Here is a 286,497-nt window from a genome sequence, read left to right as displayed (position 1 = left end):
TCAAGAACTCATGTCCAGTTTCACAGCTATGGACCAGTTAATTATGTTTCCAGGTGATAGTTTGAGTCATAGATTCAGCACACAACCATAAGTCTAGGCCTTTTAGTCCAGATTCTCTTCACTTATGTTTGTAAAATGATCAGGGAAGCTACTGCAATTTTGCCTGACCCAACCCCCGGGCCACGAAACACCCAAAAAGTTGGGGAACGCTGGTCTAGAGAACACTGGTTAGCTAATGCTGTTGTCAAGTAGCCTATCGCTAGCAAACAAACAGCAAGCCAAGTGAGGAACATATGTATAATGCTTACCGTTTATTAAAGGAAAGTATCCTAAATTGACTTCAAATTCGGAGGACAGGCGGCGGTTTTTCGCTTCTTCACTTGTATTTCGAAATACTCGAAGGCGGGTATTTCGAAGTCGCAAAGGAATGACGTCACAAGAAGGTGATTGGTCACTTGCAATATTGAACTTGGAACAACATTAATTATGATGATGTGGGAACAATGCTGACACGAGGAAATCAGATCGTCCGTGGTAGGCGGAGGTTTACCCTGGTGCAGGTGTGCCGCGGTCAGTTGAAGAATCCGCGACTTTCTCTGTGAATTTCCCATTACATCGTTGCGCACTCTGTGCTTGCTTGGAAGTTTAGGGGGTTTTTTTTCGCTGTAAAAAAAAAGTTTTCTTCCCACGCACAATGGACGCTAATGTTTTTGTCACTTTTTAATGGAATCAAACTCAAAGGTCAGTACTTCCACGCTGCACGCTCATACTCTCTCCCACAATCGATATGTGATCCATTGTTGATCTGCACACAGCTGTTGTCACTAACGGCGCACTCGCTTACGTCACTGTCGTGAGACATTCTTGCAAAAAACAAAAAAAAAAACAAACAAACACGGTTTTAGTAACGCAGTATTCCTACGGGAAAGTAACGGTAATCTAATTACCGTTTTTGCAATAGTAATCCCTTACTTTACTCGTTACTTGAAAAATTAATCACATTACAGTAACGTGTTACTGGTAACGCGTTACTGGTCACGGCCGAGGCCGCCTCAAAGGTGAAAGGACTCAAATGCAGGATGCTGAACAGCACGTAAGTAGTTTTAGAGACTGTTTATTTACTCAGTAAGTGTTCATAAACTGGAAAGTGAGGTTAACAAGTGCGGAGTGCCACAACTGAATCAAAGGAGTCTTAAGCAGCCTGGGCTAAGTAAGCAATCTGGGTCAGAGTCACTGTAAATAGAGTACAGACGTTCAGGTATGGTTCAGGAGAAATATGGATAAGCCGTTTGTTCTGAATCTTCCTTCATACTTCGTACTTGCCGCGGGTGGTCGGTGGTGACGTGGAGGGGTGAGTGGTCCGGGTGTGTGGTCCGAAATTCCTGGCGTGGAGGCAGGGAGGCAGGCAGGTGGTTCAGGTGAACAGCCTGTGGGACTGTCAGGTGGTCCAGTGTCCGGGTTGGAGCTCTTCGGCAGAGATTAATGTTTGGCAGCTTGGTGTGGCTATGAGAGAAACACACGATGAGACAAGGTAATTCACCAAGCGAGTGCGAACTCACGGTGGTGGCCTGCACTAACTAGGGTTAGCTGAGAATCTGGCAAAGAGAGGTTGAGTACGCTGGCCTTATGAGTCCCCGGCTAAATTACCCACAGGTGTGAGCAATCAGCAGAACACTGAGGCTCCTCCCAGGGGTGGAGATGCCGGCTCGGAGGGAGACACACTGGCACACACCTGGACCATGACAGACTTCAAAGAAATCATTAAAAGCCAAAAAAATAGAATGACATTCATATCAATGATGAGTTTATGTAAATGTTTGACCACAACTGTATGTGTACTTATGACAAAGTGGAACTAGAGTACTTTTCTTATTTTAAAGTCAGACAACAATCATTTATCAAAACCTTACTGGTTTAAAATATTTATGTAGAAAATAACAGGAAAAGGGATCTAATGACCCCACTCCCTCCAAATCCCTAAATGCTCCCGTCCCCTTCCCTTTTCAGTAGGTTTTCCCCCTAACACAGTTAATAGAGCATGGTAAGACTTATGTAAGTCCTTCACTTTTTTTTCCTCTCTCAGGAGCTTATTTGCGCAAATTACAAAGCTTGATTCTCTAAATGATTTTGCTTTATCGGTTGAATGTTTTCACTGACTCACTAGAAAGCCTGTAGTGTACTTTTTGTAGAAACCAGGTACAGATTCGAATCTTGTATTCTCTACGCTAATCCAGCACCTCTCTGTTGTATTAATGTTGTTTCTCTGTAGAGGGAATAAGCAACTTTTTTTTTCTGCTTAAAAAACCTCATGGATCAAAGTCCCTTACAGCCACATCCTACAATTGTCAGTAAGCTGTGGGTGGACAGAGGAGAAAGCAGCAGTATTTGAGTAAAACACGGCAGTAGTGGGGCAGAGGGTGAGAGGCGTCGGCTTGTCTGATCAGCTGAGGTTGACTGAAGCTATCACTGTAAAGCATGTGTGCGGCAGCTCTGGAGGAGTACTGTGGGTCCATTTTTTGGGTGAGTTAAACAAGCAGAAAGACTGAAGAATTAATTCAAACAAACATATAAGACTAGTAACATACAAAGTAAATTGTCTGGAAGGTATGTTGAAAATGACAGCAAACAGACATATAACACCTTATAATACCATGTCAGGGACATGTTGATGTCATAGTTTTTGGCGGTTTTTTTTATATTATTATTACTTATCTTTTTACTTTGGCTTTTGATTCTAACTAGTTGGCTGTTCTAGCTTATTGTGTTGTTACCTATTGTTTGTTGTCCTGTTTTATTGTTTGTTTTAATTGTCTCATGCTTTTACGGACTGTGAAGCACTATGGTCAACACTGTTGTTTTAAAATGTGCTATCTAAATAAATTTTGATTTTATTTGATTTGACCTTATAATACCATGTCAGGGACATGTTGATGTCATAGTTTTTTGCTTTTTTTTTATGCTTTGGAGAAATAAAAGCTGTAAGATAAGTGAAGCTGATTAAAAGGCAGTAAAAATGAAAGATATACGTGTAAAAAGCTGTTCATGTTATTGTGTCAGTCTGTTCAACACAGAATGGACAAACAAGAAGGTCATGGTTTCTATTTGTCACAGCAACTGTGAGACATCTTCCAAAAAGGCAGAAAAGAAAATGATTAACTTTCTGGTTTCAGAAAGTTTCTGGTTTCAAAAAGTTAATCAGTTGAATTTTTAAAACAACTTTATGGTTCCCTTGGAAGGGCAGCGGGACTTTGTTATGTATATGTGTTTGTTTGTATGTGTTCTTCAGAATGTTTCATATCTGAAGCGACCAGACCCAGACCTTCCACTATGTGTGGAACAGACAGTTCTTGTATGGATCCCCCTTTGTTTTCTGTGGCTCTGTGCCCCATGGCACCTGCTGGCTCTCTGTCAGAGTGCAAATGTAAACACAAAACAACTGTCCAAGCTCTACATCTGCAAACAGGTAAGAAATACTATCTAATAAAGACATCTTCATAAAAAATTGTTGTTTCAGTTCATAGCTTAGGTAGCTGTCTTCTAGTTTCAAATGTTTAACTGTATACTGCAAATAAATATTTTTTACTGTAAGGTTTTACAGGATTTACAGGAAAAACTGAATGAGATTTTTTTAATATATAAAATATGAATCAAATTACAGTAAAATGACAGTAAAAGATGACAAAATGACATTAAAACTAGTTTATGTACCTTTACTTGGATTTGTTGACAATTAACACATATGTTGTGTTTTGATGGAAGCATTTGTTGCGCATTCTTTTTATCTTGAGTAAAAGAAGGATGTAGTCTGAGTTTCTAATCATTTATTGCCTCAAGCAGTTCAACCCATAAGCATGTACATGGATCTCTTTGATTCAGAAAACCACAGTCTGCAAGCAGTTAGCTGTAACCAACGTCCTGAAAGAGAGCGACCTTTACTTAACATTACAGAGAATTATGTATGATGCTTTTAATTGGTCAAAACTGTTGGGGAGATGCCGTGGTTTAGACTTGGCAATCCCTCGTTGGCCCAAAGGCTGGTCGCAGCCTTCTGGCACTCCGCTTTCCTCCGGTCAGGCGAGGACACATCTGGGGTGGTAACCTGCCTCTCCCATTTCTGTATAACAGCCTGGTTTCATGTGATGGTGGTCATGGTGGTATGTGAAATGCATACTTATTCCAGGCTTTGGTATTGTTCACTGTACTGCAGCCAAAATCATAAAAATGCATATAAAGTAAGATTCATGAAATATTTGACCTCACACATTCATCCCAAGAAAATGGTGACAACATCTATAAATGTTCCTTTTATGAGTAAATAATTTCCATTTAGTATTTGTAAACCTTCACAGGGTATATTTTAAAAAAATGGTGCATTTTTTATTGGTTATGTACTTTTTTAGAATCATTGACCAAAACTGGTAAATATACCATAAACTTATAAAAACAAAAATACATGTTTTATATTTTTCTCAAGATATATTAATGAGTTTGGACAATACATGTTAAATGCTTATGAAATCACAGGATTGTATAATTAAAAATACTATATGATTTAATAGCATTTTAAATTAAAAAATTTTTTTTAATACATTTTGTAACAAGTGATCATAATGTATTTGGAATTGCTTAGTTTTTTTTTAATACAAAAATGTCTGTAAGAAGTGAAGGGTTTAACTCCGGAAGATTTCACATTTTAGTTTTAAAAAGAAACTAGGCGTGAAGGACGGGCACTTTCCATCTAAGCTTAATAGCAGTTCGCTTTCAAGTCAGCAACGATACAGAAAGGAAACAGACTTTATATGGAGAGGTCACTGTGGATTATGGGATGCTTACAAACTGACAGTTTGGAATTTTTACCTTTTGGAAGAGAAGGTGAAGATTTTTTTTCAAAAAGCTAGGGAACAATTCATCAGAGGAAAATGGATCATTTATACAAATATAACCTAAAAGACCTAACAGTGCTTACTTTTGTATAAGCACAGGCCAGAACAGTCTGACATTGTTTGTTGTAAAAACAGCAATAGCTTCTTTGAAAGGAGGAAAAAGGAGCAGTCACAGTCAGCAGCAGGGCACAACCGTACACACTGCACCTGCAAGTCAAGTGTAGCAAACACAGTGTTATTAGCACACTGTCTTTACTCTAGCTTGGCACTAAATCTCTATGACTAGTACTATTCTATATAGTTAACAGAGGTGTTAGTTAACTATTAAACAAACTCTTTCCTAGCATGATACTGAGAGCAGGCTTGCTAGCAAAGCTAAAGGCTGAAGTGATGTTAGGGTTTTTATCTTTTTGGCTACCTGCAATAGATACTGTTCAGTACACATTTTATTATTATCATTATTATTATTATTGTTATTTGCATTTAGGCAGCTTTATTTATTCAAGTGACCCTCCAGTCAAACAGACTTGCTTTTCTTTCTTTCAGCATTCATTATATGACTTATTGGTGTCAAGGGGTATGGTAAAAAGGTGAGTTTGAATAAGCATTTTAAGGTAGTTCAGAAATTGTCATAGCTGTGGTGTTTCAGTGAAAACCCTAAAAGGTTATCTGTACATCATCAGGACCTACTCTAAGGAGCTTGGAAAGAAAAGCGTCTGGACTTCTTTAAGTTGCTTGAAGACGTTTCACCTCTCATCCGAGAAGCTTCTTCAGTTCTAAGGTCAAACGGTGGAGAGTCCCAGATTTAAACCCAGTGGGAGTTTCCCCCCAAAGAGGGACAAAGGACCCCCTGATGATTCTCTACCTAATCACATGAGCCAAGATGTGAAAACGGGTGTGGGTCACAATGAGCCAGGGTTTCGGGTGAGCTCATTGTGAAACGTGGCCCCACCTTATCATGTGATTTCCTGAGATCAGATGGCCCAGGGTGTGAGTGGGCGTTAAGTTGTCTGGGAAGGGATCTCAAAACTGGATTATAGAAGGCAGACAGTTGGTGTCGTGAACCACCGCCTCTGTTCAAAGATGGTCACTCACAGTGGACATAAATGGCTTCTTTCACTCCTCTTTCAAACCATCTGTCCTCTCTGTCCAAAATGTGAACATTGGCATCCTTGAAAGAGTGACCTTTGTCCTTTAGATGCAGATGGACTGCTGAGTCTTGTCCCGTGGAGGTGGCGCTTCTATGTTGTGCCATGCGCTTGTGAAGTGGCTGTTTGGTCTCTCCAATGTAGAGGTCTGGGCATTCCTCGCTGTCTGTCTTTCTTAACCTCCCTAACACCAGCTAGGGAAACCCTGGCTGATTGTGACCCACTCCCGTTTTCACACCTTGGCTCATGTGATTAGGTAGAGGATCATCAGGGGTCCTTTGTCCCTCTTTGGGGGGATACTCCCACTGGGTTTAAATCTGGGATTCTCCACCATTTGACCTTAGAACTGAAGAAGCTTCTCGGATGAGAGGTGAAACCTCTTCAAGCAACTTATAGAAGTTCAGACGCTTTTCTTTCTAACTCCTTAGACCAGCGGTCTCCAACCTTTTTTGCGCCACGGACCGGTTTACGCCCGACAATATTTTCATGGACCGGCCTTTAAGGTGTCGCGGATAAATACAACAAAATAAAACTAGTACTGGTACCGAAAAAAAGAAAATTTATTCATAACACACGAAAACCGAGTAAACGATAAAAACGATAACAAGATAACGCTGAAAACTGATAAAAACCCTGAAAACTATACATTTCACACCTGAGCCTCAACTCTCGCGGCCCGGTACCAAACGACTCATGGACCGGTACCGGTCCGAGGCCCGGGGGTTGGGGACCGCTGCCTTAGACTACAATGACCTCGATGACTGAGAACCTTCACAGACACCATCAGGACCTACACAGAAATGAGGCACATTGCTAATCTGTACGCTGTGTAGCAGTTTGCAAGTATGAAGAATTACAGTGCTTTAAAGGTTTTGTTTACCGTTACCACTAACATTTTCTGTGACTTTGCAGGGACCTTTGTAGAACTACGTAAAAGTACAAAGTTACCGTAGTCCTGATTGTAGAACTTTGAAGTTTTTCTCTCAGTGTTTGCTCAATGTGCTCATTCAGTGTTCTTCATTCTGTAAAGTTCTTGTCTCCCTCTTTCAAACTATTGTTTCTCATTCCCTGTTTTGTTTTGTTTTTATTTTGCTAGTCATTTTTCTCCTGTCTCTTGCATTTAGTTTTTCTTTCTTTTTAAGTTTTGCTTTGTTCCCCAGCTATGTCCATTTCCCTTAATTCTTATGTGTGGATTTTATAACCTATTTCCTTTGTTCTTTGTCAGGTCATATGTTAACCTGCCTTCAAGTGCTCCAAGTTCTCTGAAAAAGCTTGATTTTTGCTGTTCATTTCCCCCTATGGACTGTAATCATCCTAATTAAAGATTAGTTTTCACTTTAATCTGAGGGTTTCTCAGTATTGCATTAACATTCCCCTCTTTCCACACTTCATGCTAGTTCACAAATGCATTTTCAAATGCAGAAAAATAGCTACACAATGAAAAACACAATAATGGATTGGATTTATATAGCGCTTTTCAAGGCACCCAAAGTGCTTTACAATGCCACTATTCATTCACTCTCACATTCACACACTGGTGGAGGCAAGCTACGGTTGTAGCCACAGCTGCCCTGGGGCAGACTGACAGAGGTGAGGCTGCCATATCGCGCCATCGGCCCCTCTGGCCAACACCAGTAGGCTGTAGGGTAGAGTGTCTTACCCAAGGACACAACGACCAGGACAGAGAGCCCGGGGATCAAACCGGCGACCTTCCGGTTACAGATACGCTTCCCAACCCCCTGAGCCACGGTCGCCCCAATCAATACATATATTACTCATTTTACAGACTGTGCAAACCTCTTTACAACTGCACCTATTGTTAGGCTTTTTCATTATTTTCCTATATTATTCTGATGCCTTGACTGCATGCTGAGGTGGCAACCCCAAACAAAAGTACAGTAGTATAGGCCTATTTAACACCATATACAGTTTACATGAGACAATTTTATTTCTTATGTGAATGTTATTTATTTTAACTGTCATAATCAGGATGTGACAAGTGATAATAATAACAACTGTACTGCATTAAAACATTCACAGCAGGTGGCTATCCAGTCTTTAAGTGATGAACCCTGCCTTCGGGTCAAAACTACTCTGCATTTATTAAGGCTGTTGTGTTTTTAGCATGTTTAATGCTTTGTATCTTTTCCTACTTAATCTGAACAAGCCCCTAAAAAAGGCTGTGATAACTGTTGACCTCTCTCAATTTTTATTACCACTATTCATTTTAAAACTCAGTTTTGAAAACCTTACAATGTAACAACAGCCCAGCCCATGCAGCAGTATATTAATGACCAACCTCGTACTGTGAATGGATTATCTCAGTAATGACTGACTTTTGGTCCATTTACATCATCCCGACATGTAATTGCATTTGTCCCTAAACATTGGGAAACCTCACGTTAACTTTTGTCGAGTTGAAAAAAGTTAGCGTTCATCCTCCAGCTTCACTGTGTTTATATTATGCTAACCATAGTTGTGTAGCTAGCCACCATATAGCACATCATTATATACCAGCTAGTCCAACTACAGTAACCATATAAATGTCACTGCTGTTTAGTTTCCTGTCGTCATTTATGTCGAAAGTGATAGCAGAGCTTTACGTTTTAATTTTTCAGAAATCCCTGAATCAGAACATGGTATATTATTCAGTCTTCAAAAAATTTTAGAGACTTCCTGCACACCACTAGAGGGAGCCCATGTACCACCAGTGGTACGCGTACCACAGTTTGAGAACCTATGACCTACTGAATTTTATTCAGATGTGTTGCAGCAGGGACACATGGAAAAATTTGGGAAAACTGGCCCTTGAGGACTGGAGTAATATAAAAAGAACAATGTTTTTCCAAAGGTCAGTGTAAAAAAAGAGTGTATACATTGAAGCTAAAACACATGTAGTGTAAATTCACTGTTAAGGTCAAAAACACCAAGAGGCCATTCTCTGTGAGTTTATTATAAATGCATATACTGTGTATGAAATGTTCTAACATGGAAAGGACAAGTCATTTACAGCAAAAGGGCAAAGAGATGTCTCATTCTGCGTATTTTAAGCATCTGTTATCACTTCTCTAAAACCTTGAAGGAATGAAGGGAAAGAACTTAGTTTTAAGTATTTGTTATCTCATGAAAAAAAAAACATAGTATTGGTCAAAAGTTTATGCAAAAGATTATTAAATTTTTTTTTTGCATAAAATAACATGATTTATTCTCCTGTCTGGTCTGTGTTTTCTTCCTTCAGCTTGTGGCGTCTCTGTTGTTCCTGACGGCCATAGCACACCTGGGAGTCACACTAGGAGAAGATTTTGGTCCAAACAGTGACCAATCTTCAGAAAATGCTGCTGCATACTACGCAAATCCAGTTTTATTTGCAATCACATGGGTAAATTGAGCAACCTTTATATTTATTTATTTAAATTTGAAAGGATTTGTTTTTATGTTCTGATGTGTCTTCTTTGTTAGATCCTTGTCCTGCTTTGCCATGAAGGATTAAGACGGGAAGGAGCAATAGACTCTGCCTCTATTTTCCTCTTCTGGTTGCTCCTTGTATTGTGTGACATCTTTCCTTTCCAGACCCTCCTACGAGAGGCTCTCAGACTGGTATGAGTGAAGACATGTAATCAAGTTGGATTAAAGTAGAAGACAAATAGTAGATTTACTCAGACATGGTGCAATAACTTGATATGATTGACTTTTAGCTCTCCATGTGTTGCATAACACACCATTTTCATTTTTCTTCGGGACCCTTTAAAGTTTTTCTTTCTCTCATTTTTGGCAATTAGGGCGAGGTCCGTGATGTCCCACGTTTCAGCCTTTTCTACATTTCTTTTGGGCTTGAACTGATTGCACTAGTTCTTTCTATTATGGCTGATATTCCCCCAGAAGCTAAAGACTTTATAAAAAAGGTACCCTTTATTTGTTAGTGGTTTTGCTTGTTTGTTTTCCGAGGGCAAAGTTCATAAGGAGTCAAATGTTAATCTTGTTTTTATCCACAGAATCCTGAAGCAGGTGCACCATTTTTGAGCAGAATCACATTCAACTGGTTAAACAGGTAACATTAAAGTCAGTATAGTAGGAATCTTAACAAGCACCTACATATGTGCTCCATGTCTTTTCATTGTTTTTACAGTATGGTCTTAAAAGGCTACAAACAACCTCTGGTTCAGGAGGACATGTGGGATCTGAATGAGAGTGATAGCACTGCTTTCATCAATGAGCGTTTCCAGCATTTCATGAAGCCTGAGTTGGATGCAGCTAGGGTCCGATTCCAGAACAAGATGAAAAAGAAATCAGCTAAAACCAGAGACAGTGCCCAGGAAAACCCACAGCAAAATGGGCTTTCCAGTGGTCTGGGGAAAGGAGTCAGTCAGGATGTACTAATGATGGTGAGAGCATTCAAACACTTCCACACACATGTACACTATATTGAGCTACAGTCTAAACGGATTTTAATAACATCACTAATCAACATCACTATGTTTTTTTCTGAATAAATCTCATCAACTGTGTTTAAACGATCTGTTCTTTTAGGAGGAAAGGGGGAAGAAGGAAGATGAAAAGAAGAAAAAGGACAATAAGGAGGAAGAGAACTATCCCAATTCATGGCTGATTACCACCATTTACAAGACCTTTAAAAGGATTCTGATTGAATCTGTCTGCTTCAAACTTCTGCAGGATGTGTTAACCTTTGTCAGTCCTCAGCTTCTTAAGTGAGTAAGATATTACAGAAGGTTACAGAAATAAAACAACAGATTTAAGAGAAGAACAATGTTGTGCTTGTACAATGTCGCTGGACTTAAACCAGCAACTCAGCTGTGTTGTACCCTGTATTGGACTACAGTGGTCTCTTAATAGTTCACTGTTCTGACTTTCTGATGCATACTTTTCAAAAAGAAAAGGAAAATATTGAAACCAGTTCTTTTTATTTTTCTACTGGACAGAGAAGATGCAGACTCAGAGTGGTCAAAGTATTTATAATCATTTTATTCAATATATTATCTTCCGGAAGAGAGATCCGCACGATGTAAGCATCTGCAGATCAAGGTTCAAGGTTCAAGGTTCTTTATTTGTCACATATTTAAAATTAAAGGAATTTGAAATGTACATTGTGCCTGGGTTTAGAGTGTCTGGAAGAGTCCTGTCTCAGTCAATTATAGATGATGTGAGAGGGCGGATGTGTGTGTGTTTAGGGCCCGGATGGCTTGGGGATAGAAGCTCCTCTTGAGTCTCTCTGTCCTTGCCCGGATGATGCGGAACCTTCTACCAGATTGCATAAGTTGGAACAGTTTGTTGCCAGGATGGGACAGGTCCTTCAGTATCTGCGCTGCTCTAGTCCGGCATCTCCTGGTATAGGTGTCCTGAAGCGGGGGGAGAGCAATCCTGCAGCAGCGTTCTGCTGTACGGATCACTCTCTGGAGAGCTTTTTGGTCCTTCACACAGCTGTTCCCAAACCACTGTGAGGATGCTCTCCACAGCGCCTGTATAGAAAATCCTGAGGATCTTTGGAGAGACCTCTCCGTGAATCGCTACCTTATCGTGGTGGAGGGGTTTGTGTGTCCCAGGGATCCCAGGGGCTATGTTGTCTGGGGGCTTTTGCCCCCTGGTAGGGTCTCCCATGGCAAGTTGGTCCTGGGTGAGGGACCAGACAAAGAGCGATTCAGAAGACCCTTATGAAGAGAACATCAAGGGAACAGTGTACCCTGCCTGGGATAGGGTTACCGGGGCCCCGCCCTGGAACCAGGCCGGGGAGAGTGCCCGAGGGCAAGCGTCTGGCGGCCGGGCCTTAGTCCATGGGGCCCGGCCGGGCACACCCCGAAGAGGAGACATGGGCCCATCCTCCCGCAGGAGGCGCCATAGGGGTCGGGTGCATTGTGTGCCGGGTGGTGGCCAGGAGCGGAGGCCCTGGCGGACTGATCCCCGGCTGCCAAGACTGGCAATAGGGACATGGAATGTCACCTCTCTGGTGGGGAAGGAGCCTGAGTTAGTGCGTGAGGTTGAGAGGTACCGGCTAGATATAATCGGGCTCACCTCTACGCATGGCTTGAGCTCTGGAACCAGTCTCCTGGAGAGGGGCTGGACTCTGTCTCAGTCTGGAGTTGCCCCTGGTGAGAGGCGGCGGGCTGGGTATTCTAATATCCCCTCGGCTTGCTGCCGGTACTTTGGAGTTCTTCCCGGTGGGTGAGAGGGTTTGGGGAATGGGTCCTGACTGTCATCTGCGCTTATGCGCTGAGTGGCAGTTCAGAGTACCCAGCCTTCTTAGAGTCCCTGGGGGGTGGGGGGTGGGGGGGGTGGAAGGTGCTGCACCTGGAGACCCTGTTGTCCTGCTGGGAGACTTCGACTTCAATGCAAGAACAGCGAGACCTGGAGGGGTGTGATTGGGAGGAACGGCCTCCCGAATCTGAACCCGAGCCGTGTTTTGTTATTGGACTTCTGTGCAAATCACAGTTTGGCCATAACAAACACCTTGTTCGAACATAAGAGTGTCTATAAGTGCACGTGGCACCAGGACGCTCTAGGTCATAGGTCGATGATCGATTTTGTAATCATATCACCAGACCTGCGACCATATGTTCTGGACACTCGAGTAAAGAGAGGGGCTGAGCTGTCAACTGATCACCACCTGGTGGTGAGTTGGATCAGGTGGCGGAGGAGGACGCTGGACAGACCCGGTGCACCTAAACGCGTAGTGAGGGTGTGCTGGGAACGTCTAGCTGAGGCCCCAGTCTGCGAGATCTTCAACGCACACCTCTGGCAGAGCTTCAACAGCATTCCGAGGGAGACTGGGGACATTGAGTCCGAATGGACCATGTTCAGCGTCTCCATTGCCAAAGCTGCTGCATTGAGCTACGGCCACAAGGTGGTTGGTGCCTGCCGTGGTGGTAATCCCCGAACCAAATGCTGGACACCAGAGGTGAAGGGAGCCACCAGGCTGAAGAAGGAGTCCTATTGGGCTTGGTTAGCCTGTGGGACTCCGGAGGCAGCCAATAGGTATCGACAGGCCAAGTGGAATGCAGCTTGGGCAGTGGCTGAAGCAAAAACTTGGGTGTAGGAGTTCGGAGAGGCCATGGAAAAAGACTTTCGGACTGCCTCGAAGAGATTCTGGCAAACCGTCAGGCGTCTCGGGAGGGGAAAGCGGTGCTCTACCTGCACTGTGTATAGTGCTGGCGGAGCGCTGCTGACGTCTACTGAGAAAATTGTCAGGCGGTGGAAGGAATACTTCGAGGACCTCCTTAATCCCACTGACACGTCTTCCGAGGAGGAAGCAGAGTCTGGGGATGAGGGGAATGACCCGCCAGTTTCCGGGGGCGAGGTCACTGAGGCAGTTAAACAACTCCTTGGTGGCAGAGCCCCTGGTGTTGATGAGGTCCGCCCCGAGTACCTGAAGGCTCTGGATGTTGTAGGGCTTCTTCAGTTGTCGTAGGTGATACATGCACTGCCTAGCCTTTTTGGTCTGGACCTGAATGCGTGCAGACCTGATCTGAAGCATTAGAAGCCTATAACCTATATTATAGTCAGCTCCCTCCTCCTGTTATTTTGGTACTTACACGTCACACACAGTTTTGATCAAAACAACTTCTGCGCTACACTCTGCCTCTGCAGCTCTGCACAAGACTCCCTGTTCTGCACAGTTTCCTGTTCTGCACCGTGTTCCAGTCTTGCTCAGCAATTTATGACCTTTAAAACACTTAATGAGTGAAACGTGGCCTCTTAATATTCTGGTCTGCATAAAACAAAAATAATCAGAAAATAAGTACTAAAAATATATATATATTCCTTAACAAAAGGAAAGGAATTTATACAATTATCTGTCACAGATGTTTTTTTTTTTATTCACTTGCAGTTACCTTTTACAATCCTTTGGGTTAACTATTCCCTATTGTCAGTCTGCGGGACCAGCACCCCTATACAGGAAGTCTGGGTCAGCTCTCTGTTTAAGAAGTTCTAATCGCTGGATGAGTATTACCCAGCAGGCAATGCAGAGTTCAGATGGGGCTGATGTGGCTCAGGGAGCTCGCCCAGCTTTAATGGTCTCAAAATCGTCTGTATGTTTTTCCTGCTTATCTGATAAAATCCGGGGACCCGAGTAGCCTTGCAGTCCTGGCCTCCGTCAGGCACATAGTTACAGCGGCTCCCCTCTTTATTGGTGTGCTTGGTATTTAAGTGGGTTAGCTTTAGAGGGCTTGACAGTAGGCCTCAAGGGTATGTTATGTGTAAAGGGCTGAAGTAACCTGTAAGAGCTATTTACATTAAAATGGGTCAATACTCAGATTTTTACCTGTACTGTTTCACAACGGGTTAAAAGGTGAATATCAACAATTTAGACTTTAATTGTACGAAAATTATAATGAGTTAATGCTGAGTTTTTTCTTAACACTGGAGAGGAGACAGGCACGCCCAGGTCTGAAGATGTGCTTATCTCAGTGTTCTGTAGTCCTGACCACCGTCAGGCACAAAGTTCACTTAGAGATCCAATCTTCTGAACTGTTCATCTCACAGCAGATGAAGGGAAGAGCAAAGAATGCATTTGGGCGCTCTCTTTTATACTCTCCCAAGTGCCTTTTTGCCCCCCCTTCTCTCTCCTCCTATCTAGTCATTCAAGCACATTGTTCACTTAGGATCATCTGATGTCCAACCACACAATATGTATTTGATTAATCAAAGTTTACTTCAACAACACTTCTTTACATTTTCTTCGTAATTCTTAACATATAAGATCTCATGACATTTGAACATTTAAGAGACATCCTTCACATTGCTGACACCAATAGGTAAAGAACTAAGTTGGATCATGTCTACAGACACAAAATCTAGACTGTTTCACTACTCAAACTACATTTCTCATTTAACATATTGATCAAGCTTATATTTTGATTTATCTTTAAACAAAAAAAAAAAAAACAATAAAAAATGAGGATAAAAATAAAGATTAAAACTATAAATCACTTAAAAAAAAAGGGATGTTAAGCCTTTTCACCCTCTCTCTGATGTGATGAGAAGAAGGCAGGGGGTCTTTAATCTCTCTCTGTCCCTCATGTCTTGACACTAGTCATTCATAACCGATAACAGGAGTGGCAGGATGAAATGAGGACATTGTTAGATAAGTGCTAAAGATGAAGCTGGAGATTAGCATGTTTTCTTCTTTTTTTCTGTTTTTCCTAGATTGATGATCTCGTTCACTCAGGACAAATCCAGATATGCCTGGGAGGGCTATCTGTATGCAGTGTTGCTGATGGTGGTGGTTCTGCTACAGTCTCTAACCCTACAGCAGTATTTCCAGCGCTGCCATGTGCTGGGGATGAAGGTTCGCACTGCACTTATGGCTGCTGTGTATAAAAAGGTAAAAACAGGAGTGACAGAACACCATTTATTGACATTGGTGTGAAAAAAAAATCAAATGCTGTATAATATAAATTACTGTTACACATTAGAAGAAAAAAATTACTAGTCATAATTTTCTGCTTAAGTCAGTTGTCAGATGTTTCAGTTATAAATAACTTTTATCAGCGCATACTTGTCACAGAAAAACTATTTACATTATTTCTTAGATAAGGTCAGCTTTGCTTTTTTCAATATATAGGGTTAGAGTAGGATTATGGTTTTAAAAAAAGTGACACAAAGACCCATCTCCTGCTTTGTTGATGTACTAAAACATACAGAGTAAGACAAAATATCACTTATATGCTTCTCTTACTTAATTTTCACCCCACTTTCTAATTAATAAGCCCTTTTTATCCCTTTTCTAAGGCATTAGTGGTGTCCAATGACACTCGTAAGGAGTCAACAGTAGGGGAAACGGTGAACCTGATGTCAGCAGATGCCCAGCGCTTCAATGATGTGACCAACTTTATCCACCTGCTGTGGTCCTGCCCTCTGCAGATCATCATATCCATTGTTTTCCTGTGGCTGGAGTTAGGACCTTCTGTGTTGGCAGGACTGGGAGTCATGGTGTTAATAATTCCAACCAATGCAGTGCTAGCAACCAAGGCCAGAAAACTCCAGGTCAGGGGAAATACTAGCCAAATCTTCTGTACACCTCTGTGCGAGATTCTAAATCAAGATAATTCAAGATGAGATTACACTGCAAATTTTAAAGTGTTATTCAAGATGTTTAACTAAAGTATTGCATTGACTGTTTAATAGCTTTTGATACAGTCCGCCCACTTTCAGAGGCTCAAAAGTAGATAGACAATTGAGTGACGCAGCATACAGGCGTTTAATTAATATTAACTATAATGTGAAAAAAGTGATCTCGGTAACTCTGAGCACATGATTCTTGCTGGTGAAAAAGTTGGGGGGGGGGGGGGGGATTCTAATGAATTACACAGAATAAATTGCTGTTCAAAACACTTTAAGTATTGTCTTATTGCCTGTTTAACATGAGCTACATTGTGTCTCTTTTCAGATAGAGAACATGAACTTTAAAGATAAGAGAATGAAAATCATGAATGAAATTCTAAATGGGATCAAGGTGAGCTCCCTTATTCAGTGTATTCATGGTGTATGTAGATGCCTTCCTTACATGTAAGGCTTTGATGCTTCAAGAAACTGCAGTAACTTCAACAATAAGTGCTCTGCTGCCGCACCCTTCCTTCTGCCTCACTGCCTCCTCCCTGTCTTTTTCTTTTGTCTCCCACCAGATTCTGAAGCTGTATGCTTGGGAGCCATCCTTCCAGAAGCAGGTGGAAGACATTAGAGGGGAAGAACTAAAAGTCATGAAGAAGTTTGCCTACCTACAGTCCATCTCCATCCTTACCTTCCGCTGCAGTCCAGCTCTGGTGAGTTCTGTCAAGGAGCTTCACAGAGATTAGAATCAAATGGTAAAGAAACCTTTTTTCTTAAACTGTCTGTACTTGCAGGTTGCTCTGGCCACGTTTGCAGTATTTGTTAGTGTGAGCAGCGATAATGTGTTAACTGCTGAGAGAGCTTTTACTTCCATCTCTCTCTTCAACATCCTCCGAGCTCCTCTTGCCATGCTGCCCATGCTCATTGCTTCCATTGTACAAGTAAGTGAACAGAGCTACATCACGCACATGTATCAAGCCTGTGATAACATCAAACTTAACCTGTTCTTTGAATTTTCAGACAGCAGTGTCTAAGAAGCGCCTGGAGAAGTTTCTGGCAGGGGAAGACATCGACAGTGACATTGTGCGCCAAGACCCCAGTTTCAGTATGTTCACCATTAGAATTTGCACTTGTTCTACAGCTGAAGATTGAAGCTTAGTCACAGTTTTTATGTGTGCGGATCATCTGTTAAGCTCTGTCTTGGTCTGTGTTCATTTTTTAGATACTGCTGTGAGCATATGTGATGGTTCCTTTGCTTGGGAAAAAGATGCAAAGCCTCTGCTGAAAGAGTATGTCTGTGTTGGTCATCACAATTTACTAGTTAACTTAATTAACTGTGAGATGTTCACCAGGATTTTTTAGCATTGCTTAAGTTTTTCAAGTCTGTTTATTTGCCCCTGATGTGTTCACAGCATTGAGTATAGTTATTATGTGTCTCCAGTGTGAATTTGGACATTGAGCCTGGTCGGTTGGTTGCCGTAGTGGGAGCTGTTGGGTCAGGAAAGTCGTCTCTTATGTCAGCCCTCCTTGGAGAGATGCACAGTACCAAAGGTTTTATCAACATTATGGTAATGGCTTTTTCCCCGTTTGTATTTATCAGTGTGTGTTAAAAAAACATGTAAAATCCATAACATCTAATTACGTCTTAACTAAAATAACACAAATGTTCACACAAATGTTTTTTTGTTTTTTTAACTCAACATGTAGCATGACTGTGGCACAATCAAATTAAGTTTGCTTCAGTTTTTACTTCAGCGCCTTCCCTCATCTTTCACGAAGGCAGAATACTTTATTATTCCATAAAGAAATTATGTTCGTTATTTTTTTGTTTTTTAAATACAGAGAAAATCAATGTTGATTGAATCATTTACTGAGTTTATTTAATGACTAAAAGTATAAAATTCCTCTATATAGCAGTATCTATGCATTCTCAATCATCCAGATAAGGATATCCCAAAAAGTTCATAGTGTATTTAGACTCATAGACTCCCACTGAAAACAATATTTCTACATGAAAAGCATAAACGTTTTGTGATCTACATAGTAGTAGTTACATTCAAGGAGCACAAAAAGCGTATAATTTAACAATCACAATACAATATTTTAATTTTTTTAAAATAATTCAACAATTAAACATTAAAGACTTTAAGAAACAAAGTAAAGATGCATAAATAAAAAAAACATCACCAGCCTAATTCATTCAAGCCAGTTTTGATAATCTGGTCTAAACTCATCAGTATTGAAGGAAAAAACAGCTGAATAAAGAAGTATATTTCTGCACAAATTTTGTGAAATGGAGGCAGATGATTTGCTTATAACTCAAACCATTTTACCCACAGAATAAACTGTTCTCTTAGATTTCCAGTAAATTGATTTGTTTTTCACCTAGCCACTGTAGTGTTTGGTCTGGATAAAAATGTGTGGATGCCAGGTTTTTTTTTATGATAAGACAGATGTAGTGAGACATCTGTAATTGAGTCATAATTTGTTTCTTTCCAGGGTTCTCTTGCTTTTGTACCGCAGCAAGCCTGGATCCAAAATGCTACTTTGAAGGATAATATCTTGTTTGGATCTCCACATGAGGAAGAGAACTTCAAAAAGGTCATAGAGGCCTGTGCTCTTGCCCCTGACCTTGAGCTGCTGCCTGGAGGAGACCTCACTGAGATTGGAGAGAAAGTGAGTTACACTTTGAAAGGTTCAGGTTTTTGGTTACACAAATATTTTTCCTGTATGCAAATACTGTGTATGGCGTTTATTATAAACACATGTAAAATATTTGTTTCTTAAATACATGACAAAAAAGTAACAAAACAGAAGAGCGCTTCTGATTATAAAGGAAAGGCTAAAAGAGTGTGTCTCTTTTCCCCTCCTTTCTTCTCTTTTCAGGGTATCAATCTCTCAGGGGGTCAAAAGCAGCGTGTGAGCTTAGCCAGAGCAGTCTACAGTCAGGCTGATATCTATCTATTAGATGACCCTTTGTCTGCTGTGGACTCACATGTAGGAAAGCATCTATTTGAAAATGTAATTGGACCCAATGGATTACTTAAAGACAAGGTTTGTGCTTAAAAACATATGCTAACAATATTAAAAATGGGGATTAAGAATAACCCAATCATTTATAATACAATAAGGGTCTGGGGGGAAATGCGTAAAAGGTTGGGTAGAGAAGATTGCACTTCATTCTTGACTCCTTTACTGAGAAACAAAGGTTTTGTTCCAGGAATGTCTTGTAGCATGTTCGATAAGTGGCAGAAAAAGGGATTAAGGGTAATTGGCGATTTGTATCAAAACAACACACTGATGAACTTTGAGCAATTGCAGTCAAATTTTAATATTCCTAGAGACCACTTTTTTGGCTTTCTCCAGGTTCGTAACTTCGTTCATTCTAGAATTCCACAGTCTTCAGAAATAGTTATATATGATGATATTGAGACATTTCTTATTAAGCGAAAAGACAGAACTCATTTTATCTCAGCTTTTTACTCTCTCCTATATACTCTTAGTAGCAACACACTGAGCGCTATTTATAAATGGGAGAGAGATCTTAATAATCAATATACCGAAGAGGAGTGGAAAGGAGCCATTAACATGAGTAGTTCCACTTTTACTTGTAACCGCTTGCGAGAAACCCAATACAAAATCATACATCGCCTTTATATAGCTCCTAATGTCTTGCATAAGATTGCACCTCATATTTCCCATCTTTGTAGTAAATGTCAAAAAGAAACTGGCACTTTTTTCCATTACTTTTGGGAATGTAAATTAATCAAAAGATTTTGGAGCTTCATATCTCAAGAACTAAGTAATATTTTTAACAACCTGATTCAAAGGGACCCCGGGTACTTTCTTCTTGGCCTACCCTCAAAAGAATTAACATTGAATCACTTGCAGCGCAAATTATGTCACAAACTATTGCTGGTAGCTAGGAAATGTATTCTCATTAATTGGGTTAAGGATAAACCTCCCTCTGTGACGTTGTGGTACAGAGAATTATTTAAAGTTATTCCTCACGAAAGAACTGCTGCTATTTTAGGAGGAAATGAGGGTCTCTTTCTCAATGTTTGGTCCCCTTTGCTTTCTTATTTGCCAAATGATTTGTCCCAACTGTTGAGGGGGGGTGGTTGCGATTAAGATGTTCTCAGTTAAATAGGAAGCAAGTGTAAAGGACAATTCATTCTTGGAGTTTATCTTTTTCTCTTTCTATATCTGTGGGTAATTGAGTGAAAATATGTTTTTTTGTGTGTCTGTGTGGATGTGGGTTTTTTTGGGGTGTTTTTTTTTTTCTTCTTTCTTCTCTGTTTGGTTGTGTTGTTTTATGCTATTCTTGAACGAATAAAAATTGTATATCAAAAAAAAAACCATATGCTAAACATTTTACTTTAAAATTAATATTTTAAATAGAAATCAGTATTTAAAGTGAAAAAAACGCGACCATTTCCCGTTTAATTTCTTCTGAGGAATCTTGACAAATACTTTCTACACAGGATATTCCAGCTGTTACTTGCTTAGAAAACATGGCGTCTAATTTGTAGTATTTTACATCATTTTACCCAGGACCTGAGCATTACATAGAGGTTACAATAGGCTAAATATCACACTAAATGACCAGGATAACTGAATAGCTAATTATGAAAGGTTAGGAATAAAAGCCACTCGGAAATGGAATTACAAGTTAGAAAAGGTTTGGCTTTATAACTGATTTTTAAATGATTAAACCAATTATTGTTAATTCAGTCTGTGAACTGAAACATATTCTCTTTTTTGATAAATACAATTTATAAACATATTTAAACATAATTTATGTTTTTTTTCTTTCTTTTCCTTTAATACTTAACAATGTTTTTGTAAATCCTATCTAACCCTATTTGATTGGTGAATTCTGACCATACAGACTCGTATCCTGGTGACTCATGGCATAAGCTTCCTGCCTTACGTGGATGAAATAGTGGTTTTGGAGAATGGAGTCATTTCTGAAGTTGGATCCTATGAAAACCTTCGTGCCAGTGGAGGAACTTTTTCTAAGTTTCTCGACACATATGCCAAAGAGCAGAACAATCAGAGAAATTCAGAAACAGGTGATTACAACCTTTTCTTAGTATATTAGGAATATGATCTGCACACATCACATGTTTTTGTTAGCTGTACAACCAAAACCTATGCTAAAATTATACATCACAAATATGAATGAATTAAATTTCTTTTTGTCATCTTTTATGAATACTTTGTGTTGATGTTGTTCACATATTGACCCAAATACCATAAATTACTGCCATATATATAAAACACCATGTATATTGTTAATTTAGGTGAGGGCCAGGACGCAGAAGACTTTGAGCTCATCCCAGATGGAGACGATGCCCAACCTGACGGTGCTTCGGAGGACACTGTTTCTCTTACACTGAGGCGAGAAAACAGCATCCGCCGCAGCCAGCGCAATGGCAGGTTCGAGCTTGTTAAAGTTGCAGATGAAACCAATGAAACAGCTTGTCTCAAATAGCATCTTTAGCAGAATGTCCATTTCATTCTTTTCCTCTATTTTTTTTAGTGTCAGATTAAGAAGAAATACTTCCATTAAAAAATCTGCAAATGCTGATGAACCAAAGAAAGGCCAGAAGCTTATAGAGAAGGAAACTATGGAAACAGGACAGGTAACACAATGTTTTTGTACAACTAGCGCAAGATTACAACAAATGATTGCCTGTTTCCTGAGTGCCGTCTCGCGCTGATTTCCAGGTGAAGCTTGCAGTGTTCCTGCAGTACCTGCGAGCCATGGGCTGGGGATATTCTGCCATGGTTTTCCTGATTTACTTCATCCAAGACGCTGCTTTCATCGGTCAGAATTTGTGGCTGAGTGACTGGACCAGTGATTCTGTGGAGTACTACAACATGACATACCCTTCCTGGAAGAGGGACACAAGGGTGGGAGTGTTCGGAGCTCTTGGAGTGGCTCAGGGTAATAAAACAGTCATTCCTTTTGTATTTGCAAATATTTTCAGGTTCGTGCAAATTAACGTTAAGGAACTTTATGTCTTACAGACAGGAAAATTCCCTACTCTGTTATTTAGGATCCTCTCATTTTTAGAGCGCTATATAGACAACCTAAACAGTCTTTTTATTGTACTAGAGGACTTGTGCACTGTGTGCGTTAGGTCCTTTGTCACAGGGACTCATGCTGAAAAGTGCATAGGCACCTATAACTTTTTATGTTAATAATTAGGAGGAATTTGTTTATATATAAAATTCTGTTAAGCTGAACTGAATCTTCTCAAGCTAAACTACTCAGTGTAATAAAAAAAGTGTAATAAAACTAAACAAATCAATGAAAAACAAAACAAAAAATAAGGTGGATGCTTCAGAGCTGTTCGGTCTGGGGGAATGATGGGGCTGATGTAGAGGGTGGAGATGAGTATAAAAGTAGAGAGGAGTACAAAGGGAGGGAAAACATTTGTTATTTATTAGTTCTTTAACAGTATTTTTTTTGCACCATTGAAGTATGTTTTTTCTTTTCATATGATATTAAAATCACCAAAAGTGTGTACATTTAATGAATTGCATTTATATAGCGCTTTACAATGCCACTATTCATTCACACACTGGTGGAGGCAAGCTACAGTTGTAGCCACAGCTGCTCTGGGGCAGACTGACAGAAACGAGGCTGCCATATTGCGCCATCGGCCCCTCTGGCCAACACCAGTGTTTTGCCCAAGGACACAACGACCAGGACAGAGAACCTGGGATCGAACCGGCGACCTTCCAGTTACAGATGCGCTTCCCAACCCCCTGTTCCACAGTTGCTCTTTCGTATTGTGAATGGGTGACCAATTACATTGATCAAAGTGATATGTTTTAGTCCAGCTGCTTTATATTGTAAAAAGACTGGCAATTTGGACCTTGGTTCATCTTGAGCTTAGCTTTACATGCAGTACATATATTACTGATTGAACTATTTTTTTTTTTTTATAAGAATAAGAATTGAATTTGAAAAAAGTAAAATACTATTTGTGTTGTCATTATAGCCCTGCGACAGACTGTCGATTTGTCCAGCTTGTGCCTTCCCTCTTGCTCTGTGGCAGCATAGGCTCCAGCCCCTGCAACCCTGAATTTCATACAACCTAAACTTTGTCATTAAGAATTTCTGAACATCCAAACCTGGTCTGGTCTCCAATTAACAAGATTCTTAATGACAATTAGCATTTTTGAAAATAAATATTATTTTGTAATAATAACAGCCACTTTATATCAGTAGGCAGGAAAAAGCACACCTGAGTGTTACTGTAAGTTCAAGGTTCTGTCCACAGTGGATTTGTCTTTGTTAAAAATGTAGTTCTATTATTTAGAAACGTTCTTGTTTTTATTGCAGGCCTCTTTGTGTTCTTTGGCACACTGCTCCTAGCCAATGCTTCCATTGATGCATCTCGTATCCTGCATTCACGACTTCTTAACAACATCCTGCGAGTTCCTATGGTTTTCTTTGACACTTCACCTATTGGAAGAGTGATCAACCGCTTTGCAAAGGTAGGGTCTTGTAGTTCACTTTTTAAGGATTCTTTTCATAGTTTTCAATATTTATTTTTATCTTCTTGTGGCTTTTATGATTACAAATACAAAGTATAACTAGTTTTTAATGTCATTTCTAAAATAACAGTGCTAAAAATTGAAAAAACTAAACATTAAATTTTTTAAAAAGGCTTTATTTGTGTTTGCTGCAAGTTGTATATCCACTTGTTTAATTTAATTTTTCCCACTTTATCTCACATTTTTTAATACAATCCTAAATATTCTTAAAATTGTTCTCTCCTTAAGTCATTCTTTAAAGAGGCTTTCTTCCCAAGTGCCTCCTCAAGTATGCAGTCCAGTTCAATTTTATCTGGTGCTGACACACAATAACAGTCATTAAAGGTACATTGTATTGTAAAGGTAAAGCTCTTACAACAATCAAGAAAAATCCCTCAAACAATCAGATGACTCCCTATGAGTCAATATGAATTTAATATGAATATATTCAATAAATCAATATGCTGTTCAATTCATTTCAGTTTTATCTGCACAGTCCCAAATCAACCTGTTTGCGTTAATGTTGTAATATGTGTGTAGATCTGTTGTCTCTGTTAGCTGCGGTTACTAAATTCAGCCACTTGTTGAAAAAGGGAAGAAGGAGCTAATTTCTCTTGTATCCTCACATCCTGCTTATACCAACAAAAGGGTCTTAATGGACAAATAATTAATCATTAAATTATTACGTCGTTAGAATGGCTGTAAGTGTCACGGCTAGCGGTATGGCATTATTTTTATGCCACTTTTCTGAGCGCACGTAAAAAAAATGAGCGCACGTAAAAAAAAATGCAGGTACAAGTGTTGCAGTTTGAGGAGAAATTTATTTTGAGTGAAGAAAAATTCATTGCTGCGTGCAAAAAATTTATTTCGTTGTTTGCTATTATCCATACACACACACAATAGCAGCCCCTCTCGCTCAGTTTTTGCACTTGCGCTCGCTCGCAATGTGTTGCTTGCGCTCTCAACACTTCTGCCCGTTCGCGCTCAACTCTTCGAGCTTTTACGCAGAGATGTGCAGAACCTAAAGGAAACCTAAACTGGGGAAGGTAGTAAAACAAACCTGAAACCTTAATCCACAGAAGGACATGCAGGGGGAAACGCACGGAAGTAACACAGAGTGACTCAGGGAGACAACACAGACAGACCAGCGGCGAGCACGAGAGGACACACACTATAAATACACAGAGAAACAGGGAAACTACACACAGGAGGGAGACACGACTGAACCTAGTTAACATGACAAAACAGGGAGGGTGCAAAACTGAACACACTGACATCAGACACTGACTTTCAAAGTAAAACAGGAAATACACAGACTGGTCTCAGAGACAAGGTACAGACGAGGAATGGCAGGGATGACTAAACACTAAACAGAGGAAGAACAGAACCCGAAACCACAAACAGAACCACAAACAGAATACATAATAATAATCATAATAATCATAATAATCATAATCATAATAATAAACACAAAACGCTGGGTCACATGACCCAGGACCATGACAGTAAGACTCTGTATTCTTTGGAACAGCTCTAATCTCAGGAACAACTCAAATCTTTAAAAGTGTTTAGTCACTGATAAACATCCATGACTTATCATTGACATTTTTTCCAATATCCTGACTTTAGCTTTTATAATAATTGACTTTATTCTTTTAGTATTATTTACACTTATAATTTTGCTAATTATGTATTTTTTCTGTTTTTATGTGCACTATAAATAAAATTGACGTTTTACTTAAATAAGTACTAACTCTCCAAATATTATCCTAAAGGACATTTTTACCATAGATGAGGCCATTCCTGCTTCCTTGCGCTCCTGCCTTCTGTGTCTGATGTTTGTACTGGGGACAGTATTTGTCATCTGCATGGCAACTCCTTTCTTTGCCATAGTTATCATTCCTCTGGCCCTGATCTATTTCTTTGTACAGGTAAGCTAAACAAGGTAAAGAAGATATGTAAAAAAAAGCTACCCTAACTTTCCTATAATATGACATGCAAACTGATTTTGTTTTGTCTTTCTCTCTACACCCAGCGCTTTTATATTGCCGCTTCAAGACAGCTGCGCCGGCTGGACTCGGTGTCTCGCTCACCGATATACTCTCACTTTGGTGAGACGGTGTCCGGCCTGTCAGTGATAAGAGCCTACAAGCATCAAGAAAGGTTTCTTAAACACAATGAAGTAACTATAGATGAGAACCTCAAAAGTATCTATCTGCGGATCGTGTCTGACAGGTCAGACATTGAACAGTGTACCAAATACAGATAAGCATGTGATGCTAAATGATGAGACCCTAAAATTTGTTTGTGTGCATATTTGTGGGGTTTGTTTTCTTGACAGATGGCTGGCCATACGTCTGGAGTTTGTTGGAAACCTGATGGTGTTTTTTGCTGCTCTGTTTGCTGTCATTTCCAGAGATTCTATTGACAGTAATGTGGTTGGCCTATCTGTATCATATGCCCTTAATGTCAGTCACAAAAACACTCAGAATTTATCCTTATTTCATCAGTGTTTATGTATGCGGTAACACTAAAATGCAGGAATAATGTAAACACAGACCTCTCTCCTGTTGGGGTTCTGCAGGTAACCCAGACCCTCAACTGGCTGGTGATGACGACCTCAGAGCTGGAGACCAATATTGTAGCTGTGGAGAGAGTGAACGAATACACTCAGCTTAAGAACGAGGCATGTAGAAATACTTTGGGAGCAAGACATTATTTATCCATTCATCCATTCTCTTCAGTCTATCCTTATCTGGGTCACGGGGGTGCTGGAGCCTATCCCAGCTACCCTAGCGTGAGGGTGATACACCCTGGATGTGTCGCCAATCTGAAACAGGGATAACACAAAAGACAGACATCCATTCATACTGATATTCATACCTGTGGGAAATTTAGAATCTCCAATTGACCATACCCCAGTAACTGCATATCTTTGGACTGTAGGAGAAAGCCAGAGTGCCCAGAGAGAACCCACACAGATATGGGGAGAGCATGCAAACTCCACAAAGAAAGGTCCCAGCCAGATGCTTGAGTCTTACTCAGGACTTTCTTGCAGTGAGGCAACAGTGTTAACTACCATGCTGCCATATGACATTATTTATACTTTGGTTAAATCAAAATCTACTGTTTTCTTAAATAGGACATGAATTTTAGGATTTCTACAGGCTGTGAGTTTATTGTAACTTTGACAGTTTAACGGGAATCTAATAAGCTTGTGTGCGACATCAACTGCAATATTTGCTCACTGTACAGTGATAATACTTTTATTCCCAGCTGCTGTTTCTCCACTGTTTCTTAACATACTACCGATAATAGTTCAGATAATTGTCAAACAAACAGGATTTTGATGCAACAATTTCATTTTATGTTTCACTAACATTTGAGTTCACATGTTTGAACTCCACCTGTTATATTTGAGTTGGGTTGTTTATTCATAATGGCACCAGAGCTCCACTGATTAGCACATCCCATCATGATGTTCATACTGAATTTAATCTGATTTAGAATATAACATTGCACATGTACACTTGGCCTTGATTGTTAATCTTGGTTGCATATTTTCATTTGAGCTATTTAATTTTTTACCAAGTGTGACGTCTTTTTAAGTTTTCTTTTTTCCTTTATTTTAGTGGTGTAATGTGTGCATGTCTGTATGTATGGCGTCTGTATAATTTTGTTTCTTATTTATCTTGGTTTGAATATTAACGCACAACATATAAAAGAGCTACCTTAGCTCAATTTGATAGCTTTTGTATTATATTACACATGCGTTCTGCTTCTTTTTCTGTTGTTACAGGCTGACTGGGTAACTGACACTCGACCTCCACAGATGTGGCCAGAGGCAGGAAGAGTGCATTTTGAGAACTACAAAGTCCGTTACAGACCTGAATTGGATTTAGTGCTGCATGGAATCACTTGTGACATCAACAGCACTGAGAAGGTGTGTGTGTGTGAGCGTGAGAGGGAGAGTCTCCATATATGTATAAAGTTCCTGTAAAAGTTATAGGTTTTACTGTATCTGATATCATATTCACCAAAGATACAAAAGCATGCACTGCTAAAAAAGAAAAAGAAAAAAATTGGATGGACATTAAATCATTGGGAAGATTTTTTCTCCCTCATTGAAAAATCCATAATATATAAAATTGTACCACTATTTTTTAATTTAAAAGGTTAACTATTAACAACATGTGCAAGCTTTCTGCTGGCTGACATTGGCCAACTGTATCTAAAATGTAGCTTCCAGATACAGACCTGCACATCATTTTTTATTTGAGTTTAGAAAAGCTATTATGTTGAAATTTGTAATTTGGACTTTGTGCTGTAAGACATTGACATTCTATTGTTTGGGGTTTTTTTTATGTTTTATAGACCAATCTATTAATCAATTACTCAAGAAAGATGCCACAGATCAATCTGTGTTGACAGTAATTACATATAATTAAACTGTAAAATAATGTGAACTATTAGTTTTTCTTTTAATTTATACATTATGTGTATTACTGTATATTATAATCAGCTGTGATATGTAAACATGTAACTAGTTTATGGGCAGTTGTTCCCAAACTTTTTTTGCTAGGCCGGAATATTCAGCATTGCTATCAATACATCCATCCATCCATCTTCTTGTGCTTATCCAGGACCGATTCGCGGGGCCAGCAGCCTAAGCAGAGAAGCCCAGACCTCCCTCTACCTAGTCACCTCCTCTAGCTTATCCAGGGGAACACCAAGGCATTTCCAGGCCAGCCAAGAGATATAATCTCTCCATGGTTTCCTGGGTCTTTGCTTTCTTGCTGAGGACCATGGCCTCAGATTTGGAGGTGCTGATTTTCATTCCCACCGCTTCACACTCGGCTGCAAACCGTTCCAGTGCGAGCTGGAGGCCATTACCCGATGAAGCCAACAGAACCACATCATCTGCAAAAAGCAGAGATGAGATTCTGAGACCACCCAAGTGAAAGCCTTCCATCACTTGGTTGCGCCTAGAAATTCTATCCATAAAAATTATGAACAGAAGAGCAGCCCTGGCAGAGCCCATCACCAAACAAGAACGAGCCTGACATTGCCGGCTATGCGGACCAAACTCTTGCAACGGTTGTATAAAGATTGAATGGCCCGTAGCAATGGGCCAAGGATCTCATACTCCTGGAGCACAGGACACTCCAAGGGACACGGTCGAATGCCTTCTCCGCGTCCACAAAACACATGTAGACTGGTTGGGCAAACTCCCACGCACACTCAAGTATCCTTGAGAGGATAAAGAGCTGGTCCTGTGTTCGACAACCAGGACGAAAACCGCATGGTTCCTCCTGTATCCGAGGTTCGACTAACAGACAGACCCTTCTTTCCAGCACCCTGGCATAGACTTTCCCGGGGAGGCTGAGGAGTGTGATCCCCCATAACTGAAATAAACCCTCCGGTCCCCCTTCTTAAAAATGGGAACCATCTATCAATCCAGAGGTACCACCCCTGATGTCCACGCAACATTGTAGATGTGTGTCAACCAGGACAGCCCTACAATATCTAGAGCCTTCAGGAACTCAGGGTATACCTCATCCACCCCAGGGGCTCTGCCACCAAGAAGTTGTTTAACTGACTCAGTGACCTCGTCCCAGGGATTGGCAGGTCATCCCCTTTGTCCCCAGATGAGATATACCAGTGGGATTAAGGAGGTCCTTGAAGTTTTCCTTCCACCGCCCGACAATTTTCTAAGTCGAAGTCAGCAGCGCTCCAACCGCAGTATACATAGTGCAGCTAGAGCACCTTTTTCCCCCTCCTGATTTGCCTGCCAGTTTGCCAGAATCTCTTCAAGGCGGTACGAAAGTCTTTTGCTATGGTCTCTCTGCACTCCTTCCGTACACGAGTTTTTGCTTCAGCCACTGCCCGAGCTGCATTCTGCTTGGTCTGTCGGTACCTATCAGCTGCCCCTTAAGTCCCACAGGCATCAACCACCCTGTGGCCACAGCTCATTGCAGCAGCTTCAGCATGCTGAACATGGTCCCTTCAGACTCAATGTCCTGAAGCTCTGCTGGAGGTGTGCGTTGAAGATCTCGCAGACTGGGGCCTCTTCTAGGCATTCCCAGCACACCCTAAGTATACATTTAGGTGCACCAGGCCTGTCCAGCATCCTTCTATGCCACCTGATCCAACTCAACATCAGATGGTGATCAGCTGACAGCTCAGCCCCTCTCTTTATCTGAGTGTCCAGAACATATGGCCACAGGTCTGGTGATACAATTACAAAATCAATCATCAACCTGTCGCCTAGAGAATCCTGCACAGAGAATCCTGGTGCTACATGCACATGTTAGAACATGGTGATTGTTATGGCCAAACTGTGGTTTGCACAGAAGTCCAACAACAAAACACCGCTCAGGTTCAGATCCAGGAGGCTGTTCCTCCCAGTCACGCCCCTCCAGGTCTCCCTGTTGTTCCCCACGTGTGCACTGAAGTCTCCCAATAGGACAACAGAGTCCCCAATGGATTAGAGTAAACTCAAACACTGACAACGTTGAAATATTGGTGTCAAAGTAAAACTGAGTAAAGACTGTCTGCATTGCAATAACATATTTCACTGAATTACTACAAATAGCAGTGATGACTATAAGCACTGTAAAATATCTGCTACCTCTGAAAAATGTTGCTTCTTTCTGTAACATTACTGAAATGTCTAAGATCTTTTACAAACTAAGTACAGACTGAGTATATTTGCTTATTATTGCATTATTTATTGCTATACTGTTAAATACAATTTATATCCAGAAAGAAAAATGTGTAGATGTTTTTTTTTTTTTCCCAAATATGTGCCAGCTGTTATTTTGATCTTATGTGTTTTCTCTCACTGCATTCAGATCGGTATTGTCGGTCGCACAGGAGCTGGGAAATCAAGTCTTACCAACTGCCTGTTTAGAATTATTGAAGCTGCTGAAGGTCGCATCCTCATTGATGATGTAGATATCGCTACAATAGGCCTGCACGACCTGAGACACAGACTCACAATTATACCACAGGTATACACATAAATATAAACAATAACCTTGTCAAAGAGTTTGATATTTCTAAAAGTACACTGATATTTGTAATCCCGTGTGCACAGGATCCCGTTTTGTTCTCGGGGTCACTGAGGATGAACCTGGATCCATTTGACAAGTTCAGCGATGAGGAGATTTGGAGAGTGCTGGAGCTCTCTCATCTAAAGAGCTATGTATCAGGGCTGCAGGAAGGGTTACAGCATAAAGTGGCAGAGGGAGGAGAAAACCTCAGGTGGGTAATAAAATTAACAATACGGCCTCTGGGTATAAGTTATATATAAGTATAAGTTTTGTACAGTTCGTTATTCTAAACCTTATGTAATGTTCTGCAAAACTTACATAAACCCTAATTGTATTTGAACACATGAGTGTCATTTGTGGTTTACTTTTTTCTTTTGCGCTACAAAAACCCTCTTAAGATATCAATACTTTAATACAATCTTTCCAGTGTTGGGCAGAGGCAGCTGCTGTGTCTGGCCCGAGCTCTCCTGAGAAAGTCACGTATCCTAATTCTGGATGAAGCCACAGCAGCTGTTGACCTGGAGACAGACAACCTGATTCAGAACACCATCCGCAAAGAGTTCTCAGACTGCACAGTCCTTACCATCGCCCACCGCCTGCACAGTATCATGGACAGCTCTAGGTGAGTTATACCTTTTCCCTTAACATTTTTGGATGATGTGCCCTACCTTATTTTATTTCTGTCAGGGTCAAATTTCTTTCTTTTCCAACCCTTCCTTCTCATGCACATAATTTATGTGCATGACAAGGAATCAACCACAATTAATTTTGCTTTTTACACATTGTAATTTCTCAAAATTTGACTGAATCTATTTCCAGCAACAGAAAATGAGAAATATTGTGCACTAAATAAACCCGTTATGTAGTACCAATGACTGTATGAATGATCTGATCAAACATACATAATATGCCAGAGTGGTATTTGACAAAATAATCTAAACTTAAGGTTCACTGACTCCTTTTTCTTGACTTGGACATTATCTTACCCAGAACTTGTATATTTTGCCTTAGAGGGGCCAGATGAAGAGTGATTCAGAGATCCTCTATGAGAGCTAACAGGGAACGTTCTGGCTGTTGTTTGTGCTTATGCAACAAATGATAGTTCAGAGTACCCAGCACCCTTCCCATCTGGTGACTACATCATGCTACTAAGACGCTTTAATGCTCATGTAGGCTGATCGGACGCCAAGTGATGTTCTGTTATTAGACTTCTGTGCAAATCACACGTTGTCCATAACGAACACCAGATTTGAACAAAGTATGTCCATAAGTGCACATGGAACCAGGAAACCCTAGGTCCCAAGTTGGTGATCAATTTCTTAAGCATATCATCAGATCTGCAGCTATATTCTGAACACCTGGGTGAAGAGAAGAGCTGCGCTGTCAGCTTACCTGGATCAAGTAAAGGAGCATAATGCTGGACAATCCTGACGTTGGAGGCTCCGGTCTGCAAGCTTTCCACTCCTGGCAGAGCTTTGACAGCACTCCGAGGGAGGCTTAAGACAATGAGTCTGAATGAACCATGTTCTGCACCTGCATTTTTGAGGCTCTTGCATGGAGCTGTGGTTTTAGGGGGGTTGATGCATGTTGTGGTGGTAATCCCCAAAGCAGATGGTAGAGACCAGAGGTGAAGAGAGGTGTCAAGCTTAAGAAGGAATCCTATTGGGCCTGGTTAGCTTGTGGGACTTCTGAGCTAACTGATAGATGCTGGCAGGTCAAGCAAAACATAGTTAGCTGAAGCAAAAACTCAAAAACCCTCAGAGAATTCAGGAGGGTAATGCCCTACTCATACGGTGTATAGTGTGAGTGTGATGCTGCTGAATTCAACTGAGGATATATTTGGATAGTAGAAAGAATACTTTGTCAACCTCTGTAACCCCTTACATGCAGTCTGAAGATGAGGGGGATGACTTGTTCATCACTAGGGATGAGGTCACTGAGGTAGTTAAACAATTCAGGATCGATAGACTGAATGAGTTCTTTAAGGCCCCAGATGTTGTAGCGCTGACTTGGTTTACACACCTCTCCAAGGTTACGTGGAGCTCTGGGGCAGTGCCTCTAGACTGGGAGAATCGGGTGGTGTTTCCCAACTTTAGGAAGGGGGACTAGTATGTGTACTCCAGCTAAAGGGAGGTCACAGTCCTCAGCCTCACCAGGAAGGTCTATGCCAGGGTACTGGGGGGCGACCGTGGCTCAAGGGATTGGGAAGCTCATCTGTAACCGGAAGGTTGCCGGTTCGATCCTCCTGCTCTCTCTGTCCTGGTCGTTGTGTCCTTGGGCAAGACACTTAAACCTACCCTACAGTCTGCCCCAGGGCAGCTGTGGCTACAACTGCAGCTTACCTCCATCAGTGTGTGAATGAATAGTGGAATTGTAAAGCGCTTTGGGTGCCTAGAAAAGCGCTATATAAATGCAATCCATTATCATTATTACTGGAAACGAGAGTTCATACTTCTCTTGGATCTTTGGATTCAGGATAAGCAATGTGGTTTTCGTCCTGTTTGGGGAACAGTGGACCAGATCTTTATTCTGTAGTCCTGTTAGTTTACAGCGAAGTGTGAAGTGGTGTGAATGTACAACTCCAAGTCTGTGGCCATAGGCCTCAGGCAGAAAAGAGTGTTTAGCCTGAGCCAGAATAAAAAGTATACGTTTCTCTGGGTGTTGTTCACAAGTGAAGTGAGAAACTGACAGATGGATTGGGGGTGATGCTGCAGTGATGTAGATGCTACTTAGGTCTGTAGTAGTAAAAAGAGAGCTGAGCTTTAAAGCAAACCTAGCGATTTAGCAGTCAGTCTATGTCCCCAACCTCACCTATTGTCATGAGTCTTAAGCTTTCTCTTAAGGGTGGCTGGGCTCTCTCTTTAAGATAGGATGAAAAGTGCAGTCATTGGAGAGGGGCTCCGAGTACTGCTGCTACTCCTCCACATCAAAAGGAGGGAGGCCCCAAAGTAGATCCAGCACATGCTGGAGAGATCATGTCTCTCAGCTGGCCTGGGAATGCTTTGGTGTTCCCCAGATAAGTTGGAGGAGGTGGCTGGGGAACACCAAAGCATTCCTTTATGCTAGACAGTATGGACATTACTCATTGGATTACTATTAAAGTCTGTGCTTCTACCCTACAGGGTAATGGTGCTTGATGCTGGAAAAATAGTGGAATTTGATTCGCCGAACAACATGCTTGAAAAAGAAGGTCATTTCTACGCCATGGCAAAGGATGCTGGGATAACACTAGAAAGCAGCACACATTTATAACTTTGTACTTGTTTTATATATGATTTAGCTCCAACAGTTTCAGGTTTCAGGTTCCATAAAATGTACTAATTGTGTTGTGAGATTGTTTTTTGTTTTTTTTTTAAAATTAGGATAGCTGTTGGAAAAAAAAACACACAAAAAATGAAAGATACAAAACAAAAGTGTAATGTCTAGTGTAAGGTGTGATTACAGGAGGTTGAGGGTCACATAAAAACTCGTCTGGGCTTCTTTTGCAGTTGTTGTAGCATATGTTGGGTAACACTCTATACAGTGGTGGGAAACTGATTTTCCCAAGGGACCAAATAAGAAACAGGCTCTGATGAGGAGGGCTGTTGTGAAGGGAGGCAGACTCAGTTTCTCATGTGCCTGCTTGGGGAATTAATTGGCCACCATTGCTCTATCCTGTATTGGTTGCAAACTCCATTCTACAATTTTTTAGATTTTTACTTTGAAATTCCTTTAATTTCATGCCAACATCAACTGTCATTCTGTTATGTTTTGCTTATTAACATAATAATAGTGCTATTTCCACATGCTGAGTGCATGAAGAGTGATGTTGGTGACAACCAGATAATATTTTCAATTTTTTCTATTACAGTGTAAGATCCAAAAGCAGATATGACCTACTGCTGTAATTAAGTGATATGAGACAATATATTGAGGAGAAGAGCAAAGAGAATGAAAAGAGTTGTTTGCACAAGACAACAAAGCAGGGGAATTGGAATACATGTGTCTCTAAAGTATGAAGAACTATACTTGATGTATATTTATTCATCCATTTATCTGCCTTTAGTTATTTTTTTGTTTTGTTGCACTTTATTCTAATTAATGGGGTTTTTTCAGCATGTAGAATAGGATAGCACTTAAAAAAAATGTGGAAAGACTGCTCCAGGTGAGGCTCGAACTCACAACCTCGGCATTGCTCTACAATGTACTGTCATATAAGTACCGCACGCTAACCGATTGCGCCACTGGAGCACATGAATCATTTTCCATATTGAATTAAAAACATACTTTTTGTACACTGATTGTTTTGTGGCTATTCTACATACACTATTTTTACATGAAGCAGCTGTTTTTAGCCACTGCTAAATTTCTACTAGTCAGTCTTGTGACCATCTGGGAGTGTGTTTGTGTGTGTGTGTCATAAGAGAGGGAGATGAAGGAAGCGAGAAAGAGGGTAAGTGAGCAAGACGCAGAGAGAATAAGAATAAGACTCACTGAGGGAAGGAGAGACCAAAGACTTGTTTTTTTGCTTGTGAAGCCTGCTGCCAGTCTTCATCCTGCATCTTTTCCCTAGAAGGTGAGTCTGTACTACTCATCAAATAGCCTTTACCTTTAAATAGAGACTTTCAGTTGCATATTATAGCCTTAAAATAGTCATTAGTTTGGTTTTAAATTATATATTAGCTTATTGGTCATGTTACGGGTTGTAAAGAGCATGTATGTCAGCTTCATATTGAACTGAAAGACATGTTTGACATAATTACAGTATACTTTAAAGGTTTCTAATTGGTATATTTTTAGAATATTGACCTTTACAGCATATTTTCTCTGCAAGTACTTAGTTAAAGTGTTTTATCAGCATTACTGATTCAATTTATCCATTTATGAATGCCTTACAATATCCTAATGTTAAGCTTCTTTTTATCTCCAGTGTGTTTTACAAAGATTTTGTAGGTGACAGTAGATTTCAATATGAATTTTTTAAAAGGAAATTAAATTATTATTATTATTATTATTTTACAATTGAAAGGAAGCTATTAAGCTGGCTTATCCAATTATATGCACACAATCTCTCCCTGTCTTCTTATTATTTAGCAAACACACAAATTGGTTATTTAAGCTGAAGAAAAAAGAAAAATCTGATTTCTCCTGCTGTTTTAGCCACTCCACCACCCCCATCATCTGTGGCTTCAGGGGATTTATTTTTGCATCACTTCCCAATTTTATGTCTAACATTTTGCAGAGAGTGATGAGTGAGAAACTATACAAAACTATAATTGCATGGTTTGCTGCAATAACTCAATCATCAGCAATTGAAAATAGTTCTAAAACATAATTAAATGTAAAAAATTGTGTGTCCCAGCTGCAGATTTATTCCTTCCTTTCTTTAAGCAAAATCAGTAGACATTTTTAGAGAGACAAGTACAAAAATGCCTTTTATTTGTTTATTTGACATTATGGAAATAATAAATATTCCAGGATTTGTATTAAAAAAAAGGCTTATTGAAAAAAATGACATAACCTGAATACAAATAACCCTTTCTAATGACTGTTCAATGACTGTTGATCATCTGTACTCAGAGTTGATTAAGTTTAAAATTTTGTTTATAAATCAATGGAAAGTAAAGCATGTATCCAGCAGCATAATAAATAAAATACGCAGAGAAAGAACAAGGTACTGAATACGTTTACTGTTGCCATCTCTATTTTTGTATCATGTAAAGAAGAGTTAATAAACTAATTTTCCTTCCCTTGTCTTTTTAAAAGAGGTCTCGAGTGCCGTGCCTTGTGTCAGTATGGATGATTTCTCTGGTCTCTGCTGTCCCCTTTGCACTGGTCTATGACCAGGCACGCGCTTGCATCCTGGACTACACAGCTACCACTCAAGAAGATGCCTTCCAAGTTTCTACCATGTGTGAGATGACAGAGCCAGATCCTGCGCATATCTACAAAGGCGCCTTACTTCTGAGAGCCGGGTTCTTCTTTCTGGTGAGACGAGTACCATTTAACAGGTTATGTTTTTGTGTCAACGTAAAACAAAGGGACCTAACAGGCCTCTCCAATAACAGGTCCCACTAGTGTCCATCCTTACTCTTTATATGCTCATCCTGCACTACCTGAGGAAGAATAGCCATCAAAGGACAAACATGGGTCTTATACCACAGGATCCAGAAGGAAGGTGAACAATCAAGTGTCACCAGAATGGGAAACTGCTTGTAAATGAAAAGAGAGCTCTAAAACTAATGGGTGAGCGATAAAAAAAAGTTTAAAATCCTATTACTGCTTTGAAGGACACATACCAGGTCAATCTATAAAGCAGTGGCTTCAGTAATGGCAGAAGAGTACACAGCAAATTCAAAAGTGTTAAATGTTTTGGTGTTAATAGTCTTCTTGCAAAAGTAGAGTTAATTTTACTCTAAGCAGAGTCACATTCTTTTAATGTAACTCTGAGGTGTAAAATGATAGTAGTTGAAATCGAGTGTTAAAAATGAGTGTTTCTCTGTCAAATCTGGAGGTGTTACAATGGAAACATTAACTCTTGACCTCTTAACTCTGAACTCCTAGAGGGGCTATGACACCAATAGAGTGAATTCACAGACTCCGCCCCCAGCACGGCTCCAATCGAAGCTGAAGTGAAGCCGTTTCAGAACATTTTGCTCTACATATTTGAGTTGTTTGCCATGCTTGGTAAGTCATTTTTTCAAAGATTGTTTCAATTGTTGTTATTAGCTTTTACTTCTGTGGCTCTTTGGAGTTGAGACAAAGCTGTGTGAAAGGCATTAGCCATGTTGCTCGGTGATAGCATAATATTCTGTTTTAGCTAGCTGAAAGGTATTGTTTGCGGGCAAATACCACAGCCTTGAAAAACAGCTTGCATGTGAATTTTCAGTCAAACTTTTGGTCAAATACACCTAAAACAATGTCTAGAATGTGAAATGTTGGTATAATGGTGCTACTTGAAGCCTGAAACCGATCGCCCATAAAAAATAAAATAAAAATAAAAAAAATTAAAAAAAACACGAGCAAACAGCAGTAGCAGACGTCCTGACTGGATTCTACGTTAGCATAGATCCCTCCAGAGTTTTGTGCACACGGTTTAGGTAAAAATGAAAAAGGTTGAGGTTTTACATTTAGTTCAGTATTACCTGTTGCCTGTGTCTTTGTCTTTTGGGAAAACACTTTACACAAGTAATGGCTCAAAGAGGATTCCTTTTTCTTTTTTACTGTGCTGCAATTGTTTACTGGATTATTTGTGCCATTAATTAGTGTCAACTAATTTTTATTCAATCTCCACACAGGATATGCTTGTGAAGATGGAATATGGGGGAGAGCAGAAGTGCGTTGAAGTTCCACAAAGGGATGAATGAAGGACATGCATATTGTATTGAAGAAATAAGTGATGAGATGCTGTTATTTGCATTTACCATGTCAGACCTTTTGATAAACAAAATTCTAATGAAAGTGAGAACATGTACACTGTTACATCTTTCAGAAAATGTTTTGAAATTGTGGTGCACAGTTCAGAATAAATGTTTTTCAAAAACCATTGCATCTTTTTAGTAAATGTTTATTTCCAAAAGAAATTTCTAGAAGTTCAGAACAGTAAAATTCCCGCTTTTTAGAATGAATTAGAAGATAACTCTTACATAGTTAAACTAAAATACTCTTTGAGAGTTAATATATAAACTCTTAACACCAAGTGTTAAATTATCAACTCCAGACAGATTTGGTGTTTAACACTAAATCAGAGTTAACGTACCAACTCTCCAAAAAGAGTTAAATTAACACTCTCTGGTGTGGACCCATATAGACACTTTAATAGTGTTGAAATCAAATCCGACAGTGTTAATTTGGACATGCTGGATTTGCTGTGTACAGGACACTGCTCTTCTTTATCTAATCAATGAGACAATCATAAACAGCTTTGCTGTCCTGCAATTACTCCAGTTTATATGCAAATGAATTACATTAGTGTACTATTAAAAATCATTTCAGAATGTTGAATTATCAACACTCTCTCTGTTCTGCTTTTCAGGTGCAGCTGTGGTGGCTTTTTTGTTTGCAACTTTCCTGATATCGCCTCATCACTTATGCAGGTTTACGTGGTTGTGTGGTCCGACACGGTCCTTTCCATTTAAACAATCTTGAAATCGTATTTGTCCCTCCCACTGTGGTATATCAACGGTGCTTTGGACCCCCTGTTGTTCTGTATTTCCTCCCACACATTTCGCAGGGCATGCTGGAGAACCCTGGGTAAGCTCAGACCTCACTGCTACTGGACCTATGGGCTCACGTCTCAGTTGAGACAGAGGTCTGCAGAAGAAGCAAACGTGACAGCCAAAGAGAGGATTGATGGTAAATTCTGTGAAGAAAAATGTGAAAAGAAATTTCAATATAGTGGCTAAAAATCAGATAAGAGGAGTGGACGTTATGCACAGCAAAATCTCCAGTGTTAAATTAACACTGGAGAGTGTCTATATGGGTCCACACCTCTGAGTGTTAAATACAACACTGTTGAGTGTTAAATTAACACTTTTGACAGTGTTATATGTTTAAAAGTAACCTAGTCAGTTTTGAAGATTAACAATGGCTAACACTGAGCAGTGCTGATTTTCTAACACTGGAAAATAACTCAAAATGTTAGAAATATTCCAGTGTTAGAAAATCAGCACTGCTCAGTGTTAGCCATTGTTAATCTTCAAAACTGACTAGGTTACTTTTAAACATATAACACTGTCAAAAGTGTTAATTTAACACTCAACAGTGTTGTATTTAACACTCAGAGGTGTGGACCCATATAGACACTCTCCAGTGTTAATTTAACACTGGAGATTTTGCTGTGTGGGGATAAACATGAAAGCCTCTTTTCAGTATGAGCTGCACTGATTAGCGCTCTGAATTCTGTGCTATACTCTTTCATGCTATTGTATCACTGCCTCCTTTCATTTCTTTCTCTTGCTCAAGGTTTTCTGAGTCTTTTTGTAAATATGGTAAAATGATTGACTCTTTCTACAGTACGTGTGGAATTCACATTTTTAGAGTCCTTTTTTGTGTAGCTACAGAAGAAAATGATTTTACAGCAACTGGTGTAAAGCTCACGTTGTGGTGTGCAGTCTTACATTTGTATATAAATTTAGAACACAGCATTTGCAAATGATTACCAAAAAAAATATTTATGAGTCTGCTGTTATAAAGAAGTTTAAAATATATGTTGAATAAGATTAATATTGAAGTTTGTTACAGGTGTGACATATTCATTTTTCAACATGGAGAAGATTCATGCGCTTGTATGCATAGCTGATGCTGCACTTGACTTTAACTGTTTTTTTGTTTTTATTTTTAAGAAAAGGTAACTCCCTAAATGAGTCATACATGTGTTGCTTTCTGGCAGCGCTGATTACACATGATTATGTGTTTTCTTCTCAGAAAACTGCTTAAAACTGGCTTGACTATTCCTACATTTTTAAAATAAGTCAATTTGTCTGTAAATTTCACAACACGCAGGAGATATATATATATATAGATATATATATATATATATATATAGATATATATATATATATATAGCAGCTGGATAGCGTAGTGGTTAGACTACACGCCTTTGGAACAGAGGATCGCAAGTTTGATTCCTGCCTGGGGCGTCTGTATCCAGTAAGGGTCCTAAGGCTAGACCCCCTATGCTAAGCAAGCCTACCGCAGACATGAGCGAGACAGATAAATATGAAGGCATGCCGGCTCGGACGTCGCCCGGATCAACAAGGTCCGCGTCAGGTGTTGAGGAACCAGGGCACCCTGACGAAAAGTGGGCTACTGGAACAAGAAGGCATCGGTGGGCAAGGGACGAAAACAGGGCGTTGTTGGAATGCTACTACGCAAGTAACCCCGGCGGAAGGGGCTACATGAATAGGATGAGGGACCTATGGATTCTTCGATACCCAACATCCACAATGACGGCGAAACAACTAGTAGCTCAGTGTTCCAACATTCGAAAGAAGGGACTGCTCTCACAGCTAGAGATTGACGAGGTACAACACAAATGCTATGGCAAGGAGGAGTCAGGACGCCAGGTCAGGGGGGAGATATCATCACCCCCACCCGAGATTGGGTACATAGCCCCAAGTGTGATAGGAGAAGGATCGTTGAGTGCGAGAGGAACTGACCTGAAAAATAGGATCATGGCCAAGCTTGAAACCTGGATCCCCCGTAGCCGGTTACCAAGATTACGTGAAGTACCCTCAGAAGGTCTGCTAGATGATGTTAATGCAGCACTACGGGCAATACCTACAACCACGATTACCGACACTAACAAGCTGATCTACAATACGGCAGCAGTGATCAGTGAGATGCTTGGCTACAAGTTGAACAGCCACAAGGGGCAGTACCCTCCATGGAGAAGGAGGCTAGAGGGCAAGATCAAAGTAGCACGGAGAGAGGTTAGCCAACTAACGGAGTTGCAGAAAGGTGCGACGAATACCTTATTCGTCGCACCTTTCTGCAACTCCGTTAGTTGGCTAACCTGTATTTCTTAGGCACCTTGCCTAAGAAATACAGCAAGCTGTCCATACCTGAGGCCTTGGAAACTGCCAAGCAAAGACTCACAGCCTTGGCCAGCCGCTTGAGGAGGTACACCAGAGAGATAGAAGGCAGGAGAATAAACCAGCTGTTCTCCACAGAACTGTACTCTCAGTGGCAAGGGAACAATAAGAGAACAGCACCACCAAGGCTGGAGACGGAGCAATACTGGAAGAGCATATGGGAGAAGGATGCAACCCATAACGGCAATGCTCAGTGGCTAGAGGATCTGAGGGCAGACCACAGCGACCTCCCTGAACAGGGTCCAGTAACCATCACAGTGGCAGATATCCAAGAAAGGGTCTCCAGTATGAAGAGTTGGACAGCACCAGGGCCCGACATGGTTCACGCCTACTGGCTGAAGAAGCTAACTGCACTCCACGAGCGTCTGGCAGCACAAATGAACCAGCTGCTAGTTAACGAGAGACACCCGGAATGGCTAACTGAAGGCCGGACGGTCCTGATCCCCAAGGACCCCAAGAAGGGACCGGTCCCCTCCAACTACCGACCAATAACCTGCCTCAGTACTACATGGAAGCTCCTGTCAGGCATCATATCGGCTAAGATGAACAGGCACATGGGTCAATACATGAGCGGGACACAGAAAGGAATTGGCAAGAATACCAGAGGCGCAAAACACCAGCTACTGGTAGACAGAACAATCAGCCGAGACTGCAAGACCAGACTGACCAACCTGTGCACTGCCTGGATTGATTACAAGAAGGCCTATGACTCAATGCCCCACAGCTGGATACTGGAATGCCTAGAATTGTACAAGATCAATGGGACCCTAAGAGCCTTCATCAGGAACTCAATGGGGATGTGGCGTACAACACTAGAGGCCAACTCCAAGCCCATAGCACAAGTCACCATCAAGTGCGGGATCTACCAAGGAGATGCTCTGTCCCCACTGCTGTTCTGCATAGGCCTGAACCCCCTCAGTGAGATCATTAACAAGACTGGCTACGGATACCGACTACGGAACGGAGCAGTTGTCAGCCACCTCCTGTACATGGATGACATCAAGCTGTATGCCAAGAGTGAACGAGACATCGATTCACTGATCCACACTACCAGGCTATACAGCAATGACATTGGAATGTCGTTCGGACTGGAGAAGTGTAGTCGGATGGTAACAAAGAGAGGGAAGGTAGTCAGAACTGAGGGGATTGAACTACCAGAAGGCAACATTGCAGACATAGAGGACAGTTACAAGTACTTGGGGATCCCGCAGGCGAATGGGAACCATGAAGAGGCCGCTAGAAAAGCTGCAACCACCAAGTACCTGCAGAGGGTCAGGCAAGTCCTGAGGAGTCAGCTGAATGGTAAGAACAAGATCCGGGCCATCAACACGTACGCCCTGCCCGTGATCAGGTACCCTGCTGGGATAATAGGCTGGCCAAAGGAGGAGATAGAAGCCACTGACATAAAGACAAGAAAGCTCCTTACCATGCATGGAGGGTTTCACCCCAAGTCCAGCACCCTGAGGCTGTACGCTAAGCGGAAGGAAGGGGGCCGGGGACTGGTGAGTGTCAGCACCACAGTCCAGGATGAGACAAGGAACATCCAAGAATACATTGGGAAGATGGCCCCAACTGACCGAGTGCTCAGTGAATACCTCAGGCAGCAGAAACCCAAGAAAGAGGAGGGAGACGAGGAACCATCATGGAAGGACAGAGCCCTGCACGGTATGTACCACCGGCAGATAGAGGAGGTGGCTGATATCCAGAAATCCTACCAGTGGCTGGACAAAGCTGGACTGAAAGACAGCACAGAGGCACTAATCATGGCAGCACAAGAACAAGCTCTGAGCACAAGATCCATAGAGGCTGGGGTCTATCACACCAGGCAAGACCCCAGGTGCAGGCTGTGTAAAGATGCCCCAGAGACAATCCAGCACATAACAGCAGGGTGCAAGATGCTAGCAGGCAAGGCATACATGGAACGCCATAACCAAGTGGCCGGCATAGTGTACAGGAACATCTGTGCGGAGTATAACCTGGAAGTCCCGAGGTCAAAATGGGAGATGCCCCCAAGGGTGGTGGAGAATGACCGAGCTAAGATCCTGTGGGACTTCCAGATACAGACGGACAAAATGGTGGTGGCTAACCAACCGGACATAGTGGTGGTAGACAAACAGAAGAAGACGGCCGTAGTGATCGATGTAGCGGTTCCGAATGACAGCAATATCAGGAAGAAGGAACACGAGAAGCTGGAGAAATACCAAGGGCTCAGAGAAGAGCTCGAGAGGATGTGGAGGGTGAAGGTAACGGTGGTCCCCGTGGTAATCGGAGCACTAGGTGCGGTGACTCCCAAGATAGGCGAGTGGCTCCAGCAGATCCCGGGAACAACATCGGAGATCTCTGTCCAGAAGAGCGCAGTCCTGGGAACAGCTAAGATACTGCGCAGGACCCTCAAGCTCCCAGGCCTCTGGTAGAGGACCCGAGCTTGAAGGATAAAACCGCCCGCAGGGGCGTGCTGGGTGTTTTTTTTTTATATATATATATATATATATATATATTTCAGACCTTTGAGACCCTTGTTGTATGTTTAATGCTTTATAAATATATGTTTTTTTCAAATATGTTTATGTTTTATTCTTTGGAGCACACGAGTCAAGTTTGTGTTGCCAAGACAACCAAACACCAGGAGACCTGACTTGACTGAAACCTCACCGATCAGCATTCTATAAATATAGACTCACTGAAGTATAACCTGTGGATGTATTGTGTTCCTGGACAAAGCATGATGTTGATTTATATGACATTTTAGTGCACAAGGCTTCCGTTTAGTCATGATACACTTTTTTATTGGAAATTGGCTGCTTTTTCACTCATTTTCAGTTTAGCCCTTGTACCTGACCATTTTTAGAGGAATTTTTTCTTTGTTTGTTAAACCACTTAGCATAAAAACACACAATTACTTTTCAGTCTTTTATTCATTTTTGCATACACACTCTTATACACATGTATTAGAAGAACAAAATGCCACAGATAATGGGCAAAAAATCAGAGAAAGGGTAAGGTATAGAAATTAGTTTTCAGTAGTCTTTTTAATTAAGCTAAATTAATAGGATGAAGGAGGCTGTTCCAGAGTTTAGGTGCCAAAACCTCAACGTCTGGTGTTAAAATAACTGGATACACTGATCAGATGATTGGAGAGACCGGCTGAAGTTATAAGGTCTCATTGGCTCTACTATATACGCAGGAGCCTGTACACCTAAGGGTTTCAACAATAATAAATTTACTGATCAAATAGTTAAGAAGTGTCCAAAACTATGCTCTAATAGGATTTTTTTTTTAAAGTTTCTATTTATGCTTTTACAAAATTTGCAAAACGATGTCCAAATAAATACAGTGTACTTGTCCTTCAATGCCAAACCTGTAACCTACATACTTTGAGTTGGTGTATGTATTTTAGATGTATCAAAATTTTATACTATTTTTCAGATTTAGTAACTGTATAGTCTTTGATCCACGTTAACCTTACAAACATCTGGTAACTCTAACAACAGATGCATAGAAACATAACATCAAATCGCCTCTGTCAGTGCAGTGGCTGTGACTACAGTGTAGCTTGCCATCACCAGTGTGTGAATGTGTGTGTGAATGGGTGGATGACTGGATGTGTAAAGCGCTTTGGGGTCCTTAGGGACTAGTAAAAAAGTGCTATACAAATACAGGCCATTTACCATTTACCAAATGAACATCAGAAGGGGGAAAGCCACATATACCCAGATGATTAAGGGGCACTTCTTTACAGCTCAAGGCACACTTGCAAAAGGCATTAGGTGCATCACAGACTAAAACACTAAACGTGAACACTTCCCCAGCAACCCATCTCTGTCTGAGGATCTTGATTCCATAGCACTCTAACCCTGACAATAATCCTGGATAGGCACTGACAGATTGTGAACATAAACTGTCAGAGGTGTTGACTGACATCCTGAATACTTCTCTCTCTCACAGGCATCAGTACAGACCTGGCTTAAGACTGCCACTATTATTCAAAAAGTTGACAGTGACAGCCCTGAATAACTACTGACCTCGCACTGACTGTCATGAAGTGTCCCACGTAAAGAACTCCACTGATGTCACTGTGGACCTCTACCAGTATGATGCCATCTCATCACTGGTTCATACAGCCCTGAAACACCTGGAAAATAAGGAGTTTTATTTATATGTGCTTTTACTGGATTTCACTGCCTTTGACACAACCCACAGACTGCAGTGCAAAAACTCTCAACACTAGGTGTGAGTTCCTCCCTCTGCAAACAGGTTCTGGATTTATTAGCCAACAGGACACAATTCAAAAATGTATATTTTCAGGAACAGAAAATGATAACTGTTTCCTAATCATGATGTTGCAGTCTATTGTATCATAGCTTGCTGTTTTGTTTTGTTTTTTTGGAGAAAAAAAAACGCAACGGACGTGACGTGTCTATATCTCGGCCAATCACAAGTCAATGGGCGGGACTAAATATGAACCAGCGGAGGATTCAAAATGAAGATGGCGGCTGAAAATGGTTCCCCAAACAATCACAAACTCGAAAGAAAGTAAGGACTTTTTGATTAATTTGACAAAGATGAACACGTTACAGTGCTGCTGAGTAAACTATGCCTCCATCAGAGGATTAGTACTAACAAAACAAAACTCTGTTTTTACTACTTTGCACTGGGACTTGTGTTTTTTCCCTGTTAGCAATAGCCAGTGGAGCTAAGTTAACCTAGCAACAGTTTATACTAACATAAGCTAATGTTAATTCGATAATTCACGCAGTCTTACTTTTAAGGCTTTATTCTCGGGCCAGCTCGAAGTTTTATCATTTCAAGTGGACATTAATCTATGGCGTATGTGTTTCCTTTAACAGGGAGACAAAATGCAATGTGTTTATCAGTCAGGAAAAGCCGAACCAGCCTGTCATCTTTAACCCGGACTTCTTCGTGGAGCGGCTGAGACATGAACATCCGCAGGCTTTCACGGAGCTGGTACTTAGCAACATCACTCGAATGATAGATCTGCCTGGGGACGAGTTTGCCCAGCTTACTGGAGACTCGGAGCCTAGAGTCCCCTCATCCAGCGGCTTTCTACGCTCCTTTAACTTCCTGAAACGGAAAGGTTAGGCCATAAGAGTCTTCGTTATGCACACATGTTAACCGCCTTTGAAACTGTATTTTGAATAAATATGATTTATGTAATGCTTATATTCTTTTGTTATTGATTTCCTGAGGGAGAAAGCAGAGTTGTGTGGAGTTTCTCAGTCATGTAATTTTATTTCTAAGGCTGAAATAATTTAGTAGTTAAGCAATCAGTACATAATTTACCATAAGCAAATATGATAAGATTGCTTGTTCCTGCTTATGGGGAGTTTAGGGGGGCATGAAAAAGAAGGCAGCATCTAACCCTCACAAATGAAAAGCAAGAGTAATCCAGTGTTTATTTTGGTTAAGCAAATCATCTCTCATCTAATTATTCATCAGGTGATGAACAATAAGGACTGAAGACTAAAGCGCTTTAGATTTTCATCAAGTCATCTTGTAGTTATAATTTGCCTCTCACATCTTTCTATTTTGACTAGAATAGGTCCATTTGTACACAAAAAGCCTACAATCAGCCTTGATGTGTCATTTGATTTCTTGCAGACAAAGGAGTCGTTTTTGGTGCACCATTAACTGAAGAAGGAATCGCACAGATCTATCAGCTCATCGAGTACCTGAATAAAAGTGAGTATTGATTCACCTGCTCATATAACGTGACATTAAATGAACCGTATCATCCAGAGTGTTTTGTGATATTGCCCCTTTGCCTATGTCACCTCCAGAGGCAAAGAAATTCTTAACAATATTATTTTTTGAAACACGATTAAAATAACTGGATTATACTAAATCGTATATGTCAAGCATCACACTTTTTACTTGCTCTGTAACTTAGTTTAAGCATTGAATTGCCATGAGGTCATGGTTTATTTCTAGAAAGCAATGATGTCATTCACTGAAAGTGGACACTGGATGAAAATGTTTGAATCAATAATTTATCTGAAAGCACTTTGCTCTTGCTGACTCCCTCCTTCCATTTACTTCTCTCCATCACTCACCTTACTGCTGTGTCTTTGGCTCTCTGTGTCTCCTTCACTGTGTGTCTGCCTACCTAAACACCCTCCACCCTCCCCCTTTCTGGCTGTCTCTCTCCATCTTTCTCTCCCACCCCTCAGACCTTCATGTGGAGGGGCTGTTTCGTGTGCCAGGCCACAGCTTAAGGCAGGCAGCCCTGAGGGAGATGCTGAACACTGGGGCAGAGATAGATCTAGAGACAGGCGATTTCCACCCCAATGATGCCGCAACATTGCTCAAGGCCTACTTGGGAGAGCTTCCAGAGCCTCTGTTGACACACAGACACTATCATGCTCATCTGAAGATTGGAGGTGCTGGTTGGCTCGTGCACAGATCTTTGTCATTCAGATTAATGCACGGTCAGGAAAAATATTGCTTACCTGTGCTTTGTAATATTTTTCGTCACTTGTTTTTAGAGTTGACTCGCTTTGATGATCAAGGGGATAAGACAAATGTGCCAGATAAGGAACGCCAGATCGAGGCGTTTCAGCTCCTGTTTATGCTTCTCCCATCTGCCAACCGGAGCTTGTTGAAGCTGCTGTTTGATTTACTGCACAGCACAGCTCGCAATCAGCACTCCAACAAGATGTCTGCTATCAATTTAGCCAAGATGTTTGCTCCACACATCATCTGGCCCAAAAATGTAAAGACCTTAGGTTCATTTTGTTCTGTCTTCCAAAACACTGTTTGCAGTCAAATGAACCATGACAAATAATAATAATAATACTACTAGCTTTTTGTGTTTCTTTGTGACCTCTTCTTCTTCTTTTAATTTTGCAGGTAATGGCAAGTGATCTTCAGGGAGACATAGAAAAACTCAATAATGGCATAGCATTCCTTATTAGACACTCACAAAAACTGTTCAAGGTAAGCTCCCCAGGCATTGATCACTTATTGCATCAGTGTTGTTTAACTTATGAAAAAATAAACAAAATGCTTTTTTTTTTTTTTTTTGCTTTTTTGGACAATAGAAAAATCAAAATGTAACATTTCCTTTTAAAACAAAACCCAGGCAGGTCTTATCAATTAAACGTTATTAGGTGTCATATAAACAGGCACCTAGATGGTATCTCACAACCATATGCCATGTATTATAACAATATGTCTTCTCTTTACTTAATGAAAGTTTCATAATAAGGGCCTTTGTCGCCAGGGTTACAAGTACAAACAAACGTGATAGAGAGCAAGAACACAGAAATTATATATATATATATATAAAAGGAAAATTATAATCATTTAAATGTCCTGCAATCAGCCGCCATAAGGCTCTTTACCTGCACACATTGTATTTGACAAATTCCTGTCAATATAAAGTTTTGAGTTCAAGCAGGTTTAGAGGAAGAAAGAAGTAGGCGGCTGATGGCGCCCTTTTAACTCAGTGTCTGAAGTGTAGGATTTTAAAGGTATTTGGACAGAGAATCATCATCAAACTTAATATTTCTGAAATTTCCAGGCCATCTTAAATCTCACCTGCTGCGATGTGTCTCAGATTGGAATTAAGATCAGGTTTTTTAATTAGTCTATTGAGAATATTTCATTTATGGGTATTTTTTTTTATTACAGCTGGGACTTTTTTGGTCTTTAACTAATATGTTCACCTATAGCCTACATACTTGACTAACATTAAGTTTTTTCCCCATCAAACAAATGGTTTTCCTGTGTTTTTCCATGTTACTGATGCATTTGTTGCTTTCTAGTTTTGTGTGCAGATTTTTTTCCCCTTTGGATTTGCCCAAGTTTTGATTTTATATGCTGTTAATTATTTTATGTCTAACAAATACTTTATTCAATACTAATTTGATTAAACTACTGAAATGAAACCACAGGCCACTTTAATCAGATCCCTTTATGTAGTATGAATTATTTATTTCAGTTTCAAAGTAGAACATAGTTAGCCTTAACGCACTGTGCTTTATGTCTGAATAACTTCCACATTAGTATATTTAGTTGTTTCCAGAGGCTTTAATGTTCGTCTGTTTTCATTGAAGGCGCCTGCGTATATCAAAGAATATGCCCGCTTGTACTTCACAGGATCAAAAGCTCTTCAGTCAAATGTAAGTATTTTTGTTTTCTATTTCTAACAGAGTTTGTCTTAGTAGGGAAAAAAGGGAGCGTTAGTACTGCATTGCACTTAGCAAATTACCAAATCCAGTCACTTCAGTGTTTGGTTCATTTTAGACACTTGGATGTCTAACTCCAGAACCTGGAAAGGCTGGTGTCTTCAAGGCGTTTAATAGAATAATTTTCAAACGAGCCAGAAATAAAACTTAAATACTGGTTCAGTAGTCAGATTTTAAAGCTGTTTGTAAACTCTCACTTAGAGCAACAAGTAAATCTTTGCAGTTATCTCTCAAAAACTGTTTGATTGGTTTTGTTCTATGAAAACAGATTTTTGAATGTTATTTGGTTTGTTTTGACATTTTTTAGGATGACTTGACTCTCTGTTCTGGGGCCAAAGAGGGCCCTATGACTGCAGTGACAGTGGCCTCCCCTTCTCCCTCCATAACAACAGTCACATCTGATACTCAGAATTACACTGAATCAGCCCTCAGAGAGCTTTACCAGCAAGTCAGCAGCATGCCAGAGTCTGCCAAAAAGAAAAAACTCATCAGACAGGTACTCAGTGTGATGCTGCTGTGATAAGAAAGACATGCATACAAGGTGCTTGGAGAACCAACACGTAAGGTGGTGTATTTTTCTGTGTAGATCGAGAAACAGACACCCTCAGCAGAGTCTCGGGCACCATTCAGCAGGAGGCACTGGCGTTCACGCTCTTGGGGTGGAATAATAAAGGTTTGTTGATAGTATTTGTGTGTCTGCATTACCCATCATGTGATTTCTTGCCAACCTCTTATAGACACAAAGCTTTTCATATATATTTGCCTGTGATCCTATTAATCAGTGTTTTGATTATTCCAAAATCTGTTGATCTTGTGTAATAGTTTTTTCTTATTTTTCTAACAGAAGAAAGTGTTTGGAAGCCAAATGTTAGCTGAGAAAGAAAATGGCAGACCACAGACTCATCTACCCAGCTGCTCTGCTGATGGACAGGTAAAAGAAGGAACCAGCTGTGCACAAACAAACACAAGTATATTTTAAAATAAGTCTGAGAAGGAGAACCTGCACCTTATTTAACATAAGTTTTGCTGCTGTAAAATATTAGCTAACTGGTGCTGCAGAGTGAAAAAAGTCTTTAGCACTTTTTTTCTTCTGCCTCCAACTGAGTGACTGCTGCTTTGGATACTAGTGATCAGACAGGAAATAAACTCGGTGCAGGTGATAATCTTTAAAAAACTGCCCCTAATAAACCCCTCATTGTAGTGATTACAATGTAGAGGGAAACAGCTAAGAAGTAATTCTTTTATTTTAACCATGACCAACTAAAATGTCACACTGAAATTATTGGCCACAGTTTGCTTTTAAAACTGTCATCGGCTACAGCTGGAGAGCAGTTTTCCTCATTACTGTGTTGAACTTTTCTGGCATTTCAGCCATCAGTCTGCGGTTCACCACAGGCGGTGCTTAGATTGTTAATGATGCCTGTGCTCAGCTGAAAGGACTGAACATTACCTAATCGTCTCTCTCTTTCTCCCTCTTTCCTCCACCAGGATTAATCGTGTGTGAAAGGATGTGCGCCTCTCAACTTGGGAACCATCAGTCTGACTTTTGTGTAAAAGTAATTAAATGATCATCTCGAGTTCTCTGTAAACGGAAGGTGTATTATAAGGTTTTCTTTACAAACCATGTTTAGATTATCTTTTTTTGTCTCCATTTTTTGTCACAAAGTTTTAGACTTTGAGTTAAAGAATCTCGACCTTTTTTATCGAGCTCTCTCTTTTTTTCTCAGTTCAGCAGAAGTAATTGGAGTGAGAGCGCTGATATGTTCTTTTTTTTTCTCACTTCACCTCTTTTCAAGAGTTTCGTCTTACTTTCTTGTTCAGTGATGATGCTCCTTATTATGCAGTGTAATTGCATTGGTGAAATTTGCATCCTTAGCTTTGTGATTGAGTGAAACCTGTCGGATTTTAATTTGAAAAGCATTAATGTATTTATTTTTCACTGGACTTCTGGATGATTTCCATCAGGATCTCATTAGTATAGGGCATTGGATGGAAAATGTGATATACAGAGTTTCTATTTAAATGTTAAAATTGCTTGTAAGTTGTAGGATAATTAGATTTGGTCACTGAAAACCAAAGTTATTTAAATCCAAAGTGTGCCTTAAAATGAACATATCTGAAAGTTTTACGAAGATTATCCTTCCCCAGTAGCTTATTTTATGTGTCGATAAAATAAGAAGGATGCTTAGTGAAAGGTCAATGGAGCTTGTGTACTTTATGTCAATATTTGTTTGTTTCACTTTAGCACAAATCCTTTCTTGACACTATGATCCCGTAAGCTACTGCTTCTTTAAACTGTACCTTGGTTTTCTGTGGTTGGTCTTAGATCTTACATCCGGTTTGAATTCTTATGCAGCACCATATATGGTTTTATAGCTTTATATTATTTTTTTGTTTGTTTTTTACCTTTGACGATACTGCAAGATTTTTTTTTTAATTCGTTTTTATTGTCCATATTATATTTATCGTTATTCCGTTTTAGTTTAAGTGAGTGGTTGAATGCAGATGAAGATGGATCGTTTACTTGCCCTCTGCTGTAACTGGTAATCCAGGTGTTTTTCTGGGAGAGTTTTGGCTACAACCACTTTTAACCCCACTTTCTTGCCTTACTCCATGAGTGAAACTCACTTTTCACTGCTGTTACAATTTAACTATAATGTGACCATGTAAACTGGTGAATCTGGTGCTACTGTGAAGCTATGCAACTCAATGTAATTAAAAGACATCAAGCTGCACTCCATAGTTGGCTCTTTTTTCTTTTCTTTTTTTTGAAAAGGCCAAACTTGAGTCACTGAGCATACAGACATAATTGTGACCATGCTTTCGAATGATTATTATTCTATTAATCATCACAATTTAAGTACTTCTGCCTGAACCTCTGCATTGCTTTTATGTATTCATTTTTATTTTTTTCCTGCCACAAGGTGGCGCCCTTTAGTTGTAAATAATCAGTGAAGTACAGACTCATGGGTAGAGGTTACCCACTTTTGAGTCACTAGTGTATAAAGGTTGCTGCAGCTGTCTCTGTAGTGTAAGCTCTCAGGATTTATTAAAATAAAATGACATGCCCACCATATACTCATATATAAGTAGCTACTTGAAAGGTTTCCCTGTACTTGAAACTCGTGCTTCTCTAACAGGACATATCAAAACATCCTACGTCCTGAAAGTTGTCAATAAAGTACATATGAGTTGTTTTAATTGTACCAAATAACCTGAAAACCTGCATTAAAAAGTTTAGGCCAGTAATCAATAATGAATTTAAATAGAAGAAGACAACTTGCGAATGCAGTTATGGGGTGAAAGTTTGAGTAGCAAGAAAATGTTTTTTCCATAACAGCGTGAATGCCTGTTTGTCATTGTGGTGTCAATGTATGGTTGGTATTGTAAGTATATGCCTTAAACATGTATGGGAATGTTCCCCAAATCATTCATTCATATATATATATATATAACAGACAATGTCCCCAAAAGGAAGTGTATTGTTTTACAGCTAAAACTCCACAGGGGTTTTATTTAGCAATGAGCTTGATGACTGTAAAATGACTCACTGGTACTGTAATCAACTTCACATTGTATCAAAATATATATGTTTGTGGGTTTGTGAGTGGATGTGATTTTGCTTTGAATGTATGCATTAAAATGCCTTTTAGAGGGGGCTAATTCTGTCCATATTCTAAACTCACTAACCGATCATTTGCGTTAAAAGGAAAACACAATTAAAAGATATATGGTTTTTTTATGCCTTTCCGAGGCACAGCTGTGTTAGAGAGAAATACAAATGACTGGTCGGAAGCACACTGTGGAATTTTGGGTTTCTTTGTATTTTCTTTTCAAGCATATGTTGGTTTCTTTTTAGTTAACTACATAAGTAGTTTTGGGTGAAAGATGTATGAAAATAGCATAAACATGCATAAATGTGGGAACCCCTGTTTAAGGTTTCTATAAATGTAAATTATTAAAGTGAGTGAACGATGAACTAATCACAAAAGCCTGTCTGCTAAGATGAAGATATTGTGGTATTGTTTTACACAATTATAGAAAAAAAAGAGTTGGGCAACGCAAAATTATTATTCCATCCAAAAGGATTGAACTGTCAGACCAGATGTTGTTCACAGGCATTGAAAAGAAGGTGGTGCAGTTTCCAAAACACTCCTCAATCTTCCTCCTAGTCCCACTAAGCATAAGCTCTTTTAAACACACCTAAAATGCTGAAGAAGAGAAGATGCAAAAATACCTGTTTGCTTTTTGTTGTTGTTGTTGTTGTTGTTGTTTTTAAATCTGTAATGTCAAGAAATGGCAATTAACAGAAATAATGAAGACAAGCTGAGATGTAAAAGACAAAACTTTGTATGAGAGCTATGCAGGATTGAACACATCACTGTTTTGTGTTTGGGCTGGAGCCAGTGTCACCAGAGTGGATTCTGTTAATTAGCAGCAAATTCTAGCATAGTGTCTGTTAAGGAAAAAAACAAAGCTGAAGCTGCAAAGAAGAGGATTTATTCAGCAACAGGATAATGATCCTAAACACACCTCGAAATCCACTCTAACCAAGACTCTAACTCTTGGAACTCTTGGCTTGGCTCCATGAAGCATTTGCAAGTTGTCAAAGAGGATATTGACCACACATGATACCAAGCTTTTTGACCTCTGGCTTTTAAAACTGCAAAGATGGGAATAAAACATGTTTATCTTGCTTAAATGAATCAATTATTTACATTTTTCTTTATCCTTTTATACCTTTTGGACTTCCTTTCCTTGGTTTGCTCTTCACAGTAACACAGAATTTAATCATGGGTGCCTAAGCATATGTAATGCTTCCACATTAATTGGTTTTCCTCATTGTAGTCAGTTCTTGGTAACATCTTCTGTTTTGCAAACTCTCCTCTGCCAGACTATTGTAAATGCTGCTATGTCGTCCTATGCCTTTGTAAACAGCAGAATTATTCCTTTTGCATATTTGTGTGCATTCCTCTCAAAGCTCTGTGAGAGCGGAGGGATGTTACCACCACCCCCTATTACCACTAAACACCACTGTCTCCTCTTTAATTAACCATTCATTGAAGGAAGCTCTATACTGCACTGACATTTTTACTGGGACAGATGGAGCTTTTACTGATTTGTTTCGAGTAAGTGCGAACACCTGCATGTGCACATTCATATGTGCATGTTCCGAACTGGACAAGCATCAAAGCAGACAGATGCACACAAACTCAAATATATCTTATTGCATCATCTGTGACTCTTTATTGTCTTTGTTATGTCTGTGTGATTTACTGATATTAATGTTAGGAGGGATCTGCTCATCCCAGCAAATCTCTCTGTAAAGTTAAAGCACTCAAGCTGAGCAGAGCCACGGCTGAGGTGTCTGATACGCACTATATTAAAGATTTCAGTATTTTTATATTTTGAAAAGTGTGAAGTGTTAATAATGCATAGCAATGATAGTTCTTGACTAATCCTTAAAAAAAAAAAAAACAAGTTGCAAAACCAGAAACGTGAATACAGACACCAACTCAATCACTTCTTGAGGCAATCTTGGTGCTTAAAGGCATCTTGTCTTTGTCTTCATTTATTTGAAGTAAAGCACTGCCCATCTCTTGGGAGAACAGCTGACATGCGGTAATAGTGGCCTAAGTATTAATTAATGGTGCTTAATGGTTTATGAAGAGTCTTTAATTAAGTAGATGATCAGTATGCAAAATCAGAGACATGCACAGTGAGGAAGTCTGATCCATGGGAGTTATTCCTTTTCTTTCTTCATAAAGTTTCACATTTCATTTTAAGTTGTCACCTTTATTCTTAATGCTTTTTTGTAATATAAATGAACCCAGCAATTATGGCCTGAAGTCATTAAGATCAGAGCTCCATTTTCTATCAAAATCTAGAATAGTGATTTGCAATTCCATGAAGTCGAAATGCATTTGGAGAGTTTCCTGAGAGCTACAATTACACTGTCAACTTCAGTCAGTCTCTGATAAATGTACACACAGTTTTAACTAAGTAAAAAAAGATTTATTATTAATTCCTGCAAAGGAAATGATTTCCTACATACAGTGGTGTGAAAAAATGTTTGACCTCTTCTTGATTTTCTAGTTTTTTGGATATTTGTCAGACTTACATGTTTCAGATCATCAAACAAATTTTAATATTAGATAAAGATAACCTGAGGAAATGCAAAATGTAGCTTTTAAATGATTTTATTGATTAGGGGAGAAAGGTTATCCAAACCTACTTGGTCCTGTGTGAAAAAGTAATTACATATATAGTTAAATCGGGAATTAAATGTGATTTCATTGATGATTTTAGTGTTTAGTGTCACTAAACACACTCAGGCCTGATTATTGGCAGATGTGCTGAATCAAGGAATCACTTAAATAATACACCACCATTCTTAAGACTTTGGGGCTGCAGTGAACCACAGTGAGAACCATTATACACAAATGGAGAAAATTTGGAACAGGGGTAAAACTTCCTAGGAGTGACCAGCCTACCAAATTACTCCAAGAGTACATGGATGACTCATCCAGGAGGTTGGAAAAGAACCCAGAACAGCATTAAAGAACGGCAGGGTTCACATGTCTCAGTTAAGGTCAGAGTTCATGATTCAACAATAAGAAAGAGACTGGGCAAAAATGGCATCCATAGGAGAGTTCAAGGAGAAAACCACTGGTGACCAAAAAAAGGCTTGTCTCACATTTTCCAAAAAAGTGTGATGATCTGGGGCTGTTTTGCTACCTCAGGACCTGGAAGACTTGCTGTAGTAAATGGAACCATGATTTCTGCTTTCTACCAAAACAACCTGAAGGAGAATGTTCAGCCATCTGTTTCTGACCTTAAGCAGAAGCGCATTTGGGTTTTGCAGCAGGGCAATGATCCAAAACACATCACCAAGTCCACCTCTGAATGGGTTAAGAAAAACAAAATGAAGACTTTGGATTGGCCAAGTCAAAGTCCTGACCTGAATCCGATTGAAATGCCGTGGCGCAACCTTAAAATGTTTTTGATGATCTGAAACATCTACGTGCAATAAACATGCAAAAAACTAGGACATCGGGAAGGGGGCAAACACTTTCTCACACACACTGTATGCCACATATCGGGTTTTTTTAACGTATTTTTTTCTATTTTAAATACATATATATTTTTTTAGCTTTGAGTCCAGTGTATGATCCTGGCATTGGGAGACAGATTGTGTGCCAGTTGCTCTGACAAATTTAAAAAACAGAGCAGGTAAGATTGGGATTCTAGTGGTTTGCCTTTGCATTTGCATATATTAGATTATATTCTCTGTTCCCGTGGCTATGCTGTGCTTAAAGTATAGTGTTTGATTCATGATCTGTGGAGGCAGACTGAATATATGTGTTTTGTTTCTTTTATTCCAGTTCCCTGCTGCTGCTGCTGCTGCTTCTGTCTGTGTGGCCACGCTTGATGTACATGTTAAGACCCACACTAACTGATTATTTATTCTGGCTTTTTGCCTCCCCGGACCGAGGTGTTGATTCCTCTCTTCCCTACTGGATACACACACGCATGCACGCATGCACGCACACACACAGACCACTGTCTCCCCACAGCCTCTCCCTTCAGGCAGGGGTTATGCAGTGTCATGCAGGTTAGGTCTCTCTCTCTCTCTCTAGGGGTTCGCCTGGAGGCAAACCTGAGAGAAAAGAAGGAGTGGAGTGAGTGAGAAATGAAAAAGAAAGATACTTGGTGTAGATTTGTATTGTGAATAGAGTCAAGGGAATGAAAAGGGGATCTCAGGAATGAGAGTGAGTTCAGGCAGGGTTCTGGAGGGGGTGTTGCATGGGGAGGGAGAGGAGTGGGTGAGGAGAGGAGGGGTAGGGGTGGAGTCGGGGGCTCTGCTATTTGTAGATCCTTGTGATGGATGACTAGTGTGTGTGTGTGTGTGTGTGTGTGTGTGTGTGTGTGTGTGTGTGTGTGTGTGTGTGTGTGTGTGTGTAAGAGAGAGAGACTGGCATTTTTTTCTTTCCTCTCTTTGCCTATTCCCTCTCTCTTCAGGCGAGCAGAGCAGAGCGGGACTGAGTGAGCGGAGGACAGAGACGCAGACGTGTGCAGACCAGAGCACACCAACTCCACAAAGACAAGAGAGAGGAGAAGAGTTTGCAAGGAGAACATAAGAAACAACTGCTTATTTTTCTTTTCTTTTCTTTTCTTTTTTCTCTTTTACATCTGCAAACTGTGGTGGATATCAAACCAGCATCAAAAGAATTCTACAAGAAGAAAAAAGGATTTGTATGGCTTTACAGCAGAGAGGAAAATATTAGCATTTCTCACGTGTAATTTTTTTTTTTGTTCATATTCATCAAATATATGAATTTATTCTAGTGGACTTGTAAGGTGTAACAAGACTCTTGGAAGCAGACGTAGAGAGGGGAAGGTGGACACACAGAGAAGTAAGGGCTTGTTAAAGAAGAGCAGGTTGTCGTTCTGGTGAATATGGCCATTAGAGAAAGCTGGTTTGAGGCAGGCATGGGCAGGTTGGCCAGGCAGCCACTCTGGATGTGGGTGGCAATGCTCTCTGCCCTGATAGTGGGCAATGCCAGTGGCTGCCCAGCCCTGTGTACCTGCAGCGGAACCACAGTAGACTGCCATGGACTGGGTCTCAAAACCATGCCAAGGAATATCCCCCGCAACACTGAAAGACTGTGAGTACGATCTCTGCTTTAGTTACTTCTCTGTGTGGGCGCATGAGTGTGTGTTTTTATAAAAGAAGCTTTAATATCTTCGTTTCTTACTGGTTCCCCTCTATTTCCTTGATACATTGTAGTAGTGCACACGACTTTGCTTAGACTGAAACAGAACAATAGCCCTGCCTGTAAAGCTGCGTGTATGTGTGTGTGCATGTGTGTGTGTGTGTGTGTATGTCAGAGAGAGACTGTGTGTCACTCAGGCAGTCAGTCACTAACTGGCATTCCAGTCAGGTATAAATAGGCATGAGGGACTGGCAAGACCAGAGGCAGATGTGTGCCTTTCACATGTGTCCATAATTTACTTATTTGTTTACACTTGCAGCATGTAGCTTCATTTTTTCCCTCAAGTTTGAAGCTAAAATACATTTAAATCCCCTTTTCTCTTCACTTTTTTCATATAAATGTAGAGTTTAAAAAGTAAAGTCTGACTTGAACTTTAAGAACAAGGTTTGACATCCAGTCTGCGGCACACTGTGTCGCTTTGCCTCTTTTCTTACCTCTATTGCAGTTTTGACTTTTTCTGCCTCTCCCCGTTCTCCCGTCTCCCCTTCTCCAGCTCCTCAACGCGCACTCCGCAAATTGTTAAATCATGGAGAAAATTAAGCAAATCAGCTACTTAGGCGAGTCTTGCACTAGTATCACGTAGCTGTCGTGTCAAACGGTGGGAGGATGGGAGACGGCGGGAGAGATGAGGCGGATGCTGGCTCGCAGAGTGGAGTTTCTCTGTCTTTTCTGACATTCTTCTGAAATATTCATCGGCAAATCAGAAGTGAGGAGTGCAAGGGGAAATAGATTGTTCTATTTCAGCTTTTAGAATATCAGTGCTGAATAAAACATGCTGTGGGAACAGAGGAGAGAAAGCCTGTGTCAGAGGCAGCGTTGGCATAGTGGGAGCCGGCTGCATATTTTATGGTTTTCATATTTAATTTCTAAGAACACCTTTTTTTTCCCCCCTGCTTCACGCTCTGCATGTTACCAGGTTGCATTTGTACATATGCTGGTTTAACAGTGAAGCGGAGAGGAAACATGGTTATTTTGTGGTTTCCTTTTACATGAACGGCCATTCACACTGGAACGAGCCCCTGCCCCTCTGCTCAAGAGTATTTTTGTGTTAAAAGTTGTTTGTTCATTCATAGGTCATGTACAGCAGCACATTTTATCGCCGTAGCATCTCACTCAAGACGTTGCATTTTAAACACAACGTACTTAAAGGTCATGTGTAACTTATTCCTGCGTTGTTGCCTCCCCCCCTGGTTACGTGTGTGCATGTATAAGCTGTGTGTCTAGGTCATGTTGAGCGGTTCTGCTTAACAATAGAGACAATCCTCTGAGGGTTGTTGTAAAGGGTGATTCATCAAGGTGATTGCAAAAATCAGCACCAGCCCCACATGATGGTCCCATGTGCATAGCGAGATTTATGTGTATGTATTGGGAAAATGTGTGTTTATCTGAATGAACTTGTGCAGCCACTGCTGGGGTCAAGAATGAGTAATGACTTTGTCAAGTTTATGTAACTGTCCCAGAGGTTTGTTGCCCTCGTCTGTACCAAACGATGCTAACGGACACTTTCTTTTCATCAATTTGAATCATAAAGATTTTAATTGTGTGATGCTCCAGTATATATAACTGCTGAACTTTAATACAAGGGAACGCAGTATTAGTGTTAGGAGGCTAACTGAAAAGGCTAACGTCATACAAAAATCTGCACTTTACCTTGTAAGGCTGGTTTTGTGCTGCATTTGTGTGAATGGGTGTACTTGCTCTCATGTATACAATACTTTAGTGTGTGTTTGTGTGTATGTGTTAGAGGAGGAGGGGGTTGCTTTTGGGAGAAAGTGTTTGTGCGTGTGTATGTAGGCTGTTGAGACAGACAGCAGAATCCCATTTGCACTTGTCACTGTGGGTTTGGATCAGGTCTGACCCCTGCGCTCCTCAGACCGAAGCCTGTAATGAGACTGTGAGCTCCACGTGTTAAAATTACACCCTGGCGTGTATGGGCCGCTGGCCGCTCCCTCCCCCCTCTGCTTTCTCTCTGCATCCATCCTCTCTCGCTGTCTATTTCTTTGCCTCTCCTCCCCTTCTCTCTTGGCCTTTTATCAGGCAACACTGAGAGAAAATCTCCATCTGTAATGCTGATTAAATTGGCTCGCGCACAGTAAAGGATCTTAGTTAAGCTTTTTGTTTGACAGGTATGAAATTAAACTCTTCTCTCTCCTTGTTTTGTCTTCTTAACAGCCCCGCTCTTTAGTTCGAGTGCGTGTCCCATCTGTGAATGAGTTGATTTGGAAAAGGGGAGGAGTTGTGTGTGTTTTTGCGAGTGTGTGTGTGTGTGTGTGTGTGTGTGTGTGTGTGTGTGTGTGTGTGTGTGTGTGTGTGTGTGTGTGTGTGTGTGTGTGTGTGTAACTGCAAAACGTCTGTGCACTGATTATGTATTTTCTGTGCCAGAAGATACCTTGTACTGAGATGCGGGGGCATGTTGGAGCCCCTCCAGAGTAGAGGAGTTGGAGGCTGCACACCATATGCGTGTGTTTGTGTGTCTGTTGTGCAAGCCTGGATAAATCTGATGTTCGCTTTAGTTTGTGCATAAACCACAGCATGTGCTTCCATGTGTGTATGTTGCACACAAGCAGAGAATAAGCGATAGCCAGATGAAAACACATGAGGATTAGTAGTGGTTAAAGATGAGCAGCCCGGTCGCTTTGATAACCACATCTATGCATTTTGGGGTTGGAGGTGGTAGGCGTGTGTGCCTGTGCCAGGGAATGCCTGTAGTGTTTCTGGCATCACCACATAGCTGGTACAACTGACAGCTCACTGGCCACCTGATCCATAATTTACCCTGACAAGACTGAACACAGCCTGCCTACTACCTGCCAACACTGGCTGTGTGACTAAAGTGGAGAGCGCAAGATGGAAAAAGACAAAGAAATGGGGGTGAAGGGTGGAGCTGGGGGGTTGGATTGAAAGCACGATAAGAAGCCAAGGCTGGCACAGTAACTAAAGTGGTAATCACTAATGAAAGGATTACTACACCAGAGCAGTTAAGAGAGATGTAATTCAACCACAAAGCTAATGAATGAATAAACTAGATTATGTTATTTACTATACAGGGCAGAATAGGTCTAGCCCTGAGGCAGAATGAATTTCATTCAGGTCTTTTTTACAGTCTAATATATCCATCCTCATAGCTGGTAATCCCATGAGGAGTGATAATGCCTGGAATGAAGATCATTCAGAGAATGTTTATGCACAGCAGAGCATTGTGAAATTACAGGCCTGGGACTCTGTCATTTCAATTTACTGCCTGTGTAACACAGCTGTGGTCTTTCCTCTCGTACTGAACACTGAGGTGGATGTCCTCTCTCTCTCTCTCTCTCTCTCTGTCTTGCTCTCTTCATAGCTGCCTTTTGAGCGAGGATTTTGTGAGCTGTAATGTAAATGAGGTTTTGCAAGCTATAGTTCCACTGTGCTCTTTCAGTTTTTGTTCTAATAAACAATAAGTCACCTTTTTACATTTTGCATACATGTGTAGAAAGTGTGAGTACGATGACTGACTCGCAAGCCTCAAAGCCACCAGCTGTGTTACTATACACACCGCAGGCCCACCGGCCCACTCTTCTAATGAGTACAGCTACTCTGTGGAAGTGTTTAATTGAGCCCGCGAGAGCTCGGAAATGACCCTATCGATATAACTTGAGTGCACGTGTCTATCAGGAAAACACACCAAAACCAAGGCATGCACTTTTTCACGAGCCTAACATATACAGTGTACATTACTGATTGCTCTGCATGGCTGTCTACAACGGCTGGTTTCTCAGAAGACCTTGAAAATCAAATTTGGAAAATCCACCTAGATCACCTTTCATCTCTCAGAAGACCATCTTCCCTTTTAACCCTACTGACTAGCCAGTAAGAAGCAGGAAAGTGGAGGGGCGGGTGATGTCTGTTCGTGTGTAAAACACGCATCAGTGAACACTCTGCTGATATTGTGGATATGCCTTCATAATCCACATTTCACGCTGCTCGAGACACTTCTGTTTGAGAGAAGTCTTGTGAGCAAATTATGGACAGTGTTCCACATGAGCTTGACATCTGCACTGGTCTGCACGCTAATTAGATCAATATGGCACAGGACCGCAACATTAGAGCTCGGATATTTATCAAGTTGTTCATTTTATAATTCTCAATAAATAATGCATCTATTAAAAATAAATAAAAAAATGAATCCACACCTTTAGAACTCATATTTTAAGATTAAATATGACACTAAGTTATTTAGAGCTTCAACTCACCGCTGTTTCTTTCTCATTTTATTTATTATTCCATTTTATTGTCTATCAAATATCAGAGAACTGAAGAAAAATCCTCACATTTGCACAGCTGCAAGCCGTCAGCTTTTGGTAACTGTCTGAAACGAGTAAACGATCAAAATGATGATAGATTTTCTTTTGAAAATATTTAAAATGGCCCTGTTTTTGCAGTGGGGGTTATCCGTTTGTTGATAGGCTAACCTCTGCAAAGAGCTGGAGGAATGCTGATATCAGTGTGCTCTGCGGGGGTGAGAGTCATACGTATGGCAAGTCTTTATTCTTCGAGGCCATCAGATTTAAACACATATGCTGCGTCCATCAAATTACCAGTCAGTGCACATCTGTGAGCCAAACATCTTGTCAGTCTTCTGTTTGGAACAAATGAAACATAATAGATGTGGCTGTGCAGCTGTTTCATCCATAGTTTCTAGTCAAAGTACACATTCGTGTAGCTTAAAAGCCTTCATACGGCATGCAAAGCCACAATAGAACCTCAGAATCTGTCACTGAACAAACTACGGTTACAGTACAAACCATGAAAGACCCTTCAGTCTCTGCTTCTACTACAGCCCCGTGTGTGTTCCTTTTCCAGCCTGTGGCCGTAACACACATTGGAACAGATGTTTAATTGATTCAATTCAGCATGAGAAAGTGCCGTAAGTTATCTATGTTTGATCAGAAGCTTGATCAGACCTGGTCTTTTCCCAGGCTCCTTAATTCCATCTCCCAGTCTTTCTCTCCATCTGTAAAATTTTTGCGTAGAGCAGCAACTGCTCTGAACGCCCACCCCCCCCCCAAAAAAACAAAAAAAAAACATCATAGTATCTTCTTGCCAGGAGTATTGTTGTTGTCTGAAGGCCCAGAAAAGAGAAGCAAAAGTCAAATGTTTGGGTTTGGGTCCTTGACTTTTACCTGTAGCAAGACAGGATGCAGGAGACCGTACTGTGGTCAAGGCTATGAGAAGGAGCTGTGTGTGTGTTTCTGTGTGTGTATGACGGCAATGCATGTGTGAGATACGCTTGATGTTTAACTTTCCTATCAGTAATCTTGCTCCTGGGGCCTGACTGAGCAGAATGAAAACTGTAAATAGCCCTTGAGGAGCCCAGGAGCCAGGAAAACACACTCAGACGGTCTTTACGCGCTGACTGCACACACAGGCAGACTTACACGATTACTCACACACACACACACACACACACACACACACACACACACACACACACACACACACACACACACACACACACACACACACACTCACCAAAAATGTACAGTTAAAGGCCTTAACTGCTTGTCTGAAAGCCACATTTCAATAGAGGGAATGTTTTGAGTTGAGCAGAAATCTGACCTCTTACTGTGGACAGAAGTGTTCCAGTTGGGTTTAAGAGTGTATTATTTTGGTCATGGTGGTCTTTCTTCCTTTCCTTCTCATTCTCACAGTCTTTCAGTATGAGACTGTTGTGTGCTCAGTCAACTGGTTACGTACCCCGTTTGACCATCTAGTATGTAGGTCACTTTCTTCTTGTAGTCTTCCAGCCATTTAGGCCTCATTTCTCCACTGACATTTCCCAGACAGCCCGTCAGCTCTTCACAGCTCCCATGGCTAACAGCAACCCTCTGCCACACTGCTTCACACTGTCGGTTTTCGACAGCTAACAACGCCGTCAGAGTAGTTTTCTCCTTTTTCTGTCTCACAGTGACTGTCTTTCTTCCCCTGCTGTCTCCACCTGCGTGTTTTACGGCTGTCAAGCCCATATGCTGCCAAGTCTGCGGGAGGAGGAATGCTTTGCTTCTTCACAGCTTCTCAACCTGTTCATTCATTAGGATGTGTGCTCAGCGGTCTGGTCAAAGAGCATCATCAGTGTGTGATTGTGGTTAATGAGCATTCACATTTTAGGCTGTGGGACGTCAAGCTTGTGTTCATCAGATTGTTTCCACAAGAGGAGTTTGGACAGTGCTATGCCACCAATCCTCAATCAGCTGGCTTCTGTCCTCCCTGCCAGGCTAAAGCTGTCCAGGACAAATGGTCCTGTGGCGCTTACAGCAGCGATACAGAATGACTGCAGTTTACATTTGCGGAAATACTTTTGCTAGCCTGCTGCATAATTTTTTGCAGCCTGTTAGTAAAATTTGTGCCTGTAAATATACAACTGTTAAAATGAACCAGCTTCCTCAGACTCTCCTCAGTAAAACCAGGAATGGGACTGAGATTATTATAGTGAACTGAACCGTATTAACAACTAATAGTAGGTGTGAAAAAAGGAAAAACAAATAAAATTATGTAGTTTGAAAAAAACGTAATTAAAATAATAAAAAATAAATAAAGTTTTAATTCAAATAAAAAAATGTGAATGAAAAACCTTCAATTTGGTCAAATTTTTCCTCACAACATGCTTGTCAAGGCTTGATTTAATTTTTTTTTTTACTTGGATGTCTGCTGGATGTCTGTGTTAATATTACAATATTTTTTTCTGAATTTAAAAAAAATCCCCACAATATGACTAAAACTAACACTGAAATTGATGAAAACTAAAACAAAATGAGCCGAAGTGTGGCAGTTGGGATTGTCAAACTCAATACCGACTCACAGGAAAATATTAGATACTATTTTTAAAAGGATTGGAGAAAAAAAAATAAGACAAAGCGTCTTATTTTTTTGTCATAAAAACTAAGGGGCTTTTAAAAAAAAAAAAAAAATTTGAAACAATAAAAACAATAACATCAATGACAACAATATTTCTAAGCTGCCTGATAAAAAAAAAATTAAGATTCTCTTAGGTGGTGAAAAAAAGAGAGACTATTTTTAGGCTCTGTGAGGTAGTGCTGGTTTTTCTGGTGACATAAATAATTGTGTTATCTAGCTAAATGAACAGTCTATTAACAATACAGATGGGCAGAACTCATTTGTAAGCTAGCCTCCACATAGTTGCTAGCTGCTAGCTTAATGACGACAGATGGCTAATGTGGCTAATCAGATAATTGCTAATAGTTTAACAGGTAGCATTAACATGGGTACTGGCTAGATTAACATTTATAATAACTTTTAAAAACACGAGAATGTTGTTGGCATGACCTCTGACCTCTTGAAATTTGTCAAAGTGTCAAAGTCATGTGAACAGGTGTTATTGGCAGGAGGGGCTGTGTGCCTGCCATTCTGCAGTACTGTGTGAAGTTGTGTGTCAGCTGGAGGAGGCAAACAAGGCGCTGCTGGTATTAACACTGCTGCAAATGATCGTCTTATCCTTTTCAGTAGTGATTTGTATCTGAGTATTTTTTTTTAACAACTCTAGTAGCAGTAATATGGTTTCTGAATGGAATGATTAACAAAACCTGTGAGATGTGGGAACTCTAAATTGAGTTGTTTGCCTTATCCTGCTTTGTTTTAAGTAACTGTCTCATCATAATGACTCATTTGCTAGCCAGTGGTTCTATGTTTGTTTTTGATTTGAAAAGTTTCTGGCACAAATCGATTCTGCTGCTGAAAATCTCTGCAGCCAACAGTAGTTTCTCCTGTGACCATTTAGTTGTGATTTGGCTCTGATCTGAACACAATTGCCTGTCCCAGTGGTGCTGTTCATATACACGTCAGTGGGAGTGGTTCAATGCATTCTTTGGTCTCATATATTGAAATTGTAGTTGTATATGTGTGTAAGAAAAAGAGCACATGTGGATCAATCTGTGTGAAAACTTCAGTGAGCCACTGTGCTTGCTTATTCTCTGACTTGGAGTATCATTTCACATAATGTGGTTCAATTTGAAACAGGTCAGAAAAAGGCTCAGAAGAGGGACCCCAGCAGCTGGCAGATATAAACGTAATGAGTTTTTCAGCATTGTAGCAGTGTTTCAAGCTTCTTTGAATTTATAGAGATACAGGGCAATGGAGCATAGCTGCCACATGTCCACCCCAGGGAAGGTGCACCAGGAAATACTCTCAGGCATCAATCTGCTTGGGACAGAAGATGAAGACGGATTAGATTGTGATGTCATAAATCCGGTTTCTCCTCAGGAAGTGTGTCAGCATTGGGAATTCTTACAGAATTTCCAGAGGGTGGAATGGATTTGACTGAGACTGGGAAGTGGAAATCTTTTTACTATAGGAGCTCAGTCTGATACCTAATAATTTTCAGCCTCTAAAGTAATACTGCGGTACTGTAATGTGAAATCCCGCACAAAGTCAGTATCAGAAAACATCTGTATATGGAGGGAGTTAATATGCCTTTGCTGCAGTGCCAAAAGCCATTGCTTAGCTCTCTTTGATTGGAAAACAAAGGAAACAGCAATGACTGATACTGTAGCTAATAAACAGCAGACTTTTGCTTGAACTGGCACTAAATCTGACTTTGGCATACTGTGCCATTATTTAGATGTGGAATAAACACAGAGACAAGCAATGCTGAATCCAGAGGCATGGCTTAATCACGTGTGCAGGGCGTATTCTGCAATCTTTTTGTAGATCTGAACAATGTGACCGTTTGTATACCGCTGTTCTTTATGTGTTTTTCTTTCTTTTACATACCATAGCTACTCCCTCCTTAAACAGAAATGGATGGGAATGCCAGAATTCTTTACATCAACCGGACATCCAAAAATCAGCCACACACACTGCCCAGTACATATATTTTTGAAATTCATGCTTAGGACAATGCAAGAAATATGCAATCTTACAGCTCAGTGTGGCACTGAACTGTCAAGGATTGTGTCAATACGGCATCAATAAGTCATCTGTCCTTGAAGAAGATGAGCTAAGGTGGAAAGATTAATGTCGGGACAACTTTAAAAGACCTGACTGTCATTGGAGCAATTTCAAGGACTTTGTAAAAAATTGCTTGATGTTTTCAAAATGTCAATCATAAAGGTCAGCCTATGTCATAAACAGTATGAATCCATGGATTTATCCTGACTAAACACTATAGCCTGGTGGTGGCATTTGAGCATTGCCTAAATGTCACTGCTTTGCTGAACAGGTGTGTCCTTTAAGATGGCTCTTCCTGCGGGATACTGCAGCATTTGAAGATGTTTCCAGAAAGAGTTAATTTAGTGCAGCCACCCAATATCAAACAATATAAAAAGATTTTGAAATGGTGTTGTATAACAGCTTACATGCAGATATTTGACAGGCTTCTGTTTATATAACAAAACAAAACATCATTGCTAAACGGAAAAAGCATTTGTTTTCCATATATTTGTTCTGTCACCCCTCTCTTTAATAACCCCCAAATCTTTGTCTCTTAGTCTTTCTTTTTTAATGTTGTCAGGGTTTCATCAGCGATGACCACCCTGAAGATAAGACACTGGAAATCCAAAAAGGCATGTGTGTGGGTGTATGCGCGTATCCTCGTAAGCACCTGTAATGAGCTCCACATGTGTGTGTATCAGAGCCCAGGCTAACGAAGCCCAGTCCATTATTTATTTTCCTGTGGTCCTGTCGCTTCGCTTGTCGATGCACCTGTGTATACACGCACACACATCCACCATCTGTCTATAATGACCGTTCTCGTTCATACCGCATAGCACTACGGTCCCTCGAGTGGTCATTAGACGAGAGAGCGAGAGAGTTGCTGAGGAAGGGAGAGCAGTGGTTTCGGTGTAGATTTGGAACTAGTTTTTTGGTTTTACTTTGCGAAGGAGTGCCTGGGGGTCAGTGTAGGGTGGACACATAATGCTCAGAAAGTTAATAGAACACACAAAGTGTGTGTTTTGATTACTCTCAGTGCCTTCGAGGCTTATATGATTTGCTTTGCCTGCTTTGTTTTTCCCTCTGTCAGGAGAATACAATCTACTATTGAGGTTTAAAGTAAATCTTACATTTACACAAACCAGAGGTCAACAAATCCACCAAACAACCTTGGGTGTCGGAGTCAAGTTCATCTGGTTAGGACTTGAAAACAAACCTAAAATTCAAATCACTTCTTCAATTACTTGATTTCCTGTTTATTTGCAGCAATGGCCAGCTCCCAGCAGGGAACTGCTCCCATTATACCCAAAGCACTTAGCTTTCTGGCCTTGTGGCCCTACCCAAATCCCCTGTGCTGGCTCCTGCTAATCCCCACCGATTGTAGAAGGACATGGCAGACAGAGAGGGAAGGGGTGGGGGGCGGTGTTTGGTTGGAGGAGGCTGGAACAGAAAGACAAACAGGCAGCTCAAATGTGGCTTTAAAGGACGTCTTAATATCTCCCAGTAGAGTTGGAACTTAGCTTGAACTTCCTTTTAGCACCTTGAGCCTCCTTGATTTCCAACAAAAAAACACTAGCTTTTAAAGAAGTTCTCAACATTTATTATACCAGGATTATGTTTTAGCAAAAAACTAAGTGCACTGTGTGTGTGTGTGTGTGTGTGTGTGTGTGTGTGTGTGTGTGTGTCACTTTTGTCAGAAGTGTGCAGTTGTTTTAATCCCTCAAGTGTGACAGCCTCTATGCTGCTATGCGCTCATTAAGCTGTTATTGAATAGTTTCAGAGGTAAAATGTAATTATTAATTTTTGTTTGCATCCTTCTCTTTGCAGGGAGCTGAATGGGAATAACCTCACACGAATCACTAAGAGTGACTTTGCTGGACTGAAGTACCTCAGAGTTTTGTAAGTACTCACCTTCTGTTTATGGGCAGTAATGAATTGTTTGTACAGTAGGAGTATCTGTGGAGCATGTTGGTGGCTGAGTTTATCTAGCCATGCATATCTGAATTGTATCTACCCTAGCAGTTTGCAGCTATACTGACTTTCTGCTGATATTAGCATAAACCCACTGAAGTGGCAATGCATTCATCAAGAGTCCTACTCCAAAGTACATTAAGCTCCTGAGTGACTGCAACCACTGATGTAATGGCCTTCTCTCTCACTGTATTCTGCCTGTTGTAGTTGCACTTTACCGTCCCTTAGACACACACATGCTCACTTGCCCTCTGTTCCCTCACATCAGCATGTAATGTGCACACAAGCGCCAGTTCTAAATGGGCTCTCAACACAGCTAACACATTCAGGTGAAGTCATCAATTCCCTCTCCTGTGAAATTAAACAGCACTTGTGACTTCGGGTAATAAAGTAGTTATAAAAGTTTCTCTGTGTGTATGTGCACACAAACTGGTGAGCACTGCTATAGGTGTTAAAAACGCTGCTAAAGGGGAAGCGCCGTAGACCCGAACATGTTTTAAATGTAACATGATCTCAGCATAATTCCTATTACCCTGCAAAGTCTGACTGTTTTCAATCCTCATGGTTACTCGCCCATCCCCCCTGTCCATTTTTTCCCTCCTGGTCCCAACGTTTCTCGTCCCTTGTTGTCTTCCTAAGCATGCCCCTTTTTCTGCACCACCTCCTACCCTCATGTGGAGGTTAAATGCCTTCGTGTCGACAGCTTGCTTCTAGCACGTAAGAAGGAAACAACTTGCAGGGCTACCAAAAACAGAACTTCCCTTGCTGTTAAGCTTGTGATCCACTCTCACTGCCACAGTAAGGCACATATACATACACACACAGACACACACACACACACACACACACACACAGGATTTCCTTCCATATACATGAAGTATGATAAACAAAATGCTGGTACAATGAAAGTTGTAAACTAAAAAACAAGTATCTACATATGTTGGCTTTGTGGGGCAACAGCAGGTTGACCTCTGATCCTGCCCTCAGAAGGAGCAAGAACAGGAGCAGAGGTTTATCTTTACACTGAGCTGCCATCTCTTCTGTCAGTCTAAAATCAACACAGCTGATTTACATCCACCTATCCGAGTGCTTGGCTCTTCAAAATCTGCAGTGTGTCTCTGTTCTGTGATGAAATGCGTACTGAGTAATAAAGGAACAATCAACAAAAAGTAGATAGCAAAAGAGATCAGAGAAATTGAAGGTTATGTACCTGCAGGTTGCCTTAAAAAAAAGAAAAAAAAAGTTTTCTCAATTCAAAAGTACTCATCACAGTTTTTTCCGCTTCCATCTAAATTCATGAGAAAGAGATCTGAGATGAATTGCACGTTTCTCTCCATGTTTATGGAGTGTGAAAAGTGATTAGCATTTATATTCGATGGGGAGGAAGCCCAGATTGCTGAGTTGCAGTGCGCCATGGCCTCACAGGAGACATGAGAGGTTACCTTCAACACAGAACAGTTGTGTATGTAATGAAGGAGAGCGCTTGTTGCTTCTAAAGCTGCTGGACACTTTTCTCTCCTTCCTGATTTTGTGTTATTGTAACACTCCAAAACTATCTAAGCCCCTTTTTTGTGTCTTAGCTTTGGCATTGTACTTGAGGAAGGGATGTGTTGCAACTTGTGTGCATGGATTCTGTGTTTGTGTGCATCCATGTTTGCTTGTTTATGTCTAATAGCCTTGATGTGGTGCCTAAAAACTCTGATATGGTACAGCTATGCTGTTTCACAGGCGCACGCACACACACGCACATCCCACTTTCCCTTGATTCAGTCAGATGTCAAAAACTTGGAGCTCACCTCACACTTTCTGACCCCCTGCCTACTTTTCGTCTCTTCTCCACCCAGCTACTACACTCAGTGGACCACACTAGAGCACCAGACACACACTTTCTGAACCACCTTGGAAACTTTCCTGGCTGCTATCCCTCCTCCTTTTGCCAAGATTCCCAGTGCCCCTCAGTCCACACCACTGCCCTCTGTGTGTTTGTGTGTATGTGGAAGAGAAGTGTTGAATATACTGCACCCTACTTGAATATATAAATACTGTACATACTGCAAAATCCCTTGCCCCCTAAACCCTAAAACCAAGCCCATTACACAATTCTAAAGCCAGAGTGACCCCCTACAGACGTTGACGTGACGTAACTTCTCGTTCCCTTCTTTTCTGCAGGCAGCTGGTGGAGAATCAGATTACTGTGATTGAGCGTGGGGCCTTTGATGACATGAAGGAGCTGGAAAGACTGTGAGTATGACCAATGGTTGTCTTTAGATAGCCTGAACACACTTAAACTTGAAATGAAAATCCCACCCTTATTCTCATGTGTTTTCACTCTCTGTATTTGTTGGGGGTAATGAGACTAACAGGAATGATACATAAAATCTTGCGAAATCAAGTGTGTGGCACTATCTTGGCCTTTCATTGTGGTTGGATGGTGCTAAGAGGGTACGGTGTGGGCTGCGAGTATTTTTATTAGCTCTGCCTGACAGGAATGCCCTCAGTGGGATATGTGGGCTTAAAAGGCCTCCCCCACCGCAGACCCTGGCTCATCTGGACAGCACCAGGACTCCTTGACAGCTTGTAAACTCGCCGGGAAAACACACAGACAAACGCAATCAACCACTCCTTAACCCGCTCATTAGTAAATCAATAGTGCTAGCCACATGGAAACCTGCACAGCAGATGACTTTATGGACCACGCCGTAATGCAGACATAGTGGTTAACTTATAAAAGACTTTCCCCTGATCTGAAACCCACATTAACAGTCTGTGTTACCAAACTTGAGACCACGCACAGCTTGCCTTTCCTCCTCCTCCTCCATATTCAACAGATCCCAAACATTGGGTAGACATTTCCATGTGCCAGACCAATGTGGAAATTGAGTGGCTCGTTTCTTTAATGTTTAAAAGCCACTAACCCACCAGCAGGTACAGTTCAGTGTGAACGAAGCAGCAGCAGACCATTAATGTCCATTATGCACTAAATCTCCCTCTCAGCTGGCCGAACACTCTTCTCAGTGTATACAGTGTGTGGCACAAGTCCTAACATCTGTCTGAATTTGTCTGAAGGCATGGCAGTGGCCTCACATTTGCAGCGTCTCTGTGCCACAGTCCTCTCATTCGCTCCCATGGGCCTCAAATGGGCCATTCAAAAAGGAGAGAGTTGTGGTTTTCAACAGATTAGCAACAGTCTGTTCTCCATTGACTTAATTGTTGTATTTGCATAAAGCCTGCCAGTCTTAGATGTTAGCTGTTTGACGTGGAGTCTCTTGCCAACCACCACTCCTCTCAGTGTGTCCTTGGGCTTGAATAAGCTCATCCATTCCTCTTAATTTTATTTAGAAACATCTTTTTTCCAATAGATCGTCCCGAATAAAATGTTTTAGTGTTCCTATAACTGAATGGATATGATTCACTTTTAAAAAAATTGAAATGTTGCTATTTTGTTGTTCTGGGAAAGTCAACAGAATGCTATTTTGCAAGGCAAAACAAAGTAATTTAACTGTGTAGCGATAATTTACGGCACTGTCTCTGACCAGCAGTTTTAATTCCCCCGAACTTTCAGTTGGATATTTATGTGACATGCAGAGCACACTGAAACACAATAGCCTGTGGCTAAGCCGATTCTACGGCAGCTAGAAGAAATTATTCACAGCCTACACATTCAAGGACACACATGCATAGACACACACGCACAATCACTGGTTGATCATACGTTTTCCTTGCTGCAGGCGGCTGAACCGTAATCAACTGCAGCAGCTTCCTGAGTTGCTGTTTCAGAAGAACCCTGGCCTGTCTCGACTGTAAGTACATTCGCTTTTTTATTAATTTACCTCTTCCTCTCTGTCAGCGCACACTATGCAAACCACCAAAGATGGCTCAGTTAGGCAGGTCTGGTGAATTCTGGCTTTGGTTTGATTAGGTATAAACACAATTAAAGTACAAATATATTTCAGTTGCACTTGGTGAAATACACATCAGAACTCTTTCTTGTTGACCGTAAGGCAAAATGAACTGGGTGAGAAGAATGGACATCTAAACTAGTTGGCTTCATATCTACATTAATGGATTTGTAAGCAGTAATAACTTGCACATTAATTTGCAATTTGTTTGTGACGCAGTTTTGAAATTCCTAATCCGGAAGAACGGTCTTTTGTGGGTCAGCTTCTGCAGCTCACAGCACAGATCCTGCTCTTTTAAATGGCAAAGATAACTTAGCATTCCAAATTAAAGTCACTATGCCGACAATGCTTGCTGCCACAAGTGTAACAGCTCTTTTGCACATATGGAAAAATTCGTGGTTGTACTTTGGCTGTCTCATTGTGTGGGTTTGTCTGAAAAATAACATAAAAGTGTCTGAATGACAGAATGGCACCAGTTTAAGAGCTGGATGAAGCCAGCAATGTTACGTATCCCGTGTCTGAAAAGGGCTTCAGACTGTCTGCAAGAGGATCCAGGGGTGACAGAGATTTGATCAGACTGGAGCTAAGGGACAAATTAGACTGTGAACCTAAGTCCAGGTGAAAGGATGGCTTTGTTACTTAATGAGATTGTTTTATGTCATGCGAGTCCGCCAGCATGCTCCACCTTCATCATATGAATGGTGAAGGTGGAGCACACTTTCGTTTGCTTCTTGTTAAGACCGGTCCCATTCAGTCACACACCCACACATCCTTCCACTTATGCACCTCATGCAGCGAGACGATCCCACAGTAATGCTTAACTTTTATTCCCATCTACAAAGAGGCTCTATGTTTCATTTTCTTTCTTTGGTATAATCAGTGTCCCTGTTGCTAACTGATCATTGGAGCCCCTATTATTCGCGTTCAGATTACCTGGAGCATCTGGGAATAATGAAACAGTGGGACATGGAAAAGCCATTTCCCTTCCTTCTATACTCATAGTGATACTACTAACCCATGATCCTAGCCTTAGCCCTCCATCTGTTTATCTTGCGTTTGATGTTTAACACCATCTTGAATCTATCTGTCGCTTCCTTGCAACTATTTCCCCACGTCACCTATCATTATGCCCAAACCAGCCGCTGGGAATTTAAGGCCTCCTCTTTTGGTACAAGGCTGGTTGTCTTGTTGTTTGCTCACACTGAGCAGCACTGAGTTGTGTGTCTAGTAGACTAAGAGCAGACCAAGGCTTCTCAGACCAGCGGATGGCCTTGAACCAGTGTGATTGGTCCATCTGGAGCAGCTGGCGTAGCCAGCAGCCAAATGATTGTGCTAACACATCCAGTCTAACTTCATGGTCATTATTCTAAACCTATCACTGGGTTCTCAGCCATGTTCTGGAGAGTGAGACTTTGTTTAACATTGCTTAATCGATTCGCTATGTGTCTGTGTATACACTCATTTGTTCTTTATCCTTGGTTAGACAGAAGAGAACAGTAATTGACCTTGAGGCTTTTCAGGTGTGAAAGTGCCTGGCATTTTTTAACAGTTAAAACAAATCCAAGGCCAAGGAATCAGCAATAATTCAATCTTTATGGTGCCAGTGCTTGACTGACAGATACTACTTTGTGAAAGACTTGTAGTCCTTGTTAAAAAAAATTTGGGCTAGTAGCGTGGGATCAGGAGCAGCAGTAGAAGACAAAGATATTTTTTTCCTAAGGTGTTTCTCAACTCCTGAGCAGTGTTCCCGACCACACCATGGGTTCTGGTTGCAGTCGGATGCGGTTGGGTTACAGCCTCGTCTCGCTCCCGCCAGCAGCTTTTAATGGACTTAAAAGGTCCTCATCTCCCAGAGGAAGACTTTCACTGCTATGTCATGTGTGCATTTATGTGTGTGTCTGAGGACGACAGAGAAAGAGAGGGAGAGAGCTCAATAGACAAAGAGAGTCTGTGGTTGCGTATGTATTTGTGTGCGAGTCTTTGCACTTGCTCAAAGAGCTCACTGGGGCTTGTTAGGGTCTGCCTTTATGATCCCAACAAAAGAGGTTAATGTGAAAGCCCGCTGCCCTCAGGTGTAGCACAAACCCAGATGGTTTCTCTTCTCTTGGAAGCAGGATTAATTGCTCCCCTTCTGCTTTTTTATACTTTTACGCTCTTGCTGTCTTTTTTGCTCTACTCTTTTTTTTATTATTCTCTTTGCTCATTCTAGAGTGAGGGTTTTAAGGAAAGCTTGTATAACAAAGTGGCCATTTGTCTTAGACACCCTGCTGAGAGGACAAACAGAACGAAGGGCAAAAGGGGGTAGAGGAGCGAGGGATAGCAGATGAGATTGTCGCTCTCATTAAACTTTAGAGGAAAAGCTACCGGGTTAATAAAAGGGTGTTGGTTAAATGAGCAGTGTAGTGTTGTTTTGTGGGAAGTTTTTAAACACTTGATCCCATGGAGTCATTACGTTAACGGGGTAATGAGTTTGCTCTACAAAGGGAAGATGAATTAATCCAAGTGCTCTTGCTAGAACACATTTTTAAAGAGCTCTAGTAAAGTCTACCGTAAAAGAAAGAAATATTTAGCATTTAGAAATAACTGAATTTTATCTTGTGCTTGAGCGTCAAAGCTAATAGGTTTAAGGTGTATAATGTGTCTTGGTTCATTTTAAAAACAGAAAACTGCACAGGTGGATTTTCAAGAGCTGCGTACTTTCTCTTGTGAGAGCCAAACTCTTTATACAGAGCCCTGCTACACTGCCTCCTATCTTTTGCCATGCCTCAGAGATCCTGGAGACACTGATGCATGGGGGAAATAGGAAAGATAATTGGAATTGATTAGAGATGATTAGGGAGAGACGGAGTTAGTTAAAGCTTCCTGTGATGGATGACCCCGACAAGAAGGCATGGGAACAGTGGCTCGGAGGTGAGAGGCGCTGCGCAGAACATCACTGAACAATAACAGTGAAAATAGAGTTGCATTCATCACTGTTAACGACCTGTTGCCCCGCTCTCACCACCCTTGACTACTCCTTATCCCACTTCCACTGCGCTTCAGATCTGTAATCTACTCATCCATGTTTGTAATTAGTGTGCTTTCGCAGTGGGAGAGCAGGAGGAAGGAAGGACCGCAGGATGGAGGGAAAAAAGTGGCATAGGTGAGTAGAGTCGGGGGCGTGTAGAGCAATTGGTCTGATAGCTGGCCCCAGGGAATAGCATCTGGTTTAGGCTGACGATGGGTGACTGGGGGAGGAGGAGACAAAAGGGTATTTTGAGGTTTTTGAGCAAGCGTATTTGCTTGGGACAGCAACACAGGTTTGTTTAGAGGGGGTGTCGCGTTCGATAATGACCAACTTTTTGTATTATGTTGTGGGTTAAGGAGATAATCAGGGAAGGTTTTCTCTTGTATAACTCCCCAGGAAAGATGAGGGAGGTGGAGGGATGTGGGAAGGGTGTGGTAGTACCTGCACTACAGGGGAGCTGAGGAAACCCTGGCAAAGGTTTGAAAAAGGGGGTGTGTCTCATCCGTCTTTAAGAAGCTTTTTTACATCCTTCAATTTAACGTTAATGCCTGGCAACGGGTACTCTAATATACACAAACACCAAACGCACACACACACACATTCACTGAGACACACAGGCAAATGTGCACACACAAGAGAAAGAAAACTGAGGGAAAATGTAAATAACACTAATTAGACACAAACACTCAGAGAATAACACTATAATTAGATCTCTGTGTGTGGATGGTATGCATACACAAGGGATTACGTCCTTTCTGTGGCTCTGACTGTAGATAAAAGAGCCGCTTCAGATATGTGTTGATGCAAAGCTGCTTCTTCTGTGTTTGTGTTGGAGAGATGCTGTGTTTTGTGTTTGTTGATTGCTTGATGCTTAGGGAACAGTAGCTCAGAGTGAAAATAAAGAATTATTTAGGGTAGGAAATCTTGAATAAAGTGCACTATCATTAAGCCTATAAATCATCTCTCTGTCACAGTTTTCCCACTTGTTTTGACTTTGTTACCATTCAGCACATATACACTATTTTCCCCTTTTCATTTGCTTCAGATTGATTGGCTTGTAAACTTGCTCCAGTGTTCCAAGACTTCTTGTGCCATAAAGCAAGCAAATTAACTCTTTTGACTTTTGACTTTTTGTGTATGACTGCGTGAAAGACTGAGTTGAATGTGTGTGGGGGGGGGGTTTCTCTCCTCGTGACCGTTTGTGTTTGTATAATACTGTGCTGTGTAGGCGTCTTTGCATGCATGCATGCATGTGTGTGTGCATCTGGCAGGCTGTTAATGCTTCAAGCTGGTCTTGTTGTTTCCTTCTCTTTGTCTCTTCTGATGAATGACCTGCCTCAGTGTGCTAGGACTCTCTCTCTTCCTTAGAGGACTGTTTGGGCTCCCGCTTGGCAGCAGTCCCCATGGCAACTCATCTTCATCAGAAGGTTTCTGTGCCATCAGTGGTAGACATCCTGATTTCTTGACTGTGGTTTGTCTGACACTAAGTAAATAATGACAGCACAGACTTCAGTGAAGCTAGCTTCAGACTTCACACTGTGTATCCATTTCGAAACTTCCGTCTAGTACATTGTATACACTATGAAGTTACTTGCACAGTATGTGAATTGTGACAGTATTGTCATTATGGTAGTACGTTTTTATTGAACACACTTAACAAAACTGATTGTAATGTTTGACTATTGTAGCTTCAGCCACACGTTTTATGTGCATCTTGGCCAGCCTCTGACTATGCATGCTATTGAGATCTTCTATGGTGAAAATGACAGTTTAATTTGGACATCCAACTTTTTTTTAAATCTGCTGCTATTGGCTGTTTTGCTAGCATTTGCATCTCTCACTCAATTGCCCAAATGGTCTTTGGGTTTTCTGACAGTGTTTCAAAGCTTGTCTTTGGACATTGGTTCCTTTTTCACTTCATTTTAAGTCCAGTACAGGATGTTATGGCTCATTCAAGCATAGAAAACTTATATCAAGAGACAAGCCAGGGATCCACCATGCAAAACCATCTGAAAAGCATCTGATTGTCAAGGGCTTCATTTTGAACATGAAAACAAAAATCGCACACCTCAGTATTAATGCATCAGTGTGAGAGCATCTTGACAGAGAACAGAACAAAAGGCAGCCAACCTCCAAAGAAGAGTTTTCAATGTCCTTCAAAAAGCCTGGAGAACTATTCCTGGAGAATACTTAAATAAATTAAAAGAAAGCTTGCCCAGTAGAGTTCAGGCTGTGTTGAACAACCCAGCAAATCTGATGAAGATCCTCATCACTTTCTTTAAAACTGCCAGAAAGAGCATTGACCTTGGCAAAGGAAATGCTCTCCAAGGATCCTTTGAGCACTAATAACAAAAGACACATTTTTTCATTATTCCTGGAAGAACTCACCTCCTCAACAAAAACCATCAGAGGTGTTTATCTATATTTATTTTCCTAATTTGAGTGACGCTGGGTGAAATTTTAACTTTAGTGCACGGGTGACGTTTATTTATTTATTTTTTAATTAAGCAGTTTGAAATACCTGACTTGGCGACCAAACTGGCCAGACCTTAACTTTTTGCCCCCGTCCCTCTTCCTGCCCCTGTCCTTGTCAGATGGTAAAAGTGGCTTTTATGGCTTGTCACTGTTTTCTTTACGAGTCGGACCGTGTGTGAGAGAGAAATGCAGACCAAACCATGTGAGGAGAGCGGAAGCCAAAAGGGGGTAATTTAGAAACCACTCTGCCATCTGAAATATTCACAACCACAGCACAAGGGGAATGAGAAAGAATGAAAAAGAGGACAAAAAACAGACAGAAGAAAGACAAAGTTAAAGAACAGAGAGAGAGATGGTCAGAGGTGCAAAGGAGAGCAGCAAAGATGTAGCAAAAGCAGGAGAGAAACAGCGGTGTTTATATTTACTAACGATTTTGTGTCCTTCCTCATGAATAATTGAACAGATGGATTGAGGCTTGTTAAATATTCACACTCAAGCACTGGGACATCAGTGGTCTGTGTGTGTGTGTGTATGTCCACTGTCTGGTACACGCTGTTCTACATACACACTCATACCATCTCTGATGCTCTAAATATTCATACAAGCAAACATGTGCGCGCGCACACACACACACACACACACACACACACACACACACACACACACACACACACACACACACACACATTTACACACATGGGCAAGTTCTTCAGTGGTGACCGTCCAGTCACACACATGCACGTTCTTATGCGTTTGTGATTGCGTGTGCACGCACATCTTCACACTGGGGACTAGGCTGGTCATTATGAATTGATACGGCATGAATAAGACATCACAGTGTGGTCTAGATCCGTCATGAGTATACACACACGGGGATTTCACTCGCAGAGCTGCAGAAAGAGGCCTCCTCCTCCTCCTCTCTGTGCCGTTGCCGGCAGTTTGCCTCTGTGACGGCTGGCTTCGCCTTGTCCAGATTGGAACTGACGCACAGAGGAGAAAAGGCTACCCTCATGCACACACAAACACACATATATGCACTTACTCCCTGGAATCTTAGAGCAGGGGTTTGAGGAAGTCTGCTGTCCCGTTCCAGGAATAACAACCAATGCAGTGCTGGTTGGGTTGTCCTGCTTGCGGTCATGTTGCTTAGTAGTCATGTGTGTGCAAAATTGGCTCATACAGTCAAGCAGTATGGAGTATGAATGTATCTATCAGAATGAGAAATCCAGCTCATTCATCACAGCAGTAATAGAGTGCAATCTCCCTGCAGAGAGTGTTTCCCTCACTCAGTGCATCTGTCCACCTCGTTACGGTTCATTTCAAGATCTGGGGTTTCGATCAACACTATCAGCTCTGGATCATCATGTGGAAGTGTCGTGTGTGAAGTTCTTAGCAGGAAGACTTGAGTATTTGTGTGTAATCTCTAGTTATGAGCTGTTAGGGTCTGGATGCGAGAGTCTGGTGCTCAGTGTTGGACGTATCCCAAGCAGACCCAAACACCGCCTCTGATCCCATGGGTGGGGAGGGGTGAAGGCGTTCGAAAACCCTTCCTTACATCCTGCAAAGCAGGAAGAAGCATGGAGCTACCCACACATGTGCATGTTTAGCTTGCGCACACACACACACACTGTGGAAACCCACACGCGTACAGTAAATGATTAGTCCAGCCCCATCCTGTGGCCTCAGGCTCAGTCTCTGATTCTGTGATTTTGAAAAGCAGAAACAAACAAACTGCAGGGCAAATTATGCCTTCACACACATACACACCCTCAAATAGAGACACACACAATCACACAAATGCCACTGCACACATACTTTGCCCACCTCCTGCCGATTTGCTGCTGTAGCAACCAATGCTCTGTGGGGCTTGGACTTGGGCTGTTTACCTTTTCTGAGTAAGCGGAAGACACAGAGAAAGAAAGAAGGATTTGGAAGGTGAAATAGTTCAAACAGCGCCTCATATTTTATGATCCAGTTGCTTGGAAAAAGGGTGGTATAATAGATGGAAAGAGATTTTTGGATTTTTAGTTTTGTATGCATATATAATTATAGGCTTTGGACACATCCCTTTATCCTGTGGAAGGAGAGACTTGGTTGAACTCCTTCGTATGCCCTGTGGCTATATTTCTCTGTGTTTGTGAATTGTGGGATCTGTCACTGTGGTGAGCAGGTCCATTCTCAGGGGTTTTATACTTAGCACACACTCTTTTGTTCTTGAGATGCTACAGGCTAATGAGCTGCTGCTGTTGCTACTCCATAAAGAGTATTTCCCTGCATGAAGATGGCTATTTGTGTGCTTTAGGCTTAATGAGGCTAATATGGTGCTAATGGTGATGGATGTAAGCATGAAGCAACAGGTTTTCTGGATTGAATTTGATTAAATTCGATTGAGTCTGATTGGCAGTTGTGCACTTATAGGAAAATCAATACAACCTTCAGATTTATACAGCCTTCATGTTATTAACCAGTTACATCAGGGTCGTTTCTCAAGAAATGTAATGCACTGTACATTATTCATTAATAACTAAAAGCAATGGTGAAAACCAGCTTAAAGAGACTTCATGTTGCCGCTGTGATTTTAATGTGATTCTACTGTAGAAGTAGATGCAGGTATAAACAGAGGTTACAGTGCTACAAGCGTTAATGCTCGTCATTGCCTTTGTTACCTGTTGAAGAACAGGCTCTGGCTGCTGTACTGGGGTCAGCATACACTCAGCTTTAACCTAATTCTGGATTCTTTGCTAGTTTTGTCCTTTCTGTGCAGATGCTTGCAAAAAAAAAAAAATCAATGTTCTGTTAGCATTGTAATACAGTTACTATCCTGGAGGCAGTCTGCATGCTCTCTATCTTATCCTCTTATTGTTTACTGCGATAAAAAAGAAGTAATGTTTATATTGCCATCATTTTCCTCATCCCTTCACATTAACTGAAAGCAGCGTTTTAAATTGCAAGTGTGCAGGAAGAAAAATACATTTTTGATACATATTTTTTTACTTTCCATCCGCCCAACATGCAGATAATTGAAGAACCTTTGGAATCCCAAGCAATGATGTAATTGTAACTGTAATGTGATTATTGAACTTTACTTTAATGAGTTACAAAGTAATCTATTATACACAACACTGATAAGCATGAACAAAAACAAAATTGACTTGTTTACTTTTGTTTATTATATTTAGAAGGACTCATCTGTTTCATAAGTAAAATCCAACCAGAGCTTTCTGTCGTGTGCCTCTGTACTCTGTACTTTCTCCTCAGCCATTCTGCTTTCTCACTGAACAAAAGACACTTGTCTGCTAGGTACACAGACTGCCTACATTCCATTAAAAAGACATATTGAGCAGTGCAGAGCTGGTGAGCATTGCAAGCAGGAAAATATGAATTCCAGTACAAATGCATATCTGTTTCCAATAGTGGCTCCCTCTCACAGTTCTCTCCTGTTGGTATCGCAGCATGAAGCCGTGATCTCATTAGCCTTGCAGTGCATATGTATGCCTATTGTGGATGTATAAATATGTATATATTTGTGAGAAACAGTATGATATTTTGTGCAGTGGGTGTCTTTCCGTCTTACCTTTCTCTAGTTTAACAAGAAATCGTTGGGGGATGGAATTGATTCCCCTTCCCTGCTGTTTCAGCCAGGAAAATACATGCACATGCACAAACCTGCCCCGCCCAATCAAAGCTTCCAGAAGTGAGTGTTATATCTGAGATGCAGACAGACCTGCGTGTGTTTATTTGTTGTGTAGCCACACCAATTTTACACCTAAGAGGGTGGAGGGAGGAGAAATGCACTGAGTATTGATTGAAGGGGAAAGAGTCACACAGAGATGGAAGTCCCATTTGAAAAGCAGGGAGGATGAAAGAAAGAAGAACAGTGAAGGAGAAAGCACTGTATATATATGCGTTTATATTTTCTTATATTTGATTCATTATTTCTGGAACTCGGAAAGTTGATTGTATTCCAGAGAGAACTTTAAATTGTTTTGGGTTTTTTTGCGGTAGTTTAAAATCCCTTACTCTCAGATCAAGTCCGGTGCAGCAATTGAATCAAGCATAAAGATGGAGAATGCGGTGAGTTGAAAGGGGGTAAAATGAGTTAGAGGGCAATAGAAGGACCTGAAAGTGACGGACAGTGCCTGGGAAGCAATAAATAGTGTGGGGATAGAGTAAGTGGGGTTGGCAGATAATGTGAGAGAAAGAAAAAAAGGCACAGAGAAGAAAGATTGGCCTCATCTGTAGACTTTGAAAGGATTCTCATCTTTTCTCATCTATATGGCTGTGCTGGGAGACAGAGAGCGAGAGGGAACTAAGGGCACCTGCAGTCGAGCATTAGCCAAAAGCCCCATTATCACTTCAAAGCTGGACTTTGCTGAAGGAGGGCTGAGTGACATCAGGGCCCTACAGAGGATGAAACGGTGCACAGAGATAGGAGCAGAAGGCCGCCTTCTCTGTCAGCTTTTTCTTCAATCATCTCCCTGCCCCTTTTGCTGTATCTAACTTCCTCTCTGTCATCTACCATGTCCTAACTTCCTTATCGCTTTCCTTTCCTCTTCCCCTTATTTCCTCCCCCCTGTTATTTCTTCCCACAGTCTTATCTGTATCTTTAACACCTGGCTGCTTGGATGGCAAGCCCTATAAGAGATCTCTTTCTCTCTTCCATTTCCCCTCCTGGCTGCATTTCTCCATCTTCTCTGGCTTATACAAGGCCCGGGAATGGGAGCCCTGATGAGCCCCAGGTTGTGGTAATGAGCTTGCAGCTTTCATGTAGGGATAAAGCCGATGACTGGAGGGGGTGTTGTTGGTACTGGTGTTAGTGAAGTGGATATTACCTCCACGGGATTGTGGCTTGTAGGGTAAAAGAGTAGTGAATCAACTCCAGCCAAGTGTAGACCTGGAGATTCAAACAGTTCCCATGGAGTCAAGACTGTCCAAAGCCAGGCACAGATATAAACACACCACTGTCAAAGAAGGCAGCAAGCCAGGAAAGGCTGTGTAAGTTACAACATTCCAGTATTCCAGTAGTCCAATACATTATTCGAGAGACCTTTACTGATATTTACAGGCCAGAGATGTTCAGATGCCTCATGCAGGACAAAGGCTTAGGCCTGACAGTGGCAAACACACAAATCCTGGAACATTTTCTATTACTGCTCCTTGCTTGATTTCTGAGTGTGTCAACATTTCACGTCTAGAGAAACAAAATTGTGACAAAAGGATAAGTCTGAAGTCTGAAGTTCTTTGATTTGACTTTGCCCAGACGCAACATCACAAGTCCTTAAATCCTTAATGTGCAGCCCTTTAAATCCTTTCAAAATCAATTGTGTGTATGTCTGTGTGTGTGTCAGAGAGAGAAAGAGACTGAGCAGTTATGTTTCTATTAATCCGTAATGCCTAGCCACAGGCCATTACCACTCCTTCCCTGTGATACCTTCATTAGGCCCATAGGATGGCCTTACTTCTCTTTTGTAGATTAAGCCTATTTCCTGTCTTCAGCTAGTCATAGTTGCTCTGTATTAAAGTTGCAATTGATAATTGTTTTTATTATTTCTTTATTTAATATGTAGCATGTTGTTCTGTCCTTCAGGAAACAGTAAAGTGTTTCCAGGTCCAATATCCAATTTATAATGGTTTAAAAACAGAGAAAGGAAGCGTTTTTTTAGTTAGTATGAATCAAACATTGTTACTGTGAGAGAGCAGAGGAGCTGTGCCCTGGTTCCACTTCATAAAGATGTTGTAAAAGAGAGAGGATCATTGAAGGTTAACAAAGAGCTTTCACATAAACAAGCTAACAAACTGGCAGCCAAAAGTCCTCTGCACATCCTAAACACTCATTTTACTCCATTTGTTTCCCGTCTGTCATTGCTGGCATGGCTCACTTAAGACTTTTTTAACCATTCATCCAGTAAATTGAAATATCTTTCATTGAAAATGTGTTTCTTTTGGGTTTGTTGATTGATTAAACTGGAATATCAATCCGATGACTGAAAGAGACCTCTTTCAGGAGAAATTTTACTTCCTGAAACTTTGGCTGGAGGTAACGGCAGAAACCCAGTCAAGCACTGATATACGATAAATTACACAGTGAAATCATTACAGCTTTGCGGCCTGCTTTCTGAATTGGTTTAAATCTTTCTCATTCCTTTGGCTTTTTATAGTATAGCTCTAAATAGTTTCTATGGAGACTGGATAGGCAGAGCGTTCCTGTGCTGCAATTTGCCCCCTCGGCAGTCTCACCTTTATTCACCTTCACCTATGTTTCTGAATATAGAAAGCTGGAAAACAGCAGCACATCTGTGCTAGCACCCTCGCTGCTCAAAGGGCTGAAAAACACAGAGAACTGATAAAAAGGTTTATTTACATGGGTAAAGTTAGAATTTTGGAATGTCAGTCAGTTAAAGGACTCTGAGATTTATTATTAGAGTCTAACTGTTATCAGTCCTTCAAAAACACTGTACATATAAAATGGACTTAACGGCAATGGTGTCATCCACTGTGGTTTCTTCCGTTCTGTTTAGTCTTTTGGAAACACTCTCAAGTGCAGTCTCACTTTTGGTTTTAATTTTTAGCCTCAGAGGATGCTGCTGGTCCTAAGTTACCACGTGTAAAATAACAAAAATGTTTTTAATGTTTGAAATCAACGCAAGAGTCAGTGATGCACCGTTTCATTTTTTTAGCTTTAGGCCCAGTGTCTCCTCATATTGTGGGTGAATATTGAGCAAAGGTTTGCGTACCAACAAAAGTAAGAGATAGTTGTGAGAGTGAGTTGAGCAGAGTTGAAGGAAGATGTCCAGTGGGGTTAGAGAAGCACTGCCTTGTTTCCCAGGCAGGCACCCTCTTTGTGACATGGTTAAAGATGTGTCCTAACACCATTCCCATCACCCCTAGTCGCCTCCTCTCCCCACCTTGGCTCCCATCCCTCAATCCCACCCTCAGCCCCCGGAGAATAGCTTGCCCTTTGCTCACGCCATTCCGTCTCCTTGGTGCTCATTGTTCCCTGGTTGCTAGGCAATAGCTGGGGCCTCATTTTGTCACCTTGGATACAGGGGGGAGCCTGGGTATTCGTTATAGGGTCAGGGCTGACAGAGGTGACGTGAAGGTGTGTGCGTCTGTGCGCGACTACGTATGCACACGTTGTTGGCCATCAAAGTTTGTGTGTGGGTTCATGTGTGTTTGTGTGTGTGGGTGTGTTTGGTTAAGGGTCAGGCGTGACAGCGCAGATACAATAGGGTGGGGTGTGACCAATCCCTCCTTCACTATTTATTAGCCTATTCAATCACCCACTCCCCTGCTCAGAGCCAGGCTGGGCCAGGAGGCAACCAAGCTGTCCGTCAACAGCAAGGGGGAGGGGCAGCAAGTGGATCCCAGAAAACATAATTAATGTGTAAAACAAGAGCTGCTGCATTGCTCTAAAAGGGAAATTAAGGAAACAAGCAGCCACGGCGACTGCAATTAGGTAGCGCTGAATAGGCCGCTGTCTTTGAGTTGTCAGTACTGCTTCAGGCACTCAAACCTGCTCTCTCTTTCATCTCTCACCCTCTTCCACTCTCTTTCCCCCTCTCTCAGTCTTCCCTCTCTTCTAAACAATGTGTTTCTCCCATTCTGTAAAACACACAAGGAGTGGGAGAGCCTTTTTGTCAGTCGGCCTCCTGAGTGTCGATCCTCAATCGTTGAGCTAGCCGTGGCCGGCTGTCCTTGGAGAGCCCTGGAGTGGCTTTCACGAAGGTCCACTAAACACACACACATGCAAACCTATATTATTGTTGCCGGAGCTTTAGGACTCATCACGAGAGCACGAGTGGTGAAATGAGCAAATCAGGGAGGTGCTTTTTTTTTTTAAATGAACCCTTATTTAAATTATTCAGCTTTCTACATTTTTATCTTTATAGCGTGTATGACCTCGGAACTAATGGCAAACCTGTTCTTGAATTCATTAGAAAATATCATTAGAAAATCCTAAGCATTTAGATCATCAATCAACAAGTGTTTGGCTCTCAAATTTAGCTTCATTGTGGATGACTCACTCTCCATGTTCCACGTCTGTGAGTCATCTGTGTTTTATTTAACTTTTAGCACTTGCTACAGGCAAGCATTTCCTTTTTTTGTTCGTCTTTTGCATTCCCTTTATCTTTTGCTTTTGCATGAAATTGGATCAGAGCTGTCTGTTGGCAAGAATGTGAGTAGCGACAAACTAGCACCCAGAATGGATTTTGCAATGCACTGCAGAAAAGGTCTGTGGTTGCTGTGCAGAAAAAAAGTATTCCCTCTGGAATCTGTTTTTCTCCTGCTGCGTCTGCATGTGTGTGTTCCAAAACCAACCATGAAGCTAAAATCGTTGCAAATTACTAGCTAAATCGCTGCATTGTGTTCTCGACACTCATAATGAGTCAGAAGGAATGCAATGTCTTCACCTGAGCTGTAACTGATAGCAGGTATAAAGAGGATCTCACATGTCCATGCAGAAAAAATCGAAAGAAAAAGCCTGGCAGTGGAGAGGGCATACCTGCACTGCGAGGCAGGGTGTGTCTGGTCTCTCAGGGTTCACCGCTCCGACTAAACCACAGTGGTAATGCAGCGGAAAATGACTCCAGAACCTGGCATATAAACTTAGGATCACTGTGATATTGAGAGAGTCGCTCGTGCTTTTTCCAAGCCTCGTACAGTTTCCGGAAGACTCATTAAGGAATCATTAAGTGAGGGAGCTGAAAGGTTCATATTCATGAAATTCATCAAAACAAGTTAGTGAAAGCAGCCAATGCATTTATTTAGTCGGCCAGCTGAATTCATCCAATGGGCTGCATTGATGTAGTGTTGACCCCGAACCACAGCGTGCACTGTTGTCAGTATGGCTTTGTTGGTAGTGCGGTGACCTTTCTTTGTGCCCATGTTTGGGCCAGTAACCTTGCTTTGTGTTGCTGTGTGTATCAGGGTGTAGTGTGACTCCCCTTATCCATAAATCACTGTCAGATTCCAATGGTACGAAGCAAAGCCTTCATCTGAAGCTTGGATAATAGGGTTGTTGTGTGTCTGTGTGTGTGAGTGAGTGTGTGTGTGTGTTTGCATACCCAGACATTCATGTGTGTGAAGCCTGTTGCCCTTCATTTACCAATCAATGCCATGCAGGGTTTATGAAAATTCAGTGAGTGTGAGATGAGCTTTTTTTCTTCAGATGAATATTGCACGAAACGCAGCACTGGGTGACAAAACACTCCATCGATTTTAAAGAAGGAAGGAGGCAGTGATTGAGGGAGGGGGGGTGGAGAGACAAGGGTGAGGGAATGAGGTTGATCGCTGGTGCGTGATGGAATAAACTGCAGATTTTCTGTCGCCTCGTGTGCATGTGTGACTGTGTGTGTACGTCCCACACAGGGGTCTAATAAATAAATTATGTCTGAAATCAGAGCAGCTCTCCCTAGACCATCTCCACTTCATGAGAAGTGCTTGTTTACAACTCCACACAGACACAAATACACAATCTCATGCTACATACTGCTCGGCTACTGGAAGGGACCAATATACTGTTGCTCTCTCCAGGAACACGTCTGTCCTGTGAGCCTCTAAGTGTGTGTTCCCGCTCTCAGGCCTTCATCGCATTACTTTCTGAATTCCTTCCATGTTGAGGGTGAAGGGATGGGAAGCATTACTGGGCAGGCCAAAGCAAACACACACACACACACACACACACACACACACGCATATAAACACCTACCTTATGAGATGGACTGGAGAGCATTAGTGAGCTCAACAAAGCAAACACGGTGATAAAAGAAGGATTTGGGCAAATTCTGATGAGAGGAAGCGGTGGGGCAGGGAGAGGATTTACCCCCAGTATTCTGCAGGCCGGGGCACGACAGAAGCCCTGAGTTTTGTAACCAAACAGTGTGTGGCACTGACTCATAGTTCCTGTGTTTGCTCTGCGGGATGTCCTAACATATCATTACTTCTCTTAGGAAAAGCAACCTTCTCAAGAGAGACGGCTGCCTACCTTCCAGACAAAACCTGACCTTTAACTTTCTCCCAGCAGTAAATGAACCGATGCTTTTCTAGATGAACTGCGAGTGTAAACGAGAGATGGTGTTGGAGTGCTCGTGGGTGTGAAGGAGAGGGCAGTCGATGCACAGATGATTCCCATGGTTTTATTGTTTTTGGGAGATTTTCATACATTCCCATTTCTAAGCAACTGAAGCAAAGGTCAAAATGGAGGAAGGAAGACGAGAACAACAGACTAGAATGAGATGGAGGGAGAGAGATGTGTTGATGGTAGGGGATACAGCTCTGGAATGCTGCAGTGGTTTTAATTACAGACAAAGGAATGGGCTTTTTAAATATTTAGAGTACAGATGATCTCTCTGGCTGCATATGTTTGTGTGTTTGAGGCTGTGTGTGTGTTTGTGCGCATGTTTATTCGGATATGTGTGTGTGTGGGGCATTACATGTGTGGCACATGTAAAGATTTTTACACTGGATACCTTACTGACTCCCAGTCCCAAACCCAAACTAGGAGTAGATTAGCTTGTAAACTTCTGAGGATGGGTTTGCGTCTTCTCCCAGTTTTATACCAGCAATAAAGCACACCTAACAGTCTTTAAATGAACAAGCAGGTAGAGAAACATATGCTTTAGCATATAGTGACTAGCCTACCTAGCGTGGGCTTGTAAGTTCTGAAATTTTCCAGTCATAGGAAGTGAGACTGATGCAAATCTCTGTGTCTATGTTACAGCTCTTTATTTTGGCTCGACACAACCAGAAGGAAATAGGCACCACATTGTGGTGCTATTTAAAAGTTTCGCTGTACAACTATTGAGTCAAACTGTCCTGGCAGCAGCCGACTAAGTACGATACCCCGCTGATCACCCGAAACCCCCCCAAAACAACCCCTGATAAAATCATCAGTTAAAAAAAAAAGAGAGAGAGAGAGATATCATTCATACATCAAAAAGTTTAACTACCTCAGCTTTTATATACCACTTAAACTAGCAGGCCATAAAAAAGTCCCCCAAAACACTAAAAATAAGCTCAGTGAAAGATAAAACTAAACACACAAGAGAGAGGTGATACCAAAGAAGTGGTTTCAAAGTGCTAAATCTTGACAGTGTGGGTTGTGCTGTTATAGACGAGCCTGAACTGCTCTCACGGATCTAGCTCTCTGGTCGGCTGCATTTGTCTGACTGACATTAGAGTGCTAAAACATACAAGAGCAGTAATCTCCTCATCATTAATTAGAGACCTGCAGGATGTAAAGACATGTGACTGCAGTCTGTGAGCACTAAACCCCATAGGAAGTCGGGACGCCGGAGTTAAATGGAGCTATATCCTCCTTGCTGCTCTTGTTAAATGAGCGCTATCACGAGAGAGCCTTCTCTCCTTTCGTTGGTGTATTATGTGTTTATTCAGAGCGATGCCAAGGCCAGTCTAGACTCCGAATGGTAAATAGGCTGTAATTTTGAGGCAGCGCAGCGTACTGCAGCTTCACATTGATCTGTCATTGACGAAGTTAATAAGCGTGGACATGAGGCACGAAGCCTCATACAAAGACATCAAAGTGTCGGTGCAGTGACTGGCCCGCTGTGAGAATGGCCTTCAGGCAGACACCCGGGGAGCCTCAAGCCCCTGGCTTCCCAGGAGGGGAGAAGAGTGGAGGGAGGGCAAGGAGGTGGTGAGGATCTTGGCACTATGTGTAAAAAGTGTCTATCTCTCTATCTTTTTTTTTCTCCTGTCTTCCCTCACACATAAGCACATGTTTTTTGGTACGTGTATGCCATGTGTTTGTGCTTCCATATGAGAGTACGGCAACCTTTGAGCAGCAGACAAGATTCTTTAACTCAGTTCTTTCTGCCTCTGCTCACCACCTGCTGCTTGGGAACCTGCTGGCTACTCACACATATGTATACACACACACATGCAAGAGCAAAAGTCTCGCTACTTGGTAACCTCCTGGCTATCTGCCTTTTCATTCATTTCTGTCAACAGCAAGTAAGAGAAGGGGAAAAGGCAAAATCCAAGAACAAATATTAGCCCGTGCAGACAAAGGCATTCCAGACAGGGTTTTCACCCTCATTTGCTCATCCTTAAAGTCCCATCGTCCTTCTTCCCTCCATCTCTCCAGCTCCCTCCCCCCAGCCCCTCCCCTAACGCTGCTCTGTCCTCCTAAGGTCTCTCATTTCAGCTTAGAGTGGGGCATCTTTGCTGTTATTATCAATTTTGCAGAAGTTTAGCAAAGCACAATTGCAAATATAGTGAAAAATAGTGAAATGTGCATGTTTTTCAAAATTGCTCATTGCTTACAATAACACAAATATCCAAAAATTCAACATAAGAATCTAGTAGAGTTGTCATTTAGAATTTGTTGTGGGTATCAAACTTAACCTTCAAGTAAACTTCTCTGCACTAATAACCAAGACAGAACTAAAAGTGTTGTTTTTCATCATGAAATTGTCTCCATTCTTTTTGGGTTTTTTTCTGTGTTTCACTCAAACATGCTTATATGCTTTCCCAGGCACTTTGTTCTGTAAATACAATCACTGAAAGCTGATACAGCCAGCTTAGAAATAGTTAATCCCTTAAAACAAGTCAGACAAAGACTTTGAGTGAGTGATTCATCGACTGCTCAGATTTTGGGGACATCTTCCCCTCACAGGCTATTATTTCCCAGCTTTTTAGTATTCCTCCTTCTCCTGTCCGTCATCGTTTTCCCTCCCCTGCCTCTACGGGTTCAAGATGTCATCCTCATCCTTGTCAGAGAAGTCTAATGGATTGGTCACGCTCAGGGCCCTCCCAGCCTGACTCATAGAGCTGGGCTAAAAGGTCATTGCTAGGGTGAGATAGGAGCTGCGGGATAACGACATCCGCTTGGATGTTCCCAACTTTTTGTGTGTGTGATTTCAACAGTTTTATGTGTGCAACATATTATTTTTTCAGTAATCACCTCTGTACCTTTGTGCTGGGTAGCTGGCAGGACAGTTTGCAATGAAAGCAGTCAAACAAACCAAAGAAAATAAAAAGCAAAAGTCAGGGCAAGCATACAAATATGTTCTTACAGACACTTATGCACACATTCCCTGTGTCTGGCATATTCATCACAGCCTCTCTGGGCCTCTAGTTCTTTTTAGAGGTCAGAGGTGAAAATGGCATGGGCGCCTACATAGAAGCAGAGTATACATGTGTGTGATGATCTATTGCCATCTCAAGAAACACAAACCAAATGTATGTCTGGCAGAAATAAAGGTAAGTGAACACGTGATATGTGGTTTTCAAGTTCTAAAGGGTCAGCGTCAATTTTCCTCCAAACAGTTTGTGGTCTTTCTTGTGGTTTTCTCGATAGTTGCGTGATTTTCTTTCAGTCACATCATTATTTTTTCCTGTGTCACATATATCGCGTCGAAGGATTGCAGCAGACATCATTAATGCAGAGCACATTTCCACTCTGCTGTTGCAAATTTCTTTTGTTCCCTCTTTGACCTGGGCGATATTATATTGCCAGCCTATTGTCTCCTGGCCTGCATCTTAATTATCCTTTGTTTGTCCTCCGCCACCTACTCCTCCTCCTCATCCTCGACTTCCTCCCTCTGATTTTTTTCTCCCTCTTTCTTTCCTGGGTGGTGAGTTTTAATTTCATGCCCCCTGCTCTGGCAGTTGGTCCTTTAGTGAGTGCCAGGCTGGCTTTGTAACACACAGCGTCCTCGGGGGCTAACAGTCTCTTTAACACACACACACACACACCCACACACACACAAACACACAGCCACAAGTATTCATGCTCTCAGCCCCGGGCTATGTATCGGCATCCATGCAGAACTTATGGCAATAAAATGATCCCGAAGTTGCTTTCAAGAACACACAAAAACACAGGCTGCCAAAGACATGATTACACAAGTAAGCACAGTGGCATGTTAGTTCAGCTAGAGCAAATGGACTTGATTCAGTACTCACACATATGGAACAAAACGCCACTGTATTCCCACTTATCCATCATCACTGTCATTGTTTCAGTAATTTATCTGAAGGTATTGGCCTCATCTGGCTAGTGACAGCTTGCTAACTGTACTGGCATGCCTTCATTACTTCAGCAGATGACTCTCAGCCCTGGGGAGTAATCAGTCTTTATGCTAATGTTTGGGGTTGATGACGGATGTGCTTTAGCCTCCATTGTGTTTGACACTGTAAGAAAAAGGAAAAATTATTGTGGGGTTTTTTGTTTGTTTTTTTGGGGGGGTTTTTTTCATTTTGGAGATATATTTTGTGAGTATGTCTGCGTGCTGGAGTGCACGTTTGGCCCCTGTGGTAATAGCCCATGCCTACAGCTGCACCTCTGCAAAGGTTCATTAATCCTGAAAGCAGAGTCTGGCCTCATCTTTATCTCCTGAGCATTGCAGATCACATCTGCAGCTCCAGGCCGGTCACTCATTAATGAACACACCTCAAGGCCATATGCGATGGTTCGAAAATATTTTAAGAAATCCAAGCAGGGAATATCACATACCAAATGAATAAAAGAGGCAGGTAGGCTGTCAGACAGCAAGAGCGATGTGTTTTTCAGTTACGGTGGTGCTCTGGTCAATCTAAAAACCTCACTTGGAATAACTTTAGATCCACCGAAACGATTCACATTAACATGTGCCATAATTCTTTTGAAAACATGTCGAACAATTCATAGGAAATGATCCTATTCACAAGCTCGAATTGTTGTCTTTGTCTGTCACTGTCTGGTTGCAAAGTTTGCTTCACTCACTCACTCAGTTGTCTACGCTGTATGTGGGCTGTCAGTGTGGGAGGATGAGGGTATTCTGAAGGAGTGTGGAAGACAGGGTAAACATCCAGAGGAGTCTGTGATGTCCATTGTTTAGCTCTTTCTCTCAGGACGACTCCCACCCACTGCAGCACAGCTGGGACCATTTGCATTGTCCGCCCCTTCCACTGCCATCCCCAGCCATGCTCTTACAAGCAGAACACACACACACACACACACACACACACACACACACACACACACACACACACACACTACTCTCAAGGCTTAGTCACAATTCCAGCTGGGTACCTTTTTGTCTCCTAGCAACCAGCACCTCTGCGGTTTCTGGCCTCGCACCTTTAGTTTGGACTGCGAACCCATCCCAACACAAGGATTACAAACACACTCACCAGATGTGGGTTTTGAGTTGCTGCCTGAGCAAAATTGAATCTGCAAAGTATTGGGCCGTTAGCTCTTGTGGAATGACTTTCTTTATGCGGTGAAGTTAATGAAGAACACTGATAGAAATGAAAATGAAAGCCCAGAGGCTTTGAGGCACTCTGACTGCAGTTTTAATCCCAGCTTTCCAAAGGGTGTTTGCAAAACCCCTTATGAGCCCAAGAAAAAAAAGGTCAGCATGAATTCAAACGGACATCAAAACAAACTGTTAATTGAACAAAATCACCTCAAGGATCAGTATAATTCAAAAGACACAGAAGAAGCTGTGAAGTTGAAAGCTGAATCAAAAGAGAAAGAAAAAACAACATCACATATATTTTACATTTAGTTTGATAGACTTTGTGCATCTGTGTGTGTGCATTGCTGATTTGTGACTACAGCCATTTGGGGTCCTGACTGCCTCATGTTATATTCATGAAAGATTTCCATAGTCTCAGAGAACCTGCAGTTATTTATTCATACCTCTATGAATACCTCTGCTGACCCCTGACACACACACACACACACACACACACACACACACACACACACACACACACACACACACACACGTGTGTCATAGAATGGGAATATCGCCTCCTCAGATCTCTTCATACACACACACATACACAGAAACAGTGCTAGCTGACCAGTGGTTAACCTTTAGCTTTTTACTTATGTAATAAGATATCTGGGACAGGCAGTGCAGTCTGAGCAGAAGGAGATGGAAAGTCCCTGAGTAGCTCTGACCTGAAACTCACCCAGGTGTTATTGTGTTATATGTATCCAGTGTACTTATTCTGGGCATCTGTGCTGTATTACTTCATCGTTAGGGTAAATTAGGAGAATAAGTGTATGCTTTTGCCTCTAGATGTTTGAAAAGTTTTGTTTCTGGGTTTTTTCTAGTCAGAAAAGCAAACAGAAACGATGTCTACACACAGAGTGGGCCTATAGATTGTCTTGAGTAGGCCTTGCCATACCCATTTTACTCCTCAGATATGTAACAAACCATGGCTGCTGCACTGAGAGCTTTTTATTTTTCTCATCCAAATTTCTGATGCTGCTAGAGACTGATGACTGTGGAAACATTAAATAAAAGAAATCCTCAGTTTTTCCTTTTTATTGGCAAACATCTTTCAGTAGTAAGAACTATACTTTAGTAAGAAAACCTTTATCGTGGGCATCTCTGAATGAAGTCATCATTATCAAGATGCAAGCCTGATGTTAGGACATTAGAACGCCTGTAATAATTCTAACAACAACTCTACACTGGACGAACTTATTACCATGAATATTACCATGCACGACTCTGATTCCACCTTAAATTTGTGAAAATGTGTTGTGTACACTTGGTGATCTTGCCTTTGGCAAACCCCGAGTGCCTATGTTGTGTGCTTTGTGGATTACTCGGTGCAGAAACATCAGGATGAGACCCCTGACTTACTGCTGATTACATTGCTCTCTTGCTGCCTTAGGATATTTTGTGTATGGAAGTCAAAGCACCGTACATGTGTATGCCTTGGAGTGTGTGTTTGTGTGCATGTGAGTGTGTCCTCTTAAAGATAAGGTGATATACAGCATGCCCAGGGAGAACTGTTGACTTGATGTCAGCCACAATGCACCTGTCTCATACATCACGGTGAGCCAGAGTCTGCAGTCTTTATTGTTCCATCACTTCTCCTCTCCTCTGTGTTATGGAACAACCGCCTCCCACTCAGTGCCTGTTGTTCCCCTCAACATCATAATGTGTATTTAACGGCATGGGTTATATTTAAGTCAGTGCACACCTGCGAAATGTAACCATTTAAATAAGTAATACAAATATATTTAAAATGATTAAAAGTTTAGAGAAGTAACTGTGTAGCCATTAAGTAGCGAGATGGGTTAAATGTACAGCGTGCAGGTTTCCATTTTAATGAAGTCTGTTTAGACTCTGCGTCCTTGACTTTGTATATCTAGGCATGTACCTTTGGGCTGTTTTTAAGTTGAGCTTTCAGAGGGATTTGGAGGGAGAACAAGCACAACGTAAAGGTAGCTACTCTGCTCACCTTCCCTCTGGCTTAGTCCTCTCGTCTCCTTTTGCGATACTTTCCATGTGTGATGGCAACTGTAAATGCTTAAAGTAATGACTGGGAGATCTCACTCTCGATTTCAGTCACTCTAGAGAATAGACGAGGGTGTATACAAGTTCTTTAGAGAAATCCAGAGGAAACGAGGAGGTGATTTATGCAGGGGTTCAGTTTGGTCAGCATTCATCAAATCTACTCTCCTCTGGTTCATGCTTTTTTTTTTCTATTCTCAGTCTTCCGAAAATGTTATCGTCTTTGCATGGAGTCAATTAGACCTCTCGAAGCTTGCTGTTTTTGTGTTGATTGAAATAGCTCCTGAATGTGTATCTTTGTGACAGTCCTCTGATCTGGTATCAGCTGCCTGTGGTTAGGTGCGGTGGATCTGTCATCACAGTGGCTCAATAACACTGACCTCAGACCAGCGTTTCCAGGAAAAGCTGTCATCCGATCTTCGGGATCAGTTTTCCACTTTCTAGGTAGCCAGCCATCCACAAAGAGGCATCTTTAACTAGTTTAGCAAGACCACACAGTATGTGTGCGCGCACAGGCTTGTGTGTGTGATAAAGGGAGAGTGAGACCGGCCAACCGGATTGACTTTGTTGTTTTTCTAAATGGCTGTCTCCTTCCCTTTTTCTCCCACCCTGGCTCTGTGTAAAACATTAGTCCAATCTAGTAAAATGATTTCCAGGCTATTCTGAGAGATGGAGATGATTATTTCTGGCTTGGAGCGAGCCCGCTGGCTAATGCACAGATAGGTAATAGGAGTGATAATGGACCTGTTGAGAGGTGGTTCTACCTCACCCTCCTGGCTTTTCCTCTTTTCTTCTCACATTGTTCTCCTATTGTCCGGCAGGTAGACAGCATGATGGATGGAGACAGGGCTTGGCTGTGCCCCTGTGCAAAGCATCGCTATCGTACACCCCGCTGTCTGTTGATAGTGCCTGTAAGCGTTTGTCATGATCGATGCTGCTCAGCCCTGCTCCATCATTCAGCCTGACTGCCAATGAAAGGCTTGGACACACTCAGAAACTCAAGCAGACATAATGGTAGGGGGAAATTAGGGTGAATCTAGAGCTCTGACCAAGTATAGATTTTCTCCCTCGTTCTTGCTATAGAAACCCTTTAACTTGCTTCATGGGTGGCAGCAGAGCACGCAGCCACATGTGTGCGGTCATATGGGACTTTTAAGCCTGCAAATACACACAGACATCATGAATCATTTACAGTGAAAGAAGAGATGTGGATAACAGTTAAACTAGCTCTGTCTTGAGTCTCAGTGTGTGTATGTCAGCCATCATGTGGACTTGATAAGTTCCACTGACATTGTGTTTTCTCTTGGTGGTTGTTGAGTTTTCCAGTCTGGGAGCGCTGTGTGTTTCTCATTGGTTGGTGAGCTGCAGATGATTAGAGCGGAGTCCATCCATGAAATCCCCTTTAGGTCCCATCGAAAAGAGACAGTTTGAGGAAGTGTGTCTATGTGTGTGTGTTGTGAGAGTGAGGGGAAGGAGAGAGACAGAGCGTGTTAGGCTAGCTCTATTTTTCAGCATCAGAATAAATCATAAACTCTCCCCAGATGCGTCCACAATGGCCTCCCTTTCCCCTCTTTCAGCATGTGCAGAAGTGCAAGACTTTAGAGGGTTAAAGTTATAAACAAGAAGGCTGCTATGACAGTCCAACTGGCCTGCTGGAAATGAGATAATGCTGCTCAATGACATATTTCCTGCAGTCCATATAAATAAATAGAGAAAGTGACACTGCGGAGGAAAGGGGGAAGTGATAGTAGCTCCAATCAATTATTTTCCCTGCCTGTTTGTACTAGTTTTAGTTGACATTAGCTTTCAAAGTAAAACAAAGACAACAAAGACAAACAGATGCCACTGAAATGTGCTGCATTCAGTATTAGTCCAGTATTTGTTTTTCATTGTGATTCTTTGTATGGCCTATATTTAGTCCAAGAAGAGAGAAAAAGAGTAGGGAAGCAAGACTTTCTCTCTTGGGTTTTTGTGTAAGAGTATTCCTAAAGCAGCCTCGTTATTCTTCTCTTTGTAAAAGAAGCGATTTTTTCCGTCGCTGCTTACCAGTCCTCCTCCCACTAAGCTCTCTCCTCCTTTCTCCACCACAAAGGGATGAGAGAGGCACCTTACACACCGAGCATGCTAGTGTACCACATCTGTGCGCGTGTGCATGATAATTTGTGTGAGCATGAATGAAAGATTTTAAGACGTTAAGACGGTGTTTTGACCTGCAGATGATAATGGTAATCACGATGATGATGATAGTGGTGGTGTCTGGCTCGCTCGTCCAGATTGCACTTACTCCTTTGCGGAGGCACGAAACACTGAGGTCAGACAGCAGGGAGAAAGTGAAGGGAGGCACGGCTAAGAGGCATGTTTATCATTTATTTTAGCCGGAAGGGAAGCAAGACGTGAAGGTGTGGAGAGAGCAGGATTGGGGGAGGGCGTGAGGGTGAGAAGGAAGGCAGAGACAGTCTTGGCCGCACACAGGAACACTCAGTCACTCTCAGTCACTCTCTCCGGGCCACACAAATTCACATGTTCATGCCTGTGTTTTTGGCGAGGGTCCAAAGGCCTTGCAGACTCGATCTATGTGCTTTCTCACCTCATTGTCTTTATGTTATCCCCCCACACACATACACCTTCACTCATTTTTGTTCTCTTTCAGCTCAACCAAAGACCTGTCTACACATACAGTACACAAAGCGTGTCAGCACATTAAAGTTTTTGTTTATGTCTTCAACACACAAGGCATGTTTGTTAAGCTCAAAATAGACTCATGACTCTTCAGACTTACCTTTCTTATATTTTGCTTTATTTTTGTGTGTTATGGCCTCTGAGTGCTGATAACTGTCAAAATGTAACCCTTTCAAACTTCAAGGTTCTTTTTCTTTTAATTAAACTTTTTAAAATCATAGTCACCTTTTGTGGCTTGCCTGCCACTTCCTTGTGTTGTTCCTGGGATTTTACCAGGTTAAGTCTCTGGTCCAAAAAAAGAGTATCGACATTAAAGTCACCTGCAAAATTTCCTTTTTGAATCCCAGGCCTTCACTTTGATTGCTAATAAACATTTAGGTAATTATGCCCTTGACAGAGGAATAAATGATATGTAGACATAAACAGTTTGTGTATGTTTGGCTTAGTTTCTCTATCTGAAAGCATTGCTCTCTATTTGCAGTTGTATCTTGACTCATTTGTTGGTACATTTCCACGTGCAATGACTTCTTTTTGAAGGCCCACAGTTTGTTTATGTGGCTGTTTATATGTGTGTCTACTTGTGGGTTTTTACCATGCAGGGAGGAAGAAAGTAGTTAGCATTTAGTGGCAGCACACTGCCATTCTTTTAACAGCTCTCACACACCTCATTAACTCTCTTAATGAGTAAGTAATCAGACACATTCCCCCTCTGTCTTTCTGTCTTTTTCTCCCTCTTTAAATGGTAGAATAAAATTAAGAGCATTTGGCAAGGGTAAACATTTTCTTATCATGTAATCTAGTCGAGCTCTTGAGAAAACAAACACCCGGCCTAAAATAAATGCACTTACACAGGGACCATAGAGGGAAGTCTTTTAGAGAGATACTCTATTTATAATCGCCATAAAATTTAATTAGTAATAAATGGATCAGGAGCTTCTTTTCATTGACTGTGATATTTTTAAAATAGGTTGAAATGTTTTCGTAGCTTGACTGTATAACTCTTTGTAAAAGAACAATGCAGGAAGAGGTGGACTGAAGAGAGAGTGATGAAATAAGGGTGAACGGCTGTGAAGCAGCAACAGGAAATCTTCATCCCTTTCTGCATTACTGAGTTGCTGCCCTGTGAAAAAAAAGATTTCTATCCAGTGCATTTAAGTGATTTTCTTTGCTTTTGAAATTTAAAAGAGCTATCACCCAAACAAATCTCATCTCTTGATGGGAAGTGGTCTACATTTACCCACACTTTCATACATGTGACAGCGTTTCGAAAATAGCTGGTTTTCCCCAAGTTATGCAGCAGTGAAAAGCAAACAAACAAATAAGATGTATTTATTTCATTGCATATTTTTGAGAATATCTCTTTCAAAAACAACCTGAGTTCACCTTGAGAATGTTTAAGAAAAAGTATACAGAAAAGTAAAGTGTTAATAGTGACCAGCAGCTGTAGAAGGCATCAATGAAGTCGACAGAGTGCACACATCTTCTTAAAAGGCAGTTGAAATTTCTCCTAAGGAAAAGCTTTAAAACTAACATATCATAAATAGGATTTATCCTCCCATGTATCAAAGCTTTTGACAGCCAAATGTGGAGGCACAAAGTCGGAAACTAAGAAATCTTTCGTGTATGACAGAGGCAGTTATTTGTTTTCACATGTAAGCTCATGTGCAAATATGTCTATGTGTATAAAGGTCATTACGAGATATAAATTACGCCCACACCAAATATCCTGAAGCTTTGCAGGTGTCAGCCACGAAATGTGTATAAAAGCTGGACTGCCTTAAAAGTGAAGCCAATGCAGATGTGCCTTAAACTTGCTTTCTTCCTCATCATGATCATAAGAGGGAAACTTCAGGGATTTCTGAAAGAGGCTCAACTTAATAGAAGTTTATGAGATATAACACTACTTCGCAATTGATTTAGTGCAACACTCTCTTGGTGAGTTATTGGTTTAAAAAGCTACCTTTAATACAGCATAATGTTCATTTGGGTAATTATGGTCCCCTACAGGGCGGTGCCTCCGTAGTGTAGTGGTTAACGCACTGGCTTAGCAAGCAAAAGGTTTCTGCTTCCATTCCAGACAGAGACACTAATTCCCTTTTGGGTTGTGTCAGCAAGAGCATCCAGTGTAAAACTCTGCCAAATCAAACATGACAAGGGATCAGCTCAAAGAAGCTTTCATGATCCCATATAGAGCAAAATAGATGAAATAAATCCGACTACCTTGTGATCATCAAGTTGCTACCATGTGAACATGTAGCTTCCTTGAGTTTTAGTCAAAAAATTTAAATGCAAAAGCTGAAATGCCTGAAACGTTATACTTTGTTTTTAATTAAGTGGCTGAACTGCTTCAGCATCCCTAGATATTCATTTTGCCGTCACAAACAATGATTAAAGAATTAAAAGGGTCACAGCGTGTCTTTACGCTGGCGTTTTGATCCGTATATTAACATGAAACCATAGTAGGTATGTGTATCATGAAGGTATGTACAGTGTTAGTGTAGTGTACTGAGATAGAGATCAGAGGTTAATGATGTGAATCAGACAGGAACCAGACATTACCTTCAGCGTGGAGCTAATCTTCAGACCAGGCGCCTTGAGCTATGTCTGATAACATAGCTAATTATTTCAGATATAGACTCTGCGGGGATTCTTGTAAACCAGCATATCAGTAGCTACGTTTATTATCAGAGCAATTTACACTGATTAAACAATAAGATTGTTTGAGGTCCTGAATAAGTGAAACCTTAAAAAGCTTGACCGCAGTATATTAGAGACTGTAGTTCATACAGCGAAGACACACCTGAAAACATGTGTGTTACCGCATCATTACGGCAACAATGGGAATGAACTGTGAGCAACGTCACCCAGAAAGAGCCAGGGGTACATTAATGAACTAACTGCCCACTTGCATGGTATGTAGTGCATTAAGGTAAATGTATACCAGGTCTTGGCTCTTTTGAACACTCACTCTTGTTCACTCAAGCGTTGGATCGCACACCTATGATGAAAAAAAGGCATGCTGCGTGCAGGAAATAAGGAAAGAAAAAGTTGTAGGTCTAACATTATTGCAGCAAGTCCCTCAGCCTTGGAGTAGAGGCTGAGGGACTGCCTCGGGATATTCTTCAACGCATTGTAATGAGTGCATGGAAGGAGTCTGGGCAGTGGCGACTGCTGCAAAGCTCTGGTGGTTTCTTCTACCCCGAACAGAGCTCTGCGAGTGTCATGAAGCCCGGAGGTTATAACCGCTTCTCCTTCGTCTCCTGACTTTATCTGCTCCTGCAATCCACTATCTGACTCTGAGGTTAGATAAGTCTGATGCAGTACACACATTTTAAAACATATGCGCTGGCCAGACACTCAAATCCAAGATGATTTCATGAAGAAACAAGGCACAAAGAAGATGGAAGTGGTTCCTTTGCCAAGATGATTTCTGAACTATCTCTGGGCTGCTGCACAAGTGATGCACTGTCGTGGTATTTGCTAAAAGGCTTTAACATTAGATTTACTGTCGTTAGATTTTGTGTCAAACACCATGGTGACCATTATCTCTATTTGTGGTGACTGTTGTCATATAATCATGTCTGTTTTTGAATGGATCAGTGCTTCCCTGAAATCAGCTCGACTGAAATCAACTAATCAGAGATGTCAAAGTTCTCAGCAGCAACACAGTTGGAGCCAAGCTTAGAAAAAACCAGTGAGGGGCAACCACAGACTATGTAAAATACAGTATGGTCTCCCACAGAAATGTCCTGTTTGCCATTTTAGGAATGTGTAAATGCAGAAATGTCGAGTTGCTAAATTTAATATTGTTCTGGGTCCTGTAGGAGTTTAACCCGTCGATAAATCCTTATAGAATACAGAAGACTTCAGACTCCAAACCATGACCACTGTGATTATTGTGTTTGATGTGACAAAGGGAGAGAAAGAAACATGCAAAGGGACAAAAGCAGTATAAGTAAATGAGATTTTCTGGCACTATAGATAGCATCATTTATAGTTGTCATGGGTTTTTTTGAGGGGGGGGTGCACATTGTCCCAGAATAGACTTATATTTTTTAAGTGACCTCCCACGACCTCAGCACCAAATCCAGTCAAACAGCACCATAATTGGTAGTCTATAGATCACTCTAACCAATTGTGTTTTAGCATGCTAGCAGGATTGACGAGTTCACCCTAGAGCTATCATTTTACTACTTACAAAAATGGGATTGTCCTCATATCATCAGAGCTTTCCATCCTTTTCTCATGCCTGTCCCCATATTTATGTCTTTCTTCCTCTCCCAGCACCTACTGCCTCCGGCATTTAATGCCGCCTGAGCACAGCAATTTGTTGAAATTTCCCATTGGAGCCTGGGAGTGAACACACACATACAACCACCACACAGAGAAAAGATATCCTCATATGTCCAGGGGCAAGAAGTCATTAACCAAATGTATGCAGAAGATCACAAAAGAGACATCTTTTGTGTGTTGGTGGTTTTCTTTTGTTGTAGAAAGGTGAAGAGAAGGTGAGGGGACTAATTAGTAATTAGAGTTCAGGTCCAGGTAGACCTCCTTTGATAAGCGGCACCAATTCAGCCCGGGTGCCAGACTGACTCAGCTTTCATTTCTTCACTCATGCTGTTTTGCCAAGAGAACAACAAAGGAGCTGGAGGGAGCACAACCGTTCTGGCTCTCATGTTTGCTAGTTAGGAGACACGAAGCCGGTTTGGTGTTTGGGATATGATCCTGCAAAATATGGCAGACTGACAGAATAGCTAGATTATTGTTGTGTAATTGCCTAAATTGCCTGCTAACTGTGATGCCCTATATCTCAATGAAAGCAGATGTTATGCAGATCTTCCGAGAAAATGTAACTCAGAAACCTCACAGGATAAAATTAGAATGTGCCACTAGATGGAATATTTATGTTCTGTCTGAACGCGAGCCAGCGACGTGTGTGTTTCATTTGCACATCTGTACGTGCTCGTCAGGTTTTTGTGTGTTCAGAATAGCAGCCATATAAAGGGCTGCTTACTTGTTCCCTTATCCGCTAAATAAAAGTGCCCCTAACACGGTCATTCCCATGCAACATCATTGTAATGCCGTCTTTTAATGGAACAAGACTGTAAACACGGGGCAAGACCCTACAAGTCAGAGTAGACTGCCACAATTCAATCTGACCTCAATATTTTATGCCATGGAATCAAACACACAAATTCCATTTTAATTGTGGTGTATTTGCAGTGGCCTGCATAGTACTCTTTTAATTTTTGCTGTACCGTAAAGAAACAACCACCCATTCATTAGATGGATTGAGCAACACAACCGCTGTAATGCATTTTACTCCCCTCTTTTGTATCCTGCCGAAACAATGTCTGTGCGATATTCATTCCCGGGAACATTCTGGAAAGCATCACCCAGTGGGGACACTATGTGAGACTGTGTGTCTTGGGAACTCATTTTAGCATTACCCCATGGGGGTTTTAGCGTGGATATTTGTTGTGTGCATCAGAGGATTGCATGCTGTGGTGCGCATGAACATTAACTAAGCAGGAGTCATCAAAGTCTGATTCTGGTGTTGTGCCTTAGCCCTTCTGTGGGTGACCATAAGTGCTCTGTTTACATCTGTCCGGGCTGTGGGAGCCTTCCTTGCATGAGGCAGGAGCCTCTCTGGTATCAGCCAAGAGTTTCCCTGAGTAGAGTATGTACAGAAGATGGTTACATGCTTTCTGAGTCAGGTTAGCTCACAATTTAAACAATAGGCAAAATACTGTGACAATTAAAATAGGTCTTGTGCTTCAAATACTGCTTTTCTCTCTGTTCGGGTCGATTATCACACACACACACTCACACACACACACCAAATATTATATGGGAAAATAATGCTCTTTGTGCTACTGCGGGAACACCACCAACATCTCATTGGTCGCTGCCCAGCTGTCTGTCTGCCCAACTGTCTGTGAACTGGTGCCTCACACCAGTGCATGGTCAGGGCACAGTGAACAAATTATAGCCTGAGTGAACATTGAATAATACAGCCAACAACAAAAAAAATAACATCTTCATTATGAATGAGTTGGCCATGCAGTATCAGACCTAAGGGTGTTGGCAGAAGGAAAAAAAATGCCCATAGCGTTCCTGTTCTGCACCATTGAGTGTGTTAAAAGAAAGAGCTACACTGAATAGAGTTTGATTCCTGCTGCTAGCAAAGCATGCTTAAACACTAGAAGTGAAAGGTTCACAGAGGAAATTGCTGGAACATGTTAACATTGCTTCCGAAATTGAGTTATATTGAACACACATCCTCTCAAAGTAAAAAAAGACCAAACCAAAGCGATAATCGAGGATGGATTGTCTCTAACCGATGCCTTCTTATTGTGTCCGCAGAGATCTGAGCGAGAACTACATCCAGTCCATTCCCAGAAAAGCTTTCAGGGGAGCTACAGACATCAAGAACCTGTGAGTACCTCACTCTTTCCAGGGTAAATGTGCTCTGCCCTGCAATGTACAGTTATCTTCGTTATTAAATAAGGATTGGTCTATAGAAGCTTTAAAAAAGTTATGAGGTTATGATGAATGCAACCAAAAAGTCTAGCAACATCTGAAAGTAACCACATTTACAAACTGAAAAATACATGAAAACAGTTAAGTGATTAAAAGTCGCTTAAGGAAGTATAAAAATAACTGGTTAATTAGTTATTAACATGATTCTAACATTGCAGTTATGGCAAGTCAATGAAGAGTCAAGCAAGATTATACAGAATAAATTATTATATTACAAGCTACTGTAAATGAACATTTTCCAATATTTATCCAGTCGGGTTAATGGCCTTTGGTAACCGCAAAACATTATGTACATGTCGGTATGTGTAATTCCAGCAGACTGTGCATCACACTGATTAAGTAGACTAACTACCTCACACACGCTCACACACACACACACACACACACACACACACACACACAGAGCTCCCCAAAGGCGTCTTGTAGCAACACTGATTTGCATCTTCGCACGGACACATACTGTAGATTTATGAGGTGTATCGATGCAGATAAACAATTAGTGAAGTGCTACTCTTGGGGTTACAAGAGCTGAGATGACTAAACCAGTATTGATTTACCACAATCCATCAGTGTTCTGCTCACTGTACCCATGATTACAAATAGCCTATAGGGAGGCGGAAAGATTGTTTACTGTATGTGCCTCGTGTAACAAAGGCTCTCTCTTGTGTGTGATCTGCAGCCAGCTGGATAAAAACCACATCAGCTGCATAGAGGACGGAGCCTTCAGAGCTCTGAGAGGCTTGGAAGTGCTGTAAGTATCTGAAGTGATGCTATTCATCCAACCCAGCCCTCTATTGTTCCATTAAAGCACTTAGTTAAATTAAGACATTGTTTTGGCCTCGCTAATAAGCATAACTAACAAAGCACAGGCCTGGCTTATACCAAAATACCCCCCTGTGGGCCTCACGAGGGGGGCCAGCATCATGGAGACCAAGCTCCATTAAGTCACAGTTGACAGCAGTGTTCCCTTCGATCACATTAACACCCCCCACCTGCCCACCACTTCACCTCCATCTACACATCACCCACTTCTGGGCAGGCCATCTGACATTTGGGGGTTCCTACCATTTTACAAAAAAAAAAAAAAAAAAGAATCCTATTCAAGTTAGCACTCAATCCTCCATGCATTGGTGACCATGCTTAGCAGTTTTTGAACATTCAATTAATCATCCCTTGTCTAAAGTGTCCAAGCGGTCTCTGTTAGAGCTCTCCACCTGAAACAATTTAGACTTACAGTTCAGGCAGGGGGACGAGGGCACTTTGACAGGCTTGCTATTTTGATAGTGAAAGGCTGTTTTGCATGTGTGTTTGTGTATGAAGGGTTTGAAAAAAGTGACAGCTGCTGTCATGACATGGAGGAAATAGTCGTAGGGTTGTCACAGTGGTACAAGCAGGGATAGGGGGTTGTTTTGATAGGGTCTGTATTTATAGGTTTCGTGGGGGGAGGAGGACAGCTTGCGTTGAAAGGGGGTAGCAGGTTGAAATATTGCAAAGGGTTATTAGGCTGATTGAAATGACCCGATTCTCTTTCTGCAGCTGATGCCCAGAGTTCGATGAAAGTGGTGTGATCATGACTGTGAGCTTGCCTGTGCATATTTGCATGCATGAATGTCTGCATCTGCGAGGAATAAGGTGCTAGACTCCTGATAGGCCACGAGAAGAAAGAGAGACGGGGAGAGTTTCAAAGAGAACTGATTCCAAAAAGTTTACCGATGCTAAAATCTTGTTTTCTTTTTCACAGAACGCTGAACAACAACAACATCAGCAGCATCCCCGTCTCTAGCTTCAACCACATGCCCAAACTACGGACTTTGTAAGTCTCACAAATCCCACCACTTTTCTACTGATCCGGAGATATTTCCCATAAAAATAAAACAATATTCCACACACAAACAGGCAAAGCAGAGAAAGGGCTGAGTCCTGTGTGATTTCAATGGGAGTAGACAGGTTCTGTCATTCCAGTCAATGTTGGGTGGCAGCCATAACCACAGAGTACCACAGAAGGGTCTGTAGCAATGCCAGGGGCCATTATTCCCTCCATCTAAAGACAACAACTGGCCCAGATAGACACAAATAGCCCCACAAGTCTATTGTGTATTGTGCATTGTATGTGATTACTAAATCTGAAATTATGCGCAAATTAAAACAATTATGCCTGCTGAAACTCTGGACCGTGACTCCACTGCTCTTGCGGTGACATTTTAGGCTCCCAGTGGGGTAGTATTATATGGCTTTTCTGTTTGTGTGCACACCATGCGTCTGCACACATGGATTTGCGAGTTAACACACATGCTCCAGAGGTCCACCTCACCACGGCAAGAGTTATTCTGGACAGGCACAGCACTGCAGGAATGCAGTGTTTGGAGTAGGTTTAGAAAAGACCTCTTTAGTGTTCCTCTTTTTTAGAAAGTGTCATTTATAATCATCCGTGCAGCGTATCATTTGTGTTTTGCCACAGGGATTGGATGTGATGAGTTGTAGGAAAGAATAGACACGTTTTATGCTATTTATGTCTTCAGCTTGTGGTATTTTAGACAGAAAAGGAAAACTTCTTCAATCAATCAACTTTTCTTTTTTTTCCCCCTCTCATTTAACAGCCGTCTCCACTCGAACAATCTGAACTGTGACTGTCACCTGGCGTGGTTGGCCCAGTGGCTCAGGCAGAGGCCTACAATTGGCTTATTCACACAATGCACTGCCCCTCCTGAGCTCAGAGGACTTAATGTGGCAGAAGTACAGAAGCATGAATTCAGCTGCTCAGGTAAGATACATTTACAATAAACTTTTGACCAGCAAACAATGCATTTTATAAAAGTTTTTTTTGTGCAAAAGGCAGCAAACAAAATGGTTCTTTATGACAACGTCTCCCTGTGGAGTAAATCTTTTACGGTCCCCTGGTCACACTGACACAAAAACACAGGAAGTATCCTGTGTTTTTGTTTCAGTGTGTATTCACCTGGCAGCCACATGATAACCTGGCAACCCCATGCTCTCTTCTGGCCTTTGCATGAGTGCCCACCTCTTGAGGAGCTGGCGCTGTTGCAAGGAAAATGCCCAGTGCACAGCTGGAGCGATGGCTGCCCCCATTGACAGTAGACCCTCTCTCCTCAATTTGTCATTATTTATAGCTTCTCACCTTCTAGCACAAGGATAACCGTGGCTTTGAAATCACTATTTCTTTTGCGGTGTGTGCGCATGTGTGTGCGTGCGCGTGCACGTGTGTGTGTGAGAGACAGAGAGAGCATGTGCATGTGGGTGTGTCATGCCGTGCATTGGGGTTATCATATCCGGACAATGGAAAAACAGCATGAGAACCTCCACTCCCCACAAGGCCATCTCACTTGCAACGCCAGCTGCGAGGGGTGTTTGTGTCTACGTTTGTGTGTGTGTGTACCTCTCTCTGTCTCTCTCTCTCCATGGGTTGTGATTTTTACGCAGCCATACGGCGTGACAGCACAGATCATTAACTATTCATCGCCCAGGGAAAGAGACTCAAAGCGTGGGAGTGTAACGATTCCAGATACGAAAGGGGAGCAGGGGGTGTCAGGGAAATTTGGTTTCTGATAGGATACTGATACAGAAAGTTGAGGTTTCGAATGATGGAGAGCTGTAGTTCATGTAGCATACATATAAGCTGCTGTTGTGTAAAAATACCTAAAAAAGTTAGGAGTGTTGTAGACAGACAAACATTGATTTTTTTTTTTTTTGAGAGTGTCAATAGCTGATCGTTTTTGTCCCTGCTAACACCAGCAGGAAATCTGCCGCTACTATGTATTTGTGTGTGTAAGTACACAGTGATGCACACACACAAACACATACTAACAGTTTCTTCTTGAGAGGATGAGTGACCAGAAGTTGAACTCCCAGTGAAGGACTCATTAGGGACTGGCTCGCTGGCACATGCATATACACACATACTCCTGTTTTTGATGTTCAGCACTGTGTGGTTGTGCGTGTATTTAGTGTGAGCTGTGACCAGGCCAGGCCACCTGCGGGGGATTTGGGGCGGGGTGGCGCTGTGTTGGAAGAAAAGAAGATGGAGAAGCGAGGCGTGTTGCTGTTATGAGAGGCAGGAGAAGGAAAACGGGGTACAGTGTGTTATTCATCGATTCGAAATATGATGAAATTCTGCAGCACCCTGTGTTATGACTCACTTTCTTTCAGTCCCAGTTTTAGGCTGGAAAGCACCACTGTATTGTAAATTTTTGCCTGTAATGAGCAGAGTAACACATTTACTGCTTCGCTTTGAGGAAAAATATTTTTCCAGGCAATGATTTATCATCGGTCCCCTTTAAAAATGGGGTCATTCTTTAATAGTTTAAAAAAACATTGCTGTGTGCTGTATACCAATACTTAATGATTTAAAAAAATGGAAAAGCGGATTTAAAAAGTACTAAATCCAGGTGAAAATTGGATTTTAAACAACATTTGCAGAATAAACACTCCTTCTTTAACTTTCTAAATGCTTGAAGGGACTCCTGTGCAAAACCAGTCACTCATTTGCGTTATCTCACAAATTTCTGCAGTGAGATGCATTTTCTGTTCTCCAAACAATTTTGTTTCTTTCAAAAAGGTTTTTAGGTTTGAAATCTGGCTGAAAATCTTTTTTCCCCTTAGCTGTAGCCAATTACACAAGCGTCAGTTTCTGCTTTAGGATACAGTTACTCCCGTTTGTCTTAATGGGCTTTTCTGTGTGTTGTTTTATTCAAACCAAACATTACGCATAACTCCCTTGATCGTTTGCAGCAGATCAAACCCAAAGTTAAAAGGTTCTTGTGCCAACATCATGCTCTATATGACAAAAAATGGATGACTAATTCTACCGCATAACTGCTCTCACAATATAATACAAAAGTAAAAATATTGTGTTTGAGATGAAGAATTAATAATAAATTGCTTCAGGGTTGAATACAATACAGCTCTTGTAGTGTGAAACAGGAATTACCCTATAAAAATGGGAAACTGCAGAGGAGACAAATGGGAAGAGGCCAGCGATGGAGGGGAGTTAAATATCAAGACTTGTGAGCACATGGACAGAAGCTAATGGCTTGCAGTGATAAAGAGGCTGAAAATGAGGATGTTAAAAGGGAGTATGAAAGTACAGGTGGAGCAGGGGAAAACTGCTGGAAGAAGGAAAGCAAATAAAAGAAGGGCAATGGGAAGGTAACTGGGTAGCAGAGAAGGCGAATTGGAGAGATAATGGGGGATAGGCAGGAAAAAAAAAAACAGGGGAGGAGCAAACATCAAACAGCTTCACCTCAAGTGTACCTGTCACAGAGCTGTCATTGTTAAGGGCGCTCCAGCTGTGCTCTGCACTCCCCCTGATCCCAGGCCTGTCAGATATGCCATGTTGGATCAGAAGGGAGTTTTTCTCTGCCCTACACCTGATCCCAGATCTGTCAAACCTCTGCCGTCCTCTGATCACAGTGCCTCATATCGCATGTGCTGAGGGACTGTACCAGTGTCACACTCGCGATGATAATCGCTGACTTGATTCCCAGATGTGTCGAAGCATTCCGTCCCATCAGGTAATTGATTATGATTGACCAGATGTATGAAGTCTGACCTTAAACATGTCTTATTAGCTAAATGGTCCAAACACTCGCGCCAGTAATTTTATGGTAAACCATAATGATTCTGGAGTTATGCTTTCTCTGTCACCGACTTTCACCATCACTCACTCTGTCTTCCTCTCGCTGAATGTCTACTCCCACTTGGCTCTCTCGCCAACATTTTTCCACACAAGCTGAGCGATAGATAGGAACGCGATCAAATATTCATGGTTTGAAACTTGGATTAGTAATGCTGTGTAAATGAGGCCATTTAAAAGTCTGTTTTATTCATTTTATCTGGGTTAGACTTGCGTACACACATCTTGTACGCACACACCAAACACGCTGTACTGCCAGCGCAAGCGCCTGCTCTTCACCACACTGTTGACAGTGCCATAGCTATTTGAACAGGTATCTAGAGACAGTATGACGGGTTGTGTGCTCTGTATGCAAATTAAAAAGTTGAAGCTTTTTAGAAGTGGAGAGGTGGGGGGTTGTAAAGCTGAATGTGCAGAATGGCATCAGTTCTTCCCAGAGAACGCAGACTCAGGAGGAATATTTGCGAAGAGATCAATGGATGTTATTGGGAGACCTTCAATTGCCACTCCAGCTCATTCAAGCGCTTTCTCTCCCCTACATCTACTTCGGCACTGCTTTGATATATAACCTAGTTTCTTACCCACTGATTCTAAAAGCTATGTAAGTCTTTTTCTTTTATTTGTTTTTCTCATCCCTAGGAATGCGTGTTCATTTGCAATTCAGCTTATAAAACAAAGGCTTGATGACTTGAGCAGCCGCATAAGAGTTTGAGCCTCAATTAGGAGCATGAGGGGCTTTATATCACCACAGAAAGATCTCCAGCAATTACATCCATTACATCTTGTTATCCTGAAACCAACAAATTCACCTGTGCTCACACACCTGTAGCAGCTCCACATTCCTCTCTTTTATGCATATCCTTCCCTCTGATTGTCTCTTCAGGACACCAGGAGTCTTCAAGCCCGCAGCCTTGCAGCACTGGTGGAGGCTCTTGTCCTGCCATGTGTACCTGCAGTAACAACATCGTGGACTGTAGAGGAAAAGGTCTGACTGCCATCCCAGCAAACCTGCCTGAGAGCATGGCTGAAATGTGAGCGCACTACTTCTTTCTTTATCAAACATGTGACAAAAAAAAGCTTTTACAAAAGAAAAAAAAGTCTTCAAATAAAAACCATCTGTGTCTGAAAAATAATAAGTGCAAAATCTGATACCGCCTGAAAACTTTAGAAATATACATTTTTCATGACTGCTGCACTGCAGCTATCACAAATGTCCATAATTCTTTACAGAGTGTTTTCATGGACGAGTGACTGACATGGAAAAGATTCATTATAAACTCCTCAAAAATTCTTAACATTCTTAATTTAATTCTCTTTGCATCAGTCAACGTTTTCTTTAATTGTAGGGGTTTCACAAGGCCGGGGGAGATATGAGCATGCTTGTTTTATGTACGCATGCTGTTCTGGGTTAGTTTTTTCAGCATGAATCACCTGGCAGGGCATTCATCATTTTGCTGTGCACTGAGAACGACACATACAGTCTTACGGTCGACTGTAGATTGAAACTGCATGCTCTTATCAGCTCAGATGGCTGTGAACCACATGCGAGTGCTTTACTAACATCCCTCCCTCAGTTTATCAGCCCTCCAACATCTGTCTGAGTATTAACTGTTTACGGCCCAGGATACTGTAATTCCTAGGAATGCATGGCTAAACTTTTCAAACGAGTCTTTTTTAGTTCTCTTTATCGGGCTTTCATGCCACTCGCAGAAATCTGCATGAAATGGCACTGCAACTTTGTGATTTATGCATGGTGAGAAAAAAAGGAGGATGAAGGGAGGAAGCCAGCGGTCGCATTGCATGTTCTTCCAAGGAGCATGTGTGTCGTTAGGAGGACACAGCAAGTTTCTAGGTCTCCTCCTCCCCATGGGGTCTGTTTATAAATACCCAGCTACCATGGAAGTCACAGATCCCATGTTCCCCAACAACCCTGACCCATTTCTAGTGCAGTGGCGTTCTGAATTTCCTAATTTGGACATGCTGGTCCACACTTCTTGTTCTTCTCTAATTAAATGACCACCCAAGAAATACAGAGACATTTCTAAAAGCTAGGCTTCAGGCATCTTGCATTTTTACTTTTGGGATATAATTAATTCAGCCTGATCTTTAGTCCTGGTCTACAAACTGTAAAACATGGAAAAATTGAGATGCAGTTTTGCAATGTTTTATGGTTTGTAGACCTCCTCAGCATGCCCTCCAGTTGTAATGTTCCACAAGTGGGATATCATACACACTAATATGATCTATGAGACTAATAACCAGTGAGCTGCACTAATGGGTGACCAGGGAAGCTTCTGAAGGATAGCTCTATCATGCACGTTTTATAGAGAGTGGAGTCTATCTGGATAGCAGATGGGTTAGGCCATGTTAAAACCTTCCCTGCCCTTCACATCTAATTGGTGCTTTACTGTGTTCTGCTAATAAACTCTACTATGCTCTGACTCATCTTTTGCAAGACCACAAAGGTAAATCACTCTGTTATATTATGCCTATTCTGTCCTGCCCACCAGGGCCTTACCTTACAGGTTTAATTCCCACAATTTTCTTTCCTGTACCTGTGTCTCCTCCTCTCTTCATTTTTTTTATCACTACATTTCACTCTGTCCTCCCTCCCTGTCTCCCCCCATTGCCGGATTTCAAGGAAACAAATCAACGCCGAATAACTAAAAAAGAGGGGGTTGAGGCGCTGGTCCGTTCTGTAACTTGGTGCAGCAGGTTTGATCTGTGCTTGAAGTTCATTATAAAATCAGTTGCAATTACAGCAAGGGCGGCTGCTAGATATCAAGGCTAGCCTAATACCTTGTTAATGAGGCCCTCTGTAACTCACGAACACACACGCATGCTGCTCTCATTATGTACAAATCGGAGGATTGCGAACCTCTCTGCCCCGTTTTACCCTAATGAATGCCAGTGTTGTGTTTATGGCTGCCGAGGATGTGAGCTGGTTTCTGGTCCTCTGTCTTGTGAAACCAGGCCCAGTTAGCCTGAACGCTACCACAACAGATTATTATGCGCCATAGTCCCCGTCTGCAATGAGTGAATGCTGCCATAAAATTCTCCCCCCTGCCTTTCATCCACACCGCTATGGCTCTGCCATCTACTTCTTACTCACGCACTCACTGGGTGAATACCCAAAGGCATAATGTGTTTCCCCTTAATGAAAACCATGCCCAGGCCCTAATGAAAAGGATGAAGAACATTGATTAGACTGATACAAACAAGAGAACACACACACACTCAGACACACATACAAATGTTGAGCCTGATAAATTGGATGCAAACCATTGATCGTCGGTCCACTGGCAACTCTGAGAGATTCTATCTTATTTTTTTCCTGTCTGCCAATTGGACGGAGTAGCTCCTGTGTTGATTGCAGGGATTAAGTCGCTTCCACATATTGATCTGGAAGGAGTGACAATGTGAGAGCTTAAAAGTTGTCAGGCAGGCAGTGTGTGTATATCCTTGTCTGGCTCAGAGAAACACACCGGGATACCACAGCATGTAGGCATGCTTATACACAGCAGACGTATACATACACATACAAACATCATGTAGAGTGCCAGACTGGTTTGGACCAGTCAGACAGACTGGTTGATGAGAGAAGGCGCTAAAGCCACTTGGCCCACCACTCTGCCGCATGGTGAGGGCAGAGGAACCACAGTGCTGTCACTCCTCTCTAAATCCACAGACTCGCTGGGACATTCAGACAAAAACAGACAGAGAGAGCATGTCCACCACAGGAATCTGTGGTCTGGAATCACTGCTATCCTGAGAATGTCAGTTGGATTTCTATATCTCTCCTTAAAGGCCACTCCTTTTGAAGGGGAAAGATTCTTGATTACCAAAAAAATAAAAAATAAAAAAAAATGTGGAAACCCCAAACTGTTAACTGTTGTGGCTAATGTCCCAACAAAACATTTACCCCCCATGGATAGAAATAAACATAGTCATGCAGAAGGCCTAAGAGGCATGTAGTAAATCTGAAATGCCTCTAACGGAGTAATTAAATCCTGTGGAAATGGTTGCACGCCAAGAAGTCACATACTTAAGAAGGTGATGGTTAAATCTATCAACAGCCATCCTTTGGCCAAAGAGTTTTGCAGATTTTAAAATATTTCTCATTTCCCTGCGGTGACAAATAGCATCTTAATGATTTTTAGATTCTGCCGTAATCGCCCGCCCACCGCAGGCCCATGCCTCATGGTCTGCAGCCAGTCCCTCTGCTGGGAGGCAGAATGGTAGACCAACCAGACAGGCTTGCAGCTGGCTCCCTCTGGGCCCTGCTAAGCCTTGGTAAGGACAGTTTTAAAAGCTGTGAACTGACCTGCAGATAAACAGCCCTCTGCCAGTTACACAAGGGAATTGGTCTGGGTCCCAAGTAGCAGTTTGAAACGCACATATGCATACCCGCTCTAATGGGATGTCTATTTCCCTGGGCACATCTGAGACTGATTAGAGTCGGTTACTGCTCTGTACTACATGCCCAAGTGTATGTTTGTCTGTGTATTAATTTCATTCTTTGACAGTTGTTTTATGGTAAGATTTTGTTTCCCGAGCGCTTTCCTTGTCAACTTTACTTCAGCAGCTCTTAGGCTCAGAGGAAAAAGTAAACTCAAAGAAGCAATATTTCACCCTGCTGCAAAGGTTTCAGTAGACACTTTGCAGACACCCTGAGGATAACAGCGAATTTAACAAGAACAAGTGAGATCATTATTGATCTCAGGATCTCATATGAGAACATAAGTGCTGGAAACTGTAAATGCTATCTCACAAAGAAATATGACTTTTAGTTTTAAAAAAAAAAGGCCTTAACACTCTCACACAAACCAAGACCGAGCATTTTCCCCTCCAGTCCTATTCCTCAGCACTTTAGCATTCACACTGTTTATTGGTTCTGATGATGTTATGACTCCAACATGCCTGGACCTATTACAGCTGGGGAATAGATCTCCACTAATATAATCAGGCCAATCACTAAGGGTCAGAGGTGATTACTCAACTCTGTTAACATGGAGAACTCTATTGTTTGTTTAAATAACACTATATCTTCTTCTCCTCTCCTCTCCACTTCTCTCCTCTCAGACGTCTGGAGCAGAATGGGATTAAGTCTGTTCCACCCGGAGCCTTCTCTCCCTACAAGAAACTGCGTAGGATGTAAGTACATCAGTACACTCACCCTCAGGGCTAAATAATACAGATGAGAACGAGAAGTTTAGGGCTGGAAAAAGAAGCGACAATTGGCGGTCTTCTCATTCCACATCCAGGGAGCATGAAGTATTTATTTTGTCTGTGCCTTAAGAACAAATTCTTGTTCTCAGACTAGTGGTGGCATGGAAAGCAAGCACTCACATCCTACATGAGCGTAATAACAGCTCTCATTTTTCAGTGCTATATACTGGTATTCCCCTGGTTAGTGTTGTGTCCAGTCTGAGTGTGTGTGTTGTGTGCCTGCGTGGGCAAACTGCAAACCACCGGCTGGGACGATGATGATGAGGGGACAGAGAGTGTGTTGGAATGAGGGCTGAGGCTTCGTTCTCTGAACAGTGACAGGCGGGCAGTTAAACACGGAGTGGTTTTTCACCCGTTGAGCCAGCTGTCCGGCCAACTAGCCAGCACACAACCAGGCAGCCAAACCCATACCTCCAACACCACCAGATCTGACTGACATAGCAGCGGGGAGATGGAGGAAACCGGAGGTCAGGGAGTTTTTCTGTCCTTCTTAAAGGAATTCTCACGGTTTTATCATCCAGCCCCGGGGACAGTTTGAAGTTCAGATGAGGTGAACAGAGAGCAGTAGACAGAGCAAAGCAGCTGCTGTCTTAATGTAGCTCCAAGGTAATCCCCAAAATATTTTATATTTTATACTAAAATTAATTAGTTTTTTTGTTTGAGGCTATACTATATATATTGGAAAAAATGTCAGCAATGACAAACCAGACTATCCGGTGTGTCCAATGTCTATGTTAAACTTGAATAAATCCCTTAAACTAAAAAGGCATTGCATTAACAGTAAGATTAGCAACAAGAAAAGTCATTATGTTTAACTGAATATTGTTACAACCATTTAAAGATATACATAGAAATTAAAGCAGGGGTTTTTGTTGAATTACAAATGCAACAAGTGCATAAAAACTTGAACCTTGTACAGAAATGCAACAAATGAAGCAACTTACATCCTATTCAAGCAACTAATCACTGAAGATTTAATGACAGAGTCATTCTCAAACAAATCAAATGCAGTTCAAAGCGATTCACAAGCACAAGAGACCCTACTCTAAGCTCAGACTTACAGGAAATTAATGGTACTTATATAGTGCTTTTCTACTCATGCACTTTGTACAACATAGCTCATTCAAACAAGCGAATGCGGTATGCATCTCTATAACTATACATTTGTACTCCACTGGACACAGCTTGATCTTCAGTATCTTGCCCAAGGATGCTAAAGATGGGAGAGTGGAGCACCCAACCACCAACCTTGCGATTAGCTGATGACCTGCTCTACCTCCTGAGTTACAGCCATCCCTATTTGTGGCATATTTATCTGATTTTTCTAGAGGTGCCAAACCCAATCTGAACGCCTCAAAAACAGAGACAAAATGTATCTAAATCAGTGGTCTTGATCTATTCTTCTTAACATACATGACCTGCTACTGCTGCTCATTCTGCTTTTAGCAACAACAATGCATGGTCACGTATCTTTGTTGACCCTAGAGGCTCTATTGATTCAGCTGGCTATATAGTCGTAATGGCTAGGCCAGTCCTATGTCCTACACCCTGAGCACACAGTATGCAGACAGCATCTATACATTATGATGAATGTCTCTTCAGATTCATCATATAATCTTAACCGGGCTTTCTGAAAAATGACTCACTCAGAGAGGTTCAATATTTAATTAAGAGGCAAAATCAGCTGAGTAAAAGTTTTTTAAAGGCTATTGTGCACTTGTCTGAGCGTTTGCTATTCGTGGTTTGTGCACCGCTTGTGCTGACCCTGCATGTCCTTTTCTTCCAGTAAATGTCAACCCCACACATTCTCTCTCACCTTGTCCCAGTTTGAATGACCTACACATGAACCATCCCTTTAGACAGGGATGCAGTAAGCGGCCTCACTCACCGCCACATGCGTAAACACGCTAGTGTCTGAGTTTACAGACACACACCAGTGCACATGTTGGCTCCTTTGCTGCGTTTTCATTTCCAGGAAACCTCAGTCCTTTGCAAAAAGACAAATGGCCACTTATTTAACTGTTACCCCCAAATGAGAAAATATCCCTCTTCTTCACCACATGATGATTTCCCTTCAAAGGTATCCAGTCGACTCGAGTTCAGTCCACATACTCCATTAACTCTGTCTCTCCATCTGTCTTTCTCCCTTTCTGTCCCACTGTTCCTCGTTTACTGTTGCATTTATTCACACAGACATGCACGCACATAAACACATAGACACACGGGCTTAGTGGTTATCCTGTGGGGAGAGGCCTGTGGATCCTATTAGCAACAGCTATGTTCAGAGGCAGTCTACCGTATTTCACTTTGGATTTTGGCCCTGCATCACATTTTTTTAATTTTTCTTTCTCTCACACACACACACACATGCACATGCACACATAGCAACGCAGCAGAAGAATGGTTGTTTGCCACTAATAATTAAAGTAAATGTTTTGATTGGCTCCAAGGCTCCCTTGAAGAGACGCACCATTAAATATGGGAGAAAGCTGGAAGTCATCCTCATCCAGCTCGCAGTACGTTTGCTTATATTTGATGCCAGCGAGAAGCAGGGGCCATGCATCCGCCCCACCTTCAAAGGAGTCAGGCTTTTCATAAAAAGAGGAAACTGGCCTTTTTCCCAAATTCTCAAATTCCTTGACTAATTTTAATGTGTTCTTCTCCAACACAGAGATCTGAGCAACAACCAGATCTCAGAGATAGCTCCTGATGCCTTCCAGGGGCTGCGGTCCCTCAACTCCTTGTAAGTAGCCCCGAGCTGAGCTTGTGCATGAGGAGCCAGTGGGCTGTCATATTCTGACTAAAGCGAGTCTGTGTTGTGATTTTGCAGAGTGCTGTATGGAAATAAGATCACCGACCTGCCTAAGGGGGTGTTTGACGGCCTCTATGCATTACAACTTCTGTAAGTGGATTACAAAGACATACACACACACAGACACACACACACACACACAAGACACTCTGAGGGCATATATTCAATACCAGGCACCCTGTACTCCTACTCAGTAAAGAAGTCATAACCTTCAAATAAACTTTGTTCCTATGCATAGTTTTCTAGATGGAATGTATAATGAATGAATACATAAAAAAATTCTGACAAGTTGCTTTTTCCTTCTTCCCTCCCTCCTTTTTTTCTACTTTTCTTTTCTTCCCCCTTCTCTCAGGTTGCTGAATGCCAATAAGATTCACTGCGTTCGTGCCAACGCCTTCCAGGACCTGCAGAATCTCTCGCTGCTATCGCTCTATGACAACAAGATCCAAACCCTCGCCAAGGGCACCTTCACTTCACTACGAGCAATACAGACCCTGTGAGTGAAACACACACACACTGAAACACACACACGCTGCTGTACACGCTCTGACATATGCTGATCCGTTACCATAAAACATGAGCCAACACAGTTGTTTACTTGCAAGTCTGTGTAATAACACAGGAATGGAATCACGAGGTAGAGAGGTGAGTAAATCTATCATCGTCACAAACACCCAGACACACGCACACACACACACACACACACACACACACACACACACACACACACACACACAGCTTCTCCAGCTAGATAGAGATCAAAAGCAGCACATCTACCACACCCAGTCTTTCCACCACTGTTACGGAGACAACACCAATTCATTGAAATTAATGTCTCCTTTTTTCTGTCCTAAGCAACAAGGCAACACAAACACTGCTATCAATACAGACAGCAGACGGGCATCTAAAATATACAGCATAAGGTTTTCTCATTGTCATAGAAACACCTGTTGAGGTTGATAGTGGTGATGATGATGGTGCTATGGCTTGTCTCACCACACATACACACAAACTTAAAACAGCACTGTATTAAAGTGTCTCAAGCTTGTTTTTACACTTGCATTGAAAATACAGGATGGAAGTGCACAATGAGCGTTTCTACCAGTCTCTGGCATCCCCAGACTGGCTACGTAAGCTGGATGCTGCTCGAAGTTAACAACAAAATCAGCTATAGATTGTTTTTCCCGCTACAAAACACTACTCAGAGAGCGCTATTTAGTTCTATTATATGTCTTCCAAAGTGAACAAATGACACAGAAACGGTCTGGTTGGATAATAAATGTGTTTTTCAAGTCTTAATCTTAAATTATTGCTCAGGTATGTGTTTCTGTGGTTCCAGGTGAGAGTCTGTGCCCACACATGAACATCAGTTTTCATGTATTTATTCCCTTTCTTCTTCTGTCTTTTCCTCTCAACTTTTTTCCAGTCACCTGGCCCAGAACCCATTTATTTGCGACTGTAATCTGAAGTGGCTGGCCGACTACCTGCGCACCAACCCGATCGAGACGAGCGGCGCCCGCTGTGCCAGCCCACGGCGGCTCGCAAACAAACGCATCGGGCAAATAAAGAGCAAGAAGTTCCGCTGCTCTGGTAGGCCGGTGGCTCCGTGTCACTCTGCTGAAATTCATCCCTGCTGGTCTTCTCTATTTCTCAGACAGGCTTTGTTGTTTTTATGCCACTTGTCTCACGCTGCTCCTCGCTGACCTTCTGTCTTTCTCTCTGCTGGGAGTGACTTTTATCCCTCCATGATAGCGCATTCAATGAGCGATCAGTCCCGGCAGAAGGTTTTACTTTGCCTATCATTTGCTGTGCTGCTGCTACTCAATCAATATCTGCCCAGATGAACTTGGGGCCAAGGAGAGAGGGATTGTTTGCTTTTTCTCCACTTTCCCTGCATAATACCACATCGTGAGTCTGGTTTCACATTCAAACCGCAGTGAGCTGAGATCACCAGTCCAGGCTGGTGTTAGGGCTTAGAGTTTCTGCCTGTGCCCACCATTCCCCTGCCCTTTGCCAGTCATAGGCTCCCATCCCTACCAGCCGCTGTCTCCTCTTGCTCTCTTCATTGCTCACTACCCACCGGGCTCATGTTTCCTTCATGGCCCCTTATTCTCTCTCTCCTCTTCATGACACTAGCCAGACTCCATCATTCCCACTCCCTCCACTGTGTGCCCACCATTGTGTGTACACACTTTGCTACGCTGTCTGGCATTCTGACCTGCTGAGGTTTCACACTTCTTTATAGACTCATTTGTTTGACTCGATCTGGTGGAGAAGGGAGTCCATGTGTTTTTTCTCTTTGTTTTTACTTTCTTTTTTTTTTTCCTTTTTGACTTTTTCCTTCTTTCTCACCGTCTCCTTCTTTCCCCTCATGTCACCCTTCCTTAGCAACAGCCAAATATTTACCACCTTTTTACATTGTTACTAGTGTCTCCATATTGCCACACAGAGATAGTCCTAGGCTTCTCTGTTTAATTGTCATATACCTTAAATCATGTGTCGTCATATATAAACTTTATATATGACTGATATGAAGCATAGCAGTGCCAAAGCTATGCAGACCAGACTGGTCTCACTGACATCCGTCCCTCTTTCTTTTCTCCATCACAGCCAAAGAGCAGTACGTCATCCCAGGTGAGTGGCTTGTAAACCTTCACCCCTATCATTGTCGTTCTCTTTTCTCTAATTTTCCACCTGCAGCCATCTACCAGCATCACTTTTCCATTGCTTACTATTCATTTAAACAAAGTTCTCCACAAATTAAAGGAAAAAAAATTCAGTTTATTACAGCCCGGGCATTACTTTTGTATATTTGCAATCATTTCTAAAAATGCTATAATTGAGTCAGAAAGAACAGCAAGCATTCAGATGATCATGCTAGATATGAACATGCAGGTTAGCCAAACTCATGTGGAAGTCTTGTAGGAATCAGTGATTTGCCAATTAAAATTATGTAATTAACAGAAAACAATGCCAAATGTTTGGTGTGGGAAATGTCAATTTTTATGAAAAATCTGAATTTGATTTAGCAACATGCTCTGAAATATCAAAATAAGTCAGCACTTATAACTGTGTTGCATCACCTCTTTTGAAAATAGGCAGTAAGCATTTGGCAGTTGGAGACGGCAATCGCTGTCGGTTTAAAAGCAAAACGTTTCCCTCCTCTTTCCCGATCTACTATTTCTGCAGGTTATGGCCTCCTTTGTCATTATTCATAAAGCACATAATGTTTTACTGGTTGATAGATTTGGATAGCAGGGCAGGCAGTGTTGTGCGAAATTTGCTTTGGCATTGTCTTGCTGAAATAAGCAAGGCCTTTCCTTAAGAAGATATTGTCTGGACAACAGTTTTCCCTTCGCTGTTTCAAAAATAACAACCAAAAAAATAAACCTTGGCAATTTTAAAGTGACAAGTAAAATATGCCGTTTGTTGAGATACTTAAGATAAAAGTGCACACGAGAATACCTAATAGCGCCCAAGAGTTACTGCCCCTATGTGTGAATTTTAATGTGATATATATGTGTGAGAGCATCTGTTTCTTCTCAACTTTGTTTCCCTAACAGTCTCAGCAGATAGTCCAAAGGAAATGTGTCTTTGCTTTGGCATTAGCACAGACAGTCAGTCACAGAGAGGGACAGAAAAGGAGGCAGAGGGAGCGAGACAGAGGGGGAAAGAAAGTGTGTCCTTTCTATCAGTAAAAGCTAAAGAAAATAAAGCCCACCAGAGGACTGAGATTCCTATCGGCGGATGTTTCCGGACCTCTTAACAAGAGCACTTCCAAGAAAATAACCGGGAGGAGCAGTGATGTGTGTCAAAGTCTGCGTGTGTGTATGTGCGTGTGCCTTAGTGGGGTTGCATATGCTTGGGTGATTCATTGTCTACGCTTGTATATCTGTGTGTACGTGTGTGGAAATTAATGTGTCTTTGTGTGCTAAGTTGAGATAAAGCTTGCACTGGCTTAGAGAACAAATGGGAGTCCTATATAAGCAGAAAGAAGATCAAAGCGGAAGGTGATTAATAAGAATTTAACCCTCTCCTGACTGATAACAATTAAAGCTTCCACAATGGAAACACACGTCCAAATCACTGATAGCATGGGAATTCAGTAACTTTGATAATGGGGGCCGAGTTGCAGAGATTTATGAGAACTTCTGCAACTCCAGCGATGAGTCACTTTGCACCTCAGAGAGGGAAAAACCTCATCCCTCTGCCCTCTATTTTCTCTGATTTCGTGTAAATCTGCTGACAGTAAAAGTGTCACCACCACGCACTTGTGACGATGACGATGACTCAGGCTCACGAAATCTCCCCTGGCTCCTCTACATCCTCGAGATCAAAGCTCTGTGCTGTATTTTCATTGCTTCCTCCATCGCAGGAAATGCCTTTTCCTGTGTCTGGCCTAGCGAGGGAAAAGTTCCTTAATGACCAGCATTACCGTGTCTGTCTGCACCCTCCGCTCCGCTGAGCCACTGAGAAGTGACACAGCTCCAGAAAAAATGTTTTTTGCACAGGCAACAAGAGGAAGTGGTTTCTGGGAAATTTTTTTTGTCACTGTCCAAAGGTATTCTAATAAAGTCAGCAATGAGGTTTTGGGATTAGGTCTTGTTTGGACAGATTTTTGATATTCAACTGTAGGATTTTGTCCTGGTTGTTTGAGGTTTTCCTGCTCATGACTGTGGTCTGGGTGCCCCGTGCGGTTCCACTGACGTCATCGCTAAACCTCAGGCAGAATGGTGCACTGATGTGAGCATGCAAAAGGGGAATGGGACACAAAACAAAGCTCTAAAACAAATTCCGGCTTTTTCCCTCTAAATGGAACATATACACACATACGCTCTAAATGCACATATAAATGCATACATACACACACACCGGGGCACAATAGACACTCACAGACAAACACACACTGTTCTAAGTAGCTCCCAGTGCTTTTTCATTATTGAGCAGCCATGATGTAACTTGAAGCACACTTTTTGGCACGTAACATCTATTCATAGACAGAGGTGGTGCAGGAAAACGTCCCACATTCCCCTCGCTGCCTCATTCTCGCTCTATCAGGACAAGCGTCTCTCTGCACGTCCGCCCCTCACCTTTCATTTCTCTTTCGTCTTTCTTCTTTTCTTCCTTTTGCATCTGTTTCCTCTCTCTCCTTTCCTTCAAATCCACCTGTCATTTCCTGTGCCTCTCTCATCCTCCTTTCTTCCTTCATTCTCTGTCCCTTGGGTGATCTGCTTCAAGCTGGCTGTCCAAATCCTCTCTCTTTTCACCCCAATGCTCCATCACCTCTCTCTAAAGTAACTCACCCATTCATCTTCTCCTATCAATGGTAGGAGGGTTGCAGGATGCTCTATAGGGCACCTAAGGTACCCTAAAGTAGGGAAGTCTCCTCTTCGGTCACAACAGGACAAACTGCTGACACACAGCTGCTGAGGGGGCGCATGCGTGACTGCGAACATCATGGGATTGAAGGCACTTGTGCTGGTTTGGAAGAATGACTCGTGTTATATGTTGTGCCGTAACAATGTCTATTTTTTCTCCTTTTCAGGCACAGAGGACAGCCATCTGAACAATGCATGTAACAGTGATCCAGTCTGTCCTCCCAAGTGCCGCTGTGAGTCGAATGTTGTGGACTGCTCCAACCTTAAGCTCACCAAAATCCCCGAGCACATACCTGCATCCACCACCGAACTGTAAGCAAACAAGAAAAAAAAGTATTTGAAGAATCTTTTGTGCGCTGAAGTTGTAGACGAATCAAATTTTAAAACTCACAGTGAATATCTAAAGAGAATTTGAATGGATTTTTCCGTCTGAATGATTAAACCTTTCAATCTTATTCCCACTAGCCGCCTTAACAACAATGAGATTACAACTCTAGAAGCAACTGGAGCTTTTAAGAACCTTTCCCAGCTGAAGAAAATGTAAGTAGAAATCCTCTTACCTTTCAGCAGTCACTCTCTAAAGAGTAAGTGCTGCTTTTAATTCTCCGACATGCTTTCTTTCTCCCCCCACAAACACACAGTAACCTCAGCAACAACAAGATCACAGAGATTGAGGATGGGGCATTTGAAGGCGCGTCCTCTGTCAATGAGCTTCACCTCACAGCCAATCAGATGGACTCGGTTCGAAGTGGGATGTTCCGTGGCCTTGAGGGACTGCGAATGTTGTGAGTCACAACCCCATACTTGTCCATATTTGGAAAAGTTTCTGATGTTTTTTTTTATTAATGTGTATTTCTTTTGTCATCAGGATGTTGAGAAACAACAAGATCAGCTGTATCCACAATGACAGCTTCACAGGGCTTCACAACGTCCGTCTGTTGTCTCTGTATGACAACCAGCTGACCACAATCACACCCGGAGCCTTCGACACCCTCCAGACTCTGTCCACTCTGTAAGATCCTGCCACACTCACACGCCTAGCTTTAATTTTAGGTTTTATTGCTCTCACTGTCAGGGCTCGTGTGCGGAGGCGAGGAAGGGATGACCCACATGCAGGACTCGTGGTGCAGAACGAGGTTTATTGAATATGTAGACAACAGATGATAGGATGGATGGCTGGCTGGCTGGACTTAGCGGACTGGTAGACTGGCTGGCTAACTGACTGACTGGACAGAACACATGACAGAAACAACATCATCAATGACCCGACACTGAATGGGTAGAACAGAGGGCTTAAATACACAGACTGGTGATAATGATGATAATGAGGGACCGGTGAGTACACAGCTGAACATAATGAACTAATGATAATGGGAAGAGGATTGAACATAATACACACAGACCAAGGCTAACACAATAAAACAGGAAGTGGAACAGGCAGTAGATAAACAGTGAGTGTGAACTGAAAACACTGGGTCACCGACCCAGGAACCCTGACAGGACCCCCCCCTTCAAAGGCCGGCACCCGACGGCCAAACGAAAAAGAACCAGAACAGGGCGGGCGGAGGGGGCCCCGGACGGAGGGACGGAGGCCACACAGAGACAGTTCGGGTGGGCGGCCACGTGGCCCGAGGCGAGACTGTTCCGGTGGACCGACCGTGCGGAAGGCAACGGCGGTGACGTGGACACAGTTCGGGAGGCCGGCAGTGCGGAAGGCAACGGTGGCCAGTCAGGCGAAGGCGAAGGCGGTCCGGAGGCCACCCAGGCGAAGGCGGTCCGGGGGCCGGCCGCGCGGAAGGCAACGGCGGCCACTCAGGCGAAGGCGGTCCGGAGGCCGGCCGCGCGGAAGGCAACGGCGGCCACTCAGGCGAAGGCGGTCTGGGGGCCGGCCGCGCGGAAGGCAACGGCGGCCACTCAGGCGAAGGCGGTCCGGGGGCCGGCCGCGCGGAAGGCAGCGGCGGCTCTCCAGTTTTAGGCGTGCTGGCCACGGCCCGGTGGGCACAGGACCAGACGAGGCAGGATCAGGCGAAGCACAGGCCGGAGCTGCAGCAGGCGAAATAAAAGCCAAAGTCGAGGCCGGGCCAGACGAGGACGAAGGCTCCGAGGCCGGGCCAGACGAGGACGAAGGCTCCGAGGCCGGGCCAGGCGAGGCAGAGGCAGGGTCTGAGGCCGGGCCAGGCGAGGCAGAGGCAGGGTCTGAGGCCGGGCCAGGCGAGGCAGAGGCAGGGTCTGAGGCCGGACCAGGCGAGGGAGAAGCAGAGCTAGGTGACAGCGAGGCATGAGGCTGGTGCGGTTCCCCTGAACCCCCAGTTGACGAAGAAGGTTGCCGGACGGGCTCCTCGGGCCCTCCAGCCGATGAGGCATGAGGCTGGTGCGGTTCTCCTGAACCCCCAGCTGACGAGGAAGGTTGCCGGACGGGCTCCTCGGGCCCTCCAGCTGACGAGGCATGAGGCTGGTGCGGTTCTCCTGAACCCCCAGCTGACGAGGAAGGTTGCCGGACGGGCTCCTCGGGCCCTCCAGCTGACGAGGCATGAGGCTGGTGCGGTTCTCCTGAACCCCCAGCTGACGAGGAAGGTTGCCGGACAGGCTCCTCGGGCCCTCCAGCTGACGAGGCATGAGGCTGGTGCGGTTCTCCTGAACCCCCAGCTGACGAAGAAGGTTGCCGGACGGGCTCCTCGGGCCCTCCAGCGGACGAGGCATGAGGCTGGTGCGGTTCTCCTGAACCCCCAGCTGACGAGGAAGGTTGCCGGACGGGCTCCTCGGGCCCTCCAGCTGACGAGGCATGAGGCTGGTGCGGTTCTCCTGAACCCCCAGCTGACGAGGAAGGTTGCCGGACGGGCTCCTCGGGCCCTCCAGCGAAAACGGTCTCAGAACCAGTGGGCACTGGAGCCCCTGGCACACACAGGACAGGGCCAGCGGGTGCGGAAACCCCTGGCTGAGGAGTGGCCGGGCCAGCGGGTGCGGAAACCCCTGGCTGAGGAGCGGCCGGGCCAGCGGGTGCGGAAACCCCTGGCTGGGCAGCAGGGTAGCTCACAGCAGGCTCTGGGTACTGAACAGGTTGGTGGACGGGCGACTGGACTACTGGTGGGTGGACGGGCGACTGGACTACTGGTGACTGGACAGGAGGCGACTGGGCTACTGCTGGGTGGACAGGAGGCGACTGGGCTACTGGTGACTGGACAGGAGGCGACTGAGCTACGGGTGACTGGACAGGAGCGGACTGGAGAGCAGGTGAGTGAACTGACGGGGCTGGAAGCTGAACAGCAGGTGAGGCTGACGACGGAGCTGAGGTTGGTGTGGCTAATGGCTGGGCTACAGACTGAGCTAATGAGGGAGATAAAGCTACAGCCTGAGCTAGTAAGGCCGGTGCCTGAGCAGGGGACACTTCAGCCAGCCTAACCAGGGATAAAGCTAGTGCGTGAAAGGCTGGGTCAGGAGGTGGATGAAGTGGTGGACTGATTAGCTCTTCCGTGCCTCCAGAGCGTGAGGGCACTGGCTGGAGAGCCTCAGCTGAGTCTCTAGGGGGGTCAGGCTGGATCCTGGCCGTCCTCAGCCTAGGTGCTGGGACAGGCACGGGAGGTGGCTGGACACCAGTCACCCCCACTCGAGAAACCGAAGCGGGTGTGGCGGTAGACTGGGTCGCAGCTGCCCTCCTCCTGGGAGCTGGCACTGGTGTGGGGGTAGACTGACTGACGGGAGTGGAGATAATGACTGGGTGTGTGATGTTAGCAGGTTTATTGGGGATTGTTCTGGTTTTCCTGCCACCACTATTTACAGTCTTTGGGAGAGCAGAGCAGAACAAATCTTCCCAGTCCACAGAATCTTCCGGGAGGGAAACATCCCACGAATCAGAGATGGGGTTATTGTGCGTTTTGAGTGAATAATCAGATGGTGAGTGCGAAAAACAGTCACTGGAGCTCACCATCGGGAGTGGCTGAAAGTGGTCCGTTTTATGGCGGCGTGTGCGCCGATTTCTCCGGGAGGAGGAAGCGGGCGGGATACACGTCCGAGCCTCTGGCACGGGAGCCTCTGTTGAGCCGAGGTGGAAGACGGAGCCGCTGTGCCGTGGCGAGGTTGAAGGTCCGGTGAATGAGGCAGGTGATGTGTGAGCGTGGAGCGGAGTGGCGAGAGAGGGAGCGGCCGAGGCGCGGCGTGAAACGTCCACTCTCCGCGGCAGATGCTCCGGTGCAGGTGAGGCAGCAGGTGGGGGAACGCGGCGTCTCCGAGGCCCGCCCAGAGCCAAGCGAGTGCCCTCGAAGACGCCTTAAGGTCCGAGTCCGCTGGGTCAAAAGCGTGTCTTCTTGGCACGGGTCGGGTCATTCTGTCAGGGCTCGTGTGCGGAGGCGAGGAAGGGATGACCCACATGCAGGACTCGTGGTGCAGAACGAGGTTTATTGAATATGTAGACAACAGATGATAGGATGGATGGCTGGCTGGACTTAGCGGACTGACTGACTGGACGGAACACACGACAGAAACAACATCATCAATGACCCGACACTGAATGGGTAGAACAGAGGGCTTAAATACACAGACTGGTGATAATGATGATAATGAGGGACCGGTGAGTACACAGCTGAACATAATGAACTAATGATAATGGGAAGAGGATTGAACATAATACACACAGACCAAGGCTAACACAATAAAACAGGAAGTGGAACAGGCAGTAGATAAACAGTGAGTGTGAACTGAAAACACTGGGTCACCGACCCAGGAACCCTGACACTCACAGTCTGTTTTATTCTCACTCTCTCCCAGTAACTTACTGGCCAACTCCTTCAACTGTGACTGTCGGCTGGCCTGGCTAGGTGATTGGCTGAGGAGCAGGAAGATTGTAACAGGTAACCCTCGCTGCCAGCGTCCTGCCTTCCTGAAGGAGATCCCGCTCCAGGATGTGGCTCTGCCTGACTTCCGCTGTGAGGAAGGTAGGCAGCTTTGAGTGCTTTACTTCATGTTATACCACAGCTCCCGTGTAAGTGGAGTTTTTTCCCTCCTTGAAAAGAGAAAAGCATCTTAAATAGGATATGTTAATCCTTCTCTGTGTTTGAAACTAACCTGGGTGTGACTGATGAAGATTTTAACCCATAGTATGTTATAAAGACGAGCTGTTTAAAGTTTCTGAGATAATCTCAAATAATGGCCACTGCTGTGTGAGTCTTTTGTTTACTGAATAGATTGATACTCAGCAGTTCCTAAGCTGCTGATCAATGAAATGCTGAGTGGAGCTATTGAGCTGTTTGCCTTATTGATCAGTCACCCTGTTTGCACCTGAATGATTGTTAGACCTGTCTTCAGGCTTTAGGCAGCTTCCATTCTTTGCCTTTGCTGGTCAATACTACATTAGCGAGTCTCCTTTCTCTTTCTGTCCTTTAATTTTTGTTTTTGTGCTTTTCACATCTTTTACTTCTTCCTTCTTTATTTTCTCAATGCCTTGTCAGGTTTAATTTATTGTGATGCTGTGCTGTCTTTCGGTTTGCTTTCTATTTTTACTCTATCTAAAGTTTGGGGGTTTTTTGGTCAGAAAAAACAGCTATTTTTTTGGCTTGTTTCCATTTACGTCTGCCCTCATGGTCATGTTTTCTTTGTCTTCCTCTCTCATATCTCTCTTCTTTTATCCCAGGCCAAGAGGAGACAAGCTGTGTGCCTCGGCCCCAGTGTCCCAGTGAATGTACATGCTTAGAGACCGTGGTGCGCTGCAGTAACAAGCACCTTCACACACTGCCCAAAGGCATCCCCAGGAATGTGACAGAACTGTGAGTTCTTTGGAATTAATTGCTCCAATTGCATTTATATTTATCTGGTATTATTTTCGCCTCATCTTTCCTTAAAAGCAAGGAAGATCATTAAAAAAAACGTAAAGTGGACTTTATGAGCCTCTAAAAAAGATAAGTGTTAACAGCAGGGGCAAAGAAAACACATCGCGTCACTTAGGGAATAGGAAAGGAGTCAATAAACCCTGTAGTTATTCTCTCAGACATTCTTCTTCTATGTTCCTCACAGCCTTCAGGGCTAGCACTGATGTCACTCTCACACTCAGAGCCAAGGATTAGTGTGTGTGTTTGTGTGTGTGCGTGAATATTTGTGTGAGGGCCAAAAGCCTGTCCACAGGAGCATAGGGGAGCAACAGGACATTTTAATGAGCAGTTTTCAATGGAAAGGGGAGGAAATGGAATAGGTCTGGAACTTTCCAATAATGCTTAAAGTGGTTCAGACCAACTCAGGCACACACACACACACACACACACACACACACACGCTGTGCGAGCCTTAAGGCCTGTCATTGTCCCAGCAGGTGTGACCAGGTGTACCCCTCTGTTCTGGGCTTTCATCTTGTCATCTGGAGAGTTTGCTACTCCATCATTATCCCAAGTGTCCTCAGCACCGTCATTACCTATCATTACCACTGAACCCAAAGGCCTCCTAACTACCCACCTCCCCGCACCCACGCACCCTGTGCTTCCCACCCTGTGTACAGTCAAGAACAATAGCAGGAGCCTGCAGCTCTGCTCAGAAGGACCAGGCCCTAAATCAGCCATTTATCAAAGTGACACACCACTAGTAGGACTTTGTGTTGGTAATCAGGAGGGTGGTTGTGTGCCTTGTATACATCACTCACTTGCATAGCCCACATAAACACAAGGGTTTGTACATCACTTTAAAAGTGCTGGGTCACATTTAGGAATTGTTGTTAAACTGGAAAATCAGAAAAAAGCAAATTCACTGAAAGTAACACATTTGTCTTCTTTTCTTAGTCACTCTTTCACAGTAGAAGTGATTCTTAGCCCAGTATCTGTGTGAAATGGGACTACTTAAACAGCATGACTGTGGAATGCTTGCTATGCTTGACTTCTAGTCTTGACAAGCAACATTGTTTTAAAATCTTGTAAGCAGATATCCGTACATGAATATGCAGAATCTGACACCAGAAGCTTTCTGGTTTTCATTTGTAGACTGACTGAAGTTCAAACTTTTTTTAACAATCCTGTTTGAGCAGGCTGTGATGCAGTTAAATAGTGTGTAGAAGAGTAAAACAGGGATTGCACAGTAATCATCAGCTACTGATAATGATTTCTCTTTTATTCATTTTTTCACTATCCCAATATTCTGGTAGCCAACTGGTAGCCAACTGGTTACCAGAGCCATGAGTGGATCAGTTGAATCTTAGATTGAAAATACATTAAGAAACAGTGCTGGTAAATATTTTCAGTCTGCTGTAGCTGTTCTATCTTTCAATGATAGCGCCTGCTGGTTCATTACAAAACTATTTGTGTCTGTCTGTCCAGGTATCTAGATGGAAACCAGTTCAGTGTTGTTCCAAAGGAACTGTCTGCCTTCAAATACCTACAGCTGGTGTAAGTTTTTTGTCTGTGTACATCTTCAATTACAAGGTCTATATCCAGGATGTCAAACTTATATTACACCGTGGGCCACATACAGCTCACTTTGATGTTAAGCCTTTGTGTTTACCTGCACATTTAATCCCTGAGATATATTAATGCAATAAAATGAAGTGCAATTTCAAGTATGTCAGTTTTTCTACAACACAAAGAAATGTTGCTTAAGAATGATTCTTTGAGCCTAAAGTCTAAGAAACAGCTTTATAAAATTACAGCAAAAGATCTGGTAGCTCGTTGCCTAGACTGTTGTGTAATTATAAAACAGAAAGTTCTTGTTAATTCACAGAAAATATCCAGTTTATTATGTCTTTTTTCACAGAAAGAAAGACCTTTACTGTCATTTAATTGATTATCTATTGCTTAATTACTTTGGTGTAGTATAAAAAGGTGTGTGTGTGTGTGTGGGGGGGGGGGGGTCTTTATCGGTTCTTACAGTCCAAAATTCATGCCAAAATTCTTGTTCCTAAGTCATCCAGTGGGCCAGATTGGAGTCTTTGCCGGGCCAATTCTGGCCTCCGGACCTTATGTTTGACACCCCTGGTGTTGATCAGTACAGTGAATGATTCCTTTTTTACGTTTCAGAGACCTGAGCAACAACAAGATAAACTCTCTGACCAACTCATCCTTCGCTAACATGAGTCAGCTTACCACTCTGTAAGTCTTAACCAGCCTTGACTGTCATTTTAATTTATCTGCAACTAGAAAAGTTTTGTTTTAATTCTACCTAAATGTGACACTTGTGACGATCTTACTTTGCAGAATTCTGAGCTATAACTCGCTGCGCTGTATCCCCAAAATGGCTTTCAGTGGACTGCACTCACTTCGACTGCTGTGAGTTCATTTTCATATTTCAGATGAATTGCATGCAGGTACTATTTGTGTTATATATGTGCTTTTTTTTTTCAAATACAGAATGTATACTGCCTGTGCTATGAGAGTGTTTCACTTTTTTCTTCATGAAAAATCAAATGTTTCTTTGGTGTCACATCATTTCAGGACAGTGTTCATTCTGCTCACTGAGAACATTTGAAGTCATTTTGACAGAAGTGTTCTAAAACAAGACAGGACTTACTTTCAGGCTAAATGAGTTATTAAGGAGGATATTTTTACAGCCTGCACTGACTACAGAGATGGTGCAAGCAGATGCTGAGAATGTTTGATTGACTCCAGAGGAATGAAACACAGTCTAAACAGTTATGACAGCTTATGAATACACACACAGACACACACAGACACACACAGACACACACATAAACTCCGACCTATTTTCTCTGTTTAGATGGCAGCTGTGGGGGGAAATAGCAGTGTTATTCCAGCTCCCACTCCTAACCACCTCCTCTTCAGACTTCTGCCCAGTCTGCTTGTTCACCTCCAAGTGCCCCGAGCTCATCACTGCTGCACCATCAGGGCCAAACACATGCTCCCACATCCCACTGTACAAAATCACCCTGACTCTGATTGCCGGAGAATGTTTGCCCCGCTAGCTGTAATGGTTTTGACTTTGCCTGTGGGCTTTTATGAAGTTATGAAGTCTTTGATTGTGCACTCTCAGTGACCATGGGCTCCCTGCGGATGAATTCGTCTGCTAAATAACTGAGATGTAGATCGTAAATGCATTCGACAGATAGATGACGAAATGAAACCAGTCTTTGGAAGCGCACAGCAGCTCGAAGCCTCAAGCTTTAACTCGAATGTACAGTTTACTTTTGCAACAGGAGAAACTGAGACCAGGCCCAGCAGCACTCCTTATGAGATTATGCGCGCACGCCAATGTCTATTTGTGTGTCTGCGTGTGTGTGTCTGTGTGCGCACTGATGCCCGTATATGCATAGTCTAAATGTTTGTCATCTACTGGCTTGGTGCCTGTTAGTATGTGTGTGGGAGTGCAGTTATCAGCCTTCCATGTGTGCTCATAGCAGGCACACTTTTTATTAGTGACAACAAAGCTTCAACAAAGCCTCTTTTTACGGTGGGATTCGACTAAAGCCCCCGATCATTACGAGACACAAAGCGTAAGAGCCCTTTTAGTGTAGAATGAGAGTGAAGCTCGGCCATCATTAGCTGATGCCGCCGTCGCTACGCCAGGCGTAGAGCTTTGATCTCTAATGAAGCTGTGTGTCCGTTATTTCTGCTGTTACTCACTCACGCCACCTTTACTTCTGAAATTCCCCTGAACAAGTATGCTAGACGCCATGTGAGGCCCTCCCTCAGTGCCACCAACACGTACACACACACCACACAGGCTCAGAACTATATACAATAACACACATATATACACACAGACTGTCTGGGCTACCTTATTGTCTTACTCAGACGGGAGTCCAAGTGAAGCAGAAAACTTTGATGTCTTTACTGCCCGTGTGATCAATCATAAGCCTCCCATTAAATGTCAATTGGAGCTGTGGCATTTCTTTCTTTGCTTAGAAATACAGTGGGGGGTGCAGCAAATCTCGAGCGACAATGAGCTCAGTTTAATAGTTTAAACTTTCAGACTCCACAAAAAGTTCAGAGTTCAAAGTTGGAAGCTTCATGGAAACCACAATGAGATGCCAAAAGCGCCGCGCTCATGTGCAGTCGCGCACGCCGAGGTGCCAGAGCCTTTATAAAGCTGCACCTTTGGCTTTACACAGCAGTAAAAGAGGAGAAGAATCATTAACGCTCACTTCTTCAAACAAACCAGGGGTCTGAGGCTGGCATGGATGTGGTGTGATTGCAAGCGGCACTGTGTGAGTGTGCACGCATGTGTGTGTGTGTGTGTGTGTGTTTGTATGGTGGTTGTGGTTTAAGCTGCAGATTAATACGCTTCTAATTGGCCTGCTGAGTATTAGGTGTGAGGTGAGTGAGCTGAGACAGCGCCAGGGTGTGGCCCGCAGGGGTTTGAGTAGCAACCTGTAAGAAATTAATGTGATATGAAAGAAAAGAGAAGGGAAAAAAACAATGAATGTAAAGCTTTCAACAAAAACAAAACAGACATGTGGCTCACAGAACCAGACTTCCCACACTCTGTGTAGACATAAGCCATCGAATTGTCAATCGGTTTCATTCTGGGAATCGGGCTGCAGATAAGCTGGCATAAGCAACGTGAATTGACAGAATGATATACAGCCGTAGCAAAGAAAAGTCAAAAAGAGAGAATGTTAGCAGGAGCGCAGATCAAGTTTCTTCCTGGAGACTCCATGGCTCCTTTTTTCCCATGAGATCTTTTCCTGACTGGCACACTGCTGCTGGCTTTACGCCCTCGGTATCCTCCAACTACCACAACCCACCTACGCGCTCTACACTAATAAGCATTCTCCATGGCACACAGGCCAATTAGCGTGTTGTCTCAGGCAGGTTACACTGTATATTTTTCCTCTAGTATTTAGTATTCTTACACTGACCAACTCTCCGCATCCTTTCCTCTGACTCTTCCACAGTTTCACCGTGATTGACAAGTCCAACAAAGAAGGCAGTTTACTTTCAGAGTCTGTTTATACATCAGTTCTCTTCATCCAGGCATAGAGAGCAGATGTGTCATGTACTGTTATTGTGGACTGAGCTGTGGTAACATTAGCTTGCGGTCAGCTGAGGTTTAGAGGTGGTAATGACCTGACGGATTACAATGACCATCAATCATGTAGCCATTAAGCCATGTAGGCTTGTCAACCTTGGTAGCAGTAGCAGTCTGAGAACAAGGAAAATAACAGTAGATTCAAAATAATGCAAAAACACACCAGGATTAATATTACCGGTAATGCATGTGCCCAAATATACAAGCACATAATTGTTCCTCGTTGTCTGCACACACACTTACACTGTCTTGCATGTGGTACAGCTCTCTTTAACCCCCCAACTCTATACCCCTGTTGGCCCTGCCAGCCAGACGCGCATAGAAACTTGACACCAGCCTTTTCCAGACGTACAGAGCCTCGTATCTTTGCCAGCTGCACATGGCTCTACCAGAAACACAAACCACCTCCCGCTCATTTAGAATGCCAAGACAACATTGCGCCATTGTTCCTGATATTTCTGGTTTCGGTTTGTTGGAAAGCAATCAACCCAGCACTGACAATTAATATACTGACTCTTTGGTTTACTTTGAAAAAAAATATAGCTTTACCATTTGGACACAGGAGCACCGTTATAAATACTGAAATGGGACCGTTCATTCAAATACTTGTCTTTTTAAAAAAAAAAAATACTAGTGTGTTTTAACAAATCAAAAACGAGTTGATTTTCTGGCAGTTGACCAATCAGTAAATCTTCTTTTGAACTTTGTTCTAATAGTATGATTTTCTTTCTGTGCTCAGATGTCTTCATGTATTTTCTCTTTTTGTCCTCTCCTTCCCCTTCACCCTTAAGGTCTCTTCATGGCAATGAAATCTCAGAGCTTCCCGATGGCATCTTTAATGACGTGTCCTCACTTTCCCATTTGTAAGTAGTAACACACAACTGTATGGCCATTTCCAGAACCATTACCATCTGCATTTACCATGTTAAGTGTACATACATGTAGCTGCACACAAAAATGCATACACACACACACAGAGGCACTGTCAGGTACAGGAGCCGTCTGCACACACAGCCAGAGTGTGGCTCACAGCGGGCTGTCTGTTGTCCTCTTTGGTCGGCTCTGCATGAGACGAGCCCTCCCTTAATCAGCCGCAGTCCTGCGGTTCAAGCAACACACAGACCCCTCTGCTCTCTCATCTCCCTGTGTGACATCTTTGAAGCACAAACATTCACTGACTTGCACACACATATCTTTCATGGTCTGTGGACTTCAGTGTTTATTTATTTGTCTGCAATTTTGTGTGAGTTGGGCGTCTGGCTGTGCATGGCTTTTGCCATCCAGCATAAATTGTCACATCATTTCGTGACAGTTGCTGATCAGTAGACATATCTGCCTATTAGATAGATAGACTTATCGTGAATATGGAGCTACCAGGCAGGAGGGGAAGACCACGGAGGAGATAGGATGTAGTGAAGCGGGACATGCAGACGGGTCATGTGACAGAGGAGGAGGACAGGGTGAGATGCTAGATATAGGGTGAGATGCATCAAATGCGGCGACCCCCAAGGGAGCTGCCAAAAAAAGATGATGACGACAGATAGATCTGTCAATCTGTAGGTGTCCTCCAGTTTTGACACTGGAGCTCTGGCAGAAGGAAGCATAGGGAGAACTAAACAAAGACATTTCATGGAGAGCAGAGCAAGAGTCGAGGCTTCATGAAAATGGGGCGAAGTGAGGGATGGAGGGGAGCCATTGATCCACAGTCACAGTCAAGTGGCTTTCATGTAAGCAGATGTCAGGTGTCAGCTATTGGCTCGGCCTGAAAGATGAGCCTGTGTTCCGCAGTAATGGAACAGCATCGATTCAGGAGTGTTTGTGCATCCAGTGGGAGGACAGAGCGCCATTGATTCCTGACCACCATGACAGAAGCAGTTAAGAGTGCCTTCTGTTCACACCTTTGCCGTAATTGAACAGCCTTCCTCCTGATAATGCATGGCCCAAAGTGGCATTGAGCGTTAAACTTTAGAGCTGTTTTATTCTTAGGGAGGCTCTGATTTTTTTTGTCTAGGACATCAAGTTGATTTTTAAGTGAGTGTTACTTTATATGAGAATGTAGAGACACCTGCTGGTGACAGAGTGCACTACAGTGGGTAGACTTATACTGAAAGAGCCTAAATCACTGATTACTAATGACTGATCTCTGAATTTTCAGGGCAATCGGTGCCAATCCGCTGTACTGTGACTGTCACCTGCGCTGGCTGTCGGACTGGGTCAAGACTGGATACAAAGAGCCCGGCATCGCCCGCTGTGCTGGTCCTCAGGGCATGGAGGGCAAACTTCTGCTGACTACACCTGCAAAGAAATTTGAATGTTCAGGTGAGTTATTGTGTTCAGCGCAGGAATTTCATCTTAGATTGGTCACTTGTACCTGTAAAAAAAAAAAAAAAAAAAATGAAATATAAGCTTTGGCACTTCCTCTAGGTGATGTGGACACGGCAGTGTTGGCCAAGTGTAACCCTTGTCTGTCAAGTCCGTGCCAGAACCATGGCATCTGCCACAGCGACCTGGTGGAGATCTACAGGTGCAGCTGTCCTCCGGGATTCAAGGTAACTACACAGTGCTACCACCTACCTGTGAAGACCAGTTGAGAGGTTACCGACGTGAGTAGCATCATTTTTGGCAGATCCCTTAGTCTGGCCTCTGTTTCAGGGAAAGAACTGCGAGACGGTTCTGAACGCCTGTGTGAGCAGCCCATGTGCCAATGGAGGAACCTGCCGAATGGATGCAAATCAAGAGGGACAGTACAGGTGAGGAAATCAGTGAAGGTAAGGAATGAAATCTTAATCAAAGACAGAACTTGATGAGATGGATTTGTTTGCTTTTACAGTTGCACATGTTCATTGGGCTTCGAGGGCCCGACTTGCGAAACCAATATCGATGACTGCGATGACAACGACTGCGAGAACGGAGCAACCTGCATCGACGGTGTCAACAACTACACCTGTTTTTGTCCCCCCTACTACACAGGTTAGTAGATGCAGCATAGTTAAGATCAAGAAACAGCTGCACAGTAACAAAATATCAGTTAAAAAGAAGGTTTTACGCTATGAAAAATATGATTATGCTCTGCGTTAACCACCTTCTCTAAAACTTTTGCCTTTTTGCAGGTGAAATGTGTGAAGAAATGGAAGATGTGTGTGCCCCCGGTCGGAGCCCCTGCCAACACGAGTCTACCTGCCTCATCACATCCTCTGGACCCAAGTATGTTTTACTCCCAGAAGCACCAGATCAATCAATTCTGAAGCTGTATGTTGGGAAATAGACGATTTATATTTTGTATTTTTGCATTGCAGGTGTGTGTGTTCTCCTGGTTATGTTGGTGATGACTGCAGTGTAGATTATAATGACTGCGAGGAGCATCGCTGTCAGAATGGAGCTCAGTGTGTGGACGAGCTAAATGGATATTCGTGCATCTGTCCTGAAGGATATAGGTGAGGAGAGGACAAGTGTGCCATTATTTTTGGCTTCTTAGTTTCTTCTGCTTTAATCGGATCACACTCCTAAAAATCCCCTCACTGTCTGTCTTCCTTTAGCGGTCAGTTATGCGAGGTTCCCCCATCTCTACTGTCACTGTGCGAGCGGGCCGACTGCCAGAACAACGCCCCATGTGTGGAGCGAGGTGGGCGCGCCCTCTGCCAGTGTCCTCCTGAGTTCGGAGGGCCACGCTGTGAGAAGCTGGTCAGCGTCAACTTCATCGACAGAGACTCCTACCTCTTGCTCTCTGACCTTAAGAACTGGCCTCAAGCTAACATCACACTACAAGTATGTGCAGTCATTTCTACCATTTCAGTGTGCTGCCACTGCCTTTCTGTGCTAAAGCCTGAATAACTCAAACACCCAATCCAAAAATGATCTCTCTGTAGGTATCAACAGCGGAGGACAATGGTATCCTGCTGTACAATGGAGACAATGACCATATGGCAGTGGAGCTCTATCAAGGTCATGTCAAGGTTAGCTATGACCCCGGCAGTCAGCCAGGACATGCCATATACAGGTAAGGTGCCACTGCTCGCTCAGTCCTGATGAGCACGTAGCATTTTGTGTTCACTTTGACTGTACTGTATATCTTCAATCTGTGTTTTCCTTTCCCAGTACTGAGACTATCAACGATGGTCAGTTCCACACAGTGGAACTGGTGACCTTTGACCAGATGGTGAACCTGTCCATTGACGGGGGTCTCCCTACCACAATGGACAGCTTTGGGGCAGTGCGGCCCATCAACGGGGAGGCTCCACTATATGTGGGGGGTAGGGGCCCTCTCCAGAACACACCTCCCTCCTCTGCAGGCACTCTTAACTACTACACTACTGTCAATCACCACCCCTCCCCCTTCGCTTTGTCACCACCCGAATCACTCCTTTCCCTCAACCCTTCAACCCTATCCTCTAGCCACTCCATCCCACCTTTAGTCATGACTGTGTTTGCTAGAAAAAATACAGATAAACCTCCTGAATACTAACACACACACACATTTTTTTAATCATGAAAAGGAAGCTCATAGAACACAATTCTCAAAAGTAAAGCTACGTTCAGCTTCTTCTGAACCAGGTAGCACTGCATTTAACAGAGGCTTACACCAGATGCCCTTCAGGCTGAAGTACAACCCGCAACCTTTCCCTTGCAAATGTGTTAACCACCACACAGCTGAAGGAACATCATTCTCAAAAATAATAGATCATAATTTAGAGTAAAAACACAATGCATCTCTCTATAGACTTCGTCCTTCAAGCACTTTTTTATAGTGTGTGAACTACGCCATCTAGTGTTAGAATCATAATCAAACTACCACACACAGTCTCGACTTCAGATTAGTTTTGTATTTGCATGCATTTTTTCCCCATGGTGCACATGGTGTTCATTTGTATAATTTACATGTAATTTAGCCACTCTTGATAGAATCAGACTTTGAAACTGAAAAAATAAACCTTTAATGTTACACCTTAGATTTGTTGCATTTCAGCCCCCATTTGTGGGTTGATATCGGATCAGGAGTGGCTCAGACTTGGTGCTGTTTGTTTTTCCTGCTGTGATGTGCTGTGAAGTGCTGTTCTTCATTCATACAAACTACAGGAGACATTTTTTTCCATACCGCTCTCCCTTTTGTTGTCCCCCATTTCAAGGATGATGTGTCTTATAGTGCAAATGTAAAAAAATCAAAATTAGTTTAAAAAACTCCAACAAAAAACAGTTGTATATACTAATCTGAGAAGTGGTTTACACACTGCTGGGACACACATGCTTGAAAATATCAGTCTCCATTACACTCATACCAGCCCTGTGTTAGATGTCTGTGCGTGTGACTCAGTATGCACGTCCTTGTATATAACCATCCTTTCTCTCGTTCCTTCCTCCAGGCATGCCGGTGGACGTGCACTCGGGCACTTTCCGTCTCTGGCAGATCCAGAATAGCTCCAGTTTCCATGGCTGTATCCAGAACCTGTACATAAACAACGAGCTTCAGGACTTCACCAAGACCCAGATGAAGCCTGGCGTGGTACCGGGCTGCGAGCCCTGCAAGAAGATCTACTGTGTACATGGCATATGCCAACCTGATGGGGTCCAAGGACCCGTTTGCCACTGCCAGCCAGGCTGGAGCGGGGCGCACTGTGACCAGCCTGCTAACAACCCCTGCCAGGGCAGCAAGTATGTCAGCAAATGGAATAGCTTAGTGTGGATCAAGTTTTTAAACTTTATATTTATATTTATTGAGTTTATTGCCTCTTAAATAGGTGTGTCCATGGAAAATGCATCCCTCTGGATTCTCAGTCATACCGCTGTGAGTGTGCAGAGGGTTACCGCGGAGCCCTGTGTAACCAACAAGGGGAGCTGTTTAACCCCTGCCGTCACTTGTCCTGCAAACATGGTCGCTGCCAGATCTCAGACACAGGAGATGCATACTGTCACTGTGAAAGTGGCTATACCGGAGAACTTTGTGATGCAGGTGGGTTTTGTGCATGTTAGTCTGTAGTGATAAAGAAAAAAAAGACTTTAAAACAAGTCATATTAAAAACTTTTTTCTCCATTGTTTTTTATTTAGAGATTGAGTGCAGAGGGGAACCTGTGCGAGACTTCTACCAGGTCCAGCGGGGATACGCTATCTGCCAGACGACACGCATGGTCTCTTGGGTGGAGTGCACTGGAGCCTGCGACACAGGGGCCTGCTGCGCCAGTCAGAGGATGAAACGTCGGAAATACACCTTCGAATGCAGCGATGGGACCACCTTCAGCGAGGAGGTGGAAAAGACCATCAAGTGCGGTTGCGTGGGCTGCATGTAGCACAGTTCACTCCCGTTCCCTGCTGCTGCTGACGAGCAGAAGATGGAAAGAAAGAAAGGAAGTAAAGAAAGGAAAGAGAAGACAGTAGGAAAGTGAGGGAGAGAAAGAAAGAGAGATATTAAAGAATATATATAAAACCTCTATCTATATATTATGGACAACAGTGTTTGTAAAATAGTATATTTCCTCCCCTTCTAAGGGTGTTTGACCTACAGTAAAACAGAGAAACCAACATCACGGGCAACAACGTAGGTGCGACAACAGCAGCAAACCATTGTTTCAACCCGACTCACCCAGTGTGAATTCCCCATCCATCTCTGAGGCCTCTGACAGCCCAGCCACCATCTACCATCTTTACTTTGTGGAGGCAGAGAGAACAGTGGGGTCTGGCCTGGGAAAAGCAGAAGGCTAAGAGGAGAGCTGGACAATTTTGACTTGGCAAAGCTGTTTTGAGTTGAGCTTGGCTGGGTTGCCTGGACTGGGCTGGACATGGTTTGAGTTGAGTTGAAGTTGTTGTTGGTTTGGTGTAGCAGTTTCTCTGCCAGGATACAGTCATCCATCCACACACGCACACGTAGAAGTGAACAGCAAGGAAGAAATCGTACGATTAAGAGCGGCGCAGACGCCGTGGCTTCGAGGCTAGGGTGGTCTAGTGTCACAGTTGATTTCTGTGAGGTACCGTAACAGAAACTCCATTAAAAAAAGAAATAAACAAGAGACTGCGCTGACTAGCAGCACTGAAAACAGCAGTCAAGGCACGTCTCTGAAGTACATAATCACACATGCATGGCATACACACATTTTCTGCACAGTCTAAACGCCACACGGGAAGGCTTGTGCCAAACTATTCCAATCAGAGAACCCATCCGGTGCTGACAGTGCCCAGTGCTTATCAGCCCCCAGCATGAATTGCCTCAGGGTTAGGATGATTTGCATAATCCCACCCCCAACCTACTCCACCCCAGTGAGTAGGAGGCCAATCAGTCCTGCTCCTTTTGATGCCTGCAGTATTAAACTTGTGCAAACTGTTGCATGTTTGGAGAAGTTTGCTAACAAATATGTAGAGCTTCTTAATATCCTTATAAATGTACAAAACAAAAACGTTGCAGAATCATGCTCTGTTTTATTTTTTATTTTGTTTTGTTTCATTTCTCATAATTTGTTTTTGTTATATTTTTGTGTCATGATGTAACCTAACTCCTTTAGCTGCCCCATCCCTCCCCTACAACCCTTTATATAGAAATGCCTAACAGATTCTAATATATATATATTTGTATTTCATTTTGGTATAGTATTTTTCTATGTTAAAGAGTAAGTCTGTTTCCTGAAGCTTTGGGACTGGTGGAAAGGCGTTCATTTGGTTCCCTAGGTGTTTTTTGTTTTTTTTAATTTGTTGTATCTCACATGCTCCAAAAGGTGATTAATTACATTTAATTGGCCAAAAAAAAATGCAGCAGCTGGTTGGCCTTTTTGTATAGAAGGCAGTATTGGTCTAGAAATATGTTTAATATTGTATATGTTGTCTTCCATGTGAATATTACATTAATTCATTGAGAGTCTGTGCTTGTTTTTATTTATTTTATCTAATGGCGTTTTCCTGTAGAAAGTGAAGATCAAAAATGTCAAAAAGATTTAAAAAGGTAACTAAAAAAATTAATTACGTAAAAAAACTGTATTTGTAACAACACTTCATAGCAGTGTTTGACCTTCCTCTCTGGCTTAGACATTCCTGGTTTGCTTGCAGGGGCCGGAGAGTTCAGAGCTGAGATTAAGAGATGTCCCCCACCTCAAATTTCCCTTGAAATTAACACATCACACTTAAAAGACTTCTGATTGTTTCCGTGTTCATTTGGATTGAAGTGCTCGAGTTGCATTTCTGTCATTTGAATTTGTGAGCTGGTGGGTTTTGTTTTGTTTGTTTTTTAAATTTTTTTTTTTTTTTTTTTAAATTAGTCAAGCTCAACTGATCATAAGCTGCTGTCAAGCCAGAAGGAACAGGATGAAGTTGCCTCTGTGGACAATGATCATGTTATCAAGGTGTGTCATCCAAGATTGCTTTGAAAAGGCAACTGTGTGTGAAGCATTACATGCCTACTACTGACAGATAAGTAAACGAGAACGGTCTGGACATTTTCAGTATCTGTCAGTTTTAAGTGGTAATCCATACGAAAAAAAACCAACAAAAAAGAAAGAAAGCAATGGTGCCAATTACAGTGAACGTCATACCTGAATGTATAAATGTGTATAGATAAATACGACCTATGCTTATTCATGAAGTGGTAACTTTTAGCTGTTATTTAGTTTCCAATGTAAGATATAGAAATCACATCCTGTCGAATAAGTGACAGTCCATCGGGATGGCGTTAAGGTGTTGTTCTCTCTGCAGATCGGGATTGTGTTTGATCCGTTTTGCTGATCTAACTGTTAAAGTCTCTTTATAGTGTGAAAGGCTGCAGATCTCAGCTCATACAGCGTTGCATCACGGAGCTCCTATTCATATTGCTACCCATGTTAACTTTGTTTTACATGCTGTCGCTGTGATCCCAGTGGTGTACAAAAACATTAAAGATCCCATAAAGGATACTGATGAACAGTCACTGTAATACTTAGGCTGTGTGCCTCGTAAAGGTGCGCGTTTAGTCAAATGTGACTTTCTTTCCATGTCTCCTTTCCTTCCTCTGCACTAATCTGTACTGGACTGGTGCATTCAACTTCCTGGTAGACATCTTAGTGGTGCTTGTGCTATATTGAGATGTAATTCAGTTACTGGTCACATGACCAGAAACACAGTTTTCTTCCATCCTATGAACTATATACATAAATGTTATTGTGAACAACACAATGTCTCTGTTGTATTGAAATGGTGCAAAAACTAAGAAATATCCCTGTCTGGGTTCTGTCTGTTTGCGTTTATGTTACAGGACTGATGGTGGGATTGAACTGAAAACTCAATAATGCTGAATGTATGTATTGCCACCGACAAAATGTTTACCAAAACTCCACTCTTTTCATTAATTAAACTTAAATGTGTGTGCTTTTAAAAATTGTCTCCATCATTTCCTTCTTTTACTTGGCAAATCTTACAAGTTTGTATTTGAAACAGTGACACTTTTTTTAAAAAAAAAAAAAAAATCACACACTTTTGCCTCTGTACAACACCACAATTTTCAATTCCAGGTTTTGAAATTGCATTTGGCAGCACTTCACTGGAATTCTCAATATGACTTCCAAAGGGATGTTGATGCAAGAAGGGGGAGACTGTTTTTTTTTCCCCAATGGCAGCAAAAGTATTGTTCTCTCATGGCCAAATCACTAACCTTAACTCAATCAAACACAACATGCTTTCAGTTACTCAAGACATAAGTGAAAGCTGAGAGGTCCCCACGAACAAGCAGAAGCTGATGTGGCTGCAAAAAAGGCCTTGACGGACTATCTCAAGGATGGAAACATTCCTGAAGTCCATGAGTTCCAGACTTCAGGAAGTCACTGACTGCAAAGATTTCCATCAAACTTACATTAAAAATTACATCAGTTTGTCCAAATAATTTTGAGCCTGTGAGAATGGGGGACTAAATAAAAATATAAAAAAAATAATTCCTAAACAGTTAATACTATACTTTCGTTAAACCATTTGAGCTGCAAGCCTGTAGATTCACATCTATTTTGTGTGACTTCAAATCCAGTGTGGTGGTGTACAGGGGCAAAATGATTTGGGTTTTTTTTTTTAAATAAAAATACTTCTGGACCTGATGATATAATTCCCAATGACTTGGAGACATATTTTATTTATTTATAACTCATCTGTTGTTTTGGGTTAGCAACCCTAAAGCTGATGAAATGGACAGTGATTTTACTTCAGTGCATTTGCACCACACAAAAGCTATGGCTGATGCCGAAAAGAGAACAGGAAGTTGCCGATTTGATTTTATGCCTTGTTTGCAGGTGTAGGCTCTACTTGGCAGAACTTTGTTTTTTAAAGATTTGGTAGTAACCAATTACTGACTTACTAAGGTGGCGTGTCCTTCAATTGGAAAAGGGACCTAACTGCATATCACCAAAAAGGGTAAATAAATTAACTACTTCGTGTCACACAGGTTATAGTGCCTTCACTGTTTTCTACACTGACAAAGGTCATGGAGGCCAACTGTTTACCAATCGGTCCAACAGCACAGTGGGAGCTTCCTGTGGGCATTGGGGCTATTGCCCTTTGGCCGTATGGCAGGTCCCATTTATGTAAAATGCCATCAATACTGTGTTAACTACAAAGTTGAAAAATTTACCATCAGGGGGAAGCATCCAAGGTCCTAAAGTGCCACAACTGTATTTCAGATTTTCTCACAGCTTTTGAATAATTGCTATTTTTGTTTCAGTGGCTTTCAAGTTGTTATTTTACTTAACTAAACTAAATACAATTATTTTAGTAAACTACACTAACCATAACCATACTGTCAAGTTCACGTGAATATTCAGGATGCTGACTGTGTGATGATTTGTGAATATTTTTAAAATACTGATAATACACAGTTCAGTGCCCCCCCAGCCCCGAAATTCATTTCACTTTCATGTACTTGTGTGAGCACCTCCGTTGAGGCTGTAATAAAGCAACACTGGTACAACAAAAAAACAACATGCATAAAATTCAAACATCTTTATATCAACTCCAGCAAAAATACAAAGTTCTTAACATAAAGATGTATCATTCTTGGGATTACCACAAATAAAGCAGGTATTTCTTTCTAATATACAAAATGAAAATCTTTAAATAGCAACTGTAAAGAATAAACATGTTCAAGTCTGGTATTTGGTGGGCTGTTTTACATTTGCTAAATCCATTAGCCTAAATGGAGTTCTTAAATAACAATAAAAACATGGTAGACCTGTTTTGCATTTACAGATGATTTATCCTCTTAAAGAAAATGATCATAATCATTATTATAATAATAAAACTGTGCTAAAATGGTATTTTTTCCTTTGACAATACACTAATGTAAGTTACTATGACGGAAGTAAACAAACGTCACATTATGAGAACATCTAACTGTCAGTGAAAATAAAACAAAGAAATGGAAAAAAAGAGACCATAAAAAGTAAAACTGCCAAACACCTGGATGCACAACTCAGAAAGGGACTACAGCAACCCCAAATATTTTAGATCCAGCTTGCGAAACACGATTAATGCAACGGTCCGTTACCGTTTCATACATACTTACCAATAAATACACAAACTGTTCAGGCCTTTGTTTGGAGGAATTTTGACGAATAAGCTAGAATTCCCAAATCATCTCCCATAGTTTACAGCTTTTAGTTAACTCTCAAACGGGATTTAGGGGCATAAATATTAATGGGAGGTTTCATGGCTGCATTGTGAAACGGTCTAAGCATTAACAAGAATAACCACATGCAGACGCAGGTAAAATACTCAAAAGTCACCAGAATGTGCAGGTAACACTGGGTGCAATTGTCAAAAGTGACCGTGGAGGTACATAGTGACGAAACCTCAAAAAACATAAAAAAAAAAAAAAAAAAGCTACAAACTTTTGTCATGACACATATATAACACGCATGTCTCTTAACAATTCAGATCTCAACATCTAATACAACTATAATAAGAATAATTTTATGTTAATGCTGTGGGAAAATGGGCACAAAATAAATCTCAGGTGGAAGATGAGTACGAAAATCTGAACGCCTAAATCAACGTGAGAATTTGCAGATGAAGTGTGAGGCACATACTGTGCGGAACGGAAACAGTTTGCACACACTGTGTGTAGCAAATTAATGCTGACTGCCTCTCTGGGAACTGAAAGCTGTTACAAGCAGAGGACAGGAGATTTCACATTTAGCAACACATTCTATTACATTACACTTCATAAATAAGGCACCTGGTCACAGCAGTCACATATTCACGCTGTTGTGATTTGAACACAGGCTGGAGATACAAACTGCCAACTTACATAGGAAGCTTAAACGCAGTGCATGCTATCATCTAAAACGATAATTATATACAAAAACAGCAAAGGGGAAAAAAAAGGGAACAAAAGGACTGTGAACAAATTCTTATGCATCCCAGTTTGATGCTTGTTCTCCTAACTCTGAAAACATTTGTTAGGCTGTTGTCATCTCCAGCCGTGTCAAGAGCGCTGAAACATGAAGCCAAACGGCTACAACTGCCAGACATCACGCTGGACTGGTGTTCAGTCCTAAAAACAAACAGAAATCTGAACAATACGTCACATTTGCATTTTCACACTGACTGATAAACAAATTTCCAAATGTGTTTCTTCTTCACATTTACCTACTGCAAAAGGTATTCTCTGAAGAGTTTGGTGAGTACACAAAATAGACTGGGTTTGGTCCTTCGGAGTATATTCCAGATAAAAGATAATAAAGAGGCAAATCTTCTAAATAAAGATGATCTCTCTGTCTCAATCTTATTTTGAGAGTGATGTCCTTGTGCGCTTCGCTGGGGTGTCTGCAAGCTTCAGAGCCCTCTTGGTTGCCAGTTTTGTTGCACTGCGTGGACTTCTTTTTACCGGAGACTTTAAAGCTCCGCTTCTCGTCAGTGTAGGTTCATCAGTTTTCCTAACTGATCTGGGAGATGCATGCTGTGTTGTCGAGGACTTCGTGGCCCTCTTTGAAACATGACTGGGGCTCCCGCTCGGAGGGAGAGCAGCCTCCATTTTTCTCTGGGATCTTGTTAGCACCTGGTCAGGTGAGGTTGGCACCTTGACATCCGTGCTCTGCTGTGGGGTTTCAGCAGCATTCTCTGCATCTTTGATCTCAGTAGGTGTACTCTGTGACGACTCCTTCGACTGGATTTTTGCAGAACTTGCTTCAGTGTGCCTTTTGTTGTCCGCTTTGCCTTTAGGTGTGTCGACAGGGTTATGTTCGGCTATTTTAGGAGACCCAAGTCTCTGAGAACATCTCTTAGGCAACTCCTTTTTACTTGTATCTCTTGAAGCTCTACCACTGCTCTGAGCCCTCACAGCTTTATATTTTACAGTTTGCTTTGATTTTTTGTTAGCCAATATTTTTCGCCTCTCCATTTTCGCCGATGACTCTTTCATTCGTTTGCTGACAGGTAATGCGGATTTTTGTGCCTTAAGAGACTGCTTCAGATTTGACTTGGAGGACGACTTTGTGGTGGCAAGTCTTTTAATCTTGCTGGTTTTTAATATTTTGGATGCCTTTTTCAGTCTACTAGTAGTTTGCTGAACCTGCATCTTCTCTCTAATATTAGAATATTTCCTCAGGATCCTTGCGCTAGCTGGATTCTTTGATTTTCCAGAGGATTTCTGGGATTCACTTATCTGAGCAGAAGCTTTGGCAGAGGAGTACTTTGTCAAATTCTGAGAACTACTGGAGAGATCTCCTCTCTCTTTCCCTTTGACTGCATTTGCTTCTTGCTCCAGTGCTCTAGCAATCAGCTTCTGACTCCTGGGGTTGCTCTTTACAGGAGAGGCAATGGCAAACTTTTTCAAATGCTTCTTTAAGCGCTCTGCCTGTACGCTTGGAAATACACCCTGAGACGTCCCTGCCGCACTTGACGAGTTGTGGAAGCACAGCTGACTTTCTGACGGAAGACGTGTGGTCACCTTCTTCACGATGACAAGAGATTTTGTTTCCGTTGATTCAAGGAACCAGCGACAAATGTTGGAGAGATTAAAACCTTTCATAAAAAGCATTTGGACTGGCGAGTATTTCTGATGCTCTGCAGATTTTGGTTTTCGTGCCCTGCGCTTACTTTTCCATATAGCTGCCTGCCGGTCTGCTTTGTTTTTGTATTTTGCTGCTGGCTGACCCTCCTTATCCATTTGCACCCAACCTTTTTGCATTTTATCATATTTAATATTCAGATTTGTAATTAGCTGTTGGCTTTCTTCTGCAGTCAAAGTCTCAAAGAATTTGTTAGTCGTTTGTTTTGGGGGCTCATGCCTAGGAGTAATGATAGGGCCGTGTGAACTGTGGGACACGGATGCAACAGACCCAGAGGGGGACCTCACCTGAGCTTTAGTTATTCTTTCTGGCATTATTCTGACAGGAGAAGCTACATCGTTTTGTCTTGGGGCTACAATATAAGCACTAGTAGAGGGGACAGGGATCAGTCTTTGTGATCTTAGTGCTAATTTTTTGTTGTCCACTTGTGGCAACTGAGTAACAGACTGCAAGGCTATTTCACCCTTACTGGTCTCATCACTCCTTAATGGCATTCTTCTTTCTGTTACAGATGAATCATTATCTTCTACTGACCCGTCTTCTAAAGCTGCTACATTTGGCTGCACGGCAACATTGCTTGCTTCTGTGTTCTTTTGAAGAACCCGTTTACTTCTTAATGGCATAATCTGTGTTTGCAATTCGGCCTTTACGGGACTTGATACCTCACCGCTAAGTTGCACTTTCTTACTGTCATCTGCTACAACCTTGGCAGATCTTAGTTTCTGTCTGGCCTGCAGTCTTTGCTCTTCAACATTCGTCTCCATTTCTTCAGATGGAGTTTCTACTGGTTCAGTATTTTCAGTGTTTAATTCCACAGTTTCAGTTACTGTGTTTGGTTGAGACAGTTCAGAGGTTGGAGGATCACAGGACTCGTTTAGAGGAGATGCAGGAACAGCAAGTGGACAAGGAAGAGGGAGGGAAAGAAGCTGCTCAGGGGGTGCTTCTGGAGATGAAATGGGAGTGGCAGGATTTGAAATAGAATTCGATACTGGAGTTTCAGGTGGCTTCTGGTTTGCAGATCTAAGCTGACGTTTGGGCTCAGGGTTTTGAGGATCATCGGTAGGCTGATCATCTTTTAGGACTTTCTTTTGTTTCTGGATTTGTTTAGGCTTTGAATTTGGGCTTGACTGTGTGTCAGGGGGGGGTTCTGTCACCTGCTCAATGACAGCAGTCTCAATTGAGTCTTTAGGTATGCGTGTGTCAGGTAACGGCTTCTTCATATTCTTTTCATTAGCGGTAGAGACAATAGTTACCTCAAAACTATTGTTGGATGTATTCTGACTCGATTTTGCTGCAGCTTTACAAGGTGATGTGGCGTTACCTGGTCTACGACGCAATTTCCTGTCAGAGGCAGATACGGGTCTTCCATTAACATGACCCACTATCACCACTTCTGTCTGCTTCAGCAGCTTTGATACTGGAGGTTTGCTACCTTTTTTCCTACGCCAAGGTGGCAACTCCTTCAAGAGTGTGTCAAGTGACTTTGAGGATACATCATAGTCACTATCATTATCATTTTCTATCTCTAAAGGCGTAACACTTTCAACTACTTCAGGTGTTTCGATTTCTGTCTCTTTCGTCATCATCTCCTCTACTGAAACTGTGGTATTAGCGCTATCTGTCCCTTCGCAGTTCTCATTGTGTATTCGTGTCTCTAGCTGAAGTTCCTGAGGTTGCTCATCTGGCATTATTTCCTTTTTACCTTCGTCAACTTTATTCAATGTGATGCTATTCTGCTGGGGAACGGGTTCACTACTGTGCAGTTCATCTGATGAAATCTGGGACTCTGGTTCTTCTATGGTATTTTTCTCTAATGGCTCAAGGGCTGTTTCTGCCACTGTTTCCTCTGTACTTTCATGCATTTCCTCTTGAGGCTCTGGGTCAGTTTCTTTTATTGCTTCATTTGTAGCGTGATCAACACTTTCATCACTTCCTGTAGTCATCCCTACATCTGCAACTGCATCCTGTTCTACTTCTGTGTCTTTAATGGTTTCTTGGCTCTCTGTTGGGGTCCTTAATGGAGATGAAGGACTAGACTGTCCCTTGTTCTGACACTGATCTGTCTGACTAGTTTCAACTATAATATCTACTCTACTGGCTGCTACCTCTATGATATCCTCTGTGCCTGGTATCACACTATCATCTGTCTCCTGTGTAGGCATTTGTTGATTTATTTTCTCCGTGCATGATCCAACAAAAGGCATATCCACAGGTGGCACACCTTCAGGCTTTGAAAGTATTTGCTTTGGAGTGACCAATGGTGTGAGCTTTGGCATTGGATTAGGACAGTTACCCTTTCCAGCCAAAGTACGAACAGTTTTTAACTCCCAGATTTCATCTGGCCCCAACCACAAATGTCCTCTGGTGCTTTTTCTGGCATTTCGACGTGGTACCATGCTGTGCCGCGGCTCCTTAACACACTCTGTAATTGATTTGTCAATAAAAACAATGTCACAGTGGCCAAGATCAGGGTCAACTATTCCTTTAGATGGAGAGTCCTTGGTCCAATGATCAGAGGACGACCTGATGGTCTTCCTGGCCGTCCGCACAGAGTCTGAAGAACTGTTGACGGGAAACAGTTTTGCTGGTGTATCTTTGGGGTGTCCAATAGTTACCCTCTGCCTAGCTTCATGTGTGTGGCTACCCTGATTATGTCTTTTTACAGAAGAGCTCAGTCTGGCAGTCTGAGTCTCTGTTCTGGTGGATGAATCAGAGTTCTGTCTCTCCTCCAAAGTGTCAGAGTGAGTAGAAACAGTGGGACTGAGCACACACAGCTTCTTACCAGCAGCATCATTAGAGGTCATAATTTTGATCTTAAGAGGTGCATGATCACCATGACGGTTCTCTGCATCTACTGGATGAGCAATGGGGGTCACCAAAGCCTGGTTACTCCCTGACCCAGGGCTGCGAAGATCCGAAACAGTGCTAGGGGTTATAGACGATTTCAGCGGCACAGCATTTTCTGGAACATTTTTCATTGCACAACTGCCTGGGACTTCTGGCTTGGAAGTGACTTCACTGGGAAATCTTATCTCGGGGTGTGACTTCTCAGGAGTCACTGCACTGGATTTTGCAGTGGAACAAGAAGTTCCCTTGACACCAGAGGTACAGTTAGAGGCTTTATGTGTACTGGAGGATGCAAGTGCTTTGATCTCCGTCTGTAGAAAACCTATGGCATCTACTATCTGTCTCTGATGGTGGGGGCAGAGCTTGGCCATGAACTGTTCCAGAGTGGAGGTGGACTGCAGGTCTTTAGCCTTTGCGAGATGGCGGTCTGGAGACTCACTGGGAGGAAAAGAAGAAGGAAACATTAAATTCTCCATCAATCTTAGACAACACTGGTTCATTTTTTTGACTGATACGAGCTCTGCAGATAAGTGAGTTTTCATCTTTAGTAGTTAAAAAAACCTGGAAGCAGATTTATGTTTGTGTGAAATAATATACACGTTTATATTTTTTTTATTCATATTTATTTATTAGAAGAATAAGTGATACTGTTTAGAAGCAAATCATTTGTCCAGTGAACTTGACCAATTACAGCCATTATTTTTTTAGTTTTTTATATTTTACATTAAGAAAAAAAAATCATACATGCACAAGACATTAAGTAATGGTAGCCCATTTGGTTAAACCATGTCGAAAACATATTAGTTATAATACCAACTACATTAGGGGCAAAAATCAAATATATCAGACTTGTCAAGTTTATATGTCAAGTTTTGTTTTGTTTTAAATGACAAATGCTCAAGTTACCTTTCACAATATAAAACAAACCAATGAAAGAAAAATCAAACATAACTAAAGATATTAAAAAAACACGTTACTCTAATACCAAAATTTTATTTATGCCAATGCAAATCAAAAAATTAATAATTGTGCCAAACGAGTATCGCTCTTTATTTCTAAGTTACATTTATGTAATAGATCTATTACAAAATCCCGATACCTTACTACATTAAGAGCCTTTAAATCATAACATTATCCCAAAAATATATCTGCGACTATGAAAAGTTGTTTTCTTTGCTTAACAAAAAAAAAAAAGATCTTTCAGAAGCTGCACTTTGGGTCTTTAAACAAGAAAACATTGCATTCTGCATTCATGAGGTGATATGCTACAAAGCTATGCTGAGCAACAAAAAAAGACCAACAGTTTTGTGGGAGCAGCAGATTCTGCCAAGTAAAAGATCAACAAGTCAGAAATAAATGAAGTTGTGCTAAATTATATTTTGTCTGAAAATAAACTATAAATCATATTTACACACAACTTTAGCTAATACTACATTGCCAAGCAACACTGGACAACATTTTTTCATTTTGACATCACAAACATGAATTTTTCATGTCTTTTGTTCAAGTTGGAACAACTATTGCCACAGCAAGCTAAGGCTGCATAACAAATCAGGTTTGCTATGCCTGTCCTCTGTGTTAGAAGCTACATAAAAAGGAACAAAGTGAAATTTCATGGATCAAACCGGTTATTATATACTAGCAGTAAACTGCACTACAAGCATGAGCAAGACAACATAATGGTGACTTTGTTTTTTTTAATGAATTTCAGCTTTATATCACAAAAGTTTATTGTATACTCTCTAAAATGAGGGTGTGAAGGCTGTAATGAATGTTCAGCAAGCAGAAAGACTATTAGGACGTTTCTGGGCTTATTCTTGAATCCCTGATATTCATTGTGTAGTGTAGTAGTCAAAGATGGAAAGCTGTACTGCAGGATTTTTGGCTCTAACCATGAAGCTATTTGTACAGCATGTCAAATATCTCAAAAGTAAATTTTAGAGCTTTAAAAATACATTTTAGAGATTAAATAAAAATAACCAACTAGAACCTGATGATTTTTTTGCTAAGCGCGTCAACTTCACATCCCTCCCTGCAAAGCCTAAGCAGTAAAGTGGAGTACCTGAATAACTACTGGTGAGAGTTTCATCCCTGAGGGTTTTTCCACTCTGTTTCTCTGATCATTGCTACAAAACCAAGTACTTTTTCTTCAAGTAGTCAATCTAACAAGCACAAGCAAACCAAATTACATACCAGCTCACAATATTTCACAAGCAGAAAATTGTGGATGAGTAAACTCATTCACAAAGTTTACACACTGTATACTGTATTTCCTCCTGCGCGTCCAATCTCATTGTTAAGTTTGCAGATGACACTACAGTGCTCGGACTTATATCCAACAATGATGAGACAAACTATAGGACAGCGGTACAACAACTAGAGTCATGGTGCCACGACAATAACTTGGTCTTAAACACCAAAAAGACCAAGGAGATCATTGTAGATTTCCGGAAGAGGGGCCATAACAACCATCTGCCTCTCTTCATTGGCAGTGAGGCGGTGGAGAGGGTGAGCAGTTTTAAATTCTTGGGGGTAACTGTGACCGAGGACCTGTCCTGGGGCAACCATATCACCTCAGTTGTACGGAAGGCCCAACAGCGCCTCTACTACCTGAGGAGACTGCGGAGCGCACACATTCCCAGATCTCTGATGTTGAACTTCTACAACTGTGCCATCAGCAGCGTTCTGACGTATGGATTTCTAGTGTGGTTCCCCAGCTGCACCAAGGCCGATCAGCAAGCACTCCAGCGGGTGGTGAAAGAAGCTGGCAGAATTATTGGAACAAGTCTGCCAGAGATCAGTAATATCTTCCCCACTCGCTGTCTGAGGAGGGTGCACAGTATCCTGCGGGACCAACATCACCCTGCGCGCCACCTTTTCCATCTGCTGCCCTCAGGGAGAAGGTACAGGTCTATACAGGCCAGAACATCCAGACTGGCCAACAGCCTGTATCCACAGGCTGTGAGGCTCCTGAACTCTCTGCCCCCCTCTCACGGACAATAACCATATCCAACTTCTTAATAGCAATGAACTGGTCTGCATTGGTGCATCATATCTTTATTCTCTTCCCCCTCCTGCCCCCCCCCCCCCTCTTTCTTAAATAGATAACTATCATATCTGATATCATATCTCACAGTACAATAATATTGAATGGGTTGCATTGTTGTATTTTGTCATGTTTCTCAGGTCTTTGTCTGAATTTCTACGAACATTATTGCTAAGGATTGTCTTATTGCATTGGAGTCACACTGGGTTAAATATGTACACTTGGGTTTTAAGGGGTATTTATTATTTTCTTCTTTTTTTTGGGTTGTATGGAAGCCCCAAACGCAATTTCATTGTTCTTGACAATGACAATAAATAAATAAATACTAAATACTAAATACAATAGGAGGATAAATAATCTCAAAATTACGATCTGCTATACAAGGGCATTTATAACATCCTTAACCACTGACCAGATTTTTAACTGGTCAAGAAATATTTTAGGCTCAAAGAGAATCTACTTCTTACAGTGATTACTTGACATTAAACACACCAACACCCCATTGTTTGTATTCAATAAAACAACCCCAAAAGATAAACTTCACTATACAGAACAAAATCCCCAAATGACAAATATGATTTAGTCCAATCATGCAAAAATACACCCAGTGCCATTCATTTATATGCTATTAAAGTGACATAAAATGTACAAGATCTGTACATATTTGTATGGATAAGGATACTCCGCAATCAGCTGAAGAGTCTCAACATTTAAGCTTGTAGAGCGACTTCAGTCCTCACATGCAAAACTTTGCCCATAATAAATTAGTACAGTCTTGCTCCGCAGCTATCTCTTATAACAGTTAGATAAACCTTTTAAGATATATACACACAGGCTTATTATTATTTTAAGAAGCATTGAGTTTAATTAAAGCTGTTTACATTCTCAATTTAAGTGTTAACGTTACATTTTAATAAAAAAAAAAAGCTTAATAAATACTAAATCGACAATATAATAAAATTTGGAAGGTATCTAAGAAGAAGTAGGTTTAACCCATTTTAGCAACATAGTTCCTTCAACGCAGAGGAAATGTATCATGTCACGACCAGAATAAGTTCCCTAAACTGTTCCATACCCAAAAAAAAAGTATAGACAGAAATATTTATATATAGTTTAACTTTTATACTTATATCAATATGATTACCACTCTGCTTTAAATCATTTGCCTTTACACAAAGAAATTTACAGTATAGTGTTGTGTGCATGAGATTGCTACATAAAACAGCTTTGAGAACAGTGATAGTGGTGATATCGGCTTTCCAGATGAGGTAGTCAACCACTGGATTTGCTACAACAGAATGTAAGGAGCAATCAATAAATGATCAATAAACCCAAAAGCGCTTTTATGACTTTAGTATATCAACTTAAATGCATTAGACAATAAAGTTTTATATTTCAGCAATGCCTGAGGATTGTCAGTGCAAAAATAATTTTATTACTGAAATCAAATCAGTGATTAGATTTAGTTGTATATGTACATCTGTAATTGAAGCAACTACTGGGTATTATGTTGTAAACCATGGTAAGCGATTCAGATGTATTACATGTTTGTTTTTTAAATCTGGGGTTAATATCCTTGAACCATAAAAACACTTATTAAATAATAGCTAAAGGTGGAGAATAAACAGAGGATTACTATATTATAATTATAGTTACAGTAGAGTTGTTACAGTGGTATAAATACAAATGTGCAAGGCCCTGAACTACATCTGTGTAGTGTAAGTTTCTGTAATATGACAGCAAATATGATTAAAACCCAGTAAATCTTTAAAAACAAAAAACAAACAAAGACTCATTACCAAACCTTGCTAGACCTGTATGGAAACCTGACAGAAATAATGGGTCATGAGCCCATAATGTTTAGCATCCTGAGCTGTAATCAATAATGCACAAGGAGGTGTCCTGATCAAACTAATGGGCAAGGCTGGGTCAAAAACCAGGCAAAAATTCAATGAAAATAGCAACATGAAAAAGGCATTCTGTAGAGGTTTTTAAATGCAGCCCTTTCCGCATGGTAACAGCACTTTAAGTATTTGTTATTTTTAATGAAATGGCATCATCGTGAATTTTAGTGAAGCAGCTAACAGCTGCTTCTACTGTCAACCCGCTACCCTACATAGTCAGTTTCAAGAAAGGAAAATTGCTGGTGGTTGTAGTTTTGTTGTTGTCCAAATATAAACACATTTTTGGTACACTATCATCTAATCAATTGGGGAAAAAAAAAAAAAAAAAACCCACACATCCCAGTATGTGTGCACTCATGTGCAAATGCACAATCTATTCACAGAAGCCATAACGGTAACAAGAAAAAAAGCCTAACCTACCATTTTACATTCAATTAATGAATACAGCCAATCAATGTATTTTTTCATTGAATTTTTGCCATGGCAACTTGAAAACAGGGTAAGCATGGACTGAGGCATGGTTGTAACCACATTAGCCAATCTGGATTGTTTACAACTGTTAACAAGTTACAGTTATGATCCTCACTATAGAATGACAGAAAAAAATATTATTTTATTATCTCTCATGGGTGTATGTGTATATTATAGGTATGCAGTATTTTTATGACAAAAGATAGCAGAAAGGTTTGTATCACATCTCACGATAGAATACCTGAAGTTTGAAGAAAGAGGAAAAAACCAACCAAAAAAACCCCCAAAACATTGAAAAAAAAAAAATCACATAGAAATGTAATGCTCTGCAGGCTTACACTAGCACTGAAATACTACAGATTACTGAAAATAAGGTTGTTAAGACGAGAGAAGGACACACACTCATCAGTATGACATCCTGAATGTTACCATTAAAAAGGCTTATTTGGGTATTCAATCCCTTTCTATTACAGGTGATTTCTTCGGCAATGATTTAGCTGAGGTATGTAGCTGAGGTATAACTGTTTGTCTAGATGTGTGTGTAGTAATGCATTATTTTAAACATAACCTGAGAAGGCAATGGAAACTATTGCCAACCATATGGCAGAGTAAAATGTACAGAACTAAGTAGAAGTAGTGGAAAAAAACCACTGTGTTTGTGAGGATGAGCGAAATTAGGATGTTTTATCTGTAAACTTTGAGACTTTTAGTCATTCCATGCATTAATTTACTTCATATGTTTTCACCCAAACTACAGGCTCTGCATACTTGGAACTATTTCATTTGAACATGACCAATATTAAGAGAGAACACTATGGGGCGCCACATCCTTGTACAAGCTTCAGTTTGGCTCTGTAAAGAACAGAGCAAGGAGTGAATTTTTAAAGCTTAATTTGAATCAATAACTAAAACTTAATTACCAGCATGCTATTGTATTTCAATAATTCTAAAATAAAAAGCATGCCCTCCAAGCCACAACATACACTACTGGGAGACACTTGTGTGTTTACGCCCTATGCAAACATTTTTAATGTAATAAGTGCTAAATTTAGTGATAAAAATTAAATAAGTTAATAATAAATAGAACTATTAGAGATGCAATAAAGACGGGTATTGCCACGGTCTGGCAAACACAATGATTAAAAAGGACACCACAGTTAGTATGTTATGGATGCGTCACTCGTTTGATAAGAGGCTGCCGTCACGAAAATCAGTCCCATTCTCTTCAGAAGCACTCTCTTTTTTGTCATAAAGACTGTGCTGGGAATTTTGGAGATCCTTTTGTTTGGGGGACAGTGAAACGCTGGGTTCTTCCACCTGGCTTATCAGCTTCATTTTCTTTTTCGGAGGATTTTTTAAGGTCCCCAGACGTTCTTTAACTTTGTATTCCAGGGTGCTGTGCGGGATGCCATAAATCGATTGTGCTTTAGAAACACTCATTTTCCCACCCATCACCACCACAATGGCCTCTTCTAGCAGGTCTGTGTTGTACTGTCGATATCGCCCTCGTTTCTTCCTAGGCTGCTTGTTACTTAGGTCTGACTCTGAATCCATTGGATAGTTCCCCCCCAAAGCTTGGCAGTCAGAGGTAAAACTCCAGTATTCCTTCTCCGAACCTGAGCTATTTAAACCTCTGTTGCTGCTGGTGGTGGTTTTCTGGATCTGCCTGGGTAGAATGGAACAAAGCTTCTTACCCAGGCCATTCTCATAAAGTGAACCTGAATAGTCAGTGGACACGGAGTCCCATGACGAATCTATTCCTGTAGCCAAAACTCGGACCTGGGGAATCTTTAGGTCAAAGGACGGTGAATGAGACAGAGAAAGGCTTTGGTCTCTGCAGGCCTGCTGGAGGTTTCCTTTCTCACAGGCAAGTGACTTTGTCAAAAGTCCAGCAGCTTCCAACAACCTTGGTATATCTTTAAGGTGCTCACTAGCTTCATTTCTGGTTTTGAGCTTCAGCAGGGCTCCCAAATGAGTTTTGGAATTCCAGGAACCGGAAGCATTTCTGAAAACGTCATTGAGGCTGCAGCTTTGGTTATGGCTGAGGGGTGACTCGGGGTCGCTTTCCAGATCGGGTTCCTCTTTGATGCGCAGTGAGTATGCAAGAGACGAAGAAGGCTTATAACAGGTGGAGTGGCCGAAATTCTCCCTCCTCCTCCCATCCTGTAGGCTCCTCATAAACAGCCCGACATGCCCGTCCGCTCTCAAGGATCGCCTGATTGGATGGAAGGAAATTGGGTGTAAGCAGAGCTTGCACAGTGCCCTTTTCTCTTTACTAAGGGAGGATGGGGTGGGGAGGGGAGGATGTTGGCCACTCCTTTATTATATGACCTTGCTTTGGTAACATCACTCGAACAACTTTGTGAATGTGTGTATGGCTTTTGAAAAACAAAAACAAAAAACAAAAAACAAAACCCCAAAAAGACTCAAGTTAAACTTTTTTTTTTTTTTTTTTTTTTTTAAATATGCTTGATGTAATAGCTGTTGTTTTTTTTTATTTTTTCATAAAACATAAGGGAAAAAAGAAAAAAGAAAGGGCAAAGAAACAATGAAAATAAAAAACAAAGAAGATGCATTTAGTAAAATACACTGAAGACTTGGCATTTCTGTGGCTCAAAAAGCTTGCCCAGGAGAATGGACTATTTGTAACTGCAGTAAGGGAGTCTGATGTAGATGTAGATGTAGATGCAGGGCGCAAGATCTATGACATACAAAGTAACTAATGCACCAAAAACTCTTGACAGTTTATGCGTGACGTTACCACTGAACAGGCACAGCAATAAAAGAGTAAGCCAGCAAAGGGTTCTTGCAATCTATCAAACTCAAGCTCTAGGTTGCAAAAAACAAAACAACTGCAAATTATTATTCTTAATTATTCAATTAATCAAGTTATATTGTTCCCCACCCCCCAAAAAAAGAAATCAGTTGCAGAGCTCTCAGCAGTTTCCACAGCCTGACACTGCTGGGGTGCAAAAACAAAACAAAAAGAGCGGGGGTGGGGTCCTTTGATTTGGAGTTTCACAATTTGTACATCTTAAATGGAAGATAGAGTAAGCCACATCCAAGAATATGTATCAAGTTCATGTACAATATTAAAACAACTCATGTTATAGGTGCTTGGGCAATGCCATAGATAATTATTAAATATTTAAATTACTGATCAATCATTCTCATTTTACTTGACAGAAAGAATTAAGTCCCTGAAATTCTTCTTTAGTTCATCAGTGGGACTTTCCCCTATAAATACTGTTTAGTATAACCTACAACATTCAGTCCGCATTATCTTTTATTCTGAAAAACACAAATAAACAAACAAAAAAAAAACCAAAACAGTTTCATGTGGGTTTACGCATTATGCAATCTGCTACAGTGGTTTATCGCTGTATATAGACGCAAGAATATCAGCAATGCTTCGAGTCATGTAGTAAACTACATTTACCATAAGGTCTGCCTGTATCTTGCCAGAAATTAATTAAAGAAAACCAAGAAAAGTCAAGCTAGTAAATTACTTCTAAACTGCATTTACTCACTACGTAACAAACTGCTGCTGATAAAAGGAACCCGTCTTAGTACCGCAGAAAAGAGAGAAAGAAACTGTTCTTACCCCTTCAGCATGGTTGTGGCCGGAGAAAGACAGGGACTATTGGCAGGCAGGCTGCTGCTATAGCTTTTCTTTTTGATAGATAAATCAAGAACTCCATCTAATTTTAAAAATGGAAAGAAAAGAAATGTAGATTCAATGTTAAGTTCTGACCACAATCCAGCCAGTGCACCAGCTCAGTACTTAATAAACTACTCTGTGGTAGATGTGTTTCACACTACCTTGCTCACTGGGCTCAGCCACGGGCTTCTTGATGGTGAGGTCCAGAGGTGCATCCTGATCAGCCATTAGAAGCTTGCTTAGGACGGGGTTCTGGTTGTGTGCTGGCCCAGTCAGTGTGGCAGCAGGGCTTGTAGCAGGAGGAACTCCTGAGAGCAAAGGTGGGGTCGACAGGCTTTGGTCAGAGTGAGGCTGGGAATCTGAGCAACTGACCTGAGGGGAGCTGGTTTTTGAGGTATATTCAGCAGCAAACTGTCTGATCATTTTCTGAAGAATCTCTCGAGCCACTACTGGAATTTGTGGGTCTGAGAAATTTGGCACATCTAGGAAGAAAAACAGAGATAAATACTTTTCAGTCAGCATTCCTTTAATAAGTCATCAGTCATGGTTAATGAACATGCAACAAACATCCAAACTATGTTCGAAGGATACTGTAACAGTAAGGAAAAAACTCTTATTTATAGCCTTGAAATAAAAAAATAAAAATAAATAAAATAAAATAAAATAAAATAATGATTTAAAAAAAACAGACGTTATAAACTAAGAGCAGAAGCAGTGTGAGTGAACACACACACACATTCACAGAAAAGCCTATTAAGGGATGGATAACGTGCACCACTGTGTTTACAGGCAGGTTCCCTGTGTTATGCTTTTGGTGTAATAACAATGAAAAACACTGATTTACCCACTCAGAACTAAACCTCTGAGACTCACCTTTTCTGCAGAGGACTGCATTGAGAAATTCCTCAGCCTGTTTCTCTAGTCTGCTGATTGTGATTTGATCTTTACCCAGTAGAGGTTTCGATGTATCTTCCAGCCCCTTGTTGTTTAAGTCAATTAAGTGTTCCTGTCAAATTGGAAAACTGTTAAATTGGTGACCTTCAGGCATTCAACAGGATTCGTATAAAGACATTTCTATCCTTCAGATGAGCGTTTACATCAAATTAATTAGCCCAACAACTGTAGGGAAACATGATGGATTACAGATGTGACTAAAACTAAACAAGCCATAGCAGACTACTAACGTTTATCCATCATCTAAGCCAGCGTTTGAAAGAATAAAGGCAACAGATTTAAGTCTGCGTTTAGGTTTCCGAACTATGAAAATCTGGAAATCAAAACGTAAAAGGAAGAAAGAAAGAAAACAGAACTCTTACTTTGACTTTGTCTCTTCTCAGACAGCAAAAGGGACAGTTTTCATCAAATGACCAATCAGACACTGCTACAGGCTCAAAGTCTGCAGGAAAAAAATATCAATAAAAAAAACAATGACAATCAACACAACATGACAAAAATCATGGTTCTTTCACTTTTCTAACCAACTAAGCAATATAATCTTACCAAGTCAACATTGGACAATATTTGTTTAAAATCCCCCCCACCCTCCATTTTTTTTATATAAATATCTGCAGCGAATAACACTGGTTTGGAGTCTTAAGATTAGCAACCATAATCACAACCATAATTTAACAAAAAAATATACTAAAAAAACTCTAAATTATACACACAGGTTAAAGACAACAAAAGACAACAAAACCTCAGAGGGTTTGATTTAAAGCTAAATAGCAAGTGCAAGGAGGGACAACATGCAACAATGTACAGTCACAGGTTGGGTAACAAACTACAAAAAACTGGGCATGTGCAAACAGCTCAGTCACAACTGCCACTGGTGTTCGTCTCTCCTACTCAACTAAGTAGATGAAAACAGGGGAGTGACTGTGGCAGGAAAGTAATGCCATGACGTTGTTGGTTTTTTTTTTCTTTTTCAAAGAAAGAACAATGCCAAAAAGGGAAATTAAATTTGCAAATAAAAAAGTGTCAGATGCTACGGTTGAGCTTACATATGTGTATTAAATACAATCCAAAAAAAACTATTATCTGAACCTATCAAAAAACGAATACATACCCAGTGGGAAAAACAAATAATACAGTATTTGGGTTCTGCTCTACCAATGCGATCTAATTTTAAACAAAAGTAACTTAAATACCTACCGGTACATATAAAATATATAGCATTCTGTTTTGCCTGTCGGTATTATTATCAACATTCAGTTATCATTTTCTTTATCCATGAGTAAAGTGCTTCATTAGAAATAGTTCTTTTCAAACCTACAATGTTCCATTTTCATGTTTAAATCTCACATTCATTTGTGCACAACCCAAAAACAAAGCTCTAAACAGAACCGCATGAATAAAATGAAGTAGTGGGCCATCATGAATATGTGCTGATTTGGTTTAGAGAGACTGACAAAAATCAGGAACTCATTTAATCAGTTCAGTTGAATTTTAAGCAGCAACTGCTACTGCACAATGTCTACTCACTACACAACCCAAATAATGCTTATTATTGTCTCACTAACGTCATACACTGTAGGGCACTGGAGACTTTTACACTGGCTACATCCCATCCAAAACACATACTTTGTAGGGCACTGGAGACTTTTACACTGGCTACATCCCATCCAAAACACATACTTTGTAAAGACATAAGCCATTTTTTCCCCCTGCAGGCGGTGACAGTGTCACGTTTTTAGTGAATGTGTACCAGATGGTACAATGCAGTAGCACTGTCATAATAAGAAGACAACAGATTACACTGAAACCACAAAACTGTTGTTCATACACTTGCATGATTGTGGTCAATAAAGACACTTACCCTTAAATGATTTCAGGTCCTCTACCAGCGCTGAACCAAAAAGACCTTCGAGAATGCTCTCAAAACCTGAAGAAACACATGAAGTTCAATAAATATATTTGTTATCAGCAGTAATAACATGACGTGTGTACAACTTCACTCACAGTAAAGTGTTTGTGCTAAAGTCAAAAACATAGGAAGTTCAAAATGAGTCTTAAAACGATGCAAAAAGGTAAGTTTACCTAAAAATAATAACAACATCAACAACAACAATAATAATAACATAATAATAATGATAAAGTTTGAACCCATTTAATTAATTTACGAGCCAATGTTGATTTTATTTGTAGCTAATGCTGATACAATTGTGATTTTGTTGTTTTTTTCTTTGTTTGGATTTTTTGTCAGTCTCTGTTTGTGTCAAAAATTAAAAACGAAATTTAAAAAAAGAAAACTACATTGCGATAAAATAGACAAATATTAGCAACTGCCATTGACTGATGTTATTTTATGTGAAAGTAGTTTACTGGCACTCAGCAAGCAAAATTTCACATATGAATACAATGGATAAATCAAATTAACAAATGAAGTGTGTCCTAATGAGATGTTATGTTTCTGCCGAATAATAAATGCCTTGATTTTGCTTCTCTTTTCTTTTTCAACTTGACAACTGCTCCGTTTTACTCTCTTCTAACACACATCCTCTTGCCTTGCAGGTTTTTACTTCATCAGTAAATACTAGCCCTCCATCCTGTTGCCAAGCAACTAAGGCACCTACAGAGTTGAGAATGACTGTATGGTGTTAACATCAAAAAGAAACAGCCAGTAACAAGATTGCTAAGTAATTTTGTCAAAGTACCCTATAGATTGATGGAGATGATGAATTCAAACAAAAACTAATCTTCACAGTCCTCTAAATGACTGTTTACAGTTCAGGGACTCGGTGGGATACAGCTATATATGTTGCAAAGACCGTTTCTGAGATCTAATGTGTTATGCTACATAAATCATAAGAGAGCACCAACACAATATGAAATGTCTTCTTACTGCTGCAGGGTCAGATTAACCAATCCAAAACCACTACATGCGTTAAATCAACCACTAAAGAGGTCACACAGAACATCTGTCAGCTGAACTGGATTTTGAATGAGAGTGCACCATTCCAAATGTGCCAGCCACTTTAAGGCCAAAAGTACTGACTCAAACCACTGTGACAAAAACATACATCACATAACACATGGCCACAAAAACATAAATCGGTACCACTGAAAGCCTAAAAATTATTGTGCCTGCATGAAATGAGCATCAATCAAGTTAAATCAGCCAAATTGATTAAACTGATCTGACAACACATCATAGCAAAAGCATACTAACACTTCATCTTCACACATGAGCAGAGAAATTGGTGATAAAATTATCAGCCCTTACCATCCACTCTCTTCCAAATCTCACAGTGAATTGAATAAAAGCTGTCATCTGTTAAAATGCCTTACACTGCTTCCCTGCAAATAACCCACCCACTTTTCAGCAGAGCCAAACATAAAGAGAGGGGAGGAGGATGAAGTAGTGAAGCAAAGCATTGCCTATAGCTGCAGCATGATTCTGTTTCTGGGTTAGTGCACAGGACTTCAGCTGAAGCTATCCAATCGTATTTCTGAAATATTTCAGAGGCACGAGGAGAAAAGTAGGTCATCCACTTTCGTTTGACAGTGCGGCATGATGACATCAAACTACTTTTTAGGAATACCGTTTAGAGCATTTAAAAATGTGTCACACTCTAAACTATGACTTTGGGGCAATATTATAGTGTTATAGTAGCAAAGCAAACCAGTACAGTAGCTGGTGAAAACACACCCACCCGCAAGCTTCTTTAAAACCAAACCATTTTGGGACCGGCAAGGCAACGTGAGAAGAGCAGGGATAAAATATTGATAAGAGTGCAGAATTGTCATGCAAGCCCTAAAAAATAAATGAGCTTGTAAACATTTAAAAAAAATTGGCTCCAGTTAAAATGCCTAATAAGCAGCAGGAAAACACCAACAAGCCAATGTCTTGTGTAGCCACAGTTAAACTTACCAACATGCAAAAAAAACGAAACAAAAAAACCCCAGAAACTTTATCGTAACCTGCACTTAACTAGTTTGCATTAATGTGAAGGATTTGCTGCATGTGCATTTCCCATCTGAAGGGACATCCACCAATGCAATAACACCAGACAGCCAAGCCCTTATTTATTTGTGCAATCTTCTGTCTCTCTCCCCCCCTTTTTTTATTACTGTAAATACATACTGCAGCTTGCCTCAAATAACTAGCTGAGTGAAGGCACCACTTAATTGATTAGATATGCTGCAATGAAAAATGAAATGAGAACAGCAATTTTTAGAATAAAATAAGACTTTGGTTTCTTGACTCTAACATTAAAGACATTGAAAATAGAATAAAAGAAAATTGCACTAAGAAATTAAAACGGTGTAACTATTACCATTATAATGCACATTAAATAGATGTTAAATAGCTGATGTATTAATGTGTAAAAACAAAGCTGTAAATTGCAACCATGCTTTATGGAGTGGTTTAATGAGCTTTATTAAGACGTTCAGTTCAACGCAGCTGTTCCCACATTACTCCAATAACTGGGAATCATTATTAAGACATTTCTTTTTTTAATTGCAGTGAAGTGTATTTCAGATTTTTTTTTAAATAAAGTAAGAATCTTTAACCTGAGCTATGATTATGCATATGCACCTGAAAAACCTTCCATTTACAATGGGGCACCTCTGTAAGTGATTGGCTTTCAAAGACTTTCCATGCAGGAAACCCACAGAAACAAAAAAAAGATATTTCACCTAGCCAATATTACCCACAGAGGTTTACCATGAAACTCTGTAGGTATTTTCGTGGAGCTTATGCAGGCTGACGGTGAGCAGCAACTCTGTTCAATCTGCTTTAGCCTTCTTCTGACCTACATCTGTAGCCAATCAGGGACCAAAAGATTTGGAGTGTGTGACACCATGTCCTTCCCAAAGCATTTAGAAAAAGAAATCCCACAGATTTAGGATCAACTTAACCCTACTAAATCCTAACTTTAACCTGCGGTGTACTTTACTGATGCATGATTTGAAAAAAAGAAAAGAAAAAAGAAAAGAGGAGTCCTTCCTGCATACCTCAGGCAATTTCCTTTAAGGGGCCTATGCACAAAAGCAGTGAGCAAACCCCTTGTTATTTTTGCACCACACTGTAAGTGCACAACACCACGCATGCTCATAACAATGTAGTTAATTCAGTAATGTAATATACATTAACCTGACGCAAATCTATGAGTCACTTAATACTCAAAAATTCTAGCTTATTATAAACATGTGACCCAAACACAAGTGCATTATGAGAGCATTAAGCATATGCGAGTGCATTAAGCACAAACCACTGCTGCCTAAACCCCTCTGTACTATAAGGCAAAGGGAAAGTGACAGCAGGAAGCTACTACACACAGAACGAGGCTCCATACGTAACTAAACTGTGTATTTGTAGTGAAATCTTGTTTTGTATAATAACCCTAATGTTGTATAGTTCAAGTTAATCTTACAATACTAACATATCTCATGTGAGCTGCTGGTTAAAGATGTTTCAATTTTAATCTTTCAAGAAATACTGTATTTTGATCGATTACGCGACACTGTACAACAGTACAGAACCATTGCTTCCAGTTAGCTACAAAAAATGTGTTAGAGCCTCAAAATCAGTTTAATTCTATTTAGAGTGCTTCTTTAAAGGAAATCCCAACTCAAGATGTTCTACACATTATCTCAGAAGGGGTGTCTCCAAACTCATAGAAGAGGTTCAAATTGTTATGAAGCCAACATAAACCTTGCAAAAGCCATCATTTTTGGCCACAACCTCAGACTACTGATTCACTTTCCAAGAGACATAATCATTCAGGCCCCACACATTTCACTACATCCCCAATTGTATGATAAGGAAAATTCAAGAAACTAATCAGTAGGTGATCATGTTAAAAACAACTTCCTCTATCTAACAAGAACAGCCCATGCAGGTAACATGAATGAAATACTATCAGGAAACAAATGCCCTTTATTGTGTACACTGCAGTGACCTAATATCTCTGGGAGAACAAACAACTGCAATCTTTAAACGTGACGCACTAAGCACTGATGCAGTTGAAAACCTCCATATGCAGCTAATTGGTCTGCAGAAAACAGCCTATCACGATATAATGAAGCACTTGCTATTTGATGAGTTCATGCAGACCACACTTCAGCAGAATTATTGGGATAATACTAAAAGTCTTATCTATCCTTCGTGACTTAAACTTAATCAGCTGCATTACTGATAAATGCTTCAGCTATTATCATTTCATAGAAATAATGTGCTGTTCCTTGATTTTCTTTGGTGTAACCGCTATTAGGCCTGCTATTATAGCTGCAAGACGTTATCTGTAACATGTCTACTACCAGTGCATTTATCAGTAATACAGTTGATGAAGATGACATTTTTTTAGTTGGAATTTATATTTTAAGTGGGAAACATCAGTTTTACTAACAGAAAAAGTTTGGGAATACTACATGATCAACAACTGACTGTCAATCTTTCATCTTTGAACAACTCATATTTTGAGATTACAAGAATCCTCAGATTGATGCTCATGAGAACATAATTTTGCATATGATGATCTGAAACCCAAGTCTGCCCACTACACAGAGGCCGAGCTTTTAATCTAACAAAATCAATGTCACCAAAATATGATTCTGTTCATCTGGACGTAGCGTTTTCAGTGGGAGAAACTTTTCGTCACTCACCCAAGTGACTTCTTCAGTATCAGCTGACTGCAGGTTTCCCCAATCTTATAAACAGTATTTGCTGGGAGGTCAGTTCCCTCATTATAATTATTTATGATGAAGGAACTGACCTCACAGCCCATTGTTCCTTCAGTGGTGCTAGTTTCAGTCATTATGCAAATGTGCTGTTTATAAGACTGGGGAAACCTGCAGTCAGTGGAGACTGAAGAAGTCACTTGGATGAGAGACGAAACATTTCTCCCACTGAAAACGCTACGTCCAGATGAACAGAATCAACTTTTGGGGGGATTTACTTACCTGGATGATTGAGCAATGCTCAATCTGATGCATGCATCAGAATCAAAGTCATTTACCCTCACTTTGCAACCCACAAAAAAAGCAGCTCGCTGTAGGTCAACAGATAAGCTTAAAAGTTACAAGGGCATGAGTAAAAGCAGCGTTTGAAACCTGACTTGGCCACTATGGATTTTGTTCATAACAAGCAATATGCTGTAGCTGGATCAGGCAATGAGTTGGCAGCTTTGGACAACTACAGCAAGGGAAAGAAAAAAAAAATACTATGAATACTTAATATGATATGATGCAAACTGACATTCAAATGGTGTAATGCTGCACAAAGCATGACTTTGAATAACAAATATGAGATGCACAAATGCCCGAGCACACAGGCAAGCCCACACTCAAAAGGCAGTCACAGAGGCTGTTGGTCATGTCTTGCAAAATGCTACGAAAAATCAGCCAGTTCTTTTTGCAAATTAGGAAGATTTAGGCCAACAGAGTGGGCATGCTAGAGCAGAAAACAGGCCATACCCAAGTTGCACTATAAACAAGACAATATGCCTGATGTCAATATTGATTTGTTTGTTATTTGTTTGAGCAAATCTTTCATCCCACTCACCCAAGTGTCAAAGGCAAACATGAATAACTAACATTCCAGGCATTTTTGAATGTTAGCTGGTGTGGTTGAAGTCCAATTTTCTCCAAATCCAGACAGAACACGCATTTTCAGCCACACAGTTTGCATCTGGAGGCTGATGGACCCATGAACACATATATAGGCAAACATACTGACAATTGTTGCCGCTGTTCTATGGGACAATTGTGCTTGTCTCTGCCCTGCAGTTTTAGTCCTCACATTAAATACACAAAGACAAAATGTCCATTTCAGCAACAGCAGGGTGGTGGCGTGCAGCTCTCTCCACCAAAAAGTCAAACAAAAGTATGTCCTTGTTGTCTTGGACAGAATATGCCATTCTACAGCTAGCAGACTGATGCTGTTGTCATGCACTTGCAGCTTTACTTATAGCCTAAACACAAGGGACATTTGTCAATCATAAAGGAGGGACTGAATAACCAAACAGTCCTGGCTTTGCAGCTAGTCAGAAAGCTACTATTCTCTCTCCAATTTCTTAGCAATGACTAAAACGGCGCTCACCTAGCACTGCAGCTGGAATAAGTTTATTCATTCCACATATTATACATTTTAGTGTTATAACCAATAGTTCATGTTAAGGTTTAGCATTTAAAACAGACAGCATCATATGCCTAAAACAGCTAAACCTTTACAGGTTTTGCTGGTCTGTGATAATAGCTTTTCTTCTCTTCCTAATAATGTAATCAGAATTTAACCAACTGCTAAATAAGCCAACAGCAGAGAATATATGACAATCCAAACTCTAGAATTCCTAAATAACAGGAAAACTTAAAACATTAGCTTTTATGCACACACACACTACTGTGCATGGGTTGCTTAGTCATTATACGTCTCAGCATGATCTATATATAGCAGCCACATAACAAGAAATTAATTTAATGTGACATTTTGAGAACATGAGAAGTAGGGTCCTGAGATTTAAAATAGTCTGTGTATTCTATGTCAAGTCTTTGTTTTCAAATCTGTTTACAATTGTGCCAAAAAGGGAGCTCACAACCTACAGTAATATCTAAGTATGAGTTATAGTATAGTTCTATCCAGCCAAAAACAGCCCGTGCTGTATTCTTGTCAGAATATGCGTAAAACATTTCTAATGTGTCCTTACATGAAGTAAGAAAAAAAAAAATACATGTTGATTTGACGATAACAACCGGGTTCACTGAGCAACTCAGTGATTCTCATCTGATCAATCTGTGACAGTGAAATGTCCACACTGGCTGTTGCTATGTTACCGAGTCACATGGATTTAAATGGACTCAAATGGAGTCTCCTTCTTTTACTTCAAGCCACTTGGTCAAACAGTGTAAAACTACTAATAAAAACACCGGCCACCTATCATTATGTGTGGGAAAAAATAATTAGATGGTGATGTAGAAAAGGAGGAACCAGGTAACTTCATACTGCCCACAGAGGACTTTAGAACCGGACACCACAGTTAACCCCTGTGCACACCAATCATTTGTCATTTGTACAGAAACTGAAGCATTTTGTTTGGTTGATCTACTCTGGATGTATTTGCACCGTGCTAGGCACATGCCTTGTGCAGCTTTTCAAGTTGCGTCTGTTCTTACAGGCTATTTTATCACTAAGAATGTAGCGTTTATCTGTTTTGTGTGCATTACAAAAAAAACCTAGCAAGTATAAAGCCATGAAACCTGATAGAGAGGTTTAAAATGGCTCATTCAGCACCCCTACAGTTTAAATGTAAAGTTTAAATGTACCTGTATGACAAGGATCAGGGTGAAATCCCAGGCTAAGTGAGTTTGTGAAATATTTTGTGTGTGATTGTTTTCTTGTTTGTTTGAGCACAAACACCGTGTTTGGCTGCAGGATATTAGTGACAGGTAACACACTGCACACAGACTAGTGAGGATATGTAGCTGAACTCATGTGCATAGTTTATATACTTCAACTAAGCCGTGGTTGTCTCAACTCCTAACTGAATTAAGGTGCTATGCTTCCATGTTTATCTTAAAGGGGTATAATGTTTACCATGTTCACTACTGGACGGAAAAATCAGGGGTCCCACCCACCCCGGGACGATACACACAATGCAATGGACGCGAAACCTAGAGCCAACAACTGCTTTTGTAATTACCTGTTTTAACGTCAAATGTTGGAGAAGTTTATATCGTCGAAAAGGGAAACAGATTCTGCATTGGGGTCTCCGCCACTTCCTCCATTCACTAATGCGAATCCTCGAGTAGCAATTTGAGAAGCAAGTAGGCTAAATGTTGACTGAAAACATCACCTCAAGGGTATATGTCGCCCTCCCCCATCCAACATACAGTATCAACAACAACGGGAAGACGTATTTTAGAAAACGACTGCTTTTGGCCGACACACAGAGACACTCCCTTTAAGCAGGGCGCCCTTTAAACAAACTAACGTAACGCCACTACATACCTAAAGTCTGCAGTCGACGCATTATGGACGATAAAAACACCAATTGGACCCAACAAGTAATGCAACATTGTCGCAAACTGCGACATTTAACTAACGAGTCCTGCTGGCTGCCGTGTGAAGGAAACAGTTGAGGACAAAAAGTCGCTGGGAGAAGCCCCGAGTGAGTGCGGTAATAGATGGTTATTTACACCGATAAAGGTCAAACAGAAGTGAAATTCAAGCCGTGCAATTGTGTGCCGTGCAACAAGCATTATCCTTACCTACACATTGAATGAGTTTGTGTGGCCACGAGTCAAGTTCCTTCCGAATGCTGTATCTGTCGATTGTGCATTGCTGCCTTTTACACAGGCTCGCCATTTTCTATAAGCCTTCCTTCTGGCGGCAGCACTACGGAAGCAGGAAGGGCTGCGTGAACGCGCACGCACCCTGCGTCAAAGGCGAAATCGCTCTCAGTATGCAAAACTGATAGTCTGATTAAATCAGTCTGTTAATCAGTAACTAACTAAATAAATGCAATTAAGTAATCTATAATATTTGTATTACCCATGTAATGACTTTTTAAAATAGTTTCTATTTTAAAGCGTGCTTTTCCTTGATAGACTACATTTTACATTTTAATTTAAATGCTGCTATTTCTATTTTTTTATTTTTTTTATTTAGCGCTTAAAGCTCAGTAACTATACTAGAATCATGAATTACTTACAAGGCAAAAGGGTGTCAGGTTTAGTAAGCAAGAATGTAAGTAATTGACAAAAAGTTACATTGACATTGAAGCCAACCACCTTTATCAGTTTTTAAGTTTTCCTCTCTCCACCAGAGTCTAACTTAGCTATATTAGAGAAAAATAGCTTCATGGCAATAGTTCATGATTAGCTACAAAATTTCTTATATTGATCATTCTCAAAGAAGGAATCCTAATGACAGCTGTCAGGTTACAAATAAAGAGCATTGCCAGGTGAAATACTGTAGCATTTTTCTGTTGTATTTTATTTTCTATATAGTTTTGTTTTAATTAATTTTTTTATCACTGTTCTCTCGACGTCATTTAATACCATCTTTGACTGGAGTACAGAGCGCTTATAGGGATCATTTTGTGAGGAAGAAGAGTTCATTTATATGAACATGCTCAGAGTCTGAAGCAGAAAGTCTGGGTTTACAAAGAAAGTTGAGAACCATCATTGTGATAGCCCTTATATCTGACTAACTTTCATGATTTTGTCAAGCCACCTAATGCAAAGAAAGCCAAAGTGTGTATAACTGCCTTTACAGTACATGTAAGTACATCCCTGAGGTCTTACAGTTAGGTAAATACAAGTTTAACTTGAACAAAAACACATGGCATTTTAAACTATAGCATTATTTATGTAAACCAAAATGAAATTTGGCTTACATAAATAAGGTATTACATAAATAGGTATTCTGTTTTCTGTGTTCTTGTAGTAGTTCCGGATCTAGCAGCAGATTACAATCAGGTATCAAAACATTTATGCATTTTTTTGCAACCCCTTATTGAATACAATTTGCTTTGGAATTACAGCTGAGCTTTGTTGGTAATGTTAGTAGGATGCAGCTGTACATACAGTGGGATGCAAACGTTTGGGCAACCTTCTTAATAGTTTTCCTGTATAACTCGTTGGTTGTTACAATAAAAAAATGTCAGTTAAATATATCATATAGGAGGCACACACAGCGATATTTGAGATGTGAAATGAAGTTTATTGGATTTACAGAAAATGTGCAATAATTGTTTAAACAAAATCAGGCAGGTGCATAAATTTGGGCACTGTTGTCATTTTGTTGATTCCAAAACCTTTAGAACTAATTATTGGAACTCAAATTGGCTTGGTAAGCTCAGTGACCCCTGACCTACATACACAGGTGAATCCAATAATGAGAAAGAGTATCTAGGGGGGTCAATTGTAAGTTTCCCTCCTCTTTTAATTTTCTCTGAAGAATAGCAACATGGGGGTCTCAAAACAACTCTCAAATGACCTGAAGACAAAGATTGTTCACGATCATGGTTCAGGGGAAGGATACAGAAAGCTGTCTCAGAGAATTAAGCTGTCTGTTTCCACAGTTAGGAACACATTGAGAAAATGGAAGACCACAGGCTCAGTTCAAGTTAAGGCTCGAAGTGGCAGACCAAGAAAAATCTCGGATAGACGGAAGCGATGAATGGTGGGGAACAGTCAGAGTCAACCAGCACCAAAGACCTACAACATCATCTTGCAGCAGATGGAGTCACTGTGCATCTTTCAACCATTCGGCGCACTTTACACAAGGAGATGCTGTATGTGAGAGTGATGCAGAGGAAGCCTTTTCTCCGCCCTCAGCATAAACAGAGTAGCTTGAGGTACGCTAAAGCACATTTGGACAAGCCAGCTTCATTCTGGAATAAGGTGCTGTGGACTTATCAAACTAAAAATTGAGTTATTTGGGCATAACAAGGGGCGTTATGCATGGACGAAAAAGAACACAGCATTCCAAGAAAAACACCTGCTACCTACAGTAAAATATGGTGGTGGTTCCATCATGCTGTGGGGCTGTGTGGCCAGTGCAGGGACTGGGAATCTTGTCAAAGTTGAGGGACACATGGATTCCATTCAGTATCAGCAGATTCTGGAGACCAATGTCCATGAATCAGTGACAAAGCTGAAGCTGCGCCGGGGCTGGATCTTTCAACAAGACAACGACTCGAAACACTGCTCAAAATCCACTAAGGCATTCATGCAGAGGAACAAGTACAACGTTCTGGAATGGCCATCTCAGTCCCCAGACCTGAATATTATTTAAAATCTATGGTGTGAGTTAAATGGAATGGTCCAAAATACCTTCAACCACAATCCAGACTGTCATTGGAACCTACAGAAAGCATTTAGAGGCTGTAACTTCTGCAAAAGGTGAACTACTAAATATTGATTTCATTTCTTTTTTTGTGGTGCCCAAATTTATGCACCTGCCTGATTTTGAAAAAACTTAATTTCACTTCCCAAATATCACTGTCTGTGTCTCCTATATGATATATTTAACTGACTTTTTTTAATTTATTGTAACAACCAACGATTTATACAGGAAAATGATGACTATTAACAAGGTTGCCCAAACTTTTGCATCCCACTGTATAAAACACGTTTCCCTAGAGGATCTATATGACACTGAATGCTATAAATTTTATAAAAGATGTGAAAAAGTGACACTTCCACATGATTTTTAAACAAAACTTAAGCCACTCCTGAACCAGGTTATATGTTTTGCATAAGTTGCCATGATAATTTAGCCCAGTAAAAAGAGAGAACCACTTTCATGACACTGAAAATTCTGACTTTAAGCTCAACATAGCTCACTAACCCACTGCTTCACAGCAGATGTTTACTATGTCCTGATAAAACCCTTAGAATTGAACAAATGTGTGTTTACTTTTTACCACGACTATATATCAGCTCTCTTATCATAATGGGTTGCCACAGAGGGTAGCTCTGCATTTTTGATGTTTCAGATTTCAATTTGACCAGTGTTTGCATTGGTCACTCTGTCGGGGACACCCATTCAACTGCTTGTTAACACAGATGTCTAATGAGCTAATCACATGGAAGCAACTCAATGCGTTTAAGTATGTAGACATGGTCAAGATGACCTCCTGTAGTTCAAACTGATCAGTGGTGAAGAAAAGTGATTTACTACCCTTAATACCAGTTAAACATTATTTAAACACCACAGCCCACCTCTGTATTGCTCATGACCATATCCACTTCTTTATTGTATTAGTCTTTTGACTGTTGCTTCCAGCAGGATAGTGCACCATGTCACAAAGCTCAAATAATTGCAAACTGGTTCCTTGACAATGAGTCACTGCACTGAGCACAAATGGCTTCTACAGGCACCAGCTCTCAATCCAGAGCGCCCCTGGGATGGCAGATTCACTGCCATAGACTGCCAGATTCATCATAGATGAGCAACCAACAATTCTGCAGTAACTGTGTGAGGTTATCATGTCAATATAGACCCAGGTCTCCAGCACCTTGTTAAATTACGTGCCATGAAGAATTGTTGTGAAGTCAGTTGTGAAGGCAAAAGGGAGTGCAGCCCAGTAGTATTAAATAAAGTGACTAGGTTATTATTAAGAAAACCTCTGCAATATACATCAGTAGGCTACCATGAGCTAGGACAGGGAGTTTGGCCATCTAACTAAAATAAAATCCCGACATCTTAATCAGATTTTTAAAAATAGTAAGAATTTAGTAGTATTAGTAGTAATAGCATGTTTGGTCCTATATAAAACACAGCATTGGCCAACAATAATGACAAAAATAATTAAACAGCTTCAGAAAAATGCCCAGCATCATTCTATGATAAATATGTCTGCCACTGTCTGTAACCTGCAGCACACTATGCCAACGGCGTTGTAATGCTACGTTCACGTGATGCCGGAATTATTAAACCTTAGCGGAAGGGTGGCCACCAACAAAAAGTCGACAACTATAAAACATTTGATAGCAACCAAATAGGGTTTAAAAAATAAAACATGGGAATTTCCCACCTTATAATTCAACGTGCAAACAAATGAATCCAAAAGAATGACGATTTTAGCATTTTTTCCAAAGCGTGTCTGGGACAACTGCTTCGATCAAGCTTACGAGGAGGACCTGAATGCGACAAACGTCTCTCAGCCGGTGTTTTCATATTTTTACGCCCCTCCGCTCTTGCACGGTGGTTTCCATGCTTCAGAGACGACAAACGTAGTCTGCAGGTAAATTATAGCGTTAACGGGTGTGCAGCCTTTCCCCCCTTGTAGATGAGATATAGGTTACATCAGATCTACCTAGGCTTTGTCATTAAAAGCGACAGCCTTTTCAGCAACATGTTATGTAAGTGAAAACTGCACTGCTCAGAACATATTGGCAACCTAAGTTGGATATTTCCAACAACGTTTCAGTGTTGGTGTGATCAATTATTTATTCGTTTGACATCACGGATGAAATTACACCTCACTCTCATTGTACATTGTACACATTATCATTTATTTCTTTTAAAGGAAGAGCGTCATTAACCATTAAATAGCAATCATCTTTGGTGTATGTCTGCATCCATGCTACAGTAACGCTTCCAGGGTCTGAACCTTTGTAAAAGGCGTTCCTCACAACTGGGCATACCCCAGCGTCACCGCTACCAGCATGCACTGTATTATAATCAGAGTTGTGCTTTTGCAGCTATGGGATCAGATGTGACTTGCCTTTGCCTTTTTATAAAGCCTTTTTGATTATTAGCCTTCATTTTGGGGTGCATCAAATAGCTCCCCTCCCCCGTGTGCTATTTAATTATAGGAAGCGTATGAAGTTAAAATAATCCCCTACTATTTAAAGAAATTGGAAAGCTTTCTAAGGCTTTAAGGTCTAGAGGTTGTAATAGAAGCTAGATAATGCATTTATTTGTCTTTCTTTACTAAATATGACTGATTAAAGAAAAAGATCATCATAGTAAGGTAATCCTTTAAAGACTATTAGAAGCATTCTGCTTTCATCACGTCTGCTTTATGACTGAGGTCTCCAACCCTACAGTATATATGTGTACCAAAGAGGAAATTACTTTCCTGTTCCATAGACAGAGGGACTAATAATCCCAAAAGGAATTTCTACTCATAAGTACATGTGTGTGCATTTTTAACTCAGTCAAAGAGTGACTCAGAGTGTGTTTGTGTGCTGACAGGAAAACCATGACTCTGACCAGAGGATCTTTCACCTATGCTAGTGGGGAAGAGTACCACGGCGAGTGGAAAGAAGGCAAGACAATCCCACTTTTCAGTTTTAAAGAAAGCTTAAAGGATGTCCAGACATGATTATGTTAATACAAGGGAGACAGGCTGTCACTTGTAGCTATGGTAGTGTGTTTAGAATATGTCTCCAAGGTGTTGTTGCTTTAGCTATCAGCTTTTAAGTTTTTCTGCTGCTTTTTCACTAATCTTTAGTCCAGCTCTGGTAACTGACCATTTTCAGAGGAATGGTCTTTTTTCTTTTTCTTTTTATTAATCCACTGAACAGGTGAAAAAAAAAAACATTTTAAATTGGATCATTAGGCACTTTATTACTAGCCATCTGTTACAAAAACGCAATTTCTTCCCATTTCTTTAGTTGAATCTACAAAAAATACCAAAGATATACTTTTTTAATCCACCATGCAGTGCCATCTAGAAAGCATCTGATTGGGAAGGGCTTCATTTTTTAGCATGACAATGATCACAAGCACACTGGAAGTGCAGTAAAAGCATACCTGGATAGAAGAACACACAATGAAGCACTGTTACTTATGGATTTGCCCCCCCCAGAGCTTGTACCTCAACATTATTAAAGCAATGTGGGATAATTTTGACAGAGAACAGAACAAAAGGTAGCCGACCTGGCGACCCCCAAAGAAGAACTTTGAAAGGCCTGGAGAGATATTTTGCTCTCTTAGGAAAGAAAGCTTGTCTAAGAGAGTTCAGGTTGTGTTGGGCACAGCAAATACTAACTTTCAAGCTTTTTAGACCTGTATATTTCCTTGCATGTTTCCAGATATTTCAATAACTTTTAAATAATTTTAGTAAATTATAAAGCATCAGCTAAAGCAGCATCCATTAGATAAGGTAATAAGTAAGCTGCCTCACTGAGCTTGATGTTCACCCATCTGTGCTGGATGTTTAACTTCAGAGTACACATAACAGAGAGCTTTGTAAGTGAGTTGTATTTACATAAATAATGTTATTACAGGGAAATAGCAGGAAAGTACCAAAGGCAGGGTTATCATAAAGCTGTGGGGAAAACATCTTTGTCCAAATTTTCACCTGTCTAAAATATCACAGGATGCTTGCTCTGTTTTAAATCTCTCTAACACACATACAGTGATGCTACATTTAGTGACATGCAAGCTCAAGCTATTTAGTCAAATCCCAATTAGCAAGCACTGGTAACCCAAGACAAGCAGCGACTGAGTTGCTAGCTCTGGCTTTGTCTGGATTAGACTTTGGACCTGTTTTGGAAATCTTAGTGTCCTCTGTCAGCTGCTTCTGAGAAACTAAGCCAATATGCTAGGAATAAGACAATCCCAGAGTAATTTTCTCTTGTCATTTGGTTTGTTAAGATTTTCAGCTGCTTTTACATAAAAACAACACAACTTAACCTATTGTATTCAACAAATTTTGCTCTACCTGCATTTTCAGTGTGGCTTTCGTGGATTAAACCAGTTGCAGGTGTGTGCCCTCTGATGTGATTATAAGCTTCAGTAGTGGATCACAGGCTTCTAGGAGGGGAGTGCAAGTACATTCCTTGACTGTTTTCACAATCTGGATCCCAAAGTAGAAATCCCTGCTAAAAATCTGCTGGATTAGACTGCTGTAATTCTGAGTGCACAGGAGGCAGATGGGACAGTAGTAAACCTTTCTCTGAGCAAGGGTGGAGGGGTATTTAAATCCAGGCACGTACTAACTCATGTGACATGAGAAGCACCTCTACGGTAAAAGTGAATTTAAATCCCTCGGCCACACTGTAAGTTCAAACGGTAGGCTCGGTTTTCCATCAGTATGTTGCAATTTGTTATGTAGGAATAAACCACAACAGACCTGGTGGTTGATTTTAATTAGATTCCTCACAAGTGAATGGTATCTTCTGTTTGAAGTTACTGCCATTGCTCACTTTGATGTTGTGGAACTTTCCAGGTCGGAGACATGGTGATGGCCAGCTCAAGTTTCAGGATGGAACCTGTTACAGCGGTCAGTTTGAGAATGGACTCTTCCATGGTTCTGGTGTACTGCTTTTTACAGATGGATCCAGGTGTGTGAACAAAAAGAGTGGAAACAACAAGAGAACAAATTTTGTACTTGATTAAAAAATAAACTCATGCTTTACTTTCACCATTTCAGATACGAAGGCGAATTTGCACACGGAAAATTTCATGGCACGGGTGTCTTCAGTCGATATGACGGCATGAAGTTTGAAGGGGAATTCAAAGATGGGCGTGTTGAAGGCTATGGTAAGAGTTTTACAGCACTGGAACAGCCTGTCCATCAGGATGTCAGTATTCTCTCTCTGTGATAGCGTCTTAGCGTCCTCTGTCTGTCCCTCCAGGGCTACTGACTTTCCCAGATGGAACTCATGGTGTTCCACGAAATGAAGGCTTGTTTCAAAACCACAAGCTGCTGAAGAGAGAAAAGTGTCCAGGAGTGGTGCAGCGTGCGCAGGCTTCAGCCTCCAATGCTCACAGCCTGGCGCTTTGACAACCCTGAAGGACACAATCGCACTCAAGGTTCCAACACCATCCGAAAGGGCGTCAGGGATTGTACTTGAATATGTTTCCCCAGCTCTTCTCTCAATGTCTTCATCTCTTCTTTTACCATGACTTTTTTTCTTGTTATGCATGATCCTTGCTCTGCTTCAACAGAGGCTTGGAATCCACATGCAAATTGACCAAATAATGACTTTCTGGAAGACTGACATGAAATATGAAGACCATAAAGCACACCTTTAACTTCAAGTTATGAATACAGTGAATGCTGCTGTTCCGGTGTTCTGAACATCGTCTTTTTGTCTTTCCTACAGAATACTTAGCCTTCTTTTATCAAACCATCAAAATTGAGACATCTGGTTCTTTAAAAAGTTTGTAAATTAATTCTATAGGTGGAATTAATTCACCTTAAAAAGGTGCAAGCTATTACAAGAAAGTGAAACCTTTTGAATTTTTAACTAGTGGTGCCACTAGCAGTGCTTTTATAAGTGGGTCCGCTTTTGTTCTTCACATTCACATGCACAAGGACGTGCTTGCATGTGCAAGAGCATGGCAGCAACATGATTCACATTCATGACAGCATGCCCACGAAGCCAGTCACAAAGACCGAGGGCTAAAACAAAGATCTAAACAATGCACCATTTCAAATAGTTTTTAATTGGCTTTGTAAAGGTGTTATGAGCAAAGAAAAGCATTCAACAAGTTTGACGGGTGGAAAAAGACACACACAGCGCGCTGACGAAACCAGGTGAATGTAAATGATTCTGAGAACACTCCAATGGCCAAACCCTCAACTGAAAATCCTGCTGCTAACTTTACAAAAAAAGGGATCCATTTTTCCACTTTCCCCCTTTTGAAAATCAGTATTCACGTTTGCCTTAAAGACATTTTTGTGCAAGAGTGTAGTTCAAGGTTGTCTGATTTAAAAAAACAAAAACAAAAGACGCACAACGCCCTCTCTTTCCCTTCTTGACGCCTTTGCTCCGAGACATATCGCTAAGCTGGTGCTGAGGATTTAGCTCCCATCAACGCGTCACATTTACAGTGGAAATCACAACTAAATGCACTCAATTATGGACCTAAATCTTAAACAAGGCAGCAAATTGAATGATTAATAAATCAGATATCTATTTCACTTTGTAACGTGTGTAGTCCTTTTGTGATATGTATAGATAGTCATCGTCTGTGACTGTGATTGGTTCGACCTCTGGAATGAATTGTTGGTCAGGTGGAAAATTGTACTACTGCATTATTTAACACAGTGTAGTTAAAGAACGTGTTAAGAATTTATTATTAACCTTTATAGCTGATCACAGCCGACCTGTGACTTCTGATTATTTCCGTGTACTTGAACAGTTAATAGGCCTTAAAAAGCATTTGTTGAGATGGTTTGTCTAGGGCTGCCTACACAGCGCTTCAACCAAAGACAGACAGAAGATACAGCTACTGAACTCCAGAACAGTCAAGTGTCATGTTTTCCTGAACAATAAAGAGCAATCATTAAGAACAAATTGCAGATTAAACAGGGAATTGAAATCAGATTCTGCTTTAAATATGTCTGATGTTTCGAGCATGGTTTAACACATTTACAGGCATTCACTGCTGTTATCGAATATAAAGAAAATCAATTCACAATCTTGCATTGTTGCTTTGAACGCCCCTTTGGAATGGCAGCACGGTGGAAAGTACAATCACAAAGACAGCAGTACAGTGAATGCATTAGTACCACTTTATAAAACACACTTTAAGGGTTGAACTGTGTGAAAACAGTGTAATATGCTGCAGATCTCGTAGAGGGTTTTCTTTTTCTTTTCCATTAGACACAACACTTCCTCAAGCCTTCTTTGCTTCCACACTTCTGCCTGAGTGAAACTGGATACACTCGAATCACACATCCTTTTCCAAATGGAAACAAATGGTGCTTTAAAAGTGTGCCTGCCCAGATTTTCACTTGCCTGGAAAACATCGTTTCGGTTCTTAGGTTTTTGTTCAGTAACGATTTAATGTTGCTTTGAGTGCTCTCAGAGAAAACTGTTGCACAATATCCTGTAACGTTCCTGGAATAAGTCTCACAGAGGTGGCAACCAGTGGATGTGTTTAATAAAGATCTTTTTGCTGAAAGCGAAACGTGTTTTTCATTGAGTGTCACAGTATTTGAATTGAACAAAGAAACAGGAAACGCTTTAGTTTTTATTTCATAGCTTCTCAGGGATTCTAACGTAGAGGGTAAATTATGGGAGAGATGTTTGCATTTCACTCACAAACAGGTTCCACTGGATTTCGGTTCCACCATAGCAACAACACAGAGGGAAAACCTCCAGCTTCCCCATCCCCCTCTTTCTCGCTGTACATCATTCCAGCCCTAACTCGCAACAAAGCAGCATGCAACTCACAAAGAGCTGAGAACATTAAACCTCAAAAAGTAAAACAATCACTTTTCTAAAACTTTCATTTGATATACACAGATTAGCAAAAGCCGTGCTAAGATTGGGTCGACAAAATAAAACTATAACACTTGCACACGGTGTGAATAACCTTCTATTGTTTGTGGTATGTTTTCCCCAGTGTCCCTGACAGTTACACAGCATTGCTTTTAACAGGAAACGTGTCTGTGTGTGATAGTTTATCTGATGCACTGCCTACAAGAAGCACAGTGATACATGAAAAAACAACATTTTACACCAGCACTGTGAGAAATACAGCAGTACCACAATATTTGTTTAGGAAGCTGTGCTGGCTATTTTTAGAATATGCTACTGTACTTAAAAGACTACAGTATAAGCAGAGCAGCAAATTGTTTCCCCAGCGTGTATGACAAATGTCCCTCAGGAACATTTGAGCCTCTGATGATAGAAGGAAAATATGTTGCTGAGCTCCTGCTGAATCTCTGACTTTAGCGGGAGGCATACCCATCATCTCTGCTGCTGTCAGCTGGCGTCTCAAACACAGGGCTAATGCGTTCTCTGGCCTGGCCCACTGGCTCAATAAAAGAAGGACCTCTAATGTATATTCAAAAACAACTTTTACACAGTCCCCATCTCTGTCAGCTTTATTTAACTTTCAAAAGCATCCCAAATCAGATGTAAAATATTCAGAGTGTTCGTAACAATATTAAGCACTTTTAAACCTCGTTTCAAAATCCCGAGGCTGCCTTTGTTTTTTTCACTTGTGAGTTGTTTTCTTACTGTTTTAAATAAGCAGATACTTTTTAATATTAATGTTAATTCCCAACTGATATTTTCAGACTGATTTAGAGGTTTTACAGTAACGTCCTGGAAACGCAGATGCAAATATCATTTACACAGCACTACATAGAAGTACAGAATATATTTATATAGAGAGAACCTGAGGCAGATGCTCATAGAAAGTGATATAGAAAGAATATACAAAATTAGTCAAGGGTGGATCGTCAACCAGGTGGATTTTAGCTCACTGAGAGCCTCAACAATCCCAGGATATCTGCTGGCTTTAAGTTCAATGCGGCAGAACTGTAACCACTCAGTTGCAATGTAAACTGAGGTGATCCTTGCACAGATGCACAGCTTTGTGCTGCACTGTTCACTCCTCCCCTGAGTTGTTAGAAGGCGACAGTACTCCCACCTTCCTTAGTTTCTCAAGCCTCTGCAGGGTCTCCACGATGTCAAACTGCCATTGTTTTACCTGCTGCACTGCTGTCAGTCCTTCCTGTAATCACACTGTCACTTTGTTACCACTGAGGTATGTAGCATGCAGAGTGTTGAGATGTGAGCAAAAACCATGTTAGCGTTTAATATGCAGGCAGTAAATATGCTTTAAAATAGTGGCAATAAAGTGTAATAACAAATATAATGCTTAGATTTAAAAATCCTAGTGGTTTGTGTGTGTAAGGCGGTGGAGGCCTGGTCCCTTTAGTTTGCAAATTAGCAAAAGTTAAAGAGATGAATAGGTGTGACACTGGCATGAAACTGAACGTGACACTTGTGATTATGTCATATGCACCACAGTGTTAATATCTTAGCATGAAGACAGGAAACTGCAAGTACTGTTCAAAGAAAACAGAAGCACATCTAAAGATCACACCTTACATCTTGCTCATTTAAAAAAACAACTCAACCAAAAAACAATGCACCAGTCTGACAGTTTATGAGGTGCTGCTGAACTACATTTCTTGACTTGGATCAAAACTGCCTTTTGTATGAATCAAAAATCAAACTGTCATCATTGTCTCACTTTATTATGAGATAACCAAACTAGCATTGTATTTGCACATATGGAAATCAAAACCGTCCTGTGAACCAGGTTCTTTACATTTTCACACCCATGCTAACCTGCACACTAATGAGAATTAAAGATGGAAAAAAAAACAACTCACATGATTTTTTATTTTTGTGTCAGCTCCTGCAACTATGAGCAGCTTCACTATCTTGTATCTGTTGAGATGCACTGCATCGTGCAGGGCTGTGTCACCTTCCTAAAACCAGGTTTTAAAAAAAGCATTTTTGTTAATGACTTAAATAAACTGTAGAGGTCATGAAGCACAGAAGTGGAGCGGAGTTGCCACCTACCCTGTCCCTGGAGTTGATTAAGGCCCCACAAGACAGCAGGTATTCCACAATGGAGGTGTGGCCTGTTCTCGTGGCAACATGCAGAGGTGTGCTATGCAACTGCAGTACAGACAATGATATAATCTGAGATTGTGGGAATGTGTGCAAACTCGTATTCAATTAGAGGCTGACTGTGGTCTGGTGCAAATGCAGAGCCCACTAAAATTCACATTTACCTTATCTCTAACATTAAGATCAGCCCCGTGGCTCTTCAGGACTTCGACAACCGTCAGGTTTCCCCCTCTGCAGGCCCAGTGTATGGCCCTAGAGCCCAGCTGAAACACAGTAGGAGCCACCACCCCCCATCCCACCCCCCCAATCCCATCCCATTAGTAGTGCAGGCATCAGGTCACTAGAACCAGGAGCTTTAGTTTGAGAAGATAATCTCACTCAATCCCATCATCATCTTTACAAACCTACAGCGTGCACACACGTCTTACTTGATCTTTTAAGTTGATATCAGCTCCTTTTCCTAAAAGCATTTGGACAACTGGAGCATGTCCTTCCAGGCAGGCGCGGTGGAGTGCTGTCCTCTTCAGCTGGCAAATGTAAATATATTATTAGCTGAGATTTTAGCATGCTATATTTTATTCATGTTTTACTGTGATGCAGGGAGAGCCCTACCTCATCGTGGGCATTTGGGTTCCCACCATCTTCCAGATACCTGTCTATGATATCCAGTTTGCACTCACTGGCTGCGTTCATGAATTCTGCAGTATCCACAGGTTCTATCTGTCCACACAGACACACACAGAGGAGCAGGAGAGGCAGAGGTTCACTTTATACATCTTTGACATGAAGACACAGCTTCTGAAAATCATTCTCACCACTTGCATTTCCACAGACAGCCTGGGCATGAATGTTTTTTTGGTCTTCTTTTTTCTTTTGCCCAGCTCTGAGTTATCCTGTTCTGCACTCAGGTCCAAACTCTCGCCGCACAGGTCCAACGAGATTCTCCCCGTTCTCTCATCTACCTGCAAAATGACGGGAACAATAACAAACACAGTTTGAAAACCTAGATCAGCGAGGGAATGTTGGCTTTGGAAGCAGCGGTGCCAAGCAAGCTATGGGGTGTTGAGAGCCGGGAATGACAGTGTTAATGTCAAAACAAATTCACAGCATAGTGCAAACCAGGCTTGGCCATAGCAATAGAAACATTTCAGATAAAATGCCTCTCATGTGCTGTTCATAGTCACATTTTTGTATTAGTTATCAGATTTAATGTCAAACAAGCACGACACCTGCAACACTTACTCATATGTTTTTAATTTTTCTCATTAAGAACTTTTTGGAATTTTGATATTGTGATAACAACAGAAAAATATACTATATAGTCTGTGCTGGCAGAGAGAGAAAGGGGGTGTCAAACAATTATCATTTTAGGAGTCAACAGGAGAATGACTGCAAAAGCCACAGCAGGAATAAAGCTTTTACCTACCTGGGTTTTCTCTTCTTGTCCTGTCTCATGGTCCATCACACCGGCCCACTGTGCAACGTTTTCCATCCCTGGGGTAAAATATGCAAAAATGCAATAATAATATAGTAATATCGAACAACTAAATGTTCAATAATCTAAAATATAATAGAATAAAACTGTCAGATCATACAGCTTATAGAGAAGTGCTGTTGGGCACAGTGGCTTGATGGCTTCAGTGACTTCAGTGACTTCATGGTGGGACATTGTGTTACTCCGACAAACAGGTGTGTGTGTACTTTGCCGTGTACTTGCCAGACCTACATTCTCGCTCACTCTCTTCCTCTGTCATGCCCACAAACACACAACCCCCCAAAACACACACACACACACACACACACACACACACACACACACACACACACACACACACACACACACACACACACAAAGAAAAAGACCCTTTAGGCATGTCCTACACAGAGGGTATATTCACTGCATAAGCTCCTGGGTTTACTCCCTCCTGTAGCTGCCACAGTATGCCCTTCTCTTTTACTTCAATATTCCTCTCATAAACATGCTGGTTTGAGGGATTATGCTATTTATAAAGGTTTGATCACTGTCAAGTGATATCTCGATTGGTCACTCAGTCTGTTATTTTGTTTGGTTAATTTTGATAAACTGCATCCAGAATTGCAGGTAGGACCAGTGTGCACTGGGGGAGGGTCTTTAGTTGTTTTCACCTGAGAGAGTCAGGCAGCCGATAGATAAATCAGCAAAGGGCATGGATTTTGTAAATCAACTGCCTTTGTCTGCATACAGTACATGACACAGGGCTGTTTGATAACGGGTTGTGCGGCAGCTACACAAACACTTCTCCTTTTTAGTGCTTAAAACCTTTTAGGTGTACTTCAGTGTTGTATTTACCATGTCTGACACTTCCCCCCTTTCACGTGATGTGTTTGTGCAGATTTTAATTGTATAGATTAGACACACACACTCACTTGGTCCCACTCAGTCAGAAATGTTTGCAAATGAGTGACATGTTAATGTTTAACCAGTGACTCTGAAGGAAGTGACAGAGTTCAGACAGATAGGAAGCAGCAGCAGCCATTTTAGCAGAACATAACAATAGATGTTGTTATGTTCTTCTCCTCTCCTCTCACCCATGGAGCTCAGGCAAGGACACAGTTAACAATCAGCTTGTCTTTTATCATCCTGGCTGTGAGTACCGTTGCTTATATTACCCAAATTGATGCTGATCTTGGCTTTTTACTGTGTAAAAACCATTTTAAAAGAGTGTAAGCTCACATTTTTCAGTTAAATTTACTCTAATGTCTATAATTACAGAGGTTTGTATCTGCCATAGAAAGAGTTTAGTTCATGACGTTGCTGTTATAAAGTGGAGATTATGTTCACTGCCGTGAGTTCAGCACTGTGTGTGTTTCAGGTGAAAGTACGAGCACCATGGTAACGCTGAATCGCTTGAGTGTAGCAGACCTGGACGACAGCTCTCAGCAGCTGCCTGAGGCCGCAGACGCGGCAACCCCAAGACCAGCCTTTCACAGGAAGAAAGTGGTCCCAAAGACTGACTCCAGAGATGTTTTTCTCAACAGGTGCAGCACATCTGTAGTACTGCATTTCCTTTGTGGGATATTATCTGTGCTATTTATAACTAACACTATATTTTATTGCATTAAAAAAAAACAATCTGCTGTAAAGAGAGGAGAACCTTTTCTTTAGCCTGATGCTGCTGATCGGATGTTATTTGGCTATTCTGATTCCTGCTTATCTCCCCGCGGACAAGGTGGCAGCTATCAAAGACGACTATCAACAACCCAAAGATATGGTACAGATGCATCTTTGTACATCTTGGCAAGTATTTGAGATGGTTTCTTTCCCTTTCTTTTAGCTTAAATGTTTTTCCCTCTGTTCAGGCCGTACTAAATCGGTCAGCCTCTCTGCTGGCAGGACCTTGTCTGCCTCGCTGGTGTCTAAACCACCTCAAGCACCTGTCTTGTCCTGTTGGCCTCCAAGACATCCCCGTGTTTGTACAGCAGGAGAGGCGTGAGCCATGGAGTCTGTCTCCTCCTCTTGGGTTTCAGGGCATCGAACAGCATCTCGCTGTAGCGCTCGCCACTCTGCCTCAACCTGGCCTGCCTCCATCATTGAAGAGAGAAGGCAGCTGCACGCGATGCGTGGTGGTGGGTAGTGGAGGGATTCTTCATGGGAGCCATCTTGGATCACATATAGATCAGTATGACATCATTATCAGGTATGCATTCCTGTGTCAAGTGGACACCAAAGACAGACTGTGGCGCCTATTTTTAAACTGTTGTGATGGTCGTCATCTCACAGGCTCCATCTGTGTTACCAGGCTGAATAATGCTCCGGTGCATGGCTTTGAGAGAGATGTTGGTTCGAGGACAACCATCCGCCTGACGTACCCAGAGGGAGCACCTCACTCCTCAAACGAGTACAGAAAGACTAGCATATTTGCTGTGGTGGTCTTTAAGAGCCTCGATTTAGACTGGCTTACTTCTGTGATCACCAAACAACCTCTGGTAAGGCCACATCACAAGATCCTCCACTGCACACGGAAAGGGCATATTGCACACACAAGCATCACAGAAAGTCATGTAGCAATGGCACTATACTATACATATACACCCTATATCTCCTTTTATTTTTATTTTTCAATAGAGCTTCTGGTCCAAAATGTGGTTCTGGAAGGAAGTTGTGGATCATATCCCCCTGACACCAGAGAGCTTCAAGATCGTCCACCCAGAGATTATTCACAAGATGGGCCAAGTTATAGAGAAATATGAACTGAACCAGAGAAATGTGAGTTTCTATGAATGAATAATCTGTGGACATTAATGACTGTGCAAATAACAAAATTACTTTCACTTAAAATCATAAACTCACAGCCGTTAGGAGGGCTTTTGCTATTATGCTGAAACGGGACTGAACTTATGTTGCAAACTACGTCACAGGTCGTTTTTTTTTCCTCCCCAAGAACATATTGCCAACAATTGGTGCTACTGGAGTGGTGATGGCTTTGCAGATGTGCGACCAGGTGAGCCTGGCTGGGTTTGGGTATGACATGCAGCACCCCGAGGCCAGGCTTCATTATTATGAGGCCATACGCATGGACACAATGAAGTCTCAAGTAAGTTTAGCTTAATGATCAAAGCAGTGGCAAGGAGGCGTCTGAGCTTCATGCTTCGACTCATTTTTCTCCCTATGATTATATCCAGGTGGTGCATGATGTAACTGCTGAAAAACTCTTCTTGAAGGACCTGGTGGCTGCAGGAGTAGTGACTGACCTAACAGGAGGGGTATGAGTCAAAGATTGGTGATATACAGAACTGAAGAACCCTACACACTGCAGACTGATTCTAAAATGCTCACAGCATCATGTGGTTAACTGATTGCTGAGCACATTTAACTTCAAGTGACGGTAGAGGCTAATTTTTCTCATTACAATTCAATGAACATGTTAAATCACTGGATCCTGTTCTGTAATTGTGATAGGAGAAGCTAAATTGTGCTACCACACAGAAACGTGATGGTCTGGGTTCACACTGTACTATTTCAACTGAGTTTACAACAATTTAATAAACATAAAACATAAGAATGTGAGACTACTGATTGTTTTTTCTCAAAAATTATTTCTCGTTTATTAAGACAGACAAACCATAATTACTATTACTATGTTTCCTTCATACATCTTATTACGCTGCCATTAGTAAAGGCAAAAAAAAGGGACAATAGCTGCATTTCTTAAAAACAAACCAAAAAACAAACCAAAAATCAGCCACAAATTTTAAAAAGAAAAAAAAATCTCAGTAAAATGATACAAATATTTAGATTAATAATAAATAAGAAATAAGTCAAATACATATTTTTAAGAACATATTAAAATACCCAAAAATTAGGAAGTGGAACATGCTTCATAAAAGACGAGGTGTGTACAGCGCACAGTGGGGTTTGATTTATCTAATCAGAAATCAAAGTGCTTTCAATAAATAATTTTGGGTCTTAGGATTTTAAACACAATACAAAAATACACTGACAATGAAACAGATGCAGAACACAACATGTAAAATAAGAGTTGTTTTTTTTGTTCTTGGCTACTCTGACCCACTGTGAGAGTGTGGGTCTGTCTACAGCAGTGGGTTGCGTGAGGGCTCCCATAATTTGCTTGCCAGCTGCCTGCAGTGCTGGAGGATGATCTCAGTGGGGATGACTCCCAGGTGAACTGTTAGGAGCTCGTAGCATTTCACCGTCTCGCCCGGGTGATTCTTACTATAGTACCGCAGCAGCTTCCTGCAACATGCATCGCTTTGTTTAGTCAGGAGAACGAATTAAAGAAAATATTTCTATCACACCAGGCTGGTTACCTGTAGTAATTCTGAGCAAGCATCCCGATAGGGGCGGAGTCATCGGGCATGATGGGTATGTCTTTTGCCTCCAACTTGAAGCCCTGATTGAAGAGGTATACAAATTGAATTATAGGCTTTTTTGCTGTTTCAGGCTGTTAAATTTGTTTTTATGGATAACAGAACAAAGTACAGCAGTGACTTACAGTTTCATTTTCAAACCAGAGAAAGTAGCAGAAGTAGAAATCTCCATCACGTAATGTTAGAGTGGAGTAACCCTTCTGAAGATAGTGCCGTGTTGTGCTGACCAGGCTCCACATCTTCAGTATGGATTAGAAAAAAGTAATGACAAAAATATGCATACTGTGATTATCCACACGCTGTCTTATGCACAGCCCAATGTACGATGAACATGAGGCTACAGACAGCTGGCCTAATTTATCACAACACTAGGAAAGAGTCGACACATAAACTCACCACCACACATGAAACAAAACTATCTGTACATGTTTGACTTCCAAGAAGTCAGACTTTGTCGTTTTTTGAGTAATAGGTCTCCAGGCTTTCTGAAGGTCTTTCAAAGCTTTTCTTTGATATTGCCTGCCTTTTCACCAATTTTCAGTCCAGTCCTTGCACCTGACCATTTGCAGAGTGATATAAAAAAGGCACCTACCACAAAAGAAGAATTAATGTTGTGTCTAGACGTAACAGAAAACTTAGCAAAAGGCTTACTTCAAATTCCTTACTACCTTTGGCACTTTGTTACTAGCAGCCTGTTCCACAAACACACAGTTTGCTGACATTTCTTTAGTTGAGTCTAGGAAAAATGCCAAAGATGACATAGCTTGATAGACATAAAATTGTATTTTTGAACCAACAATGTGATTCCCAAAAAGCTATTAGCTGAAAACTTGTCATATCCTTAAAAATGTAACTGAAAACTGAACAAGTGAAGGCCAAAAAAGAAATGGCAGGCCTAAAACCCAGCAGATGAACAGAAAATGGAAAACATTCCTGCAAAGACCTGACACAGCAACTGAGAAATGCATCTGACCATTAGGTCTACTGTTCATTGAAGAGAGAAATTGACTGAAGTAGGGCAACAGATCTTATCGAGTGAGAAATTCAAATTTGACATTTTTTGTTCAAATAATCATCAATATGTACAGAGATGAGACGAGTAGAACAGTCGAGTGTCTACAGTTAGCTACAGCTACTCTATTTCCATCTATGTTTGGACACATTCCAATAAATCAATTTACCCATTTCCCATTTCCCCAGCAAAATAGAAAGAAATGACGAGGGGGCTATTGACTTCTATACTTTACCCCAAAACAAATAAGATGTAGTTCTAGTTTTAGTGACCTTGTTTTTGATATACTGAGCCACTGGTCCCTTCCCCAGCTCAGACGTGGTCCGCTCTGTGATGCTGAGTGATGGCGCTATCATTTGTCCGCTTGATCGGTCCACACAGATAAAGTGGACGAGGCCTGGGAAATCCTCCAGGTAAGTGAGATTAATCAGTTAAGATTAATACGCTCAGCATAACAATGGGTTTGTTTTTTGGGTTTTTTAAGTGTATGTATGTTGTTAAAAACCATAGAAATACAAAATATTCTTTTACAAATATTACAAATTCTGCTTTGTAGAAAACAATTGCAGAGAAATTAGACAAAACAGGACATCACAGAGTTGCTGCACTGAGAGGATATGAGACCATGGTGATGTTCCTCTTGCTTTTCACTAACAGGAAGTCCTTCCAGTCCATCAGCTGCTCCCTTAGAGAGTGAGACAAAGATAGGAAGACAAAGAGGATACAGACAAAACAATGAAGGACGAGGTTGCACAGTGTCAAAATAAAAAAATGAAGTCAAGTTGGCAAGCCTAAAATATAACAACGAAAATAGTAGCTGACAGACACTCACTGCACCATGGTCTGGGCCCGCTCTCGCAGGCCAGGGGAGAGATGACGAGGAGTGTCGTCTGGTCCAGAGTCAGACAGAAAACACTGTCGGTATATGCCACACAGTTGGGTCTTCATGTTCTTGCACCACAGGATAAGACTGCAACATAAACAGACATTTAAAGCCTCACAGGGTCATCAAACTGTCTTGCTGTCATTTGGCCAGCAGAGGGCAGTAAGAGACTTACTCTCTGCTGAACCCAGGCCCTCCTCTGGAGAAGGCCCGGTTTTTGAATTCGGTCCAGACATTTTGCAACTGTGAGGACTGGTTAGAAGAAGAAAAGACAAAAAAAGAAGAAAAAGATTTGATTGGATCATGTGCAAACATTCTGTGTTTCTGTGATAACAAATGAGGATTAAAGTCAGTTTTTTGACTTGGGTGTTTGTGGCAAAGGCAGACGAGTGCTGAGGAAGTGTAGAAGAATACAGCCACTCAACGCAAAAGCACAACAACACACAAAAACAAACCTGTATCCCATTCAGTGCCAGGGTTTTAAGGAATTTATCCAGCTTGCTGCGCACTTCATGCATAGGCTGGCCTCTTGTGGAACCTCCTTGGCCTTCATTTAAGCGCTTCTCCAGTTTGGCAAAGGCTTCCCAAAATGTATACACAGACATGGCTACTCCACTGTGTGGAAACTGACACAGATGACACAGATAAATATGAAAAAAAATGAACTGTTTAAACAACTGAGCAAAAATATATTTACATGCTGTGAACACTTCATGGCACAGAGGTTAAATAGATGTATCTCCAAATAAGTCAAAAAGACTCCCCCTACTGGCCACAAACAACAATATGTCTGTGCGCACATACTGTAAACAAGCAAATTACTGCACATATAGACTGTACGCGACTTCATATGGAGTCACTAATACACACATTGTTTGCTTGTTGGTATTCACAAACCTTAGTTAGCAGAACTAGTGTGATGCCAGGCCACAGTTTGAGACAGTACATGGAGTGAGGCATCATGGGATAGAGGCCATCTTTTTGCGAGACCTCTAAGAAGACTTTGTGAGGGGTTGCTGGATCAGGTGGATAAACTTCTAGAGTACTCAAGCTGTCCTCTGCCATCTGAATACAGTGTGTTTCACATTGTGTCAGGGTAACACACAAACAGAAAGCTGTTTACTTTGTTTACAAACTTTGTTTACAAATGTATTCTCACCTGGATGTCTGGGTCTACAAACTCAAACACAGGAGTGCTTCCCCTCACTGGCTTTTCTGGTGATGTGAAAAATAAAGAAACAAATGACAAAGAACATGCTCTGCACACTTAACATGACTTAATCTGGTCACAGATACAGTTTGAGAAGTAGGAATCTGCATTTTGTATCTACTCGGTTTTATCCTTGTCTGTTAAAATCTGTTTGATGATCTGAACACAAAAGCTCTACTCAACAACCCACCTGAACTGCTTGAGTCTTTGTCTGTAGGTGAGGGCTCTGGGGTGTAAAAACTTTCATGGCCAGAACCAGATGTACTATCAATATCCTTCAGGCAAAGTGCACAGAAAGAGAGAATAAACACTCAGTAACAACATGCTTTGTCGGTGCTGTTTGAGAGGCTGTCACCACTTTGTACCTCTGGACTTGGGTCATCCACATCCACGTTGCTAGGATACATATTCTGTGCCATGATGATGAGGGCCAGGAGGTCTGAGGTGCTGAGTATACTTGCATTGCGACTAGAAAGAAATAGATGGTTGTAGCCATTACCATGTTGAATTGTAAAAAGTAAAAAAGGTAGGTATGAGTATATGAACTGTAAGTACAGGTGATATACGAGGAAGGGTGTAAGCTATAAAAATAATGTGACAGGTTTATAGAAACATCTGTACCTGGAGTAGAAAGCGAGCAGTTTGGTGTGAACCAGGATGAAGGCATGCAGCACCTCCTCTCCTCCTCTCTCTACGCTGCTGTTGATCTGCTGAACCAAACGGCGCTCCAGGAATTCGATGCACTGCTCACACAGTGTGGGGTGGATCAGCCTCTCCACCGCCTAACAGAGTGATGATGGTGATTTTTAAATAAGATTTTAAAGAGATTTTTTTTTTTTTTTAAAAGAAAGAAAAAGTCTATTTTCTAATCTGTACTAAGTGAGAAAGAACCACACCTCCACTAAGAAGCTCTGATCATTCTCTCGGAGGTGGCTGTAGGTCTCCAGCAGACTCTGGAGATGCTTCCACAGTCTCAGCCTTTGCTCCGTGTCCCGGGCGCGCAGTCTGGTGACGAGCAACATATGCTCATACTAAACCTCATGCTGTATTAAAAGCCAATGATAAACAGACAAAATGTCTTACTCTTTCCTGAGGAGGTTCCCACTGAGGGTCACCATGCCAAACAAAACTTCAATCATCTTATTCATCACGTAGATTTTCCTCCTTAGATCCTCCTCCTTTTCCTCGCCGTCTCCATTCACAGCAATGTACAGGCACTCATCAAACTGTAGACACAAAATACCCTAATAAATGTGGTTTTGCCCCAAGCGAATGAATGAGCTGGAAAATAAAGTGAAGGCGGTTGTCTTCTGCTCTTTGATTTCTCTAAGCGATAAAGGGTTTACACAAGAAAGAGCTAAAAGGCTGCTGACGCTGAGTGGACCTGAAACATGTCAAGTGCTTGGACTCGATAACTGCATCATGCGCGGCAGGAGGATAAAGCCTTAACAAGACTCACATGATAAAACATGCTGCTTCACAGAGACAAAGGCCTGCATTTAGGTGCTGTTGCTGAAGCCTGATTGCTTTACAGATCAGAAATCTTCAAACAAGGTCAAGAGAAATTAGAGTCATAGCACAATTTTTAGATAACTTAGGAACTTGTGCAGGGGGATGAAGACAGTTTTTTCTGTGTATGGCGGGTGCTACCTGGTGTAGTACGTAGATGTGGTTGTTTTCTGTCGTGAAAGATGTGTAGCTGTCAGCCTCTGTCACCATGGTGCTGAAGGAGATGATGATGGGAGCAAACAGAGTGCTGATGCTGTCCTCAAAGGCCGGAAACTGGGAGAGAAAAAAAGCAAACGATCAACTCATTTTAACACGTACAGGAAACAAGTTCAAAAGCACATACAGAGTGTCTGCTGAATACAGCTTTCTTCAACTTTACCTCGTGGCCTTCCTCTTGAGACGCTCCATACTGTTTCTGGATATTCTGCTGAAATTCCAAGTCAGTCCAGTAGAAGAGCATTTCAGCACTCTCACTTGCTATCAGCAAGCACTTCATCTGGACTACAGATGCGTTCCTGTCCTTTTTTAATGCGGTGTCCTATTTTACTCCAACTTCTCCACACGCATTAGGCTGTAAAAAAAAATAATGTTAAAAGTACTGAGGTGAAAGACATAAAACAGAGTCCGGGGAGGAATTTTGTGAAGCACAAAGGACTGACTTGATACTATTCACACAGCTAAGGCATGCCCAAAAGGAAGATGTTAAAATCTTGAAACACGATTAAACAGTCCTCAGATTTCCATTTTATTGTTCCAGCATTTAGAGCACAAGTTTGAAAAATCTAAAAAAAGAAAAAAAAAGAAAAAGAAAGATCACATCATTTTTTCATAAGTATTGATCTGAAAGCATGTCTGTGTAAGCATGCATTTATATTTGATTAGCTTACAGAAGCAGTTCTCAGTTTGCAGGACTGGCCTCCTGATGGGGCTTAAAGCCACTGCAGGTAGGTGTGGACAACCAGGTGGCAAGAATATAGAGCAGAATGAATGATATATTCTTATATTGTTGATGACTGTAATAGAAAATGTTGGAGAACTAGTGACTTATGAAAAGGTTGCCAAATAGACCCTGACTGATATATTGGTGGGGCCGATATTAGCCATTAGCAAGTATATCGATGTCGGCATTGTAATACCCGAAACACCCTTCAACCATGGTGCGTTTCCCATTACAGAAAACTTGATCAGGTAGTAGCATGTGTGTGAATAAAGAAGGCATTGTCAATGCAAAAGCCATCATCAAGTGAAAAATCTTAGTTAATGGAGCTTCAATACCACAATTCAATGTGGAAATAGTTAAATAAAGAGCAAAGCCTCCGTTTTAACACAGAGGAATATGAAGCTAGTCAGTCTGGGTCATGACGCTTATTTTGAAAAACAGGACTGTTTCATGGGGCTGAAAAAAAATCCACCCATATATCAGATTTTTAAATAAACAAATATTGCTATTTGTATCGACCTAAAAATCCTATATTATTAGGAAATAGGGATACTTGTTTAAAAAAAATCATTATAGATTATAGGTACAGAAATTAATGACACTTGTATCTCTGTAGCATCTTTGGTATAAAGATCACGACTAGCTCAGTGACACTGAGTCATTGTAACAGTATTATTATTGTGAATACATTTGCCACAGGAGTAACCGAAAGCAAGGAAATAAGCCTTCTCCTAGGCTCTGTTGCTTCCTGGCCTAAAGTAGGTAGACTCTGATAGTATATTAATGACGATATTCAGGCTCAGAGGCAGGAAAAAAGTAAGATCGGGAGCATAAATACCAAAATGTCCACCCTTGTTCACAAAGGTCCTTCTCCTCAACAAAAGATTTAAATAATGTTTGTAATTGTGGTGAGAGCAACACAGTGAGTGTACAGATGGGGTAACGACAGCTTTGAAACAGAAAGGATCCTTAGGGGCTCAGATCTTTGAAACATAACAAACAATCTTTTCTTCTCTTTCTTTTTATGTTTTGGCTGGTTTTTGTACATCTAACGGATATTTAATTAATATCTCATGATAGCCAGTTGGGCAAAAGTTGTGAGAAAGGCAGAAAAATCTGATTTGCAAATCTTTTGCAAACCCATAGACTAAAAACGTGCAGTCAGAAACACCTGATGTAACCATGAGCAGCTTCTCTTTTTTCATGGAGCTCCGATCCGTGCATTCACATCCCGCGTTTTACTAAAAGCCTTCCCTCTTTTACAAAACTTTTAACTTCCTCCATACACAGTCTGCTGATCCACAAACGTAGTGACCAAAGTTACAACTCGTATCACCGCAAATCACTCACACTTTTCTGCGCCGGATAACTCCAGCATCCCAGTCCAGTGTCTCCGTTGTCCTATCAATCAGCCCTCCTCAGTTTTCCGGGCCGTTTGGGGACGTTTTCATAGCGGGTTACAGTTTCAACCCAAGCTGCCTTCTTCCTTCCGCGCTGCAGCGCGACACCAGCGTTCAGTCATGTGACTTCAGGCAGGAAGTTTGCTGGTGTGAAAAGAGCTGGAGCTGTCAAACTATCGAGGAGAAGCGCTCGTCAGACTGCTGCTGTTAAGGAGCTCGTGTTAAGTGGAAGCTCCTCGAAGTGGATTACCCCTCGGGGAGCCCGATGATCAGTGAGGCAGGAAAAAGTCATGTGCTGGTGCATAAAGTGGCCCACATGACTAGGAGAGCTATGCTGTATAATAGCTGGTATTTGTGGCATGCAGCTGCATGATTGAGACTGAGATTAGAAGCGTACTCGTGCCCGCTTTCTTGGTTTGACATTTAGTGCAAATCTGTTTGCCTGTTGTAGTAAAGCTTCGGGATTTGTATGGAAGCTACTCAGAAAATGGCAAATCTTTGACGTGTACAGAGGAAAAAATATTGAAATTAATTAATTGGATGTATTATATTGTAGTGGTGGTGGTGGGGGAGTCACAGTGTTTGGCAAATGTATGAAAGTTTATTTATGTGATTAATACTGCAAAAGGCCTGGTGTTCATTCCAAGTCAGACTTTCGCATTTGGGAGCTGTTGCTGTCCACCAAATGGAATCCTAGGAGGAGTGAGTGCAAGAGAAACAGGTAGTTGTACTGCAAAATCAGAACAGTTCCACCAGAGAGCGAGTGGTGCTGAAATCAAAGATGTTTGCTACATTCAGAGGGAAAAAGAAAACACTGAGCAGCATTAAAAACCAACCCCCCCCCCCCCCCCCCTCCCCCCCAAAAAAACCCTAACCCGTTCTGGACACCCATGCAAGACAACATTGTTGGATGATAGCAGGATGCTTTCCATGGTAAAGAGAAAGGCTTTTACAATATCTACCCAGTTTAAGAACACTCCCCAGCTTCCCTTTCAGTTCATTCACTAGAATGTGCAAATCAGAGATCAGCCTAGAAAAGCCAGATTAGGCTTTTCATACCTAAAAAGCTATTCAACATTTCATCTGGATAGACAGATAAACGTGTACATGTACAAAGCCCTTGTAGAACCAAGTCTTGCCACTTGACAGCCATCCTGAAATATCTAAAAGCACTTATTTAGACACTTATTTTGAAGCGTTGTCACTAAAGTTTTCTTTAATTTAAGTGGTCACTTTGGTGTCACAGTTGCATGTATGAAGTCACCCGTAAAAACATATTTATAAAAAAAAAAAAATCTAAAAAGAGTGCTGTTATTGCCCAAAATGTTTTAAGACTTTTCTCCCCTCCTCCGGAAGTTAGACTTCCACCACCTTTGCTGATGATGTTTTCTCTTTAATGATGTGAAGGGGAAAGCACCTGTTAAACACACGGTGTAATAAGTGTTTATTGACAGAAAAGAGAAGCAGCCTGATAAATTCTAAACTTTGTGCTCAGATTTAGTCAAATGCAGCAGTGCGTTAGAGCACAGATCTAAAACAAACAGCGATGGCATCACACGAGTTTTTGAAGGTCAGGAAGTGGAATATTGACCATTTTAAGCTGCATTTTGCTACCTGAAGTCAAAATGAAAGCCCGGAGACCCCAGAAACAAACAACAACTTAAAAAGGCAAAGTCTCATAAAAAACATAGATTCCACAATGCACACAGTCACAAAACGTTTTTATCTAAGTAGCTTTATATTTCATATTATGTTACGAGACTTCAAAGTGTAGGGGTTTGCAACCAAAAGACCCCCAGTTCAATCCCTGGAGGAGACAGAAATAATTTTGGTGTTTTGTCAGGAAGGACAGTCAATATAAAACCTGTCACATGAAAAAATGTGGAGCTTTTTATTTAATATTATATTAATTTGCCAAATTGCTCATGAGTCCCTAAAAACCAGGGACTGGGTATCAAAATTCTGTTCTTCAAAGGTTATTGAGGAAACCTTAAAAACTTTTGAATTAAACCAAAAGTCTGCATTTTTGAATCTCATCCTTCTATAGCGGTAATGTGACATGTTTTGATAAATGGCTAAAATAACAAGCTATATACATGGACCTTACTCTGCATGCTGAGCAAAGATTTTAGGAGGTGGCCTGCTGGCTTGGGTGGCACTCCCACAAAAGCATGTTTCTCAGGTTAATTGGTGATTCTAAATTGGTCATAGGCATGAATATGAGCATGAATGGTTGTTTGTCTCTCTGTGTTAGCCCTGCGATACACTGGTGACTTGTCCAGGGTGTACCCAGCGTCTCACCCAATGACAGCTGGCATAAGTTTGAGGCTCCCTGTGACCTGGAATTGGAGAAGTGGAAGAAAGTGAAGAGAAGGTGGGCATAACTTAAGAGGGAAATGGAATTTAAAAATACAAAGTGCTAGAACAACTTTAAGAACTATGTCAATCTCAATTGCAGGAGTTAAATTATGGAACAGTCTAACAGAAGAAATAAAAGACAGTAAAAACATAAAACAGTTTAAAGTAAAATATAAAAACATAATTTTAAATAAGTATAAGAATGAAGAAAACGGGGTTAACCCAGGACGGTAATGTTGCTGGTAATGGTGTTGTGGTTCTTTTTGGGGGGTTTTTGGTTTTGGTTTGTTTGTTTTTCCATAACTTGTGTATCTGCAAATATACACATTCTGTATTTTTCATATGAAAGAAACTATACTGTGGTGGGGCTTGCTAATTTCTTGTTTTTGATTTATGTATGTTTTGTTTTGTTTTACTTTTGTTTCATATGTTGTTTGTTTAATTTAAGACTAAAAAAAAAATTAAATGAATGAGAGGTAAAACTTGAGGGGGTAGGGACAAATAAGTAAATACTTCTGCCTACTCCTTTTCAAACAAATAATGGAATGATATTTTGTAATGATTGTGAAGGCACATGTTTGAAATAAAAATGAACTGAACTGAAAGTCAATGGAATGATGGATGAACAGATTAATGTTCTAATTGGTCCAAAACTGATTCTGAAGCATGAAAACACAGTGAACATCCACCCATTTATCACAGTAGGCACAAAAAGTCCTGGGACAGACAATTTGTTGTCTTAATCTTTAGATCAGGTTTTCACTCATGCAGGAGCGTCACAGTTACCACAGAATTGACATTTACTAGATCTTAGTGCCAGTGAGAATAAAGACGAATAGACCTATAGCGTGACCGAGTGTTTTTAACAAACATTTTCCAAAAAAGGAAAGGCATCTTTTCTGGACTGAGTTAATTTTACAGGCCACTGGGCCAGTTTGACTTTGGGGCCAATGCCATTGGGTCAGTGTGAGAAACTGTTCTTACAGAGACTGTAGGAACAGCTTAGATCTGCACAAGAACAGTTTCAAGTTCTTGGAGGTGCTTTGAACAACCTGGAAAACCTAGGCTGAATGCAAAGTTGGTTTCACGAAATGTTGACTTGTGTATTCTGTTCGATCCATATTGTACGACCTAAAAAACTAAATGGTTATATTTATGAAAGCATGTTGATTTTTTGGTGCCTAAAACCTTTGCAGTAAACAACATATTACACACATCTTCCATATAAAAACATATTCAACAAATATCATTATGTTTTTCAGAGAAAAGTCTTCAGCAAATCTGTGTTATATCATAATATTCGGCACTGTTTGTATGCTTGGCTGCTGAGTGGAGCAAAGAACCATAGTAGGATAAATATTTATGTTTTATTAACCTTGCTTAGCTCAAAATGGTTCAAAATGCCAAGACTTCAATGTTGCGGGCCAAAATCTAATCTGGTCCATCAGTTTTCTAGGTATCCGGCATCCACAGAAGTCTTACTTAAGCTGTATCCTGTATATACAGAGTAAACATCTAGAAATCCTCAGTGTTTGCTAACAGGGCAAGAGGGCCTTGCATGTCTCAAAATGGATCATGGAGTATAAACAGTGTTAGGTGGGCCTGGGTAGCAGTTACCTCGGCTAAGGAGAGACTGTCACGCAGAAGTGGCTGGACACCATACAGTCCTCCTAAACCACAACAGAATTTGATTTTGTCAGAGGATTTGATGTTCAGCCGTTATTGTCACAAAGCACGGGTTTATATGAACCAGAGTTTGCCAAACAAAACCATTTCAACCCATTCAGGTTGATAAGATCCTGTTCTGAGTCTTAGGAAGTTCACTAAGTTCACTGTTCCCATTGCCTCGGTCAATTATTGCTTAACCATTACTTTCAGGGCAGAGGTACTGCGGGTAGTTAACAAATTCAACATGCTTTTCATCAGAAAGGCATGCAGTTTTATTTTCTGATCCATATCAACAGGTAGCTGATGTAAGAATATTTCTAACCCGCACTGGCAACTGAGATTTAAAGCAATTTTCTGGAGCGTGCTGCCCAATTTAATCGACTTATCTTATTCAACTTTAGTACGTCTGCTCTCTCTCTGACTTTACTTTGAAAATAAAGCATGTTTTTATCTAACCCTGTATATATATGTGTAGCCAACACAGTATAATGAATAAAATTTCCTCTTCAAAGATCCCAGATGAAATGGGCCAGGTGTTAACGAGTCTGGTTTGATTCTTACATGTCAACAATGTCGGGCTGTTTAAAATAAACCACATGTGAAAGGAGGCTGTTCCTGAAGTTCATTTCTCAGACCAAACATTTCTGCTCCTTACATGAAAGCAAGAAGCTATTTCGCATGAATGGCACAAAATCTAATTCAAGGTATATGCTTTGGATCAGGCTCTTGAAGGGGTGCCAGTGGTAACGACTCCGTGTCAGGAAAGATCAAATTTGCTCAGTGGAGTTTTTCTTGTGTAGGAGAACCCGAAGGAACCTAGATGACAGGCATTTAACCATGGTCCTTTATTTCCCTTCTATACGAGTCTACCAAGCAGATTCCAGTTGTCTATGCATCAGCGCACACTGAGCCAAGTCTGGGTCAAGCTGAGGTCTGGACTTTTAGTTCATCCTGGCTTCATGTTTCCCATCAGCAGCTGCCTCATGCAGTGACAAGACAGCACTCTTCCCGCTACAAAGACTTGCTCCAGCTGCTTCCACAACTGGGCCACAGAGTCTAACAGTCTGTGTGTGTGTATAAAGAGCTGATTGAGTGAGTGCACAAACGATGGTAAACTTTAATACCGTGCCTTTGTATTGGGATCACAGTACAAGGGCATTTCTGCTTTGCTTTGTGCTCTTGTGCAAGTATAAATCATATCTTCCGATCTCTTTGTTTCTTTTTTCTATTGGTTACCATGTGCTCCTGCAGATCTCCGTCATGTCCCGAGAACCGCTGTGGAGTCTGGTTTCAGTGCACTTTCACATGATGGGACTTAGCTGTTTGTGCAGACGTAAAACTTCCTCCCAAATCCCCTCGTTAATGCTATAATGAATTTACAGTCAAAGGTTATGGAGTCTGACCTGTAGACAAACTAACATCTGAGTAGGATTACATTCTTTGTTTTAGTGTAGTCTGTGGTGAATTGCTCATTTTTACAAAAGAAAATAAAGAAAGCTTTCAAGATCTTGGGTATTTTTAGGTCTTTATTATTCATGTAAACTTTTTTTTTTTTACCAAAAAATAATATAGGCACACTTTACATATATAAAATAATGCTCTCCAAATGAAATATGAACATCTCCACATTAACTATAAACACATTCAGAGGATAATTATTTTTTATATTTTACATGTTTAGACACTTAACCTGCACTTGCTTATCACTGTTCTTAATGGTGTCAGTTTAAAGCTCAAAAGGCGTCATGACTAGCTCTCTCGAGGGGACATTTTCTTACTTTTCAGCATAAGTTAGTCAAAATATTTTGAAGTAAAATGCAGATGACAGTCTGTAAACCATCGCAAGATAGTTGGATTTGTGTGTTGGTCCCCCCCCCCCTTTTAATTAGACCTACCACCATGTGTGTGTTTATTTTTTTAAAATCAATGTCAGTTGGTCACCCTGTTACTGAATGAGTACATTCCTACAGGTTCTTTTTTGTTCTTTTGCACAGATTTTGCTTTAAAATTGGGGCATTAGTACAACTCTTATATAATAGAAATATAAAGACAAAGCAATATAAATTAGTTGTATACTGAATATAAGTAAACATATCAAGCTTAAAACACTTTATCACTCTTTTTTTATGTACAATACATAATCTAATAATATGACAGTGAACCTGTACAATATGTACTGTAAAATATATATATATATATATATATATATATAGTATATTTAGTACAAAAGAAACCTAGCAGCATTAAAGGATTAAAAACAAAAGATCAAGAAAAGAAAAGAGTAAGAAGTGCTAAAATGTACCTGAAAAAAAATCTGTATTTGATTTTTTTTTTTAATCTATAGTCTGATTTAGCTGTGGATCCAGGTGATGTGAATGATGGGTTCACATTATCTATCTGCGCATCACAGCAAAACAGCTAGTGACACATCCTGTCTATTATATCCTGCAGTTAAACTGAAGTGCGCACAAAGATCCTCAAAGCATGCACACAAAAAAGAATGAGGGGAAAAAAGAGATTTGCAATTTTCAGCCATTTGATATGGCAGAGGAAAACAAAGTGTGGTTTGAGCGGCACCCTCAACAGACACATCAGTAGCTTTATCAATAAAACACATGCATACACAAACATACACAGACAGCATGGGGTCAAGAAGAAACACACCATGGTATGTTTTCTCTCTGTGAAAAGGATCAAGTCATACTGAAAGTGATTTGTGTAAATCTCCTCATTCTGTAGGTCAAAGATTAGAAATAGAGGCTGTAAATAAAATTTCAAAAGTCTAAACTCTCTAACACATGGTTAAAAAATTTGTGTTTTTTTATTTTATTTCTGCAACTGCAGTCTTGTAGCATTTGAGGAACTGCTGGTAAAAAGCAATTGGAAGTTTTCAGTGCGTGTGTGTCTTGACTTAGAAAGCCTGGGTTTGTTTTTTTAATCTGCTTGATCATTTAAATATATATCAGTGCGGATGGAAGCTTGTTATCCAGAGAATTGTTTTGTCTGTAAGAGTACTTGAGCATTTTGTAAAACTTCTCACAAAGTGGTATTCTAGTCTTTAAAATCTGAGTAAAACTGGTGTTGGTGGTGTGGTATCAGATGACACTTCATGGGGATAAAGGATCAATGTTATCTCCGACAGGCGTAAGCATTAATATTTTTGATAACATAAAAACCTATAGTCATGGGAGGCATAGCTATTGTCCGTCCCGCCCTCAATGTCTTGGGCTTCAGCTCTGGGAATGTCTCATTGTTCATCATGACCAGCTTTTCCCCATTCAACTGGACATGTCTGCAAAGAGAAGAAGAAATACGGTGTGTTAACTCAGTGAGTTACAACATGCTTAAGTCACATAATCAAATTTACCGACCGTCTTATATTCCAAGTCTTCTTCCTCTGCCTTCTGACAAATAAAACTGGTAGGCCATGGTAAGACTTTATCAACAAAAGACTCGGGATCTTCATTATTTCATGGGCCTTGTATCTTGCCTATCATTCTGCCAGCAGGGGGTGCTGTTGTCACATTATTGTAATTAAAACAACTGCAAAGTGTGAAAACTGACATGTTGAGTGGAAAATACCAAGAGCAAACCCAAGTTTATTTCTCTGTTAACATTTTGGGTCATCTGTATTCCCTAATATTTGGCTTTAGCTGCATTTACTGCAGCTGCTCACTGTGATAAAAGTCATAAGGCTACAAAAACCAATATGCTCCTCATATATATGAAACAATTTTCTAAGACACTCTGTTAAAGTGTTATATTGTAATGATTTAGGTTGTCACATTCATCAAAATAACCCCTGCTACATCTTCATCTACTGTAAAACCTATTAATATTTATTTTTTCTTTTTTTAAGACTCCTGACTAGGCATGATCATAGAAATCTACTTACGTGAACAAATCCAATTTTACAAAGTCAAACACCAGTTTCATTAAACCAAATAACAGTCAGTTTGAGTATGACCTTTGCTTTTTTAATTCACAGTGGTTCTCTTTATCCATACAGGACACAATATGCTAATTATTATTAATGTAAATGCAGTCTGTCCACACTATTTTCTATCTACGTTTCCCCTGAGATTGTAATGTTCACAATAATAAAGGAATAAAGGGCAGTGGTTTGAAGACTTTTACATGAACATTGAATTCAAGAAAAGATCAAATAAAATGATGTTCACTAATGAGAAGTTGTAATTCAAACCGGACTGCTCAAAGCCTTTCTTCACATACATGGGTCTGAAAACTTAAAAAGTTCCACTACTCAAACCAATTTATAGACATCTGGTGTTGCTAAATTCATCATAAAAATCTCCCTGCACTCCATGTGGTAAATGAAAGCACTTTAGGCCAGGCACATCGTTAGCTTGCTCTCCTATTAATTGCCTTGCGATCCTGTTCTAACACCTAAAACATCCTCCATCATTACACTGTTATTGAAGGATCATGCTTGAGCTTTCATTAAGGCCGCATATGGGTATCATATAACAAAAAGACAGACACGCACACACACAGTCTTAGGTCATTAGACTGTTATTTCAGGATTTGTGTCTTAAGTCTGAGTCCGAATAACAGGCCAGGGGATTAAGGGAGAGAGTTAAAGACTGAAACCATAAAGTTTTTATTTTAAGAGACATTTTAAGGAAATGGGAATTATATTACCTTGTTACATAAAGTGAAATATATTGTAGCTAAATGGAATGTATATAAAATGAAAAATCGATTGCTAAAACATCTGTTGTAGGCTATAAAAACAAACTCAAAAAAGGACATGAAAACACACTAAAACTTTGCAAAGGACTGTGCTCTCTGAAAATTTCCTTCAATAATTAAGGTGGCAAATTAAAGCAGTGCAATGACAATGACCATCTGAACAAACTTAAGTTTTATTTTTCAGTTAGCTTTAATTGTTACACATTATTCTTTATGAGAATACTTGTCTTCACCTAACTCTAATCCAGATAAAGACAGGAAAAGGTAATTGCATTTGAGTGTACATTTGCATGTTTTGCGGTGTGGCACTCACTCAGCATGCTGGCTCCATATAAATTATACACTGTGGTCATAAAAGTAAATTGAGTCACTGCAGCTCTTTGAAGTTTTGATGTTTAACACCCTATTAAGTTTGGAGGCATAAACTTGTTTATAAAATTATAATTTTCCTATTCTCCATTTCAGTGTTTTTCCTGACATTTGCACAAGTAATTCCTTTTACAAACCAAGGTTTACTCAAGCAGTGTACAAATAATCAGCATTTTATTCTTTTCTTTTTGTTTTATATGAGCAATAACTGTCACATTTCTCTTTTTTGAGCGACATAAATAAATAGAAAAGAACTGTTTCACATAGAAAACAATTACCTAAAGCACGTGTGCATGTTTAAGTTTATATCTGCACATGTGTAAGAGACTAGAGATACTAACTTGGCTCGCAGTCCATCATTGCCATAGGGCTGCAGTAGGTACTGATGGACAGTCTTGTTCCGTAACGTTCCAGCCAATTTGATTTTCTTCCTCGATCGATGCAGGTTGATGATGTAGATCGTTATGGATCCTCTGACATAGTTATGACTAGTGTCACAAAGAAAAAGATGGACACTGCCTCATTAATTTTCTTTTACATTTAGAAAAAAAAGATCAGGGCACAACAGAAAACGTCGCCTCTCCACATCTGTTAATGGGGATTCATTATATATTACATTGCCATGTTGAATAAAATTCTCTATAATTAAAGATGACTACAAAGAGAAGAAAGTCTTTGATATTTGCATCCCATATAGTAATGGAATAAAACCACGACTCCTTGATCTAATCTGGATCAAAAGGCTTTCGGAAAATTAATAAAGAAAGATAAAGCCGGCTAAAAAAAGGAAATTCCTTTACATAGCAAGTTACTTTTTATTATAGCCTAAAACCCATCATCTACTATATATTTAGCATCAACATATTAAACTGCATTTCATTTTTGAAGCCTTTATCATTCCATTAAAGTCTATCTAATACAGAAATCTGCTTCTCTTATACAATATCCAGTATTGAAACCTGCCGCTGTCTGGCCCAGGGTCAAATGAGGGGTGTGAACACAAAGGGCAACACTTCTTGAGTTACACAGACAACAGTCTTTGAGTCCCTCTCCTTAGAGCAAAACACCGGGGACACAATTTGATAGGAATACTGGTCAAAGGTAAATAACTCAGTGAGACAGATAAGACAAACATGATAAAATCTAATAAGAGCCCATATATGAGGACAAAGACAACACAGCTCTAGTGAATACCACATGTCAGCCTTGGTGTTCACCGTCTGGTAGACATCGCTCCCAGTTACCACCTCCTAAATCTCATATCTTCAAAGCAATATTGGATTTTGGTTTTATGTTTACCTTTGTTTTTTGTGCACAGGTTTAGCAATTTCAGTAACCCGGCAGGACTGTTAATGTTTAATATATCTACCAGGAGATATAGTCCCGTACTCCTACTGGGAACACATTATATCTGGCTCTGTGTTAAACTCCTACAGCCTTGTTTCTCAGAAATGTGGACCATGGTTCAGATGGTTAGATGGAGTAGGAGATAATAACCTTTTAGACCTTTAAAATGATGAGGTTCTTAAAGATCCAAACCAGGAACATAAACATGTGTTGATGCTGTTTGATGTTGGAGCATCGCTGGAAAGTGAAAAAAAATGCCATTCAAACCACTAAAAGGGGTAAAAGGGCAGTGGAAGTCATATTTAATCTGCAAAGACTGCTTGGACACATTTATATTCTTTGCTCTCTAATACAATTTAGTCAAACCACCAAGACTACAATGGTTTGCCTACTTAAGGGCTGACTGTGTAAAACCACAAAGTAGCAGAAATAATGGCAACTGAAGTGGCTTTGGATTTGAGACAGACTGCTTTAGTGCTTCACTGTCTGAACATATGAGTCTAGGGCTGATTGGTATCTTGAGTGGAGCTCAGTGACTCCACATGCCGAGGGCATTTCTCTACTCCTAAATTTACAATACATACCAAGAGACTGAGTGAGTACACTTGTTGAAAACTATTTAGAATATCTGCATGAGTGTCACTAGAACTCACGCTTCTGTAGTATTTCTTGCACATTTATCAACCACCTATCTTTGCCGTGCTCCGATATTTTTCTAAGAGATGCTCCACCTGTAAATGAGCACCGTCTAGAGTATGGCCGTAAGTCTACCCTAGTGCTGACAGCCACTGGCCTGGGTTAAATGATAACCTTGAACAGGCCATGGTGGCACTCTTTATCTCCTCGCGGCACAGACTGCCTTATTGTCCCTCCCCCTCAAATATCCCCCTCCAGCCAATCTGACATGGGATAAAGGTCTGTGCACACCTTTCAGCAGCCCTTTGACGACAGGGAGACAGAACCCACACACCTGATAAGTGATACCCGTTAAGTTTTAGTCTCTGAGCTGTGAATGAGCGGGTGTCTATGGTCTGCTTATTTATGGGAAGCCAAATGGTGGAGTTAGGGATTTTGTTCTTCCTCACCAGACACCAGCCTCAGGTGTTTGTGAGAGGCAAGAGGGGGCGTTCTTTAAACTACAGTCATCTGTTTTCTGTCTGACATTCCTGAAAGTATTGCTAGACTTTACTAAAAGTCTATGAGCATTCAGCAGCAAAACTGGAACAGGTTACAAACTAATCCAAGGTAGTTAAGCACGTACTTTTGATAGCTGGTACAGTGGGCATAGATACGTAGCTTGTCTCGTATGACTCGTCCTGGTTGCGGCTTCCTCTGCAGTCCAGCCACTCGCACAGCTAAAACCTTGGGACCAACCAGACGTCTAAACACCAGAGAAAACCAGTAATCCTGTAAATGAAATATCATCACACACACACACACACACACACACACACACACACACACACACACACACACACACACACACACACACACACACACACACACACACACACACACACAAAAAGAGACAACAATTTGCATTATTTTTATGATTGCATTAGTTAATTGATTCTCATTGTAACTTTTCAAGACAGGGTTCCAGTAGTGACAGTTGAAAGACACCAGTAAAAAGCAATAGGTGTGGAGAAGACGTTTTACATGCAAAATAAAAGAAAACAACATTTCATTAAAAAAAAAAAAAAAAAAAAAAAAGAGAGAAACTCTGGATTCCCCTCAAACAGAACAGCTCCAAAATCTCTATTGTTTTTAATCGAGACATGAAATGTCCCGGTGATTGTAGAAACAGATTTGGTTTCGCAAGCTGTGAGAGTTAAGTATGTGTCGTAAGTGGCTAACGTGTGTAAAGAGAGATGTGGTGCACAAAAACATCAAGTCTGAATACTGGACTTCTAGTTGGAGCGCACTGTCACATGACACACGTCACATTGTATTTAACAACCGCTGACTCGTTTAGATTTGACACTTCTTAAATATGACATTTTTACAAAATATTATCCTCTATCATGAATTGCTGTATTCATTATGATTGTTGAGTGGCCCACCATACTAAGTTAAACTCTATAGACTATAGGGACTCAACACCTCTTCAAGACACCCAGAACAACATGTGCTCCTCAGGAAGTTCCCATGCAATCCTGCATATGGCAACATTTAAGGGCTTCTTTTTTCCACTCAGACTTTAACTTAATTTGCTGCCAAGGCATCGAAGAAGCACAGCACAGTATAGAACAGTATAGTGGTGGCCACGGCCAGAGGGACGGATGAATGAATGTATGATCCATGATTATTACACAAAGAATAAGACAAAGAGCAGTGACGAGTCTTGGGTTTCATTTATTCCAAACTTGTTGCTTTGTTTTTAAATTTCAAAAACACATGTAACAAAAAACACCAATAAACCGATAGAATTTAATCTGTGGCTGTGATGACCACAGCAATGATTAGTGATTGTTAATGTGGAATATTTTAGAGAAATATCTGTTGAGGTTCTAGATCTCCAGCTGTGTAACTGTTTCCTTCTTATCCTATTGCTCGCCATCGTCTTTTTCATCCCTTTCCGTGTCTTTTTTAAATTTAATTTTGTATTTTTGCACCTTACTTTCCCCCCTTGGATAGATATACAGACAAACGTCAACTGCTGGAACAACCATTACTTCAAGAACTGGTAACATGCCAATATAAATAAAATAAAAACACCAGACACCAAACAAATTTCAGCTGCTCAGAGGTAACAAAGGATGATAACAATTAAACCTTTATGGTTAGCTAATACGGACAAATTAGATTCAGCCCATTGCATCATCAACCTGCTTTTGAAAATTCTTTCTTCTTTAACGGTGAGCAAAAATCTCCTTACTTAGTGCCAGTCAGACAGAGTTCTGTTTAAAGAATGGATCTCAGACAAAATCAGCCATCTCTTTAATTTAGGCGTTTACTGCTCACTTCTAAAGGGGATGGCTGACACATGTGGAGTCAAAACAACACAAAACAGGAAAGAGAAGCATGATTGGGAAAGAAGAGTATGCTTTAAAAAAAAAAGTAGGAAGGGGAGGGGAGAAAAGTGTGGAAAAAAGATGAGGCAGTTGAGCCATTCAGTGGGCTGGGGGCTTTCACTAGATTCTACCAATGGTGGAGTCATCCTATTGGGGATGGGGCCAGGTCATAAATTTCCCATGCAGTGGACAGGTTGGCGCTGCAGTGAATTCTCTCAGCAGGTAGGCTGGTGCAGCCTTCAGACATCCAGCCATGTTAAAAGCATTGTGATCTTAGCGGGAGATCCCCATTCCCAGAAAAATAATGGAGACAAAGAGGGAGGAAAAAATGAAGCAATCTTTATTGTTTAATATCTTATAGGTGAAGTGAGGTTAAAGTAAGTGCATGCCCGCTAGTGAGATCTAATGAGGGAATTTCTGAAAAATGTTTTGCAGATGTAATTAGTTCATGAGCCCAATAACATTAGCAGCTAATAATGTATTTTGGAGCTCCCAGTACACATTAGACTACCTATTTCTAAGTAAAGCAAAATGAAAAGAAAAAGAATATAAGTCCTAAATAATAACAAATGTTTGATAAATGCCAAGACTCCATCATTTTTTCCTTTATTGTTGGAAGAATGAGTTACTGTCATTAATATAATCTTCTCACCCTACACTGCCTCTGCTTTATATAAACCCATTTTTATTAACTGAATAAATCTTTTTTATGAACTTGACACGTGGTACCATTTTATCACTTCTTGACATTTCAGGATTTTTTTTAACAAAATGAGATTAGCTAAAAAGCGAGACAATGCTACAAAGCACCCTTTTAAAAAGAATTTAATTAGAGGGTTTAATAAGAAACAAACATCGGGACTGCAGAGGTATACCTCTTACACGTGTTAATATAATTCCCCCCTCATATTCTAATAATGCACAACCAAGTGACTAACAATGAAACAATAATACGTTTTTTAGGTTTTTTTTTATTTTTTAGACCAAACCACCGGGGAACTTGGCATTGGGCAGTCTCATTCCACACAGGTTTGCAGGCTATTTGACTAACATGCCTGTGCATCAGATTCTCAGGTTGCAGATCTCTCACCGGCAGACTGTCCCACACAGAGAAGCACAAAGTTATGATGGGGGTTGAGGGGAGCAGTGACACTGTCCTGTGCTACTGATAAAGGGCTAAGGTTACATGGCATTTTGCCCCCGCGTCTAACTACTCATCACCACTAAACACCTTTCATCTCAGCTAATAGCTCCCACGGGAAAGAGTAAGAGGTGCCATCAACGCACCAAGTCTAATAAGGGAAAACTCTTCCATAGTTGTCCGGTCAGATCTTGGCCATTTTGATTGCAGCACTAAGAAAGTGAACAGACATTTTAATCTTTTTTGAAATAAAATAAAGAAGCTTACAGGTAGAGGGTTAAAATTCTGGTCCACAAGATGTGTGTATCCATAGTCAAAGAATGAGTGACGCAACACAACATCAATGCCATTCAGTGCAGCCATACCCAGTGTGTTCATCCACCTGCAATATGTGAAAAATATGTGATACATGAGAAATAGTCAATATTTTATTAGGAATAAATACTTTAAACTAGAAAATATGAAAGATTTTTTAATTGTGGCTTCCAATGTTTTAAGCAAAGGTAGTATGATGATAACAATACTTACAGAAAGCCAGCAGCATACGTGTCAGAGAGATTGCTGATGCCGCTTGCCCATGCTGGCCCAAGTCCACCAAGCCACACCTTCTTACCCGGAGTATGTGTGTTCACAACCTGCGATGAGTCATTGAAAAGAAAATTATCAACAAATTTGGATTTCACATTTTAGGCTTAAGAATCAGTGCAACCTTTTCCATCTAAAATTATCTGAGGGCCATCCATCCAACTCACGGTTGGGCTCGGCTGGAGATTATGCCAGCTAACATTGAACAAGAGGTGGGATAAGCAGCATCCCTAGTCCATCTGAGGAGCATTACAATCCTAAATTCTTAACTTTATAAACTTTAATGATGAAGAGGAACCTTTGTTTTGTTATGCTAAATGACTGCATTTTACTGTCTCTGTAAACGAGTGAGACGTCGTGAGAGTTTGCAACAAAATACTTCTAGCAATACAAAGAGAACAATAATAAATATAATAATAATAACAACAAATCGGAAAGACATAAACGTGACCTTATTGTTTGAGTGGTGGTACACAGAGGAATCCCACTCCTTTTTCCTGTTAAGTTTTATTTCTTGGTAGTGATTGCTTATTTTCCCTGATCATCTTTCAACTCACCCAGTTTTGATAATATTACGAATTGGCAGCCATAACCATCTTACCCTAAGGGCTTACTTTTGTGGTTTGCACATGTGGCCTCTTCAGCAAACCCGCCCCAAAACTATCTCAGGTCTGGATGATCCAGAATTTTGCAAACTCATTAGAAATGCAAATATATGTCCGGTCATATAGTTTGTATTTACACTACAGGTATAGAACTCCAGAGTTTAAGGAGTCATTACAGGCATTTATCAAGAATACAATATATATGCATATGACTGGGATTATTTATAGTCAAAGTTTAAGTAAAACTTAAGTACCTTGGTCACTTTACTGATCTGCTCTGCAAGTGTGTCCAAAAGTCGAGTTTTTAGGAAGTCCTCTGCTTTGTTTATTCTGCCATCCATGTAATAACTGTAATGAAAATGCAAAACAAACAGAGTGAAAATATATGCAAATTTATATAAATTTGATATCCTTGATTTGATATCCATCCATCCATCCGCTTATGTTCAGTCTAACCTTGCAACGATGAACTTTAGACTGTAAAGGTTTTACAGCAGCTTTGATAAACAGGCACTGACATACTCAATTATATTTCAGTGCAGTGATAATCCAATTTTACTGAGATTGCATAATGGATGGCTTGGAAGCATGGACATTTCAGACAGACTGAATAATAAAGACATCAATCTGCATGTGTGTGAGAAAAGGATAAAAAACAAAAAGACATGAGAGAAAAAGAGTGTTTAGGCAGCATGAAGAGAAGAATTTATTTATTAGAGCCAAAGTCCTGCTGAACAAAACCCTGTGGGAAAACAAAAATCCCCTCCAACATACTCTCTAAACGAGGGAAAGTCAGTGATAATAGCTACACTGTCTAGTGCATATTCAGGTGCCATAAAAAGGCTTTTTCCCCCACTATTTTATTTGATGAGTGAGTTGCAAAGTTAGCGCGGTGAACACGTAAATATGTCTGTTACATTCAACTGTTAAAACGACTTAACACTAAACCAATCTGTGGCAGGTAAACTTCCTTGTATTTTGTTGTTGTCCTAGAGTTTTTAATCTGGTGCCTGTGGCAAGACGCATGACGTTAGGAATGCATTTTATATCAACCAGTAATGACCAGCTAACCAGAAAGCTTAAGACAACAGTAATTGTCATGACAAAGAAGGCTACAGCCTTTATCTCCTCCTGGCACAGCTTCTGTAAGGTCTGGCTTTTCCTTATTGGGAGATGTGTATCATAAAACTACCTTGATCGTGTTTGTGTAATTACTCTCACTGCCAGAGGGGGGAGACAACAGTTGTACACTCAATCAATCAATTAATTAGTCAGTACACTGTGATTGGCTCTCCAAGGTCGAGTTATTTCAGAAACAGCATTTCTATGAACAAAGAACTGCCTTGCTCAGTTATATTGTCAAAAGTATCCCAGAGTCCTATATATTAAAATTTTCCATATTTAGCTTGAGTGTTTCATTATCCAGCCGACTGCTTCAGTAAATAGTTATGATTTATTTTTAAAAGACAGCAGCAAGTGTTCACCTCTTACATGCTATCCTCTGGGTATTGTTATAAATTAAAAATGAAAATATTCAGGGTGATCAATGGTATAATGGTGAAAAGAAATTACAACTATTAAGCCCAGTGATGTCATTAAATATCATCCTTTGCACAAACATCAGAAAACGAAGCATGCATAGCAGGTGGAATAATGTAGATGTGTCCTTTTCTAAATTTTTAAAAGCAGCACATGTTATAAGATATAGCCAAATTTCTAGAAAGATGGAAGTAAAAAATATTTTATGTAAAATTGTTTTTTTTTCTTCTCCTCAATCAATTTTTAATAGACACACTTAGGTCTCTTGGAGAATGCTAGTTAGTATATTTCTTAATCAAAATTTCAAAATAAATGGGGACAACATAAGTAAGAATGGTACTGTAAATACTATGAAAGTAGAGTATTAGACCATATAATCATAACAACTAAGGGCTCATAAATTCAAAAACTATGTTAGAACCTCTACTGAACCTTTTTGGAAAGGTCTACAGAAATGACAGATGTGCCAACAAAACTGCTGAGAACAGAGCTGAATTTAGTTTATGTGGGGTGAAGCAGTGTTGCAATCTGAGCTTAACCTTGTTGAAATTTTCCTCATAGCACTGGAGAAGTCCCAAGCTCCTGGCCTCAAACTGTAAACAATGCACGGATTAAGTCATAGCCTTACACAAATTATTTGGCTATCCTGTCATCTTTTCTGAGAGCTTACAATAATTCTTCAGTCTAGATCTAAGGGAAGAAATTCCAGTTCATATATGGAAACAGAATAAGACAGCACAAATTCTATCTACATCTTACACTACAAATTACCATTAGGGTTAATTTTGCTTAGAGTATATACAAGCATCCAGTAAAAAAGCAACACTAGCCTTTAAGATAAACACTCAACTTGGTGGTTCATTAGTGCAGGAACACACACACACACACACACACACACACACACACACACACACACACACACAAAATTATGCAAACAATGCTCAAGTATTTTGACCAAAAACTTTGAATTAGTATTCAGGTCCAAGCTCCTCAAACAAAACCACAAAATTTTCCTTTGTTCATTCAATGTTTGGCATACTACTTTGGGCTAAACGTTCCAAAATTCACTAAAATGCAAAAATTTACAACACAGGAACTGAATGTTTTTAGACAAAGATCTACTTGCTCAGCTTGTTCTCCACCGCTCTCTCCAAGTGCCAGCACCACATCAAAGACAGCTCACTTACAAAAGTATCTAGCACTCCACTAACACCAAAATATGGCACAGCCAGGAGACACAGATGTAATCAGTTCAGACAAGGATGGACAGAAGCAGAGGTGCAACTGCATCAGTACCACAGTTTGAAAACTATTTAGCTGAAATGGTACATTTATTTATTTATTTATAGATAAATCATTTTGATTTGTAATGATCACAGAAGATACTTTTAGAAGACTGTTACTAATTTTTGCACTCGTGGAATTTTTTGCTAATGGTTTTTTAAAAGCCCTAAACTATAAACAATGTAGAACAACTTACTTTTAATAACTGCATGTGAGGCACCGAAAATTGTCCATCTGGTGTAGCAAGAGATTTTGGGAGTAAGCAGAGGGGTAGCAAAATAAGAAAAGGATGTGTTCCTTGAATGTGGACCATCAGGTTATCATTAGATCAATCATAATTACGTAACGGCTGAAGAATATGTAGCATCCCTTAGGATTTCACAAGTAAATTTACAGCCCCTTTGTGATTTTCACCTTTAACATCTATTTCTCCCCCTTTACATAAGCTATAAATAAGAACTGATACCACTGCCATTCTGACAGGAAACAAGAAACCTCTGGCTGTAACATGTTAGCCTGGCTTGTAAAAAGCAGCACTGCTGAAATAGTGAAACTAACTAACATATATATTTGAAAAAAAAAATGTTTCTAATGCACTTTAAGGCCACAATGATTAAATCAAGAAGGGCTCATTTGAAAGGAGAGGTTTGTCAAAGTGCGCCTTTCATTATTAGAGCATTTAACTGAGGGAGCTTGCTTGTTTGCTTCACACCCAGATGTCCACACCACTGGAGCAATTAGTCTCAGATGTGCTTTGCTCAGGGGCAACTAAACAGCAACTTCAAAAATTGTAAATCTGTCTTGTTGACTTTTCTTGGTCAAATTTAAACCTGGCACCATGTCCTCACACACTTTAAGCTAATTTAAATCTCTCACCAAGAAGCAGCCCCTGTTGGTAAGGCAGTTCACTATACATAAGGCTGGAGAGCCTTGGTGTAGCAAAGTGATTAAAGTTTGTCGAAAACCACAAATGTCAACCACATGGCATGGCTTGAGGATAAGTCAGGGAATCGGCATTAACATCCATCTTCTCAGGAGTATAAATGTTTCACTGAAATCTATAAAAACCTATCGATATAATGCAAGTCAGATTTTGACTGAAATACTGATAGATCACAGTTACCTTAAAAACCAATCAACAGGAATTCCCCCAAAAATGTGTTCTGTTAATTTCAGGATAGATGTCAGTGTTATTGTTAATTTAAATGTAATTTGTTTTAAAACAATATATTTATTGAGATGATTTATATGTCTTATTTTAGTTTAGTGTGAGCTCAGTGTGAAGCCCATTCTTTACTCCCTGTTTTATTAAGTGCACATACATTACTGTCCCCCCACTACACACTGACAAGAGGTAAAATTAAGTTAGCAATACTTGAGTTAACAGGTCAACAAGCTCTTTCCACTATCTCACAGATGCACACACAGACATAGAAAAACATACAAACTATACATCATGAAACATCCACTTTACAAAACACTATATGGACAAAAGCACTGGGCCACCTACACTTTACACCTACATGAGCTGCATGGCCACATAAACCTATGCCATGAAGTTCATGATGCAAAATTGCTCTGCTGGTGTTAATACCAGAGGAGGTTAGGAACTCTTTCGTGCACTATGAGCCTCAGCACTCAATGACCCTGCTCTATAACTTTACGTGGTCTGCCACTTCATAGCTGAGTTGCTGTGGTTCCTAAATGCTTCCACTTTGCAATATTTCCACTTAGTCTTGATGGCAGAAAATGTAGGAGGGAAAGGAGGAAGAGACTTCACAAACTAACTTGTATCAAAGGTGGGGGATTCAGTGTGCTCTTTAGGATGAGGCACTTTTTAAAATATGTTTGTAAAGGCAGATTGCTTGCCTAAGGGCTTGGTTTTATACACCTGTGGCAATTGAACTGAAAACACCTGAATTCAAAGATTACTTTTGTTGATACAGTTCAACACAAAATTCCTAACCTTAGTGTGCACCATCTGGTAGTGTAATATTAACCTACTCCTAATCTAAACTAAGCCTACAGTAGCTCAAACCTGTCTTTGCTGTAAAATGTAATGATTCGCGAAAATTGACCTAAAGTTATATGTGCCTTGTCAGGCTAAAAAAGGGAGGTGCTTTTAAAAGTGCCCAAGAGAGGAAAAAGCACCATTTTCAGCTTGATTTAAAAAAAATAAAATTTCCCAACATCCACAAAACTTGTTAAAGCAACCACTACTGGGATGTTAGGCCCTCAAAACAGGTCCTGACATTTGGATAGGTTTTTTTGTTTAGTGTAGTTCATTTTTATTCACCTCTAATGTATTAATGGAGATGTTTTATCATCACAAACCTTGGATAAAATATATATCTGGTTTTAGGGTTAAAGCACCATGACAGAAAAAAAAAAAAGACATCCAGGCCTCTAAAATGAAAGAAAACTTAATACTGAACTGCAGAAAGAAATGTGAATACAGAGAAGACAGAGACAAAATCAGGGAGTTTAATAGAGAACGACTACACATACTGATCATGTCTTGCTGGTGAATCCAAACATGGATAAGCATTAACTGAGACAAGATGCTGCAAATGTCAAACTACAATGTTGTGAGAAAATGTCATAATATAATGCAAACCACATATCGTTGTTTCAAGATTTGGAGGTACACAAATATTTCACATCATAACCAACACGTTTCATCACCACAAGTGCCGACCGGACACCTCCGACTGTAAGCCACAGACAGACGTATACTAACAAATTCACAACACTTTCCAAACAGGTTTAAATCGAGTGCTTTTTTCCTACCAAGCACGTCTGACTCAAAACAACTTGAGACAGCTGCACTAGAGTAAAACCTATGTCATAGACGTGTTAATGAGTGGTCTCTACTTTTATTAGGTTGGCTTCTTTTGTAGAGGTCAGAGTTTCTGTCACGCAGCCTGGTTAGACTGGAATCTGGATCTCTTGTGTAAAACGGGCTAATTGACAAAGGGAGTGAGCCAGAGCATATGGTTTGATTTTAACAGTGTGGGTGGTGTTTTTCCAAGCCTTACTGACAGCCCTTCCACCTTCTGTTTCATCTAATTTCTCCTAATTAGACCTGACCTTCACCTTAATGACCACTCACTCAGACACAAAGGGTTTGTCTTAGTTTACACTCAATGTGCCTTTTTGTACATATTTTACATGTGGGTGTAAAAAGATACAGATAAAACATTGGGGAAAAAGATCAAACCAGTGATACATTTGTATGCATTCCTACAGTATGTGCAACAGACAAATGGCAGGTGTTACTAATTTAACACACACACTGTCTCTTAGACTCCTTTTCCTGTTGTTCCACTTGCAGGATAAACACGGTTTGGTGAATATGCATTAGTCTCTCTTGGTAACTGTGCTGACAAATTTGCAATATTGGTACAAAAACACAGTGTGGCCTCTGCTGTTAGATATATGGTTTTGAATTACTCTCTTTCAGAAGAACGTAGGTTAATTCTGCGTTTTTCTGTAGATGAAATAATAAAAAAGGGTAAAAATGAAAGGGTAAAATACCTACTGTTGCCACGTAACTGCATCTACAACAGAGCCAGCATTCTTCATGAACCTGAAAGAAAACACAAATGTCATTAACTGATTCGTTGTATTTTGTCTTCAATATATGACAACCTATGTCTTCCTTACACAATTACAATATGGCTATATGAATATTACAACATTTTACCCATTTAACTGTTAGTGCTCAGTTTATTTAACAAAAATATTTTTAATTCAAGTGCACATATGTCACCTTCACTTTATCTCAAGAAGAAAACAAAATCTATCTAGGTGACAAAAGCCATAATTCACTAAAACTCTTTGCCAACTGTCATAAAATGTGTTGCAGTGTTCATTCTTTTAGCAGGTAAGCAATTGGTAATTAATTAGACTTCAGGATTAAAGGCAAATTTCTGAAAATCAATCAAGACAAATTATAAATATAAGAAAAGTGTAATTTAACAGCTGAGAGCTCCTTAAAAAGACAGCAAATGGTGTGTATGCATTATGCAGATTTCCTGTCATTTTAAAATATGTGTATGCAGCAGTCTAGATTTCGCTCATAAAAATGAGTTCTTTCATAGTTATATAGCTTACATAGCATAATTACATGGTTTGACAGTCACTGTTGGGTCCATATATTTTTGTGATGCTTTGCCAAACCCTTGCTGCAGCTGTCTTCAGTTACTGTTCCTTCATGGCTCTTTCTACCTCTGGTTTTGTCTGCAAGTGAAATGCAGCTCTATTGCAAAAACAAAGCCAATGTGGAATATTCCACTTCCTGATCTTTCAAAACCTTTTTACAGATTTAGGTAACTCTCCATCTGTACTGTGATGTGCTAAAGAATTACCTTTGGGAATGAGGCTAAACACAGACTGCAATACTTTATACTTCTGACATCATTCATCTGCTTTTGTCACATCACCAGCAAACTACACTGAAAGTCATGCTTGTCCATGCATTACACTGCCTTCACTCTTCACCCAAGAGATGTAGTATGCTTCAGATTAAAAGGTAGCTCTTGGTCACATCTGCCTACATAAGACTGAGCTGGTAGTGTAGAACCTCTATTTTCACTTGTCTTGTCAAAAGTCTTTTATTAGGGTAGATTTTTGTAGTGATTTTATTTAATCATGGAAAGGATCCTGTGATCATCTACGACTTATCTTCCACAGTGTCCATGAATTTCTATGTTGTCTAGCTCAACAGTGCACTCTATCCTCCAAATGAACAAAATTGTTGAGCAGGTCAGTTCTAACTATTTATTTTTTTACTGTTTAAGGTTGGTTCCACTTATTTTTCATTTGCAATTTCTGCTCATTTGAAGAGACAATAACAGCCTCCAAGTCCAAAATGGAATGAACACCAGAACTGTTTAGTATACAGGGAGTGCAGAATTATTAGGCAAATGAGTATTTTGTCCACATCATCCTCTTCATGCATGTTGTCTTACTCCAAGCTGTATAGGCTCGAAAGCCTACTACCAATTAAGCATATTAGGTGATGTGCATCTCTGTAATGAGAAGGGGTGTGGTCTAATGACATCAACACCCTATATCAGGTGTGCATAATTATTAGGCAACGTCCTTTCCTTTGGCAAAATGGGTCAAAAGAAGGACTTGACAGGCTCAGAAAAGTCAAAAATAGTGAGATATCTTGCAGAGGGATGCAGCAGTCTCAAAATTGCAAAGCTTCTGAAGCGTGATCATCGAACAATCAAGCGTTTCATTCAAAATAGTCAACAGGGTCGCAAGAACCGTGTGGAAAAACCAAGGCGCAAAATAACTGCCCATGAACTGAGAAAAGTCAAGCGTGCAGCTGCCAAGATGCCACTTGCCACCAGTTTGGCCATATTTCAGAGCTGCAACATCACTGGAGTGCCCAAAAGCACAAAGTGTGCAATACTCAGAGACATGGCCAAGGTAAGAAAGGCTGAAAGACGACCACCACTGAACAAGACACACAAGCTGAAACGTCAAGACTGGGCCAAGAAATATCTCAAGACTGGTTTTTCTAAGGTTTTATGGACTGATGAAATGAGAGTGAGTCTTGATGGGCCAGATGGATGGGCCCGTGGCTGGATTGGTAAAGGGCAGAGAGCTCCAGTCCGACTCAGACGCCAGCAAGGTGGAGGTGGAGTACTGGTTTGGGCTGGTATCATCAAAGATGAGCTTGTGGGGCCTTTTCGGGTTGAGGATGGAGTCAAGCTCAACTCCCAGTCCTACTGCCAGTTTCTGGAAGACACCTTCTTCAAGCAGTGGTACAGGAAGAAGTCTGCATCCTTCAAGAAAAACATGATTTTCATGCAGGACAATGCTCCATCACACGCGTCCAAGTACTCCACAGCGTGGCTGGCAAGAAAGGGTATAAAAGAAGAAAAACTAATGACATGGCCTCCTTGTTCACCTGATCTGAACCCCATTGAGAACCTGTGGTCCATCATCAAATGTGAGATTTACAAGGAGGGAAAACAGTACACCTCTCTGAACAGTGTCTGGGAGGCTGTGGTTGCTGCTGCACGCAATGTTGATGGTGAACAGATCAAAACACTGACAGAATCCATGGATGGCAGGCTTTTGAGTGTCCTTGCAAAGAAAGGTAGCTATATTGGTCGCTGATTTGTTTTTGTTTTGTTTTTGAATGTCAGAAATGTATATTTGTGAATGTGGAGATGTTATATTGGTTTCACTGGTAAAAATAAATAATTGAAATGGGTATATATTTGTTTTTTGTTAAGTTGCCTAATAATTATGCACAGTAATAGTCACCTGCACACACAGATATCCCCCTAAAATAGCTAAAACTAAAAACAAACTAAAAACTACTTCCAAAAACATTCAGCTTTGATATTAATGAGTTTTTTGGGTTCATTGAGAACATGGTTGTTGTTCAATAATAAAATTATTCCTCAAAAACACAACTTGCCTAATACTTCTGCACTCCCTGTATAAAGATATGCTACACCTATCCATAAGACATATAATAAAATAATTAAATAAGAAGGACAATTAAATTGAACCCTCTGAAAATATTTTGAGTCCCTCAAAAGTGAATGCAATATTTCTGTTCAATCCCTTAAGCACACCCTTTCACGACATATTCAGTCTAACATTGAATTTGAAAATAAACAAATGTAAGTATCATGGCAAATCTGCAAACTACTAGTTTTATTATTATTATTTTTAACTAATTAGAGTTGCTGATTCTATAGCTTGAGGATTTGATTTGTTAATTTTCAGTTTAATTGTTATCAATAAAAGGAAAATCATCTGAGAGCAGAATCATCCTGTACACAAACACCGTGCAAACACAGAGTCGCCTCTTTGCATCTGTGTATGTTTCCTGATCTACCTGACCCAAATCGCTCCATATTTGGCTGTAACAGCTTGTCAGACATGCCAAAATGTGCGTCTCTAAACATCATGTCACAGAAACACAACTTTCACTGGGCTGGCTTGTTTAGTCTGTGCAGCTCAGATATTTGGACTCTTGAGCTGCTCAGCATCTAATTAATCTTATTTCCTGAGAGCAGCAGAGTAGTTGGGCTGTCAAACACATGAGCAACCCCCTCGTAACAGTGTCAAACACACAAGAATCGTCGTGTCGTTAAATGCGACACCCATGACCCATGGGTACTCCGGCTCTCGACTCTTCATCTTCTCAATCGTCCTCCTCTTCTCACTACTCATCTTCTATGTCCTCCCTTTGTTCTGATAACACTGCTCATTAATCAGTCTGACTATTACAGTACACATACACACATGTGAGCAAAAAAATACACCTTTTTGCTTCTGACTAAATCTGAACTGTCAGTGCTCAGTGAGATAAAAGGCAGCTCCTAACGGTTTCACTGATTTAAGTAGTTCAAGTACATAGTGGAGACAGATCCATACCAAATTATTCTTTTTCCATAGTCTTCCAACTACCTGTCAAAATGTGTGCGGCTGCTGAGAGGCTAACATATATTGAGACATTAAACTGTTCCTGTGAATTTAAGTACACATGTGCTTATATACTTGTGCATGTGAAAACATTTTAACACATAAACATATTCAATTTACTTTATAGATGGTATTTTGGTTAAATGACATGCTGACCCCATTTATTCAACAAATTAAAACCAGAACTATATATCCCACCTCCATCACTTCTAATTGTCTTATTAGCTCTGTAATAAATCTCCTAAACCTCTTGTGACAGATTAGTGGACCGCAGAATATAGCTTCCTTTCAGCCACACAAAATAGATGTTAAGTTTTCATGGTTGCTGCGCAGGAGCACGTCTAACATCTGCATTTATTCACCAAAATCTATCAGACATTGCAAAATGTTCCCAACATTGTCATGTTTATGACTGTGTGTATCTGACCAGTTGCTTTTACATATACAAAAGTCTAAGTGGAAGCTAAAAGGGAACAAAGCGTTCTCCATTGCTGCCCCCAGTTTATGGAATAAATGCCTGTGCACTTTAGACAGTCACCTCCACAGCCCATTTTTAAAACACATTTATACTCTCTGGCCTTCGACCGGGCATTATACATTGATCTTACTTGCCTTTGTTTTATTATGGGAGCTTGTTTGTGTTTTTATTCTATTCTAGTTGTTTTTAACGGTCCTGCATTTATTCACTTTTGGTTGCAGCACGTTGTATTTGCTGTGGTCGTTTTTAAATTGCTTTATAAATATTGCACACTGAATGTCTGAATAAAGTAATTAAACTTTAGATTGACTTGATAAGGGCCCCACGTAACATCTTAAAACATGAAGATGTTACGTAAAATATCTGTCAAGTTATCAACATCTAAATGATCATAACAACATTTTTCTATATATTACTAGCTTTTTATACACCACCCTTGTGAGTTTAATATAGAGTCCGACAATTTTATTATTTGGGTGATTTTGGCCTATCATAGATATATATAATGAATATATTATCCCCTGTGCACCACAACGAAGCTTTTCACGTTTTTGCTTGAGGTAACGTACATATGGTGTCGTTTGTTTGTCCACCAGTGCAATTTCAACCTTGTGGTTTACAGTTCTCTCTCAATGTCTGCAACAGAACCATGGCCACTTGGTTTCTTTGTGCTAAACTTCAAACTGGATTGCCAAAAAAACATAGTGGAAAATCTAAAAAAAATAAATACATTTTATATGTATATATTTATTGGTTGGATAGTGTATGCATTTCCAAAATTCCAGTATTAGTCAGGCTAATTTAAAACAATCAATCAAATTATTATATACTGCTCATAAAGTCAAAAACAAAGGGCAAAAAGTAATTTTGATAGTACTAAATTATTTTATTATCCAGTGGAAAAAAAGCAAACATTGCACCATAAGGTCACACTTTATTTGTATTGTCCAACACTGACAGAGTTGTGTATATACCTCCATGTTTGACTTTCACCCTTTGTTTGTTGTACTGGGCCAGTGATGCATTCATTTTAGTCAAGTTTGTTTCCATTTCAACAGACAGAAAAGCTCACAAAGGCGTTACTTTTTTGGAAATAATGATTTTGTTTGAGGAATACTGTCAGCTGTTTGGTTGACAGAACTAAGGATAAATTTCTTGTCTAAAATGAATTTCAACAAACTAAGACTTGTAGTAATACCCAAAGAAGCCTACATACCTGTGAGAGGCAATCTGGGGTTCGTTATTTGTAATGCAGCAAGGTCAAATTACGCTTTTAAAAAAGTTTTTGTCTTGGTTAACAATCACTATTGTTATCTATTAGATTATCCAAATTAAAGTTATGCACAAACGTTTCCAAATCATTAGTGAAAAGAGGAGAATGTGTTATTCTCTGATGGCACTGATTTGCTATTTGTATCCAAAGTGCATTTTGTAAATCACCAACTTGATCAACTGCAAGCCTTAAACTAATTTTGAATTAAGATTAGGTTAAGTTGAAGACAGCCAATTACATGCTCACTGCCAGTGGAAAAGTGGTTTGTGGAAGAACAAGATGGGGAGGTTTTTTTTTTGTTTTGTTTTTTTAAATCTTTTGTCATTGAAGTTTTGAATTTCTAAGGATCACAACAAATTATGTTTCTTTTGCCTAAATTCAAGGGTTTGTTTCAGTGAGCCACACTTTGTAAAATATACTTGGACAGACTTCATTGAACTGATGAATTGATAAAGACAATACAAAATGAGTCAGCGCCTTAAAGGAGGTATTACTTTTCCGTTTTGTGCTCCATATTCACATCATGATCTTACGTTGCCCGTGAATTGTTAATGTTCTGATTTTCATCTGCCAGATAATTACAGCTTGTGAATGCAAGATAGATAAACCGTGGGGCTACAATATTGTGTGGCTACAATACAACTTGTCCAAAAACAACACAGTAATTTTCAGTGAAACAGAGTCCGAACAATTTAATCTTGCTTTCAGTCAACTTGAATAAAATTTTGGCCAGCTAAAGAAAGTATGTCTGAAAACCTTTTTGTTTTCCAAAGATTATAGTAATCTGTATCAAATGCTGGTGAATAATACTACACAATGACACTGTGACAATGTCTTGGTTAGTCTTTTGTTGTAAAGGTTTGGCTACCAAGTGTAACAATGCAACCTTTGCAGAGGACAGGCTGCAGTTGAAAGAGGGCGGTTAGATAAGCGACCAGAGTCAATCCAAAGCTGCTGCAGCTTCTGGGTGAGACAAGCAGGTGGGACGTTGCGCCATCACGTTATCAATCAGATGACACTTTATTTATGCTGACATGGTATAACTGAAGCTGAGACCCTAAAACCTGCAGAGTGGGAATCCATAAACACTGAATACAACTACAGAGTGTGAGTGTGTGTGTGTGTGTGCGTGCGTAAAACTTTTACTGAGCTTTACTGTGTTTAATGCATAAACTACTGCAGCATACTTTCCGCTACCTTCCCCCTTTCTTTTCCAGCAGGACAGCCTAAGAAGGAGTGTAATCCTGGCCAATCCCTGTTTTACTTGGTGACTCACCCATCCAGCAGCAGAATGGCGTTCTTCCGGGGTCGTCCTGCGTTGGGGCCAAAGAGGTGAGCTCGGTGGTAGAAGCGCACAGACTGCAGCAGGGTACGTAGTTTGGTGTAGTCCTGAGCCAACTGGGTGCTGTTGACCGCACGACCCACCATGCTGCGGTACGCATTGGGCTCTGGAAAGAGAAGACACAGTAGACTGAGGAAGATAAGAGTTTATACAAGCAGCATTGGGAAGATGACAAAGAATGATGTTGTTGTTGTAGTCTGATCCTGCTCTTAGAATATCCAACAGCCAGTAGAAAAAAAGGATAATTGGCCAATTCACAGTAATACAGACAGATGGACATTGCTTCAAGGGAATAGCCAAAGCACACAGGGTGGCCTTGCAGAATCAGTAAGCCTAAGAGAGTGAAGCATTTTTACAAAAGGAGAAAGACTGAACTTTTGCAGACTCATTGTTGATTAACAACTTCACTGAAGATTTTTCTGTACCAGGCTGTTTCATCCTAAAAACATAGGCTGCTAACATGTCTGCTTTATTAGTGTATGTTGATATGCTGTTTATGAGAACTATGAAATGATTAACTGCACATTTTAAAAGATAACCTTTAATTCATCATATAAATGTCCTCTATATCTTGTGCTACCTCAGCAATTTACTTGAAATTATTTCCTTTGTTGCAGTCACATATAAAGTTATTAGACATATGCTGCTACTCTTAGGCTTAGGCTGAAAAAAAGGGTGATAATAAGTTTTTAATGTGAGGGTATTTTTAGATTTTCAGAAAATTAAAAGAAAAAAATAGTTTACCCCTATGCGAACCCTTGGATTAACCCTTTAACTGCTACTGAACTTAAAAATCCTTCATTAAATCTGCAACAGTTTACTTTAGTTCTGTAACAAATTTGTATTACAAGTGACAATACAAGCATGAACTGTTATACTGCATTTAGTTTATACTTCGAATTTAATTTACTGCACTCAACCAGAGAGAATAATGATATGATTTTGGCAATAAAAACTATACAGTATGTTACCTTTAAAACGCTTTCTTTTCCTTTTACTCCTCTAAATATTTTAAATAGTATCAAAACTGCAGATATGATTGTAAGTCATGTGTTTTAGTAGACAGTTTGAAGTATGTTGCTGTACTGACCATTGCCCAGCTCCCAGGAGATGTTGTATTTCTTCCCAGCGCTGTACTTCAGGAGGCTGAGGGTGGAGGAGGTGTTCCAGGAGTTGTCTGGATTTCTGTGTAGTGCGTTGAGCCCCAGGATCAGGTGCAGGCCAGCACAGTCGGCAAAGTTGTACAGTTTGTCTAAAGACCTGGCTGGGAAAAACCCACAAAGCAGTTGTAACTTTGATTCTTTTTACGCGTATGGAATCATATGACCACATGAACATGATAGAAAACATGTGTAACTCATGGATTCCCTGATTCACATGCCCTCTGTTTCTATATGTTTATGTATACAGTAGCCCTTAAACCATATCTGTGGTGCTTTCTGCACCACAACTATGTATGTTTGCAACCGGCTACATTTTCTTTTCATTAAAAAAAAAAAAAGAAGAAGATGGAAAGGTGTTGACATTATGTAACATTATGCACTTTTATTATACTTATTTTAAAGTCAGCTTTATCAAAACATACCTTCAGACTTGGAGGGAAACAAAATTGGAGCAGTATAGGTTTGTGTCACGTGTATACTACTGTATTTACACTGTGAGTACTATGAAACCTGCTTAAAAACTTAAGATAATTAATCAGTTATGATAAAAACAAATCCAAAATGAGAATTCCAATAATTAATTGTTTTTACATTAGCTACTGAACAATATCTAAGCTGGTTCTGCTCAGTTCTTTGCGGATCAACTGATCAGTTTATTCGCATAGTGAAAATAGAAGTAAATCAACCAGAAATAGAGCCCAGCTTTGAGGAATGTTTATCTTGTCTGTGGCGTAGGTAACATTGTTGTGATTAACTGTGTACAAAGTTGCTTCCACCACTTCAGCTTTCAAACTAAACCATTCAAACAACCAAAGAGGACAACATTCCTTAGCCATACTGTGTAAGTACTCTGTAAGATGTACTTGAATAAACTGACTGCACGTGGTGCAGGATATACCTGGAATGTATTCTGCAACCAGTTCTGAATTTCGTGTGTTCATTTTTACACACGGCAGCAGAGTTTCTTCCTTCAGCAACATTCAGTGAGAAGAATGCAGACAGACTGATTTTCCCATCATGGACTCCTGTGGTGATGCGCTCCTCAAAGCATCAGGCACAGGATTGTTCTGTTCTGTTCTGCAGCTGACTGCTCACTCATGTTTATGTCTGCTGTCTTCATTATTCTCCCTATGCAGTAGAGGATAAGGCCAACTGCAGATGTTGGCATACAGTGAGAGTGCCAAAAGTGTTTGTTTATATTTTAATGTGTGACTGTAGGCTGCTCCTGGATATCTTAGGCTCTTGTTTTGAAATTTAATCTGTTTGAATTCATTCCATTAATGTAAATATTACCCTGAACTCTAACCCTTACTTCCTAGGTTCAACAAGGACCAGATGAAGACTGTGCAGGTCTGGTTCCTGCTAGAATTTGCTCTCAGCTCTGGATTTGGCACCACCTGAGTTTGCCAAATGATAGCTTTGTCCAAAGTGGAATGAAGACAAATGCAGAGCAGACTCGTGTGCATGTAAAAGGTTTGGATACGTGTCATGCCAATAAAAGGCATAGTATTTAAAAATGGATACAACTAGCTTCAACAGAGGACACATTTAAATAGTGAGTAATGCTTATTAAGTTATATCTGAACTCAAATGTGTTTGTGTATTCAGCATTTACTCCAACCCTTTATTTCTAGTAGAGCACTGGCTATGTATAATCCAAAGAGCAAATAGAGAGAACAGAAAGATTGCTTGTTGCACCTGGCATTAATCTGCTCTCTGCTAATAGCAGGACAAAGCCTGAAAAGCAAAAAATGTTTGCAGCAACAATAGCTTTATTCCACAAAGCTCTTTTGGGGAGTGTATATCTCCTGGGTAAACTCCCCGTTCTCTGTCTCATTAATAACTATCAATAATGTTATTATCATAACTGCTATTATTGTAACTTCTTCCCTTTGTGGTTGGAATCAGAGTGGCGTCTGTTTGCAGCAGCAGAGTTGAGGGCAACTGGACAGAGAAAGTAGGGCCAGATGTGGCTGTCAAGATGAGTGATTCCAGGCCTTTCCTCACCTGATATCTGAGCAGAAGGCAACCAGCCTTACTGCAAGACACAGCTAGCAGGCCTGCAAACACATCATAAAAGCATCATGAGATGTATCAAGCTACTAAAAATACTGTTTCTCTGCTGGCTGATCTAAGAGCAGTGTGTAAAATAAGAGTCTATGTGTGCATGTCAGGCTGGTTACTGCTAAATCTTTATACCGAGTCTAGGTCTTAAGCTTATGAAACACACGTATCTGTTGTCGTATAAGCTGAAGGTGCTAAAAGATATTTTGCACTCAGTAATTTTAAACATAAATTTTGCTTTTCACCTAGACTATTAGATAAATAATTGCATGTTTGACAGCATACTCATCTAACGGATCTATTATACAGACTTTATAAATGCATATTTATTTATATGCATACTATGATTCCAGCTTATCAAATGAAAGGATCTGTCATTTCTCCTGTAAGTTAAATGAACAGGGAAAATAAACATGCCCCCCCCCAAATATCTGAAGAAATCAACTTGGTACCTGCAAAGGTATGACCTCTATCATTATCAGAATTTTTGGACATATTTTTGATTTTGGTTAAATAACTAGTAATCGAAATGATTAGTTGCAGCTCTAGCAGTCTTAGCACTGTATTTATACTTATTGTAAAGAAGAGTTGAAATTAAGGCTGACCTAGACCCATTTTGTGTGTCCGATTATGGGTAAAAAAGAAATATATAAAATATATAAAATTCTGTTGATAAGGTCTCCTTTTTAAAATAAAAGCAATCCCCTGTTAGCCCATTGGTGAGCAGTTGTTGGAGTCTCTTTTTCACACTGACAGCAGCTTGTAAAGAACATACATTACAGCATAGCCCAGCATAGCAAAGCTCTTGCTTATCATCTAGGAGGTGGAGATCATGTGTTTTCTTAAAAGCAGAAACAGGTATATTTGCTATCCTGATGTCAGAAAATCTGCGACTTACTGGGGCAAACTTGACCCCCATACATAAAGCTATGCAGACACTAAAAAGCCTTTAAGATACAAGTCAGTGATCTTGGTCAGACAAAATGAAGGCACTGTAAATTAATCTATTTCATCTGTTATAGCTCACCATCACATCTGTGTGATGCTAGAGCACAAATGCTCCAGGATTCAATGAACTCCAGAGACATACTGTGGTTGGAATTCTGAAGGGAATACCAGAACTTACTATTTCTGGATAATCACTCACAAACTTAGACACAGATAATCAATAAAGCAAACATTAAATTGTCTTTTCTGTTCATCCCAATTACATTTAATAATATCTCTGAAGCACTTATCATTATTCAGCTTTCAGTTTTTAAGAAAACTAAATCCTTCAGAAACAGGTCTTACATTGTAATGTGGTTTAAAACAGGTCTCAAAATTCTCAATTACACACAAAACAATGAAAGCCTGTCTAAGAGGTCAGACTTTACTGTACTCAGCTACAATCTTCTCTTTTATCTTACAAACAGTCCAGCCAGAAACAAGCAGAACAAACCCCAGAAAGCCGTGTGTGCACGGGTGTGCATTTGCTTATATGTGTGATTCTGCTGGCGTGCCTTTGTGTGTTTGTGTGTAGCGGAAAGAGTGGAGTCTGGATATTGTCAAGCTGTCTATCTGATAGAAAAGCCGGCTCTGTGAAGCAGAGCGGCCGGCAGCATCAGTCAGCGATATGCCTCATTTCTGCAGTTCTGCATATTCCTTCAAACACTGAGGTACACATATGTCTATTTGCACCAGGCCTCTATGCACTCACACAGTGTTTACTGGTTTACATACCACCCACATGAGCAGACACCCATTTAAAGTTTCCAATGAAATCCCACTCTTTTCTAGCACTGTGCTTTCACTAGGTTACTGTAGCTGACAGGACAGGTGTATTTTTACATGAAAGTTGTTGCTATTACAGCTTGGATTTGTTTCACTTTTGAGCTGCTAGATTCGCCTTCGTTATATCACACAGCCTCACTAAAATTTCATAAAAGTTATGAAAAACAGATTGAGACGAGGATCACACAACAGAGCTTAAAAAAGCAAGGGACGGCATAAATATAAAAACCTAAAATTTGAACTTAAAACATGAAGCACCATCAGGATTTCTTTTAAATCACAGAGATACTATATTAAGACTATATTTTTATTATCAGTGAACAACCACATTTAACTGAGAGTATACATTACACAAAAACATTGCAACCATTCCAGACTACTCTGCAACATATGTTTTTGTGTACTGGGAGGAAAGTGAATGCAGGCTACAGATATGCAGACAGAACAAGTAGCCTTTCCTGCCTAAAATGTGAGGGATCATTTGGAATTTAGTTTCAGTGATTTATGAAAACATTTCTTGCTTTGAGCATCAAAAACAGAGTATATCCATGCATTCTCCACCATTTATGCCTTGGGAGACAAAAATACCAAGCACAGCAGAAATTAGTTTTCTGTTTTCATTAGATATTTAATTCAATACCGAAACAAAGTTGCCAACACAATTTACAACTACTAGTTGAATGGAAATCAGTCTGGAGTGGGTGTGTGCACACATTCACACACACAAATTTCAAACCCAAAATGTAACCATACCCTATTCTTAATGCCTTCACCTTTAAAATGTTATGATTTATGCCATAGGACTTGGCTTTTGTGCTCATTAGGATGACATGTCTGCATAATTTGACTGTGTAAACAGACCTAGGTCCCCACAACATGAGTAATACCCGGACCGCTCACAGAAAAAAAGACTGCAGCTGAGTTCTGGCTTGCTTTAAAAGCCAAATCAAAACTGAATCCTCAAGAGACATGTGCAGACAGGGTAGAAGGCTGTTTAGAGAAATTAATTGTGAGTCTTTTTTCCTGTTTATGGACACAATATGTTTTCCATAGATGCACATGTGGCAGTCAAGTTTCCAGAGTTCTTGAAAAGTGTCCACACTGCTAATGAAGATGATCTAAAATGAATTCTAAAACTTTTTATGTTATTTTTCTTTCCTCTAATGATTTAATAACTTTGTAGATGTAGGTGGAAAAGAGAGTTATGCATGAAATAAAATCACACTGAGCACACTGCCGCCCTGTAGGTGCTTGTAATTTTCTCTGTCAGCTGTAAAAACTCACAGCGCACTGGCTTAAAGTTTGCAGTGAAGCGCACACTGTAAACTCAATGGGGAAAAGATGGTGGAAATGGCTATTCTGAAACAATACATCCATCAAATTATTGTTAACATGCTGGAGAAAATTGTTGATGACAGTTTATGAGGCTTTACCAGATGGATTAAAATTAATCTAACATTTATACTTACACACAACACGTGCGGTTACAACATGCAAGATGATGTCATGAAAGATTTGGAATTAAACTGCCCAAATATCCAGGAAAACTCAAGCTCAGTGCATTTATCATTGCCACCTCCATTATGGCTACAATTTCCAGCAGCTCCAGTGGTTCATCTCTGCCTTCTGTTTCTCATTGGTCGGGTCATCCACTAACCAGATCCTCTCGAGCTGCAGAGCAAGACCGTGTGACTGAAGCAAGATCATCTGAAGACTGATATATCCAATTATTTCAACAGCTAGTCAAATGCTCAAGAGCAGCTATCGATCAAACCGCAGTTTAACAATTCATCCATATCGGTGAAACCCAGACCAGTATACTGTTACGGTCGCTGTGCACAAAGATGTTAAAAGAGGTGTTTTGCTATGTTCGCGTGGTATATCTATGACTTACCCTGACGCTAGCTTGACACTGAATGTTATGGTTGCGCAGAGGGAAAATGTGGTTCTAATATACTGCGAGCCTGTGCTGCTCCACCAGCATGTTGCACAGAACCCAACGCCTCCATGTTTACACAAACACACATCTCCACATGGACTCTCCTTTCATACAGGGGGGCTCCACTTCAGCAAAACCATTCAGGTCAAACCACTTTTGTATTTTGGAAGAATGCAAGATATGTGGTGGGCACCTGTTTTCAATTCTGTTAGTAGAGGGGGACTGATATGTGTGTGCGTCCATATGTGTTGAAACCAGAATGTGAGAGAGAGATTATCTCAATCTGTGAATTTGCTCTGACTAGACTTGTGTGTGGCCCCCTTCTGTGAACCCAGTGTAAAGAGATGCAGAGCAGCTCGACAGGACTGCTGAGTAAGATGAGTGGTATGTTAACATACGCTGTTCTTGATGTAAAGTACAACAACTCTGTGCTCCTGTGTGTGTGTGTGTGTGTGTGTGTGTGTGTGTGTGTGTGTGTGTGTGTGTGTGTGTGTGTGTGTGTGTGTGTGTGTGTGTGTGTGTGTGCAAGCACTATTTTCCCTAGTGTTCCAAACAAGGCAAGAGGATGCAGCATATAACAAATGAAAGGCAGTGAAATGGACAAAATGACATCAAGTGTCTTTTATTGGCTTTGGGCCATGTAACTCAAACCACTTGTTGGGGGGAAAGGGTGTGGTTGTGTTTGGGGTGTGAGTGGTTTTCACATCTGTTTGGCAATGGCCGCTGTCTATCACTCCCTAATGGGAAAAGCACGCTTGTTAGATACTAATGACCTCATTGGCTTGTAAAGATACAAGGTGTGCGCAAGGAGTGAATTCCCAGGAGAGAAACATCACCATGTCTGTTGTATTTGTATGTACTGTGGAGCTACCTATAAACCACTACCAAACACAACCAAAGCACGAAGTAATACAGCAGCCATTATCATTAGCCAAAATTGTTGTGAATGATTCTTTTATTACAAACTGACAGACTGTTTAGTAACTTGTGAATCGAACTGAGGGTTCATCGCTGTCTAAGGCAAACAGTTGTCTTCATAACAAGATGATTAAGATGGCCAATCTGCAGCTTCTTTGCAATGTGCAACCAATTCTAATATTTGAACACCCAGCATTTACATTCAAAGCGACACCACAAAGTCAAATTCGATGAAGTTACTCTTCTAATATTATTGTATTACAGACAGGAAGTAATAGAAATAAAAGGGTTTTTTGATAAGCAAAAGAAATGCTTCTTGATGGACAGGCTAGTATTGCCAGTTGGCAGGGTGCTGAGACAAAATATAAACTAACTTGCATAACTGTCTAGGGATGGATAGTATTTTGTTAGCAGTCATACTGAAGAATAAGACCTACACCATGTTTGCTGCAAAACGATCTTCATCAGGTCAAGGTCCAACACAAGACATGTGTTCAGACTTGTAAGCATTAGAAGTTATTAGAGTTATTATGAGATTAATGTGGGGACTTGTTTGGAGTCTGAGACAGAGAAAGGAGGACATTCTGACCCAAAAAAAAAGAAGATTCAATTACATGAAAGTAATATATACATATGGTCTGACACTTTTGTTCTGTTTGCACCATATGTCCGTACACTTCATGTAAAGGAAAAACTTTAAAGCTTTTTACATGAAAATATGTATATTGTTGCTTTTATACTGTAGGATATAAAACTGCATTTTTACCATGTAACATATTTTACACTTCATAAACTGTTTACTTTTTTTGGCCAATGCAGGGCAGTTAAGCAAAGGGTGTGACAGTTTCACTACCAAAGATTAGTAACGCTGTCACCTACATAGAGGGTTATTGTAAAGCTTCCGCCTCTTATCTGGTTAGCCATCTCATCTCACACACCTCTGCTGATGCTGTAATTAAGCACTGAATGCTCTGTAGTTGTAGAGAAACAAAACTCCTCCACATACATAGGCTGGAATGAATGAGAGACTAGCCCAGGGCTTTACTGCCCTGAATCATCAAAGAGCTTGAACCTAAAATATTTTCAGGAGTCCTTTAAACACCCCACCTGCTTAGGATTCAGACACAGTGGCTATCTTCACAAGTTTTTAACAAATGCTTCTTTTAACACCTTCACCATCATATTCAAAAATTATACCACTGGCAAAGGGCAACAATGTGTTGGGGCATAATGGACATCTGCTACATTCCAGTTCAAAAAGGGTATCTTTGACCCCAGGCAGTGTGATGAATGAGGGTTATGAAGACCAGATCCCAAGCGGGCAGCAATGCAAACACACAGTATTCCAGACTCCCTTTCACTGCTAGAATAATCACCATAATCACAGCAATCATCTTCCACTCTCAAACTATATCCACACACATTACTTATGCTTCACTTAAACTGGAGGTTCTTCAGCTGAACGTGCAGAGCCAGATTAAACAGTTACTGAATCACCATCTTGCATAACAACTTTTATAGGTAATTATACATTTATAATATCAGATGCTGGGAAAAGACAGAAAATGTTTATAAAAATGCTACTACGTAATGTGCAGACCATACCGACTACATAAGCCATTTGTTATTTTGCAATTCAAATCTAATCACTTATAACTGCACTAATTAAATATAATTGACTGAATGATGGAATAACATTTTAGAAATGTATGTATTATTTTCATAATAATTCTCGGATAATACCTGAACCAATACTTTGCCAGTGAGTTCAAGCCAGAGAAAAAAATCCTACAGGTCTCTTAAGATGATAAAATCATCATATTTTCAGGTTTAAAAAAAATGATACATTATGAAATTAGAAGATAAAAATTTGAAGATTAGAAGACAAAAGTGCACAATTGCTAATTTAGCACAGTATAAAACACTAAAAAAAATGTTTCAAGGTTTTAAATTTACATTCAAGGAGACCTTTTATGGGTTTTTTTCATATCTATTATATTCTTCTGGAATGTCATGGAATAACTTTAGTCACAAAAACCAAAACCTATATATGTTATGTTGGCTCTCTACACAGGAACTCAGTTCTTTCTGTCTAAAACAGGCAGTTTTAGCTTTAAATCTTGTGGTCACTACTTAACGTGAAAAGATCTAACACTGCTATTTAGCAAACCTAAAATAAGCCCCTCAAATGTCTGTTTGGTAGATATTGTTCTCAGTGCCTGCTTATTGTGTGACATATAGGTCAAAAGCTGTATATACTTGTGCAACATAGAATGGAATCACTGCAAAGTCCTTTTCTACAGCTTGCACTTGGATGTCTGCAGCTTTAATCATGGACCTCTACCTTCAAAGCAAAGCAAACAGTCCAACTTCTGTGTCAGACTGACTCAAAATCACAATGAGGATCATCAGTGGTGATGAAAGCTGAGGTTTTTTTGACATTCATAGGTTTGTGCACTGAGAATTTGTTACTCACGATCAGCATCTAAGCATGCAGTTGTACTGGTATCTGATGGAAGAGATTTGCTGCAAATCACCTCAACAATGGTGCGTGTTATTGTACAAAACTGTCCTTTACCACAAAATTTAATTTAAGTTGAAGGATCAGAGTTTTAACACCGTGGAGGAGATCCAGCACGTTGCAGATCAACACAGTTCTTGATCTAAAAACAAGCAGCAGTCCTGGAAGCGATCGTTCCATTCACGTGGCCATAATGGAGATAGCAGTGAATTTTATAAAAGGTGAGAGTTTGCTTTTTATGACTAACGTGGATAACATAAACCTTCGATCGCACCTTGTTCGAATAACATTAAATGTCTGGTTTGGAAATGCATGATAAGACGTCAGTTCTACAGCAAGCTTTAAAATGACATCATCATCAGATTTCTCCAGCAAAACAACCTTCAGTCCCATGAGATTTTTACAGCACCTAGTATGACAGAGATGATATTCCTGCCAGATTTTCAAGGAAATAAACACAGAAACATTTTCCAACTAATCACCTTAACAAATCACATCATCAAAAGTCCTCTCAAACCATCCTCTCAACAGTCTTGTGCTCTGGCTAAGTTTCATGATGTTGTCTGCTGAGAACCTAATGCTATAACAAATTGAGCCTATTCTTCATCTGAAAACATTTTTTACTCCATTTGCTTTCCATCTACACAAGGACTTATTGGCAGAGGCTAGAATGCAAGTGAGATTTTGATTTGTTTTATTATTATGTTTTGGTCAATTAGTCTGTTGAGATGTTTGCGGTTTAGAAAAATGACATTCTTCTTTAGTGCTCTAACACTTGTGGCGGTACTTTTAACCGATGCAAAAACCATATTGTATGCTAAAATATTTGAATTCAATCACACATATTTTTCCAGTTTTACAAATAAATACCATTTCATTTACACCCAGTGTAGGAAACCTCAAAAATACATTGCTGTGTCAAAATATTACTGCAAGTTCATCCATCAGAATAAACATTTTTAGCATTAGTGATTTGATTTGCACCATTTACCAGAATATCCTTTAGAAAGCAGTCCAAGTAATGTCTGCTCACCAGTAATGCTGATGTACTGAATTTATTTTAGGATTTACTTTTTCCCCTCAAATCTTGATCCTAGATTATTTAACCATTAGAAACAGTGTATGACATTAACCCCATGAGGGACAAGTGGCAGAGTCATGCTAAGAAGTAGTTAAAACAAATAATTAATACATAATTAGGATTTTATAAGCATTGTTTTTTTGTACCTGCTTACAGTTGACAGTAATGTGCTCTGTACATTTTTCAGATCCTAAACATATTTTTAGTAACATAATTACATTTATATTATAAAACACAAACGGAAATGTGACTGAACTATAACTATATGATAAAATCGAAATCTTTACCAAGTGTGTAGAAGGACTATGCTTGTACATGCCATGCAGTTTAGACAGCTTACAGTGTCTTTTTCAACGTTTCAGTAAAGGTTGCCAGTAAAGAGAAGATGCTCAACATCTGGTGGGACTAAGATGTTTACATTAGAACTTCAAAAATGTTTCATGTTGGGGGATAAGAAAATCAGGAGATTTTAGAAGATAAAAAGGCAATGTGTCTTGTAATATCTTCAGTATTTACTCTTAAACACTGGAGACAGCTGTCCTTCATTTGCTTAAAACAAAAACAAACATCTAACATCACCTGAATCCGCTGGATCATTTTTAACATAAATATGCACTGAGACGTTGGCTTAAAATTTTTACCGCTGACACAAGTTAGACTAAAAGCAATCAATTTTTGATATTTCTATAATTGACGTGTACTTATTTTGTATACACATACATATGATGAGTGAAAAATTTAAACTCAAGGCAAATCTAAAAAAGCATCAAAAGATGCCAGTTGCTTAACATTATAGCAGAATCAGCTACGGCTTTGCTTCAGTGTTGAGATTCTAATGTTGCGATGAATGCACAGGAGTCTTGGCTCAGCTCAGTTCCCATGTCTCTTCTAGACCTACAGTAAAGGAGTTTGAAGGCAGCAGACTTCAGCAGGGGTAGCCTAAGTAATGCAGAGCCAGGCTATTAGTGTTGTGAGTAGGGCATGCTGGCTCAATCAAACCCTGGGTTCCCTACTCTGCCAGTGGACAGACCAGGCCAAGCCAAACATCTGCTCCTGGTTAGAGGTGTCGGCTCCTGCCATTCACAGCAAAAGTTCAAAACCTCAGGGAAAGATTTCACTTGGCCTCTTCTTGCCTGGGCCACTGCAAGCAGTCCTGTACTCTCCCTAAGGGAATGCAGGTCTGAGGAACGTACCACGAAAATTCAATTCCAGTTTTCCTTTCCGTGCTTCGCTCCTTTGACCGAGGCAAATTTCATTACACACTTATGGACTTATAAAATTCCTTTAATAACAAAGTGCATTGTCCCACAGACCAGGGTTCCTTTAAAGCCAAATCGCACCAGAGCAAAAGGGCTTTGAGGCCAACCATCTATAAGAACTGAGATGCTTTAATGCATGAAACACACTCTACTCCAATTTTTTTCCCATCCTTTTCTTTCTATTTTCCTTCTATTTCTTTACAACACATAAACAGTTGTATAATATGGTTAAGACATAAAATAAATAAGTTAAGTGGGTTGCACTGCTTAAGTGATGAAAGGCCATAAAATATCTTACATATTTCCTCTGTCATCTTGTAACAATCAATCAGCTGGCATCTAATAAAATTTCCAAATAAAAACCCAAAGCACCAAATTACTGGATACTTAAGCCAATTAACAAAAACAGAAACAAAGAGAGACTCTGGAAAATGAGAAAGAAAACAATTTGGTCACACATCTAACATTATGCCTCTATTACTCTTCTAATGAGCCAAAAAACTTTACGGAGGTGACTGATTTTAAGTTGAAGCCAAACAGCTATCTGTTGTTGGTCTCAGTAAAAGTAGGTTACCATCCTAACATTCAAGCATAAACTGGCTTCCATATGTGTCCGTCCAAGTTCCTAATGTTTTCTTTTCTTTTTGTTTTTTAGAGATTTACAAACAAACAAAATACAGGCTCTGATAGTGATGTGGGTTCTGACTTTAAGACTTAGACTCAAGGCTCTATCTGATCAAAACACACAGCCCACCGTGCTTCTCTCACTTCAGTTTACAACATTTTTCAAGTGTAAACAAAAACCCACACTGTAATCCATTACTCCCTAAAGCTGCTCAGTGATCAGAATCTTTCACAATAAACAGAAATGAAAACAAGCAACAAAAAAAAGGAAAAAAGGGGAAAAAATACAAAGAGACGATTCCCCTGTGAAGTCGGTTTCCTTGTAAGACTTTTTAGCAATTTCCTGCAACTCTGGATTATGTTGTTTGAGCACTGGATTTGTTTGTTTTTTTTGGGATAAAGTCTATGAATCGTTGCTGTGGAAGGTAGCTGGGCACCTGCAGTTTTAATCTTTCTAGAGGACACGATACTCAGCTTTTGTCTGGATTTTCATTATAGAGATCTGAAGGAAGGAAACAACTAATGTTGTTTATAGGTAACTATATCGACACAGAGCATGATTTGACATACTTGAGCCACTTTCTTTGTAAGTTAGAGATGTACTTGATGCATACTCATGTTATATATCTACAGACTGTATTTAAAAGATGGATATGTCTCAGGGTCTGAAAAGTGAAGCAAATGTGCTTTAAACCTGCAGCATTACTAAAGGACGTGGCGTGCACTCGCACTGTTAAAAAACGTAAGTCGAATTCATCAGAAGTCCAAGAAAAATGACCCCATTAGTTACTTAGGGCCAGATTTACTGAGGAATTAGTGTATTTCAAATGCAAAAAAAAGACATGCTTTCTTTTACGTTAAATATTAGCAAAATTAGCAGTAAACTGCATGTTGCAAGCATTAATAAATCAGTTTTCAATACTGATTTATTATTTGCATGTTCCCACCTCCTTCATTCAATGTTGTTACTGTGTTATCTTTCTATTTTAAAAAAACAAACCAAAAAAACCCCCCATCAAACCCAGTTTATGCTGGTACAATTTAGTTTAAAGCCTTCTTCAGTACAGCATGATTTTTTTTCTTTTTAATTAGGCCTTTTAGACAAAAATGGGGTCTGATTTGATTAGTGGATGTGCTATAATAGACAAATCTCCATCTTACTGCAAATCCTGGACTTGTCAGTCCATATTTCAAAATGTTCAAGTTGGTGTTTCAGAACAGTATTTTTACCAGCCACCAGGTGAAGTTATCCATATTATACATACAGTTTATGGTTGGTTGCACATCAGAACTTCAAGATAATAGATGTGTGAAAAGATAACTCCCAGACTGAATAATGCATGTATGTCATGCATGTCCTGAGCTTTTTAATGCAGAAATATTGCTTTAAGAACAGCAGGATTTGCATAGTTCAGAGGCAGCTGTTAACAATGAACTGATATGACTCTGTAACAAATCAATGAGTCCCAGTAAAGTAGCAGGTATATTTGAGGATGTTGCCTCAACACAGTAATTCTTTCTTTGAATTCTCACACTGAGGTACAAATTTATAATGGAGGAATTGCATTATACTGCTGTTTGTCATTTGAGTTATGTGTTGGAAAACAACTTACAATTTACTGAGCCAATACTGAAGCCACTTAAAAAAAATCTGGCATCAATCTTCACTTTGTTACATCACTTGAATTATTTATTAAATATATGAGATCATTTTGGGATATGTGGGTCAGTGAGTAGATGGAAGAGGACAATAATATATATTGTTAAGTAATGGGTTTCATAATCAAGAATATTATGCATTTTTTTCATTTGTTTTGTTTTGTTTTACAAATAACAGGGTCTTCAGACACCACCTCAAAAACAATATATTTACACATAAAAATTTAGGAAGTAGCTTCTTTACACATCCCTCTAAGGCACCTAGATGTCCTCTTTTTATGTCCAGGTCAAAGGTCATGGACAGCCAGCAGCAAGGCCCCTGAAGCAGATAGAACTTGCCCTTTATTTCCTAACCACTTCAACAAGGAGACACATACTTTCTCAATTATGGTGTTTCCCCTCCTTTCTTAGTGATAACAAGTTTTTTTTAATAGTTTTCTAAAGGCAACTGTGATTTCTTTTAAGCTATGAAAATAGAAGTACATCAGAAACAATATAATATGGTATTTTTATAAACATGCCAAAAAAAAATCATTATAAAAATTGACTGTCCTGATTTCCATCCATCAGTGGTAACAAGAAATTGACACAAGCTAGTGGGTTGTGAAAGATTTTTGGAAACACCCTAGTTATTAAAGATGTTTTTGGAAGGGTGCTTTGAAGATGTTATTTGTGCTCTGAGGCTGTTGGGAAATCTAACACTTGTGAAGCTACTGATCCCTGAACATTTACAGGTTTGCTCAACCTTGAAGGCACAGTTTACACCACAGGTGTTGGCTTGTGCGATGGATCTTAAGTGCTGGGCCTGGCTGAGATGGTAAAAGATTGTTCTAGAGAAAAACTGGAGGTCTCACATGAGTTGAAATGTTTTATTCATCTTCAAGTTTTGCTCTCTTTTTGCTCTTTATACTTCCGTTTTGATCAGTCTGTTGGTTCACTTCTCACTCTATTCATTCCCCATTTCCCCCCCCTTCTCTCTGCTCTCTTATTCTTCACTCATGCTCTTGTTTTCTCATTTTGAGAGTTGAGGGCTGTGCTGTGAATCTCCAACTCAGCAGGACACCATGGAGTGATAGATGGCCTCTGACAAGGTCCAACACAATCCAACATATGCTCCAAATGAAAAAAAAGGAACAGAATTAAACAGGGTCCACAAGTGGCCAAAGAAAAACATGCCAAACATGTATGAAAGCAACGTTTTTTTGAGGGGGGATGGGGTTTAGTGCACGATGACACAATAAGTTGAATATCCCCAGTGTTAAAGTATGAACACAAAGTATGAACCAAAGAGAGGAAAGAAACAATTTATCCAACAGGAATAATGTGAATGATTATGGTTAGAAAATATTGGGTGCAAATCACATTAAACTAGAGGAAGAACGTCAGTCTGAAAAGGTGGTAAGCAGTCTCATCCATATTCTGCAACTGTGCATATATATTATATATCTAAAGTTACATTTACCACTGCAACTAAGTATTACAGAAACGTTAAGCAGAATGTAGGAGGAAAAAAATAATATTAAAATTATTCAGGTAAAACATATGAAAATATTTTATTTTAATTTCTTAATATAAAAATGTAATATAAAAGAACAGTGTTTATGTACTCATGCTAAAATTGACTCAACTCCTTAGATACGTACTGATGACGGCTCAGCCCCGCAAAACTGTATTCTCTCGCTACAAGAAATAGCAGACACTTTCCTGGAGCACACACACGCATGTAGCAATGTTGCCAACATTTGTGCGATGCTAATGAGTGTGTTAAATTCCAGGGTAAGTAGTTGAGAGAAGAAACATTAGCGTAACATTCTTAAACACCAAGTCAAATCACCTCTCTAAACAGCAGTTACAGCTTTTTAGCCCCTTACCAGACCCTATTTCCAGTGCAAACTGTACACACAATGAATACATATGGACAGGCACACACACAAACACACACACAGGGTAATCTCATAAATAACGGATGACAGCCTAAGAGTCAAATTAAGGAAATAAAATGTGTCTCACTGGTAATGAAGGAGGCATGTTTTCTGCCTCGGGATAACAACTTCATCTGGACCCATACACACACTTACAGTCTGTATAAACACACACACACACACGGAGACCTAGACACACATATATTCAAGAGGTACCAGCATTCCAGCAACAGAGCCATCCCACTGGTACAAGCTTGCTCAAAGCAGTCAAGAACACAGTGCCATGATTTGAAATTTGACACAAAACGTATGTTTTCTAGAGCTCTGAAGAAAAATGTGGAGGTTGGATGTCATGCCAAACAATCACGGGAGAGGAAGGACTGCTTTCAAACATTTCCCATGCATCAGGCTATTAAAATGACATTCGTTTGCAGGTTGCTGGCACTTGTCTCGGGGCATATTGCAAACACATGGAATTACATGTTATGTCCATCCATGATTTAAACACTGGGTATTCTTTCGATCAAGGAAAAACAGACACTTCTGGATCTGTGTAGGCCATGTGGAAAGAGTAAGGAAAAAAAGTAGGCTATATGGCAATCAAACGTTTGTCACGCTGAGATTACATCACTGGTGATAATTGTAAACTGACATGTAAGAATGAGAAAAAAGCACTTTATAAATTCAGCCAAACACACATAAAAAAAAAGGTCACACAAATTCACATGTAGTCATGTTCTGACTGAGCTCCTTTGTCTATAGATAATTCACTACTTTGAGTTATGCTGTAAATGGCTCTGTGTGTGAAACTGGTTGCAGTGACGTGCCGCAGGGTTTAAGTCTGGATCCAAATCTTTTCAGTGTGCACATGAACATGAATAATCTAGTGATGCAAGTTATTTAGAGAATGGTTGTTATTACAGATACACTTAAAATGAACATGACTTTAAACACATCTGCGCTAAGATGATACACATGGTGACCGAGAGGACAAATGCAATGAAGTAAATCCCTGAAAGCCACAAAATATATATAAAAAAAACTACAAAGAAGGTTATGGTTCTGAACAAAAACCCAAAAGAAAAGAGCATGTCTTGTTTCAAAAGATATAAAAGCAGATGGGATACATTTTAAGCCAATAGGTAAACTAAAGTGCAGAAAATTTGCTCAAGGTGTGCAAGTAATGAAGACATTAATAATTTTACTACTCACTTTAAATTTATGGTGTGTTTTTTTGACACATGGATCCCTTTTGTAACTATAAATCCTGTTTTTGTTAACTGGTTTTCAGGCAGGTCATTGTCAGAAAAATATTGACTTTTCAAATCAAGTGTGTGCCCAGATTTCAGCGTGTGGATACCAACAGTACTGTCCCCAGTCTGGTTCTAATGCGCTTTCATAAGTGTGTGTATTGCATCTAATGTAATACTGCAAAAAAACAACAAAAAAAACCAAAAAAACAAAACAAAAAAACTACTATGTAAAACCTAAGACCGGAAAACAATTCTGAATTTCAAACAGAATTTAACGCTAATTTGGAAAAGCTTATTTTGGGTATTATCATAATAGGCTTTGTCCAGTTTGCAGTTACTGCTTGAATTGGCAGAACACAAAACAGTCCAATTTAAATATTTCTTCTTTGCAATAAATAAAAAGTTTAAAAATGCAAAAGAATTTAATTAAAATTTGTGAAATTACTATTGCAAAACCTCTTCAACACAAACTCCATATAAGACAGCAGTAATTTTGCTTCACCTAAGTGTGAGTGCAGTTTGAAGGCAGAAAAATACTTAAAACTCACACTTCACGTATCTGTGAAAAGAAATGCTATGCTTCTGACTCCCTTAAGCTATTGGCAGGACAACACAGCAGGGTTCTAGCATCGCTTCTTTTAATAGTACAATAAAGTAAACAGCTGGGCAATACGTTGCATGAAAAAATATGCACACAACCTTTAATGTTTTTTCAACTACCTCCACTCTGTCCAAGAACCGCAATAGCTGCTCATATCTAATAATATCATTATGGATATATACAAATCAAAGCAGATTATATTCACTCTCCTGCTGACATGGCAACTGGCTGCACTGTAGTGTTACCGTGTGAAACTTGGCAGGGGAAACTCTCATAAATCTGTATTCAGCAGTGAGCTAAAGATGGTCCGGGTACTGAAGCAGCTGCAACACCAAAAACCAAATCCATTACAGTTCACGCAAAGTGTGAACATACTAACTGAGGCAATTTTAAACAAAAAGATGAGGAAGCCGTTGGAGAAACACTTCTGGTCACTCACGAAAGAGTTTAAAGCATACGATTAAGAAGAGGAGTGATAAAGGTCTGGGAGAAGATGGTGAGCAGAACAAATACAAAGAATAGAGCATGTTTCCCAGTGCTGCGAGAAAATGTGTTTTGATTTTTTAAAAAGAGAAAGTTATAACTAGAGGCTATAGACAGCTGTGCCAGTTTGTTTTGATGAAAACATTTTCAAGCCATTCACAGATGTTCAGTGAATTCCCCGTTCTGTTCCTAATGTTTGCCTTTCCAGATTTTTAACATATTCCTGTATGTTAGTGTCTCATTACGCTTTCTGTCAAGAATTTCATTTCAGTTTTCACAGTTGTACTGCACACAGGATAGGAGTTTTTCGCACAAAAAATCCGATTTGATATCTGAGCTGGGGTGAAATATTTCAATATGTGTTTACACATTTGATGTGCAGTTTTACATCAAGTGTGTACACAAAAGTACAGCTGGTTTCACAAGCTAGAGTGCAGCAGTGTGTACAGTATTAATGAAAACAGTCAAACGTAATAATCAAAGTTTGCATGTCCAGCCCTGTTCATATTTTCTAGCAGGCTTAGAAAGGCTATCCACTAACTCTGTGGAACATTTGAGATATGCATACAGTGAAATTCTCCTCTATTCTCCCATATGTTGCAACTCAGAATCTGAACACTGACTAAGTCACTGAAACATACAGTCGTTGACAAAAAACCCTTCAGTTTTACATGTAGACTTCATGTTTAGGTAGAATTGTACACACGCCAAACAAACTACGTGGCCAAGATTTCATTTAAGCACAATGACCTTTATCAAGTGCACAAGAACATTTGTTGCAAAGAATACATTACATAAACATTAACATATTTCACTTTTCTGTCATTCTTCTCATGTTTCCTGGGGAGCTATGCATCTTTCTGTTAGCGGTTTCTAGCCTTGATTGTGCCAACTTACAGAGAGAGGCTCATGGTATTAGTGTCTGATCTACTCTCAGTAATGTTTGCGTATACCTAACAACTGATTAAATCCCATAAACATTCATGTCACTTAATACTGCGAGTGTGAGATCAGACTAAGAAACAGAGAAAGAGTAGAGGCTAAATTGTGACGTCAGGCTCCAAACCATCTGCTAGATCATGAAGCCAACATTTGACTCATCTTACATTAAAATAATATTCTTAAGTGTGTCATCTCAAACCAAAATTTGATCAAGTGAAGTGGTCATCTTTGTCTCACTATACTCAATTAAAATAAATTCATCTCTATGTACCATCACATAATGACTCCTCTTTGCAATAGTTTGTGCAGGGGACACTACTAATTTAAAGTCCTAATAACTTTACTCCTTCTGCAGTGATCTTCATTCTTGGCTTCTCCAACAAGCAACAGCTGGCTTTAGCAAGGACCACAAAACTGCCAGTTATCTTGGAGTTTGACATCTTGCCTTTATGAGGAAATCAACTGCTAATCAACTGCCATATTTCATCAAGATACTTCCTCCCCCAATGATATAACTATTCACGCATGTAAACATAAAATAACCAACCAAATAATACTATTACCTCAGTGTCTGGGTAGGGCTGCATTGAATATGACAAATATTGATTTTATGCAGTTTTTGCAAAAGGTATAAGAAATCATATCATAATATTCATATTCAGTATTGCCTAAAGACAGACTCTGCTTTTTAAATTTTAACAGCAAAGGACAGTGTAGCTTTTTGTATCTCTGTCACCATATATATATATATATATATATATATATATATTAGTGTAGGCACAATGCAGTTTCTTCCCATTGGTGCAGCTGTTTTCAGCTAGAACTATAAAAACACTGATTAGATGAGTTCTTTTTGCATTTAATGTCAAAGAAAACATTTCAAGATCATTGATACTTTTAAAGTAAAGTAGAAAACTTTCCATTCACTCTCCTGCAAGCAGCTGCAGACCTCATTACTGACAATGTCCTCCTCTTCACTCTTGCTTCTCAGATTTCTCTGTTTTTGGAAGATTTTCTTCTGGTTCCTATTCACAAATACTGATCTTCCAGTTTTATATGACAAGAATAACACAGTATAGGAATTCCTAAATTGAATTGTGTCTATCCTTTGAGTATTCAATACATGAACGAGGTTTTCAATGTCCCAAGTTGAACGAACTGGTCGCTTCATTCAGTGTAAAACATGCCTATCCTCATGTGAAATCAGAATAGCTAAACTAACAGTAAATATAAGAGAGGTGTTGTGTTATGAAGAAAAGGAAACTGATAGAGTTAGAGAAGAAAAAGTAAAGCAAAAAAAGAGAAAAAGGTCCAGGAAGTGATCCTTGATGGAGGAATATTCTCCTGCAGAGAGACATGAAATGACGCTCGCCATGACCTTGTCTAAGGTCATGGTAATTTCTCAACTTCATACCCCAGCTGAATGTGTCTGCGCATGTAAACTCAGAGTGGCCCCATTACTGATAGCTCTAACAAGCCTAGGCCAAAGGTCAGACAGTGGTGAGTGGAAAAGGATGGAGAGAGACTGTTAAAGGTCTTTAAAACACCACCTGCCTTTACACACACACACACACACACACACACACACACAGATCTTGACTAATTGTTACCAGACCATATTTAAACACATCCTTAGTGCCTCTGAACCCCTGTTTCTCTCCAGCACAGAGATGAAGTTTCTGCACAGATTGGACTTTACACACAAACATGTTCACACTTTCAGGACTTTTTCAGTGTCATCAGCGTGCATTCTGGTGACTTATTTCTCAACTAATGGTTGCTCAGTTCCACATTTTTTGTTTTTGCACCTTTAAAAGAAACCAATAGCCTCACCAATTTCCTTAATAGATTCAAATAATTGCTTTTAGCTTAGCCTGTGTTTGGAAAAATTAGATGTTTTTGTGAAAAGACTTTCGCTAAATTAAGTGCAGTCTGATAAGAAATGTGGCACCTGCGTAAAACTAGCATTACCCTATGGGTCTCCAAACTGAGGTTTTACCATTTAAAAGGACATGATTCTCCATGAGTCCCAAACACTTAAAATGTCTCAAATCTAGGAAAATAACAATTAGTTCATATTCACAAAAGGTTAAATGTATCAATATTTTAAGATTATACTTCATCAACTTGCTTCAGCAAATTTAAAAACAGTTTGAAAACAGTATTTACAGGATAAAATAACATATCTTTTAGTCATTGAGACAAGCTGTTGCCTCTCCTCTATGCTGCAGCTGCTGCTGCTAACATCCTCTTTGTGACAGGAAGCAGCAGGGTTTATGGGAAATGTGGTCTTAATTTTGAGCAACATTAGCACTATACTACATGTAAGACTGGGACTAGGTGTCCTGATCATGTTTTTTTAAGATTATGGCTATTTCTTTTTCAAGAAACAGCAACTCAGACAATATCAGAATGATAATGCAAATGATGTCAATGCATCACAACAACATTGTGTGTGTAATAAGTATTTGTTGAGATTTGAACTGCAGAACTGGATACTCCAACACTATTTTCTGCTGATCTTACAGTTTCGCACAGTAGTCATGTTATATGCTTTTCTGAAATTATACAAGTTGCATGTCTCAACAAGCTTGGCCATAACATCCACATTACTAGTTGCTCGTACTGTGTCTTTAAATTTGTATTCATATGAGCACCATATGACAACAATGCAAGAAAATATAATTACGTAATTGCTACCAGCATGTTTGATCAACAATAGATCTGGCTGTTAAAAAAAAGACAAAGAAACAAACCCCCCAAAAAACTTCAAACTCTCATGCACAGTAGATGTCCAAAAATGCTGGAACTCTGTGTAAAATCTTCAGTTCCTGCAGTGATACAATGAAATACTGCAAGGCCATGGTTTTTTTTTTGCACAGTCAACAGATCAGTATTAATGATAGGGTGCTACAGTAAATAACTCCTGACCTGAACTTGTGAACTGACCCCACACCCGAGCAGGTACAAATTCTTCTTCTGTGTATTTGCCTACTGTGATAAATGCGATATGTCTGTGTTTTCACTGTTGCACTTGAGACTATTTGAAAATATGCAGCTGATGTATGGTCTTCATATCTGCCTCTATCACTCACACAGCAACACACAGAGGGTCTGTCCCAGGGAAGCAGTACAGTCTGAATACATGAAAAATACTCTGTAGACCAACTCATGCAAGGCTTTTTTGTTCTCTGCATGTTATGACCAAAATATTAGTGGCACATTCAACGGGGTTCAATTAACGTATATTTGGATTCTTTACATAATTTATCAATGACTTTAAGATTTGCATGGCCAAATATTTTTAATGTCTCCAGACAGAGAACACGTGGTCATGTACATCACTGTATCTAATGATTCCCTTCAACTCAGGTCCCTGCTAATTCCCAAGTCCAACATTACTTTTCCAAAAGAACTTACAGGTTTTGAAACTCTTTTTTGGGTGGTTCAGATTTTGGTATAAAAATCCCACCAACCCAAAACACAATTCCAACCCACTGACTTTTCAACATGCTAACGAAGATAAAAAGGGCGTGCATAAGACTTAACCTTCCTAGTAATCAACTACAATTTTATTTTGAATCCAAAGTCCCCTGAAACCAAACAAACAGCATGAATTAATTATTGCTGACAGATGCAGCCAATTTATTACCAAGTCCAAGTCTGTGGACTTTTCTGAGCAGTACAATACTTTTAAAACATAAATCCAATATTTTACTTTTGCCTCTGTTACTATCCTCTCCTGCAGCTTCTTATTTCCATCCCAATCAATCACAAAGGAAAACAGATAAGAAATGCAGCCCACCCAACATCAAGACGTCAGAGTTCCTTCTGCGGTCAGGTTGAGTTAACTGTAACCAGCGAAAATGTCAGTGCTCTGTTTACTTGCCTGCTGCTGCACCCCTATATCCATCCTTACATTCCTCCTTTACAAATTACATTTGTCATTCTGAAAGCTGATGGTTTACACTGGTGTGCTTTGAACCTCATGTGAGTGCACATGCATGTGTATGAACAAACTGCAGACAATACGCCAGGATATGAATAAGTGCCAAAAAAGGCCTATTTTGTGCGTGCGTGCGTGCGCGTGTGTGTGTGTGTGTGTGTGATCTCCTACCTGTTATTGTAATGTTGCTGTAGATGTTAGACAGCTGCTCTTTTAGCAGAACAAGCTGGGTGGTGGCTGCCTTCTCCCTCTGCAGCTCCAGCATTATATCAGGATGGCTGGCCAGTTTGCAGCCCTTCTGCTTGTCCAGTGCAATGTCACTGCGCACAATATCTGAAAACCAGAATGAATGGAAAAAATTATTATTTTATTAATATTTTTGCCATAGAGAAACCTATGTTGCAATTTTTCACCCCAAACTAATTGTACATATCTTTTTTTATTTTATTTTAAAATTGTAATTTGACACTGAAACCAGAAGGCTGCGGCAGTTTAACACACTGCCAAAGCCAGAACATAAAGTTATATCTGTAACCCAGTCTGTTACTATTCAAAGAAACACACGTGTTTTATTGATATCTAGCAAGACTAAGTATATAGACCACCTCCTTACATCGCCATTTACATCCTCAGTTGTGACTTTTTTTTATAACACACATTTATCTAAAATGAATACAGTCTAGTGCTCTGCCTTTATCATGTGTCTAACATGAAGTGTGCGATCAAACTATTTAAATAAAATTAATCCAAGTTAATTTTTAAAGTGTACACATTAGGGATGCGTTAAACTGTAGTCCACTGGGTTATACTAAGACGTGTTTCTAATATTTTTTCAACACACTTTAGTGAAGCCATATAAAAATATCTAGCCAAATATCTGCCGTTTTTTAATTTTTATTTATTTATGTTTTTTTTGTTTTTTATTTATGAAAAACTGAATATTTGGCTCTGCGGACCACGGCGAAAAGCCGCCATTGTGACATGAAATGTTAGGTAAACACAGGTGTTTCCAACAACTTTAATGAAGGTTTTGTGCTTTTAAGGTCTGAATCATAATTAAGATGATAACACCTGTGTTCATGTCATAACGTCCTGCTGTGAAAAAGGCATAACCATACTATAGGATCGATATATTAAAAACAGTTGTAGCGGCTAGTAAAATTATTTGTTTTCTAACTTTTCTTTTAAACTTCTGTTTCTCTCGTCTTCGCTTTCGTTTTAGCTAGGAGTCCTTAAACTGGCAGCGTAGCACAGCGTTTTATGAAGAAATAGGCAACCCTAGCTTCAGAGGATTTAACATTCCCTCAAAGAAATGGGGACTGACATGAGAGCAAACATTTAATCATCTTCTAAAAGTCGGTCTAAAATAAATACTGGGGCCAGAGAGAGAGGAGAAAATGTCATGTCTAATCACCGTCCTCGTAGTTTTTCAGATAGTAGTCTGGTCCCGGCCCTCTGAACTTGGCGAGGTTCTTCTGGTTGTTGAACTGCAGGAAGTCTGTTCGCTTTCCACCAAAGCGCAGAAACGCGGGCGACAGGCCTCGCGCCAGGGTCACGAGCCGCTTGGAGCTGCGGATATGGGACAAAAAGAAAACACTTCAGCAACTGGGTGGTTTTTACAGACTAGACTCACACGTTAAAACTGCTAACCTGTGTACATTTATAACGAGGGATATATTTGTTAAAGTCAGTAAAAAGTCGTCGTTCTCTGTGATCGTCCTGTCTCCCGTTCTTCAGTTCCGTTTACTTCAGACCATCCAGCTATTAAACAGATTAGCTACAGAAGAAATTGGATTTTCCCGTAACTGCTAATTTGCTGCAGGTCTATCATAAAACTTTTTCCCCTCGTCTGCAGACCCACGACGCATTTGGCAGCCACTACAGCAGGTAGTACAAGGCCATAAGCTGATGAACAAAGGATTAAAACGACACACACACATGCTTTGTGTAGTTGACGAACAATTCTATCCTCAATATTTTAAAAATATTTTTCCCAACTAACTTGCTGTTTCTTTACCTATTTTCTTTCATACACTCAAGCTGCCTTTTACTTATTCATGTTCTTTATTCACGTGAAATAGAGGCCGATCAAAAGGAGCGTGTAGTCCATACAAAGCTATTCAAGCTAAGTTCATATTTAGTGAGTATGAAGTTTTCATTTTTTTAAAAACTAATTCAAAGTATAGAGAGAGACTTCTACTTTGCTCGATTGTCAGTCTAAACCACATAATCCAGTTCAATTATGAAAAATGCGGAAACGGCCCACGAGTCTTACTGAATTTTTAATTTTGGTTGATCACACATATGAATCCTCGTCATTTCAATGTAAGGGTAACAAACAACAATACGAACTACAATAATAATAAATATAAAAATCAAAGTTGGAACAGTGGTTAGGTGACACGTAGAAGTGTAACGGCTATGTGAATAAAATATAAAATGTTGTCATATATTTACTGTAAAATAATAACCGAGAATGGGCCACGCGCGGATTAAGATGTGCTCATTCTTTGTCACTGAGTGATTTCCAGTTTATATAAGAAGCTGTACCGAATAACATTATCTGGCATTACTCAATACATGTCATAGCGGGCCAGAGACTTCTTAGGGTATTGTCAGTGTGTTTAGTTTAAACACACTTTAAAGTTATTATTGAAAGTCTGGGTTTTAATAATGCTGCGCTTCATTAGCCAAAATATTGTGACAGTGGCGCGGGTCGTGGTCTCAGTCTGTGCTTTCCTCCAACTGTTCAGAGAAATACTCAGGGTGAAAAGTCAGCAGTAAATAAATAGTTACCCTTCATTATTAAAAAAAAAAAATGCAACATAGCTGCCATTGGAACCAGTCGATCTGTTCTTTTAGTTATTTTCAGAAGGTGAAAAGTAGATTGGCTAACTTATGAAAGTGACATTTTGCATTTTAGATTTAGATAGACATTAGATCATTTTTATCAAATCTTGATGCAACAGTGCACACTGTAGACTATAACAGCTGCAACCCTAAATGGACAGTTTTTGAAGGAATCGTCCACTCTCAGTGTAGTCTTTTTTAAAGTTAAACTTTGCGAACCTCAGTCAGAATCAGTATGGAGAACTGGACTGCTTGGTTCCCGGAGTGAGAAGGAAACGTGCTGGATCGATCCATGACAACTCAGACAACGTGGCTGCGTGCGTAATGAATAAAATAACCTCCAAATATTTTAGAGGAGGGCACCCATATAGATCGATGTAGACGACAAGCAGGAAAGGGTTCTTTTGTACCTCAGAAAGTCCAGCCATCCGTCTCTGATGATCGAGGGGTCCAGTTGGAGAGAGAGGAAGTTTTCGTTGAGGACTCTGATTGAACTGCGGGTGTTGACATCCAGGAGAACCAGCGTCCTCTCCAAGAAGCCTTGGCGCTTCCCAGCGACTGCAGGTCTCTGATACGTAGAGGAGGACGAGAGCACCGACTGCACCATCAAAATAAGCAACGATGCCAGCCACAGGGAGGGCCATGGGAATACGCGCGGAGAGGATTTGGGCATCTTCTTGGTTTGGAGAGCAGGGGGATCAGTGTGCGCAAAGAAGCTTAAAGGTGGAAAGAAATCAAGCACTAAACAAACTCTGCTTCCGAGGAGTTCGATGGCGGTTCTATACCTCGGTCTCATCGATCTGGATCTGTCTTCCTGTCTAGCTGTCTCACCCCCTCCGCCCCTGCCCCCCGCCCCTCCGAGTATTTCTGGGAGCTGCACGCAAGAGCGCACGCCCCGAGCCAGCCTTTCCCGTTGTGAGAGCAAGAACTGGTAGGAGGAGAGAAGACAGTACCGCCCCTCTAAGGTTCTCCGAGGTATGAGGACAGACTACTCGAAAGTCTTCCCAGTTCACAAGTATAAGAATTTAGTCTTACGAACTATGATTGCAGTTTTTTTTTCCTAAACACCGAATACAGAGGTTATTGTTTTCTGAAGAAACTGACATTAATCGTTGTTTCTTAAAACGCTGTTATAATGGTAAAATCAAAATCAGATTTTGTAGAAAACTCGAGTTCAGTCCAGTAATTAAGGTATACTCAAATACCAACAAGTAAGAAAAGTACACATTTAGAACCGATTAAGTCCTTTGGGCGAGGATAAAAGGCTTTTTTCCTTAAAAATGATAAGCCATGGCGGCTGGTCCTTTCGGAAAGATAATAATCAATCATTTAAAAAAAAAAAAGCTGAAGAAAAGCAAAACTTGGATTAAATGTATGCAATACTGTCATATGAAAAAAATAATTTTAGAATAACCATATTGATAGCGCAATGGGAGACTGTATAAAGATCTTCCAGAAGTTGTGCTTAGACTCACCTAAATTCAGGCTGACCGTACGCAGGCCTCTAATCGCCTGGCCAAACTGAAAATCTCAGTTGTCCATCATAAGAAATTATTACAGCAGAGACGTTTTACGTCGTATTTCTTAAACTAAACGTTCCAGCAAAAAGTCGAAAATATTAAAAGTAAAAGAATCTCGAGGCTGTTGTTCAAAAGAACAAAAATTCAGCTTCAAAACAAAAACAGATCTTTTCAGCAGCATAACTCATGATCATTGCAAAGGCTCTGCTTTCTTGACAAATAGATTATTGATTGCACATTTTAGAGATGGCACTTGGAGATGCCAGTCTGGATATTTGGCCTCTTTTCAGAAGCATTCAAAACCAGTTTGGGATGTAAGTCTTCGCACATGGAACTTACCTATAAATTCTTTATATGGCTTTAGTCCAGATGTTCTTGGGATACTTGTGAGCAAGCACACACCAACCAAAGTGCAGGCTACTGCGCTTCCCCCCATCCGCTTATTTCTTTTTTTCCAGGGCGCAATGCGCCAAGCTCTCCTCAGGCGATTGTCGTTTAAGGTCACTGCTGTCTCACAGATGAGCAACGAAGTACTTAAGAGAAAAAATGCACAAAGTTAAGCTCAATTTAATCGTTTCTTTCCGGTATACAACACCTACTCACGAATCCACGAAGCCACAACACAGAATCATCCAAGCAGTCAGGCTTTAGGTTTAGGGACACAAAAGTTCCCCACAAAGCAGATTAAAAGATTTTATTTGGTACAAAGTGGGCTGATATTTCTTAGTGTCGCTCACGAGTGTCAGAAACTCTGACGTAACGTTCTCCGTGGGGTGGTAGCCTGTTTTCTCCGGCCTGTTAGAAGAAGCAGACCCACGGTCAACAAGAGCAGCAGAAAAGCACAAAGTCTGATTTTCCGCATTTCTTCATATTGTCAGTTGGCGCAGATAACATCATAATTAACATGCGCTTTCAATTCAACCACAGTTTTAGTTTTCAGTGGAAAAATATTTAACATTTTTATAATTAGATCTCAAATGCGTTTTGGGACATCTATCTCACCCTTGAGGATATTTTATTCTAAAAGAAGGAAAACGGAACCTTTAGCCTATCGAAACAGCACTATCATATAATATTCTAAGAGGAAATGGCATGGATAATGAGGATGAGTACGCAGGAAATTTTTGTCTATTATATTTTCTCTTTGCTGTTGTTTTAGTGAATGTTAAACTCCTTTACGGCCTACCGATCGACTGTACTGCTGAAATTTGAAAACGGTTTGGTTTGTTGTTTTTGGATTTGAAACTCAAATTTAAACCAAACAAAACAGCACGGTGACTTTTTACACTCTCAGCTTCTCCACGGGCCGGTATAAAAAGAAGTGAAAAATGCACAAGTTATATATAAAGTTATGTTGTTAACTCTAAGCTGTCAGTGGAAGAAGAAAAACTTTCTAGGAAAATATTAAATCAGTTAAACATATTCAGTGAGGGAAAATAGTCTGCTACTATTACAATAGACTAGTTCTTCGATCAAATCTAACCTACTCTAATTTCGTATTTAATAATTTGAAGGGAGAGTTTAATCATGATGTGCGGTAATGTTCTCGTTGCTTCTTTTGAATGTAAACTTTACAATAGTTTGTTCAGGAAATGATTCGCAGCTTTAATTAAACTGAGTATTTTTCTGTCTGTTTTGTGTTTAATGTTAAAGACACTGCTGCTGTATAAAAATCAAGATCTGTTGCTGCAATCATGGGAAATTATTGCTTTGTGAGGGGAAAAAAAATTACTGACCGCAGCAGAAAAGCAGCACGAGTTATATCATTCATCCAGCAGGGTGTTTGAATAAAAGAATAGAGCATAGAGACGTTTAAAAACTTTCTAAGCAGAATTAGGTTTAGACAAATACACTGAATCATCAGAGCATTTTCGGCGACTTTTGTTGGGCGGACTCAATGGCCTCCAATGCGTTTATTTTGATCGATCGTGAAAAATATCTCAAGTAAAACATATATGGTCGACATATTCATACATCAGCATAATCCTTAACGATGCGAATTTTTTTATACGCATATATTTTTTGGTTTTGTTTGGCAAACTATTTAATGTGTAATTTTATCAGGAAAATTCTCTGTCATTCTAGGATGACAGTTGGAGTGACAGTTTTATAACTTGTTTTGCTGTTTTTTGTCGTCTGAGTAAAGTGTAGCAATGACTGTTTGCCCTTTGCGCCTTCAGTTTTCTGCATCGTAAATCCCACAAACCGGTCACCGAACTGAGATGCGTTAGATCTGAACCAGCTGATCACTGAACTGTACATAATAATAATAATAATAATAATAATAATAATAATAATCATAATAATAATAATAATAATAATAACAACAATAATAAAAATAATAATGGTAGTAATAATAATTATAATGATAGTAATAATAATAATGATCTGTGGGACTTGATTGTAATTATTTATTTGCAACTTAGTTTGTTTTTACAAAAAATACCAAACGAACAAACAAGAACAATCCTCTTCATGTCAACATTTAAACGTCATGAAAGTCAGTAAAACGTTGTTCCTTGTCATATAATCTTTAAACAGAGGCTAATATTTCCAAAGCGTATAGAAGTTAAAAGTGATATCTATAATATATACATATATATTTACATATATATGAAATGTGTGAGTGTTCTTTTAAAGTAGATTTAGATACAGCGACACTTTGTTTTAATTTGTTAAGGGATGCGGTTACTGAAACACAAACTATTATAACAGAGATTTTAGAAACACATTACATTTATGTGTTTATCCTGAAAGGCAACAAAACACCGAAAACAGGTGGCGATGCTGCCATCTAGTGGGGAGTTTAAAATTGTAAATGAAAAAATTACTAAAAATAATAATGAAGTCTGAGCTCTGCACTAACGCACAAACTGGCACACAACACAACGCAGCATTTCTTTCTATTCATTTGCTTACTTGATACACATCCCAGTTTTTCTCATTTAGTTTCTTTTTTGTATTCAGCTTGTATATCTCTACTATTTAGCAAGTAAATATCTTCCTCTGGCGTAGCTGTAGGGGCTCTATCGCATGAATCATAAATGATTGGGCATTTCCTGCTTTCTATTTATAGAAATCAGCAGAAAGCAAATAAGCGAGGCTTACGTCAGGATTTGTCATTTATATTTAAGGTGCCAGCTCACAAACACACACTTGAATTCCTCTCTCTCTCTCTCTCTCTCTCTCTCTCTCTCTCTCTCTCTCTCTCCATGTTACCCAGCTGCTCCATCCATCCCATCCGCAAACCACGTGACCCAGTTCTCCCGTGTCCTTCAGCGGCTCATTCAGCATGATGGCTGCGGATGCTGCGGATGCTCTCTGCAGCATCCTGCATCCGCGCCGGCTCTCCCTCCTCTTTCTTACCGTCACCATCTGCTCCCTGCCGGCCAAGACAACGGCGCTGCTCGGCGTCCGGCCTGAAGACACCCAGAGCGGAGAACTGTCCGTGCAGGACGGGATACTGAGGGCTATCGAGGGGACCCGCTTCATGCTGAGGGTTTACTACTCCGCTTCTCCAGGTACCGAAAATCCCAACAGCCTGAACATCAGCGGCAGACCGGACGCAGCACCTGCCGCCCCGTGGATCGCGTTTATAGAAGAACCAGGTGGGGACAGTGGAGATGCAGAAAGTCCGCTTCTGTCCAGGGGGAATCCATGCGAAGAGGAGAATGCCCGGAGCTCAGACATCGAGCTGCTGGGTTCCTTCAGATCCACCTCAAGTCATAACTCAGTCTTAGTGGAGCTGCTCGCCAAAGACCTGCGCAGAGACGAGGTGATCAAATACTACTCCATGTGCGCGTTCGATGGAGTGAAATGGGAGCACTTGAGGACCAAAGACTTCTGGTTGGCGGTGGTGGAGAGACCTCCAGAGGCAGATGCTTGGCTGCAGGCAGGAGTCTCTGTGCTCTTGTTGGGGCTGTCTGCTCTGTGCAGCGGGCTGAATATTAGCATGCTGTCTCTGGACCCGGTCGAGTTGCGGGTCCTGCAGAACAGCGGCACAGAGAAAGAACAGAAATACGCGAGAAAAATAGAGTCAGTGCGTAAACATGGCAACTACATCCTTTGCACTGTGGTGCTGGGTAACGTGCTTACAAACACGTGTTTTGTGGTGTGGATGTGCCAGATCTTAGGAATGACCGCTCTCTCCACTGCCTCATGCACTTTGGGGATATTTTTTATTGGCGAGATTTTACCTCACTCGGTGGCATCCAGGCACAGTCTCGCCATCGCATCCAAGACCCTGTGCGCGACCCGCCTGTTGATGCTGATATTTTTCCCCATCGCCTACCCGGTCTCCAAGATTCTGGACATTATGCTGCACCAAGAGATCAGCAACTTTTACACGAGGGAGAAACTGGTGGCCATGCTGCGTGTCACAGACCCCTACCACGACCTGGTCAAAGAGGAGCTCAACATTATCCAGGGAGCCCTGGAGCTTAGGACCAAGACCGTAGAGGATGTGCTGACACCGCTGTCAGACTGTTACATGCTGTCCTCAGATGCTGCGCTGGACTTCTGCACCATGTCGGATGTGATGCAGAGCGGTTTCACACGCATCCCTGTTTATGAGAACGAAAGGTCCAACATTGTAGACATCCTTTTTGTCAAAGATTTAGCCTTTGTGGATCCTGACGATTGCACTCCTTTGAAAACAATTACTCAGTTTTACAAGCATCCCATGCACTGCGTCTTCAGTGACACCAAGCTGGACGTGATGCTGGAGGAATTTAAGAGAGGTAACTCACTTCACTTTAAATCATATCAGAGGTTTGGTCTCTGCAGTCTTCATATCTCCCTGTGTGTCCTGTCTAGGACCTCTACACAACTTATGAGTAAGAAGTCAGCTGAGCATGTGAGGCGCCATATGTTTTAAAGCAACCTCCCACCAGTTAGGAGTTAAATGTTCTTTGAAGTGACTGTGCACTTAAGAACTACATTTTCAGTCCAGAAGTCAATGTATACATCAGCCCATTGGCTCAAAGTGGGCCTGCCAGTAAAGCCCTTTGATCCCCAGAGCAGTGAGAGACATATGTGAAATCTGATACTGTGTCACACAGTGTGTTTGGTTCAGCTAGAGTTTAGAGGCTACCATAATAGGGTTATCTTAAGAATTTATGTGATGAGAGAGATTTAAGTCGCCTTCCCATGACAACACTGTGAACTTCATCTGGCCCCAGGCTCGGTACCCATTTCTATGCAAGTATCAGTTATCGGCTCCTCACTTAAAATGCTTGAAATGCTAAACTGTATCAAAAAAGGAATTTTGCACGATTTGCCTACACCAGAATTCATCTTTCTCTCTTCTCTGATAGCCATCTTTGCTGATAAGTGAATTGACAGCATTGCCGCACATGCAGTGATAACATCAGTTTACTATAGAGGAAAAGTGCATTGCCTCTCTTTAGGGACTATGTTCAGTCTTGATAACATTAAATATGATTCAGATTTAGCGCTCAGTAGCAAAAACCTCTGACTCCTCGACTGAAAGTGTCACATTGTAAAATAAAGACACACTGCCACAGCTGTTATGCAAGGAAATCTGTTTTATAGACAAAGAAAGGGCAATACATGTCTGCTGAATGCAGCTGGCCTTGGCAAGATAATGAATTATGTTGCCACTTACAGTTCAGGAGGTCCACTACACTTCACCTTGCCTGGGATTATGAAATATAGCTTTGGTCTGGCACAAGTGATCCATGAGCTCACACTTGACCCACATGTGTGTCAGCATCGCTTGTGTGTCTCTCTTGGGTGTGAAGCCTGGTTTCACCTTTAAATTATTTGTGCACACTTAATTGTCAGCCCACTGTGACTTTGAAGTTCCTTCCACTCTGTAGGTCATCGCCAACCAACCCTGCAGAGCAACCATGAAAAATTCAGCTCCAACCTTTCCCTTCCTCTCTCACCTCCCTCCGACTTTGCTTTCATGGCTAAAAGCCTCCTGCTGGTCAGGAAGCCTGGCTGGAAGCTGTGATGATGTCTCACTGAGATGGTTGGTGGGCAGAGGTGAGGTCTGTGTTAGAGTAAAGAATGGAAATGTCACCAGGAAGATACTATCGTCTGCAAACATACTGTTGAATGGAGAATTTAGCCATGCAGACAGTTAGCATTTTTCAGTTTTTCAGGCCTCATAAACATTCAAGTTGAAATAGAAAGATTCTCCAGTCTCAGCTACAATTATCTTTTTTATTTTTTAAAGTTGTTTGGTAAAAAGGTGACAGAGCAAGTGAAAAGATAATGCAATCAAACAAGCAAAAATCTATCAGACAAATATAAGTCTTTCCAAAATCGATAGCAAAGAAGCTGCTTTTCTTGTGGATGTTCATGCTGAAAAAAACCCCCCTTTATGATTGCACAGCAACTCAAAAATGCTTTCTACAGTGTTCTTTAGAGGCATGTTTTTCTTTGTCAGCCATCAACAAAGAGAATACTTAATGACCACAACCTCAGACAATTCAACACGAGATACAAAATTCTGCAAACATCTAAAATAAAAAAGATGGAATGCACTTTACAAAAACATACAAAAGGAAGGCCGGGGGAGTCGTGGAAAGCAAATCCTAAGGATTGTTGAAATAAACATCAGGCTCTATCCAAATGAAAGAGGAAATACCAGAGAATAAAAAGAAACAGTTCATGAGTCAAAGCATACCACCTCATATGTCAAGCATAGTGGTATTGCTCTTATGGCTTGGGTGTGTATGGCTGCCAAATGAACAGGCACGCTGGCTTTTATTTATAACTGTCTATTTATTCATTCTGCTGGTGAAGGGCCAGGATAAGTAGCCTGCTCACTCTGAATCATACGCATCAAAACTCTCAGGGTGAATTTTTATCATGCAACAGGACGGTTATTCTAAACACATGACAACAAAGAAATTTTCAGGGTGAAGAGGTGGGATATCCTTAGCTACCAATAAGCAGAATCAACTGATTCCTGAAGACCAGAATAAAAATAGTAAGACTTCACAATGAGTATGGCTCGTTTGAAGATGGCTGCAGTAAAATCCTGGAAAGCTTTACCATGGCACCTTCTTGTGTTTGTGGGTCAGAGCCTTCAGGCTGCAAAAGATTTTAAATATGACAATTATTATGTTATCGTTCATATTATTTGTGAACATCCAACCCTTGGAAAGTACACTATAAGAGGATTACATTCCCAAACAGTTGCTCGTATATTGATGCAAGCCTGCTCAATGTAAAGCATTTGGCAATCAAATTGACTGAGCTGATGTACGAAACCTGAACAGAGCAGACTTCCATTTATACATTTAGGCTTTTGCAGCCAGTGTTTTATGCTGCTGTAAATATTAGATTTTTATTAGGAAAAGGCAAGGTTATTATTCTTATATTATTCTTAAGTAATAGTAGCAGCACCCCTATAAAAACACTGCATTATAAATTTTACTAGAATGCATTAAAGATAATAGGTTTTTCCTTTTAATATTGCTTTTGGTTGAACTCTAAACAACATTATATAGATTTATAATACATTTATCATGTGTGTGTGTATATATATATACACACACACACACAAAGTAAAGACTTGTATCTAAAAACAGAACCGAATAGATTCAATTACACATATTTTGGAAAATAAGCCACTTTAATACAGCATCATCCCTGCAACGACTCAATAGAGTGAATGTCACAAGAAGTCAACGCCGCAACTACACTACAAAAAATAGGCTCAGACTCAATTAACAAACCACAGAAGGTAGACACAGTTTAAACCAACTGTTTTCATAAGCTGTTTGTGCACCAGTGTAGAGGAAAATTACTGCTCCGGAGACATAAAATGAAATATTTTATTCCAGATCTCATTTTGGCTTTAATGCTGTGGTTAAATAAGCAGATAGAAATAGGTACAAACATGCACAATCTAAAACACAGTTTTCTAACATAGACTGACGGAGCCACAGAAAGTGGTAGAGGAGAAACGTTTTGCAAAAGGGACAACCATGGAGGACCCAGTTTTGCTCCGGGCATGTGTGTCTGCGTGTGTGAGTAAGTGTGCGTCATTCTGCAAGAGTATTATGTAACATATGAATGATGTAATGCGGTGCCCAGGCACATCAGCAGCTGAGAGCAAATCCGTCGCTGACTCACCTGAGCTCTGCAGAGACATAGACCTGAGTGAGTGCAACCTCACCATCTCAGTCAATCCCTCACAACCCAGAGGTTCATGTTTGGATATGAGTGCCAGTCAGTCAATCAGATTTTTTTTTTTCTCTTGTTGCAGTGGATTAAAGCATTTGATCCATTTTATCCCTTGGCGGTGATCCCCTAAATCGGCCCATCTTATTTGAGCCACAGATTTTATTCAAAGTGAGGCTGGAGACTTTTTCATGTGTCTGTTGGAACCTGTGGTCTAGTGACATCATTTTGGTTAGGTAACTTATTTGGTCACCAGACTAACTCGTGTTGATGAAAGCAGAACAGACTGATGAGTTCAGCATATTTCAACATATCTGATTTTTAAGTGAGTGGAACAGAAAATAATGATAATAAAAAAAAATATCAATATAGAGCAACTTGTTTGTGTTGATAATTTATTTTTTTTAACTTTTCTGTCCTTGTATGTTCAAGTTTGGTTGCGGCGTTGACTTCTTGTCACATTCGCTCTATCGAGTTGTTGCAAGGATGATGCTGGCGAGCTACGTCATTGTGTCCGACAGGCTTGTCGCGTTCAGCTAAACACAGTCGCAGTGAGCCCTCGGTTTGCTCATGGATGTGTACAGATGTGCTGTGGGTGTGTGTACGTGTGGGCATGAGTGTTTACCGAGGCGGCAGCAGCATGGGCAGTTTATTCAGCAGATGCAGGCATCCCCAGACTGATTGTGTAATCTCTGTGTTTACGTAAGGAAGCCAAGTCTTCCAACTGTCAAAGTGTCTGGAGACTAATCCCCCAATGTCCACTTTCTTTTTGTCTGAGAACACAAACAAGGGCAAGTCTGGCATTGAAGTCATTTTCAATTTAACCTCTGGGATAGATCCCTCAGGTTTTTAGTTGGTGAATTAATGCTGATTTTCATCTTGACTGCACAGAGCCAGTTGGAGGCTGTTGACTGGAGTTATTTTTATCTGCTCACTTTGCCTCTCAGCACATTGCACGAGCAGTTTTTAGCCCGAGCTCCCATTTTGAAAACATTCTAACCTGTCCTCTTCTCTTTTCTGATGACTGCAGGAAAGTCCCACCTCGCAGTGGTGCAGCGGGTGAACAGCGAAGGCGAGGGAGACCCCTTCTATGAAGTGATGGGCATCGTCACCCTTGAGGACGTTATAGAGGAGATCATCAAGTCTGAGATTGTGGATGAGACAGATCTGTACAGTATGTATAAACATAGTGTTTATGAAGCTCTGCATCAGGGCTATCTTATTGCTTCCAGCTCCCCTACTGAGAAGATTTTCGCTTAATTTATTGCAGCAGCTGTCACATTTTGTTCAGCTTTGTGCTCTCCAGCAGTCACTGGAAAATGCCCAGATAATCAGCATAAATTCCCATACCAGTTATTAGGACTGCAACTAATAATGCTGTAGTATGAATTGTGAATGGGTTGGAATGGAATGGGGTTTTTTGTGGTCCATCTACTTTGCTATTTTCTCATCCCGCTATTGGTTCCACCTTCTCTCCCCTGTTGTTCCCAGCTCCTTCCTAATTCTTAATTAAATAATGTGACTAAATGACCCAGTCTCTTCAGATAATCGCCATAATCCCCTTATTTTTTAATTGGCTGGAAACACTCTCCACGGATTCAAATGAATTCAAATGCAAAGCTCCCTTCATTTCATATCTAGTCCAGTCTGCACCTGCTTTCGCTCACTGAATTTTAGTTTCCTTTGTTATTCTCCTGTACATTTTCACAGCAGTCCCTGCTCTCAGAAGACAGCAAGATATAATATAAGTGTGCTGCAGTTGAAATTATATACAGTGTCTAAAGCAGTTTCTGTGAGTGGTGCACCTGTGTGTCTGCATATAATGTTTGTGTGTTTATATATAGCACGAGGGACCTAATCTCTTCGAGCTTTGTCATACAGTTTTTTCATGAACCCAGCTGTTCTAGAAATAATATTGTAGCAATAATGCATTTAATGAAAAATATATAAATATATATATATATATATATATATATAATACTCTGCAGAGGATAAGCCAATTTATCAGTCAGAGGTTACAGCACTGGATAATCTCCAGCTCTGTACAGCTTTAGATGAATATACTAAGCATGCTGGATATAGAAGTGCACCAATTAATTAGTGCCACATCAGAGTAGTTCCTAATTAATTATAGTGCAAACAAAAACAATGACCTCGCTCTGCATATATGGCACATTAAGTAATTAAACCTAATTAATGAGGTAAGAACTCTTTAGCTTCTCTAACCTATCATCAGAGAAAATGCTACATTTTTTTACGCACTTTCTCGGATTTGTTTCTGTTCATAGCTGATAATCGCACAAAAAGGCGCGTGTCCAACCATGAAAGGAAACAGCAGGACTTCTCTATCTTCAAAGTGGCAGAAAATGAGCTGAAGGTGAAGATCTCGGCCCAACTGTTGCTTGCAACACACCGTTTTTTGGCTACAGGTAGCATTTGTGTGTTTGTCTCCATGAGCTGAATGCTAAGCATTTGCAAATAACATGAGAACAAAGGCCAGGGGACGTGGTGTTTCTCCCTTGACTTGTGTTGTTTCACAACAGAGGTGGAGCCCTTCAGGCCGTGTCACCTGTCAGAAAAGATCTTGCTGCGACTGATCAAACATCCCAGCGTTGTGCAGGACCTAAAGTTCAACCCCAAGAACAAGCACGCTCCTCAACACTACCTCTTCCAGAGAAACAAACCTGTTGACTACTTCATCCTGATCCTGCAGGTACTTCTAAACTGATAAAAAAAAAGGGTTTGAATAAGAATTAGGAAGCAAGCAACAATTATCTGTGTGCTCAGCATTGTTCTGGCAGTGAATTTGCATTTGAATGTGCATTTTTCCCTGCATGGGACGCTCCATTAGATGAGTAATCAATTGACTGTTCACATTATTAGCGCAGTGCTCAAACCTAATCCATGTAAATGGCTGTGTTAATCTTGCAGGGACGGGTGGAGGTGGAGATAGGAAAAGAGGCTCTTCGGTTTGAAAACGGAGCATTTTCCTACTATGGCATGCCAGCGGTCATCCCACCACTGCCTATTGGTAATTCACTGGAAATATGAAGCAATATGGATGAGTAATTTTGAAGGATCTTGCATGATGAAAACATGCAGTGCATTGGGGGAGGTGAAGTGTATTTCCTGCCTTAATGCCACCCTGTGTCTGTATAGTGTCAGCCTGCTGAGCAGCAGCAGCCGTGGGAAGTAAGTAATTAAAAGAAGAGATTTCAGAGAATTTCCCAGTGGAAGGACATGACCTGCACAGGATTATATGAAATCCAGCTAAGACTGCAGAGCAAGTCTTTTGCTTTCTCTCCCTGGTTTCTTGTGGCGGTAGTGTGTACATTTTTTACGTGTGATGTTCAGGGTGAGTTTAAGCTATTTGCGAGGCCTCATTAAAAATCTGAAAATCCCTACTTAGGACATTTCAGAATTTTCTCTCAAACAGCTGCACAATCATCACATCTCAAAAGAGCAGCTTTTTACAGTTTTTTTTTCTCTCTTTCCGACTCATCGCTCTGCATTGAACTGACAAAAATAGCTTTTCTCGCTATTACACTAGACAGTGCTGAACACAAAAACAGGCAGAAAACAGTGTAGATGAATTAAAAGGACCTGCATGACCTTCCGTAAAGCATGCTCAGTTACTATTCAAATACAATTTTACTGCTCTCTTGTAAAGCAAGAGAGTGAGTCACTTAAAATGCATTTGGGGTTCAAAAATGACTTCATTTTCCAAGCATGAGGTAAAAGATGAGGGTGGCCAGTGCAGCATACAGCACCATGGAGGGTCCTGTTGGACCACTTCACCCACTGTGTGAGCAAAAGTTGCAGCACAAGGGCTCAGTTTTTGACTTTTGCCTGTATTTTTAAGTTGTTACACACGAATCACATCATGAGAACGATTGTTGACGCTTTTAATTTTTATCAGTCCTAGAAGTCTTTTTTTAGCCTATTTTTCTGACAAAGACATTACCCGTGGCTGCTGTGCTACACTGAAATAAGATGATTAAGCCAAGGAGCTGAGCCAGTGTGTGTCTTTAATGTAGGGACAGCAGATTGATTAAATGTGGAAGACTGGCATGCACTGTTGAGATCGTGCCTAATTTCTCTTGACAGATTGCTGGTTATTCATCATTTGTTTTGCATATGAATGGCTCATTAAATGAGGACCTTTTTAACACTGAAGGAAAGAGATTAAAAAAAACATTATTATGCAATGGTTTTATTGTATAATAATAATATAATTTATGTTAGCTACAATTAAAGTACCTCAAGAATAACTAAAACTTGAAGGAGAGTTATGAGATTTGCTAAAATGAGCTTAGAAATATAACTCAAGACTTTTTCCTAACTGACAATTGAACATTTTGTTGAGGTATATAGAAGAAAAAGACATTATAACTTGGACTTGTTTGTGTGAACTCTTTATGCTTATTCTGGTTAAGGATTTTGACCTTTACAAATGATGTATGTAGAAAAAAACAGACCTCAAAATATGTTTCCTTCTTCTGCTCTGTTCAGGTCAGAGGTATAGCTCCCGGGCCAGCAGCCTGAACCAGTCGGATTCATTACTGAGCGGAGGCAGTGTGGGTCAGCTCACTGCAGGTGGAGGGGTCTATTTACCAGACTACTCAGTCCGGCAGCTCACAGACCTGCAGATCATCAAGGTTACAGACGGCTGCACACACATAACCCAGAAAAATATGAAGAAAACCACTGTTATTATAGGCTAAATTAAATCTCTAATTTCCTGCGCACTGAAGGAAAAACTTGGGACCACAAAGGAAGAAAATTTTTAAGCTCCCTCCATTTAATCTTAAAATTTCCCAAAAATGCTTCCGCTGCTGCTGGATTTGCCTTTGATATGTCCTGATCCCCATTTCTGACTGAACACAGACATCCTGTCTCTAACTCTCCCACCACACAGCCTCTTTCCGCTAATCACTGCGGATAATTGAGCTCCTTTTCAAGCATGAATATCTTAACCTTAGATGATACATGTGCCCTCTCACTTCACCTCGCCTCCCTTTTCTTAAACACAGTGCACGTTTCCTCTCGGCCAAATGTGCAACTCTTAACGGTGGCTGCACACACAGATCTAACGCTGATGATAATGGCAGATTTCTTGGCGGCCCACAGATCACCAGAAACCACTACCACAACGCCCTAACGGCCACCAGGATGGACAGCAGCCCACAGACACCAGAAGCGGTGGACACTGATGGCAAAGGGAGGCCTCCGGTCCCAGAGGCCCGCTCACACAGCATCGCCCTCCCCCTCACGCACACACACACTCGACTGGGACTGGCACGCCTTGCACATCTCCATCCCCATGGTGGCCTTCGCAGCACCTCGCAGCTCAATGAAAGAAACCGTATTGTTCGTAAGTAATATAGATGCCTTTATTTAACAAGAAGTCAACTAAAAACTGTAATTTGTTCATGAGGCGACCGTGGCTCAGGGGGTTGGGAAGCGTATCTGTAACCGGAAGGTCGCCGGTTCGATCCCTGGGCTCTCTGTCCTGGTCGTTGTGTCCTTGGGCAAGACACTTTACCCTACTTGCCTACTGGTGCTGGCCAGAGGGGCCGATGGCGCGAAATGGCAGCCTCGCTTCTGTCAGTCTGCCCCAGGGCAGCTGTGGCTACAACCGTAGCTTGCCTCCACCAGTGTATGAATGCGAGAGTGAATGAATAGTGGCATTGTAAAGCGCTTTGGGTGCCTTGAAAAGCGCTATATAAATCCAATCCATTATTATTATGAGATTTTACTCAGGCAGCACCAGGTTTTTACACCACCTAAACTTGAAGTATGAGGAATTTCCTTGTGTTGGTCAAATTTTCTTTCAAAGAGGAAAACAAGCTTTAAATGCACAAATTGAAGTTTGTGCATCTGAAAGCAGGGATAGAGAATTTTAAAGAAACACCATTGATTCATTTAACTATTTTAAACAAACATACTGATGGCCCGTGATGTGGAAACACAGCTTGATGTTCCCCATGTTGTTATTTGAAGATGAGCTATATAAATAATTATGGCAAAACTAAGAAATTAAATGAAATCAGCTGCTCATAATAATAAAAATTCCATCCTCTAATCGTCCCCTACTTCTTCATAAGTATGCATGTGTGAAATCAGCACATAACTTGGAACAAATAGTTTATTTTATACAGTACAAAGACTTCTGTCCCTGTACACCACTGCAGTGGACTGTAAGTCAACATGTGATTGAACTGCAGACTTTCAACTTCACTTCAAGGGGTTTTACAAAACGTGTGCGCAAACTGTTTAAGAATTGCAGTCATTTTTATACACACTTTCCCAATTTCAGAGGTTCAAAACTAATTGGACATGCTGAAATAAATTTAAAGAGGTTTTTAATACTTGAAAAATGAAAAAACTTGGCTGCCTAGAACACGCCAAACGTTACCAAATGTGTTTGCTCCCTTCAGATTCTCTGCCAGGCCTTTTCTGCAGCTGGTTGTTGCTTGTTTGTGGGTCATTCTGCATTCATCACGCACTGATGAGTTGAGATCAGGTGACTGACTTGGCTGTCGAAGACTATCTAATTTCTTCACCTGGAGAAAGTCTTTGTTGCTTTTGCACATAATGAGCGGATAAACAGTGTGGCATGTTCTGGATCATGAGCCCTTTCTCTCCTTCTCCACATTTTTCTCTTCCCACCATAACCATACAAGTTCATCTTGTTTTCATCTGGTCGAGTGATTTTTTTTTTTCAGCACAGTGCAGGCCCTTTTAGAGGTTTTTTGGCAAAATCTAATCTGATCTTTCTATTCTGGAATGTAAATGATGCTTTGCACCTTGTTGTAAACCCTTGAATTTCCATTCATGAACAAGTCTCTTGATTGTAGGCTTTGACAGTGATACAAAACCTCCTCGAGAGAGTTTTTGACTTGGTTAGATGATGTAAAGTTGTTCTTCAGCTAGGCCTTTTGGTGTTGCTGAGGTTACCAGTGCATTCACTCTTTTTAAGAATGTATCAGATTGTTGCTTTTACCATCTCTGTGAGGTTTTTACTGTCTCTAATGATGCGAAATGATGGTGTTTTTTTTACTTGCATTAACATTTCATTGGGCCTCATATTTGAAATCAGAGAAAAGCTTTAACACAGAAATTCAACACTTTGAATCGGATTCATTCAACATATTTATGGAGGGCACTGACAGACGTAAAGAATGACTCACAAACGGCAAATATTCAAAATGACTCACTCACAGGAGTCGTTCAAATGTGACATCAACCAATCTGTACTTGTTTCGAAGCTTAAAGGGGTCCCACATACCATCTGTCTTATGCAGTGTGTAGCCCGTCACCCACTTTTGTGTGCTTGTTAGTTCCATTAAGAAATGTCACGGACAGATGGCTCCACTCTGGTTGTCAAAAAAAAAGTGTCTACAGCTTTAAATTACCATGTAAGAATTAAACTTCCTCTGCTAGTTGTAGGTCCTCTTTTTTACTTTTAATCCTACACTGGGTACTATTTTTAATATTCAGCCTCCTCTTGGAGGCCCCCAAAACACTTAAATAATACTAAGCTCTCTAGCTCCCTCTTCAGGTAGAGTTACAAATATGCTGCTTCTCGTTTACTTGTTTAATTTCATTTTACAGGCAGTAAATCCGATGGGCAGAGAAGTCCAAATGATACCGTGTTCCTTCGCATGGATGAGATTCCCTATATCCATGAGGACCGGCCAGAAAGTCATGGAGAGGATGGTGAGTGCCACTCAATACAGCCAACAATCAAACATTTAATTTTTTCATCTTCAAATGAAAAATTTTTTTTTTCCAGAAAACGTTTTTTTCCATAAGTAAAGAGATGCATTCACTGGTCACTTTATTAGATACACCTGTTTCTGTTTAACACAAATATTTTTTCATGTAGCAGTAATTAGGCATGTAGACAATGTCTGGACAACCTGAGCATCAGAATTGGGAAGAGAGGTGACTTGTGTTGCATGGTTGTTGGTGCCAAAAACTGCTGATCCCCTGGAATTTTCCTACATAACCATGAATGATGATCAGAAAAAGAGAAAACATTCAGTGAGTGATGATTCTCTGGGAGAAAATGCCTTTTTGATGTCAGAGTTCAGAGGAGAATGGCCGGTCCCCTTAGTACCAACGTTTATAGGATAATGTGACATGTCACAAATCTCAAATGATGTCAGACTGTTCTACTGAACATGACAGTGAGTTCACTGTACCCAAATGGCCAGCATAGAGCTGAATCCAATAGAGGTCCATTTGGATGTGATGGAATGGGAGATTCATATTGTGGATGTGGAGTCAACAAATCTGCAGCAACTGGGTGGTGTAATCATGATCATTCCATAAAGAATTAAGGCAGTTCTGAAGGCAAGAGGGGGTCCAACATGGTACTAAGTGTACCTAGTAAAGTGGCCAGAGCGTGAATATAGCTCTGTATTTCCTGGTTTTCAAGCTGTGGAGGATGTGTTCATTTTTTTTACTTACGTCACAAGTTAAGGAATCTCAGTTTAAAGCTACTCTACAAAATCTTTTGCAGAACTTGTCACCTAGTGTGGGCCGTGTATCTACGTAGCACCCCCCTCCCTTTCACTCTCGAACTTTCTCCCTCAGATGTGCCTACAGAGTCTCAGCCATCCACCTCTCCCTTCATAAGCTCTTTGTCTCTGTCCAGCTCTGAGGAGAACATTGGCAAGAAGCTATTGCGTAAATTGAGTGAGTAAGCCATTTGTCATGAACACTAATGCGACAGCACTCCCACACATGCTGTCAGATGTGCCCCAACTTTTCTGTCAGACATAGCGACGGTGCCGAGTGTATCTTAGCAACAGGTGATGTGCTACGTCTTTCTCAACAGCCTGCTGCTTCCTGCAAAGCTCATTCTCCAGATGCAACTAAGCCATTCTGGATCACATACAATATAACACAATGACTTTTATCTATTTATTTGAGGCTGTAGTTCTGCTGTACTGTACATCTGATGTTATATTAGTTTGTGACAAGTTTAATTTAAAAGTAGTACAAGTATCATGCTTTTGGTCTTTATAAAAATGAGAGCTGCTGCATTTTCACAACATGTTCTCATCTGTTTCTAGGTAACAAGAGGAGGAAAAAGTCTCGGGATGGAGAAAACAGTTTGGAGGAAGGTTCAGAGCAACAGCCAGTGACGAGCTAGCACAGTGGCATGTAGGAAGAGGGATGACGCACACATCCTCTTCCTCTTTATCATTCACAAGATTAACTACATTAACTACAAACTCTTCGTATACCCCCTTCAACTCTCAGGATACTGAGCCATCTTATCTGCTGTAGCCATCAAAAATACTCAGGTCCCACCCTGGCCCACTTGATGTATAAAGCGTGATTGGACGGATCTAAACAGTAGTATTTGAGTTATCCAGCTTTGCACCAGTGCATCTTTTGTAGTTACTGGTACATCCTTCTTTTATATGTTAGCTCTAGCCACAAGGTTAACATTTATTCATAACATTTAAACTGTAACTTGTTTTTGAATTTTGTCACTATAAACCCAACAAGGGCCTTAGATAGTATCTGAGCCAGCTGATACACTGATATTTATTATTGAGTTGTCATGTTAACAAGGCAGTTTCCACATACTGTACTGAAACCACTGTTTGCACAGGGAACTGTCCTAATGTTGCCATAAGGCAGCAAACTACTGCCACACAACCCAACACACACTAACCAGTGGCGGAAATAGAAAGCCAAACAATAAGAGCACAACTTTTTTTTAAGAGAAACATTGTAACTATATACCTATATTTAAAAAAAAAAAGCCACCAATTAATCCTCAGCTTGAAAGACTACTTGTTGTATTCAGTGACTCAGCAACGTAGAAGGTTATAGTCATATACCTGAGTTTTTATATGGAAGTGTGAGGAAAGTAATTTAAAGATAGCAATATAAGTCCTCCTAAATACTGTAAATCGCTTGGACTTATCACTGCACTCCACGTTCATTCATAAAGTTCATAAATGTAGCTGTACAGACACACCTTACGTGTTTCTATCAAGCAACCACCATTCCACCTTTTTTCCTCGGTGTCTTCATATTTTAGATAAACAGTCATTAATCTGTTGTTTGATTGCATTCAGTAGAACACATTGTCTTTTGTGCATTTCATAGGGAGCATAGAAAGTTGTCTATGTACAGTTCATTTCGCACAGGGTCACTCACTAAAGCTGCACACACCAATTAAAAATAAGCTAGGGGTTTATGGCATTTGGATCTTTGGGTTTGGGGATCCAGATGAACATTAGGGGCATTACTGAAGAAGAAGTTGCTACTTGCATGTTTCTCTGTGTTGCTTTTACTATAGAATTACCCCCTGCTTTTCCATATGCATGACTACGATGCATGACTAGGCTGCAGTACATTCTCAGCACTGAGACGCTGTTTGACTTTCCTGAATCCTATGTAGATTTTAAGATGGCTTACACATAGGCAGCAGATTTTGGGTTTTAATTGCTAACGTTGAAAAGAATCAGCAAATGCTGCCAGCTAATGGAGAAGCACAAAACAAGGCTGCAGACTTCATTGAAGGTTCCGCTTTAACAGCTACTAATGATGTACACGGGGATTGGGGAATTCAGAGGAAGCACAAGAAGGCTGCTCAAGAAGGAACATTTTAATAAGAAACAGGAAATAATCTCCTACTGCAATAATAAACGAATTGATTCCATTTAAATTGTGAGTTAGTCCCCCAGTGGACTACGCTGATCTCTTTTCTTGAAACCTTGAACCTGAACAGAGGGAGATTTGCCTGACGAAAGCAATATGACATACACTGACGTCAAGCCACCGCCTCTTTTCAAATGCACACAAAGGTGGTGTTCTGGTACGCTCAGTGATTTAATTCAATCTGCCTGGTAAGGCTAAGTACAAAGGTTATTGCACTGCTAAGCTTTTTACAATGACCCCGCTGTACCAAACACGCTGGGGGAGTGTGTTTTGATCTGTTGACTCTAAGTGTGAATCTGGAACTTTAAGGGTGAGGCTTTTACAGAATTTGCAGTTGGTTTTCACCTCTTTATATTTGTAAGGATTGATGTAGTGTTTGTTTGGGGTAAACTAACAAAGATACATTTTGTAATGCAAAATTCAGAGGAATATATTAGCAACCCAAAGATATCAAGAAATGGATCAATCATTCTACACAAGGGTAAATTAATTTATTAATAAATCTACTGGAGTATTGCTCTTGTCTGCTTCATTTGTCTTCATCTGCAGGGCCTGCTAAAGGTCGGTGCTTATATGCAAACACTATCACTCAGTTTCACACACATCTGTTTGACAGTTTTTTATTGAAGTAGTTCATTCATTTGATCAGAATGTCTGAGGACATTTTCATTGCTTAACAATACGTCTGTTTCGTAAATGCCCTGCGTAGTAGTGCGACAGCAACCTGGTTGATCATTAGTTTGTTTGTGCTGTGACAAACGAATGTTGCGTAACAGTGCCCGGCTGCTATGAACAGTCAACGTCCACTGGCAGGTACCTGACAGAACCAGAAACATCAAAACCCTTCAGCATGCAGTGACGACCCCAGGTTCACGGCACCTGTTCAGAACGCTCAGTGTCATTTGTGCTCACTGAATGTCAACTGGAAGCAAAAAAAAAGACTCTACAAATACAGATTAAATGTGAGGTCATTAGCATAGAGCTTTGTCATGAATATGATTACATAGTTCAGGCTTAAATCCTCCTTAGAACATTTGTTCACATTTAATCTACAAATGACAAACACTGCCTCTTTATTCTTCATTCATCGTCGGGGTGGTAAACACAAATATACAGATTAGTCATGTTAATATTCTCTTTTTCTCATTCCCCTTAACAACTCTTACTGCTGTCCACACAAATACTTCTATTTCACACTTTGAATGGATGAGTCATGAACAGTATAACATTTTTAGACTGTAGAGTCAGTGCTGCTGAGGAACCGTAATACAGCCACAGACTTGCTTCTAAATGATGCATAAAACTTGAAATACGAAACACATATTTTGAGCTACAAACAATACATTGGGGACTAAGATAAGGGTGAAAAATGATGAACACAATTACATAAGTACTCCAGAGTTTGGAAAATTGTGGCTCTTAAAAAAGATCCAAACGATCTTTGTGCAGTCTATAGAGAACTTGGTCCCAGCATGCATTTAGCCTAGCATAGCACAAATACTGAAAAAGAATGAGAAACCAGGGGCCTGTGAGCTCTCTGTGCACATGAGAAATTGTATTTGCTCCAGAAAAATCTGGAAACCTGGATGCAAACACATTCCCTGTGATCAGGATGGATCAGGAATGCAGCAGGAAGTGGTGAGAATTGGAGATATGGTGCCGTTCTTCTACTGGACCTTGGTGACGGCCTCGTGGATGGACTCGGCCACGTAGTCGATGTTCTTAGTGGTTAAACCGCACATGTTGATGCGACTGCTCGCCATTAAGTAGATATGTTTCTCCTTCACCAAATATTCCACTTGTTTGGCTGCAGGAAAATCACCAGATACTGGTTTAAGTTTTACTGACTGTGTTTGAATCTTTTAAAGATCTTTTTAAAATCGACCCCCCAAAAACTAAAACAACTTGGATGCCATGAAATTGTTTGTTAAACTGACCAGTGGAATGTGCATTTTTACTGAGCTGTGATTGTGTGCAGAAGGAAGTGATTGCTGTACTCACGGTTGAGGCCTGTGAAGCTAAACATGCCGATCTGGTTTGTGATGTGGTCCCAGGTCCCTGGTGTCCCCAAAGCTTGGAGCTTAGCTTTCAGCTGAGACCTCATCAGCAAGACTCTGTTAGCCATGGTCTTCACATTCTCTTGCCTAAAGTCAGAGAATGAAAACACTCTGCATGTCTGATATCGACTGCTTTTTAATATTGCCTCATGCACAGGTATGAGTCATCGTTTAATGATGCTATTTTACACTTACCATTCACTAAAAAGCTCAGGTGAGGTAAGAGTGATGGTGACAATGCGAGCTCCCTGAGACGGTGGGTTGGACCAGGTGATCCTGACAATCTTCTCCATCTGGGAGAGAACTCGTTTCAGGTTATCTGCATCGCGAGCCACAACGGTCAGGTTGCCCACACGCTCGTCTGATGGGACAAAAACATGTCACAGTTAAACAATACAGCAGCTAATACCTGTTACCTGATGTGTAGGTGCAGTATCTGATAAACAGCTCCTCCTCTGGTGAATCTGAGACTTGCTTAATTTGAATTTTGTGGCTATTCCTTTCAATTTAACAGAGTTTTTGATGTATTCTGTGCACATTATACTCAGCATAATCTGAAAATAAGACCAATGTATATTAAGATGACTGGATGACTGAGAACCTTCACAGACAGATGTATATTAAGGTTACTCTTCCTGCAAAGTTTAATCCCTGCAGTTGATTTAGCTTGGGATTTTCTGTAGATTCATACAAAGCACACTTTACACACAGGATCACTCACTGTAGAGTCCGAAGTTCTTGGAGAACGACTGGGCACAGAACATTTCAAAGCCCGAGGAAACAAAGTAGCGCACCGCCCAGGCATCTTTCTCCAGACTACCTGAGGCGAATCCCTGATAAGCCGAGTCAAAGAACGCAAACAGCTTCCTCCTCTGGGAGAGAACCGGATAAAAGATCAAAGGGTTATCATACTGAGATAAACACTGTGCATGCAAAATAATATCCTGTTTAAAATGACACCTTTTTGCCAGTAGTGGCAGTTCAGACCACAGTACAGACAATTTGTATATGTTTGCATGCACTTTATACGCATGTTACCATCATAACTTCAGCGATTTGTTTCCACTGCTCCTGCGTGGGGTCTGTGCCTGTCGGATTATGGGCACAAGCATGCAGGACAAAGACTGAGTGCTCTGGACAACTCTGTGGGAAACGGAGATATGAAGAAGCAACGTGAAACCCAGAAGACCAAAATGTAGTAATAAGTGAACAGTATGCTGCCACGCAGTACTTACTTCCAAGTCACCAAGGAAGCCAGCCAAATCAAGGCCTCTTTTCTCCGCGTCCCAGTACCTGTACGGACGAACATCCTCAAAGCCAGCGCTGCTGAACACAGCATTGTGATTTTCTGAGAAAAACAGTAAGAAAAACTCTGAGGGCAGCGTTCGATTTTTATCATTGCTTTCATTAGATAAAAGAGTGAATAATGCTTTTTTAAATACTCCTCACATCCGACCTGACAATACAGCCAGGCTCACTGATAACATGCAGCTGTAAACAAGACATTTATCAATAGAACACTTTATCAACAACTACAGTTTAAAGTCTGGGGAAAGTTCACAAAACAACCTGTAAATTAAAGTCCTCTACAGGTGTGTGCTACTTCACTGCATGTTTGTGTGTGTGCTTGAATGTACCCCAGGTAGGTGCAGACACATAGATGGGTGTTTTGGTGTTGTTGCTCCCATTGTAGAACCGCCTTAGAAACTCTGCGCCTATCTTCAGAGCACCCGTACCACCCAGACACTGGACAGCCCCGACCTGGCAGTGACATTCGAACAGTCAGTTTAAATGTAAAAACATTAGAAATTCAAAGAGTGTCGTTTGGCTTTTGACTCCACAAACCCTGTTTTCCTGGATGGCAGGGCTGTTGTCTCCCAGTACTATTTTGGAGGCTGAGGATCTGAACTCAGGCAGGCCCAGGATTGGCAGGTACTCGTGGTTTAGCCTGTCATCATGCACAATGATCTTCTCCACTTTTTTCACCACCGGCAAAACCCAGGGCTGGCCTTCATCTGTCCGATAGGCTGCAAGGAACAATGCGATTTAATGTTACAGAAAAAAGTGAAAGAATGGCTTAATATAGTAGGAAGCGGCCCTTCCCTCCTGCATTGATATGTTGTTTTTTTAGTGAGTTTTAAGCAAAAAGAAACCTCTAAGTAAGATTAAATATAACATTCCTTAAATTGCTCAGTAAACAGATACAGCAGACAGAAGTGGTTAGCTTGCGAGCTTAACACCTGTACCTTGGTAATCCTGATGTTTGTGACTTTATGGGACTCTTGAGTCATAACAGAAGTGCAAAGATCACAGGGTTTTGTGACAGGCGCACTTTCAATATCTGTTGGGTGATTTAGCCAGGCGATGTCGATGATCTACCTTTTTCTCTCTGTTATGTCCACTAGCTGGAAAGGCACTGATTATCTGTAATAATACATCTAAATTAAGATCTAGGGCCGGTACTATAGTCACGTGTGACTGAAAAGTCACAGAAAAGCAGAAAATCCTTACAGTCAAGGATCTTTTTCAGATCTCTGTGTTTTTTTAGGTAGAGAGAAATGTGTGGCCTACATTTCCCAGCTGCCATGTAGCAGCTGACCATCTGGAGAAAGAAAGGGATTACGAGGCCTCGGCCTCCTCTGCTAATCACAGGACTCAGGTATCCTTGTCCTGCCAAAACAGAGCTAAGCGATCAACGCTTCTCACACTGTTCCTGTGCAATGCAAGCAGCGAAGAAATAACTCCTTGCAGAAAGGTTAGCACAGAAAACAGCTGCTCTCAAGGACGAAATGTGGCAGTGGTTTGTTTCGGAGAGAAGCACGACTGAGCTGTAATAAATTTAAACTCCTGCTTGTTCTTGTGTAATGACAGAACAGTAATCCAATCAGCTGCCTGGTCTGCTGAGTGAGAGGTGCAGGATAGCAGAGGACAGAGATGATTCAGCTCTCAGTGTCACACTAATTGCAGAACAAAGATATATTATCAACAGAGCTGCAATCAGTAGTTGGTGGGTGTGTGATGACTGAGTAGCCTGTAGCGCGGCCAGATTAATCCGAAAATGAATTTAAGCAATAGCAATAATTACAGCACAGGTGAGCCATCACCATTCTGGACTGCCTGGTGTACTAAACTGATTAAAGTTACATCTAGATAGCTTCTGTTTAGATTTTACAGCTCAGATATCAGTCAGCAGGCTGTTTTAACTATTGCTGTGCTTAGTTTGAGGCTAGCAGTCAATTTTGTGTCACTTTCTGATTATAATAACAACAACTTGTTAGAAATTCATATGAGGGCACCATCATACAAACATAGATGAACTCGGTGTAAGACAGGCTGGAGAACCTTTCCCTCTGGGATGCAATGAATGACTGACAACAATGCACAACTTACCTCCTACTCCGAGGTTCACCTTATTTGGAAACTGGTCGTTATTGAAATCCTGCGTCAACTTGAAGACAGCCACAGGGGCAGCCTGGGGGACTTCAGAAAATAGCGACATTTTTTAAAATAAATATATATATATATATTTATTTATTTGTTTACTTTTTTTTTTTTTTTGCACTGTGGGAGGCTGCGGCAGCACGAAGAGACGAGCTGTCACTTGATCAGCTGGCTGAGCGGGATGATGGAAGACTTTCACCTTCAACTTGGATTTGGTCACTGCAAAGTGGGTGTGAGTGGATTTACCAATAGAAATCGCTCTCGGCGTTGATCCCTGTCAGTTCAAAGGTCAATAAAACAAACGCACAGGCGCTGTTGCCCAATGAACGCCGCGGGCAGGGGATTGACAAATCCTCTAGCTAATGTGTGGGGTTGAGGAAGCGTCACTGCGAGTGGGCGGTGCATGAGATTAGCGCATTTAATTTCTACGCCACAAGGTGGTGCTATAAACCTGCTTTAAAGCTCATATCTAGAGCATCTAAACAGAGCTTTAGTTGGCATGACTTGGTACAGAAAGAATTCTTCCATTAATAAATAATAGAACACAAATTAAGGTCAGAGCTCACAGACTGATTGCTGTATCATCGTCACATCATAAATGTAAATACGAACTCCGGCTGATCAGACAGCTATCACGCTTAGGTCACCACGCTCTGCAGACGAATATGTGCAAGTGTCCTAATCTGTTCTGTCCTGAGGGCCTAGGCTGAGCTGTGGTGTAAACACACTGGCTCCTCTGTGCTCTCCCCACAGCTGTCTGCAGGAGCTGAAGTGGTTGATAAATGAAGGCCACTCCAGCCTGCTCTCCGGGACCAGGAGGGCGACTTTGTGGGAAGACAAGACTTAGTTATGTTTTCTGTCTGGTATAATAAGAGTGCAGTTGCACGGCTCGACTTTAGTTTTTGTAGTTCAAAAGTTTCGCATTATGACAAATGATGGGTTATAAAAGTTTATGTGGGGTGAAATTAAATACACATATTTGTCTAGTCCTGAAGTGCTGGCTTTGAGTGTTTTCATGCTACTTACATTTTTTTAAAATAAATTATTTTCTTTTTTCTATTTTGTTTAACTGTAAGCCATTTTTAACATATCAAATTAAAAGATTTAAAACATGAACAATACAATCAGATGTTCCCATGCACTGATGGACTGTTATAGTTTAAAATGCTCATTAGAGTACAAAATACAATTTAGCTCCACTTTCTGCATGGACAACATAAAAATCACACTTACATGTCCTGGATAATAATTTGTAATGTGCAATAATTTGCACAAAACGTATTTTAAGGAAATATATTTTTAACATTAATTTCTAGATTAGGAATATTTCTCTTATTCACATTAACAAGTGTGCATTTTAGCCTTTTTTGCAAAGGCATCCATACTATATTTGTAACAAGAAGTAACAAGAAGTATTTTGTGACAAACCAGTTATGTTGGTAATCTTATTGTAAGGAGAAGTTATATGTCATTAATTGCTGTTAATGTCTCTGACAGATAAAATAGAGAACACCACACGGACCAAGCCAATGTACTTAAGACTGTGCTTATTATATTCCTATACTATCATTGGCTCAAATGACACCACCAAATCTGAAGCAGCTCACTTATAAACGCACTGACAACTGTCATCCTGCACTAGTTCTTCGTTTTTCTTTGCTTTGCTCCTGCAGCTTTGCTCTTTTTATTCAGTCCCAGGCCCATCTGCCTTGATTTTAGCTGCAGCAGGATATCTTCACTAAGAGGTTCTTACAGATCTCTTGCAAAATATTTGCCCAGCACTAAACAGAAGACAGACAGAGTTGGCAATGGTTATAATGAAACGTAATTGCTATAGATGATTTTCCCCCTCCCAGTACTTAGTGGAGACCACGAAAACAGAACGGGATTAAATACAAGCAGCAGAAATTTATTGTTATCATTAAATCATGTGATAAATATGTACACAGGTGTAAATAGTCTTAAATATATATTGCTATAAGCTGATAATATACTGATATTATTTTTGAATATTGCTTCTGTTCCTACAGTTAACCAGGAAAAAATGCTTTAAAAAAAGTTTGTGGAATCCATTTATTCAAGGCATTCATGCTTTATGACTCAGAGAAGCACTACTATAGACAACCTTTTAGGTGGAGCAGTGGTTTGCTCTGTCTCCTCACATCGAGAAGGACTCTAGATTTGAACTTGCAGAGGCCTTGCTGTGTTTCAGTTTGCATGCTGTCCTTGTGATTTTGTGGGTACAAGAAGCACTGTGGGTGCTCAAGACAATTCCCAAGTATTTGTCTGGATTCTTGCATCCAGAGAAACTGAATCAACGTTCTGCAACACTGTAAGCATTCCTCCTTATACAAATGCATGGCTGTTATATTAATTAAGTGTGAATATGAAGTAATGCTTTTGGATATAAATTTGTCAAATTTATTTTCACAGTCTTCACCTCCTACCCTACCCCTCCTAATAAAATAAAATAAAATAAAATAAGATAATGATAATAACTAGCAACAAAGTCTAACTTCTGATCTTTCAGCCATGGACAAATCATTATTTAAGCCTTTTTATATCTTTGGTTAAGCCTTATGAACCCCTTACAAAAACATTCCTAGCTAAAGTGCTACAGTTAATCCCACACCTTGCTATCACACAACACCCAGTTACTATTTTCCCCAGTGTTTTGTCCCACATGTTGCTAACTTTCCTCACCACTTGGTCCCACCCCCACTCATCTCCTCACTTCACGCTGACAGTAGATGTTTTCATTCTTTCCAACCAGGTGAGGGTGTCTCGTATGTTAGCTATCACTGTCAGCTCTGCAATTATGGGATTTGAGCTCCCTTAGAGCAAGGCTTGGGGGCCTGGGGCGGGGCTCAGTGTGTGCATACAGAGGAGGCCCAGGGCCACGATCTGGGCTGTGATGTGAAGCGTGAGTCAGAGCAGGGAGTGACAGAAGTAGCCTCTAGCAAGACAGTTTCTCCAAAGAGAGTGTGTCACAGCTAGATCGATCAATTACTCAGCCCAACATTCACCTGCACTTTCTCTGCATTTCCCTGAGAAGGAAACACAGAACATTTGTTTTGGCATCCAGCAGAGTAACACAAATATGACAAAAAAGTCAAAGTGTGAATGGGGTTTTGTTTAATCTTATTTTTTTCTCTCTTTAAAATTTTGCATGCAGGTTATCAGCGCTGCTTATAGGAAGCTGACACTAAAACACACAAAGGCATTCAGGCACAATACAGTCACATTCCAGCTGCGGTATCACAGAAACACAAACAAGAGCGTGTGCGCACACACCGCTGTGCATTCCTAGGGCAAAGTTTCAGCGCCGTTCACATGTTGCTCTGGCCCCGGTGTCTCTGGGTCAGAGAGCTGTGGTGAGTGACCACCTTTTTAGCTTCCCGCCTTGTTTGTTTTCTAAAGACAGTGTCATCAATTCTCTAACAAGGAACTAGACACAGCAACAACAAAGAGCACAGGACCTCCCTGTTGCTCCCTGAGCAGATCAGTGACTGACGGACCGTGCATGCAGTAATAGATATCAGTAATCTCTGTGTCAGACTACATTCCAACCAGGGTGCATGAGCGTTTGTCTGTGCAAGTTTAGGTTGCAAATGTCTTTTGTGCTCCATTTGATATCATGACATAAAATCTCCTTTTTTTGTGTGCATGCAGATTTCTACCCTGCTGACAAAAGATGACAACCTACAACTGGACTCAGTGAACTACCGTAGTATGAGCCACGAATACATCCAAGTGCAACCTTAGTTGAATTGTACTGGAAGATGCAAAATCTCAGACATCTCATGCCTAATATTGCTTTGACGGGGTCTGTATGTTCCACAAGTTCAAATGTATGGAGCCCACAGTTAACAACATGGAGGCAAAAAGTAAACTCACTGACATAAGGGCTACACACCATTGGAAGAAGCCTGACAATTTAAGACTGCATGTGCCACTCACGCAAAATAAAACAACACCTAAGCACTATAGTGAGCATATTTCAGATCGATATGGTGATATATAGTCCTCTTGCACCTGACAATGCAGAAAAGGGCAAACTGCCAGTAGTTAGCTTAACACAACTGCTAGAAACAGATAATAAGATACAGGAAGTCCTATATTTATTTTACATAACATTCTCCTGAAATTTGTCTTAATTAATCAAACATTTCCAAAAATACAGAGGTAAATTAAAACAAACCATTAAAATGCCTTAGCTGTTTTGCTTGAGTATAAGTTGGTATGTATACATTCACATACAGTGAATAAGAAAGTGTACACACGGCAGTATGCAGTCTTGTGAAACATTCAGAGAAACTGCAGACAAACTAGAAAGCTAAATCTCAGACTCTACAGACGTTAATTAGCATGTTAAATGTTAAAGTTCACGACAGTACAATTATGAAAAGACTGAATGTGTATGGCTTATTTGGAAGAGTTTCCTCTTTCTAAAAAAGGACATGGCAGGATGGCTTAGGTTTACAAAGTTGGAGCTTGCGCTCATTGAGTCGACATTGAACCCCTCTGAATAGCAAAGTATTGTAGAAACAAATGTGAGGCCATCTGTCTAAAAGATAAAGCTTCGCTAAAACTGAGTCATACAACAAGACAGTGATTCCCGGCACAGCAGCAAATCCACAGCAGAATGGATGAAGAAGAAAAAAATAAATCAAGGCGTTGCAATGGCCCAGTCAAAGTCCTGACTTCAACCTGATTGAAATACTATAAAGGGATGTGCATAAATAAATGCCCACATGAACTGAAGCAATAATGTAAAAAAGAGTAGGCCAAAATTCCTTCTTAGCGATGTGAGAGACTGATAAAGTTAAACAGAAAATTATAACTTCGAGTTACTGCTTCTAAAGGTAGCTACTGAATCATTGGGTGTACTTTTTAACAGGACTGCATTTGGACTTTGAAGGAATATTAAAAATGGTTGTGTCTCATTGTTTTTCGCTGATGTGGCCTTCAAGCTGGGTGGAACCTCAAACACAAGGTCTACGTTGTGTTGTTCCACTTGATTGATTTTGTCTTTTTACCAACTCGGGCACTTTGGCTTTATACAAATATGCACGCTAAGACACAAAGACAGGAAGTGGAAGATGTTTTTTTAATTTTTTTTTAACCCAAAGTACTTGCTTTTTTGTCTGGATTAGGTAAAGAGACACAATTATGATAAGTGACAAAGGAAACAAACTTTATCTTTCATGACTTCTAATTATGTTGTATATTTTGAATCCAGATGGGGAGACCAATTCTCCCTTTTGCTAGGAGGTCAAAGTTCAGGGTCAGCTACAGATCTGGGACTCTGTATCTTCATATATGAGGATGAATGCCTGCCAGCGCTGGAGCTTGTAGCAAAGCTGTCTGATTGAAGGCCTGGTCAGCTTTGATCCTAATGGTTAATCTGAGCATCAGCATTGCCAAAACCCGCTGCGTGCTGAAGCTGCATTGTTAGATATTTTATACAGTTAGTATTTACAAAAATGGGACTTTATTGATAACTAGTCAGATATTTGCCAAAACAGTCTGTCACTTTGATAGAAATACCACCGCGGTTGCTGGACAGATGCTAATATTTTCTCTCAAGGATGTTTACCTCTGGAAGCCAGGATGCACGCATACTTTTATTTTATGGTAACATTGTCCTTCCCAAGAGAGCTGTTACTGATTCAGCAAGTTAGAGAGAGTTCCTCCAGCAGCAAGCTGAACTTGATTCAACCTTTTGATAATTTTTAAAAAAAATTTTCACCAGCTCTAGCCAAGTGGGACAGCGTATATAAGCAACTAGAGGAACCTACATCCTCTCATTTGAAAGCCTGCCTCCCCGCACTGTCTTTATCTACATTGACTGCATGGCAGCAGAGAGGATAAGCATATTTAGGTTGCTTGTTTCCTCCCAAACTACATTCCCAACACCGTAGATCATAGATATTACAACCCTTACATCCCCCTCTGTTCGCACTCATATATACAAACACACACCTGCTGGGGCAAGGCCGTCTGGGAGGGAATTACAGCAGCCTAATTTATGAGGCCCAAGGGAGGGCAAAGGGCAGGGGATCCAGACTGGCCTGACCTCACTTCCTCTTTTCATGGTCTCTAAGTTAGAACTGTGATACACAGAACAAGGTGTCAGCTCTCAAACAAATCACCCTCTCACTGTCTTTCAAACAAGACAGCTAATTAGGGTATCTTTTTTCCTAACCTGGTTAACACAATGAGCCCTGAGGGAGTGTTAACTATTATCATAGGCCTGCCTTTGTGGACTATATGGCTCTATCAGAGTCCAAAGTAAGTGGGTGAGAACAGGGTTTTTGCTGAAAAATCTGGCCCGACGCGGGCTCGCCTTTGGCCTCCTCATTTCCTCCAATGAGAAGGTGCTGTCATCCGTCACTCGGTTCCAGGCAGCGGCACAATAGCACAGTCTGGGTCCTGGCTACTGACACCACCACATGGGTTGCTGATAAGACTCACCTTCCGGGACCCAGAAGAACTGAGACATTACTGCCACACAACAGTTTGGTCCACTGCCATTCTTTCTGTTGACCATGAAATTAAAGGAAAACGGAAAGTTAATTATGAGCTACATGAGGCGGACACACCCTGTATCTGCTCTCACAATCTTTTCAAGTTTTTTTTTTCTGTAATGCACAGCCTCATTATTTACATATTGCATGCCCTATATGCAAGATGATGGGGAAAGCGTCACACCCAGTTAAATAATCCTGTTGGACTTGTTGGACATTGGGGAAAACGCACTTGAGCTAATCTGTTTTCCTAAAGTAGCAATCTATTGTTGTTATTGGCTGATTAAGAGCACTTTAAGACAAATGGATAGTCACACTTGAGTTCCTCATCACACATACAG

At 40.7% G+C, this 286,497-nt stretch overlaps 12 protein-coding genes and 1 non-coding gene across 23 annotated transcripts; 6 read left to right on the top strand and 7 right to left on the bottom strand.

Moving 5' to 3' along the window:
• Positions 1–2,248: 2,248 nt before the first annotated feature.
• LOC146561113 (ATP-binding cassette sub-family C member 2-like) lies at positions 2,249–39,031 on the top strand. 4 transcript variants are annotated; one of them, XM_085296893.1, is made up of 35 exons: positions 2,250–2,520; positions 3,287–3,463; positions 9,270–9,410; positions 9,491–9,628; positions 9,811–9,933; positions 10,024–10,079; positions 10,158–10,413; positions 10,559–10,737; positions 15,188–15,365; positions 15,773–16,027; positions 16,431–16,496; positions 16,666–16,803; positions 16,885–17,031; positions 17,111–17,195; positions 17,313–17,379; positions 17,532–17,658; positions 18,590–18,766; positions 18,977–19,144; positions 20,982–21,165; positions 21,397–21,532; positions 21,636–21,738; positions 21,824–22,043; positions 23,451–23,605; positions 25,420–25,575; positions 25,680–25,879; positions 25,986–26,112; positions 26,229–26,330; positions 27,444–27,587; positions 30,499–30,657; positions 30,744–30,910; positions 31,127–31,321; positions 33,822–35,254; positions 36,445–36,666; positions 36,747–36,924; positions 38,714–39,031. In XM_085296893.1, the coding sequence occupies exons 1-32, from the start codon at positions 2,476–2,478 to the stop codon at positions 33,949–33,951; spliced, it is 4,701 nt and encodes a 1,566-aa protein (XP_085153019.1). In that variant the 5' UTR covers positions 2,250–2,475; the 3' UTR covers positions 33,952–35,254; positions 36,445–36,666; positions 36,747–36,924; positions 38,714–39,031. The 4 variants fall into 4 exon arrangements, with proteins under 4 accessions (XP_085153021.1, XP_085153019.1, XP_085153020.1 ...); XM_085296894.1 differs by lacking the exon at positions 38,714–39,031 and adding exons at positions 37,243–37,365; positions 37,977–38,224 and having other exon boundaries at positions 33,822–36,666; XM_085296892.1 differs by having other exon boundaries at positions 33,822–36,666.
• Positions 34,836–34,929, bottom strand: trnai-uau (transfer RNA isoleucine (anticodon UAU)). Its single transcript has 2 exons — positions 34,892–34,929; positions 34,836–34,871 (listed from the first exon to the last, which is right to left on the bottom strand). It is a non-coding gene; the product is annotated as a tRNA-Ile (tRNA).
• Positions 39,032–43,641: 4,610 nt separating the features above from the next.
• LOC146561112 (rho GTPase-activating protein 19-like) lies at positions 43,642–52,456 on the top strand. The gene is made up of 11 exons (XM_085296896.1): positions 43,642–45,806; positions 46,121–46,368; positions 46,893–46,973; positions 47,462–47,671; positions 47,777–48,003; positions 48,141–48,227; positions 49,349–49,414; positions 49,788–49,976; positions 50,067–50,153; positions 50,325–50,411; positions 50,969–52,456. The coding sequence occupies exons 1-11, from the start codon at positions 45,754–45,756 to the stop codon at positions 50,972–50,974; spliced, it is 1,341 nt and encodes a 446-aa protein (XP_085153022.1). The 5' UTR covers positions 43,642–45,753; the 3' UTR covers positions 50,975–52,456.
• A 4,974-nt stretch (positions 52,457–57,430) lies between these two features.
• slit1a (slit homolog 1a (Drosophila)) lies at positions 57,431–141,364 on the top strand. 4 transcript variants are annotated; one of them, XM_085296886.1, is made up of 37 exons: positions 57,431–58,149; positions 69,007–69,078; positions 71,320–71,391; positions 72,879–72,950; positions 104,847–104,918; positions 105,703–105,774; positions 106,765–106,836; positions 107,621–107,784; positions 111,557–111,704; positions 115,756–115,827; positions 118,574–118,645; positions 118,733–118,804; positions 119,067–119,210; positions 120,141–120,304; positions 121,325–121,348; positions 124,260–124,404; positions 124,558–124,632; positions 124,734–124,877; positions 124,961–125,104; positions 128,854–129,020; positions 129,716–129,848; positions 131,379–131,447; positions 132,075–132,146; positions 132,252–132,323; positions 135,834–135,905; positions 137,198–137,361; positions 137,467–137,591; positions 137,695–137,792; positions 137,873–138,012; positions 138,153–138,246; positions 138,339–138,476; positions 138,579–138,807; positions 138,909–139,039; positions 139,138–139,292; positions 140,400–140,688; positions 140,775–140,986; positions 141,083–141,364. In XM_085296886.1, exons 1-37 carry the CDS (start codon positions 57,941–57,943, stop codon positions 141,319–141,321), a joined length of 4,608 nt encoding a protein of 1,535 aa, XP_085153012.1. In that variant the 5' UTR covers positions 57,431–57,940; the 3' UTR covers positions 141,322–141,364. The 4 variants fall into 4 exon arrangements, with proteins under 4 accessions (XP_085153012.1, XP_085153010.1, XP_085153013.1 ...); XM_085296884.1 differs by having other exon boundaries at positions 139,138–139,331; XM_085296887.1 differs by lacking the exon at positions 121,325–121,348.
• Positions 141,365–145,954: 4,590 nt separating this feature from the next.
• On the bottom strand, positions 145,955–172,311 carry LOC146561109 (uncharacterized). Of its 2 annotated transcripts, none has more exons than XM_085296880.1 (7): positions 172,175–172,311; positions 163,782–163,847; positions 162,283–162,362; positions 161,840–161,972; positions 161,128–161,448; positions 160,910–161,006; positions 145,955–152,322 (listed from the first exon to the last, which is right to left on the bottom strand). In XM_085296880.1, the coding sequence occupies exons 1-7, from the start codon at positions 172,269–172,271 to the stop codon at positions 147,753–147,755; spliced, it is 5,364 nt and encodes a 1,787-aa protein (XP_085153006.1). In that variant the 5' UTR covers positions 172,272–172,311; the 3' UTR covers positions 145,955–147,752. The 2 variants fall into 2 exon arrangements, with proteins under 2 accessions (XP_085153006.1, XP_085153007.1); XM_085296881.1 differs by having other exon boundaries at positions 172,179–172,288.
• LOC146561110 (ligand-dependent corepressor-like) lies at positions 155,009–160,903 on the bottom strand. Its single transcript, XM_085296888.1, has one exon. It carries the CDS (start codon positions 159,481–159,483, stop codon positions 158,482–158,484), a length of 1,002 nt encoding a protein of 333 aa, XP_085153014.1. The 5' UTR covers positions 159,484–160,903; the 3' UTR covers positions 155,009–158,481.
• On the top strand, positions 172,023–182,291 carry morn4 (MORN repeat containing 4). Of its 3 annotated transcripts, none has more exons than XM_085296891.1 (5): positions 172,023–172,074; positions 177,618–177,691; positions 179,599–179,713; positions 179,803–179,912; positions 180,008–182,291. In XM_085296891.1, exons 2-5 carry the CDS (start codon positions 177,625–177,627, stop codon positions 180,154–180,156), a joined length of 441 nt encoding a protein of 146 aa, XP_085153017.1. In that variant the 5' UTR covers positions 172,023–172,074; positions 177,618–177,624; the 3' UTR covers positions 180,157–182,291. The 3 variants fall into 3 exon arrangements, with proteins under 3 accessions (XP_085153017.1, XP_085153015.1, XP_085153016.1); XM_085296889.1 differs by lacking the exon at positions 172,023–172,074 and adding an exon at positions 176,406–176,661; XM_085296890.1 differs by lacking the exon at positions 172,023–172,074 and adding an exon at positions 176,742–176,779.
• Positions 182,292–183,086: 795 nt separating this feature from the next.
• ankrd2 (ankyrin repeat domain 2 (stretch responsive muscle)) lies at positions 183,087–186,251 on the bottom strand. Its single transcript, XM_085243183.1, has 8 exons — positions 186,186–186,251; positions 185,575–185,721; positions 185,372–185,479; positions 185,188–185,286; positions 184,924–185,022; positions 184,709–184,807; positions 184,516–184,614; positions 183,087–183,848 (listed from the first exon to the last, which is right to left on the bottom strand). Exons 1-8 carry the CDS (start codon positions 186,249–186,251, stop codon positions 183,723–183,725), a joined length of 843 nt encoding a protein of 280 aa, XP_085099309.1. The 3' UTR covers positions 183,087–183,722.
• Positions 186,252–187,236: 985 nt separating this feature from the next.
• st3gal7 (ST3 beta-galactoside alpha-2,3-sialyltransferase 7) lies at positions 187,237–189,797 on the top strand. Its single transcript, XM_085296879.1, has 8 exons — positions 187,237–187,385; positions 187,612–187,777; positions 187,884–188,010; positions 188,099–188,436; positions 188,539–188,725; positions 188,865–189,005; positions 189,181–189,333; positions 189,422–189,797. The coding sequence occupies exons 2-8, from the start codon at positions 187,629–187,631 to the stop codon at positions 189,506–189,508; spliced, it is 1,182 nt and encodes a 393-aa protein (XP_085153005.1). The 5' UTR covers positions 187,237–187,385; positions 187,612–187,628; the 3' UTR covers positions 189,509–189,797.
• Positions 189,798–189,815: 18 nt separating this feature from the next.
• Positions 189,816–197,824, bottom strand: hps1 (HPS1 biogenesis of lysosomal organelles complex 3 subunit 1). Of its 2 annotated transcripts, XM_085296878.1 has the most exons (19): positions 197,532–197,824; positions 195,901–196,023; positions 195,621–195,812; positions 195,383–195,514; positions 194,816–194,958; positions 194,629–194,737; positions 194,354–194,514; positions 194,098–194,200; positions 193,923–194,007; positions 193,682–193,737; positions 193,420–193,587; positions 192,978–193,148; positions 192,698–192,774; positions 192,472–192,609; positions 192,260–192,324; positions 191,912–192,057; positions 190,753–190,866; positions 190,568–190,650; positions 189,816–190,493 (listed from the first exon to the last, which is right to left on the bottom strand). In XM_085296878.1, exons 3-19 carry the CDS (start codon positions 195,735–195,737, stop codon positions 190,331–190,333), a joined length of 2,031 nt encoding a protein of 676 aa, XP_085153004.1. In that variant the 5' UTR covers positions 195,738–195,812; positions 195,901–196,023; positions 197,532–197,824; the 3' UTR covers positions 189,816–190,330. The 2 variants fall into 2 exon arrangements, with proteins under 2 accessions (XP_085153004.1, XP_085153003.1); XM_085296877.1 differs by lacking the exon at positions 195,901–196,023 and having other exon boundaries at positions 197,532–197,823.
• Positions 197,825–203,849: 6,025 nt separating this feature from the next.
• On the bottom strand, positions 203,850–254,552 carry hpse2 (heparanase 2). The gene is made up of 12 exons (XM_085296875.1): positions 254,167–254,552; positions 252,321–252,475; positions 251,078–251,239; positions 227,849–228,022; positions 226,693–226,864; positions 219,746–219,793; positions 213,636–213,729; positions 212,720–212,826; positions 212,459–212,573; positions 209,298–209,443; positions 207,031–207,177; positions 203,850–204,899 (listed from the first exon to the last, which is right to left on the bottom strand). Exons 1-12 carry the CDS (start codon positions 254,550–254,552, stop codon positions 204,737–204,739), a joined length of 1,869 nt encoding a protein of 622 aa, XP_085153001.1. The 3' UTR covers positions 203,850–204,736.
• Positions 254,553–258,498: 3,946 nt separating this feature from the next.
• cnnm1 (cyclin and CBS domain divalent metal cation transport mediator 1) lies at positions 258,499–274,644 on the top strand. Its single transcript, XM_085296873.1, has 10 exons — positions 258,499–260,015; positions 264,467–264,610; positions 265,725–265,865; positions 265,980–266,149; positions 266,368–266,467; positions 267,949–268,094; positions 268,567–268,810; positions 271,054–271,158; positions 272,041–272,142; positions 272,523–274,644. Exons 1-10 carry the CDS (start codon positions 258,569–258,571, stop codon positions 272,600–272,602), a joined length of 2,679 nt encoding a protein of 892 aa, XP_085152999.1. The 5' UTR covers positions 258,499–258,568; the 3' UTR covers positions 272,603–274,644.
• Positions 274,645–274,732: 88 nt separating this feature from the next.
• On the bottom strand, positions 274,733–279,829 carry got1 (glutamic-oxaloacetic transaminase 1, soluble). The gene is made up of 9 exons (XM_085296876.1): positions 279,576–279,829; positions 278,031–278,212; positions 277,823–277,946; positions 277,421–277,533; positions 277,224–277,328; positions 276,907–277,057; positions 276,381–276,546; positions 276,130–276,272; positions 274,733–275,935 (listed from the first exon to the last, which is right to left on the bottom strand). The coding sequence occupies exons 1-9, from the start codon at positions 279,682–279,684 to the stop codon at positions 275,796–275,798; spliced, it is 1,233 nt and encodes a 410-aa protein (XP_085153002.1). The 5' UTR covers positions 279,685–279,829; the 3' UTR covers positions 274,733–275,795.
• Between the last annotated feature and the right edge of the window lie 6,668 nt (positions 279,830–286,497).

This window comes from Mchenga conophoros, linkage group LG13 (assembly GCF_057382185.1).
Source record: "Mchenga conophoros isolate Kocher_MC1m ecotype Shallow Benthic linkage group LG13, M_conophoros_male_GT1.1, whole genome shotgun sequence".
Classification (NCBI taxonomy): domain Eukaryota; kingdom Metazoa; phylum Chordata; class Actinopteri; order Cichliformes; family Cichlidae; genus Mchenga; species Mchenga conophoros.
Note: the sequence above shows the minus strand (reverse complement) of the source record. Positions and strands in the feature narration are given on the sequence as shown.

Excerpts from the sequence above, each read along its gene's own strand:
- LOC146561113 (XM_085296893.1), top strand. The coding sequence starts at position 2,476 with ATGTGTGCGGCAGCTCTGGAGGAGTACTGTGGGTCCATTTTTTGG. Across the intron at positions 9,411-9,490 it reads TTTTATTTGCAATCACATGG|ATCCTTGTCCTGCTTTGCCA; the intron begins GTAAATTGAGCA and ends CTTCTTTGTTAG. Across the intron at positions 26,113-26,228 it reads CTGTATCATATGCCCTTAAT|GTAACCCAGACCCTCAACTG; the intron begins GTCAGTCACAAA and ends GGGGTTCTGCAG.
- LOC146561112 (XM_085296896.1), top strand. The coding sequence starts at position 45,754 with ATGAAGATGGCGGCTGAAAATGGTTCCCCAAACAATCACAAACTCGAA. Across the intron at positions 49,415-49,787 it reads CAAAAGCTCTTCAGTCAAAT|GATGACTTGACTCTCTGTTC; the intron begins GTAAGTATTTTT and ends GACATTTTTTAG. Across the intron at positions 49,977-50,066 it reads AGAAAAAACTCATCAGACAG|ATCGAGAAACAGACACCCTC; the intron begins GTACTCAGTGTG and ends TTTTCTGTGTAG.
- slit1a (XM_085296884.1), top strand. The coding sequence starts at position 57,941 with ATGGCCATTAGAGAAAGCTGGTTTGAGGCAGGCATGGGCAGGTTGGCC. Across the intron at positions 125,105-128,853 it reads CTCCAGACTCTGTCCACTCT|TAACTTACTGGCCAACTCCT; the intron begins GTAAGATCCTGC and ends ACTCTCTCCCAG. Across the intron at positions 129,849-131,378 it reads CCCAGGAATGTGACAGAACT|GTATCTAGATGGAAACCAGT; the intron begins GTGAGTTCTTTG and ends CTGTCTGTCCAG.
- LOC146561110 (XM_085296888.1), bottom strand. The coding sequence starts at position 159,483 with ATGAGGAGCCTACAGGATGGGAGGAGGAGGGAGAATTTCGGCCACTCC.
- LOC146561109 (XM_085296880.1), bottom strand. The coding sequence starts at position 172,271 with ATGGCGAGCCTGTGTAAAAGGCAGCAATGCACAATCGACAGATACAGC. Across the intron at positions 162,363-163,781 it reads GGACCTGAAATCATTTAAGG|ACTTTGAGCCTGTAGCAGTG; the intron begins GTAAGTGTCTTT and ends TTTTTCCTGCAG. Across the intron at positions 161,449-161,839 it reads TGCAGTCCTCTGCAGAAAAG|ATGTGCCAAATTTCTCAGAC; the intron begins GTGAGTCTCAGA and ends TTTTCTTCCTAG.
- morn4 (XM_085296889.1), top strand. The coding sequence starts at position 176,489 with ATGACGATTTTAGCATTTTTTCCAAAGCGTGTCTGGGACAACTGCTTC. Across the intron at positions 177,692-179,598 it reads CCACGGCGAGTGGAAAGAAG|GTCGGAGACATGGTGATGGC; the intron begins GCAAGACAATCC and ends GGAACTTTCCAG. Across the intron at positions 179,913-180,007 it reads TGGGCGTGTTGAAGGCTATG|GGCTACTGACTTTCCCAGAT; the intron begins GTAAGAGTTTTA and ends CTGTCCCTCCAG.
- ankrd2 (XM_085243183.1), bottom strand. The coding sequence starts at position 186,251 with ATGGAAAACGTTGCACAGTGGGCCGGTGTGATGGACCATGAGACAGGA. Across the intron at positions 185,287-185,371 it reads ACCCAAATGCCCACGATGAG|CTGAAGAGGACAGCACTCCA; the intron begins GTAGGGCTCTCC and ends TACATTTGCCAG. Across the intron at positions 183,849-184,515 it reads ACACAAAAATAAAAAATCAT|GAAGGACTGACAGCAGTGCA; the intron begins GTGAGTTGTTTT and ends GTGTGATTACAG.
- st3gal7 (XM_085296879.1), top strand. The coding sequence starts at position 187,629 with ATGGTAACGCTGAATCGCTTGAGTGTAGCAGACCTGGACGACAGCTCT. Across the intron at positions 187,778-187,883 it reads AGAGATGTTTTTCTCAACAG|AGAGGAGAACCTTTTCTTTA; the intron begins GTGCAGCACATC and ends TCTGCTGTAAAG. Across the intron at positions 189,006-189,180 it reads ATGAACTGAACCAGAGAAAT|AACATATTGCCAACAATTGG; the intron begins GTGAGTTTCTAT and ends TTCCTCCCCAAG.
- hps1 (XM_085296878.1), bottom strand. The coding sequence starts at position 195,737 with ATGAAGTGCTTGCTGATAGCAAGTGAGAGTGCTGAAATGCTCTTCTAC. Across the intron at positions 193,588-193,681 it reads TTGTAGACCCAGACATCCAG|ATGGCAGAGGACAGCTTGAG; the intron begins GTGAGAATACAT and ends CACTGTATTCAG. Across the intron at positions 190,867-191,911 it reads CTCAGTATATCAAAAACAAG|ATGTGGAGCCTGGTCAGCAC; the intron begins GTCACTAAAACT and ends TCCATACTGAAG.
- hpse2 (XM_085296875.1), bottom strand. The coding sequence starts at position 254,552 with ATGAGACCGAGGTATAGAACCGCCATCGAACTCCTCGGAAGCAGAGTT. Across the intron at positions 252,476-254,166 it reads GGATGGCTGGACTTTCTGAG|CTCCAAGCGGCTCGTGACCC; the intron begins GTACAAAAGAAC and ends CCATATCCGCAG. Across the intron at positions 213,730-219,745 it reads GATGCAGTTACGTGGCAACA|TTATTACATGGATGGCAGAA; the intron begins GTAGGTATTTTA and ends TTTTCATTACAG.
- cnnm1 (XM_085296873.1), top strand. The coding sequence starts at position 258,569 with ATGATGGCTGCGGATGCTGCGGATGCTCTCTGCAGCATCCTGCATCCG. Across the intron at positions 264,611-265,724 it reads GGATGAGACAGATCTGTACA|CTGATAATCGCACAAAAAGG; the intron begins GTATGTATAAAC and ends TTCTGTTCATAG. Across the intron at positions 265,866-265,979 it reads ACACCGTTTTTTGGCTACAG|AGGTGGAGCCCTTCAGGCCG; the intron begins GTAGCATTTGTG and ends GTTTCACAACAG.
- got1 (XM_085296876.1), bottom strand. The coding sequence starts at position 279,684 with ATGTCGCTATTTTCTGAAGTCCCCCAGGCTGCCCCTGTGGCTGTCTTC. Across the intron at positions 277,534-277,822 it reads TGTGTCTGCACCTACCTGGG|AAAATCACAATGCTGTGTTC; the intron begins GTACATTCAAGC and ends TGTTTTTCTCAG. Across the intron at positions 275,936-276,129 it reads TAGCTTCACAGGCCTCAACC|CCAAACAAGTGGAATATTTG; the intron begins GTGAGTACAGCA and ends ATTTTCCTGCAG.